Here is a 288,358-nt window from a genome sequence, read left to right as displayed (position 1 = left end):
CCTTTCATATAGCAACTTGCGCGGTACTTCATTCATAGAGTTTCTAAGCAGGGGGTAGGGGGATTCATTCTCGAGATTAAAAAAAAAAAATCGCATCGTGTTCCAATGTTATTCTGACGACAGCAAAATTACTTATTCGACATTAGAGTAAAATTCTTCCCCAATTTTTTTATTCCCCCAATTTTTTTTCTCGATGGCACAACTTGCGCCATTCATCCCTCCTGTGGGCGGCCCTTCTCTCTTAAAACGGCCTAACCTTTCCTTTCATACGGCTACTTGCGCGGTACTTCATTCATCGAGTATCGAAGCAGGGGGTACGGGGGTTCACCCCGGAAAAGTTTTGAAAATTAGCTTCTCAAAATCGTGTTTTAATGCTATTCCGACAGTAAAATTGGTAGTTCGAAAGTAAAGTAAAATCCCCCCCAATTTTTTTCTCAATGGCGCAGCTTGCGCCATACATCCCCCCTGTGGGCGGCCCTGCCGAGAATGGGGGAAATGAGTAATCGATGATTTCGAGGAAGTGTGAAGTTAGTCCTCCTACCAAGTCGAATTCGATTCAAACCTATGCCAATATTTAGTGCTCAATTTGTGCTGATAGCACTCAGCAATCTGTGCTGATATTCCATTAATTTGTACTCTGAATATATCAATTCAGAGTACAAAGTGGACCCTTGGGTTACGAAACTTTGGTTCGGAAACAAATTATTTTAAGAACAAATTTTGCGAACAATGTTTCTCTCGGCTTAATGAACAATGTTTCGGAATACGAATGCATATACACGTGTGTATTCATAAATCCACGAGCCCAGTAGTGTTTTTTGAACTTTTGCCGTAGACATTATTTTTTGAAAAAGGAGTTGTTTTCGTTCTATATTCTCCATCATAGAAAGCACTTAAAAATGTAAAATATAAATTCAGTACTATGCTTCTGTGGTTCGAACGGATTAATTATACTCAGTGAGAAAAATAATTTTGGTTTATGGTCACCTCTACTCAAAAACAGTGTTATGGAACGGATTACGTGGGTCCACTGTAGGTCAATAGTAAAGAACCGAATACAATAGCACATCCAGAACATAGTTCATGAATGATGCTTTCGGAAATTGTCTTTACTCTTTTTTTGTGTTAATTCAAGTTGAGAATTAAGTAGCAGGATAATCAGGGAAACACAAAAGAGTGAAACTTTAGAATTTGAGAGGAGCATAATAATATATTTTATTATTCAATTGAGAAAAATGTGGATATCCTTCTTTATATATTCATTTTAATAACATGTCATTTTCCACTATATGTTCTAGTGATGTTTGCATTTACAAGAAGTCTATACAACAACAACAACAACAACAACAACAAAAGGAGAGAGGAAAAGAGAAAAAGGAAAGTAAAACAACTTTGAAGTTAAGTTGGTCATAAATTTAGTTGGAATCGGAGCATGAAAATCTGCACGCTGTTGTGAATAACCTAAATTTGCGTCCTCTTAACTTTTTTGGAGAAGCTATGAAATGATCTAGAAGAATTCTATTTCTCTCTTTCATCCTAATGGAATATAATTTCGTAACGTTTACAGTGCAGTGCATCTTCCGTGCTGTTTGACCTCAATTTAATAAAGCATAGTAGCTGTAATAACGATGGAGCAGAAGTCACACTTTTGTTATTTAATTTAATACTTTAGTAATATTTGAAGAAGACATATAAGCAATTTCGTTCAAAATTTTCAATAGATTTCAAAGTTACGTTACTTTAAAACAACAAAATCTCTGTATTATGTACGAGACTCATGAACCGTACTAACATATCAATAGTATCGCTTGCGCTTCGGATAAACAGTCTGAGCAGTAACGCTCATGTCATAATAATAGTACGATAGGTATTAGAAATTATTCTGAAGTCATACTAAGCTGATATGTGCAATGCTTATGCAACACAGCTCGAAATGCATATCATTGTTTGTTTTCTGAGATATTACTAACTGGACTTCTTTACACTCACAGGCATGTATGAATTTGCTGTTAAATTAACTCCTTCGTGGCTATATGGTTGGCGCTATCGATGCGGGAGATCCGAGTTCGATTCCCGGCGGAAGCTCATGTGGTTCCGATCACTCGTTAAGCTATAAGTTCACGTCTGATATAGCCTTAGTTGTCAAAGGAACGCTAAACTTCAATCCCAATTTAGTTGCACGTTGTGTGTATTGCAATATCCCCTAATATTTACAAACAACACCACTGCTTCGGCCAAAGGATCACCAATGAGTTGACGGATGCCATCTCCGAAGAAATGCGAGAAGGACACGAAGAGTCACGAAGAAAACTCCTTCAACCCCTCCGTAGGCTCTGCCTCCAAAACTGGCTATAAAAGAAGACGCACAGGAACAGAAGACATCAGTCTCCAGCTGATCGATTCTTATCTTTCTCTCAAAGTTGCTCTAGGGGGAACAGACCCCCTAGCCTTATCTCTGCGCTGCTACGGGCAAGAGGTTCCTTACCAATAAATCACAAGGCTTCAGTGCTTGTCTGACTTGTGAGCAGGAAATCGAACTTATAGAAAAATTATTATTTAGAGACATCACTTACTCTCTAATTCAGTGTAAAAACTGTATAAAGACTTTTTTTTTAAAAAAATAAAAAAGGTCAAGGATAAACCCGTGTATCGCTTCTCTCCCATATATTTCATTGTTGTCTTGATTTGTACGTTACTGGTTACCAGCAGTGATTTGAGAAAAAAACTTTTCACTTTTGAGGAAGAAGGTCACAGTGGTTGCCAGTGAGGTGTAGTCGAACAGTCAGAGGCTGACGATCGTGAAACGAAATCAATTGGGGACTCTAGTCACCGTTCAGTTTTATTAATAACCCGTCTCCTGGAGCTTACAATCGTGGGACACGAAAATATTTTATTTCTGTTTCACTTTGATGAAAAGTCAACAGGTAGAAATAAAATGATAATAGATTTAAATTGGAACCTCACTATTCTTATAATTTGTACTAGTGAAATTTAAAATTATATATCCTTGCGTTGCTCTTGACTAATATTTTCTGTGTCCTTTAATGCTGGAAAAAGAAAGAAAATCTCTCTCTATCTTTGAAGTGTGTGTTCGTTAGTGTTGTTATTCGTAAGACATAATATGCACAAACCTTAGAAGTACACTACACTGCAAATTTGTTATTAAATAATCTGATCACAAACACAATTTTCCAGACAGAATTTTAAGATGTTCATAAGCAAGGAATCAAATCTCTTCTTACATTTTCGTTGTTTAAAAGAGTACAAAGGGCTAGTACCTACTTGCGTTGCTCTTGTCAATTTACTTAATAAAATATGAAATACGATATACTGTATTCTAACTGAAAAAGATAGTATCCTATTAGTTATACAACCTTTCGTCAGGGAAAACAATCATTGATATACAAATATTCAGATCATGTCTCGCCCCTCCCCCCTTTTAGTGTCCAATCGCAGTCACTGTACACAAGCATATGTTACTTTTGTTTGCAAGTTATACATTTTTTTTGAAAAAAAAACTCAAAATACGTTTGAAGTAGCTACATTCCTAAGACCATGTACGAGAGGATCTAACTTCTGATAGGGTTTTTAGACCAAATCCAATGTGACCTGTTTCTTGAAAACTTATGTTCTTTCCATTCGTATTATGTTTTCTGTAAAGGGAAAGGAGAAGAAAATTGATCTACAAAATGAAAAAGCTGAGAAAACTTTTCATATTTGTTCACATTTTTGTTCAAAAGGCATTGACGAAAGTACCTATACGGGAAAACTAAAGTAGAAGTGGAAAGTTTATTTTGGACATGAAATCCGATGCTTGATATGTAGCTAAAGCGACACTTCATTGCCTTTGCAACTGGGAACCCTGAGATCGATAAGCGCCATCATTGTGGATGAAAAAGCATCAGAGGTTGGCGGTGAGGGTTGAAAGATACCCGGCGGCGTCTGTCTGCCACCCTACGGAGGAGAGGGTAAAAGAGAAACGTTGAGAATGCATGACTCAAGGGAGAATGCCTCCTCTCCTTTCTCCAGAGAACGGGAGTGTGAGAAAACAAGTGAGGGAAAAGAAAAGTCTAAGACTTCTGCTCTGGGGCCTTTGGAAGAAATCAGTTGGGGGATAACCTTATACAAAAAAAAAAAAAAAAAAAAAAAAAAAAGACTAAAAAAAGAAAGATAGAGAGGAAAGGATGGATTCTATTCTAAGATCAAGTGAGAACTGTTGTGAAATCTTACGTACCGGAAAAATAGAAACTTATGATAGCAATTTTGGATCTTCCAAACACTTATCTCAAACTATCATATCTCAATTCTTGAAAATGTTTGAATGCAATATACTACAAAAATCCGTTACACCTTTACAATACTAAAATAGGTAATTTCTTACATGGTGTCACTTTACTAAGCTCATTCAAAGCTAAATGCAAGATCATAATTAGCTTTCCCCCCTTGGTAAGAAAGAAACTGTTTCAATTCCCGGTGGGAATGTCTGAAGTTTAGATCCCACATTAAGTTAAATGTCCATATGCCCTATACTCTTCTCGGTGCTGGAAAAGGGCACTAAACTTCGAACTCCAATTAATCAAATGAATTGACTTTATGTCACGGAAAATTTCGATTTTCGCTTGTGTTGGGTGTAATTTTACGTACACAAACACATGAGCGCGCGCGCTCTGTAAAATATACGTGAATTTTATGTTTTGTAATTTAAATGATTTGCTTTAAGACTGTACGAATATATTTATTCTCGCCCAACTGAGATTGGTTATTGTATTGAAACAAATTTCTAATGATATTCATTTATTTTGGACTATGATTGTTTTAAAAGATAAATCATACATTCTTGGTATTTTCTCTAAGCAAACGGCGGTTATGTTATCGGAACACTAATCAAATTGTGTAATACTAATTACAAAATTAAGAGAACTGTTTTTAAAAGAAGAAAAATCACAAGTTTCATTTTTCGCTTTTCGACATTAGTATTAGCGTATAGCGCTCCATACCCCCTTCCCTCCAAAAGATAAGACATGAATGTCTAACAATGGATAATGCCAACGTGGGTTGTTATGTTTTAGATTGAATATGCAAGGTATTATGTGGAGCATTTAGAGCTTTTTAGATTGTTTTAGTTAGTATTAAAATTATTTTGAATAATTAAAATACTTAAAGTATGTATATTGCAAGAGGTAAGTAATGTGATGATTTATTATTGGTTGCATTGATTAAGGGCCAATTAGAACCTAATTAGAAATGATAAATAAGATGTTAAGTTTGAATTTGTGTATTTAAATAATTTATTGGAGTTGGTGTGATAGATGTTGTTGTGCAATATGAATTTGGTATGAAATTATTTTGTGTGTAAGTTATGTATAAGAATTGCATTAGCACAGCATTTGGTTGTTTAGTGGGAGATGTTTAGCTTAAGCAATGGAGATTTGTATTTTTAGAAATATTATGTGGTTGTATCTTTTAGTGTTTCTGGTTTTTGTTGTAATATAATTTTGAAGTTTATGTTTTTTTTATTTGTGACGATTTTTTAAAATATTTGGTATAATTTTTTAAAATTAATGAATAAACTAGTTTTTATACACCAAAACTGCTGACATTTTAGAGATATGGTTTTACTCTTTGGGTTGATTTTTATTTATGTGTGTTTTAGATTTTGAAATATCTTAATTACATTTTTATAACCTTGATTTAATATGATGATATGAAATAATGTCACTTTTTCAATATTTGCATTGTTCGGTAAAAGTGTATCTGTTAATAAATTTGTTCCTATAACATTATAAGCATTTTTGTTTTTAATATAGTATGTATAGAATTTAAAATATATTCATAATGTTATATTAGTACATATTTTATAAATAAGAAATGAGACTGAAAATAGTTTTTTATTTGTTTGTAAGAATTAATTATAATTTTAAAATATAACAGTTTAATTATAAAACATTTATTATTTTGACAATATTTATTAAGTTTAAGAAAATGATGGACAAAATCCGGTTTGGAATTTTTTAAAGAAAAGCGACAAAATCTAATTTTTATAGAAATGCATAAACAGCCATTCACCGTTACGAAAAAAAATATTTTAATAACCCGCACATGCTGTTTACAATCAAGCAACACATGTTTGTATTTATTAACAATATCACGTTCGTCCTACGACAAACCACTACAATGGTAAATGAGGAGAACACTAGCAACATCAATAGTCATGTGACGAAGAAGAAGCATCACACAGAGAAAAACCCGTTCTCCGTACAGCCGTATATTGTACAAATATACGGTATCCTCTTGCTTACTATAGAAATCAGTACGGAGCATACGTTATCCGTATGCTACATAGGCACTGCCCTCTGCCGTTGCAGGATGTCTGACATCTAACAGTTTTTTTTTGTATATCACATGCATATATTTATGTTACTTTCGTCAGCTATATGTTATATACGACCATTTGTATGTGAGATCCTGCCCGCCTACGTTATTTAATACGGAAAGTACGTATAGATGGAACATTTATACAGAAAGTATTATAAAACATGCGTTTTCAGTTATACGTCTGCTGTACGTTAAGTCCAAAAACTACAGGAATTACGCATGTAACCTATCTTTTTAAGTACGCCACCTACATTTTTTTTCTCAGTGTAGAACATCTATAAACCCGAGAGGACTTTCACATCTGATATTAGTCTCTGGCAGGTCAAATCCATTCTCTAAGCTTGCCTGGAGTTTTAAGAGATATGCTCATATTCGGGAGAACCATTTCCATCTTGCACGGAGAACAACGTCTCGGATAAACACAAATGTATCCCATTTTGATTGCAAGTCCTGTCTGTCAGAACTTTATTGATCCACAGGGACTAAAAGTGGAGAGGATGATTTTGAAAAAAAAAAAAAATGCTAAAGATAATATTTCCAGCTTTTAGCCACCAGCAAGGGTATATATGTTAAGAGACTGCATATAACTGTCTCACTAAAAAGAAATATTAACTCTTCACAAATGAAATCAAATCCAAAAGATGTTCTTTCTTTAAATAGACTTTACGAAGCTATAGGTACCTTATATTGTGAATACTTTTTTCTTTAATTGAGAATGTTCAATCGTAAAACTATGGTAAGTAAACCTCTCGTGGCCGTATGCAGCAATGAAGTTCAACTGCTGAACGAGGGTCATAAGCAAGCTCGGTGAAAATGTCTGTTGCACCAACAACGTTCAAGGTTAAGTCTCGTTCAAAGGATTATAAACTTGGTTTTAGCTTGAACGGCCGAATTTGAGAGTTTAAACTTCGTTGATCCAAGTCAGTCTGTTTACATTCAATAATGTTTTTGTATTTCTCCACTAATGAAATTACAATACATTTATCGTGTTCGGAAAAATTTTTTGATTGTGGTTTCATTATTTTTTCCATCACAATTACGATCACTGAAATTATACTACTCACAACTCTATGCACACAATCTTGAAAGTCGAAAAGACCGGCATGCGGTATGTTTTCTTCATTTGTTACTTTGTTAAACGAAGATTAGAGACAAAAGACGACAACCAATCAGAGTTAATTTTACAAATTGACCGAAGTTTACTTAAGCCAGATGTAAAGAACTTCGACTTTCAATAGTGTGACTAAAGTCCTGGAAAAACATTCAAGCTTGAAAGTTTAATGTTGAACGCGTTTGAGTGAACACTTGTTTAAACTTCGTTGGTGCACACGGCTGTGATAGCCATACCATCTCATACTCCAAGCATGTGAGGTTTTAACCATATCAATATTTTTTAAAGTTTAATAAAACCATATAAAGTTTAATAAAATAATCTTAAACGTCAAAAAACTTTGATCTAAAAAATAAATTAATTTAAAACCTATAAAAAAATTCACATATTTTCATGTAACCACGCTTACTCATGAAGATGCTAACTTGTTGACTCCTTGACCAAATTTGGTCAAGATTATCGCAATAGCCGTCAATTGCAAAAAACAAAATTCAAAAATTTAGTTTTGGTTAAAAGTGTTCGTGTGGAGTAACGGCCAGACGTACATACTAGCATAACAATCTTATCGTCAGCTATATGGTATATACGTCCATCTGTGTGTTAGATCCTGACCGTCTATATACAGTTCTTTCTTTCGTACGGGAAGTGCGTTTGTTCGGAACACTTAGTCTCGGTTCAGACGTGCAGAAAAGTCTGTTGCGAGTCCGCAACAGAAAACTCTATTGCGGACCCGCGCGACCCGGAAATACATTGGTTCTTAGCAGAACAGAAAAGAAAGAAAAAACATCGTTTTTCGGCTGACAATTGTTGTCTTTCTTTGTTAATGTACTAAATTTTTTAAAAAATAGAGTTAACACGAAAATTGTTGAATATCAGGGTACTCATGTGGTTAAAAAATAAAACGCATGCTCGAGATGTAACAGAAATATTTTTGTTTCTCGTACAATTGATAATATTGTGCAAGTCGTTACTGTTCTAGAGATAACAACTGAACGTTTTCTTACATTAAGAACAACTTAAACAAAGTTATCTTGCCATGGAAGTCTACCTATGTCGCTTACAAAATAATCAGCCCCTGTGTTTCTGCTTCCGTTTGCTGCATTGCCTCCTTGTGGTGTGCTACACGTATTGGGGATTTCCTCAAAACCTTCTATCGTTAAATGTCACAATTATAAAAATGTTTCCTTTTTCTCACCTTAGAAATGGATTATTCGGAAACACTAAATCCAATATTTTTATTTAAGAGTTTACATTAAGAATTTCACATCTCCAGTCTAAGCGAGTCCTCATATTAAACACTTTCTCAATATATAACGGGAAATGTCACTACTATACGAATGAAATGAAATCTTTGAGTTTTACGTCGCACGCTTATACCGGGTAGACTAAAGGGAATGATGATGATGATTATAAATGAATGAAATGGTGGAATGAATAAAGTGGGAGGAAACGGGAGAACCCCGAGAAAACTCACACACACGGTGCTTCTCGCACCACAAAGCCCACTTGACGCAAAGTGGGATGGAACCAGAGGTGAACACTTTATCACTGAGCCACCGAACCCCACTACTATAGAAATCCCCCATCTCCCCTTCAAGAGAAAATTTTCAAAGACGCTGAAACCTGTGCTCCATTACTTGTATTATGAGTTTACATGCGAATTTTACATCTCTAACTGAAGCGAATCCTCACATTCGGTAATTTGTGAATAAATAAAGGGAAATTTTACTACTATTGAAACGCCCCCTCTTGAGCGTTATATTCGGGAAGTCTCAAATAAATGTCTCATTTTTAATTTAAAGCCACCAACTATGTCAAAAAAATCGAGATTATTCACGCAATTGTTAAACTACGCCAGTGGCCGCAAATAACATCTGAAAATGTTTATGAATAGGTCTCCGAATGTTTAACTTTCTATGCTCTTACAAACGATAATTAGTTAACATAATTAATTTACCTTAATCCTCCGTGGCTAAGCGGTTAGCGTACCTCCTTTGGCGTGGGAGGCGCGGGTTCGATTCCCGTCGGGAGCTCATGTGGTTCGGATTCCACGTTAATCAGTAGGTTCACGTCTCATATAGCCTCGCTGCTGAACGGGACGTTAAACTCAAAATCAACTCATTAATGTAACAGCTAACATTTTAATTGGTGGTATCGCAAGTCTCATGAAAGTATCTTCTGCTTTAATTTTATCACTTATTTTCGATAAGAGTTCATCAAATGAAGTGATGCTCATGCGAAAATAATTAAAAAGAATTTTTCTTCGTCATTGCGCAAATCAATAAACATGGAAGAAAATGCACCTTTAAGCAGTCGTGAGCTTATGTACGGATGAACCCAGTATCGTCTCTGTTTCTTCTTTAGGATTTTACTGGCTAAGTGTAAAAAAACAGCACGTTTTCTTCTTTCAATTTCCATCTTCATTCAACTGCAGCTGAAAATAAAATGAGCTGTTTTCTATATCTATGTGAAGAGGTTGGGCTGAGACACCCGCACGAGTCTGCTGCGAGTCTGTTGCGGACACGCAACAGACTTTTCTGCACGTCTGAACCGAGCCTTATACGGAAAGTACGTATAAGGCTCGGTTATATGTTTGCTGCAGGATGTTACGTAGGACTACGTTAAATCCAAAACCTACAGGATTTACGCATGTAACCTACGTGTTTACGTACGCCACATACGTTTTTCATCTCAGTGTACCAACTGTGTAAAACTTTATAAAATTCCGTCAACTTACTTTATAAACAATATGCCTATGCATTTGCCATGTCATAAATAATATACGTGCAAATCTAAAATATATAGGCATATGCTATTACAAATATTACTCTTGAGAGAAACACGCACCAATTACAGAAGGTGGCCATTACCAAAAAGTTATGCGGATTGAGTATAGCCCGCTCCCCTTAGTGATTTTTAACGAATCATAGTGATTCTAACGATTCATATTAGTTCATAATGAATCGGAATCGCATGTTATAAAGATTTAAGATGTAAATCTTGTGGTAAAGAGGTTTTAGTATAAGTAGTAGTAGCGGTAGTAGTAGTGGTAGTAGTAGTAGTAGTAGTAGTAGTTGTAGTAGTAGTAGTAGTGGTAGTTAGTAGCAATACTAGTAGTAGTAGTAGTAGTAATGGGTTAGAAGCCCCGCAGGGGTTGGTTGGGTTCTGCTCTGATATAAGTAGTAGTAGTAGTAGTAGTAGTAGTAGTAGTAGTAGTAGTAGTAGTAGTAGTAGTAGTAGTAGTAGTAGTAGTAGTAGTAGTAGTAGTAGTAGCAGCAGTAATGACTCTTTTAGTTCCGGTGACAAAGAACTGGGGGAGCGGGCTATACACAAGCCAGTTATGCATTACACAGTAATGAACCACACTTTTTTTTACGCCATTTCTATGTCCAGAGACGATTTTTTAAATATGGTTTCTGTCTATAGAAGTAAGTTCCTTAAACAATATTATTCTTTTTACCAGTGAATCTTAATAAAAGTATTTTTCTGTTTAATTAATCTGCGCTAAGGTATGATTATAATTACCCCGAAAATTACCAAGTGACAAACGAATTTTTAATTTTAATATACTCGACTCTTTGTTTTTAACAGGAAATAAACATGAATTAATCCGAAATAATATAAGTGAAAGGCTAAACCTTATCTCTAGGAAGTACTTTCGAAGAACATCGTCTTTATCGTCAGCATAGGCATACTTGAAAAAGGATTTAAACCATAAAAAGAATTTTTAAAATGAGCGAAGTAAAAATCTTCTTGTCACTATAATTAGACATATGATAATAGTAATTCACTTGTCACTGCTCACTGTTGTTTACTGTTTTTTTTTAAATATCTTCCAGACTGAGAAAATGAGTAGCAAAAACATTGCTCCAAATTGCATTTAAGTCACCTTTATCTGAATTGAGTGCCGGTTTCTCCTTATGAATGTAATACACTTCTTTAATTTTCCGTTCAGTTGCTGTTTTTGCTTTTTCGATCAAACATGAATTAACAATGTTGTGGTTATTTTCTTTGAGATGTGATACCAATCCAGATAACTGTTGAAAGCTACGAGATTTGAACGTGCGAATGTGCTCAGCGATTCTGGTATAAATATTCCTTTTTGTTTGACCTATATATATTTGGTCACATTGACATTTAATTCTATAGACGCCACTATTTTGTTGAGGATCAGTAAAAAGTGATTTAAAATTTGTAATATATTTTCTATAGGATTAGGAGGAATTTCGGAGACCTTGATGTTATATTTATGCAATGCCTTCTTAATTTTTGCCGAAATATGTGAAACCAAAGGAACACCAATGCATTTATCTTCTTTGTCATTTGTTGTTGGCCGATGGTGGGTGTCGTCAATCTCCCGCTGTACCTGTTTGTACCACTTCTGTAATAAAGACTTTTAATAGCCATTTTGTCGTCCAATTTTAATTAAATTCAGGTAAAGGTGACATGAATTCCATTTGGAGCAATGTTTTTACTACTCATTTTCGCCGTTTGGAAGATAATGAAAAAAGAAAAAAACAGTGAACAGCGACAAGTGAATTACTATTAACATATGTCTAATTCTAGTGACAAGAAGATTTATACTTCGTACATTTTTAAAATTCCTTTTTGGTTTAAATCCTTTTTGAAGTGTGCCTAGGCTGACGATGTTCTTCGAAAGTACTTCCTAGAGATAAGGTTTGTTTCTTGCGACAGCTATTAGCCTTTTACTTACATTATTTCTAATTATTATCACTGCTCGCAATATAATGATAATGAATTAATCCATTTGATCCAAACAGTTGCTGATTGTATTCAAGCTAACCTTAATCTATTTATTTATTTATTTATCTATCTATCTATCTATCTATATATATATATATATATATATATATATATATATATATATATATATATATATATATATATATATATATATATATATATATATATATATATATATATATAAATGAAAGTGACTATGTTAGTGGCTTAATAACTCTTGAACCACCCGAACGGTCTCGATCAATTTTCAACATAGATGAGATTCGGGAATGGGGTGTTTCTCATCATTTCACTTTGACAGTGTAACTTATGGGAGGGGGATAGATATATAAAAAGATTGATATTAATGTCGAATTCATAGTTTTCGGGGTCGCTGAGATGAACAGTGACACTTCTAATGCTGTTGAAATAGAATTCAGTACACCTCCATTAGTGCCCCTAAGGCGGGACAGTGATATGTAAAAATAATGAAAAATGACCGATATTAGTGTTAAATTCATAGTTTTTGGGATCCCTAAGTTGATTGGTGCCAGTTTTGGTGCCTATTATGTCCAAAATGAAACGTATTCTTCCCATACGAGGAATTTCTGCTAGTTCATATATATATATATTAGTAAATATACAAAATACAAACTTTGAGTATTAACGAATTAGAATAATTTCCGTGTGCTAGAATATGTGCAATTTTGTCATTTTTCAAAGCAAAGAAATACGGTGCTATTCAAAGAAAGCACAAAACAGGAACCCAAAGCCAGTTTGTTGGATTGTGAAAATCATGCTCAGTTAAAATTTAGACTACATTAAAACTGCAAAATAGGGAAATAAATAAAATGGAAAATGGAGGAATTCACTTATTTGTTTTATTATTCTTTGTTAGAACAACTATTTTGCATTATGGATAGTTTGTGTACATATCCCATATTAGTGAATCAAAGAAGAATTATTTGGTCCATAACAACATTGCAATTACGTGTTCGTAGTACCATTTATATCAAGAACCACTATTAGCACTCTCAAATGGTTGGTCTTTGTAGGCTGGTGGTGGGAGATATCCCTGTAAACGGTGGTCTGTGGCGAGAGAAAGCTGCATCATGGTTGAGTGGTCACAGATACCCGATCAAAGGTTGACGTCATCAACAGGAGTCCAAAATGCTTGTTGCGTAGAATTGGCCATGGAAGGATAACAAACAACAGTACACACACACAAAAAGCCACTTTGAAGGTCCACTGACACAAGCGATCGCTGGACCTAACAAAAAAAAAATAAATAAATAAAATAAAATAAAAAAAAGATAAAAATTTAACATATATATAGGACAGGAAGATACCTGGTGAACGTAATTTGTTTCGATATCTTTGTCAATATTCTTTGAGCCTGAAATTAAAACATGTTGTGGTTTAAACGATAACCGCTCCATTGAACTTGCAATAGTAATTACTTTATTTTTTTTAAATAATAAAACAACCATGATGTGTTCGTTTCTCTTTTCATCCGAAAAGAACTGCACTCGTAAGTAATTAATTATGGTAATATCTATAACAGATAATCTTCATGGAAAATAAAATTGAATAAAGGGAAACGAGTAATATCTATTTATTCTTTCTATGACAGAATTTTGCATTACATGTGAGATGGAAGAGAAGACGGTGGGCATTCTGCAAGAATTTCTTTTCGCACTGGAATTTTACAACAGCTTTTATTTTGTTACATGTTCTATTTTTAGTATGTTTTGCTATTTTGATGCTATCCAACACAGTAATTAAATATAACAATAATCGAATTAATTCATGCGGAAAGGGTTCCAGTCACTAAAACTGCGAAATTGAGCTAACAACAAAAAATTTGTGTTCCTTTACGGTATATTTATGTTTCTATACATAAAGGATTTCAGTTTCGTTGGTCAAACATTTTATAAACAGACCTAAACTTTGATTATTCTACGCAGAATAGACTTGAATGAGTGATTGAAGCCCTTTCTGCATGGATAATTATATTTTTCTTATATGTTAGTGGCAATAGCATTTGATTAGTGTGATTTCTATCTACATGGAAAACTCGCCCGGACGCAAATTACCGGTCCGAAAAGAGAACTTGATCGGGAAAACCGGGAAAATATGGTAACCCTAACATATTATAATATTCTTTGATTCCTAATCTAACTGTACCTCAACTAACTTATCTAAGCTAAGATTAACTGCAATTGTCTTGTTATTAGAGAATTTTGGTAAAATGTTTGCATGCATGCAAAATGTTGACAGTATAGTAACACATTCAAAACGTGCAAAGATGAACAACAAAACCAACATTGCCACCACCTGCAGCTTATGCCACCACCTGCAGCTTATGCCGCCGGTAAAGTTCCCGCCAAAATCAATGATGTCAGGAAACATTTGCCCTATTTTTCCGATGGGCATATATACTTCAATTAATTGATCTTGAATTTGCCTTACAGTTGGATAGATTCAGTCAGAAGTTGGGTAAGACAATTGATAGTGTTTGTTTTAATTTGATAAAAATAAACCTTAACACAATATACAACACATTGTCTTTAGGAAACTAATGTAGTCAATAAACATATCTTTGTTTCCATTTAGAGTTACGTGTTTCATACCTACTTTAGATTTTTTAACTGGGCAAGAAACGTCTTTACACAGTTTTGTGTTAACAAAAAGGAAAAATGTTTTCCTGTACAGCATTCGATTAATATAATTTTATCTCCATGGAAAAACGTGGTTCATCTTGATTTTATAGTTTTAAAACTGCAATTTGTGTGTGTGTGTGTGTGTGTGTGTTTTTCAGAACTAAGTTTGTGTGACTGAAGCCCTTTCGTCATTAACTAATTCAATTAGTTAATTAACTTAATGTGAAATACAGAATTTGTATTTAATGAAGAGTCCTTGGAAAAGTTTGGAAGATTCCATTTACTAATACAATCACTACTTGCAGAAAATATACACAGTCCAGTAGTTAGGAAACGAAACTAATTTTCTTCGCTGTGAAGTTAGTTTTGGCACGGAGAAAGATAGAAATCTGTGAAAGTGTCCCCACCCCCACGTCCAAGCATGTTTGTCAGAATAATTAAAATTATCGACAAAGTTTGACATATCATTTTGAATGACTGAAATGCAAGTGTCAGGGTAATATAAGATCTTATGGGGAGTCAACAAGGAGGTTGTTCGCTAAATAACAACAGAGGATTTAAGAAACAGAAGCTGTAGACACTCATTATCTTGCACAGACTCCCTTCCGGCACTGAAGCTCTTATGCAATTCAACAACCACACCAACAAGAAGGACAACATCCTACATAAACGTTACCCAACATTTTAAATGTTTCTATTGGAGTTTTCTTTATACGCTCACAGAACTTGATGTTAAATCTTTGTTCTACTGTTGAAAGGCAGATGGGGTTAAGTAAAAGTAGGTATATACGTACTTTTCCCCAGCATAGTGTGGAAAAACTTGAATCTTCCACAGTTTTTCTTTCTTTACTGATGAACGCTAATATCTGCAGAGAACATTAGATTTATCTAACATTTCATGGTACAGTCCGAAGCAAAAAACATGGAACATGAGCATGTAAGTTTATTATGAAATGACGAAGGCTTTTGCTCCAATGCAAATTTGCAGGGGAGAACGCCGAGGTTTCTTCTGGCATGATTCGTGCCACTTAACCGTTATGTTGATTCCTGCGCTGCTAGCCGTAGTTTCACAATAAACTTACATGCTCATGTTGCAGGGTTTTTGCTGCGGACTGTACACATCAAACAAGACATAGGTACCAGTACCTAAACAAATCTTCTAGACAATTATTTAGCTACTTCTGTTCATTTCTTTTTAACATAACACGGATTAAAAAAGAGAGAGAGAGAGAGAGAGAGAGTAAAATCAGAAATGAAATTTATTGCATGGTTCTAACTTCCTGTAATTATGTCTTATAGCAATCTACTATTAAGGTGGATCCCTAGGTGTTCTCAGTGCTATGCTAAACGCTGCTTGAATAGTGCAGCGTTGAAATGAAATGAAATCTCTGAGTTTTACGTCCCACGGTTATGCCGGTTAGGCTAAAGGAGACGGTGATGATGAGTAATGAATGAAATGGTGGAATGAAGAAAGTGGGAGGAAACGGGAGAACCCCGAGAAAACCCACCCACACGGTGTTTGTCCACCACAAAGTTCACTTGGCGGGGGCTGGGATCGAACCCGGGACCCCAAGCACCAGAGGTGAACGCTCTACCACTGAGCCACCGCGGCCCACCTAGTGCAGCGTTGCCAGTTAGTGTCGAGTGTTACTGATGCCAGATAATAAAGGAAGTAATGATGGAATTCTGCTTGGATAATTACTTGAGAAATTATTTTTCGACCTTTCCCGCAATTCACAGCTAAGTTCTGCTTCTCAAACTGCAACGCTAGAACCCAGGAATTTTCTTATTATGACTACCACAGTAAACATTCAAAATTTGGCAACAACGCATTGTGGCGTTCTGCGCAAGTTTCTCATCAAAATTTATTTCCTTAAATGTAAATTATTATTTAAATAAAATGTGAAACATAACACGAAAAACTGTCAAAAAATATATCTATTTCGTAATAAGATCGTTACTTTAAAATACTTTATGCATATAAATAAACATTTCGTAGAACTAGCACTTATAGTAAGATCTAAAACCGAGTGCCATCTTGTGTGCTCATTATAAAACTAATCAAAATCTTGTGTAAAACTAATCAAATATTTTCTTTTATTTGTTATCTTTTTCGATATCAGAAGACACAACCAAATGGATCAGTATCTTGGGTTGTAGTTGAAACATAACTCTATCTTACAGTAATATGTTTATAATATATAACGTTTTATTGCGCAGTAATTCAGGGAATGAACTAAATATGTATTGACTTCCGGGAATATGTATTGACTTCCGGGTGGTGATCCACCTTAACACTTTCAAGAACGACTCAGTATTAGTCAGGTTCACTATGTAATTTCGCCGGAAATTGTTGGAGAGTATGAAAAGTGTACATTTTCTGAAAGCTTATAGTATAAACAACAAGTAAAACAATGTTTCCATTTTCTACGACTCCTACGTGGGCGCCATCTTGGATTTTACAAAATGGCTGACGTAAAAACAATTTTTGTTAATATCTGAGCTTCTAAACAACATAAAAATATAATTTTGACAGATAAGCATGCATTTTCCGGACTAGGGAATCCAATGGTATCGAAATAAATGATCTAGATTAAGCGACAAACTATGTTGATTTATATCAAATGGCTTTTTATACAAATTTACTGACACCAACAACATAGGGTTTAATATTTTTAATTTTATAGCAACTACAGAGTCTTTACAATTCATCGTCGACATTGTCATCACCAATTTCATACTGTGTTTGTGTGTCCTCATCATTTTACACTCACTGCCGCACTGGCAAAGATCGATGCTTGATAACGTAGGATTATTTGCTCTGCAAGGACACCTTGCAGAAGAACAGTCTTTTTTGCATTGACAATTAATCATCTCAATTATTGCCTTTGGAGCTGCAAGAATATCTGTCATGGTTGGTTTCAGTTGGCCATCCAAATCTTTGTGATAGCCATTCTTCGTAGGATCCAACTGATGATCTTGCATAGCGATGTTAGCCTGTCCCCACAGCCTGGCTTGGATGTGGACTCTGAGGACATGCTGTTTGAGAACTCCTAGTGTGGGAGGTAGCTTGTCACTTTCTGCCATATGCTTGCAAAATAGATGCCATCGCAGTTCGATGATATTGTCGATATAGATGCCTTTGGGGCAATAAGCTACACAGATGAAACTAGCAAGACTTGACAACATGGTATCGGACACTTCTGCTTCTGTTGAAAGCATCTGCAGTGAACTGATCACATCTGTGTTTGCTTTTATGAAAGCTTGCAGCCAGGTTGCTTTACCTATACGATAGAACCGTCCAGTGTTGTTGGCTCCAGTGAATGCATGGATAGCTGGCAAAGCCTTTGCTCTTTCCGGCCCTAGGGCTCTCCTTATTTTCTCTATGTCGATTACTCCAGAGACCATTGAAATCGACGTATTCTTCAGCATGAGGTCATAGTTAGCTATAACTAACACCAGGATATCAGTATCTGGGGAAAAGAAAACCATCTTTGCATCCGGCGAGTTTCGTTGTGTTGCCAGGACAGCTTGGTAGATCAACAGTGTATCTGCTTCTTCATGATTGTTCTCGTCGAAAACTAAATCTTTGTTGCACTTGGTGCGCCCTGAAGAAGAAGTAATGATGAGTTTTTGTGAGGAACTATTGTACTCTAGAATCTTAGCAGCAAGATAGTTTGTCAGGTCTGCTTTTGTCTTGTCATGTGAAAGAAACCTGTTCATTGGGATGTGTTTAATGTTTGTGTCATCTCTGATCTGATACTGAATTGGTGCTTTTCCTTGCCTTCTTCTATTCCTAGTAGCACCTTTGAGAGAATCTTCTTTGTATGTATCAAACACAAGGATGATTTCATCATAATTTCCCACGAGAGACATAAGCCTGCTATTGAAGGAAGCACCGAAATCTTTGACCGTCGCCATCGTTGCTGGTTTTTGGGCCATCTTCTGAAGAAGAACCATCCCATCTACCAGGGCGATCCTACGACTTGGAGCATCTGATGTTGTGTCCATCCAATCCTCTGGGTGCACATCTTCCTTTAATGTTTCTGCTGTTGCCAAATTGTTGAGGAGACTGATCAGTTTCGACTTGTCAAGGCATGGCAAGATTGTACCATCTGGAGCAAAAAGAGCTCTTGGTGTCACAGTGAATTCGTAATTCCCAATTGCCTCTTTCTGATTAATGTCTGTGGTGGACCTTGACAAGACCATCATTCTGCCATATAAGTTCCTGGTCTCCTGTAGAGCCACAGTCTTCTCTCGGAGTTGTACTTTGGTTTTCTTATTTGCCGACATAAACATCTTGTTCTCCTTCTTTACTGGTGCCCATAGACTAACATCCCCATTGATTCGCTCCGACACGTATTCTTCGTACAGCTTTTGGCCATTCTCATCTGCATTCACGATCATTTTTACATACTCATCAGGGATGAAGGTATGAGTGATAATATTGTACAACTTGTCACCTACAGCAGCAAATGGGTTTCCGTGTTTCAAAATTGCTTCCTTTATCTTCTCTATAACATGATGATGCTTCTTGACTGTACTTGGCCCAAGTTCATGATGCTCTCTGGTTTTATCACTGTCTACATCAAACTGACTCGTAAACTCATTGAAAACACGGGAGAGTTCAGGTGTAACCATGAAGAATCTCTGTCGAACATTGGCATTGTTCGAGATGCCGACAATTCCAGAATGAATTTTCATGAGCTTGTTCAGATGCTCGCATGCATGGTCCGCCCCGATGGATACAAAGAGGATATCATTTTTCGTCACTGAAATGTTACCTGCTTTCAGTTCTGCCCATGTTTGAGGGTGATTGCTTCTAAGGTCATGCATGTTCGTGATGTATCTTGGCCAGAGTCATTTGTATTTGATCCGGTCAAATGCAAAGAAGAGCTTGCTGAGCTGCTCTCCAGCTTGAAGATGAAGCTCAAGATCTGCATTCCGAGTTGCAGCGACAAACATAAGAATTGTTTCTACTCGTTGTAGGTAGTTCATCATTGACTTGAACATTGCATTATTGGATCTCTGTTTCACCCATGTATGGAACTGTGTGCTTAAATCACTAGTGAAGATGGCCTCAAGTAGTGTGTTGTTTGCTTGTTTCATGGACTCACTTTTTGTGTTCTTGTTCCTCTCAGAACAGGCAGCTTCAACTCTCTCTGTTGCCATCAAACACACCTGCTTTAGCTTCGGTTTATCAATGAAGAATTCATCCAGCAACATTTCATGCAGAGCAATATATGTACACGTATGGGCACGAAGAGCACGCTTGTAATGGGTACATTTCAAGATTTGCCTTGTTGTTGCAGACCCATACACATCAGCTTCTATCCACGCATCATCAATACCTGAGCTCTCTATAGAGGTGCCCAGAGCACGTAGGGCAGCCATAACAGCATGTAGCTCTGCCAGTCGCGGGACAACTGTGCGTTTCAGGTCAGGTCTGGCATCTAGCAGTTGGACCACCTTCTCATACAGAGCCATGTCAAATGAAATGACAGTAGGATTATCTTCACCAACAGTCAACTTCCTCAGTTCACTCGTTTGCATGATCACAGTCAGCAGCGTTGACCACTCGTGTGCCAGCTCTCGTAGCAGTGGTAGGGCTCGGACGTGGGTAAGTTGCTTGCTTTCGGACAACATTGAGTTGTGTCCTGCCCACCCGGGAATAATGCTGGATGCTTTCTCTTGCTTCAATCTGGACATAACAGTAGCAACAATCCATCCAAATTGTGATTATTGGTAGGAGCCTGATATATTCTGGCTTATGACAGTGTTCTGTTCTCGGGGTGTGCCGTGCTTTTGGCTTGTCACAGTCCATTATAGGTACATGGTATGGAATGACAGATAAAGTGTAGGCATCAGTTATCTTCAAGGGTGGCAACAGGTTCTCCAATAACATCTACTTTCTGATATACAGCAGTTATAGTTCCATGTGTTGTTCCTTTCCCATCAGGAGTATCCTCTGCAAAATCTGTGTTATCGACTGCAAAGAACACAAAGGAACCCTTCTTTAAGAATGGTGGTACATACACACATTCTAACTATCGCGTTTTTTCTACAACAGCATTGGCCAAAGCAGTTTCCAAAAGTAGGGTACGGCCATAAGGAACACAGTACCCATGTGAACTGAGAAGATTCATCAACTTCTTATCGCGGGTGTTCTGATAAACTGATGATATAATATAATATAATTTAAAATCTAAAAAACGCTTATTAAAATAAACAAGATTGATTGAACGGTCGTTTTTAGTTTGCGTGATACAACTATTACATGTTTTAGATCGGATTTACAAATGTTAATCTCCAGAGGGGGCCCTAGCCTGGAAAATGCATGTTTATCTGTCAAAATTATATTTTTATGTTGTTTAGAAGCTCAGATATTAACAAAAGTTGTTTTTACGTCAGCCATTTTGTGAAATCCAAGATGGCGTCCACGTAGGACTCGTAGGAAATGGAAACATTATTTTTCGTATTGCTTATACTATAAGCTTTCAAGAAATGTACACTTTTCAGACTCTCCATAAAGTTCCCGCGAAGTTATATATCATGACACAGTGAACCTGACTATATTGTTAACCGCACTCGTAGAGAAAGAAAGATAATATCATTGCGACGCCGCGCTAATCAATTGTAGGGTATACTAACACAAAGTGTGAAACTTTTGTCTGTGAAGAACTTCCACCCACATGCAAATTTTGAAACGATACTTCTGATTCTGTTTGTTCATACCCCGAAGCCATCTGCCAGTCATTCTGAAACTACTTCCGTAGATCCTTTGTAACGTGCTTGCTGCTGCAGCAAGACAAAATATGGCCGACTCGATGTTCCCTCGCTGCTGCGCTAAGAGTGAAGGGTCAGGAACAAATCGAGTCGGTCGTGATCAGCACATACTTACATTCTGTATTATATGAATCTTACTTAAGTGTTTCACACATATTACTTTGTTAGTTAATATTTAAACTACATTCAAGAACTTTCTAGAATTTGCATCATAGTAACTTGTCAGACCTAACACTTGTGTTTACTTTTCACGTTTCTACAAACTTTCATTACCTGTTATTGGACAATAATTATTCTACAATACAAAACTCCGGTTTATTGTGCAGGTATTCATACCTTCGATTGGCTCAAAACTTTCCGACCGAGGCACCTTGTATAGCTATCGAGTCTAGGCTATGATCGATCCTGAGTTGTGGACACAACTAGGCAATCATTGCTAAGGGCGTAGTGGTGCGGCGAGATTGAAGGTTTCCCCCGTGAGAGGCCAAATTTTTCTGGCATTGCATTATCTTTCATTATCATCATCTTCTCTATCCATCGCTACCATTTTGACTACGAATGGATGTCGATCCTGGACAACCAGCACAGTCAGCTTCTACTTCAAATGGTACTGTTGGCAAAATTGATAAACGCAAAAACAGTAAGGGATTCCGGGCAGGTATTCGATCTCGCTCGCGATCCCCAGCTCCAACGCGTAGCACTTGCAGTCAGCAGAAGTCGCCACCGCCAAAAAGCACCACTCAACTCAACCTACTCCATCTAAGTCTACCGAGATGGATGTACTGTCTCCAGACGACGAGCAGCAGTTTCCTTCACTAGGGGACACTTCGAAACCAGCTTTGCATACTTATTTGCTCACTAATTATGATCCGAAGTACCAGAAGGAAAAGCAGATCTTTCTTCAACTTACCAAATACTGCACTCGAGCGCAAGTTAGCCAGATTACTAAAACTCGAAACGGAATCATTATCAAGTCTTCGGATTCCAATTTCGCCATCACTATTCGCAATAAATACTCTTTTGAAATTTTTGGCAAAAACACTAATCTTCAAAAACTAACTGACAAGCATATTAAACAACCACCTCCTCCACGTAAACAACCAGCTTTATCCGTAGTCATACGCGGAGTCGAACCAAGCATCAGTGATGAAGAAGTCACCGAGGAACTTAAAGCTGAAAGACACTCTATTCTAAAATGCTTACGCATCATAAACGCTCATGGGGCAATTTACATGGTCTGCGTTTTGACTAACTCTCAGGAAACTATTGATGATTTACTCTGCAATAGAGCTTTTATATACAAAAAACGCCATTGAGTGGAGCCATCACATACTCCACCTCCACTTCCATTGCGTTGTGAAACCCTGCAAATGTCGTAACCCTGCGAAATGCTGATACTGTTCTCAACTTCATACCACCAAAATCTGCCCAAACCTCAACAATCCACCGGCGTGTAACATCTGTGGGGATGCTCATCCCACATTCAGTTACAAGTGTAAAGCACGTCCACGTCCTGAACCCAACAAACCTGAGCTAGTTGTGCCCTTACGGGTTACAGAAAACACTGAGAATACTACGGATACGCCAACCTCCATTTTTCAGCCTATTCAAATCAATCAGTTTCTCTCTTTTCTCACCACGGCACTCCAAAATATTCTTCCTTTTCAAAGGCTACATGTATTCCAACAGATTCAACTGGCAGCCAAATGAATCCTTAATATAAACTTCTAAGCAACTTATTCTAGTCAAAATGTATATTATCACTCTTCTATTATCAACTCTAATCTTACCGCTAACAGTCCTTGAGTTTTCAGACATGGATTCATTGTTTATAAATATCAGTTCCTTACAAGAACATCGTACAACTTCTTCGAACAACTTCTTTTTGAGGAAACCATCCATGCTTTCTTACTCAATGAAACTCACCTTACCACTAAACGGTCTAGTGAAGTTTCTAACTATCATGTACTTCGCTATGACAGTACCATACGAGCTCACAGAGCAAACGGTGGGGTAGCTATTGGTTTCCCACGAAGTCTACCTTATCGCACCTTTCCCTCACCAATCCATCATCTGTCTGAAAACCTGATTACTACGCTCTATTTTGCTAATCTTTATGTAACTGTTGCAACAATCTACATACGCTCAGGTCATGAGCTTCCTTATGAATTTTTTCAATATATTTCCAACAATTTTCGTATATTTGTTATCATGGCTGACATTAACTTTTACAGTCGCTCTGATCGTCAAAAACGCCACTTCCAAGATTTCATTATTACACATACTACAGGTACTATTCTGCAACTACCCAAACCAACTCACCATTTCTCAAACACTACTCCCGATATCATCATAGTCTCTCACGATCTCCTTGATCTATGTAGAGTACACGTTCTTGATCCTATGGGCAGTGATCACCTTCCAATTAAACTCATTCTCACGCACCGAACCTTAAACCCTCCTCATCCTATATCCCCACGTCAAGTTATACATTTTGATAAAGCAGACTGGGAATCGTATCGCTTTTCTCTCGCATACAAACTCGAAAACCCGGAACCACTCACTACCGAAGACGATCTATATCATGTACTCGATCTTGTCATCACATCTATTCATGAATCCGCTGATCGCCATATTCCTAAGTCAAATATTCACTCATCACACCCTCAGCTTCCCCCACATTACCCTTCATTTATTAGACGTTCCAAAGAATTTTATCGAGATTACCAACGCACTGGGAATGTTGAATATCTGAGGCTTCACAGCCAATTTGAATAGGCTGTACGTAACTACATACGAACATATAAGCAATGCCGCTGGGTAGACACCTGCAATACGCTTTCTGATACAACTCACGCCACGAAAGTTTGGAAACGTTTTAATATCCTCACAGGTAAACAGTTGCATACGCCATATCCATTAATCCATGAGAACAAAGCTCTTCTCACTGATAAAGAAAAGGCTGACGCTTTTGCCGACTATTTACAAACTATTTTTACTCCTATAACGGCAATGAGACCGCACAAAGATCATCCAGTAGAGAAAGTTAATTTTCAATACCGTCAGCTTCAACCAAATACCTCTCATTCCCTTCAAGACAACCACCCACTTAAAGCTTCTATCACCACCGACGAAATCATGAAAGTCATAGTCCGGAAAAGAAACACTGCACTAGGCATAGATGCGATTACGTATCGTTACATTAAAGAAGGACCGTACATTCTTCTCTACCTACTATCTCTCATATATAACTTTGTCCTCAGAACAGGATTTTTTTTCCATTATACTGGAAAACATCTAAAGTCTTAATGTTTCTCAAACCAGATAAACCTGCCAATAGTACTACTTCTTATCGGCCAATTCAACTTACATGTATTTATTGTAAAATTCTTGATAGGGTTCTTGTCCACAGACTTCATCTCCACCTTTCTGCTAAAAATCTCCTTTCGCATCATCAAGTAGGTTTTCACCCAAACTATTGTATTAATGACCAACTCTTAAGATTGCTTACTATCATAACACATCATTACAATACTTTCAAACTATCCTGTTTAGTACTGTTTGACCTTGAAAAAGCCTTCGATAAAGTATGGCATCAAGGATTTATTGCAAAACTGTTAGAATTCAAACTTCCTCTTGCCTATGTAGCTTTATTTTTAACTTCCTCTTCTTCAGATTGGCCTACATCTATCAAAAACTCGCTATCCCATCCCATATTTCTACATTCTGGTGTGTCCCAAGGTTCAACTCTCTCCCTCCTGCTTTATCTACTATATGCCGCAGACTTACCGCCATTACCAGATACACCTTTTTCAATATGCCAACGATACGGCTTTCCTTGCACTGGGAACAACAGTCCAACAAATTAATCGCTCATTGCAATCTGCCATAAATTCCTTCGATAGCTGGTTCATTAAATGATGGTTAAAGATCAATACTGACAAAACACAAACATTATTCATTCTTCCGCCCAAGAAACGTAGTAAAGTTCATAAAAATCCAGATTACCTCAAGTTAATACACGCCTCATGACACACGCCTAAAACCATCCAATTCTGTAAAATATCTTGGCCGTACCATCGACAAACACCTTGCCTGGCGTCCTCATTTAAAGACAGTTGCTACCAAAGCCTATAATAGGCTGAATATTTTACGGCGACTAACTGGCACAACTTTGGGACTCAAACCTTCGATCGTCCTAAATACCTATAAAGTTTTTCTGCGGCCAGTGTTAACGTACGGGTTTGTGGCTTAGATCAATGCATCTCCCTTTTACTATGAAAAGCTAAAAATCCTTGAACGCTACGTATTACGAATCGCATTTCGCATCAAACTGCCTAGCTCTACAAACGAACTTTATGCCCTTCAGCCTTTTTCACACACCCTATACCATCTCGAAGCACTCAAAAGCAAGTAAATCAGTAAACGGTTCAAGGAACGCCACGCCCTTCTTTTAGATACCATGAACTTTGCCAGAAACTACACCCTTTCTTCTCCCCTTCATCACACTCCACTCTTCTATTTTCCTTATTTCATTACTCTTTACCCCGGATTATCCCGACATTCATGCTGTTGCTGCTTACAAATCAGACTTCTCTTCATCGTTCATATTTCCATCTTATGTTGCACGGTAGTCCATGTGTTTGTTCTAACAGGGTACCAACTGTCTACATCAAGGTCCTGAGCTATCCCAGGACCGGAAGATAAGCTCATTTGTCCTTCTAACATACCCTAAGTATTGTGATATCCAGTGCACCCAGGGTCGGGTAATTACGCGTTAAAAAAGGTTTTCTACGTGACGTGTAAAATACGCGTAAAAAACGCGTAATTTACGTAAAATACGTAAAGTACGTAAAAAATTAGAAACAGGTCTACAAATTAAAAGAAAACGTTCTACGCGCTGAGCTTTAAAAACATTCTTCCTAAAATTGTATGGAATCTAGCTGGATTTTGCAAAACTTAATCCGTAAGCATAAACTGGGAATTTTGTATTGGCTTTGTAAAGTAGCATTGTATAATACGGTTTGCACGCGTGACTGTTCGAAAGCCATTTCATCATGTTTCATGTTTTAAACCCTCTGTAATCGAGAAAAGTTTTATGCCAGAGAAGCCATGGAAGAAACTATTGTGCAATATAACAACAATGGTAAGCCTTCGTGGTCTCCATTTGTGACGACTTTCTGCAATGTCTGAGAAAAGCATCACGAACAAGTAGAGGAGTTTCTGTTGGAAAACCTCGGCTCTTCAGGAATAACTAGCTACCAGCAATATCGGGGAAAATGTGAAAATTTTGAAGAACTTATGAAGAAGGGAATTACAACACCACGCACATTCTGGTATTTCGCTACTCGGTAACATAAGGAGTTGTCGGAATTTGCTAGGAAGTTACTGAACATCCTAGCATCTTCAGCGCAAATTGAAAAACTTTTTCTCAAATTGGTCCTTTGTCCATAACGTCACAAGAAACCGGCTCAGCTTCGAACGTTCGAAGAAACTACTTCAAATATACTACACCCTCAAATTACAAGACCACTCAAGTTATGAATATTAGTGTGATTAAGAGTATTGTGTTCGAATTGTACTAAACTATAATGGAAATGGAATGTAACATTTTTTTTAGAATTAAAATAATGGCTAAGTTTTAAATGAAATGATATACGCAGTTTTATTGGAACCAAGTGAAATATATTCAGTATTCGAACTAGGAAGAAAGACAAATTGTTTCTTTAAAAAAAAAAAAAAAAAAAAGTATTTCAATATTCTGTTGAGTATTTTCTTCAGTTTTGTCTATTTATTATGAGCATGAAAAATGTCTACATTAAATGTTCAAATGATAGTCAAGTGCTAAGGGAAGTAATATATTTAGTGTTGTTGTTGGACTTGGAAGAAAAGAGCAAAATAAATGAGTTCATTCCGAAAAATTTAGTATAATGTTCTGTTGGGTGCTTTTATATTTTTTCAGTTGTGTGTATTTAAAATGAGAATCTAATAACTTTTACATCGAAAATTCATTATGTCCCAGTGCTAAGTGAAGTGGTATATATAGTATCGTTCAGACGTGGAAGAAAAACAAATCAGTTTATTCTAAAATTTCATTATTTCAATATTCTGATCAGTACTTTTCGTATCAGTTATGTGTGTGTGTTAGTGTGTAATATAAAGGTGAAATGAGCCTAACAGTCAATCTCTTTTTCTTTTCTAATAGAGTTTCAAAGTATACTGAAATGTTTCAAGTTTTATATTAAAAGCTGCAAAGATATAACAATAAATTGTTATAATCAAAAAAATACTTGATACTTTCAAACATATCCGAACCAACACATATTTTTAATGTGTGTGCTTATATGTTGGGTGGTTGTGCTTGGGTGTGCGGTGTGCGCTGATAGGTGGAAAGTAGTAGTGGGCTGGCGAGGGGCTATCCAAAATTATCTTTTATTACTATGATTTGGCATGAAATCATTAATTTTAAATATAATGTTTAGAAGATAATAATGTTTTAATGCTTAAATAAGAAAACTAAGCTTACAATATAACCGACTATTCAAAATGATCTTAGTTTTAATGAAAGAAATATAGTTTTCTACGTCTCCGTAAAAAACTGGTTTTCTACATGACGTATATTACTAGTAAATTACGCGTAATTTACGTAAAATACGTAACAAGTAAATTACCTTGCCAACCCTGAGTGCACCTTACCTTCATTTCATTTTCCCCTCATTTATGATTATAGCGTAAATGCTATAATGTCCTCCATTAATTACAATAATCAATTATTACTGTAAATAAATTTGTATCCTCTTATATCGTTTACCCAACCTTATGATTATAGCACAATGCTATAATGTCTGCTCTATACATGCATAAAACCATGTTGTTCTTTATCTCTTATATACACGGTGTATGTATATTTTGTTTGTTTGTTTGTTTAATATGAATAATAATAATAACGATAAATACTCAAGACCAACCGCCTATACCAATTGTCTCATATTCCTGTTACACTACTTCCCATATAAAAAAAAAAATGAAATGAAATCTTTGAGTTTTACGTCCCACGATTATGCCGGGCAGGCTAAAGGAGACGGTGATAATGAGAGATGAGTGAAATGGTGGAATGAAGAAAGTGGGAGGAAACGGGAGAACCCCGAGAAAACCCACGAGCACGATGTTTGTCCACCACAAAGTTCACTTGGCGGGGGCAGGGATCGAATCCGGGACTCCAAGCACCAGAGGTGAACGCTCTACCACTGAGCCACCGCGCCCCCTCCATATAAAAAGCGTAACCCTTGGGGGGCTAGCCTATGTGCTAGCACTACAAAAAAAGTTTCTTTTTGAGCTTAACTCTACATTAGCCATAAAGTGCTATTTTCGTAAAAGTACTAATCGGTGTATTATACCAGTACTTTAGTTTGTTATTTAAGTTTGAAGTACGTGTGTTTAACAGTCCGGATTTATTTCCTAGAATTTCCGTAATAATCAGTATAAGCTTGACAGACATTTGTAATGGGAATGTCTGTACTTATGTTAGTAACACCCGTGTCGTAGGTGACTTTTTCTTTCTTTTTTATTAGCACTCGCGAAACTGGGTTTCGAACAGCTGACCTAACAGATGTAATATTTTATAGTTAATTAATATTGGATTCGAACAAATCACATGCTTTTAGTCAACTTATGAACATCCTTTTTCTTCTAAGCTTGTTATATTAACATACTTATAATCCTAACATTTTAGTAAGTAAATTGTGTTTCACCATTGTAGGCTATGTCATGATTCTCTTGCATTAACATGAGTTTCCTGTTAACCAAGCGGTTAGCGTACGCGTCTTTCGTGTGGGGCACCCGGGTTCGATTCCCGGCGGGAGTTCATGTGGTTCATTCCACGTTAAGCTGTAGTTCCAGGTCTCATATAGCCTCGCTGCTAAAAGGGACGCTAAACTAAAAATTAATCAAATGTTATTTTAAATCATCATCAAGATGTTATACGGTCTTAATAAATCAATCGCTACGCTTATCTATCAGGTACTAGGTTCGAGTATTTCCAAATTTTAGGACGAGGGACAGTATATGAATTCTTTAAATTTTGGTTCAAAATGGTCGTTTAATTGTCAGGAGCATAGATGTTCAATGGAAATTTCCATTATCTTTTTTTATTTTATTTTAAAACAAGAAAATGAAATGAAATGGAATGAAATATTGTAATTTAACGTCCCAAAATTAAATCTTTTAGGCTAAGGAAAAACGATGATTAAACCAAATGAATGATGAAGGAATAATTTGGTGGAATGAGAATGTGGGAGGAAACGGGTTTCCGAAAATGGCACGCTGGTAGAGCGCTTACATCTGGTGCGTGGGGTCTCAGTTCGACCCCCGGTCAAGTACGTTTGTGGTGGACAACTTCGTGACCGTGGATTTTCTCAAGGTAGTTCCGTTTCCTCCCGCTTTGTCATTCCGTCAATTCTTTATTCATCATTCCCCTTATCTTAATCATCGTCTCCTTTAGCCTAAAGAGCATAATCGTGGGACGTTAAACTTGACGATTTCATTTCAGTTCAGTTCCCGAAAAAACTGACGGACACAATATTGTCTTCTCACATATTTACTTGGCCGTGGATGGAACCAGGGACCCCTTGCACCAAAGGTAAGCGCTCTCCCACTAAACTAACGTGTCCCCCCATCAGTCACGTAGCCAAGGGGTGGGTCCGGGGGGTCCGGACCCCCTTCGGAACCAAAAAATGTAAAAAATTAAGGAAGGATGAAACAATAAGAAACAAGAAAAAGAAGAATCAGCGTTAAAAATATAAAGCTACAGGAAGCGTTTGGTTACTCTTTCTTATGAGAAGCTTTCTGTGGAAGAAACAGTGGGGAGTAAAGTTAAAAATTGATATTATTGTAAGTTGCCAGTAAAATAGTTTAGATTGATCGAGCCCCTGGTGTGTAACCAGAGTATTTCATGTCATGCCCCCCTATTACGAAATCTTGGCTAAACGAACCAATATATGTTTACAGTAAAATAGTTTAGAATGATCGAACCCCGGGTGTGATAATCGCAGTAATTCGTCACGGACCCTTCCCTATTACGAAATCCTGGCCACATGCCTGCCCCCATTTAAAGCAAGAGTGTGCGGAATAAATAAATAAACATGTCTTTCTTTTACTTATGCTATCGTGGCGAAAAAAATGGACTTTGAAAAGTCCTTTAAGCTCAGCCCACTAAAGATCACCCTGCGCCAGGTTTCAATGGAAAGATGTGTGAATGGTGTCCAAGAGTTTATCAGAACTTGATCATTCATTAACACATTTTAAAAATGGTTTAAACATAATTCATTTATAAAACCCCCTACTGAAACTCTTTTAAAACAAATAATTTCATTCGTATCGCTAAAACTAAAATCGCTTTAAGTGTTTGTAGCTTTGCTTGCTCTGTTTCTTCGTCAACAACAACAATAACCAAATAAAAGGCAACGTTTATTTCTTTAATCAGTGTAACTGTTACCTGGTCACGAAATGATGGCTTCTCCATCATCTAGGTAACCCTGATCAAGGGTAACCAGGTCAATGCCAAAACATGTCTATTAATCATTTTGATTCCAATTTCTGTTGTAAATTACCAACACTTGATATTCAGCTTAAATTATCTACTACTTACTTCAGTAATAAAGATATGTATACTGTACGTAGTTTCTTGTTTCAAATTTACCAAGAAATCTATGGCACCGTAACAAGTTAATTAATTTCATAGAAATGTATTGCGATGTTCATTTTTTTTAATTGTCACTTAGTTTATTAGCTCCTTTATTTTATAACGACTGGAGTTGAGGTCTTTTATTTCTAAGTTCTATCAGTTCACAGAATCTCTATTTTAATGAGCAGACTTTGAAGAATGAATAGAGGAAAGCAAAACAGTGTCGGGATGCTTTTTTCCTTGTTTCATATAGTCTAATTACAGGATACAACCCAATTACCATACCGTAATTAGCAGAAAATCATTTAATTCTCCCTCGATTCCTCGTGTTTAATGAAGAGAGAAGTTTAGCCTGAATTAAAGTCATTTAGACCTTGTTGTTATCGATGTCTTTTTCTCTCCCCCCCCCCTCACCAACTGCTCGTTCTAAAGGGGGAAAAAAAAGGAGGGAATTCTCGTTCAGGGTCGTGGGTGCTTGAACTGCTCGAAATTGACCTGGTTTTCAGCGCGGGTTGGCCTAATTCTTCAACTCACGAAAAGATATCACAATTTACGATTATGAGATTCGTACCGCGTTTACCTTGTAGCCTACTATCTCTAGTCTGGTTATTTGATGTCGTCCAGATGCTTCCATTATTGATACCTTTTGATTGCATAGTGATAAGCGATTTAATTGAAATTCAATATTAATGAAAATATATATGTCAATGTCTGTCTTTGATAATAATAGTAAGTCTAATAATACTAATAATAAATGATAAGTTTTACTTTTAATTATATTGTAATTAAAATAATTTTTGTGGGTATATCCATGACAACGGACTTTACAGTCAATGAACCTATGTAAGCGCTTTTATTTTCGACAAGAAGAAGCTTTATATGTAGCTATTTGTATAAAGAAGAAAACTATTGAGTTATTAGACCCTACAATATGCAAGTTGAGCTCCTTCATGGCTAAGCGGTTAGCGTACGCACCTTTGACGTGGGAGACCCGGGTTCGATTCCCGGCAGGAGTTCATGTGGTTTGGATTCCACGTTAATCAGTAGGTCCCATCTTATATAGCCTCGCTGCTTAAAGGAATGTTAAACTCAGAATCAACTCAATTCAATATGCAAGTTATTTCAGAGTTTAGAGGGGGTACACCGCAGAGCTATTAATTGGACGTAATCGTTAATTATCACCAAATTCCTACATTTTCATGTTTATAATAGACAACGTTAATCTTATCCATGTTGTGACTTAAAAATGTTCTCTCACATATCCTCAGCGCATCACTCATTCAGCAACGTGTGTGGCTTTTGTGTATATTCGTTTTAATTTTTCACTTACATTAGATTTTTCATAGTTAAACTTACATTTATTTCAATATAATTAAGAATACTTTTTAAAAATAAATAATAATAACCAACCGACTTTCAATCAACAAAAGCAGTACACCTATTTCGAGGTTATATGTTAAATTTCACGTATGAAATCGTTCAATTACGGTTTTCATACTGTACACGATGAAGTGTTTCATGATCTAGCACTGAAGACCATAAAGGGCCATTTGAGGGAGTGTACTCTATCAAACAAAAAACAATCAACAACGTCGATGCCCTAGTCAAAGTTAGACGTGAATATACCCACAACATGAACGTATATAAACAACGTCAATTGAAAATCTTCTCCTTTTTTTTTCTTTACTACAATATTAAGGGAACAGGGTAGTTCAGTGGTAGCGCGCTTATAGCTCACCTCTGGTGTGCAGAATCCCTGGTCTAATCCCAGCACGCTCTAAGTGTGCGTGTGGGTTTTCTTAGGGTTTACTTCCCGTTTCCCCTTCATTAGCATACAGAATAAGTATGTAGATAAGTATTCTTAAGGAAAATTAAACATGCAAAACACTTCTATCTATTCCAAAAACATCACACCATGACTTTGCTCCTAATATTTATAAAATATATAGTCATTTTATAATTTGTACAATGTAATATTTTCTCATTTAACTGATACAGATCTCGATTGCGACAATGTATTATGTTAGGATCTTACCTAGGTATAGTTCAACAGAACATACACGAAGGTAAGTACGGACTCGACTTCAAAGCTTAAAACTGTGATTATTTAGAAGTGAAGAAAAGGGAGTTGCATATGGAAGATGAATGACAAATATCCTTCATTCGATTCATGGAGATAAGGACGACCCAGCAACTAAATGCAAGATAGATACATAAATTAAGATGTTTTGCAGAAACTACATAGATAATAACTAGTGATGAGCGCAAGAGTCTTGGTCTTGCAGTTTTTGCAAGAGTCTTGCATGCAAGACCAAGACCAAGACCAAGACCAGGAATCCCGATGCAAGACCAAGACCAAGACCAAGGGGTGCAAGACCAAGACCAAGACCAAGACTCTTGCGCAAGAGTCTTGCACAAGTATGGTACTACTTGATTTTTTATAGAATGTAAAAAGGAAGGGGGGAAATCATTACATCTTTCACATGAACTTCTTGGCTCCAGTAAAAATACCGCCGGAGTGAATGTGTTCCCAGTAGTTTATGCAATCCATGTGAGTCGATCTGCTCCTGTAACATATAGCTACAGTATGTCGTTTTTTGAATCGGTTGTTCACGAGAGGACCGACAGCATAATTCTATGAACTGTTACAAGCTATAATAACTTCCGTGTCTGATTTACTTTGGTCATCATTTGATCATTCACGACAGCCCATGATTGGATTTTGGTAAATCATACGAAGAATAGTTGTGTCCATAAGAAGTGGATAAGCAAAAATAAACTAGAGCATGTTATGGACACGGTAGCTCAGTGGCAGAGCGTTCACCTCTGGTACATGGGGCCCTGGTTCGATCGCAGCTTGCGCTATGTGAGCTTCTTTGGTGAACAAACACCCTGTACGTGGGTCTTCCCGTTTCCTCGTACTTTCTTCATTCCACCATTTCTCATCATCACTGTTTCCCTTAGCCTCAGTGTAATAATCGTGAGACGTTAAAGTAGATATTTCATTTCATTTGAAAACATATTAGTGGTGTTCTTCTTCCAAAACTAAAGAGAAATGTAGTAATGAACATCGGTAATACCGTACACCATAGGTGTCGACTACATGGGTATGGCCTTGGCTCTGAGGTTCAAGCATCCGTTGGAAATGTTTAATGTGTACTTATAAAATTAATATTGAAATAACATTTTCATGACATTGACAAAAACTTAGCGCATGTGACCGTAAGTTTGATTTCATAGGTGGATGCTTATACGTTGAATAATTGTTTATCAATATAACTTATAGCCCCCTTAGGTATACGGCATATCTAGGATTCAACGATGTAACATTATACAACAATAAATAATCTATATTCACAACTGAGAGTGATTTCGTACTTATTTCAAATAACTTGAAGTTTGATGCCGTTATTATGTATTTCTAATGTAGGTCAAAAGTATTTATATAAATTGAATTTACACAAAAGACATAGACAGTTGAGTCGCTTTCAGTTTTCACTCAAATTATTCTAAAATATTGGGGCCGCGGTGGTTCAGTGGTAGAGCGTTCAGCTCTGGTGTTTAAGGTACCGCGTTCGATCCCAGCCCCCGCCAAGTGAACTTTGTGGTAGACAAACACCGTGTGCGTGGGTTTCCTCGGGGTTCTCCAGTTTCCTCTCACTTTCTTCTTTCCACCATTTCCATTCATTTTTCATCATCACTGTCTCCTTTAGCCTAGCCGGCATAATCGTGGGACGTAAAACTCACAAATTTAATTTCATTTCATATTCTAAAATATTAAGAAGTTTAATTATTATTATTTTAATTTTTTCTCTCTTTTTTGGTCAACATTGCACAACATATCATCATCGACATAATAATAGCTATTCTGCCATTATTGGCAGGTCACTTGCTGCAGCTGAGAAGCTTCGATGACTGTGGTCCTCAGCTAGCCTCTTCGTCTTAACGTAGCAATTTTCTGTCTTAATATCTTTCTTCAACTACAATCTCCTTCGCCCCCTCCCTCTACCACGTCCCTCGGAATACAGTTCCTCCTCAGCCAATGTCCTCCTCTTAATTACATCTAAAATCTTCTTTTCTCCCCTACTGCTAATATTTCTAAAACCTTCGCATTCGTTTTCTGTTCAACCCAGCTGATTCTCTCCTTTTTTTCTCCATGCCCACATTTCGAAAGTCTAATTGTTTCATCGTTTTTGCGTAATGTCCTTGTTTCTGCCCCATACAGTACATATTAGAATCAGTAAAACAAAATTTTAATATTTAATTGGGAGTTTGTTCAATACAAAGATGGTATTTGTGTCGTCTTGGTTTTCTTTCATGCGTCTCACTGTCAAGGGGTAGCCTCCCCAGTTTGGGAACCAGTGGAGTATTGGATCTGTTAAAACATATAAAAATATTACGAAATGTTGTGATTTTATAAGTAGTGAAGCGTGATCACCCATTGAAAAAAAAAAAAGTAAAGGTCATCGCCTATGTTGTACAGTATCATCACACTTACACGAAGGTAAAATAAATTACATTTAGAAACATACATTGTATTTTCCTCACTATTGACGCAATGTAGGATTTATTATCCCTTATATCCAGAGTAAAATTTACTTATGAAAATCATAGATTTCTTAAAAGCAAAACTTGCAAGACTCTTGCAAGCAAGACCAAGACTGGGTGTGCAAGACCAAGACCAAGACCAAGACTAGGTGTGCAAGACCAAGACCAATACCAAGACCGAGGGTTCCAGTGCAAGACCAAGACCAAGACCGCATGTGCAAGACCAAGACCAAGACCAAGACCACCCGGGTCTTGGTCTTGGTCTTGCATTTGCTCATCACTAATAATAACACCAATTAACATAAATATGCGAAAGAAAATGGAAAGATCTTCTTCTGGCTGCGTCTTGATATCAAATTATGAAGACTATTTTAAAAGGAAGGTCCGATTGTCAATAGAAAAAAAAACTAGGAAAACAGTGCCATACATTTTTGGTTATTACCTCACCCTCTATACATGCAGCTATTTTTTTCTTTCTTTTTTTTTGCATAGTTACCATGTTTATTTAAACATCTATCATAGCGTTTGACAAGTTTTTGTATCAGCGCGCTGTATAAATTACCTACTTCAGAGATGGAGTGGGTCAGTGGGTCGGTGGGTCAGTGGGTCAAGTGGGTCAAGTTTTCTGAGTGGGTCAGTGGGTCGTGGGTCAACACCATGTGACCCACTGTGACCCATCACCCACCGTGACCCACTGCGACCCACCGCCCACCATGGCCCACTGTGACCCACCACCCACCATGACCCACTGTGACCCACCACCCACCGTGACCCACTGTGACCCACCACCCACCATGACCCACTGCGACCCACCACACACTATGACCCACTGCGACCCAAGACCCACCGTGACCCACTGCGACCTACCGACTCAGTATGATCTACCGACCCTCTCTGCTCACTGCATTGTAGACAGTATCTTCTGAAGACTGGTAATTTTGTCTCCGTTTTACTTTCAAGACCTTCATTTCCCTTCCTTTTTCACTTGTTTCTGTCTACTTAGCTGAGATGAGTATATCTAACCAAGTGAAAAAAGAACTTCAGGCACTTTTGGATATTGATATTTTTAATAGTAATAATAGCAATAAGACTTACACTACAACTTGGCTTTCGAGACCTGTGAGTTTTTAGAGCTAACTACTGGAAAAAATACATTTTTGAATCACTGTAATATATAAATTATTATATAAAAAATTGAATGTAACTATGTGTGCCGGATCATCACGGTCAAATTGCAAAGTCAAATGAAATTACTTTTGGTATATAGTTAGGCCTTAATCCAAATTGGGATATTATATTGCTTTTATTATAATGCATAATATCATAAGGAGGTAGTGAGGATCCGAATTTTTGCGAAAAAAAATGAGTATCTCGCAAACCGTTAAACTTATGGAGCTGAAATTCAGTGTATTAACACTTTATTGAAAATAAACAGAATGTGTCCTAGCATTTTTTTAAAATTCTCCTTTATGTGTGTGTGTGTGGGGGGGGGACTTTCTATATATGAAAAATTGGTAGTGAGTTGGTTTGTAAAAATGATGGAAAACGATCGGTTATTTAAGAAAAAAATCAGAAACAAAAAATACAGTGTTTGGCTTCATATATCCATTGTTTTCTGCTATAATAATTGCTTAAGCTTATGTTTATTATATGGAGCACTTACAGCACAGGGCAATCAACCCATAAAGTTGTGAGAAAAATAGGCATAAAATTTGTACTGTAAGCTTAATTACACGGAAATTTGAGGTTTCGATTGTACGCATAATTGTATGGAAAATTTTACACTTTTTCCCCTTTACGTTGGTCTACTTACTTTGATTTGGAACTTTGAAATTTCATCCTTTTTTCCACTGAAAAGTATTGATAATTCAACAAAGAAATAATTATACTATGATAATTTAATTGAAATTCATCGTAATTTGGCCCATGACAAACAGCAGTGTGGTAATTGAAGTTGAAGAAGGAGGGAAATTCCCATTCACCTCTTAACACTTTCCAGGACACTCGTTTCCTTTCGCTTTCTAGAGGGGAGAGAAAACTTGGTAATGGCATCAAACCTTCAGATGTAATTACAAAAATTAAATTTATAAAAAATTAATCAATCATCAAGCTATAATTGATCATTTATGCACAAGATTCCCTATCGAAGGTGTGGTAGATAAAGTTTTTATTCTCCATGAGTCGACATTGCTAACTGACATGGTCGATATGGAAAAGATGTTGTATGGTGATAGAGAGATGATACTTCTTGCTGAGTATTTCAAAACTGACCAAGAAAAATCGTTATCAGACTTAAGTCTAACAAGTAGATTGTCGATGAGAAGTTGCAGAAATCGGGTAGAAGTATTATCAATTTCCACGACAGAGTGCGAACGGGGATTTCCCCTTATGAATTTACAGATGACTGATATTAGAAATAGACTAAGTGCTCAAACATTGTCTAACTTGTTGCTCATCATTGTTAATGGCCCACCGCTAGACATGCTCAAAGTAGACGAGCTAGTTATTTCTTGGCTGAAGGATGGACATCATTCCAGTGCGGATGATTTACCACCAAAAAGTTACCAACAGGAAATAAATCCGATTTCAGATTTGTTGTAAGGTGGAACATTACAAGTTACGGAAAATGTATACTTGTATTAGTAATGGCTTATTTGTGTTATTCAACTTTTTACCTAATTTTTAGTAAGTCTCTTCTTTGCTTTAGGTAAACTACTTTGAATAAGTATTCATAATAATTGCAATTATGCATATTTGTAATTTAAATTTAACGTGGTGTTTTAGTGATTACACAAATTACAATTACGAGCATACTTTATGGAAATGCTCTCACATAGGGTACACGAGCACCTTTATATCCTATGAACAACTGGTTTTTCAGGTCTTTTGTGAGAAAAATACTATGAACTGAGAAACCATAACCTTTTCCATATTGTACAGGAGTATTTCCCTGCGAATAGAAGTTTCTTGTGGAATGCGTTCAGAAATTAACACTTGCAAGAATACTCTCTTAGTACAAGTATATTTTAGGCACACTAATTTCCCCCCACCTCGAACTGTCTCAATTTCCTCACTGACAAACACTACCATTTTATATCGTAAAGGTCAGATTCACCCTTATTGTAACAGAGTGGTGCTTGAGCGATTGACTAGAATTTCAAACTCCGATTAGTGACGATTTCACAGTCTTGTTTTATTACAAGTGTAAACTCTTTAGTCACTACAGAAGAGGCCGAGGATCGTGTTCAGAGTTAATGACGATGGATTTTGGTGAGTCTGAGTAGGTCAAAGTGGATGAGAGGGATTCATGGTGTGTGGTGGGTCACGGTGGGTGGTGGGTCAGAGTGGGTCACCGTGGGTGGTAGGTCACAGTGGGTCATGGGTGGTGGGTCACAGTGGGTCATGGTGGGTGGTGGGTCATGGTGGGTCACAGTGGGTCACGGTGGGTCGTGGGTCAGAATGGGTCATGGTGGGTGGTGGGTCAAGTGTTCATTGACCCACGCCAACTCTGACCTACTTGTGACGAAAGCCAATCTTCGATAGTTCTATTCATTTCTTCATCGGCGTATAACTGCTGACCAGCAAGAAACTGCTTCAGGCAGAGAAACACATGATAATCGCTCGGTGCTGGTCCGGGCTGTACAGTGGGTAGTCCAGTAGATCCCATCTAAAAGATCTAATTAACTGGGGCGTGCATAGTAGGGTGGAGCGTTTTCCACTTTTGTTGGAAATTCGATGACGGCTAGTGCAGAAAAGGTGCCATGAGTGGCACTGACCTTACTGAGCCCCTTACCCTGCCCCAGCGGACTTAAAATTTTTTTAAGTGTTTGGTTAGGCACCATGCACAACACCAATGACAGAAAAGCTACTTGTGGTCGTTTTTAGAGTTACCTGATAGCTATAATACAATTATTTTATTAAAAGAAACTTGTAGCAATGCCAGTAAATAATTTTAAAATGTTTATGAGTCAAAGTACAGCCATATTAGCTCAGTTGTTGGAATTAATGTCCAGATTTTGTTTGGAATGCCACGTATAGGCATAGCTCTTGATATAACACGATTTGTTTTTGACAACTCTTCGCTTGTTATGTACACCGACAGCAAATTCCATCTAGCGGCAGGTTACACAACTTCGTGGTTGCTTACTTTGGCCACGCTCTTCGAGCGACGTCGCAACGTCCGGCTCCGTCCAGAAGATTCGCACACCTCCCGCTCGCCTCGTTGGCTCCAGAACCTACGCCGACATTTCTAGAATATTCTCGCTCGAAGTTCGGCGGTGGTATAAATATTGTACTTCGACCAACCAATCCAACAGGCCAGTTTATTGCGGCTTAAGCTTTAACGGTTTTAGTTTTAGTTCGCTACTGTTTCTGTCAAGACAGAGAGTTTGTGCATTGTACCTAAATTTACAGTCTTCTTAGTGCGATGCGATTCAGAGACATTTTGTATACTTTGGTTTCCAAGTTCGGAAGCAATGCATAGCAAGATGAAGAAAAAGGCTCATAGCAGACCAACGCGGGAAAGTGTGAAACGAGGCTTATTTGGCACTCCAAGTGAAATGAGTGAAGTGCAGTTACCCACGTACACTGACTTTATGTGACATTATCATTGGTTTCGAAGTGGTTTAAGTGGTGACGAATGTGTAACTAAATTACTAGTGACTGACATTTGTAAACTAGTTGGAAAAAGAGTTGTACATTTTTGGCGTAAAGAAGCATGCCTGTGGTTTCAGAAAAGAGTTTTTGACATGCTTAAAACGTTTTATAATAAGTGTCGCACCAAGGAAAAACATTTCAGTCGACAAGGACAAGAAGCAACACTTTGTGTAGGTTTTGTTGCACACGCGGAAAAGTCCCTTTTTGATATTGCGTCTTGCAAATGTAAAACCGCCGAAGATTGCAACTGTGAGAGGACACGCAAGATTCCAAAACGAGAATTCAAGTTTCTTTTGGACCAGCGAACATCACGGAAAATGAGTATTGGTAACATTGACGTCCGAACAAGCAAATCTCTGTCAAATATATTTTTCCGTAAAGCGAGCAGATTTAAGGGGCAGACAACCAAGAATGACGCTGGAGGTATTGAAGCTAGTCCATCAACTAGTGGGATTAGGCCTAGGCACAGAACAAAGATACTGGCGTCATCAGGTGAATCCAGCGAAGCTGTTGAATCGGGAAGCACGTTAGGATCTGCCTTCGAGGCGCGACCAAGAAGGAAACATTGCCTAAAGCGCAACTGTCTTCAAAATACAACGGAGGCAGCTTTTAGGACTGGAGCTTCAGACAGACAGGTTGCTTTGAACGCTTCTGCCGTACTTCAGGACGCGAGACTCATAACGCCAGAGGACAAAAATCTTGTTGTTGACAGATTTAAGGTACGAAGAGGAAAAGATAAACTGGGTGAGAAGGTCCAGAAAGAAAAGGCTCACCTAGGCCGGGCGATTACAAGTATCTACTTCGACGGAAAAAATGATGCATCTCTTGTGCAAGAAAAAATTAACGGCAAACTGCGAAGACGAGAGGTTACAGGAAAGCATATCACAGTTCTATCGGAGCCCGGTTCAGAATACTTGGGTCATGCCACACCTAAGTCAGGCACTGGCAAGGATATTGCCGACTCTATATTGGAGCTTTTAGAGAAGAACCAGTATGACGTGTCAAGTCTTGAAGCAGTCGGCAGCGATGGTGAAGCCACGAACATAGGATGGGATAATGGCGTGATAAGTAAGATACAAAGATCCCTAGGAAAGGAACTGCAGCATCTCATTTACCTTCTTCATACCAACGAGTTGCCATTTCGACACCTGGTTACCGAATTGGATGGTGAGACGAAAGGACACAACGCTTTTTCCGGCCCCATTAAAGGATTGTGAATTAAAGTATTGTGAACGTTCACCGATCGTCTCCTTTACACCCATTCCCGTTGAATGGGTGTCTGAAATAGAAAACCAGATGGTTTAAGCAGCGAACAGAATTATCTCTTTGAAATTTGTAAGGCTGTTGCTACAGGAATGTGTACTACCGATCTAGCAAACAGAAAACCAGGACTATTATCACATTCATGATGGCTTACATTGACCTGTAGGATGCTTCGCCACTACATCAATACTGATAAACCTAGTTCAAGTTTATGTCTACTTTGACAGTACATTGTTAAAGTATATGCTCCCATTTGGTTTTCAATACTTCGGCGAAATCCTTCGGCGAAATGGGCGCCATGCATCTGTTTAGCATGGTTAAGCTATCGCGTTTTCTGCCAGAAAATCTGCAACACATAGTTCATTCTGTTCTACAAACAAACGGATACTACGCTCATCATGATGACAGCAGATGCAAATCCGCATATTCGAACGTTAGGCTGGAGATGGATAAAAAAGTGCCGCAGCCAGAAGACTCCGAGATCAAGCCGCCCACGTGACTTCATTGTTCCGAAATTAAACTTTACAGCTGAAAATTACTACGACATGATTAATTGGCATACATGTCTAACAAAGCCGCCAATCACACGAAACATAACGGATCAGCAGCTTGGAGAAAACATCCGAACTTCAGCTACTCTAACAACATTCCCTTGCCATAGTCAAGTTGTGGAACGCACTGTGAAGCTGGTGTCCGATGCAGCGTCGAAACAATGCAACCAGAACGCAAGATATATCTACGATATCTACGTTAGAAACGAAGAGTTGCACAAAGAAAATCGTGTTATATCAAAGGCTATGCCTATAATCATCGTTAACGTGGCATTCCAAGCAAAATCTGACCATTAATTCCAACTGAGCTAATATTGCTGTACTTTGACTTATAAACATTTTAAAATTATTTTCTGGTATTGCTACAAGTTTCTTTTAATAAAATAATTGTATTATAGCCATCAGGTAACTCTAAAAATTATCACAAGTAGCTTTTTTGTCGTTGATGTGCATGTAGTCTAACCAAACACTTAAAAAACTTTAAGTCCGTTGAGGCAGGGTTATGCAGCAATAAAATAAAATGAGATGGCAGTAGACCACGGCGCTTATTCTGTATAGCATGTAGAAGCTTTCTCAAGCTGAGTTGATGGTTGTTCCTCGTGGCTTGAACTCGACTAACTGATACCATGGCGATCCCACAATACGGTAGTCATAATCTTGGGTGTAGACATTCTGTTTAGCTTTGACTTTGACTGGAGAAGTCGTGTGTTGCCATTCCATTGATTACCGTTTCGATGGTAGAGTCGTATGGGTAACCCATTTTCATCCCTTGTAATAATGTGGTCCAACACTTGAATTCCTACCTGACTATATCGGATCAAAAATGTCAAAGCACAAGCTAGTTTCGTCTTTTGTGTTTCTCAATAAGCAGTCTGAAAATTATCGCGCGCGCAGTTTTCGGGACTTCAAGTTTTCAGAAACGATTGAGTACAGCATCGACCGTGGAGTGTGTCGAAATTCCAGTAACAACGTGGAAATCGTGAATTCCGGTTTTCATTAATTCTTGCGTCAACTGCGCGCACCAACTGGTTTGTGATTACAAATTGTCAGCCGATCGCGGTTCATTATGAATATGTCCTGCCCGTCCTAAGTTAGAATGACCGCCCGCACCTTCCTGTCACTCATTGCATTCAGGCCGTACACCTCACATATCAGGTGATGAATTTCCGCTGCTGACACGTTAGGTTGCTGTCCAAAATCTAACCACAGTCCTTATTTCATACTTAGCGTGATGCTGAATTTGACGTGATGTTCATTTTATGCTCATTTCAAATGTCATACCCACTGACGCTACGACTGCAGCTGGTGTCGCTTAATGCCCAAGGTACGTTGGAAGACAGTGCGAGTACCCATTCGACAAAACAACAAACAATCAATAACCACAGTGGAAACAACCGTTAAATATTTGCTTTGGTCACAGACAGGTGATGTCTACGACGTAGGAATATAAAAACTTATCAAAGGCTATAATAAATGATTAAACAAATATGGTAACTATGTATGAAAGTAGTTCAATGTGTACAGAGGAAACAAACAAAAATGTATGGTACTATCTTTAATGGTTTTATCTCTATTGATAACCGCACCTTACTTCAAAATAGCTATTATTATTATTATTATTATTATTATTATTATTATTATTATTATTATTATTATTATTATTATTATTATTATTATTATTATCGCATTAATAAACATTGTAATGATAAAATGAAATATAGGATTTAGGTTGAATACAATGTACAGTAAGAGACACTTCTGGATTGTACACTTTTGCCGTAAATTTCCATATAGGTGTACCATCCAGAAGTGTCTCTTACTGCACATAAAACCTGGATTCTGTTGAATATTTTGAATATACAAAGTTGAATATTTTCTTTCCCACTAGAAAAGAATATAAAGGAAAGAAAGTACACATCTCATTTTGGTGTCAGATTCTAAAGCTCTTCAAATATCAGTGACATTTCTTTGAGAAGGAAAACATTCTGTATTCTTGAAATTCAGTAATGATTCAATTTTCCATTTTTTTCATTCTCTTTGTTCTTTAATATTTGTCTATTAATTTATGTATAACAGCAGAATATTAATCAAGAGAGATAATTAAAGATTTAATATGGTGCATTATTAACTGAACTTCTTGGAAATTGCTCGAGGTAAAACGATCACCTTACGGAAAGGCAACAGGAAAGATCGTCTTGCATTTCCAATTATGAGTTATGTTTATTTTTTTTATTAAGACGCGCACAAACTCTGGTCTATCTGTTCTACATTAGTATTCATTTAGGAAAAAAAAACTTATTCGGTTCAACTTGACGTTTTTTAAAAATAATCCTTTACTATCAGAATCTTGATTGGATTAAAATTTGTCAAGGATTTTGGGATGCGTACTTGAAGATTCGCCCTATGACACTCCAATGAGAAAATGACTTCCCTCGAAGCTAAAACAGAAATTCTGATCAACATTCAACTAAAACGATACTCCATGATAATTTTCCTAGAAATTACTTGATTTTCATTATTAAAGATATCGTGTGTTTTGTTTAAGGCTGTTGTTTGTGGCTGACATCAGTAATACACAAGGAAATAAATTGGACTAACTAATTAATTAACTATATGACCTATACATAACGGAGATTCAATGTCACGTTCACAAAAGTTCACAGAAGCTCTCCACTGACTTCTGACTTTAACCAACTGGATCCAGTTTCTACTTTGTATTCCTATTTCTGCTATATCCATCTTAATATTGTCCTCCCATCTACACTTAGGTCTCCTTAATGGTCGTTTTCCGATTGCATTTCCAGTTAAAACTTTGAAACGTCCCTACTTTCTTGCATCCTGGCTACATGACGTGCCTACTTGAGTCTCTTAGACTTGATGACCCAATCAATGTTTGGTAAACTGTACAAATTATGTAGTTCCTTGTTATGAAGTTTCAGCCATTCCCCATTCCCGTTCCCCTTGGGTCCAAATATTTGTCTCAGGATCTTGTTCTCAAATACTTTCAGTCTGCGCTCTTTCCTTAGAGTAAGCAACCACTTGTTGCATCTATACAGGACAACAGACGTGATTATCGTTTAATATATCTTAAGCTTCAAATTCTTTACCAGAATTTGCGACGACAAGAGATTTTGAACTGAATAATAACACGAATTCCCTGCTTTTAGTCGACATTTAATTTCTTCGTTAATATGATTTTGGTCTGCTAATATTGATTCTAGGTATTTCAAAGTATCCACTTTGTCGAAAGTATTATTTGATATTTTATCGTATCCATAATTTGCAGTATTAAGATCCCGACGAATTTCCATGTATTTAGTTTTTTTCTGCATTTACTTCTAAATTTGTAAGTGTTAGACTAATAAAATCTGCATTTCTTTCTATTGTTCTCCTATCATCCAATGTTGATGTTATATTTACATCATCAGCACACGCCATAACATGGTTCATCTCTAAGCCCTGGTTAGAATCAGGATGGTACTTACGAACTATTCGTAATCTCTAGCACGCCTATCAGTGGTTGCTAATTACTTCAGAGTTGCATACGCAAACCATTGAGATACTAATATTAATAACAGCATTTTTCCTCAGATGTCGGCAAAAACTTTCTGTCTTAACAAAGATAGAACAAGACGAACAGTGTCTTAACAACGATACCACACTCTTCGCAAAATCTTCTGTATCAGACAGATACACCATACTGTAATTTTAGGCATTCGCACTGATTTCCAAAGTTATCATAAATATCTAGCAACTGTCATTCAGGATTTATATTAGTTTTTATTTTTCTGTTATGAGCAAAGTTTCACGCGGTCTATTTGACATTTGTACGAAGTAACGAATGGCGTATTATGTTTTCTGTAATCTTTCTCGACAATAGTTTCGTGATCATAAGAATTTTTGATAATAATATCTTATCCTTGTTATTGAAATAACACTTTAGTATGGTATTCATGCTGAGCTCACTGGCTTGTGTTAAAATTGAACTTTTTTTACACCATTGTTCTTTGTCGTGTACAGTGGTAAACTGAATTAGATCTTGTAATTCTCGGTGTTAGGCGTTATTCGATGTTAGTTTTTTTTTTTTTTTTTTAGTTTAGTTCTAGATTCTCGCTGAAAAAAGAGGCATTAAACTTCAGATAAGCAATTAGTTAAATATTTTGCAGAGGAGTTGTATTTCATCGTGCTGATTCCGGGTTCGATTCCAGAGAAAACTGTCTTCATTAGCCAGTTACGAAAGATCTGAGTTCGATTTCAATTGCTAGTGTATCTGTGAACTGTGCTAATATAGGATGTCAAATGACAAACACACAGGAATTAGTCAAAGAGACATGTAGTCATATGACGTTAAACTGAAATGAATAAGCAGTTTGTTATGAATTTAATGTCATTTTATGAAGGTAGTTGACTGATTGCTTGATTTGTATTTATACCGTTTGTTAAAAGCAAGGTTCCCGCGAAGAACATAAAAGTACTCCTAAACACTGGTAGCAGCTCGCTTTAATCCGGCCCATAAATGCAGAACTGAATAGTATTAATATAGAGATAGACAAAACAGGTTTCTAGGGAAACCAAGAAAAATTGAGGCATACCGGCTTGTTTTACCAAAACTGGTTTTTATTTACTTCAATTTTTTGATATAAAACAAACCAGTTTTTGATAGAAAATCAAACCGATTTTGTAAAACGTAAACTGGTTTGAAAGAAAACAAGCCCGATTATGAAGAAAATGGTTCTTTGAAAAAGTGTTTCGGATTTTTTTAAAAGCTTTCTTCACTGGTCTAGTGGGTAGCCTTCGTGCTCGTGGTCACAGGTTCGATTCCCGCTGTGAGAGCACGAAACTTTAATTTCACAATCATTTACTTGCATTAATTATTCGTTTCCTGTAACCTAAAGGGTATAATCCTGGGTTGTTAAACTTAAAAGAAATTCATTCATCTTCCATTTTTGTAAGAAAAAGCCGAAAGCTTAAAAAAACTGTTTTTGTGCCCACCACTAACAAACACACTTTAATCGAAATATGTAGACTGAACAATTAAACAAAGATAATGGGATGCACACATTAGTGAAGTAGCCGAAGCCCATTTACTAGTTACATCTACTGCTGGAGGCAACTCTGTAACGAGCACAAGCCTAAAATCATCTTCAGTGTCGGTACTGAAGCTCATAACCCTCTTTTGACACAAGGAGGCGACCGGTATCCTGACTATCACAACATATCGAATCCTACGGGGTAACTGCAACTCACAGATGTGAGGAGGACTCCTGGAAAGCAGAGGAGAGCTGTAATTCCAGGTCTGTGTACCTGAAAGGACTGCTAAGTTGCCATCGGCATGTTACGAATTGATTGTACAATCCATCCATTCGGGACTGGAATCAACTTCCTTCCCGACTGGAAGCGACGCGGTCAGAGCACAAACAAATCCACTATTGGTCATTTTATAAATTTTTATTTTTAAGATCTCTATTTAAAGTTCCTTTCAGAGTTTAGAAGATTCCTATCCGTACATAGTAAATAACTGTTATAATACCTCTAGTCCCTTAACTTTCCCTAGTTCCTAAACTTCCTTAACAGTATTGTACTTAAGGATACCGAACTAATTTTATGTCTCTTTTTCTCACAACTTTGGTGATTGGACCTTATTCGGTTGTGCTCTGATTGCCCCATGCCTTTCCCTAGTCGTCCTTACTCTAGAAGGAAGAGAAATACATTCCAAGTAGAAAAGACTTGTACTCCTTTCAAATTACTTTTATTTATTAAAACAACCAGATTCAGCCACTTTTGTAGCCAGACAGATGTTCATACAATATTGTAACATAAAGAGGTGAAGAGTTAGGGTCCGAACCACTGAAGTGCGTTCAATGCTCTCCCACTGCGAATCGAAGTAGGAACCTTTCGTGCACAAGAAACGCACGCTAATAAACAACAATGAAGTGTTTGTTAAGAAAGAAGTTCAAAATTTTATCTTTCTTTAACCTTTAACTCATATAAAGTGTTTTGAATGAACATTCAAGGATTATTCTCCTTGCTTTCTCAAGTTATAGACCAAGTTCCTTTTTATCGTTTTCTTTTTTCCTTTCCTTTACTTAACTGTGAATATGTGGTTGACCAAAAGAACACCGTTTCACTTGAAATTGAGTGTTACCTTATGAAATCCCTGAGCGCTCACAAACCGAAAACTGCATATCTCTCAATTCTCTCTTTAAATGGAATCTGAAGTGACCATAATACATATTCAAATTAGACTCTGCTCTTTATGGTTACGGTACTGAACACTAATTCGATTGACCAATAACTAGGCAGAACTCTGATCGTTTCCACGAAACCTCATTCTGTTGTTGTTGAACTTATATGTCAAAGGCAACTGATGGAAATTAAAATCGATTTTGTAGTATTAAAAACGTTTGTCAAACTGATAAAAAGCAGTCAAGTAGCCTGTCTATACAACCACAAAACTTCACCATAAAAGGATAAGTATATTTGCTGTTATATTCTTTAATTAATTTAATTTAATTTTGTAGGTGTTCGTTTTGTGATTTTGCATCGAAATTAATTTTATTTCTGCGTTGCAGAGTTTTGGAGTGGTTGATTATTTTTGTTGTTTTGTACATTCATCCGCTTGCATCCTCCAATCACAAAACACTATCTTCTCTACTCTCAAACGTCACATTTCCCGTAGTTTATGTATTTATCTTTCATTTTTTCATCAACGATGATTTTTTATGAAGAATTTGGTTCGAATTTCTTGGCTTTGCAAAAACTTCGGTTTAAGAAGAACCTTTGTGAACAAATTTTCTCTCAATTTACAAAAATATTTCGAGATACAAACCTGCACCATTAATTCCACGAGCGTAGAAGTGCTTTTACGTGTTTGCCTTAAACATTTTAGTTAGACTTCTGTGTTCAAAAACCACTTTTTGTTCTTTTTTTTGGTATTTTTGTGTTTTTTTAGATCTCACGTTTTGTTTAATTTATTGTGACCTATTTGTCCTTAAAAGGATAAAGGATAACTTCCATTCTATATTCTTCATTACAGGAAAATACATAAAAATGTTATACAATGCTATGTTTCTGTGACTAGAATAGGTTAATTGTAACTACATTAATTTCAATAGGAAAAATAATTTCATTTTACGAACATCGTTACGAAACGGATTTAGTTCCTTATCCATGGGTCCACTGTAGTTAGAATCCTTAAATTTAATATCGAAACAAAATTTTGTGTACTTCTGAAAAGAAGACCAAAGTCCTTGTGTGCAGTGCTCTGTTATATGGTGAAATTACTGTAAAGTAATTACAACAAAGAATCCATTGGACTGTTTAATTTACCGTTAAAATTGAATCATTTTAATTAAAGCACTTTTTAAATCTTGTTTAATTCTTTAATTCAGGCTCAAAGAACATTTACCTTGGATGTACATTGCCAGACAAGTATTTGAAAAATCACTACACTCATTTCATCATTTTAAGAATAGCCAATAAACTTTAGAGTAGTTAGTATTCCTTCAACCATTGCACCACATTCCTTTGCATTGCACGAACCTTCTTGTGGAATGATCTTAAACGCCATCGTTCTCTTCTGACAAAACGAAGCATTCTTCTCGAGGTACATTGTATTGTAGAAAGTGAAGCGAGAAAGTAATCACCATTGGAGGATAGAACTCTTTTCCAGCTCGTCCCGGACTTGGAAGCTGAAAGTTCATCGCAGCAGAAGCAGTCCAAGAAAGAAGTCCAGGCCTCCACCCAGATATTATCATCAAGACGAATTACAACAATCCGTTCATCGCCCTTGACAGATTTGACGGAATACAAAAATCAATCGTCAACATTAGTTTTATTTCATCGTTTACAAGTCATAAAGTTTTTTTTTTCATCTTTGGAGAGCCTTTTCAACAATTGGAACGACACTACAGCATCATCAAGAACGAAGAACAATTAAGGCAAGTGCTCATTTTCTGTCCTAATAGTTAAATCCCTTCTTCTCTCCCTCTTTTAGCTTCTAGTCGCTATTTTATCATTAGGAATTTTGAGTTTCATTTATGCACTAAAGCATAGCATTCCATAATAACGGTTGAGTATGAGTTGTTAGTTCTCATCCCATTTACATCTCTTGGTTTAAGTAACGTATGATACTTAATGAGTAATATATAAGTATCAATTATAAGTCAATATCCGAGTTAATTGACCTGGCATCCTGCTCCTGCACACTTGATTTCCTTTATTAGCTCTCATGCGTGATTAATATGAGTGTTAATATGAAACTCCAGACTCAGTTACAGTATCTTAAATTTGGTTTCAAATATAGAGTTTAATGTTCTTGAGTATGCTCTCATATTTTACAATTTCATATTATTACGATAATATTTTACTCGTTTCGCTTGGTTAAAATAAATAATTTAAATGCACATCTTTGTATGTTGTATGGCTGAATTTGGATCTATGCTGCATCGTAAGTATAAATGTTCATCTTACTGACCCCGAAAATTATGGATTCAACACTGATATTGCACATTTTCAATCATTTTAAGGTATGTCACCCCTCCTCGTTCCCCAAGTGTCGGGGCTGAAAATGGATTTAAGCAGCTTCAGAAGTGTCTCTGTTCATCTCGGCGACCGTAAGAACTATAGATCCAAAATGACACTAATATCGGTCATTTTTGACCATTTGTAAATATACATATATATATTTCTCTCTCCCTATGTTGCGGGCCATGGCATCAGAAGTGTTACCGTTCATCTCAGCGACCCCGAAAATGTGGATTCAGCTCTAATATCGATCATTTTCCATCATTTTTCAATATCTCTTCCTCCCCTTTCCCAAGTTGCAGGTTTGAATTTTGATTTAAACGGGATCGAAGGTATCACTGTTCATCTAAGTGACCCAGAAAACTATAAATTTGACACTGATAGTGGCCATTTTCGATCATTTTTATATATATCTCTTTCTCCCCCTCCCCAAGCGATTTTGAATTTAAGCCGGATCGGAAATGTCACTGTTCATCTGAATTATCCTGAAAACTATGGATTAGACACTAATATTGGTCATTTCCGATCATTATTATAAATAGCTAATATACCCCTTCCCCTCCTCTGTGCTGCGGCACACGGCATCAGAATAGACATTGTTAACCTCAGCTATTCCTAAAACTATGGATTTGACACTAATATTAGTCATTCTCGATCATTTTAAATGTTTATCCCCCTCCCCTAAGTTGTAACCTCCCCCTCCCCCACTATCAGGGCTGAACTTGGATGGAACACCATCAGAAGTGTCACTGTTTCTCTCTTTGACCCCGAAAACTATGGATTCAACACTAATATCGGTCGTTTTTGATCCTTTTTAAATTTCTCTCTTCCTCACCTCCCCTACGTTGCTCCGTCAAATTTAAATCATAAACACGATCCTAGGCCCGAACCTCATCTATGTTGAACATTTGATCAAAATTGGTCGAGTGATTCAGGAGTTATTAAGTTTTATTTATTTTATTTTACCCCTCTCCTCCCCCAACCCTCACTTCTACCATCAAAGTAAATAGCCTAAAACCAGCACAACCTCGAACCTCATCCATGTTACAAATTTGATCGAGATCGGTCGGGCGATTCAGGAGATTTAGACTCACAAACATAGTGATTTTCAATTATATATATATATAGATTATTATTATTATTATTATTATTATTATTATTATTATTATTATTATTATTATTATTATTATTATTATTATTATTATTATTATGTATGCAGATGACATGACAATTTATAAATCGATTGTAAATTTGGATGACTGCTTGGTCTAATTCAAAATAATGCATTGGTCTAAAAATAATACATTACCTTTAAATTGTAAGAAAATTTATTCAATGAGTTTCACAAACAAAACAAATCCAACCTACTTTACTTATAATGTAAATGATATTCTACTTAGAATAGATACTGTTAAAGATTTAGGTATTGTTCTTGACAGTAAATGACTTTTCAAACAACACGTTGAGAATATAACTTCTAAAGCGAGAAGGAATTTTGGCATTCTGACATGGATGTCCAAAGACTTAATTCTGTCAAAACCTGCCTTATTCTCTATTATTCTAATGTCAAAAGTCATCAGGAATATTGCTCAAATATATGAAATAGAAGTACATACTATATATCAAATACCTTGGAGGCGATTCAAAATCCTTCTCTCGCTTGGTTACGTTGGAAATTCAAGTGTTATAAAAGTATACCTTTAAATGAACTTAGATTATCATTGGGTATGTTGAAGTTGTCTGAAAGAAGGATTATTGTTGATGTCAAAATGTTGCACTCAATTGTTTGTAGTAACTTTGAATTTATTGTCAATGGTAACTTTGTATGTAACTAGCTATCGTACAAGAAATCACAAAATTTTTAGACCTATTCACTGGCTCAACGACGTACCCATATATAAAATTTTGTCAACGGACAATAATCTTGCTAATATTTTTGACGTTTTTTAACAATTTCAGTATTACGTCGCTGTGCCTCAAAAAACCGCTATGTGTTGAAACCACAACTTTTCAGGAGAAGCAAAAAACATTCCGAACTCTTAAAATTCTGTCAAATACACGGAAACACTTGAGAAATGTAATAAAATTGGTTCTGCGTATATTATGCACTGGCTATTGTTGTAACTTACTTCAACAATATTATATTACTACATATTTTTGTGTTTACGCAGCACGTTTTGCGCCTTTATAAGCACATAGAGGATTTGTATACATTAATCAATGCGTACGTGTTGAGCATCTTAAGCCATAATTTCAATCGATAATTTTTCATTGTTGTGGCGAAACAATTGAATTTTAACTTACCACGTTATAAGGGACGCTGCGTGATAGCTTTCAGGTTTATTTACACGACAAAAATGTCACATACCGGTTCTTTGGGGCGCAGCGACGATTAGTCAAAGCATCTGTATACTTATTTTTATAAGCAGCTCACGAGTATTACCTTCTCTTATATAAGTATATGATGTTTTTATATGATTTATGTATTATTTTTTGTGCATATGTTAATTGTATTCAATTTTATATTATGTTTATTTTTACCATATATATATGTTACTCTTTTTATTCTAATTTTCATTTTTGCTTACCTTATTTTTTATAATTAGCGAAGATCTTAAGAGAAGAAAGAAAAAGTTTATTGTTAGATGTTCGAGCGAAGCTAAAGGGGTTTGAAAGTTTTCCTTTGTAATCTTGAATTTAATTATCAAGATATCTCAATTAATAAAGGTCAAAAGGTTATATCTGCTCATTTTCTCGATTATCCAGGATTAAATAGATAAAACAAGGCCTGTATTAATAATCAAAGATTCCCTTCATATTCAAAGTAACTGACAGATTTGGTACAATTCTATCGTTAAATTACGATTGATATGTAACATAGAAAACATTGTGGACATTATAAAAGAATAATCATATTTTTACGTTTACTAATAAATACAGAATTTCATAAACATTCAATAAGTATACATTTACATGGGTCAATTCATATACGAAATTGCATAATAGTAAGGTAGTAGTATATACACCTATATTTATATATTTATATTTGTGGTATTTGTGGACAATGAGATACTCCAGATATAAGATCAGTGCTTCGTATCACAGTGTTATTGCTTCTGCTTTCCTTGACCAACAGCGCATCCTTGTTGACTCAAGTAGATATTCAACTGCCTCATGAAGTTATGACAACGTCAAAACGTTCATGGTCTCACCAGAATCGAACTCAAAATCGCGTGGACCAATAGTTTCATATAAATTATTAGAATCAAGATTGCTGCCGTATAATAAAGAGCTTAAAATTGATAAGATAACTCAAATTCTCATATTATTGTTATCACTATTCTAAATTTACAAATTTCTTATCTTTTGAATTAGCTTTTGTAACGGATTTCTGTGAGGGTTTAATTAAATTTGTTTAGTGTTTTCTTAAGATTTAAGTTAATTAAGTCACTTCTCGAGAATCGTTTCAAAATTATTCACCCTCCAATTTCTGAATTGCATCTTTCTATTCTTTAATATATTTGGTTCATGGAGAAAGACATGAAATATCTAGAATATATTTTTTTACCAAGTTTTCTATGTATTATTTCGGAACAATAATTCAAATCTACTTAAAACACATTCCATATTCAGCATCAAAGTAAATATAAAACTTCAGGAGAGATCTTCAATTATAATAAATATGTACGCAAACATACAAGCTAAGAAGATGTTAAAATACTTTTTGCCGTAAAATTTTCTTACTCACAAGGGACCATTCCGATTTGGTGAATCTAATTGCTGAAAATGATTGGAAGCACTGGATTCAGCCAGCACCGAAAGAAACAGAGAAGAAGAGGGTGTTTATTGGCAGACCTATACAGGGTTGGAGATAAATAAGTGCAAAATGCGGAGATAGAATATAGAAAATGTCTAGAAACGCCATGCTAATTTTGAAATGAGTAGAGTTATGAGTTCAAATGTTGGATATAAAATTTCAAATTTTTATAAAAGTATCTCATCTCAATGACCTGTGTTGTTTGAACTATTAAGGTCTTTCTTAGGTTTTCTTCTGTAAACCCTCTGTGTTTATCAGTGAGAGATGTTTTGTAGATTGAAATGTTCCTTTCTACGTCAGCGGAAGTGACTGATACATGTGAAAAACATCAAATGTTTTTCTGTGTTAAGGCGGCAGACTACTAAATATTTTTGAAAAACTAATAATTTTTCTTTTGCCCATTTTTCGTAAGTGGAAAGAGGTAATAAAATGTAACTTACCACAATAATAGATAATGTTATTCTACACCCGAAAATACGAATCGGAAGAATTTTCAGTGTTGCCATCCATAGAAATTACAGTGTGACCAGAATTTGAATTACTCAAAAATCTAGGTAAAGGCAGCGACTAGAAAAATGAACTCAACGGTAATTGATGACTTATCATGCTGTCTACCTTTCTTGTTTACTACTTTTTAAATAACATTTCTATTTATTTTATAAAACTTACATAAATTATTACAAAATAAATAAGTTATTACAAAATAAGTAGAAACATTTTTAAAAAAGTAGTAAACAAGAAAGGTAGACAGCATGATAAGTCATCAATTAGCGTTGAGTTCATTTTTCTAGTCGCTGCCTTTACCTAGATTTTTGAGTAATTCAAATTCTGGTCACACTGTAATTTCTATGGATGGCAACACTGAAAATTCTTCCGATTCGTATTTTCGGGTGTAGAATAACATTATCTATTATTGTGGTAAGTTACATTTTATTACCTCTTTCCACTTACGAAAAATGGGCAAAAGAAAAATTATTAGTTTTTCAAAAATATTTAGTAGTCTACCCCCTTAAGTCCTCTTCCAATTCGATGTTTTCACCATTAAGTATATTTGCAATGTCACAGATTGTATGTACCTTGAATTTTTGCCTAATATTTGGCAAAGTTTATCTGACGATAATTTCGCAACACCGTGAGTTTCACTGGACAGTCTGTGATAATTCGCCCAACAAAGAGAGTGAATGCAGCAAAGCATTGTTACAGCATCCCAACTGTTCGATAATTTCAGGTATTATCTAGAACTGGTTGTGTATGTACTTAATTTTGTTCTCAATGCCACATATAGAGAAACATTTTTGTAACATATAAATAGCGACTGCATCATCGGGATTTAGTGAGTTTACAACTGTCTTCATTTGATTTAAGTTAGGTGCATAATACAACACAGCTTCTACCCACGAGCCCCATCAATTTTAAACTGGTTGCGGAGGTAGCAGAACATTTTACGCAAGATAGTACGCGCAATGGAGCTTTCCCAAATACTTTCTTTATGTTTGATACAAGCACGTCTACTTCCAGATATTGGCATCTGATTGTTTCTGCTGCACGATGAAGACCGTGTGTAAGACAAGTCAGGTGGACCAAGTTTGGATACAACATTTTATTCTATTATTCTAAACAACGTTTTATTCTACATCTGCGTGTACTAAGTAGTTCAGTTCACTTTAAATATAACCTACTTTCTTGTGTAATACTCTGAAATATGGTAGTATACTGCAATAGAATTCAGTAATATGCAGTATTCTGCAAAGTTTACGAAATATGCATGCACATCGAAATTCACTCAAAATATGTACTTATATGCACTATCATATGCTTCTCAAACGAATAATTACAAGTCAATCGGAAAGAAAGAAAATATTTTCAATACGTTTCTGCATATTATTATAAACACGCATTTTGCATATAAATCCGGTCTGTAGTCATGACGAATCCTTCACAACTTTGAAATAATTTTGAGAAGTAAGAAATGTTCTTTAATTTTATTATTCTTCAGTTGTGAATTGTGTAATTACCGTTTTTCCTTTCACGCGCAAGAGTGTATGCAAATAGTAAATTGCCAAATCAAAGCATGTTGCCCACACACTTGTTTGTGCCAATCATATAATCTGTTATATAATTTAGGCGCAAATACAGCAAGGTATTTCTTTGGTAACCACGAATTGTCCGCAAGTATTACTGATGTTGATGTTGGCATTATATGGAGGTCCAAGATTATGCCGCAGACACTTGCTAATGGACATGAGATATATGTATGTGGAAAATTTTCGCAGATATGCTCTCGACATGGCACAGAAGTTCATTACGAAATATCCCTTCACCCAATGCCACCAACTGTACATAAGGTGTTAATTCATCGTGCTCAAATCCTACAGCATGCTCTACTTCCAATAGGTCAACTCATTGAGGAAGCTCAAGAGGCACGGAATAAAGAATTTAAACAGTACAAATTCTGCCTTCGCTCCTAAAATTTCACGGACGACGAAAAAGGAAGGTGTGATGTATTTACTAGTAATTACAACAGACCTTCCTATTACGAGCCTTCGAAAAGCATCACAGAGGAAAACGTCTCATTTTCATAAGGATGTAGATATTAGCCTTATTAACAGCTGCACATGCTCCGTCCCAGAATGATCAACTTAAAAGTAGTTCTGCTGTCGGATAGTTCTGCTGTCGAAATAACATGAACATTTATTTTCCAAGGATTTTCTTTTACACTTTCAAAGACATATTCATGTAGTGCATCTTGGTGCTTGCCACCTAAAAAAGTGTATTTTTTGTTGTTTGCTTGTAAATTTATTCTATGTCCAAATATTTCTTCAACATATTGAATACATTATTGTAGCCACTGCACACACCGATCTAATTAGTTTTCTTACAATTTTCTGCTTCATATTGCGCATTCCTACTTTTTGGCAAAAATTCAGTGCTTTGGCCCCACTGTGCCAAGGCAAAATTTGTACTTCTAAGGAGATACCTGCATTGTATCTTGGAAGTATACGTATCGATTTTCTTGAAATTTGATGTAAATCTATTTGATAGAAAGAGAAACTGATTTAGTTACGTTTAGACACTGCAGAAACCCGTTTAGTAGAAAATACAGAAACAATACTTTTGTTCTGAAGGAATGGAAAATTTCCATAGATTTTATGAAAATTCTAAGAGAAGTTTCTAATATAAAATTTAGACAAATATCCAAAATACTGTTTATAAGGAGGCCACTTATTACTTTTCCCAAAATCAAATTTTAGCGAAAGTTTTCTTCTCGTGAGAAAACGAATCTTCATCAAATTTCGTGAAACTCTTAAACCGTTTCCAAGATGAAATTTAGCTGGTCTAGACAATGTACTCATAATTAGCCATCTCAAATTTGAATCTTAGCTAAATCTTTTATTCGTATCTTTTTTTTTTATTTATTTTGTTTGAAAAGAAAGATTTTAACAAAATCATTAAAACCCTTTCGACATTAGGGTCGAGACATTTCTGTTCTTTTTAATCAAGGGGAAATCAAGGAGAAAACAACTAGTATATGATTTTAGAGATTCTAAAGTACAAAGCAGCAGAAGTAAATGCTAGGCTAGATTAATATAGGCACCTATATTGCCTTGCCAAATCACATATTGCCGTAGACTTTCTAACTAATATTCTATATAGCCTGCACTTATTTCCTGTGCCTTTTCCTTTTGGAAGCAGGATAGTGAGGTAGAAAATTACGTGTAGTGTGAGGATTGATCTTATAGGACGGTCTGTGCACGCGCAAACTACATTGAATTGTAGCTCTATTCATAGCGTTCGGAGCGCAAGTTAACAGTAGATTCCTCCTTCATAACCTCGGTGCTGAACACAAATAATCAAACCTCATGTTGTTTGGTTTACACATGTACTTTCTCATAACATTTTCATGTAATTACGTGCTTATTGTAATACATACACAGCACATATATACATTCCTGTTACTGCATTCATTAACGTAGTATATCTACTGCAGTCAACACGTGCCTATTTACTATAGTCCATTAACATCGTCTACGAAGAAATTAAATGTCTCCTACCACAATATATTTGAATTTAAGAAAATAATAAAAGAAACATTTTTCCATACTAATTGCATATTCTGTGTAAGTCAAGTTAAAAATAGAATGGTATTGCTATAGATGTTATCTTGGTGGATGTCAGTTCAGTGCGTCAAGACAACCTTCTTGAAATACGGTAGAAAGTATATATATTCTTTCACAAGATTTTTTCTTTGTCTTTCGCATAATGTAGAAACTGGGTAGATTTAATTACTGAGTAGACAAATAAAGAACATAAAATATTACTATTTTATTTCTCCTCCCAGCATTCAAAGCACAAAGAACAGACGAAAGATGTCAACGTTTCCGTGTCTTTTGTTTGGCTTATCTACAAAGCTCATTAGCGTAGAAAATAGTTCATTAGCAACAGTTTCTTTTTAAGTTTTCATTGTAATATATTTTTCTTTTAGCTTTTCTTCTATAAACAGTACAGAACAATGGACGTTTTACAACAATAGTATTTGCTAGTGAACTTACAATAGAGCTAAATGTATAGTATATTAGACAAAAAGAGGAAAAGAGAAGGAAAATGGAAAACTAAGAAAGAAATTTCAATATTGTTTTAAAATATAAGGTCATTCTATGTTAAATTTAACAGTTTATTTTTTCATGTAAATTTCATGGTTACGTTTCTGATTGCATTACAATTTTCTATTTCATTTCCATGGTAATAATTGAAGGTTTAAAAACAGAAAAAAACTTTTCTGTATTTCGATACACATTTCTTTTTGGGCTTTTAAACTATAAAGGTAACCAAGAAATTTCTGTCGCTTTTTCTGGAGGTCTATGTTCAATTGGCTCTCGCACCGTGATTTAAATGCGAATGGAGATAAGGCGAAGGTCAGTTGTTGGTGTGGGTATATCCAATATACTATCTGGTTGTGGCAGTTTAGTTACACCGTTAACTTGCGTAAGGACAGAGTGAACATGGGACTTTCACAGAGGATCATAAGGACGTGTATGCTGTACAAGTTCAACTAGGGTCAAACGCCGCTGCAGCGGGACGGAAAGCGGAAGATATGTCAGGCCTTTGGTGAGGGTGTCGTGACTACGCGGACAATGCATTGGTGTTTTAACAATAGACGGTGACGAAACACTCGAAGATGCACCACGTGCCGGAAGACCAACACATGTACAAAATGAAGATCTTCAGGCAGCAACTGAGATGAACAGTGACCACACATGTGAGGAACTGGGACTACAATTCAGTGTGACTGGAAGAACAATTTGGCAGTATCTCCACCAGTTTGGGAAGCACTACAAGTTGGGTCGATGAATCCCACGTGATTTGAATCCGGGCCAAAAGGCAAAGCGAGCAGACACCTGTGTTTCTTTGCTGTCTCGTCTGAGGAAGGGGCCATTTCTGGACGGACATGGTGTTGGCATGTGATGAGAGGTGGGTACTGTACGAAGCTCTACGGCACCACATCATTGGTTAGCATCCCATGAACCGCTTCCAAAACAGTTGAAACCAGCACTACACCAAAAGGTCCTTTCATGTGTTTGGTGGAGTGCTCGCAGCAACGTGCATCGGGAACTGCTACCAGCTGGTCAGAGCATCAATGCACCTGTGTATTGTCAGCAGTTGAGCCGTGTTCAAGAAAAACTCAAAACTGGCGCCAGCACTTTTGAATCGCAAGGAGGTCTTCCTATTACTGGAAGCGCTAAGTCCCACGTGGCTAGTATGACCCGGGACACCACTCTTCGCCTTGAATGGAAAACACTATTGTATCCACCATACTCCCCGGACATTGTACCGTTCGATTATCACATTCCATTCCTTGGACAATCACCTTAGAGGACGCCAGCTCAAATCCCTAGTAGAGGTGCAAAATGCACTTGACACATTCTTCGCTACACGGCCCACCAAGTTCCTCTGCGATGGAATTCATAGCCTTCCAGAACGTTGGAAGAAGACCATCGATGCTGATGGGGACAATTTTTTGTCTTCCAGATACGTCTTGAGTTACATATCGATGTTCGAAGATAGGATTGGAAAAGCGACAGAACTTTCTTTGTTACCTTTATGCTACATTCAATTTCTGAGTTCCAGTCTACTAAATTAAATGTGAAATTTGCGTGTGTAAGTTTGAAATTATTACTTACTTATTTATTTTATAAAATAATAAGTAGGAATTCCATAGCCCTTTTAAAATAAATAAGACTATATAAATTTTAAATTCTTAAAGAATTTGGAATTGCGTAAAAGCTAATTAGATTATTTAAGATATGTTTAAATGAATCCCAAAGCAAAGTAAAGTAGGAACATTTTTGTCCATGAGCTTTCACGTCCAGAATTGTCTGAAACAAGATGCATCGTCTCCATTATTATTCAACTTTGTCCTGGAGTACGCTGTAAGAAATATGAAAGATAGCAACCAGGGCCTAGAGTTGAATGATATTCACCAGGTTATGGCGTATGCTGATGTAAACTTAATAGGGGATGATAGGAGAACAATAGAAAGAAATGCAGAGGTCTTATTAAACACTTGCAGGGACATGGGTTTAGAAGTAAATGCGAAGGAAACTAAATACATAGAAGCTCGTCTAAATCGTAATACGACAAATTATGGATGCGTTAAAATATCTTGATAAAGTGGATACTTTTAAATATCTAGGATCAATATTAACAAAAAAAAAAAAAAAAATGTTCACGAAGAAAATAAATGTGGACTAAAAGCAGGAAATTAGTGTTATTATTCACTTCAAAATCTCTTGTCGTTGCGAATTCAGTTGAGGAATTTGAAGTTTAAAACATATAAAACGATAATCATGTCTGTTGTTCTGTATGGTTGGGAAACATGGTCCCTTACTCTGAGGGAAGAACGTAGACTGAAAGTATTTGAGAACAAGATCCTGAGACGAATATTCGGACCCAAAAGGAACGGGAATGGGGAATGGCAGAAACTTCATAACGAAGAACTACTTAATTCATAGGGTTTACCAAACATTGTTAGGGTAATCAAATCTAAGAGACTCAGGTGGGCATGTCATACAGCCAAATTTAAAAGAAGTAGGAACGCTTTCAAAGTCTTAACTGGAAATCCAACCTGAAAATGACCATTAAGAAGACCTAGGCGCAGATGAGAGGACAATATTAACTCCTTTCTGCATATTTTTTCTTTTAGCAAAAACAAATAATCAGTTTTGAAAATCCTCATCTGGGAACTTGAAAAATGAATCAAAACTTGAATTTTTGATTTTTCACTTAATTCCGATGATAAATAAGTACGTGCCATATATGGCACACTGTGCAGTAAGGTAAATTGTCTTAGAAGTGCGCAGGGATACAATTGTAAGGATACACTTGTGAATCAATTTCGAAGAATATTTTGTGAATTATATTTCGAGGTACCAAACATCAACGTTGCTACTATTGCCTAAGTCTGCAGCTGCAGTAGGAATAACATTACTTTTGAGTCCCAGTAAATATTCCGAAAACATAACTGAAACCTGAAATTCCACTCAGAAGAAATGCTTTATAACCCCATTTATAAGATTTCTTTGCTTTATATTGTTTTCATCGATGATCTATACTTTATGGGAGTGATTTGTTCATCCACTGCCAAGAATTCTTCTTTGGATACTTTTCTCAGACGTTCTCGTATATGTTCAGGAAAAGGCCTAATCTTATGAAGTATGCCATGAGCAAGTTCTTCTGCAGGAATAAGTGTTGAATTGGCATTGAAGTGAATAAATCGTTTGACCTCTTCAAACCGATCACAACTCATCACCTGATTTACCGCATCATGACCAAGCTTTCCGTTCCAGTAATGTCAAGTAGCTGCGAATTGAATAATTTACATGTCGAAAAGCACACAATAAGCTGTTCAAGTTGTAGTCATTTGTTGGCAGAACTTGCGTTGAATATAGCTTTGACTGTTGAACTGTGTAATGAAGAATCTCATCAATGGAAAAATGCTTGAAATATTCAATAGGCGTTTACAGTTGTTTCAGTTCTTCAGGTAAGTCATGAGGTCCTTGAAATTTTACATCTTCTTGGGACTTTTCTAGGTCTTCTTGGTTTCTAGGTCTTGATGTTTTCCAAATTGCTTGATGACGTAGACCTTCTATTATCTTTGAGACAGAGAGAGACATCATCAACATCTGAATTCATTGCATCATCAAAATTGGTATGACGATCCTCTCAGGGGAAGGAGCAGCAGAATCTTCATCCAAGTCCGATAACAAAATATTGGTATTTCTTGGATCTAGTGCTGATTCAGCTTCGAATAAGTCTGATAATTCACTATCTTCACCATTTGGAAGTTGTCTAACAGCTACTAATGAACGTCCATCATAAAAAGCCCTGTATCCATTGCTGTAACAGAATTGCAGAACGATTATAGTAGTTGTCACTTCCGTACTTCAAGAACATAAAAGTACCTATAAACGCATGGTGTGACATATATGGCACATACGTTTCTTTTTCACGTTCCTCCAATACGAACATACAAAATGAAGATCGTATTGTTGGAAATACATCTCAAAGTATTTATTTTGAATGTAATTTTTTTGTTTGAAAAAATGATCACAATGTTTCGTCGAAAAAAGAATATTTTCACTGATAAAAGTCCACTGCTTCACAGAAACCACATGTCAACGTTTCTCCGCCTAATACAAGTCACAAAGAACATGCTAGATGACACCAAAATCTCTTATTCATACATGTCAGTATCTCACACAACAGACGAAACAGTCACTTCCCGCCTTTGACAAATCACACAAAAGCTAAAGTGAAAATCATGGGATGTACCATATATGGCAAGGCATGTGGTAAGGGGTTAAGATGGGTCTCATAGAAATAGAAATACAAAGTAGAAACTAGATTCAGTCGGCTAAGGTTATAAGGTCAGTGAAAGCGGCATTTAATCTCTGGGTTCCATAGGCTATAGAGTTTGTTAGCTAGCTAAATTACTTTTTAAAATAAGTAATTTGATAGTGCTTTTAAAATAAATAGAATTATATAAATTTTAAAATACACATTTTTTAACATTATGAAATATTGTGCTTCTAAGATTCATTTCTGAAATCTATTTAGTTACTATTTTATTCTTTATTTTTTTAAAAATTTAATGCATGTCAAATTTGCCTTCTATGACCATTTCATTCCAAAGTTCCTTCACAATTGTTAAATAATTCAAGGATGCAAATTACCACTCGTCCGGGGCGAGTCCAGTTCATCGATGCGGTCGAGTATTTAATATCATACCAAAGGTAAACAAACGATTTGTATTGTGGAATGTGGATAGTAGCATTTTTGTTGTGCTAGTAAAATTTTGTTGCTTATTTGCATCCCTGAGATAATTGAATAATAAAACATTATTTTGTAAATTTGAACAAACATATGTGTGTTACTTCCAAACAGGGATGATTTCAATTTATGTCCAAGAAGAGAATTCTCCGCAGAATAGCACAATCAATTCCCTCCGAAACATATCTCCGATCGAGGTCAATTTGGCTTGAAATTAGTACCGTAAACGCGGTCTACTTGAGCCCTGGAGGCTAACTTGAGCCAAAAACGGAAAAATGTTGTTTGGTTCTCTGTGGACTCTAAAAATCAGTAGAACTGCGTAGTTCAGTGCTTGGCTGGTAGGCAACAGTACTAGGCAGACCCGCGTGGGGATCTAGGAAAGTTTGTAAATCACAGCTAGTGACAGGACTGGTTTTGCAATCTACAGCAAAGTTTGTTGTGAATTTCACGCAGCACACTTCCGTTTGGATAGATATTAGGAATAGCCTAAAACTGTAGATAAGTGCGTACATTGCATATTTAGCTTAGTATCAAAGCCAATTAAGGACTGTACATGTTCTAAATAATTCATTAATTGAACAATTCGTGGTTAAGTACAACTGGTGCACATTATCTGTAAACGCGGGTTACTTGAGCCCAACACCAGGAGTAAGTCCAAAAAAGGAGAGCGTCTTCAAAAACAACCAAGACCAACATTGGAAAATGAAAGCAAGCATTAGAAGACACCACATCAGAAGAAGATGACGCATTCAGCTTGAAATCAGGACGTGACAGCGACATCAGCATCGACAATCCTGACTAGGAATCTGTAGAACACTTGATTATGAATTGTGGCAAGACCGAAGCCAAATCAGCACCAACCGCGGCACCTGTAACGAAAGGTGACCTCGAAATAGGCAAATTTTGTTCTGGTAAAATTAAACGCGAAGGAATATCCAGGAGCCGTCCTCGCTATAGAAGCAGAAGGTGTTCGAGTCGACTGCATGGCGAGGAAGGCTTGAAGGTGGCCCCAAAACAAGGATGTCTTGGTGCATAAATGTGAAGATGTGGTAATAAAAATAGAACCCCCAAAACTATTCAAGAGAGGTGTGTTTACTTTAACTGGACTGTAAACACTGTTATATGCCTACTAACGTTTGTACAATTTCTCACAAATTGTGTTCAACATTACTTTTAAAAATTCCTATTTGTCATTGCAATCAATGTTTATATGTCTGTGGGTGCGCAAAAATTATGTTAATCCAATACCTATTTGCTTCCAAACTGCCTTCAAATGGTAGTATCTATTGGACTTACAGTTCGGGTTCAAGTAACCCAACCGGAAGGTTAACTTGAGCCCAGATATAAAAAAAAAAACACAAATATAAAATATTCATTACTTCACAAACATTGCAAATTTTACGTTAACCTCTTCATAATAAACTGTAGTTTCACAATATAAGGTATTATGTTAAAGAAAAAAAATGTTGTGCACAATTTACACAAATTTATGTTAGAAGTTTCAAAATCTGGGCTCACGTAGCCCTCGATTACGGTATTTTTGTAGTTCTACTTTTCACTTTCGTGAATTGAAGATTCTCCAGAGAGAAATCTGGAATTACTCCTGCTTCCAAAGATTATTGTTCGAAGAAAGAAGTAATAATTCTCCAATAAGGTAACTCTTGCACAGTGAGAACAGATACAATTGCTGTTTGTATTGATAATGTAGCACAGGTTGGTGATTGTTCTTCGCATAAATAATTCTTTTCATGGTACATCTATTTGGGCATGCAACTAGAAAAAAACACTGTATAATGTATACGAGTGACATGGAAATAAAAAAAAGTGATGTAAAACCATTTTCGCAACTTGAGGATATCTTATAAACTCTACGTTTGTTTCAATACTTTGCCTATCGATATTAATCGTTACTTTATTCTCAGTTTATTACATATATGTACTTTAGTGCTTTTAAATCCCAAACTCTCTTTAGACAATTTTATTGAAACGTTCAGCGCACTGCATCAAACAATTTAAATTGAGCAATGAACAATCGCTGTCTTATATTCAAGTAACTGCTTGAATTCGTCAGTTGCAGATGGTCATAATATCAATTTCAAAGTTGAAATTATCATGACCCGTTCACATTTTGTTGTTGTTGATACGACTCTCTATGTCGATTTCAAATCGGGCCAGAATTTAAAACAAAAAAGGTACATACACTGGAATATGGTTTCGTTGATTGGCGCAGGCATAAAATTCGTAGAAGTGAGTGCGATTTTTTCGGAAGTAATTCAGAAGTTCCAAAGGAAATCATGCTGTTTCATAAAAAGTGGATTTTTAAAGGAAGTTATTTTGACACATTTTCCTAAAATGGTGCGGATAATCTCGTTGACACATAAACTAATTCCTCTCGCAACCATTGGATCCGATTTGAAACATCTCAAAGAAAATAGAAACTATACTATATCTACATTAGAAAATAAATAATGTTAGGAAAGTTACAGTTTAAAAAAAAAGATAAAGTAAATTCACATCTTCCCTTTTACTTGCACCACAAACAATATACTTCATTGAAAAACCTGAAAGCGCATATTGTTCAATGAAAATCGGGTAATTTTAAACAAAACCAGCAGTAACAATAATTTTAGGAATGATCCCAAAAAATTGATCAAAAATTGCGACCTTGGCCAAGAATTAGTTTTTGGATCAGGGCCCAGAATAATTTTGAATGGCTCCTAAGTCTAGTTTCCGCATTTTTTGGTGCACAAGCACATCTTACTGAGTTAAGTTATAGTTTGGGTTTGGCTACACTATATGTAGTTCTCCAGATATAAGGTGTACAAGAAAATTTTTGATTAAAATATATTGGATCGTTTGATGCATATTTCGCATCAGGGGCCACAAAATTTTTGAACGGACCCGAAATCGAGTTTTCGTATTTTCTACGAAATACGCACATCATATTGAGTTAAGTGATAGTTTGGGTTTGGCTACACTGTATGCTGTTCTTCAGATACAAGGCGTAGAAGAAAATTTTTGATTGAAATATATTGGATCTTTTGATCCAAAAATGTATCTAACTAGTAAGATTGAAAATTTGCTCTTTGCCTCGAATTTCGATTTAATTTCAACTCCAAATAAAAGGGCTATTTGAGCATCCTATTTCAAAGTCAAACTACGTCAGTTCGTGGTAACCAACATCGTCTACGTAGGTTATTTAGTTTCCTCCCACATTCTCATTCCCGTAACTATTTCATAGTTGTTGTCTTCCATTCATCATCTATCTCATTGCCTAACAGGTATAATCATAAGACATAAAATTACATATTTCGTTTTATTTCTAGTTTATTGTTCTTGTTACTGAAAGAAAAGAAAGTCAACTTTCATTGTTTTTCGTCAAAAATGTAAATAAGTATGTCAACTTTTTTTTTGAGTGTTTTGCGAAAGAAAAAACTTCTTGGATATTTTTCTTAACTGTTTCTTAAATCTTAAATCTTACCGCTTTATATCGTGTCTCTGTCAAAGATTAAAAAAAAATACACAAAAGTGATGTCATATATATATACTGCCGTCACGCTCTAATTGAATTCTGCAAAGGAAATTGTTACGCGAAAGATGGAAAAAGTCTTTTTCTTGTTCCCTTTGAATTCTGGAACATAATATGTAATGTAAAGAGCCAAAGTATGACCTTTTGTGGATGTAGGACAACCAATTCGTTTGAAGAGCTGTAGGCAGAGGAGAAGATACTGGAAAGAGAACTTGTTCCTTGCGTAAGTTAATGGAGGATTCCTGCGACCTAATTTAATATTGAATAATGTATGAGAGAAGATGAAATACTAATCTCCCATCACGTAGTGCACAAGGAGTCGTATTATCAACGAATCCCTTTCGGGCGATACTCCACCTATGCATATGGTGACGTTACTAATGAATGGAGAGCCTTCAGAAGACGGGTATTATGTTGCAAGATATATATATATATATATATATATATATATATATATATGGTTAAACTATTGAAATTGGAGTGGGCAGAATAAACAGGTGACTAGTTTCAGCTTTCGGGCAGGTGGCGTTGGTGAATGAAAACTTGACCCACTCGACAAACCACCCACATACTCCACTCTAACCCACTACTCACTATGACCCACTCTGTCCCACCAAATCCTCTCGACATCAACTTTGACGCATGATTCACATCCTCCTCTCCACTGACTAAAGAGTTTACACTTGTAATAAAACAAGGCTGTGAAATTGTCACTAATCAGAGTCTCAATTTCTACTGGCAATCGTTCAAGTACCGCTCATTGGTGAATGCGACCTTGACAATATAAAATGGTAAAATGTTTGTTAAAGGCTATATTACGATGAATTTCAATTTACTTATCATATATATATATATATATAATTATTTCCTTGTTTAATTACAGATAATTTTGAGTGGAAAGTAAGATGAAATTTGAAAATATCAAATCAAGGTAAAGTAAGCCAACGTAAAGAGAAAAACTGTAAAATTCGACTGTGTCTCAAAAGCCAAGTAGTAAGTCCTATTGCTACTACTAAAATTACAAATATCAATATCGAAAAGTGCCTGAAGTTGTTTTTCAAGTAGATATACTCATCTCAGGTAAGTAAATAGAAACAAATGAAAAGGGAAGGAAAATAAAAGCCTTAAAAATAAAAGGTAGAGAAATTCACCAGTATTCAGAAGATAGTCTCTACAATGCACTGAGCAGAGTTGGTCGGTGAGTCAGAGTGTCTCGTTGGGTCAGAGTGGGTCACGGTGAGGAGGGGGTCACAGTGGGTCACATCCTGTTGACTCGCGGCCAAATGACCCACTCAAAACTCTTTGATCCATTTGACCCACGACCCACTGAACTACTCCATGTCTAGAACGGGGAACAAAAACTAAGATGAAAATTGTAAAAGAAATATCTATATCTATATTTGTGTGTGTTACGGGCGGGAAGGGGGGACTTGGAAGATGGTTATGAACAAAGCTTTACGAAAAACTTATCCCTTATTTTTGTTTAGAGTATTGATAGTGTACGGAGCGAAAACATAAATATTACCAAAAATGTTGTATAGATTAGTTTACGATTCTTCAGTGAGGGAGGCTTGGCCTCAATTCGCGATCAGAGTTCGTGTGGTTGGTTTTACCACACATTAAGCTGTAGACATTAAGTTGTGTATATGAGCCACGTCTCATATAGCTTTCATGCTGAAAAATAATGTTGCTTACAAGACGAGATGAGAAATAAAGTTTTGGCGTTGTCTCGTAAAGTTATTCAAACCTTGTCTCGATTCTCGAAAGATTCTTTCTTATTTCGATCCATGAAAAGTATTTCTCAGCTCATTTCATAAATTGGCCACTACAGGACTACAGGACCACTTTTTGAAAGCAGCCAAAGAAAGTGATATTCTAGATTTCGGTTAAAATAAAATGTTGAAGGTCTTCTCATCATGAGAAAAAGTCTTAATGGACACAACCATCAAATTATGACCGTTTGGCCACTACAGATCCCGATTTTTAAAAAAATAGCCGGGTATAACGATATTATTTACTTCGATGTAAAAGAATGAAGCTGTGATATGTTGTAGATGTCGTGATCCTGAGAAAAAGATGTCTAAGGCTTTCCAGGGTTTTCCTTTGTCCCACAAGATGAACATCTGAAAGTTGTCTATGCTTAAATGATGCTGGTCGCTACTCTTCCCATCCTTTTTCCGGGATGTGGGATAGGATTTTTCAGTGTTTCATACATTTCTACAAAAACTCCAGAGTATCTTTACCTTCTGCTGTTTTGAAAAGTGTGGCCCCCGTAGTTGCCAAATGGTCACTGATCGGTGGTTGTGTCCATTGAGACTTTTCTCAGGATCACAATATTTACAACATATCACGGTTTCAAGCAATTATACCGAAATCCAGAATACCGTTATATCCTGCTCATTTTTTAAAAAAAAGTAGCCCTATAATGGCCAAACGGTCAGTGATAGCTGGTTGTGCCTATTGAAGCTTTTTCTCATGATCATAATATCTACAACTTATTCCGCCAATATACAGAATACCGTTACCTTCTCTTCATTTGTTAAATGTGGCCCTGTAGTGGTCAAACGGTCAGTGACGGATGGTTGTGTAAATTGAGACTTTTTCTCAGGATTTTAATATGTATAACATTTCACGGTTTCAAGCTTTTCCACCGACCTTCTGATGTTTTCAAAAATGTGTCCAAACGGTCAGTGATTGGTGGTTGTGTTTATTGAGACTTTTTCTCAGAATCACAACAGCTACAACATATCACAGTTTCAGTAATTTTAATCGAAATCCAGAATATCAATATCTTCGACTGCTTTTTAAAAAGTGACCCTGTAGTTGCCAAACAATCAGTGATTGGTGGTTATGCCCATTAAGACTTTCTCTCAGGATCACAATATGTACAACGTATCACGGTTTCAGTCATATTTACGAAATCCAGAATGTCGTTATCTTCGGCTGTTTTTTTTAAAAAAAGTAACCCTGTAGTGGCCAAACGGTCAGTAATGAGTGGTTGTGCCCATGAGACTTTTTCTTAGGAACACAATATCTACAACATATCACGGTTTCAAGCAATTCCACGGAAATTCAACTTCCATAAGGACTGTGCAGTGTCCTTTGTCATTTCAAAGGGTGCTATTGCCCCCTGCAACTTTTTTCTCGCAAAAACGACAAAACCCGTATTTCCTACTTTGAAGTCATCTTTGCATCGGTAAAGTTTCGTTTTTTTAATGTGTCCCTTTTAATCAAGTGGACCCGTTTTTGAAAAGGGGTTCTTTGCCGTCCTAAAACTATTTTCTGAAAAAAAAAAACAAAGAAATACGTGTCGGTTTATTTTCGGTCTAGTATATATTTGCCAAGTTTGAAGAAAATTGAATGAGGAGATATCCTTGTCAAGCTATCTCCTTTACACTTTCACTTTTTGAACTTGACGGTTTTACCCCAAAGTCTTCAATTGCATTTGAAGATAAATGATCCACGTTGTATATTAAATAGTTTATTGAATGAATCATTCTTTGGACAGGTAAATAAGTTCTAGGAGCTAGATTTAAATTTTAGCTACACACTTTAGTTAGATTTTTTTTTTAATATTTTAAATTTCATTATTTTTCAAAGTTTAATTAAGCCTCCAACTATTGTACAATTCAAATACAAAATGGGGATGATAATTTTTCTCTGCTTCCAATCTATTTTTTGAATATGATATTATTACATAACTTGCCTCAAGAAAGTAAAAACTGTCTTAAAGTAAGTTTGCGTACAAAAGGCGATTATGATGGGAACTTATTGAAATATTAGGATGAAGAAGAAAACGAAATATTAAAAAAAACAGGTACCAAATAAAATATTCTATAAAACTTTATGATTTATACGAGGCTAAGTTAAAAATGATTCGGAATGTGGGTACAACTTTGCTTACTTTGTTCATACTGAAATCTGTCCTCGTTTATTTGATTGTTATGCTGTTGTGGTCATGCTATGAAAGTTTGATTCTAATTCCTTCATTTGTCTTTCTTTTGTTACAGATAACGTAGATCATGGCAGCTCCATTGGAAATTTATCCAAAGAGGAACCACGGGCAGTGGTCCAGTTTTTGTGGTCGAAATGTGTATCAGGGGCCGCAATCCATCAAAGACTGCGGTCCCTGATACATTGAAACATTGAAACCATTCTTCCTCGTGCGTAACACTTGTGCGATCATTTTTTAACTTTTCAATCCCTTTGTAGACATTCCGTTGCGGCAAGACACAGTTACCGTGTTGTATCGAGGGTCGTTAATGGATTGCGGCCTCTGTTACACCTTCCCACAACATAAAACAAGATCACTGCTGGTTCCTCTCTGGTGCAAACTTTTGGGAGTCACAGATTTGTGCACACTTATCTTCTTTATCAGCAAATGCCAGATAAGAGATTGATTGACAGTATCTTTGGCCAGGATGGCGCACAGGATCGGAAGCGACGTTGCCAGATGATAAAAACAGAATTGGGCATAATATCCAATGAAGAAAAGAAAATGAGATTTCTGGATGCTAAATCTCAAATACTAGTTGATTGGCTGTGGTCTGGGGCTGAAGGCCAATAAAATTTCAATGAGGCGTGGTGCCTCATATAGACTGAAAGTCGCCTGCTGTTATACTGTTTCCAGAGTGCTACAGGTTACAGTTACAAGATGGAGTTTACAGTTACAAGCAAAGGAGTGCCGTGGTTGTTACTCGGAGGATCTAAGTATCGACGTTTTCGTGGGAACACAACTGCAATTTGTTGGAGGTAAGTGTGTTTTATTAACAAACCGTAAGTTTTAACATCTCGTAAGTTTTATTTGATCTACTAGTTTCACTACCATAAAAATATATTTTAATGCTATATTTGTTTTTACTTCATGTGTTAGCATTTAGTTGCAATTTAATAACCATGTTAGCATTTAGTTAGAATTTGATCGGCTGCTCTTTATTCACTGCTATCTTTTTTTTTTCAATTTTTTTATAGGTTTCTGCATGAGACTGACGATGTGGATGTGTTCGCTGATGGTACCTTCACTTACGCTCCCAGGCACTTTGTGCAATTATACACGATTCATGCACGAAAGAATGGTTTCTACTTACCAATATGCTTTGCGTTCTTGCCAAAGAAGGACCAGAAAACTTACAAGGCGATGTGGGAACTGGTTAAATCAGTAGACAGCAGACTGGATATCAAATCTATTTGGGTTGACTTCGAAATTGCAGCTCACAAAGCTCTGAAGGAGGTTTTCCCAGAATGTAATATTTTTGGCTGCCGATTTCATTTGGGACAAACCTGGTGGAGGAAGATTCAAAGCAACAGTGTTTTGTATAAAGCGTACATGGATCCTAAGTCAGAGTTAGGTATTGTATGCTTTTCTTCAGTCTTTTCCTTGTTCCTACTAGTAAATAGTATTATAAAGTCATATATACAGTTTCACTCTTGCTCTTTTACTTGCCCAAAACTAATAGTCTAAAATTAATTCTTCCAGCATATTCGAAATTTGTTGATTTCAGCTACAATGTTCACTTGTTTCCTACTTAAGATTACAAAGCTGTTAAACATGTGTGAACTACGACGTGTTTCGCTGTCCATTTTATTTGGTTACACTACTGTATTATGGTTTACTTTGTCAAGTTGGAAGATACCCTCCATTTGTTTAATCAATATAAGTAAGTAAATAATAATAACGTTAAAAAGTAAATATAATATTATTACTTTTGTAGGAAAATGGCTAAAGATGTTCTTTGGGCTTCCCTTTTTCTCTCCACGGGATGTTTCTGATGCTTTCTGTGATTTGATGGCAATTGCACCCGATGAATCAGGACATCAGTTCTCTGATTATGTACTAGAAAACTACGTCATAAACAGCAGCACGTGAGTATTCCGATAATGTTCTTAAAAAAGGTCCTGATGTGCTAGTCTTGTTATTATAAAGAAAAAGGGCTTTTACTCAAATGAAATAACAGTATTTTCTTATATCATTTTCAGATTTCCACCAGCTATGTGGGCTTCTGAGCCTTCAATTAGTAGTATTTCTTAACTTGTAAACTCATTGAAGTTTCAATATCCACTGGACGTGAGAAGACGTTAGTGAACATTTTTGAAAGAGTACTCACCAATTGCTGGTGACACAATGTGATCATCAAATTAGTAAAATTCTTGGAAAATTAAGTTTTTGTTTGAGTCTTAGTTAAAATAGAAATCATTATTTAATTTTTCTTCTTATAATATCAAAACTTGTTCGTAATTTATCCATGCTCTTCACTACTTGTTCTATTACTTCTCTCCTAATTTTGATTTTTTTTTTTGATGTGCTAGTCTTGTTATTATCAAGAAAAAGGGCTTTTATTCAAATGAAATAACAGTATTTTATTATATCATTTTCAGATTTCCACTTGCTATGTGGGTTTTCTGAGCCTTCAATTAGGCCACGGACGGCAAATGGTCCAGAGACCTTTCACAGACACTTCAACCAACAATTCTATGCAAGTTCTTCAGGTATTCATCGAGTCGTAGAAGTTGTACTAGGGATACAGACGGAGACGGACTTGAAATTTAATTCTGTAGCCAAAGGTGAAATGTGTCCTATAAGGAAAAACGAAGTGTCTAGACAAGAATTTATTATCAAAAAGTTCGAGGAACTTAAGAGATGCACAACGGACATAAGCATGGAAGGAATCAAGTTTCTTAAATCCATTGGACATAGATTCCAAGGAAAGAAATTGTGAATGTAAAAACTATTGTAAATTATTGTTGTAGAAGTAATTATATAAGCAAGTAAATTTTTGGCACATTCACTACGTTGTTTTGATCTGGGTAACACAAAAATAGTTTTTCATTTTCATAAGAATAAATATCTAAGTTTGGCAACGTTGTAAAAAAAAACTGTGCGCAAACCTGGATTTTTGGATCTTGATCTGTACAACTGAAGTCTGTTGCACCCAAACTTTTAAAGAAGCGGTTATAATCTACCTGCAAGAAAAGGAAGACCAATGGAAGACTTAGGGTCAAACTTTCATAGCATGACCACAACATTTATTGTTCAGTGTGAACAATGTGGGTAAATTTATAGTTACATTGTGGATAATTTTTGAGTTACCCTCATACAGGAATGACATGCTTTAAGATGGGACCTTCAGAGAGTGACTACTAGCGTCAGAACTAAAGAGTAAGTTTAAAAGCTGTACTCCTATTTGTGAGGTAACAAAGTAGCATTGAAATTTTTGGGTTGTATCATCAGCCATGACAGAGATGAACACCTTTGCTAATAATGTATCTGAAACAACGATTTTCCATGAATTACACAGAATAAAATTTAAAAAGAAAAAAATTCAGAAATGTAATTGCAACTTTCATCATCATGTTTCTTTTGAACTATAATATTATTTGGTAACGGTATTGAAATGAGATTTTAATTCAATAGTCAAACTCGTACCTTTCTCTTTTTTTCAATGTATTACCCTTGTTACCTTTTTCTTTTACTTTATTACGTATTAGCCTTTACATTAGACCTTTATTTTTAGATGGATGTCACAGAATCGATCGTCAACTGTTCTCTTGCCTTTGTGTTTGTGCGTTATTTGTGTAAAATATAGCGGCCACATGTGGGAGCGTTCATATATTGCAACTGGGTCGTAAAGACAGTAGACAACCGATGACATTGGTTCGGTTTTCTCGACCTCCTGACGCTGTGTGGCGCTGCTGTCGTCAGAGAGGGTAGCAAGGGAAACGAACCCAAACTAGCGACTGAGTGCAATGTGTTGATGTTGGCCAGACGAAGATCAATATTCAAGATGTATCTCGGGATGAAGGCACAGGTTCCACGTGGCAATAATTGAAAATCGTGTAACAAACTTCTGTATTTTTTTTAATTATGCCCTTATTATAGATATACAAATTGGTATTTTTTGTATGTTCTTTTACTTTAAAGGGCATTCGAACTTTTATCTTGTATTTTATCTTTGTTTCGTTAATTGAATTCTGGATAACATTTCTGTCCGTTTTGTTCTTTTTTTGTTTTTTTTTCATCTTTGTAAAGTAAACTGTAATTGGAAATGCAGAAAAATTCAGATCTATAGACAATAAATTGTATCAACATTCTTTAAAAAGAAAATATTTGATTTTTAAAAAAGGATTCAGTGATTTCAGGTATTTGTTAGCCAACGTTATTTTCTCTTTTTTTCTTGACCTTTAACAAGTGAATGGAGCTATAATGGAAATTCAATGAGAGACTAATCCATTTGGGAACTTTTTCCTATACTTCGTCCGTTTTGTCTTTAAAAATATACTCACTCTTCAATACGCAATGTTCTGTCCGTTTAACATATTTATTTCTAGAAATGCAGTTGTGTTCAGGATACTGAGGATCACATTGTTTCAAATAGATTTTATTGAATTTAATTATTTGTGTCAACCTTGTTTTACAGGTATAGACTTTGTTTTTTTTTAAAAAAAGAAACATTTGTTGTAACATTCTACAACGTATTCTGTAAAATGCTTATCATTTTGCTTTTTCCACAAAGCAGTCAGATTATATTATATTAGATATTAGACAGAGATTAGATTATGTTAGTATATTAGATAATTTCTAAGAATCAATAAGTTATTTGAGAAAAGAAATTCCTTTATTCCTTTATCTAATTATTTTTGCTCATTTATCTCTTCATGGGTACCTATCATCACGGCATGTCACTTCCTCAGGTCGCAGATAAGTTCTTTAGATGTAGAGCTTAGTTCAAATATATCTAATACGCAGTCGCAGAGAGATGACAAGAAGTGGTCATCCAGCTTGGGTGTTTGGTGTGAGACTAACAATTTCATCATGTAGAAAATACTTGATCAGAAATATTCAGAAAATCCTCGGATCAGGACTGATAACTTAGCATGGCTTCGGCAAATAAAATAGACATAAGACTTGGAACATGGAATATACGAAATCTTCATATGTCAAGTGAGTTAAATCTTAACGATTGAGTTAAAGGAATATAGGGTGGATCTAGTAGAAGTTCAGGAAGTTAGATGGTAAGGAAAGGGAGTAATGAAATCTGAAAATTTTACGATCTTTCATGTAGAAAGAAGTTAAAAGTCACTAATTAGAAACAAGATTATCGTTCAGAATCGAATATCAGCAATGAAAAGAGTTGAATTTGTTAATTATAGTTTTCCTTTTATTACTCTTAAGAGTTGGGGGTGTGATATTATTATTCTCAATGTATATACGTACATGCCCCAACAGAAGATAAAAATGACGACATATAAGACAATTTTTGCGAAGGAATAGAACAGATATTTGACTAACTCCCGCAATACTGTATAAAAATGCTATTGGGGAATTTCGGTGCGAAGTTAGGGTGAGTGGATATTTTCTAACCGATTATAGGGAATGAAAGTCTGCATAAGAAAAGTAATGACAACGGTGTTAGACTCGTGAAGTTGGAAGCATCCAAAAACCTTATCGTAAAAAGAACAAAATTCTATCGTCCCGACTTGGGCCTCACCAAATGGAAAAACACCTAATCAAATTGATCACGTTTTAGTAGATAGAACAAGACAGTCCAGCATAATTGATTTTCCATCGTTCAGAGGAACTGGCTGTGACACTGACCACTACCTGATAGCAGCGATAACAAGAGAAATGTAATCTTAAATAAAGGAAATATTCAACTCCTGCAAATAAAGATGTTTTATTGAAAGAAATTAGAGGAGAGCCAGACCCGGCTGTTGAAATTATGAATTCATTAAAATTTCAGCAAAATAAAACTTGGCTTACGCGGAAATACGTAGGAATAAACAATGATTCGACCAAGAATTAACTAAAAATGCAGAGAAGAGAAAACAGGCAAAACAAGGTTGGCTACAAATTCGAAACGATATAACTACACAAATATCTGGCGGGTAGCTTCGTCGACATCTGGCGGGTAGCTTCGTCGACATCTGGCGGGTAATTTCCAAATCTTTTAGAACAAAAAAACACGATTTTTCGAAAGCTAAAACTAATGTTAAAGGTAATAATAAAAACAAAACCAGGGACATATATAGGGATAGGATAGGATATGGGAATCGGTATAAGAATAGGGATTGTAGGATAGCTTCGTTTAACATATGCACCTTCTTCTATTAAAATCGAATATTTACTTGAAACAACAGTTATTGTGAACGATATTTATTATTACGATTCTTTGGATGAGTTGAAACTACCTTTTATTCTTCAATGAATTCCATATGGAGGGATCATTAGCAAGCCTCTAATAACAACTTCAATATCACACACACACACACACACACACACACATATATATATATATATATATATATATATATATGACCTAATATATTTGCATAAAATTGTAAATGGCCATATATCATGTGAACAGTTATTAAGTCAGATCAACTTCTAAAAACAACACTGTTTAGTGATCTATTTAACACTCGAGCAGCGAGCGTAAATATTGTCCAAAGGTCAACCGAATTATCAGTACTAATAATCAGTAACCAGAAACTGTAGACGTTTTTTGAAATGAGTATACTTTCAGATTTTCTATAAATAAGCTATTTTTGTAATGTCGCTGTTGTGCTGTACCATCTTAGCCGAAATTGTTATGTTATCAAAAATATGGCTATTAAAATGTTTCACTGTAAAATGGCCTGTTGTATCTGAAACTAATTTTATATATATATATATATATATATATATATATATATATATATATATATATATATATATATATATATATATATATAATATTGAGGAACATATTTTATCTACAGAAAAGAAATCCATCCTTTTATTAGTGATAGGTTGAAACAGCATTGTAAGGGTGAAATAGAAACTTCAAAGAAAATACAGGTTGTATTACATCAAAATGAATTTTTTTCTGAGTAAAAGTATTTTCTTTTCATATTGTTTAATTAAAAAACTTTGAAGTTTAGGGAAACTTACCACTTTACCCAGCTTATGCTTGACTAATTTCGACCATAATCAAAGGTGAGTGATTGGGGTAGGCTACTTGAAGAAACTTTACACTGTATTTTAGCAAAAACGAATAATTTTGCAAAGTTAATACTTTAAAAATTGTTCTGTATGTACATATTTGTCCAAATTTGCTACATGAGATGGCCCCATTACTTCGATTAGATTGCAACACCAAACAATATTGTTACTATTGCAGGTTGAAGGGAAACATATACCAAATTTCACTCAAAAAGGATAATTATACGAAACTTATCGTGGAAAAGAACGTGACAGACTGCAAAATGCTGATTGAGTTGAATGGTAGGAGCTTCACGTTTGCTTTAATTAAAATAGGATTCAGTTCTACTTATTGAGATATCTGCTTTAGGTGTTGTACTGTAAGCAAGTTTCTTAATAATTAAAATTTAACTTCCCTTTTTAGTACTGATGCTTTATGATATGGAACTTATGACTTATAAAGTAGGAATCATTACTTTATCCATGGCAAACATTCCAGAAACAGTAGTCTAATCTAATGTCCAGCAGACAAGAAAGCACGTAGTTAGTCCTTTGACCACAAGTAATATATATTATAAGGAAGAATTTGGATCTATGTATCAGTGCATATGATGATGCATTCCTTTCTTCTCAGTATTTTCTGATAAATAAATTAGAAATTCTTCAGAAAGTAAACTGAAATAAAATTTATCAAGCTACACAATCAACAAAGGACTATAAATATATCACCAGACAGTCTAGAAACAAAAAAAATACATAATTATCAAGTACTAGCGGCAATTACTGCTTTCATTGGGTTAAAATAAGAAACAATGTTTCGTTAGTCAGTCACTTTTTTACTATTACTGAAGTGATCTCTGATATTAGTCATTTGCGATCATTTTTATACCTTTCCCCCTCTCCCAAGTTGTAGGGCTTAACTTGGACTTAAACGGCATTGGAAATGTCACAGTTCTCCTCAGTGACCCCGAAAACTATGCACTTGGTACTAATATCGGTCATTTTTGATCATTTTTATGTATGTACCTCCCACTCTCCTTCCCTAAGTTACACCGTCATAGTGAAGTAATAAAAACATCCCAGGCCCGAACCTTATTATGTTGAAAATTTGATTGAAATCGGTCAGGTGGTCACAAACATAGTCACTTTCATTTTCATATATATATGCATGTAGATAGATTACACTAACAAGGGTCACATGAACGTCAATATAAATAAAATGTACAAAGCTGATAATACCAATGTCGACTTATTTTCAATATATCTTGAAGAAATTCTGTAGCTTTTGAAGGAAAAATGTGTTTGTAGCTCCTGAAAGTTAAAGAGCTTTAGAATTTATGAAGAAAAGTTTCAAAATTATTGATTGATATTAACAGAAAAATGCAGCAATGAATATATATTTTCTTGTAATTAAAAACGTAATATTACTGTACTAATTAATGGCACTTAAAATGCGTTATTAAGCTGAGAAAGCTTATGAGGTGTCTGCTGGTAATTACATTTTTCAATTGACGCAATTTTAGCGCTGTGAAAGGAATAAGAGTGGCTTTCCGTGTAACACTCTTCTCCAGAGTTTCTTGTAAACACGTTTACCCAGAGTACAGCCCTAGCTTTCTCACGCCAGTAAACAGGAATACATAGGTTCGGGAAAATATTTATTCAAAGTTTAATAAACATATACATATTTTTTAAGTTAATAGTATAAAATGTATGTTAGAGTTATGTTCTAAAATAAGCAGATATTTTCAGTTTTTCTTATTGTTCTTGAATAATTTAATTGGTTAAATGATAAAATAAATTAGTAAGTTAAATAACAACGATGTTAGGAATGATCAAAAAAAAATAGGATCAAAAGATTACAATCTTGGCCAGGAATTTTAGGAATGGTCCAAAACATGCGTCAAAAGATTGCGATTTTGGCCAATAATTAGTTTTTGGGACAGTGGCCCCTGAACCGATTTCTTTTAAAATACAGAATAAGCACTTCGTACTGAGTTAAGTGATAGTTTGGGTTTGGGTACACTATATGTACTTTTTCAGATAAAAGGCTCACAAGAAAATTTTTGATTGAAATATATTGGATCTTTTAATGCATTTTTGGATCAGGTGCCACAAATTTTTTGAACGGCCCCTAAATCTAGTTTTCGTATTTTTTTTTTTACTTAATATGCACATCATACTGAGTTAAGTGATAGTTCGGGTTTTAGCTACACTATATGTAGTTTTCCAGATATAAGGCGTAAAAAATGCCTGAAATATATTTGATCTCATGAACAAATTAGTGGCTCGTATATTCGTAAACTAACAGTATGTTAATGCATTGCTTGGTTGCCTAACCGTAAGTGTAAAGATGTAAATAAAAAAGCAAATAAATAAATTTTTGATCCACCAAACCCGAAACTTCATTAATAAGAGTGCCTTGAATTATGCCATTTTAGTTAGTATCTACTATTAGTTCATAAAATTTTGATTTCATTTGCAATGTGAATGTTTTACAATTTAGTTTATTTCTGCTCAATATTGTACAAAGTCAGATCAAAATATAATATTGCTATTAAATAAAGAAAAGAAAAATATTATATTTTAGTTTAGTTGTCACAGCTTTGCGAAGACAATATGCTTTAATAATTGAAATAAATACGGTCCAAAGTTTGTAAGTAGCATGGTGGTTATATATATTTCCTTTTTCATTTACAAAACCGATTAAATATTTTATTTTACAATATAGCACTTCACAGTTCTCTTTGAATTTATATTTCACACACACGGATAGAAGGAAGAGAAATGTATGTTCATACTGGATAACATTTCAAACAAAATTCTAGAATCTTTTTAAGTTTCAGTTTGACTAAAGAAATTGAACGAAAGATTCATTTAATATATCTTGTAGTGAGTTTAAATACTAAAATATACGACTGCTTGCAGTGTATGTTACTTCAACATTTTCTTCTGGTTTTGAAACCATCAGAATGAATAAAAGGAAGATTTTTCTCACACTTTCTTCCATATTGGATTCCATGTTCAAGTGTGTCGTACGAAGATAAGAATATCAAGGCTGCAAGATTTGAGCTTAGCATGTTGTTATGATTTATTACTGAGAATAAAGATTATTATTTTTACTACTAGTATTAGTATTAGTATTAGTATTACTTTAAGCTCCAAATATGTAATTCTTTCGAATACAGCACTTTTTTTCTTTTTCGCAATAGTATTTTGCCCTACATTCCTTCACGGTGCTGCAACCACCATTGACAAAGACTCAAACTGGTTGCCTATACACTAGGCAGTTCGCAACCATCGTAAAATGGACGAACTTCGTCTTTACGTGATCTTTGCTGAAAACAATATATGTTTAACATTCTAAGTTAATTTATAATTCAGATGCTTTAATAAAAAATGTATGTCATGAACATAAATTGTTGCATCTAAGCCTTCGGCTCGGTGTACACTATAGGTTATCTTCTTCTTCTAAGCTTTTTCCCAGTTAGCTGCGATCCGCTTTTCGGATTGCAGTTCTCCGCCTGTGTTACCTTGTGTTATATTCACTGTGACACCACACTACACCATGTCGTTCTTAACACCATCGCCCTATTTCTTCTTTGGCTGGCCTCGGATCTTGTGTCATATTAACTGTAACACCATACTATACCTTATCGTTCTTTACACGACCTCCCCACTTCTTCTTTGCAAGGCCTCGCACATGTTTTCCATTTAGTTTTATAGCATCCACTTGCTAAGCTACGTATTCCGGAGGTTTCCTTACATGCCCAAACCATCACAGCCTACATCCTTGTAGTTTTTCCTATTAATGCCATCATCTTTAGTGCATTTTCACATGATACCGGCAATGCCGAAGCCGGAAACGGCAATGGCGGTGATAGTCTCGGTTTCAAAGTAATCAGGTCCTAGCTTACTCACGTACCGGCGTTACCGGCTGATCTGCCAGCGACTTCAATGCTGACAGAGAAGGCCCCGACGATGCTGGCTTAGCCAGGGACAATGTTTTCTAATGGGTGGATGCACATGCGGCTGGCAATGTCGGCTACCTACTATATATCTGCAGTTTAGCTAAAGTGAGTGAGTGACAAGGCGCTGTGTATTGTTGTTTCGTTTAGTTCTCTTGTTTTTCGTCTTTTCTATTACAGTTATTATTATTATTATTATTATTATTATTATTATTATTATTATTATTATTATTATTATTATTATTATTATTATTATTATTATTATTATTATTATTGTCTCGTCTTACAAACAACTTCAGAACAGCTTTTTTATAGTTCCTGTTTTGGAGTAGTTTATCCACTTTATTTTAATAATTATAAAATGTGGGGAAAGTGGATGGTACCAACTTCCGTCTAAACAATTATCATCTAATACGGTATAGGAAATTTTGATATCCATTTTCTTGGGTATTTATGTCGTTTTGTTTTGCTCTTTCTCTCTCTGATTTATCTTATTGTATCGCACTAATGTATTTAAATTTTATTATATTACAGCATTGTGAAGTTCTACAGTCTGTTGAATGAATGTTATGGATTTGGTAGTTCAGAGTAATAATGTAGGTTGTTGTACATTCCTTTCTTTCTTTAATAAAGCATTTTTTCTTAAAAAAAAACACTAACTTTAAAATAAATGATTCTTATATATAGTAATATATCAACGAACTGATTATTAACCCATTAGTATCCACTGCCACAAATATGTGCAGTAGATATTGTTATTTTTGGGAATCAGTGATTTCTTTTTTACAATTTGATATTTCTTGAATAATATAGTCTTTAGGCATCTATGACTCAGACTTGGAAAGAGGAAGGTAGGAATTAAGCTCTGGTGTAAGTAATATCCAGATATTCGCCGGATGTAATTGAGGGCAAAACATAAAAAGTACGCCAGGAGAGCAGGCCGCTGGGATCGATCCCAGGACCATGCAAATGTTAAGTCAATGCTTTTCCCCCTTTTCTAAAACATTCATTCAAATCTTTGATTACCCATTCATACCAAACAAAGACTGAAGAGAGCATATTGCCGAGCTTAGCGAACACAGATATCCATTCCCAAGATCGTATTCGAACTCACGACCCTAGATTACGTCTGGACAACGACATACACTGCCGTAACTCACACGCTCATTTGGTCAGCATACTGAGTAGAACGACTAAGGACTATTTCTCAGAAGTAAGCAAGCATTAATTAAGGTTTATTCTTGTTTCGGATTAATTCATATTCAGTATTCAGCTTTAAATCATACACTATAGATAATTCTACACGATAAGGTGATAAGTACTTAACACCTAGCATACTGTGCCAGACCCTTACAAGATCCATTTTCTTTTTACTTTTTCATTTTTTTTATTGATTATGACACCGTTAATACAGGGTGAACCATTGTAGAGAGATTATTCCACGCTCAGTTCCTGGCAAAATAAGGGATATATCTTCAATATGGAATTAAAACAGTAGTGAGCTTTTTCCAGAATGTAAAAATTTCGGAAAATGTTATTAATTACTATTACTACTAACATAATACTAACATTATTAACCAGCGTCCAACTGAGGGCTTCTCCCCCAGACTTCTGGCAAGGAGAAAGTAAGTTAGAGAATCAGGTATGTGTAATGGCTCAATGAAGAGTAGAATGTGATCGAATGCAAGCAAAAAAAAAAAAAAAAAAAAAAGCTCAAGAAGATCCATTCACTGGTATCCCTGAATCACTCTTCGTTCAAGTATTTTTTTTTTTTTTTTAATTGGAGGGTTAGTTTTACCAGCATGAGCGATTGTACATGGTCGCAAACGAAGATCGAAAAACAAATATGCCTCTAACTCGAAAATATGAACTTTGGGAAAACCTCGATGATAACCAAAAATGCTCACTAGGGTCTGTCTAAATAATAATAATAATAATAATAATAATAATAATAATAATAATAATAATAATAATAATAATAATAATAATAATAATAATAAAAGAAAAATATATTTGAATTTCGAGAGAATCTTTTTTATCCTTTTTCGCATGATTTAGAATTCAATATTTGAACTTTCGTTAATTTTTGTCATGAAAACCGACCACGAAGAAGCGAGTAATAATAATTATTATTATAGATTCACTTTATTGAACTACCAGCATTTTTATTAGTTGATTACAAGGTTTCATTTGAGTATTCTGCCGCTGAATATGATTTCCAACTCTTTCTATTAGAAAATCAAAAGTTTGTGTAGACATCCGTCAGAAATTTAAAAATTTCTTATCGTCTTCGCGTAGTTTCTCACATTGTATGTAAAAAACACCTTCTACATTATGTACACTTAATAATGGATGTATCCACAGCATTTGTGCTTTAAGTTTTCTGTTCCTAAGTCGTAAGTACCAGGCAAAGCAAGGAGATATCTTTTGTTGATAGCTAGACTTATGTTCTCTATTTCATGTCCGAAACTATCTTTCAGCGCCGGCATTGGTGGTCACATTTCTTTTCAACTCTTTTCAGCACTTGTCTCATCTAGTTTCCATTACTTCGTTAGAACACTAACCTTTTGTCGCCTTCTTCTTACTTTTTCTTTGGTGGAGATATCGGCTATTACGAGGCGGTGTTGCTCTGTTAAACTTTCACCTGGTATTACTTTGCAGTCCTTCGCATCATGTAGGCTTTGTCTCTTCCATAAGATAAAGTTGATCTGACACCTTGCCGTACTACTCGGAATAAGGTATTCTTCTTTCTTCTTGTAGAAGGTATTCATAATAATCAGATCGTATGCTTCTGCTACTTGTAGTATGTCCTCGCCTTCCTTATTTCTGTTTTCCAACCCATATCCTCCATGCATTCTTTCATAGCCTAATCTTGATCATCTTACATGCTCATTTAGATCTCCTGCAAGGACAATCTTCTTACGTAATGAATAATTCTGCAGAATATTATCTAATTCCATCTAAAATTCTTGCTTTGTCTCTTCACCACATTCAACTTGCGAGACATAAGTGCTCATTATATTCAAGGCTTCTCCTTCTCCTAGCACGAGCTTGAGTATAATAATTCTGTCGCTTACCCTCTTCACGTCCATCAATTTCTCCTTCATATTCTTACACAATATAATTCCAACGCCATTCTTTCTGTTGTTGTTCCCTGTGTATAAAAGCTTGTATCCATTTCCTATTTCCTTTGATCTTGAACCTTTCCATTTAATTTGCTGGATGTATGCTATGTTTACTCTTGTTCTTGTCAGCTTCTCCGTTAATTCTTAGCTCTTACTTGTCAAGATTACAACGTTCTATGTTAGTACTGTGATCTCCTGCTGGTTTTGGACTCGCTTCCTTATATCCTTCCGTCCGTTGTTAAGGGTAGCCCTTGCTTAAACCGGTCGGTTTGCGAATTGCTTCTGTCGTACTGTTTTCTCTCTCACATTCCTTTCTTGATCTGTATTTGATTTGACAATTGCTTCTACAACCGGCTGCATACTTGTTGTCAAACCCCTTATCTGGAGGAACAGGATTTTCTGTCGGCGGTTTCTCCCCAAATTTGAAAGGGGGCTGCTACTACTAAAGTTTACCAGACTACTGTTAAAATTACCAAAAGCTACATCTAAAAGTTACATACCTGCTACTAAATTTACTGATGTACTACTAAAAATTACTGAGCTACCACTGAAAATTAGGAAATTACTTCTAATTTATAAGACAATCATCAGACTTTTAAATATCACGTTTCTTTTAGCTACTGCGACATGTTTACTTTGAATAATATTAAGAAACGATACAAGAAAAATGTTCTAAAAACAAATCTCTCATTACTTAGAATCCAGATCAATAGTCTCTACAAAACCACCCTATCAACCAAACAAATAAATTTGCAAGACCTGTTGTGAGTTGGAAATAGTAGGAACCACCATGAAGAGTGCACTTTTTTCAAATTTTCATTAATCAAACCTCATGTAGCAATTGCAGTATATTGACGGGTCTGAAGATAGAAGCAGATGCGTCACCAGTGAACTAAAACTATAGTACAGTACGGTGTATATAAATTGATTGTATTTCAGTTTAATATCAGGCCAGCTTCAAATATCATTATTTAAAACATTATTCATATATATGTCTCGTTCATTCAATGAAAATGAAGTGGGGAAAACACAGCAAAATTAATATTGCTTTCACTTGATTCTAAATATTGTGACAACAGAAATAGCTTCAATTGACTTACTAAAATTCAAACCACGAACAATACAAACAAACACACACACACACACACAAACACACACACACACACACACACACATATATATATATATATATATATATATATATATATATATATATATATATATATACTATGTGATCAAAAGTACCGGACACCCCCAAAACATACGTTTTTCATATTAGGTGCATTGTGCTGCCACCTACTGCCAGGTACTCATTATCAGCAACCTCAGTAGTCATTAGACATCGTGAGAAATCAGAATGGGGCGCTTCGCCGAACTCACGGACTTCGAACATGGTCGGGTGATTGGGTGTCACTTGTGTCAGAAGTCTGTACGCGAGATTTCCACACTCCTAAACATCCCAAAGTCCACTGTGTCTGATATGATAGTGAAGTGGAAACGTGAAGGGACACGTACAGCACAAAAGCGTACAGGCTGACCTCGTCTGTTGACTGACAGAGACCGCCGACAGTTGAAGAGGGTCGTCTAGTGTAATAGGCAGACATCTATCCAGACCATCACACAGGAATTCCAACTGCATCAGGATCCACTCCAAGTACGATGACAATTAGGCGTGAGGTGAGAAAACTTGGATTTCATGGTCGAGCGGCTTCTCATAAGCCACACATCACTCATGGAAATGCCAAACGACGCCTCGCTTGGTGTAAGGAGCGTAAACATTGGACGATTGAACAGTGGGAAAACGTTGTGTGGAGTGACGAATCACGGTACACGGTGTGGCGATCCGATGGCAGGGTGTGGGTATGGCGAATGCACGGTGAACGTCATCTGTCAGCGTATGTAGTGCCAACAGTAAAATTCGGAGGTGGTGGTGTTATGGTGTGGTCGTGTTTTTCTTGGACAGCTTCCACCCCTTGTTGTTTTGCGTGGCACTCTCACAGCGCAGGCCTACATTGATGTTTTAAGCACCTTCTTGGTTCCCACTGTTGAAGAGCAATTCGGGAATGGCGATTGCATCCAACCTATCATGGCATCTGTTGATAAACTCACAAAAGAGGATACAGTGATAATATTCGGAGGCACAAATGATGTGTCAAAAAATGAATCAAAAAATGTTACAGATACACTGCATCAAAGGTTGCCTTATATGACACATACAAATGTAATAGTTGTAAATTTGCCTTATAGGTATGATCTTGCTGAATTCTCGTGTGTAAACAAAAGAAGTGCTGAAAACAAACGAGAGTTTGAAGAGGTTGTGTAAGCACTTTGGGAATGTAAGGCTGTTAGATGTTAGCAGTATGCCAAGGGAATACCACACAAGGCATGGTATGCATTTAAATCGTAATGGTAAAGATTACATTTGTAACAAACTAAGTGAAATGATAAAACGTAACATAGTAACCTGTCCTGTACCCCTCCCTTATCCAGAAAGTAGGAATGAAAATATGGTAAATTCCTTTTCAAATGTGGAAGAACTTCCTTTTTTAGTTCACAGCCAGAAAAATTATGCAATGGTGCATTAAATATTTATCATCATAATGTACAAGGGCTTGGTACAAAGGTAGAATTATTAGAAGTGCTCCTGGATAAATTAAACAATATAAACATTGTATGTCTTTGTGAACACTGGCTTGATAACAACGCAATAAAATTAGTGAATTTTAGTAAGTTTAAGTTAGCATCATTCTATTGTCGTTCGGAAAGGAAGCACGGCGGAGTCTGTATCTTTACAAATGATAATGTAAAATATACTGAGTTAGATATAAGTCAGTTCATCTGTGAAATGCACATTGAAGCAACGGCCCTGAAACTAAATGAGTCTAATGTTTACATAATATGTCTATATAGACCTTATGCTGGCGATATGTCTATCTTCTTTAATAAATTAGAATCCATGCTGAATCATTTGTTTGTTAAGCCTCGAAATGTAATTATTTGTGGTGATGTGAATATTAATTGGTTAATTGACTCGAAGTATAAGTCTCAGTTAGAAGGTTTGCTTAACACATTTAATATGCATGCCGTTATAAATGAACCCACGCGATTTGGAAAAACAGCTTTATATCAGTTCATAATTATGAAAAATCAACCAATAAATGTATCACGTGTTTTCAATCCTGGTTTTTCAGATCATGACGCTATATACGTACAATTACCATTGATAGATAAATTAGTTAAAAATAAAAACTATACAGCCTTAAAGAGATCCTTTTCAGAGTCGAATATTCAGTATATGTGTTATTTAATAAGTCAAGAAACATGGGAGGAGATATATAAATATAGTTCCATGGATGAAAAGTTTAAAGCTTTTATGGACACATTTTTAAAATATTTTAATATTGCTTTTCCCCTAAAAAGTCGTACTATTTCGAAACGCATTGATAAAAGTTGGATTACAAATGGAATTAGAAAATCCAGTAGGTAATTTTAAATCTGATGATTTAAAGAAATACATACAACTGTATAGGAAAACCTATAAGAAGGTCAACACAAAGTCTATGTTCTTATATCCAGTTTCTGTAGATGAGTTAATAGAAATAATTAAATCTTTATCAAACAGCAGTTCCTCAGGTATGGATGAAGTTCCTTCCATTGTAATTAAAAAATGTGCGAAACAAATCACATATCAACTTTGTTACCTTATAAATTTCTCGTTAGAAAACGGTATATTTCCCACACTACTTAAAAATGCTAAGGTTCTTCCAACTTTTAAAAAGGGTGATGAGAATGTAATGACAAATTATCGACCTATTTCGGTGCTATCGATATTTTCAAAAATATTTGAGTCAGTCATGGCAAAACGTCTTAGCAAATTTTTAATAAATCATAATATTATCTCGACTTTTCAGCACGGATTTCAGAAGAATAAAAGTATTGATACCGCTTTATTTGATTTTCTTACAGATGTCCTGAAATCACTCGATAATAAGAATTATGTTATAGGTTTATTCATCGATCTGTCAAAGACATTTGACAAAATTGATCACAATATTATGCTAAATAAATTGTCTCAATATGGCATACGTGGCGTAGCAAACCAGTGGTTTTCATCCTACCTAACAAATAGATGCCAAACTGTTCAAATTACAAAAGTTGAATCAAATTGATCCTGCACTTTCTTCTCAAAGCAAACAAAAATTACCAGAGGTGTCCCTCAGGGCTCTATTTTAGGCCCTACTCTATTCATAATTTACATAAATGATCTGATAGAAACTTTACACCCCACAAAATGCATGTTATATGCTGATGATATAAATATAGTTATTACTAAACAAGACCCAAATTTAGTATTGGTCAAGACAGAAAAGGTTATAAGCAAAATAGTTACTTGGTTGAATGCAAATAACCTTCTCCTAAATACAGATAAAACAGTCGCAATTAACTTTCGTTTTCCAGGAAATAATCCATCCTTCCCTTCGCTAAACATTAATGGAAAACAAATTGAGTATTCTAATGCAACAAAATTACTTGGTGTTTACATCGATAATGATTTGTCTTGGCAAACCCATGTTAAAACATTAAATAAAAAATTGACTACTTTATGTTTTGCGTTCTTTAGGTTACGAGATACAGTTTCACGAAATAGCTTATTATCGATATACTATGCAAAAGTCCAATCACTCCTCAGTTTTGGAATTATCTTTTGGGGGTCAGCCGCATGCAGTCAGGAAACATTTCGGATACAAAAGAAAATACTACGAATAATATTCAGACTAAATAAAAGAACATCATGTAAACAAATATTTAGATCACAAAAAATTTTAACCCTTCCAAGCCTATACATATATAAATGTATACACTTCGTGAAACAAAACAAACAGATGTTTATACAAACAAGAGATATTCATGCATACAACACGCGGCAATTAAACGACATTTACGTAGTACATCAAAATTACTCCAAGTACCAAAAAAAAATGTTTATTTAAATTGTACGAGACTTTATAATATGTTACCATCACATTATAAAGAGGTAAATTTTAATACTCAAAACAAAATTCGTACTCTGTTACTTTCTAAAGCATATTATTCAGTTCAGGAATTTGCAAATGATAACGATGTATGAATATGATGTAATTATGTAACAAATTTAACATGTGATGTTTATTATAATTTTGTACTTTAAATGGTGTAATAAGCTGTAATTACAATTTGATTTATATGCATGACAACTGTAGAACTTATAGGAGATACTCTCCATATTGTAAGTCAAAACAGGCTAAATAAATAAATAAATAAATAAATAACACGATCGAGCACTTGTTCATACTACACGGCCTGTGGCGGAGTGGTTACACGACCATAGCATCCCTGTAATGGACTGGCCTGCACAGTGTCCTGACTTGAATTCTATAGAACACCTTTGGGATGTTTTGAAAAGCCGACTTCGTGCCAGGCCTCACCGACCTACATCGTTACCTCTCCTCAGTTCAGCACTCCGTGAAGAGTGGGCTGCCATTCCCCAAGAAACCTTCCAGCATCTGATTGAATGTATGCCTACGAGAGTGGAAGCTGTAATCAACGCTAAGGGTGGGCCAACACCATATTGAATTCCAGTAGTACCGATGGAGGGTGCCATGAACTTGTAAGTCATTTTCAGCCAGGTGTCCGGATACTTTAGATCACATAGTATATATATAGTAAACACGATTGAAAACTCCCACAAACAAAAGCAAACACATTTTAATAACTTACGCGAAAGACAAAACAGTTATAAATTTAGTTGACAATTAATTTTATTCCGTTTTGACATAAACAAGACATTAGGATAATGTATTCTTTTTTTTCTAAATATAAAATAAATATTTCAATATTCTTAGTAAGTTCAAATACATCCTTTTAAAACTACATACTGCATAAAGAGTTTTAGTTTTGCGTCCTTATGCAATACATCAGCAATATGGACTGTTTCGTAATTAAAAATGTATAGAAAAAAAGTGTTTGTATAATTTTTTGTTAGTTAAATGATCATGTTAATATTCTAAAGAAATGATTTCTTTAGTTATGAATAATGTTAATCTTGAGAGAGAGATTTCAGAAGATAATACACAGTTGCGAAGATATATATATATATATATATATATATATATATATATATATATATATATATATATATATATATATATATATATATATATATATATATATAGTTTTATGTCAAGGGACCGAGGTTAAGGGAATGGTGATGATGAGAGATGAAATTATGGAATGAAGAAAGTGAGAAGAAACAGGAAATCCCAAGAAAACACACACATGTTGTATTTTTTCATTACAAAACCTACCTGGAGCGAGCTAGGATATAACCAAGGTCTTCACACACTAGAAGTAAGTATATCACCACTGAGCTACCGTGAGCTCTTAGTGTGAATTAAGAAAATATAATTCTAGTACTAGAATCAAAATATGATAATCTTTTGGTTATGAATCAAATACTCTCTATTGTATATTACGTCACTCATTAATATACTTATGTTAGAGTTCTGAAATACAGCATTCTTGAAGGCTATATAGTGTGATGGGGAACGGTCTATACTGAAGAATTGATCTTGTATGACGGACTGTGCACTTATTAAATTCATCGAATACAAGTTCCAATGTAATTCGGAACCTACTTATAAAATAGCAGATCCCGCCCTGTAATGTAATGTTTAAAAATATCTATGTATTGTATATTACATTTTTTGTTATTGAAAATAAAGCAAAAGGCTTAGTTTCTGCTAAACAAACAAATTCACTTGCAAGGAAGTGAAATCAGAGAAATGAAAGTGGCAGACTCGAAATATAGAATCAAACAGGAAATTCATATAGGTGAAGACTGAAAGGCCAAGACTGAAAAGAATATAAACTGACCATAAAATAAACAAAATGTTAGGAGCTTCAGAATAGTCAAAAGCAGCACATAATTGTCAGTATCATCAGTATCCTAAAATTTGAAGACTGACTAAATTTCCAAGTAATCATCAGGTCAACATTGTACCTAAGTTCTCTTTGTACTGTAAGTAAAAACCTCCAGTTATGTAAAGAAACAATATACAAGAAGTTCGTGTGCATGGAGGTCTTCCTCCTAGACAGGCTTTAATTCATTCAAATCAAAATTTTGTATTTATCAAGATAGCTTTGTACATAGATAGATGAATCTAACTTATTCTTATTATTTTGAACTACTACCAAGATCCCAACAACCTGTTTTTCTATTTGTTTGCAACTATGTATTATCTTCTGAAAAATCTCTCTCAAGACTAACATTATTCATAACTAAAGAAATCATTTCTTTAGAATATTAACATGATCATTTAAGTAACAAAACATTATACAAACAATCTTTCTCTATATATTTTTAATTACGAAACACCCCTTCATATCACTGGTGTGCTGCATAACGACTCAAAACTAAAAGTCTTTATGTAGTATGTAGTTTTAAAAGGATGTATTTGAACTTATTAAGAATCTTGAAATATTTATTTTATCTTTACAAAAAAAAAAAATGATACATTATCCTAATATCTTGTTTATGTCAAAACGGAATAAAATTAATTGTAAACTAAATTTATAACCGATTTGTCTTTTGCGTAAATTATTAAAAGGCGTTTGCTTCTGTTTGATTGAGTTTTCAATTGTGTTTACTGTTTTTATATATAGCGTAACGTCTTTGCAGCACGAGCGGCATCAGTAGTGACCTTTATCTTTGTATCAGGCTGAGAAAACAACGGGGAGATAATCTAGTTTAAACAAGATCGAACTTGATTATGATGGAAGAACCGAGTCAGGAAAAAGCGAAGAGCTTTCTTGTTTATTTGGAGTTCCAACGTAAAGATTAAACTGTTTACGGGCATTTGAGGAAAAATAAAAAGGATTTCTGTATAAGAAAAAGAAAGACGGGGAATTTAGAATCTTGTATCGTAGGGAGATTACTTTAATATTTAAGTAATGGAAATAAACAAGCAAGTATCGTATCACAGTGAGAAAAATAACACTTCCAAACTATGCGAATTCCAAACTGCTCAAACGTGAAGTAGTGCATCTGTTAGAACGGGTTGGAATTGAATAACAAGGTCAAAGATATAACCTATTCCTTGTATGCTGAATCGATATCAAAAAGCCATTACACGCTATTCTTTACTGTTTCTGTTCTATGGCGATAAAGGTTGAAACGAAAATTTGTTTATTTCAAACATTTCCAGTTTGAACAGAGGGTTAAGGGAGGAGATAGAACCTATCCTTGGGACTGTAAATCGAAGGCAGAAAAACAATTTTCTATATCTCTTACAGCTTTAATTTAATGAAAATCTGAAATCAGAAACTATTTGTCGGTAATTATTACCATATTTGTTGTATGATGATAATCGTGAAACCGGAAATAGTTAATTTGAACGACTTCCGGTTTGAATAGAGTTTAGCGCAAAAGGTAGAACCTATTTTTGGCAAGCTGAATTGGTTGCAGAAAACAACGTCTCGATATCTGTTACCATTTTGCTCCTTATAAATCAGTATTGATACTAGAAGTAATAGTAAATGTGAACCACTTCCTGCTTTGGTAGTGGTGTCAATAGTCATGTTAAGTTATCTTGATATCCTGAATTATTCGTTTAAAGAAAAAAACTTCTCGCTATCTGTTATAGTTTTCGTTCTACAGCGCTAAACGTTGAAACCGGAAGTGGATAATTTTAAAGACTTTCGGTTTGGATACAGCTTCAATCGAAAAGATGAAACATTTTCTTGAGATGCAGAATCGATTGCGAAACGCCACTTCTTCATATATTTTACCGTTTTTGCTTTTTCAGAAATCACTATTGAAATCGAAAATAATACCTAGTACTGTAATCTAAAAATTTGAACCACTTCCTTTTTGATAGAGTGTTGTGAATAACCATGATATGTTGTCTTGGAACACTAAATTGTTTGCATAAACCCTATTCTCTCTATCTGTTACCATTTTCATCTTGTAGCGATAAACATTGAAACCGGAAGTAATAGTAAATTTGTACCACTTTCGGTTTCTATAGAGTGTTGTGAATAATCGCATTATGTTGTCTTTGGATGCTACATCGTTTGCAAAAAATCGGTTCTAGCTATCTGCTACCATTTTCATTCTATGGCGATCTGTAGGTAGACAGATTGACGGACAAAGTAGTTCTAAAAAAATAGTTGGATTAAAAAGTAGCGAACTTCAGTCTAGAGATCCAGACATAGCGAAGATAGTCACCGTATTCTGACAACTAAAAGATACCTGACCGTTCATAGCTTTCCCATAAACTGAAACACAAAACAATTTATTTTTGTAACAATTTACACCTCATTTTGTGTTTAATAAAATCCTCATTTTTATCTATGTATCCTACATATCTATCTTTTCACTCTTCCTACGTTTAATTCTAAGCCATTTAAACAGACCTGTATAATGCATTTCCCTAATACATTTCAGTCATCATTCTCAGGAGTTTACATTAATCTCTCTTCAATTTGTGACCTCTAGCTTGTTACTGTTTTAGATTATTGATCACAACATTAAATGACATAAAAATATTTTTCTCGCAAAAAAATAAAGCATCGTGGGATAGTTTTAAGTTAATTGATTACAGAAGACAAATTTATGAACTGCATGTCTACCCACAATTAATCTATGCAATACATGGACAACCTCAAGTGGAAACTATTGTACTCGTACTTTGTTTTTAGGTCTCTGGTGTCACGACTGGTACAGCCTACTTTCGTACAAACAGCTTTCTATCATTAGCATTGAAATAGGAGGAAACTATGAAGCAAATTCTTGAGAAATTTCTCTATTCTCTAGTAGATAAAGCACGTGTCCTACGTGCACAAGGTCCCCAGTTCGATATCCGACGAGAGAGAATCGGACGCGCTACAGTGACTTAGATCCTACGTTAAACTATTCATGCATTCTATATGAATACTACATCTCATCGAGATACTACTTTTCATTCTATATATAGCATTGCTTTTCACAAAGGATGTAAAATACATACCAAACAATCAATCAATTCTAATATTCGTAAGAGAGGTGTACCTAAAATTAAGAGCATATAGAAGTGAGAGTATCCGAAACCCCTTTCTTTCTTACAATTAATAAAAATATAGTATTCACATATGAAGTACTATATACGGAAACACATTAACCCTCATAAAGCTGATTCCATCAAAAAGTGACATTAAATTACTTTCCACGCCTCTGTAGGTAGATGCATTTCTACTCGTTCTATTTCTCCTCATGTAGTAAGGAGTTTGACCTAAAACACAACTAGTTGTCCAATAGCCTGGCGCCCGACCTTGGCCAGCCCAGATATTTGACATGTTCCCAACTTCAGGTACTTTTATTATTCTGACAACCATCCGTATTTCAGGAGACGAGGTTCGATTCCCGGTAGTACCTAATGTTGAGATCCCACGTTAAGCTGTAGGTTCACATTTCATATAATCTATGTGTTGAATGGAACGATAAATTCTAATTCAACTGTCTATATTATCTTAAGCTTTTACACAGATGTTCATCTTTATATCAACAAGTAGCGTTTTTCCAAGCAGTTAATCTTTCTTAATGTGTGGACCACATAGGATTTTCTCATTAATAACATTCTGGTTATGAGTGCGCAAATTCGTCATCACAAAATCCAGTTCACGGAATTAGCTACTGAGAGATAGAAATTGAAAAATTACTTTAGTAAAGTATACGAAAAGTTCAAAAGAATTATCATGAATATTCACGAACAAAAGAAACAAAGCTGCAATCAAAAGCTACTGAGTACTCATTAGCAATCATAAACTCGAGGATAAAACAAAATGTGGGTTGTCATGTACAGACGCTTGGTAGCAAATGACAACAAAGTATTAAATCCCTCAGGTATGGTTTTGCTGTTGCAGTTGACATTTCGAGTTTACACGCGTACATAATAAAGCGTTCATGAAACAAAATAAGATTAATCGAGTATTATTTAAAAGTGAAGTAATTACCATAGTATGTGTGGCATAATCATTTCCAGTTGATTCGTTACACGTGGAGCTAGAGGTAACAGAATGATAAGAGCACTATGAATGAACAAGTTGAGGCTTTATGAACAAACTATGATACAAACGCAAGTGCCAGAGCCTATTCATTAAGCTGGGAAAGCGAAGTGTATTTCACGTAATGTATACAGTAGTCCTAAAATAAGAATCGCCATCGCACAATATCAGAATTAGTCTGTTATTGCAGTCATCGTATTTTGAATATCACTATGCAGCTTTTTAACTAATACAAGACGTATCTATCACAAGGCTATACAGTGTTGAACAAACGTAACTATTTATATTTTGTGACTATTTCGAATATTGGCGTGAAAACGACATATTAATATACATATGCGAAGTTATTGTGACTCAAGACTCGAGTACAAACTTATCAATAATCTCGGTCCAAGCAAACCCTTTTTGAATTGGTGCTACTCTTTGATCCGTTTTGTTAATACTTATAGATGGTACTTTTAGTAAATCTACCAAAGACCACTTTGTCACTGTACTATGGCTGGTTAGGAGGGAAGGACATTGAATGCTGTGAAATATACACAAATGATTTCTGTTTTCCTGGTTTCAAAAGATACTCGTGCAAATGGCCTCCCGCAGCAGGGGCAGGATGGAGAGACCGTTGCTCTTCTGAATTTTTGAAAGGCGTTCAATTGTTGGTAATCCATGTCAAAACATACTAATTTGTTTTCACGTATTATAGTACTTTATATATTTATATTAAGTGTTGTAGCTAATAAAAATGTGTGCGTAAATAATAATTGTTTTATATGATGTAATTATGTGCACACGTGCATCGATGTGTGTGTGTATTCTGCACTGTGCATCTCTGTCAGTTATTTGCCCCCTTCCCCAGAGAAAAGTCCTACCTCCATCCCTACATGTACATGGAACAATTTTATAGATACATTATATTTTTTCAGATTAACTAACCCTATTTCTTCTGAAACTAGATAGTCCAATGCCACATTCATCAAAGCTCTTCATTGACTTCTCTCCATAATCAACTGTATTCACCACTACTACTTTTTGTTCCTATTTCTCTGAAATCCATCTTCGCATTTTACCCTCATATGCGCCTAGGTCTTCTAAACGATCTTTCCTCAATCTGGTTTTCGGTTGAAATTTTGAAAAGTTTTCTTACTTTGTTCCTTTCTGGCTACATGACCTGCCTACCTCATGCATCCTAAGTTGAATTACACTAATTATAAATAAACAAAAGAACTTGTTTATGGCTGTAGTTAGCCATACTTTGTCAGCACTGTTAGATGTATGTGTGCTTCCGTTAGAAGACAAAGAATAATATATATATATATATATATATATATATATATATATATATATATATATATATATATATATATATATATATATATACAATTTGCAATCTAACGGCGTATTTTTGCATACACAGGACTCAATAAGTAAGCAATATATTAGAGTAGAATAGGTATACAAAAAAAAAACATTTTTTTCTAGATACGCTCGAAAACTACACATAAAGATTTATAATTATTCATTCCATTTTGTTCAATTCAATACAATTTATCTATCTATCTATCTATCTATCTATCTATCTATCTATCTATATATATATATATATATATATATATATATATATATATGCCAATCAAGTAGTTTGGAAGCAAGCAACCATACCGTACTTCTTATAGGCGTACATAAATGGCAGGCAATATATAATCAAATACTATACAAACCCTGAGATTACTCAAAGGGAAACCAAATTAGTCAACAGTAACGAAATGTCTCGACTTTTGATTTTTAAAAAAAGAATTTTTAGCTTATATCCAACTTGTAAGCTTAAATAGAAAGATGAACTAATTCCATTTAAAATTGAAGATTTTTTTCTCTTTGGAAAAAGGAGTTATGTCTTTCATTGTAAACATAAGTTTATTTGAATCTTAGTCGTAGGAAAATTTACTTTTTGAGTCACCTGATGTAACCTGGTTAACATCACGTAATTTTTAATTGTATTTTTAAAGGAAAAATCACAAAAAAACTCATAAGAAAATGTAAATTCTCTTCTTCTTCTTCTTCTTCTTCTTCTTCTTCTTCTTCTTATTATTATTATTATTATTATTATTATTATTAGTAGTAGTAGTAGTAGTAGTAGTAGTAGTAGTAGTATTAATTGATTAAAGTTTAGCGTCCATTTGTAGCACTGAGGATATAATAGATGAGGACCTACAGTTTAAGGTGGAATCCGAAACCACTATAATGAGTTCAAATTCCAATGTTCTTCCACCGGGAATCGAACCGGGGACGGCGAGCACTAAATTGATTGGCTTGATTTGATTTAGAGTTTAGCATCTCTTTCATTAGCGAGACTATAAAAGACGTGGACTTACAACTTAATGTGGGATGCAAACTTCATGAGCTCCTGCCGGAAATCGAACCCGGATCTCCTACGCCAAAGAAGCGTACGCTAACCACTTAGCCACGAGAGAGCTCACCACGTGCACTAATGGCGCGAGATAACCACTAGACGAACGAGTAGGCATATTATTATTATTATATTAGTCTTTTGATCGTTTGAAAATAGAAAGTAACATTTGTTATGCTTGAGGTAGTGTAATATACTGCATATTAGAGAAGTTAAAACTAATCTCAATTTCTTACTGACTCATCTTTATTCCTATTGACAATAATCATGTGTAATCTAACATAAATTCATCTGAGAATTAATCACAAGAGGGGAATTCCGCATAAATTAAACCACGACAGCTAATAACACCTGGTTGATGCATCCTCTAATTCATGGTTTTCAAATGTCACACAAGATACATTACTCTATTTACTGACAGAACACAGCAACTTCAATATTGGACTGGATTGCTTCATCTAGTGATATTACTATGTTTACTACCCATATAACTGTATTCCTGTGTGTGGTTGCACATTCAAATCTAATTATTATCTTTGGTGATAGCAACTAATCGATCGGAGAGAGTTTCAAACTCCTTTATTGCAATCACAAGCAAAAACTGGACAATATAAGCATATAGCAAATGGCATGAATGAAGTATACTATTATGGCATTGTACCTAGCTACATGACAAAGTAAGAAAGAATCCTCAAAAAACATGAATTTTGTTTCATTTTACAATATTATTAGTGGAAAAAGTATTCAAAGTTGATACATACTTGATTGGTCTACTAAACACGCGTATATGTTAATCCAATATGCTTCTGACTATTTTGTCATGTAGAAGCCATCGTGATTGGTTTAAATACAACCAATCAAAATGAAAAAATGAAATGAAATCTTTCGGTTTTACGTCCCACGGTTATGCCGGTTAGGCTAAAGGAGACGGTGATTATGGGAAATGAGTGAAATGGTGGGATGAAGATAGTGGGAGGAAACGGGAGAACCCCGAGAAAACCCACGAGCACGGTGTATGTCCACCACAAGGTCCACACGGCGCGAGCTTGGATCGAACCAGGGACCCCAAGCACCGGAGATGAACGCTCTACCACTGAGCCACCCCGCCCCTACAACCAATCAAATAAGACCACTGTCGTTTGATATAAGATTCGATGCTTTGTTGCCACATCGGCACGGTTATTTTGAAGTGATCAATGAGCGAGATCTTACGTAATTAGATTATTCAGAAATTTAAGCATTTGTAAGCCACTTTACAATATGTCGTAGCCAACTGGCTAAGCGCATATTTCCTGTGCGCGTAGACTCGAGTTCAATTGCCATGGGAATGCTTGTCTTGGATATAGATCTAATGTTTCTCGGATCGTACCGTATACTTTGCACAAAATATGAAAAGAGTTTCACAGTCCTCTGTAAACAGAAAGTTTCAACTACAACCGTAACATAGAACATCCAACTGCATTTTGGCTGTAACGTTGGCGATTAACATCAGTCCTAGCTCAGTTGCCCGGAGAGTTTGTTGTAGAGGTATAGAACGCAGTCACTGTAAAGGCCGACAAAATTTGAAAGATATCACCTATAAGAATTTCCGTGAAAGTTAAGTTTGTTTCGTAGAATACTATTGGGTACAAAGGGACTTTGAAGCAATAGTTGAAATTAAGCTGTAAAACCTTTCAAAGTCATAAAAAATAAAACTAGGAGAAGGTGGTTTCAGCCTTTATTCGGGGTTACTTTGCACCGGTCTAAAGTAACCCCTTAGATATTAAATTATTACTGCTGGTACCTTCTAATTTTAGATAAATTTCCTATTTAGGTAGATGCCGGAATGAATTTCTTGTTGGAAAATAGATTAGGAATAGTGCCGGAAAATAGTTTAATAGGAGCTTCACTCAGAAGAGCCTTTTTTTTTTTTTAAAAAAAAAAAAAAAAAGAAATCACTAGACTGGGGGGGGGGGGCTTGAAGCTTGTACGCATATGAATGACTAACATTAGATTTTTTAAAAAAAAAAAAACATATCATGTAATTTGTGTGGGCTTCAGCCTAAAAACCCCAAACCCCGTAAACATTACACTGATTATGTGTGGGATGATATTCTTGGACACAAAGAGCAACCAAGTCAAATCAGTTCATGGGGATTTTTTTCTCTGTTCCTGAGTTGGCATTTCTATGGAGCATATGCTAAACTATCAGAATGTGGTTTCTGTGCCGGTACCAAAAAACACATAATTTTGTTTACGAATATCGATAATTCATACAAATTACCCATCATTCTAATATCAGTATTTGTATGCTGCATGCAGTTTTGTGTAGGAAGTGAAATCTGTAAATACTGAAGGGAAACCATTGCACATAAATATTATGTTCGTATATTGAACATATTTTTCTATACATTGTGCAAAGTATCCCTATGGGCACACGAAAGTTTATATTTTAATAACTATGGTCATACTGAATGTTACTAATGCACTTGCATGAATATTTTCCTTATACATCTAGCTAGTATATGTTTAAAATATACTGTTCTAAATCATTGTGTTTATAAGTTACATGCGATTTTCTTTAAAATTCCTTAAATCTTGTGCAAAGTAACCCCGTCTTACGGTATTTTAAGCAGTAGGTCCTATTTCATATAGCCTCTGTACTGAAGAGGAATATTAAACCTCAATTAATCCAATCAATAATGACTTGACAACGGCGCGTGGCAAAGTGCTGTGTCTTTTGCGTGACAAGTAAAATCTTACTATTTTATTGTACTTAGGATTGAAGTTGGAAATACTAGTTCTTTCAATCAAACAAAGGGATCTTGTTCTCATATACTTTCTTAATAATGTTTATTAGCCTATTTTTCCTTAGGAATACCTACATGGAAACTAGTGCTGAGTATAAAAATCATGAAGAAAAATCCTAGTATTTTTTAAAATTATCCAATCATTATTTCCAGTAATGTTGAAGTTTTTCTTTTATCTTATGCTTTGCTGAGTCATTTTTTTTCAATTCTTTGGGGATATCGTGTAGATTGTAGGGAAAAAAAAAACTAAATAATAGTAAGATATATAAAGTGTTGACGTTAGCACATATCGTCTTGGGTTATATTCCCAAGAGAAATACCTACCAGCTATCAAGTCTTCTAAAGTCTATCGAAACGGAAAAATCAGGTTTGATCGGAACCAAAACCGCCTTTGGAATAAATAAATAAAGAAAACAAGGGAAAAGAAAAAAACGACACAAAAGCGAGAAAAAGCAAACAATTTCCGGAGGCCGTTTGCCTTCAAGAAATGGGGTTGACGCTCTCCGCCTGTGTCGCCTCCGTTTCTCTTTTCTTTCTTCTATATGAAAGGGGAAAAAATGGAGCGGGATGTTGTCAATGTAGCCAGGCACACACGCACACTTAACAAAGAAGTCACCATCTTTCTTATGGGAACTGCGACGTGGATCAACCATCGAGTGGACACATTTTTTTTTTCTTTTTGTTCTTGTTCAGTGGTTTAGAAACGAGGGCAGCTAGTGAAATTGTCTAGATATGATGACAGTGCAAACTTGCTCAACGTAATTGCACATAAAGAACTTGGACGCAGTACTAAATGAAGTCTTCATCAGGAAGTGAGTATTTGCTCCGGAAATATATAGAGTTACACATTTAAAGCAGATCTGATACGAAGTAAGTGTAGTTTCTCTAAACATAAGCATTTACAGTACCCGATAACACGAGGAAAATCATAGATGAACAATAGAAAATAATAATGCTCTAAAGTTTGGACCTTGAGGTATACTTGACATAATCCTATAATGTGGAGAACTGAATTGAATATATGGGCCATTCAGAACACAAGAGAATAGAGTCACCTTAGCAAAATTGTGAGAAAAAAGAGGCATTAAGTTTGTACAAAACACTTAAGTACGTGGAAACGTTTACACGGATTTTGCATTGTAAGAGTTTTACAATATCTGAATATGAATCTTTTAACCGCTAAAAGGAGCTTCAGCTTCAGAGCCTTAAACATGAAATATGCAGAAAATGATTAAAACTAGATTGATTTCCTTGTTCACTGAACGCGCAGTATACTACTTACTGTTCGCGATATTTAGATGTAATAAGATGAAAACAGCCAATAATTTGCTTCATAAGTCGAAACTCATGATTTATTAATTAAGAAGTCTGTCAAAGGCTTTGGGAAAGTCTGTGTGTATAATATCAACCATGAAATTATTGTTTATAAATTCTGGTATGTTTTCAAGAAATGTAACAAAGATAATCACTAAAGGTAAAATCCGTGTTAACATATGGATGTTCACATTTTGATGTCATTTTTCATGTAATGTCATAGACGGATACGCTCAACAATAGCTTCATTAGATTCCGCATCATCAAATTAGCATGAAACACGCCATGTGAAATGTATCCAAGGATGGGAATTTCACTATGAGCTGTGTTTCTTTCACTACTATACTTGGATCTAGTTAGTTTGGAGAGTTCTTTTAATCTGTGGCGAGTACATGTCATAATATTAGTAATATCCCAATATCAAACAGTACCAATCTTCTTTACAATTTCATTGACATATTGACATTTTCCTTGATGAGAAGGGGATTACCATGAATCTCTAAAGTACGTATTTTGTCACATTGATAAAGATAATCTAGCTCTGTTTTTAATTTGTCTATTATCTTTCTAAAAAGAGATTGTCCTTTTTGAATTTATGAATGACGTTCATATGTTTCTTCATATTACAACTACTTAGTAATTTATAGTTTTAATCTATTTCTTCATAAGCCAAATGTAATGACTTGACGAATTCCTCTTGTAATTTCCTATTGCCTGTTTTAATCCCATTTGTATTTTCTGTGCAACATAATAATTAATAACCTTCACCTAATGATGGACATTTACCAAAGGTATACCATTTGTCATCGATTTGCGTCGATTTTTACAGTATTTTAGCACCATAAATAGAGGACCTTAACTATTTTACATCTTCTTCTTTAAGATCGACACAAATACTATAAAATATTACTGCATTTACTATTTTGCATTCTTGGACGTGCATTATCATTCATAAAATGAAATTCACCCCCTATGCACAGCTGAACAGTTAGTCATATTGTTTAAGGATATCGTTCCTCTAGATCGCATCTGTTTCCGTCTGCTGCCAAGCATATGAAGAGGTATACGGGCTCCTAACAGAATGCCGCCTGTACCATAACACCAAGGCCTCTGTATTTATTTCCAAAACAAACACAATGAGAATCACTTTCCAAACTGAATCGTGATTTGTCTCTGAAGAATAACAGTATATTAGTCTACTATTCTCGGGTCCCCTCACTATGGGCTATGTGCCACTGTAGGCATTCTTGGTGCTGCTGTTGTGTGAGAAGGATATTTCTGATGGATTGGTGTGAATACAATGTGCATTCGTGTAACCATCTGTATGCAGTTTAATGAGATACCTGAGTTCCAGAGATAGCTGAAAGTTCTCGAGATGATGAATTTACTGTGCTCGTTGGTTTTCATTGGGCATTTACGACAAGATAATAAATCTCACACAGCGTTCTTGCATATTGACGACCTCTCCTATACATTTTACCAGCAAGAAAATGATTCGATAGTCGCGACACAACATTGCGAGGAACATAAAGTCCGTAATCACACTCTGTTAACTTTGTATCATTTTTAATCTACTGATGATCCGACTGCAGGTTACATCATTCGCATAAGTTTTGTGGAACATCGTGTGTTCCTAAAACACGTGAACTATGACCGCAAGGGGATGCACACTCCATAAACTACAACTCACTAGTTACCTGTCTTTTCCGCTATGAACGCATTTTATGTTATTGCGAGGCACCTGTGTCACCGAACGGGGTGGTACGTAATGTAATTTCAATCAGACATGCCAGTCCGATGTCTGGTATTTACAGAATCAATTTTACATATTTTTTTTTAATTAACATCCCATTAAGTTTTCGACACGAGTGTAGGAGGACACCCAGAAATTTCTGCAAGGAGGGCTCAAAAGATAGGGAGTCCAATAGTAAAAGACTACATAATGAACCTATGTCATTATACACCCGAAAAGACGATAAGTAATTGTTAACTACTGCCTCTACATAATTAGAAAGAATGCAGAAGTTGAATGTTTTCTATAAGAAAAGAAAAACATAGATGGAGCGTAATATCAAATCTTTATGCTATATCAATCATTTCTCTGCCCAATAAGTACAGTTTTATTAGGAAAGAGTATAAATGTGTGCCGCGTTACGAAGTTTTGGGAAGGGGGAAGATGCAGGCCCGGTGGACTCCCTCTGCATGAATGTACAGGGTGTTTCAAAACAACACCGACAACGTTTGGGAGGTGACTTCTGACACCAAGATAAGGCAAATAGTATAGAACAACCCGGGTGCACAAATGCTTCGTTTCCGAGTTATCGGCTGCCCAAAACATGAAAAAATGAACTTTAAAGGTCCATAGCTCCAAAACTATGGGATCTATCATAGTCGGGTCAACACTTAACTTAGCAACTAATATGTTTCGGAATTCTAAGGTACTCACACCACAATTTTTACACAGGGAGTTTGGCTACGGGCACATAATTTGAAGTACTCACCCAATTACCTCTATAAAAATTGTTGCGGAAGTATCGCAGGATTCTGAAACTTAGATATTAGGATAAGGAACATATTAGTTCCTAAGTGAAGTCTTGACCGGACTAGGTAGGTCCCACAGCTTTGAAGCTATGGCCCTTTAAAGTTCATTTTTACATGTTTTCGGGAACCTATAACTCCGAAAGGAAGCATTTGTGCACCCAGGTTGGTCTCTATACTTTTTGTCTTATCTTGGTGTCAGAAATCACCTCCCAAACGTTGTCGGTGTTGTTTTCAAACACTCTGTACAGTTCGTTATCTTCTGTAATTCAAACTTATTCTAAAAATCTTGGCAGTAAGAGACTGAGTTGTACATTATTTTCTAGAAGGAAATATGGAAGCATATTCTGGTTGTCGTGTGCAGATTTCTCGTTTAGCATTTCCCACTTGCATTCCCGTTATTGTTCGTAGTTGTTAGGATATATGTATACACAATAAAAAAAGTAGTGAAAGATGAAAATGGAAGAAATTAAATTAAAATGGAAATTACAACTACTTGCCTGTTGTTCATTTTCTTCAGCTGGTAAATATGAAGCTTTTTTTATGCATTCAAAACATGGTAATACATTTTACAGACAAATATTCATTAAAAATTTGCACATTCCAGAAAATCGTTGGTAATGATCGTTGTGTATATATAGCAAATAATTGTTTTTTTATTTAAAAATATTGGTTACATTGTGCAGAAGGAGCCAATGTTTTTTCTGAACATTAATTAGTATATAACGTTAATAAATGAAACAATTTCTCATTCATTAGTTACTTGTTAATTAAATGTACTACACTTAGCTATCTCATTCATCAGTTACTTGTTAATTAAGTGTATTACACTTAGCAGTCTGTATTAATAATATCAATACAAGGGTATGAAACTTTATTCTTGAGAAGGCACGCTGGCTCAGTCGTAGAGCGCCTACCACAGGTGCATGAGGATCCTGGTTCCGTGTCCAAGAGTTTTCTCGGGGTACTTCCGTTTCCTCCCACATTGTCATTCCAACAATCCTTATATCTTCATTCACTTGTCTTAATAGTCCTTCTCCCTCAGCCTAAAGAGCATAATCATGGGACGTTAAACTGAAAGATTTCATTTCATTTTTACTCCATTCCTCATATACAGGTCTTTCGAAACAACACCGACAAGGTTTGGGAGGTGATTTCTGACTCCACGGTGATGCCTCACACCACGATAACTTTAGGATCTACCATAGCCGGGTCAAGACTTCACTTAGGAACTAGTAAGTGCTCTGTCCAAATATCCAAGTTTCGCAATCTTGCAGTACTTCCGCAATAACTTTTATAGAGGCAGTAACTTCAAATTATATGCCCATAGCCGAACTCCCTCTTTAAAAATTGTTGCGTGAGTACCAGAGGACTCTGAAACATGTATTATTGGATAGTGCACATGTTAGTTCCTAAGTGAAGTCTTGACCCTACTACGGTAGGTCCCATACCTTTGGAACTATGGACCTTTAAAATTCATTTTTTCATATTTTCGACAGCCTATTAGTCCAAAAGGAAGCATTTGTGCATTCAGGTTAGTGTACACTTTTTGTCTTATCTTGGTATCAAGAATCACCTCCCAAGCGTTATGGATGTTGTTTTGAAACACCCTGTATAAGCAGCTCGGACGAACATACATGCCACTTTGTTACTTTCGAGTAGACTGGAAAAGATAGTTCACTATTCCCATGCAATTCGATGCAATGACACATACCAAACAAGCTTCCTCTGTCATTCGCAGGTAAAGAATCAACTGGAGCAAAAATCACAATATTACAAAGAGAATGACCATGAACCTGGCCCAACCCGCACTGACACTAATTTTTAAACATATGCCAAAAATTAGTGCCCAATTTGTACTGACGAGTATAATGTTTTTAAAAAAAGCAACGACTCTGGCGTTGGCAGCGGATGGGAACGCTACAGCTGATACACAAACAGAAACAAAAATGATTGTGCCCTACCTACCCAACCGATTCAGGTGAAACCCATACACAAACTTAGCTTTAAATTAGTGCTGATGATACCACATAGAAACAAAAGTTAGTGATATTATCAGAATGTCGAAAGATACATGAACATTTCTAATAGCGGCATCATCAAAGAAAAGAATTGATCACTAATTTTTGTGATGAAATAAATAGTATTAACTTTCTTTCTATGTGATATTGTCAGCACTATTTCTGGCATAGGTTACAAAAGTTGCTGCATTATTAAAAAGTGGATGGGGCTATCTTCACGTGAATCTGACTCCATCCACACCAGCACTAAATATATGCCAAACTGTAGTGCACAATTAGTACTGACGATTTTTTTTTTGTTAAAACATTTGCGCCGTTATCCAAACATCAGAAAACAACAAGAACAACAACAAAATCTTCTGGGTGGAGTTAAGTTCACACTGGTCCATACACAAAGATAGTGTTAAAATAGTGCTGACGATACTACATAAAAAAAAACTTAGTACTGTTTATCTCATCACAAAATGAGGGATCAATTACTTTCTTTGACGATATCGCCATTAAAGATTTTTGTACGTCTTTTGGCTTTCTGGTAAGAGCACTATTTTGTTTTCTGTGCCGTACCATCAGTACTAATTTAATAAGAACTTTGTGTATAGATTTCATCTCAATCGGTTGAGTGAATGCGGCTAGCGTGAACCTAGTTCAACCCAGAATTTATTTTGTTTTTGGACGTATGTATAACAGTACATTTTTTTAACATTATAGGTCGTCATCAGTAATTGGATACTAGTTTTTAGTATATGTTTTAAAATCAGTGCTGGTGCGGCTGAGGTCAGGTTCACGTAAAGATAGCCTCATCCACTTTTAATAATGCAGCACTAACTTTGTAAACCATGCAAAAAAATGTTTAATTAATGCTGACAATATCGCATAGAAAGTAATTAGTGCTGTATACCTAGAGATGTGGGACGGGTAAATACCCAGTGGGACGGGTAAATACCAACACAGTGAAATACACGGGGAAGTTAACATGAAGTTAAAGGAATCAAGAAACCTACATTTACAGTGTGACGTTTAGAGTAATTTGAGAAATGAATCTATCATTCATTTCATTTCGAAACCTGAACCTGTTTTTGTTGATTTCACGTTGTCGAAAGAAAATAAACACGATTCACATTACTTGTCTGAAGAGATTATGAATGTTCTGTAATAACATAACCCTGAAAAATTTTTAATAATCATAGAAGACAACGCGTCCAACATGAGAGCACCTTTTAAATTAGTAAAACAGAAGTATCCTAGTATAGTATCTTTGGTTTGTCTTGCTCATCTTCTCAATTTGCTTTGTTGTGACATCATCGGATGTCCATCGGTAAAGACATTAATTGATGGGAAGTGTAATTGATGTTGTTAAAACAATCAAACATAGCCATCACCTGCAAGCACTATTTACACAAAACTCAAGGGAGAAAAGGATTACAATATCGTTAAAGTTGCCTCAAAAAAACAAGATGGAGAAACCATTTACAATGTCTCCAAAGTGTGCTTGTCAATAAAACTGGGTTTCAGACGCTCGCGTGAGTGAGAAATCGTCATTACCTTCAGAAATTAAGAAAATACTTCTTGTTGATGTATTCTGGATTTGTATTGAAACTTTGTAGCCATTTTGAAACCTATAGTGGATTTGATTAATTGTTTCGAGTAAAATAAGTATCAGATAGATACTTTGCACTCAAAATTCCAGAATCTTAATCTAACTCTGACAGAACAGTTACCATCATCAATCCTTTCAAAACAGAAGAACAATAAATGATGGAAAAATTTAAACAAAGAAGTGAACCCGGTTTGGGTCCAATTCATCTGACTGCAGATCTCCTCAGCCCCACTTTTCACGGCTGCAAATTTACCGCTGAAGAATTGCTGGATGGAGTAAACTTCGTTTGAGAAATTGGAAAAAAATGGAATTGAATTCTGTTTTACTGAGATCACATTTGGCTGACTATAGTGACAGGGAAGGAAATTGGGCAAGGAAGTTTTTGTGGGACGGAGTGGAGCAAATGAGCAAATGGTGGAGAGGGTTTCTAGACATTACTGAATTAGCTGATGTCGCCATTCGAATCCTTTGTGCTTCGGTTACATATGCTGCCACAGAAAGAACTCTCTCTACATTGAGTGAAACAATAAATTGTTTATCATTGGGGAGGACAGGAAAACTAACACATCCTTCTTATAACTGGAAGCTTTTAAATAAGAGATTGCCTGAAGTTTCACGGATGCAACACTCAGGACCAGGATCATCAAGGAACAAGTCACCAGCTATTGGCATGGAACAGAACAAAACACCAGAGACATTGGAAGAGGATACAAAGAAATGGGTGGCATAGAAGGAAATGAAGAAGCGAATAACAGTGATGTTGATTTTGAAGAATTATGTGATGATTCCGACTCTGATCTTACGGTTGATTCTGAGTAGGACGGTAAAATTTGTGGTGCTCCAAATATGGTAGAGGTTAATTACTGTTCTATATTGAATAATTTAAAGTATAAATATTACTGAGTTACTATACAGCTTAATGTTGTTTATCACATTAATATTTTAAATATGCTATTCCAACAAATTCTTTCACAAAGCATTATTGTTAGTGTTAAACTCCATTTAGTGAACACTTCTAAAAATCAGGAATTAGTTACTTAAGTGGTTTATGAGATGTTATTCCTTATTTTATGGATAATTTTCTTTCAACGGCATATTTAGTAAATAATTTAATCGACCAATTTATTAAATTTAATTATCTTGATTATTCTGCAACTTTCGTAATCGGTAAATGTGTAATTTTTTTAAGTTTCTAAGTATTTTCAAGGTTATTAGTTACTAAAGTCGAGTTTCTTTACTATGATATAACTATATCAACAACTTCGTTGTTACAGTATAGTTTCTTAAACAGATTAATTTATTAATTTCGTAAACCAGGTGTAAAACTTAAGAAACTTATTGGTTCAATTCTTTGCATACTCGACAATTCAGTACATCTCGATGCCTATAGATAAAGTACCAAAAATAACATTATTTTGCGTGAAGAAAGTAACCAGCCGTATCTGTAATATCCATTCAGTTTATTTAATTATTAAAAAGGTTGTTTTCATCATTACTATTCAAAAACAAAATTAAGGTAATATGAACAATATATATGTATAATAAAATTGTAAACTTTAGATCTTTAAAATAGGAAAGCAATTATTAATAATTCATTTTCCGCCATTAATAAATTTGGTAAACCAAAAGAAAACGTATTTCTTTAGTAATAGAGATCCTGCTGTTACTTAAATACTTTAGTTAGTGAGTTCATCGATGATTTGAGAAACTGGAAAATGTATTATAAGATAAAAGAAGATGAGCCAGATTGAGAAAAATGGAGAAAGTTTCATGAGAGGCGTTCTTAAGGAAGAACTTAAATTCCATGTCATTAATGCCAGGAGCTGCTGGCAGGCAGAATACTTAATAATAATGTATGACTGGTTTGGTGACAACTGACTTCACTTTCTTTAGTCATCGTTACGTTCTGTCATAAATTTTAAATTTTTGTGTTGGTTTGATCCACTACCAAATTTTACCGCGTAGTTGATTGGAAGCCTCAGGGGCATACCAAGGTAAGAATTCACAGGATAGAATGGACATTTATTTTCCGCCGAGGGTAATAGAAGGAAATTCAGTGTAAGTAGAAAGAAAATTATGGTGAGTAGGTAGGAAATCCGACTGTATTACTTAATAAATATCAAATTCATTCTTTAATTACTAGAAAAAATGATTAATTAGGTGGTTATTTAGTGCTCCTGTTGCAGGTGATACAATTGACCATTATATTTTTCATTGACAACGATAAAATCCATTTGTTGCTAATTGAAACATAAAATACGCACTAAAATACTCATTTTGGGTAAATACCCGGGTATTTACCCAGGGTATTTGCTCGCTGAAATAAATACCCAGTTATTTTACATCCCTATGTATACCTCATCTTAAAAGTGAGAAATCAATTGTTTTCTTTGATGATAACGCAATCAAAGATTTTCGTTTATATTTTCGCTTTCTGATAAGAGCACTCATTTTTTTCTATGCAGTATCATCAGTACTAACTTACTTTGTATACGGATTTCATCTCAATCGATTGAGAGGGTGGGACTAGTGTGAATCTAGTTCCATGCAGAATCTTTCTTCTTTTTTGATATTTGTGTAACAGCACATTTTTTTAACATTATAGGACGTCAGCATAAATTAGGCACTAAAGTTTGGCATATACACCGTATGTTTTAAAAATTAGTGCAGATATAGTTGGAGCCGGTTTCACGAACATACAAAAGGAAACTTCTTCCGCGAAGGAATTGCCGATGGAAAGTAAATTTTAAAAATTGCTTTAGAACGTTACTTTCAATCTTTAAATACAAAGTACTACCTATTTGTAACTTGTCTTAAGCTGGTTCTTTGCTAGTAATTTACTTAATTTTCCGTTAACATCGAACTATTCAATAGTTTCAGAGATATATTAGTTTTAAAATCGGACGTCCCAATTCTTTTGTTCTCATGTCATAAATCATTTATATCATTTTGACCCACCTAATTATGAACACCCTATATAAGCATTATTTTGGGTATAAAGCTTGGTGTTTTTGACAAATACTGAGCGTACCTAATTCTGATTATTGATTTGAGTTGTTTCAAAGGCAACTATTGCTTGAAATCATATCAAATTTAGCATCACAATTTGAAGCTATTTCTCTAATATTCCAAAATTATAGAAAGAAGCTTCTGTAAGCTTGTAATATATATATATATATATATATATATATATATATATATATATATATATATATATATATATATATATAAAGAGACTACCGGAGGTTTATGGTGTTTCGCAGAGTACACATGCCAGAATTTTAATTACACTGCTTCGCACTTTCCCATTACATGCGAAATCCTGCTTAGATATTTATAGCTCTTGACCGCCCACCCATGCAATGTAACCGCGTGCTTTGACTTAAAATACCCTCAACTGAAATTGTGAGACATCAAATTAAATGGCTTGTGTTTGAAATATGACTCTCTTAAGTTTCATTGCACGTTAGAAACAGTATGTAAATTGCTTGTGTGCTGTTTATACATTCGGTTTTACTGTATACTTTTTTATTATTTCCTTGGCGTTAATCCACGTACAAAGCCAAATTACTCTGATATTCCATTCTTAACGCATCTCAGCATGTCGCCTATACTTAAGATATGAAGAATTATCTGTTGCATGGTATACTGAAACCACAAAGACATTTTCTACAGGAAAAACATTAAAATGGAGTAGATAATGAGAGCCTTACTAGTCGAATTCATGAACGAGTATAAGAAATGTTTGTGAGTAAAATATACTTGTTACGTGTCCTGTAAATGAGAAGTATTCCACAAACCACTTACAAATGAGATGTTTACGACTTTTATTTCTTTCAGAAACCTACTAATGATCTGATAGTAACTGTGTGAACAACTGCAATGTTATTTAGTTGGCACTAATAAATTCATAGCATTATTTGCCACTTAAAGGTTTACACACTAGTTGTGGGTAAATTTCAGCACAAGAGAAACGGACGACTGCACTAAATTTGCTTGTTCACACTTATTAAACTAAATTTTTAAAAAATGAAAATTTTCAGTTTAACGTCCATGTTTATGCCCTTTAGGCTAAGGGAGACGATCCTAGGCTAAGACAAGTGAGTGATAATGGAAAAATTGGTGGAATGAGAAAGTAGGAGAAAACAGTAATACCACGAGAAAACCGGCGGATAAGATGTTGTCCACTAAAAAACTTACTTGGCCGGGGGTCGAACCAGGGACATCACACACCAGAGGTAACGCTCTATCACTGAGTCACCGTGCCCCCTAAAATAAATCAAGTAGCGCGTTGGAGTTTTTACTGAAACATTTATTTATGAAGTATGAGCAAAAACTATAATATGCATTTTCGGAAACCCCATTTGAAGAATCTCATCCCCTAAGACTGAACCACTGCTTGCGAATTTTTCATTTGAAGTGACACACGTTATATTATATAGTCGCTTCGCAATTTAATCCTTAGGTTAAATAAACGTGGTTATTAATGAAACATTCGGTATAAAAATATAAACAAAATTGATGGAACAATTTTTAAGATTATCTGAAAAAATTTTCTGTGTGTACAAATAAAGCAATTGATGTTTTTTTTACAGCGTTGTTAATGGAATATTCATTTGTGAAATATAAACAAAATCAGTTGAGAAGTTCTGATTTTAAAAAAACGTCTGAAAAGAAGCACAATTTCCCTTTGTACAATGTACAATGTACAATTTCCCTTTCAAATTCAAATATACACCTAGTATAGATATCTTGTGTAGTGGTCATTTCATCCAGTACAGGGAGTCCATAAAGTCCTGCAGGAAAGTAAAGCTCTATAACTTGGAAACTATGTAATGTATTAACAAGTACTTTTTGGTGTACTTACATAAAGGTTCAAAATTTTGTTTCAGCTAGTTAAGGTTCATCGCCAAACCTCCAGTTATGCACCATTCACGTCCAAACACTCTTGCAGTCTTTTTGGGAAACCAAGAATTGCGTGTTGGCGGTGCTCGTCTGGAATGTTCAAGATCACATCAGTTATTTTGTTCTTGAGATCGTGCAGATTAGCTGGTTTCTGCGAATACAGCTTGGTCTTCACGTGTCTCCACAGCCAGTAATCACAAGGCGACAAATCTGGTTATCTTGCAGGCCAAGGTGTGGGTCCTCTTCGGCCAATCCCTCTCTCCTTAAATTCTTCGTTAAGAAACTGTCGAACTTGAAGGGCATAGTGCGGCGATGCTCCATCCTGTTGCATGTGGACCTCATTAAGTATGCATAACCTACTAAGTTCTGGCAAAAGAAATGTCTGTAGCATGTTCAGATAATTGTTACCATTTACCGTCCCTTCCCCGAAGAAAAAAGGGCTGATAATGTGGTCCATTGAAACAGCACACCAGACATTGACTTTGGGGCTACCCAGCTTGTGATCCTCGAATTCACGTGGATTTTTCACCACCACCCAAATTCTGCAGTTGTGCCTGTTCACTTTTCCCGACACATGAAATGTGTCTTCATCTGTAAACAGAAATCGAGACAGAAGGTCACCATCTTCTTGTAAGCGGGTAAGCATTGACTCACAGAATTCCATTCTCATGTCACAGTCTTCCTCTATCAGCTCGTGCACAAATTTTAACTTATAGGGCCGGACCTTCAAAATCTTGCGTATGATCTTGTGTAACGTTGACTTCGGTATTTCCAGTTCCAATGACCTACGTTTAAGCGATTTCATTGGACTCCTGGCTACGCTGTCCTGCAACGTGTGAATCACATCGTCACTCGTTCCTGGCTTTCCACTGCGTTGTGAATCTGACACACTTCCCGTTTCTTTGAACTTCTCGTACGACCTCTTCATACTTGTTTCTGCTGGGGGCGTTTTCCCATACGTTGTTTGAAACTTTCTCCGCACTGAAACGCAAGATTTTAATTCCGCAAACCACAAAACGCATTGTGTCTTTTCTTTAATGGACGCCATCTTAAGTCACGTGATTACCAGAGCAAGCGTCATCGAGCATTTGTCCAGCATCGAGCATTGTGGCCAGAACAAAAGCCTAAACTTCCCTTCTTCCAACCCCAAAAATTTATACACTTAAACGTAACGGTTTCAAAGTTTTGGAGTTTTAGTTTTATGCATTCCCTGTAGATAACTGTAAAAATTATTTTAACTGAAAAGGAAAACGTGTTACAATAATGATTACAGTAATTATATATTTTTTCTAAAAATAAAGAAATATTGTAATTTTTTTGAAATTACAGTATGAAAAGCAGAAATAACTACGCCATTCATAAGTTCGGACAAATCACGTGACTAAAACCAAATGTACTATAAACATATTCATTTAATTTTTTTCTGGCAATATAGTCCATAATCTCGTCAATGAGATTCAAACATTTATTTGTGCTTCTTAACACATGGTGAAAAAATTTGCACAAAAGTACAATCAATTTGCCACACTAAACATCCGCAATTTTATTGTGTTTTTTGATTGGTAAACAAGAATGACGTCTGAACTGTAATGCACAAACACATTTATGCCTTGTCTGCTAGCCTTGCGACAATTGCGGGAACTTTCTGCATAAATGACGCGAAACACGATGTATCAATTACTTTCTAGCATCTGCGGATCCGTCTGATAAGTTCTGCAACGGATGTTGGGTGATAATTATGAGCATACATATGGCTCTTTAAATTTCTACAAAAATCTTCAATGGGCCGAAGTTGAGGATGTAACGTATCGTTTACCGGTAACGTATACATTATTGTTATTGTTATTATTATTTTTCCGTTGTTTGTTTGAATGGTCCCACTTTGTGAGATCGTGCCATTCATTTTTATTAGTTGTTTAACTTGACTTGGTCGTGAATGTTATTCTAATGTTCGATTATGATATGTTAATAATAATATAAGAAAAACCTCTAAATGGTGAGGTTTATACTATATCTGCACCACACTACAATTTAAAGTAAGGCTACGCTTAAATCAGAATTAATTACGGATGTGATTTCATATCTTAAACCTATATCAAATTCTTTTGGATTTCTGTATAAACCCTATAATTCATTCGTGTTAATACTATAATTATAACTTCTGCATAAACCCTATTATTCATTTAAACTCACCCATAATTTTGATAAACGTGTATTTACCAATAGATATGTAAAGATATTACATACTGAAATACGCTGTAACAACCTCTCTTAGCGTCGAGTGTCGTTCTTCATTTGTTTGCATGTCAAGTTGAATAGTTGCCAAGATGGCGATTTTAGATTTTAGTAGGAGGCTAGGTGTGCGTGTGTGGTTGGCTGATCCAACACGGAAATGGATGACAAAAGTAAGTGAGATGTAAAATTATTTTGTTCTTAGTTTGGGGAAATATTAAGATTTTTAAAATTAAAGAAGATAATTATGATAAAAATTTTCAGTTTGCAGTATGGGATATCGTGTTTAGCCTGGGGTGTGTAAGGGCCAGGTATTGAATGATGCACTATCTTCTTGGTTAGTGTGGAAAGATGTGACGCATTCAGGGCCTCCAGAAAATATCATAAATTAGCCAGCATAAATCGCTGTATTGGGTAAAAAGATTTCAAAATTACGTTTTAGGCACAACCTGCATTTGTTTGACAGAAATTGGAGGCTCTGAAATCAAAATTTAATAATGAAACAATTTTAGATAAAGCGTCACAAGAAGAATCATCTACGGTTTCGACGCGGAGGTCGTGGCAGATGATTGACTTGTTGTAGACCACATCTACACTCACTTTGGATCATGTCCCTCCATCCATATATAGAGGTGATGACCAGAGGAGTTTGGGTGATGTAGACACCTCATCACAAGGTAACCCAAAGTTTATTTTCTTCTTGCCGAACCATTCAGACTGGTGACGACCTGATTTACGGTACCACCTGTGTGAACTTCAAACCTTTGATCAATATTAACTGTTTACATTTTTTGTGGATATCAGCACTTAAGAACATCATGACGAACATGTGCAAATAGAGTCTTGAGTTGCGTCACGCATCTTATAGCTTCACCATAGGGCTTCCGCTAACACTAGTACAAAATTTAATATGTAAGCTCTAGGACGACTCAATGTATTGGTTATAATATATTTGTTTCGGTACAACTGTAGAATTAGTCTCAGAAAATGCTTCCGGTACAGATTTTAAAATAACTTATACTTAATTTATGGAAGTCCGTAATTTGAAAGATTAGATTAGGTCAGGTCAATTTGTCACTCTTCGTTAAGTAATGCACATAAAGAATATTTTGTTTTCACTATATTGATCCATGAGAAAAATATATTATGTTTAGGTTATAACAAGGAAAGTTCTATTTAATGCCTGTCACATAGCGTAGGTTTTGTTTTTCAGTCATATCATCTGTATATAATTCATTTTTCATTAGTAGTAGTAATCATTATAGTGAAAGTGTTGTCCCGTGGCTGAATATGTAAGTCAAGTTTATGACATGCTACAGATATAAAATTTAAATCTGAAATGAAATGATAGTGTAGTATGGGTTTGGGACACATAAATAAATGTGACAGGAGTGATTATGTGATAGTGCACGAAACATTGATTTTTTTCTATTTTTCTTTCCTATTTCTTAAAATAAGATTAATGGATCAGTTACAATTATGGCGATTATTCCTATCTGAAATGTCATACAGTTATATATATATATATATATATATATATATATACTAGTGAAGAGTAACTTAGTTTGACCTTCCGAAGGCTACTTATAATGTGAATGCATATTGCCCTCTGAACATTTACATCTATTCTGTTATTTTTTCTTTTTCTGTACCGGGAAGTTATTGGGAGATATGCCTCAAACAAATGTAATAAATATGATTCAATTTTGGGAATAAGTATCAAAGTCAAGTAAGATATATACGTACTGTTTATTGGTAGTATAAACAACAGCTACACTAATAATTTATTTACGGTAGAATATGGAATGACGAAATGTAAAGTTGAAATATTATAAAGACAAGGCTTAACATTTTGTTACCAATACAAATTTATATGGAAGAACAACAACTTTTTTTGTTTTGTCAAAAACTACTGATTTCTAAATTGTAATTGGATTCTGGATCTGAAATAATAAATAATCACTTCAAGTTGAATTTATGATTTGAGTCGAGAAAGTCCCACTAAAAATTAACCATATATATTACCTATATTATATTATATAGGTAATAATATAATAATATATATTGTAAATTAGTGACGAACGTGTGCTAGAGGGAAAACTGATTAAAGTCTCATCGTTGGTCTACTACTTTATGTAAAATAGAAATTGCTTTTCCTTTCTTATTTCAGAATTTTGGGTAATTTTAAATAACTTGGTAGATTTTTTGTAATGAGGGAAAGGTGCGTTACAAAATTGGCGTCTCCAACCAAGATGTTGTCATTTTCTTTTATGACGTAAAAAGAGCGTTAACAAAATTGGCGATCCAAGCAAAAATCCATTTCCATGGAAACGATAATAAATATTGAAGCTAAGTCGTAACAAAATTGGCTATACCATCCAGAATTTTGATTCGTTCTGAGATTTTACTCATTCTACGAAAAATAAATATAACAAAATTGGCGACCCAGCCAGGATTTTTTAAAAATCAATAGAAGTCGTAACAAAATTGGCGACAGTTCAGCCTTAGGATAATTCATCTTCTCAAAATTGGCGATATAGTATATAAGACTGAGATGAGATTTTTATAATTGTTGGCGGAGATAACATTTATTCTCTGATGCATACTTAGAAATTTGGCGGGTTATCTGGCTCAATATGACGATGATGGAGAACTTTTGGTTATTGAGTATGCAAGTCGAAAATTGAAACTTTATGAAGTGTCTTACTCGATCTTTCAATTGGAATTATTAGCTGTTTTATTTTTATGCGAGCATTTCTCGTACTACATACTAGGTAGAAAGGTTAAGGTCCACTGTGATAATAGTGCAGTGACGTATGCTTTTACTCTACAGAATCTCGATCCCAGAACTACCAAAACTTTGTTGAAACTCTAAAGATTTGATCTCCGGTTTGAGCAAATTAAGGGAATAGATAATAAAATTGCTGATACATTAAGTAGAAATACTCCTGAACTCCCTGCTAAGTCGGAAGAATATCAAGTGAATTTTATTAATTATAATGAAAATACTTTGATGTAAGTGGGTTGAAACGGATGCAAGCATCCCACAAGTATTGTTGTGAATTGAAAACTACGATGAATTCGGAACCTATGAAATCTCGAATTCCGATTGTAAATAATTTGATATACTTTCAAAATTCGAAAACAAAGAATTGGCTGCTTGTAATTCCGGAATTTTACTTGAAAGACCAGTAAGACAAATTCATGAAACGGGTCATTTTGTTGTTGCTAAATGTATGAAATTAGTACAAGGATTATTCTTTTGGAAGAGTCAAAAACGAACTTTTCGGCAATATATACATAATTGCGAATTATGTGCCATAACAAAATTTTCGAATCGAATTATCGCTCGTGAAGATTTGCATATTGAGGCAGATAAACCACACCAAAAGGCATCCATTGATCTCGTACGTAAGCTTCCATGTAGTTATGGATTCTATTATGTGTTATCAATTGTTGATGTTTGTTCTAGAGTTCTTTGTTACTTACCGTTAAGAACAGCTACAACTGCTGAAATTATTCGAACTCTTGAAAAAGATTACTTCTATCTTTGCCCTTATCCAACTTACATCGTCTCCGATCAGGGGCCACAGTTTGTCTCGCAGAAGTAGAAAGCTTATTGTAACGAACATCAGATCCAACTTATTTTGATCTCTCCTTACAACGCTCGGGCTAAAGGGATTTTGGAGAGGTCGCATCGAGAATTGAACAGAATTATCAGAATGTTGTATAGTATTAATCATACTAAAACGAAGAACGTGTTAAAAGTTGCACAAGACCTGCTAAATTATTCTTACAATAGTTCCATTAAATGTACGCAGCGGAAGTGTTCATTTCCTTCTCAGCTGTCGATCGATTTCGAAAGAAGTTTCCTTGGCCTCCGGAACTACAAAATTTAGAAAATTCAAAACGGTACATACAAGTTGAACCTCGATTATTATCTAAGAGAAAAAGGAAATCGCAAAATAATGAAGTTGAAGTTAAGGAGGGAAATCTGGTATTGGTTAAAACTCATTTCCTATCGGATGCTTTTAAAAAGGTAACTCACAAATATTTGCCTGTGTTTACCGGGCCTTAATTGTAACGAAAATACAGCATAACTCAGTATTTTTGAAAGATTTAAGGGGGAGAGAAGTGACAGTGTAACATTTAATAAATCTGATACTATTCAATTGTTCGGAAGAAAAACGAAAAGAGTTATTAAAAGGTTTAAAAAAATTTTTTTCGAGGCCACTGGAAAAAACGTAACGTACCGTTTACCGGTAACATATACATTATTGTTATTGTTATTATTATTTTTCCGTTGTTTGTTTGAATGGTCCCCACTTTGTGAACAAAATCAACGCACTTCTGTAGATTAGAGTGTCTAGACTGAGCTACATAATTGATTTATGTTCATCCAGAACTTTACTAGAAACTGAGCTTCCCCTTGTTTGGCTCCAAACCGAAAGGAAATATCTACTCGTATTAGATACGGAAAAGAAATTTGGATTTCCATGTGGTTGTGCTACAAGCGTATCTTTTGTTTCAAAATGCAAACAAAACAGAAAATTAATTTTTTAGTGATTTTTTCCTATTATAGCCTGCTAGTTTTGGCCGCTACTATTTAACAGAAAGTTCCAGTAAAAGCAGGCCAAACATTAGAACCCCAAACAACGTTGTACGCGCATGTATACTTTTACGGGTTTCAAAATTGAACAAATACAACCTCAAATTGGAAGAAAAGGTATATGCTAAATATTCAGTAGGAACATGGTAATCGAGCAAACACTACAAACTTATAAACGTCGATGAATCTATCCAGAATGCACCGCGTACAGGACATCTTGGCATCACATAAGCCCACCCTGATACAGACAAATCACCACTGCAATAGCAGAAAGATAAACTATGTGTTCGATGGACATTTTGAATATCACACATCACGAACTGTTGTCATCTGGCCAGATGGTCCATGCAACTGTGCAGTCACAGGAACTGAAACGTGAACATAAAGAACTGAAGTCAGTGTTTGTAAATCGAAGCATTTTACGCTGGTCCGAAACAACTCGAATTCACATGTTGCCGAGAAAACTCATGGCACCATTATTCCACTTGGTTGATCCGAATATTGGGTCATCAGATTAGCATTTTTCCCCTTTGTTCGACAGCTATCTTCAAAAACAACAGTGTCGAGCTGTCGACAAGGCGACGCTTGCATTGTACGATTTCTGAGTTTACGTTCGCTGAGTCCTACTTCATTGGGAAACTTAATCTACCCAAGTGTTAGTGAGGGACTATTGTTGCTGATAGGGATTTTTAAAATGATTTTCCAAGCATGTCTTGCTTCGCGTTTATTGTCTTTCTCTTCGTAGGTTGAAAATCTGACGAAATGTTTTCGGATGCCTAATATGTTTCAATAGCTTTTGAGATCACCACTAAATCCAGTGTAGTAGTTTGTAGGTGTAACCAGTAAACTAATTTTGGTAAGTTCACAAAGTCACAATTTTCAGAAGCTTTCAACTCTGCTTCCATAATCAAATAGTCCTGGTAAGGTAGAATTATTTTTGACGATGACATATTTCATATATGACAAAAAACCTAATGAGATAGAAAATTTGAATACCTAGGTAGAATAGAGATGTCGGAATCATTGTGACCATACATTGAGCCGCGGCCATTATTAAATTACTGAAAATGTATTGTATTACAGTACTGACATGATACTTGCGACATTTCTTAATTTGCATCTGTGTTCTTCACATAATGTACAAATAATATTCTATTAATATTATTATTTGAAAAAAGACTGCAAAATTTAAGAGAAAATTCATAAGCATTTACTGACTCATATTTTAGGGAAAACAATTATTTCATTCAAAGCTTATTAAGAAATAAATTCGAAAGTTCCGTTACAACTAAATGTAAAATATACTCAAACGCGCATATAATGAAACTAGTAGAGCAGAAGACGTTTTGTTAACCTATGTTTTAGTCTTTATTTTAAAAAAAGAAACATATAGAAACAACCTTTTTCATTATCAAAGCTTTATGAGCTGCAGTCTGTTGCTGAACACAAGGGCCAGAAGAGGTAAATTCTCATCGGCGATCGACCGTTGGACCACAAGCACAGAAATCAATTCGTATTAATTAATCAGCCACTCCAGGCTACAAAACAGTTCTAAACCGGAATTTGCACGTTATTTCATGGCTTAGACATTAACCACTCATCACCATTATCTTAATTTTAAGAATGCAGAAATAATACAGCAAGTCCATAACAAATAAAGAATACCTATGAGAGGAGACAAGACGTGGCAGAAATTTCGTGATGAGATACGTGACAACACAGAATGCTTCCAACAAAGCCATATATAGTACTTTCCGAGACAAAACAGTACTTTCCAGACATCTTATTAATTTTGATTTTTTTGGTTTGAATTTAGTTTTGCGTCCCAGTCAGTAACGTGGCTATATGAGACGTGAACCTACAGCTTAACATGAGATCCAAACCGCATGAACTCTCGAAGGGAATAAAACCCTTGTTCACCACGCCAAAGGCACGTACGCTAACCATTTAGCCACAAATGAGTTCCAGACACCTTATCGAGACGAGACATATACCGTCTCATATTTGTGATAAAATATGGAGATGATACAAAACTCTTCCAATAGAAAACCACGATACGCTTTCCGTAAAGAGGCATCACCATCACTCACCTTTCTGTGGAAAAACAGTCTCAATTCTTCTTTCATGGGCAACTCTACTTACAAACATCATCCCTTCGTCCATTTTTAAGTAACTCGAATTCAATAATAATAATAATAATAATAATAATAATAATAATAATAATAATAATAATAATAATAATAATAATAATAATAATAATAATAATAGTGGCAGACAGAAATAACTTTTCTATTCACGTTCTCATTAACCCTTACTGAATTGTAAATATACATCACTCTTGTTTGAATCTGAAAATATAAATAAATTAGATCCAGTAGATTTGCTTGCTATTAGGTAAAATGTTTCTACATAAAATTACATCTTACTGTAAAACTATTACCCTCCTGCCAAAGTGTCATATGAACTTAGCAGCTGTGATTGAATTGCAATGTGTATTTAATTCTCAAAACATGCCAACCAGAACACACTGTTTGGAAACAATTAACATTCATGTAGCCCTGAAACAGATCTCAACCAGATGGAAGGTTATCAACAAACATATTCCATGGTCGATATGAACTCAATGTCAATATTCTCAACATTGACGTCACAACGAAATAATATAAACGTTGTATGCCATCTGCTACATTGTTAACCCATTATATGCTTCCAAGAATTCAATACTATTGCGTGGAACGTGCATCCATTCTGCTTTCAATTTGTACATGTAACACATATATTTGTTTCGGATTTGTAGAAATATTATTCAGTCAATATCCAAGAGTGATAAAAATGAATGATGTGTTCTAATCATCTGCGTTGCTGTATCTTTGATTTTTTTCATCTTGATGGTTTATCTCAACACAGATTTGACTAAGACTTGTTAAAATTAATGTATTGTTAAAGAGTACTTATCATTTCGTTAAACTGTTTTACCAATGTTCATTATCACTGAAACGATATTTACCTTAACAAGCTTTCAACTAAGACATTGTTAGTGGTGAAACATTGAAAATACAAAAGATGTTCAGTAAGTTTTGCATATATGAGTATAATATATTTATCAGTTTCAATGATGATGAAATTTCAGGCGAACATATCTTGATCCTTTGGCTTTGAAACGGTAATAATTGTTCTTTCCTATTGTTTATAGGTAAACCACAATGGACAGTGAATTATACATCAAAACCAGACGACAGTACTAATTCAAAACCGTTGATGAATCAGCCACATCAAGTCATAAAAAGTTGCTTCAAGTTTACGGGGATCACCCATTGGACCACACTAGTATCCAACATTGGTTGCAGCGCTTAAAAATCCTAGACTTTCACACCAGACCAGAAAATTAATTCCTCCTTTTTCTGGTTTCAGCGCAGTGTCGTTTTCATAGATTATTGGAACACGGTTCCACAATTAACAAAGGAGCCTTATTTTTTGTCACTGGGGAAGATAGGACGTGCTCTCAAGACCAAGGGACTGTACCTGCAAGGTAAGGTCATCAAATGATAACATAGCCATGATAACAAAGCAGAAAATCACGATAATGTGATTAGCTTCTTCCCTCAGCCTCCCTATAGTACGGAATTGTGTCCTTCGGACTTCTTCCTGTTTGGACGTCTGAAAGTTCACCTGCGAGAAACATGAATTCGACAGTGACAAGTCTCTCATTTCTTGTGTGAAACAATGGTGTAAAAGTCAGCCACCTCAAGTTTATGAATGTGTATTTAAGGCATGGAAAGAAGTTGGAGAGATGCGTCACAGCAAATAGAGGCTACCGGTACATTGAGTGATATGATCTTGTAGCTAAAACATCAAAGTATGAGCATCTAAAATTTCATTAACATATTGCAACTAATAACGATGTTGCAGTTGCGGATCTAGCCCGGAGTCGGGGGCTTAAGCCCCCCAGTTTATTGGGAGACAAAACCAATTTAAGGTATTATTTACATATTTTTAAAAGTTTATAGTAAACTCATAATGTATACTCATGTCCAAAATTATTGTTGCATGTCTATAAATCTGTTGTTGTAGGAATATTATTTGATAACGAATTCGCCCGGTATTTCTTGTAATGTTAGTATGTGTATAATCGGCAAAGACATGTATGTGGAAAATTTTATGTCGAAAGAGCAGTAAATAAGAACAATAACACGAAACTAAATATTTCTTGTCCATTTAGTAACATTTTGTTTTATTCATTCGAATTTTCGTATTTATAATTCTTTTCCTATGGAATTTACCACAATTATACATTTCCCTATTATACACATAGTATGAGTATTAAATGTACCCGCAAATTCATTATCAAATTATATTCTTACAAGAAGACAGTTATAGATATGCGCCAATCATTTTGGACATGAGTGTACCTATCAAAGTCTGGGTTCAGGCTGCTCCCCCCAGATTTTACCTTCTAGATCCGCCACTGCGCCTGTATAAAACTTATTGAACGTTCCTTGTACAAGTCTCTTTAGTGATGACGATGGGTCAGTAGTAAAGCACTTATCCATGGTGTTATTAGAGTCTGCGAGAGGGGCTAATTCCCCTTCCTGATCTTGATGCTCTTCGCCAAGCACTCAAAAAGAAATGGGAATACATCATATCGGTATATCAATCATTTATTGACTTTCCAAAAATATACGATTCGGTTACGAATGAAACATTGTACAATATTCCTATAGAGTTTTTTTTATAACAAGAAAACTAATTGCATTAATAAAGATTAGTTTAAATGAAATTCAAAGTAAAGTCCAAAGAATGAAATATTTTCCACTAGATATCACGTCGTGAATGGCCGGAAACAAAAATACGTTGCCGTTTTTACAAAGTTTTATTCAATTTTGAGCTACAATATGCTATAAAAATAAATAAATAAATACGTATATAAAGGTAGCAACCAGACCCTAGAGCTGAATGAATAACTCACCACGTTATGGCTCATGCTAATGATGTCAATCGGACAGTAGATGATAGAAAGACAATAGAAAGAAATGTAGAGGTTTTATTAAACGCATGTAAGAACAAGGGTTTAGAAGTAAATGTAGAAAAAAAAACTAAATAGTATACATGGAATTTCACCATACTATACTGCAAATTATCAATATGTGAAAATATCAAGTAATACTTTCGACAAAGCGGAAAGTGGGCAGTTTCAAATGTCAAGAACTACGAAACAATATACACGAAAAAATCAAATGTCGCCTGAAAGCAGAGAATTCGTATAATTATTGAGACAAACTATTTTGTCTTCGCACATTCTGTCAAAGAACTAGAAGCATAAAATATACAACACGATACTGTTGTGCTATATGATTGCAAACCATAGTTATTTATGTTTGAGAGGGGTAAAGCAGGATGAAACTATTTAAAATTAAAGTCTTCAGGTGAGTATTCGGGCCCAAGAGGAGCGAGAATGGAGAATTGCGGAAACTTTACAACAAGAAACTACGTAATTAATACTACTGACCTATTTCCATTATTCACGTTAGCTTGGAGACTTAGGTGGGCAAGTCATGTAGCTGGAATGGACCGCTTTCAAAATTTTGAGTAGAAACCTAATTGGAATAAGAACTATTAGGAATACATGGGCACAGATGGGAGGGCAATATTGAGACAAATCTAGCAGAAATTGGAATAAGAAATAGAAAGTGGATGAAGTTGGCTAACGACAGAAGTTAATGGAGAGCTTTCGTGAGTGCAACATTGAACCTTTGAGTTACACAGAACAGATAAGTGAGGACCAGTAAAGCGGTAGTGTGCAGTAAACCGAGCTGGAAAAAAAAGTTATAGTGTAAAATGAGCGACCTCTCCGATTCCCAAAGAGGAAAAATTGTCGGCGCTTTGTTATATGATGAGAGTGTGACGAAAATGGAAATGTGTTGAGTGCGTCAAGAGGGACAATGTCGAAGGTGATGGCAGCCTACAAAACTGATGGCAAAACCACATCGAAAAAGAGAAACAATGATCAGAAAAAAAAAAACATTGACAAATGGTATATATACAAATGACAAATGTGACACTCTGCTTATATGGAAGAGCCCCCATCCCCCACGAAAACAAAAGACTTTGAATGATCGTGCTACGAAGGTTTTGATTCGAAGGATCCTTGGTTTCACCCTACCCAATGTAAATTTTAGTGCATAACATCGTGTCGTGGTTATCCTCGAGGTTCACTCATTTTCACCCACGTTTTCATTCCATCAATTCTCATAATCGTTCACTTTAGGTAATTATCAATCTCCTTTAGCTTACGGGGCATAATTAAGAAACGTAAAAGAGAATTGCCTCGTATTCCCTAAGCATAAAAACAGAATAACAACATAGGGCATTATTATTTAACTACAAAGAAGCGAAATGAGAAAGTCCAAAAGCAAGACCCTATCGAGGAAAAGTATTGAACAATACACAGTCCCTGCCGAGACTCTCAGTTTACATAGGATATAATGGTATTTAAATTACATTTTACTTTCTGTACCAGTATTTTTTTTTTTTTTTTTTGTTTTCTTTCTCATTTTCAAAATGAGAAATTCTCTTCCCCCCGATTTATTTTTCTAACTACAATGTTGTTACAAAGTAGAACAAGTAGACCACAACAAGGTAGGCATCAAAAATAGATTTTCATTGGATCTCTGTCTTCACACTCAAGTTACAGACAGCATTTCAACGTCTACACTGTTAAAAATAATTTCTTAAATTTGAGAAACCGTTTCTTATCTGTGCACCGAGACAATATTTTTTTAGAAATGAGATTTAGCAATTCTCATTCATAAGGAAAGTAACAGTATATTTTCTCATTTCTCTTTATACAATCTCATCTACGTTTCTTCATTTCTCATTAATGAGAGTTTCAAACTCTTGTTTCTAAGGAAAGATATTCTCGGTGCACAGATAAGGAATGGTTTCTCACATTTAAGAAATTATTTTTAACAGTGTACTTCGTTGGTTTGTAACGAGTGCAAATCAGAACTTAACTCAGCAAAATCACAACCATTCATTATTAAAACACATTCAAATGTTAGTAAGTAAGCACTTTGGTGCAAAAGCCATTTACAATTTAAAAAAAAAACATTCTTTCTAGCATTGATCTTATATTATTCTGCTCTTGAAAATAGAAATTTCAACGAAAGCGAAATTGTCTCTGAACAATAAAAAAATCACTATATATAAGTTCATTGGATCTTTCTTAAAAAAAACATTCACTAACAATGACAATATGAATCATTTGTGAGCCACAGAATTAATACAATCTTAACCGAACTTCTCATCAAGATAGACCACGAGTACCTAGTATATATGTGAAATATTTTCCTATCCAAACCTTTCGTTTGCGAATTATTGTCCAACAAAATTAGAGTTTGGCCTTACAATATATAGTGAAACTCCCTTAACGGACACATCTCATCAGACGCACAGCTAGAAAGTTTTGTTGAGAGGTGTCCCAGCTTTGGAGGGTCCAATATTAGAAGTCACTACGTTGAACGTGTATTATTCTGCACCCGAATTTTCCTCCTATTCCTGAAAATAGGGTTAGTCTTCTGGAGGCTGAAAAATCCGAAAAATCTATAAGTAATTGTAAAATACTTTCACCTATATTTTCAGAAAGAAATGATAGAACAAGATTGTTTTTACAAGAAAAAGAGAACGGGTGAAGCTTAACATCAAATTTAAGTGATACACCAGTCATTTCCCTTTTATAGAAGTATAGTTTTATTTTATTATTGTGAAGATGTACAAATGTATGTTAAGTTAGAAAGTATGAAGGAGTCCGAATCCGGTGGATCTCCCCTCATGGGTGTACCCCTGCATCTCAATAGTGAACACCTCCTTAATGCGGACAGACTTTTTTTTTATCTCTGAAAAATTATACGTATTATTATAAGAAAGAACCCTCGTTTTTACGATTACTCTCAGTGGCGGGCACACACTTATTTTAGCTCATACAATTAAGCAAACTCCTCGTATGACAGAAATCATTCTCAGCCCACAAGCACTGAGCACAGAAAATACTTTTTGCACTTTGAATATGAATCATCAAATGGATCCTTCAACTAACCCATCAGTAACAAGCAACAGTCAAACAACTATTGCAGACTTTTCCCTCAAGGAATTCATAAACCTTGATAATTGGATAGGTTTGTCTATATTTTAGTATTTAATAACGTTGCGTGTTCTTATTGGGTTACTTCTATTTTTAATACAATCAGTAAGCCAATTAAGGAACTTTTATAAATATATTACTTGTACTTGGGAAGAAAATTATCACTGAATCATTACACTTTGCAGATAGCACATTTTAAATATATTCATTTCCGATAGTTTTGTTGCTTTGCAGAGTAATTCTACCACTAAATATACTATTTCCATATTAGCTTAAATTTACACTTATATACATTAAAAGAGAAATATAACAATATTTACTCACTATCTCCTCGTAGATAACTGCATTAACTTTGATTACTTTTGGTATATAAATGGGACCTACTCTGTCTTAAGGGCACAGTTTCGGCAAGAGGCTTAAAGAATTGAAGGGTTCATGTGTAAAAATAATCAAAAATGGCCCATATTAATCCACAAGCCATAGTTTTCAGGATTGCTGTAATGAATAGTGACACACCCGATGCCGTTTACGTCCAAATTCATCCCCATGTGTATCCTTAGGGAGAAGAGGTTCAAATACTTACTACAAACCTACTCTCTCCGTGCGAAAAACGGGCATTTCAGCTAGTTTATAATTAATGTATTTGCTCTGTCATGTACATAATTATCACATGAAGTATGAGTAATTTACATTTCTGTAAACTTTCTATAACGAACACTTCTGATTTACAGAGAAATAATCGCGTCCCGACGGTGTCTATTATTTTGATATTTCATTGTATATCATACTCAATCTACAAAGTTTATCCAAACTTGACTAAACTCTGTAATGTTATATTTATGTCACATTTCAGCCCACAGTTTGCGTAATTTTAGCTTCATCAACACGATCAAATTGCAATAAATAAGACACGTCACCTTGTGTGATTATTATCTTTTATTCCTTTTCACTTAACTTCATTAATAATAATAATAATAATTTTCCTTGTTAGTTGTCATAGCAACTTTTAAATAAACAACTATCTCTTGCTACAGTAACGAAGAGTACCGATTATACATATAAAATCAACATATATCTTCAGCTACTAAGATTAAATCTTATTTCTTTCTACTTAGAATCAACAACATTATATTCTTTTCTTCTTCTTCTTCTACACAACACATTGTGTACTTTTATGCACCGTTGCTTAAAACCAAGATATAAAAATAGAAGAAATTCACAAAATAGATATACAATATCGTTGTATATATGGTTCCCGACGACGACTTCTTGAATTGGTTACAATTTAAGAAAGAATCCTGGACCGTTACGTATTTTTACATATATGGTTACATTACATACCGAATATCCCTCATTTACTACTATACATATATATATATATATATATATATATATATATATATATATATATATATATATATATATATATATATATATATATATTTCATTTTATTTTATTCTTATATTCATTTAACAATTAATTCCATTTTATTTTTATAAACATATCAACAAAGAGGACTTTTTCAAAACGCGAATAATTTAATTATTACGGGCCTAAGGCATATTCTTTAGTTCAATATTATGGGAGCTCATTGACGAATCAACTTAGTATATGTTGACATAGTATATAACTTATTTCTTCCATTTGGGGAAAGTACAATACCGATAAAAATATTTGTATCGATGCATAAATGTAAATTACATAGAATTCCGAAGAAATACGAATTACAAAGAAATTATAACAATGCATTAAATGAAACAAAATAAGACTTGATTAACATAACGGAACAATACAAATAAAAACATTATTATATTAAGAATCAGTAAAGTTTATGTTTTGTTTATTCGAGCATATTTATCATAACTTTTAGTAAGCAATATTCGTGTTCATACCACAACCTGCTACTACTTAACACTACAATCTTGTGTACCGTCCTGAATAGTATGTACTTCAACGGTATTCTGATTTCCATTTTGCGAATTTCTGCCACCTATGATTCTATTATGAAATCCATTTCGTGGAAAGTTAAACTTATTGTTCTCTTGATTCCTAAATGTATTACGATTATTGTTCCTGTTTCTTCTAAAATTAGGTTAAGTTCTATTATCGGTAAAATAAGGTTCAGTTCTATTCTCGTTACAGTGGAATCTATTATTATTTCTAGCATTAAGATCATCTTCTCCCCTGACATTAGTGTTGCGAACAGGAATATAACTAACTTGATTACGATTAGTATTGGCTTGATTACTATTACTATAAGCTTGCAACATAGATTGACTATCAAAATTTTGCACTATCATAATAAGGTGATTAAAATTAACATTGTGCAGAAATCAACATTTGTCGCAAGTTAAAAGGTAACAAGATTCGGATTGACGCCATTACTCTTGATTCCTGTTGGTATGGATTAATTAATTTCAATTCATTGTATACAGATATTACAAAATCAGTGAGGCTCTTATCCAATTTTGGGTTATAATGTCCATTTCGAACTAAGACGTCTGTATTGTCCAACATGAAATCGTTTTCAAAATTAGAAAGTAAAGCATTTTTAAAAATAGATAATTACGTAAATTGCTTCGGATTGTTTTGAACCATACGTAACACGGTGGTAATAAAATATGAGGCAGAATTTTCAACAATTTGGATTTATCTACTCCCATTAAATCACACTCTTCCTCGAACTTTTCTAGGAACGTGCTAGCCGGGATGTCATCTGATCTTCCACTCAATTTTCTTAGGGATCTAATTTCGCTGAACCGAAAATTATTATTTCTACTATTATGCTTACAATATTTGGAATTTACTTGAATATTTTTCCGGTGGTGAGATGAATGATTTCTTCCCCTATTTCTCTCTATACTAGCTTCGCTCCGTTCTTGTCTGAGTATCCTTCGGATGAATTATTATCCTTCACCACTCCTCTGGATCCATATGATACGGGTTCAATGCTGTCAGCGGGAACTCGATCATCATTTGAAGTACTAAATTTCTCTTTGATCGCATTTACTTTTTGCAATTCCCGGATCTGACTAGTATGCTCATTAACTAAGGTTTTCACAACTTCTACCGAACTTTGTACGTCAGTAAATAGATGTAAAATCTCTTCCATCTTGTAATCTGCTTGTTCCAATATGGAGTGTATTTGTTGGTTTATTTGTTCCAATTTACTATCCATTTTAGTGTACATTTGATTAGTTATTTGTTCAAACTTAACATTTATGGATTGTGTTAGTTGCTCCAGCTTGGTATCCATTTTATGTGTCCATTTGATTAGTTATTTGTTCAAACTTAGCATCCATCTGTTGTGCTAGTTGTTGAGTTTGGTGTGACATTTGCTCTAGCTTGGTATCCATTTTTTGGTGTTGCTGCGACATTTGCTGACCAAGCTGTCTTATAAGATCAGCCACGTTGGTTGATGAGTTCATACCAGATAGCTCTATATCACCACCTTCTTCATTTATATTTTCATTTCTAGAAACATTCATTTTGATGTTTCTATAAATTCTTTTCTTACTTCTGAGTAAAGTATACTCCGTTTTGAACGCTATGATGAGACTGCTTTACTGAACTTCAAACTAATCTCAAGGTACTCCTGGTCGGTAAACACCATCTAAAATGTAACGTTATACTTGTGTTACATTTCAGCCCACAGTTCGCGTAATTTTCAGCTATATCAACACGATCAAATTGCATTAAATAAGTCACATCACCTTGCGTGATTATTATCTTTTATTCCTTTTCACTTAACTTCATTAATAATAATAATTTTCCTTGTTACTTGTCATATCAACTTTTAAATAAACAACCATCTGTTGTTACAGTAACGAAGAGTACCGATTATACATATAAAATCAACATATATCTTCAGCTACTAAGATTAAATCTTATTTCTTTCTATTTAGAATCAACAACATTATATTCTTTTCTTCTTCTTCTTCTTCTTCTTCTACACAACAGATTGTGTACTTTTATGCACCGCTGCTCAAAACCAAGATATAAAAATAGAAGAAATTCACAAAATAGATATACAATATCGTTGTAACTCGGCCTGCACTTAGACTATGTCTTCTCTAGTAAGCAGTGATACATTTTCTTATGCAAATCTTTTGGTGCTCGAGTTATCGGCCTTCAAATTTGAAGCTTAGATTTCGTATTTTTTTAAAAAAAACTGCTATTTAGAACACACGTTAGGGAGAAATATCTGAAACAAGCATATTAAACGTTAGTTTCATGTTAAACATTAGTTTATAATAGATAAGTAACTGCAGCGTACTTGTAATTAAGATTGGTTAAAGTAAATGCAGTATACTTATAATAAAGATTTGTTAAAGTAACTGTAACATACTCATAATAAAGATTAACTAAAGTATATGTAGCATACTTATAATAAAAATTTGTTAAAGTAAATGCAGCATACTTATAATAAAAATTTGATAAAGTAAATGAAGCATGCTTATAATAAAGATTTGTTAAAGTGCATGCAAAATACTTATAATAAAGCTTAATTAAAGTAAATGCAACATACTTAAAACAAACATTTGTTAAAGTAAAAAGTTCATGTGACTATGTGTCCTATTCTCAACGGTTTCAGAGCTACAAGTAGTAAACTATTTTTAACGTAACGTTGCTTATTACTTAACCTATAGTTATTCTTCAGAGGTAAGACCTAGCGCATTTAAATGGCGATGGACTTGCCTTACAATGATATGCAGTGTGGCAGTGGTGTCCGCCATTCCCTTCCAAAATTACACGTCATTGGATTATATCAGCGTACACATATTAAGTAATGTCACAGCAGCTCCTGAACCTCTTCCACCACAAAATGAATGATCTTGGCTCCATCGCTGGAGCTTAACGAAGAATCTTATGAGTGTTTGTTCAGATTACTCAAACTTTGTCCATAGACAAGCTGAATATATAATCAGAGAATAATACTTGAAACTTTTTTTTCATGTTTAATTTTCTTCTGTTGTTGAGAGTGTTTCATTATTGAAAGCATGTTTCCGAAGAGTAAACTTAGCCGCATTCACTCTACAATGAATAAACCAAAATAATTAGAAAGTGCATGGATCTCTCTGATTATTGATTCAATTTATCTATGGACAAAGTCTGAATATTCATTCTTGAATTTAAATGAATTATTTTGAATATTTTTCTCTTCTCATAAAACACATTTGAAATCGATGAGGCATGCGCTGCCACCTAATGGTGACAGTTGAGTATTTACAGTCACCTTAATTTTTGTTTGAAGTTTTATCAATAATGGGCTGCCAGGTGTTTGCTAGTAATTCTAATATTGCGATTGCTAACTCTAAAAAAATAAAATTACTAACGCTTATTCAAAATCCTCGAAACACATGAAGAATAATTTGTATTTTAAATTCTGAAATATACAGGGTGTCCTTGGAAGAAGTAATAAAGTACACTCTTCCTAATCCGGCCTCAATTATCCGTCCTGTCAGTAATCCGATCTCATATCTGATGTCTGCCTCATAACGTTGCAACAATCTATCAACGATTTGTTTGTTTATACTCTAGGAGCGAAAAAACACATACAGTACTATTGTGGCCTCCAGTTATTGTTGCTTGCAAAGAAGTTGAGAGATAATGCATGCCGCCATCGAGCATCTTGATTGCTTCAACTGAAAATTTGTTACATGCTTCGTAGTAAGTGATAATCTACGTATAATCTCAAGCATTAGGTTTCTATATTTTTTCTGTGATAATGTATGTAACCTTATAGTATATTACTGTATGTGTTAGATTAAATTTCAGACACTCTTAATAATTCGTCACTCTCACTAATCCAGCACCCCTCTTTCCAAGAAATGGCCGGATTATCGAGAGTCTAGTCTAATATAATGAAAAATTATAGTATGGATGATTCTAAGTGAAACAAAAAACTTCACATGATCATGTGTTCTATTCTCAACAGTTTAAGAACTGCAAGTTCTGAAAATTTTTGACCTTAGTTTGCTTATTGTTCAGTCTGCAGCTATTTTAGGTATTGAATCAAGTCTTACTAATGCGTTTCAATAGTGATGGAATGTCCTTTACAATGATATGCAGGGTGGCAATAGTTTCTTTGGAAGGGAAGTTATTGAGGCTCAGTCAAGAATTAGCGTTACTACCCAATTTCCTCAATAATCTGAAAATAATTTCTTTTCCAAATTTCCTTCAAGAACTTCTTTCTCAAAGACATCAAAGCCATTATGCAATATACCGTTGGAAAGACCATTAAAGTCTTATTAATGTTACTATAAAAGGGTGTTGTCTCATCTCTGTACAATAATTACCAGATTACCGTAAGTAACATATGGTCGAAAATGGTTCACAATCTGTAACTCTCAAACCGTTGACAATAGAACACATTCTAATGTGATCCTTTTTTGTTTAGAATACCGAGTGTCGGATCTAGTCTGGGGCTGGGGCCCTCCCAGTTTTTTAGTGACAAATTTTTTAAGCTATTATTTATATATTTTTTAAAGTTTATAGTAATCTCATGATATACCTACCATAGTCTGGATTCTGGCTGACCCCCAAGTTTTCATTTTCTAGATCCGCCTCTGGAATTACCCATAACACCATTTCGCAAAGTATTGCTAGTTTCTCCCAAGATCCCTGTATTGTTGAGACTGACAAAAATAGCGGTATCTGGTAAAATACTACTCACAAGGGAACATCTTATATTGATAGTAGCATTGTCCAATCAAACAATGTGCAATTGATAGAGGAGTGGAGAAAAGTGAGAAATCCAAAGTTTTACGGGCCGACACCCAGAAGCTCAGGAGGTACAGAGGAAAGAAGAATCTAGAATCATGTGAAGATAGCAAAGCAAAAGATACACTGACACAGAAATAACTTCAAGATGATTAAAGTAACTTCAAGATGATGATTAGATTTGCTAGATGTTATAATTTGTGTTCCGTGCCATTTAACAAAACTTCATTTTGTGCTCAGTTGGCAACACTGCATTACATCTGATGCTATTGAGCATGTCTATGGGTACAATGTTTGCTTACTATACTGTTGTGTCAATGCTATTTGGATTATTTTAATCATTTTGAAGTTCTCCCTGTGTAAGTGTATCTTTTGCATTGCTATCTTCACATGATTCTAGATTCTTCTTTCCTCTGTATCTCCTGTGTTTTTGGATGTCGGCCCGTAAAACTTTAGATTTCTTACTTTTCTTCACTCCTCTATCGACTGCACATTGTTTAATTGGGCAATGCTACTATCAATATAAGATGTTCCCTTGTCAGTTTGCAATCTTATTTGATATGATTTTACTGAATAATATAGTGTAACTAACACTATGTTACAGTATTGAAAATTGAATGGTATTAAATTGAACCGCATTTCTTAATAATGTGTATTTTAGTCACCTTATATTTTATATATAATCTTTAAAAAAAGCAAGTAAATTTACCTCAATTCACAAGAAAATAATAAAAACACAATACATTTATTGACAGATTCTTTTTTATTATAACATAGTCTACTAATTGACGGCACAAACAACCAGACTCTACAAACATTTACAAGACTTCACTGCATTGAGCACACCAATTCTCTATTAAAAAACTGGCAAAAAATTTCTTTGGTATGGTGTTGCTTTGGTTTATCACGAGAGAATCAATCAACAAACTATTTTTTTAGTTAGTTCTCTTTCATACACTGCGCTTTCAGAACAATTGTCTTTTTTTTAATAGTATTATTATTTTACAACATTTTCTTATTTCACTCTTGAAAAAATATAGCCTGAAAGTGTATCTAATATATGTGATCTAAATAGGTTAACAAATTTTCTTTTAATCTTTTTCTTTTCAAATATTCTGGTATGATTTTGTTCTAGCACTGAATTAACAACACTTAATTCAAAGTTGTATACAAATTATTATATGTCAGACAAACCAGAGCCACAAAATAATTATTTGAACTATGAAGATTATTATTCTATTATAATTAGTTTTTTTTTTAAGAGACTGATCTCTAGCACTATCGAAAGTAGAAATAGCTACTGTTATTATTAGGTTTTATTTGGAATGCTATATGGAATAAGATATTGCTGAAAAAAAACGTTTTAAAAAAGAAAAGTAGAAAGAAATACACATTTTGTAACTAAAAGTCACTGTTTCTGAAGGTTTTTGCTAAACATAATTCCTACAACATAAAAAACTAGTAAAAATTTCTGGGACCAATAGGTCTCATTGAGCTGTACAAAATGACATGGTTGTGGGTGAATTCTCATGCTTAGTTTTTGAAAAAATCTACGAAAAATAATTGTTATTGACATGAAAATTACTGCTATATGAGAACTGCGCTGTCTGTTAAGGTAAAATTAACACTAAAATTTACCACACCAAACCCTTTGATGTTAGTACTAGAAATACGACAGTTCTCACTATCGTTAATAAGATATATTTAAAAAAGTCATTTTGTTATTGAGGTATTGCATACATATCATCAAATGAAAGATGACATCCCGACGGGAGCTCATGTAGTTCGTTTTCCACGTTAGAACTGTAGGTCCACGTCTCATATAGCCTCGCTGCTGAAAAGGGACGCTAAACTGAAACCAAAGAAAGATGACATGGACTGCAAGTACTATAATAATCGGGCACATGACGATAAACATATCCTATTTATAATTATAAAATTTTAATTGAAAGCTTTATTAAATTCTCTGACGATTCTACATTTTTATTACTGGGATATCACTGCATGAATTTTATATTAATTCTTGTTCCTTGCTGTCAAAATGTGATTTCTAGCTTCACCTAGGTAGATAATAAAAATAAACACATATCAGTTACTGGCGGGAATCCGGAACTTGATCTCTTCAGAGACAATTTTGAATTGCCAAATTCTGATGTCTGATTCGATTTTTTTTTTTTTTGTGCTCTTGGTTCACGAATTACTGAAATGTGTTTGCGTGTTTTTTCTGAAAGGGTGTGCTTAAGATATTTTTACACTGAAACTAAGCTATTCTTCGGAATTGTCTTATTATTTAATTGTTTTTTTTAAGAAACATGGCTACTTGAGGAACGATCTGAGGTAGTTGACTGGTAGGATAGAACTAATAATTAGGGTAAATTTGAGTATAGCAGTTGAAGGAAAATTGAAATCTTCTTTTGCTGAAAAACGGAGAAAAGGGAATTTCCAATGAAGTGAAAGAATGTTATATGATTTCAAGATGATTTATGTTTACTAACCCAATGCTAAAGCGATAAAAGTTTATGCATAGTGATTACATTAGTACCTATCTCACTATGAAAGTTAATTAAAAGATGTGTGTTAATTAAAGAGCTGAGGATGTATGTCTGTTCTAATAAGATTCTAAAATGCTTGAATTTCTGTCATGCGAAGTATTTGATCCAAGTAAATCCTCTTGCGATGGTTTAAACAATGCACTGTTATTAAGAGTTCTAAAGATTTTTCACATAAACACTTAATTATTCACATCTGCACAACATTACTGCATCATAATAAGTCAATGTGGGCACCATCTGAGGAAGTATCGAGGACAAGCGGTATTTATAACAACTTTTAAAGGCATTTAATGAAGTGAATATAACAATAAAACTGCTTTTTAAAAAATTAATACTAAAGTAACAAGGAAAATCTAAAAGTTATAACTATTTAAAAAAAAAACAAATTTCAAGTGGGAAGTTTCCTTCCCAAATTTCGACATGACTGGAAGACATAGGACATGTTATAAATGTTTGTTTCCAGTTTCATTTAACAATATTTATTCGTGAAAGTCATCTCTGAATAGTTATATTTAATAATTTCATTTTGTTTGATTAAAAATTTTGGTACAAAGGATTTGTTATCAATGAAATTATTCCAAAATTGCTTTCTCGAACAATTTTAGTTTTCAATAGAATTATACAAAATTAAACGAAGGAAAATAAAGATAGATAGAAGGTAAACTAATTTTCTTTGCAAGTCTTCGCATAAGTACGACAAAATACTAATAACCAATCAATTTCCAGAATACAAGTATCACAGCACTATTAACCAATCAAACTCCTGATCAAGACTCGAGAATCACAGCACATGTATTCCTTTACATCAGGTTGTAATCTAAGAGCATATAGAATATACATAGTATTGAACTAGCCCAGTGGCGTCATCTAGTGATTATCTATTTATATGTTGAAACTCTATAGATAATCCATACAAAAGTTAACGAAGATAATGCTCCCTTCACATATGTATCTTGTAATACATGTATATGGTCAAAGCGTCGACTTCAGACACTTTTGAATTTTCCTTTATTGCCACACAGACTGCTACTTTTTTCATCCAGGTAGATGCGCATAAATACGGCTCATCATTTAGAAAAAGAAACTGAATCTCATATTAAGAATTGAATCCGAGACCATGTTTAACGATGATGAATTCTGTAGCTATCAAATTATCTTATTTATAAAACTCAATATTTCTTTATCCCGTAAACAAATCTATACTGTTCATTTGGGCATAATTCTAAATGCGTATACTTCCAGATAACTGCAAGTAGAGATCGTAAACTATTTACTTTCCTTCATCTGCTTCATTGATATTATATGTGAAGTATAATACCTGTAAAAATTAATCATGTTGCCTGTGAGGTAGACAACCGAATCGGCCTTACTATCTTCCAGGTTGCCTACCGATTATCATGCAAAAAATGAGCATTTGCGCTATTCATTTATAAAACTAAATTATTATTTATTATTTTAATACTTTCCTAAACTTTGGTTCTTTGAAGTACAATAACTTATTTATTGGTGCTCGTATCTTTATGTAGAAAGACTAACAATGTAAGTACTTTCACTCTTCCAGTTAATTTTGCGGCTACAACGGCGTGGGAAACTTACTGTGCAAATTAATGTGTTTTCCTGCTGCGAAGCTATGAATTAGCTTATAATGTATTTAGTAGACAAGTAATGAATCTTGTGTGCTGCAATACAATCCTGTCAGGAAATTTCCCGTTATATTATATCTCTAAATTTCTACCCTTTAATTTAACTAAAATTCTCTAAATTTTTAATTTATATTTAAAATCGTGCTTTTAAAGCACAAGATGTATAATACAATAGTTTGCGGCAATTATAACAAGTACATTTGGGTATGGACAATAAGCAATGGAGAGATGAGGTATGCGAGTACTGATCAAGTGAACTCATATCCTTAATTTGCAGAGGATTTAAAGGATTTGATGTAGAGAAGATGAATAAAATTCTCTTCAGGAATGCGCATTAAAAATGTGTTCCCAAGAAAGAAACCCTTAAGATTCACCCCAAAATTTAGAGAATGAACTGGTAAGTTTGCAACATATTCTGACTCGTACTTAAGAATTGCTTAACAGTACACGATGTTTTTTTTCCATCATTGTTACTACACGGTTAAGGCAAGCTGCCGCCTGACAAATAACCGCACATGCTGTAAACAAAACCAATGCAAGGATTGTTCGCCAATCACTCAGTATTCTTTCATGCTGTTTCTAGACAACCAAGGTCACCGCGTTGTTAGCAGTTGTCGAATGTTGAATCTTCTGTCAAATATTCCAAGCACTGATACTTTTTCTTAAAATTTGGATATAATATGTTACAAATCATCTTGTCATATTATTATGATTACATATAGAATAATGACTTGTTAAACGTTCTAAGTTTGTCGCTAGAGCAGCTATCTCTATTGTTGGAAAGCCTTTGGCAACACTACAGTGTTCATGTTCTGTCCCAGTTGTCAGACTCCAACTTTCCTTAACTGCAGATTATTGATTCCCTAGATAATTGTATTTGCTATATTATGAATATGCTTGTTATTGTTAACAATAAGAAAATTATTCATTAATATTGTTATGAACAATAATAAAATATTAATGTTTAAATATAATATCTTATGAAAAGTTTATCATTCTATCTTTCACCACCAAAGAGAATGGTGTATTTCTAAACTGACAAACAAACTCATGTAATTATAAGTAACACATCACTAAATATTTCCAGAAACAATGACTTTTCAATTACACAAAACGAACTGTTTGTTTATTACCATTTCGGCTCTAGTGTAGTTGGTTACAAAGAAATCTGTCATTAATACATAAAACCTTGTTACATATTTCACAATTCAAATTATAAACGAACAATCTCAGCTTTTGGTATACATACAAGCTTTCTAACAGCCGAATGATTGAACTGCGTAATCCTTTAACACACTTTCAGGCCTGCCCGAAATATTATGTTTCTACAATCCTTTTATATATTTTTCTTTCTTTTTTGTTTGTGTGTCACTTACTCTGTCGGTAGTTTTTACACAAAGCAATACACAAATCCATTACCAATATCATACATGAATATCTTTTTTTTTAACGCGAGAATGTTTTCATTATACATAAATTTCTTTCCCGCCAACAGTCCAGTTTCTCATAGAAAAGTCAACTTGTTTTAATTATTTTTTTTACTTTTACTTACATTGGAAGTATAACAGTCACAACAAGCCAGTTATATCACCTTTCTAAAAAGCTCATTCTGTTTTATGACATATATATTACGTCATATTCGTACATTCTTCAAAATACATTCATTATGTTTTTCTTTTTACTTCTCCCTCTCCTACTCCTCTCTCTCTCTCTCTCTCTCTATTTTTTTATTTCATTTAAATCTACTAATTATTTTTTATAATATACATTATTTTTATTTCTAACAGTTTTTGTGTAATTAATCGTTTTTAGTTTGTTTGACGTGATCAAACTGCAATGAACACTTTTAACGCATCTCTTTCACTCCTAACATCATCATCATCATCACCAGGAAATTTGATAAAAACAGAGGAGTGAAAGGGTTTTACAATTTGTACAACAAAATGGCTTCTTCTCTTATACAACAAAATGGTTCCCTGAAAAGAGATTTTTATCTACATTTACAACAACTAACAGTATATATATAAAAAGAACAAAAAAACAAGGGGTATTCTTTGGCAACCTATATGCATTGCACAGGTAAAAATCAAATTAATCATATGATTTGATGATAAATTTTTCATTTTACTTCGCTTACTTAACTATTATCTAAAAAGGAATGTCTTTTTCAAAATCATATCGACATTAAATGGGAAGAAAATATACTTCTATACATATTACGTTTCCAGAAACTTCTTTACAAGGTTTGTAACAAAAGGATTAAGCAGCGCATTAATGTACAGTATATATTTTTTTTCAAAGATTTTTCATTAAACCGTTTTTATACGTACTTATATATGTAGATATAGAATATATATATAGGTATATATTCTTTTATGCTTGCGCCTGCGCGTTATTGCAGCACAGTCCCGGCCATCATGCAAATACAAAAATGGCGAATAAAGCAGTAAACTTTATTTTTTTTCTGCGACATCTATTATACAGTATTTTCTTCTGTATTATTTTTACGTTTTATTTGTGAGTGTGTATTTATATATATATGCGTGTGTATATATATCATGTATTATGTATGGGGCGCAATTGCTGTTATTGTCGCACCACAGCAAGGAAATAATACGCCATTTTCTTATTGTATCTTTGTCATTATTATTTTTTTTAAATACATACAAATTTATATTATTGTTCACCGAAATATGTTTCGATAGCTTTCGCTCCTTTTTTTTTTAGTTTAGTCTTTTCGTGTTATTGCCACTGTGTCGCTCAAAAATTTCTTTCTTTGGTCACCTTACTTATTGATAAACTTTCATATTGTTACTGTTAGCAGTGTTACTATTTCTTTATCTTTATGATAGAATTGTTGTGGTTATATATTTCATAATGTTTAGTCTTGTTCCTAACATGAAATGACTATTGTATGTGTGTAATGTATAGATAGATAGATAGAGATATAAGTAGAACCAATAGTCTAGCAGCGTTTGTTAAAATTGCACGCTCTGCTGAGAAATAAAGTTATATAATATTTGTTACCGGGTTCGATCTCTGACATGAGATGGCCTTGATCAACTTTATCTTTAATGGGATATAGATGCAAAATCTTGTCCATTGTTTTAGATCATAATCATAATATATAATATGCCTTATGATTTTTTTCTTTAAAACCAACAAAAATAGCTACAAACTGGAAGGGATACTGTTTTATCTATCCTTAAATATAAATATGTATATATATAGGAAATAAAGCTACGGTAAAATCTAGAGCCAAAAAGTTTTGCAGAAAACAGTCTAAAGTCTGATTAATTACATCTGTAAGTTTCAACTTTTAGAAAAAGTGTATCGTTCGAATGTTTTCTAGTTAAACTTGTCTGGGCAGAATTTTACCGTGCAATACTGTGAGATTTTTTTTTTAATTCTTATGCACTGTAAAATCTCTCTCTTAACATACAGGTTAGAATGTCATCTAGTATGTACGATTGAGTATTTAATTAATTTACTGTATTTTAAAGTTCCTAATATCTTTGTTTTCTTTTTTAAATATATAAATATTTTAATATAATCAACGAGCAGCAATATACCGGAAAATGGTATAGCAGCTCGTTCTTGGATGGGGTCAAAGGGTTGTCACATATTGCTCAAACGGAGCTGGAGGTTGAGGTGGTCAAGCCGCAGTACCGCAGGCCTTCAACTCGGTAAAGATTTCGGTGAAGAATCCAGGCTCTGCGTTGATGCGAAGCATGTTTTTGGACAGTTGATTCACAATGAGTATGCAACGGTCCCAGAATTTGTCCTTGTTGTCCTCTACGAGGAACGGTTTGAGCGGGTAAGAGATCTCATTTCCCATGTATGAGTAAGAGAGATAGAGACATGTTAGAACCACTGCCTGCAGATCGTGCTCCGATTCCACGTCATCTTTCACCAGTTCTCGTACCAGCATGTAGACGAACACAACGTTAGCTGGGTTGATGAACGCCACGTCCTGCAAATGAACAAGAGAACGGAAATCATAAGAAACATGTCATTTTTATTTCTTACCACAATATTATATGTTAAATCATGTAAACTGGGTATATATAACTATTCTTATTCACAATTCATCATGTCAGTAATTTCAAAAGAATTATACTAACCTGAAACCAATATTTTCCATAGCTTAAATGAATATTTTGGTTGAAAAGAATTTAATTTTATTTAAGATAAGTGTAACATGTATCTCTGTATCATAATTGAAATGGAGAAATTACAAATAGTATGTGCCTATTGTACGTAAATAGTAAGTACAATAAATACAATATAATAGCGTAATTTGCTATAGATATAAGTACATAAATAACAATTTATTGCAGTAAAATAAAATCTGTCAATAATTGTTATGTGCAAGGAATGATATACTTTTTTAATTCAAAAATTTTTCTACTTTCTCGGAAACTACGCATGAGAATGGATCTATAAGTATGTTATTTTGCCCAGCTCGGTATAACATATCGATTGACAATATTTTAGCCAAACAGAAATTACAATGTAATAGTTAATTATGCTTTTAGGCTATACTTCATTCGCCGTACCATGTATTATCGTCGTGCTGGTGTCGTAATAAGGTGCTAAATGAGGGTAACTACATTTCAGTATTAGTTTTGCGTCAAAAGCATGGTGCTCGTACTGCATCAACTTTTAGGTTTACAAAAAAAAAAAAAAAGTTATTTTTCTTCCATTTTGTCGAGAACCAGGTAGGGAACTTTTACACCTACAGATATTATATAGTTCAGCTTAATAAGTTCCTAATGAAAAGAAATAAAATCTTTCAGTTTAACGTCCCACGAGTATTCCCTTTAGACTAAGGAAGATGATTAAAGCAAGTGAATGATAATGGAAGAATTGGTGGAATGAGAAACTGGGAGGAAACAGAAGTACCCCCGAGAAAACCCACGAGCACGATATTGTTCACCACAAACTTACTTGGCTGGGGATCGAATCAGAGACTCCACATACCAGAAGCAAGCGCTACTACTAAGCTATCATGCCCCACGTCATAGCAAAAGGATTATGTGCGGTATTCTCAAAAAACTTTTTGATCGTGAGTGTGTAATCGTGTTCAGAAAGAGAAACATCTCTGCCTTTTTTTTATTTCCTTACAAAAGCTCTGTTCCCTTATGCTTATTTCGTGATTCATTTATTTAAGAGTCCCTATCACTGCGAAATTAAAGTACCGCTAATTTTACAGTAATTATGTGATATCTTCAAATAGATAAAAGATAATCGAAAAGTGGAACAAGACCTCCCTAGAGAATATTATTCTGCGTGAGATACCGTTATCATGACTCATTTATCTGCTTTCGATTTCCAGACATTTAGAAAATCGGCATTTATTTTCGCGTTTCTAAATAACTGCAAAAACGGAAAGCTACTAGGTGATTCGTGATAACGGTATCTCATGCAAAATAACATCGTCTACGGAGGTCTTGATCCACTTTTCGATTATCTTTTATCTATTTGAAGATATCACATAATTACAGTAAAATTAGCGGTATTTTAATTTCGCAGTGATAACGTACCACGATTATGCCCTTTAGGCTAAGCGGGACGATGGTTAAAGCAAGTGAATGATGATGGAAGAATTGGTGGAATGAGAATGTGGGAAGAAATGGCAGTACCCGGAGAAAACCACGGGCAGGATGTTGTCCACCACAAAATTACTTGGTCGGGAATTGAACCAAGGATTACACGCACTAGAGGTAAACACTCTACCACTGAGTCACCATGCTCCCAATAAGTCCTAATGTTTAGTGCATGACTCATCTACATTTTTCGTCAAATGCTAATAACACTGAATAATAATAATAATTATTATTATTTGTATGCAATATAGTAGCAGTAGTAGCACTAGTAAATTCTGTAATGTATTAAAGAGAAAAGTATGTACAAAATGGGGAATACCGGAAGTCTCTATAATCACAAAGGAGAACCTGGACTTTGTTCGTACATTCTAACAGTAGTGAATTAGACATGATGCCACATGAAATAGGTTCTTGGATGTTCAGTGTTATCTTTAAATTCAATATATGCCAGTACCCTATGGGACCAAAATGTAAACCAGAGAGTTACGTGTTCAAATAATGCATACAATATGAAATAAAAATATATGTTATATCATATATATAATTTTAAATTATATATTTACTTTCTATTGTTTGTATATTTACGTTCTAGCCTCATTAAAACACGTCAAGTTTCTCCAAACTTGTAAACTATTTGTTCAATATACCGGTTTCCTTGAACTTCTGCTGAAAGCTAAGGTAACTTTTCCCTAAGCTAAGGTTGAGTTCATATCCGTAATTTTGAATGATTCTAACTTCATCAAATATTGATGATTCTAAAGCCTCAATATTGCATCTATCACAAAACTTTTACAAAAGTAATCTTGTAGCGGATAGACAGAAGAGATAAACAAGAAATATATAAATCGACTTTCTTATGCACAATCCCTCATTTGCTTTACGTAAGAAGTAAATCAATACTGACACCCCTCAGTTTTTCTGTTAAAATTGCTTATCTGTCCTAGTGATAAAACAAACGTTATTGGTGAAGAATCAATGAATGGTTAGATATTTGGTTATGCAGAGTTCGACCTTTAAGCACATGATGGCCTGCAGTTTAGCCATGAAATGTGGACAAACAAACGTATTACTTGCATTCAAAGATTTGCATCTCTCGCAACTAAAGGTTAAGTGCTAGCCATTTAGTCGTAGATGATCTAAGTAGGGATGCGCACGAGACGAGTCGAGACAGAACTTTCCTGACAAAATTCGAGTCGATACACAGCTCTTCCAATAGAGAAGAATACATTTTTCCAGTCGAGACATCACTTTTACAGCACATTTTTGAGACGAGATAGCCTTAAATTTTGTCTAAGTTATATAAACGTTCTAAATACATTATGTGCTTACAAGAGTACGTATTTATTCCTGTTAATTTACAATAATCATTGACATGTGACGCCCAAATTTCCCAGCATTAGTTTTCTATCTTGCTCGAAATTCTTTAAATATATTTAAACATTATTTAACTGCGTTTCAATTTCTTCAGCTACACATTAAGCGGCGTCTTTCATCAAGACAGTACTGAAGGTAGTTATTGGATATTTTAACCGGCTGGAAATGATTAAATTTACATTGGATAACATCACTACCGTCATTTCAAATATTGCTTGGTGGTGGTAGGTGGTAGAGGGTAACGTTCTCCATCCACATAAGAGTTTCGTGTTTTTAATTACTATACAATTGACCTATATTTCTGAAACTCAGGGTAGAATTGTTCCCTGTCCTTCCCAAATCACGCCTCTAGATAACATGGCGTTCCAGATATCTCTATTGAAGACTTTTTATTTAGACACACCCTTTCCCTCAAAATTACTTTTGGTAGGGGCCTTCACTTTTATTAGTTTTACAATTTCCTCTCTGAATTGTTGGAGAATGTACGATATTAAATGAATGACTCACGGATACATGCGGTGACACTCATGAGAAAGATCAACCCTGATAAATGTGGAGGAGGCCGTAACAAAAAATGTACTTTTACGGCATTTTTATTAAATTTTGTGATCTTTTCAAAATTGAAATTCCGGGGCTACCACAGAAAATTTGCCTGGAGGCTCATAAAAACTGCATGTAATGTAAAAGTAAGAGGTAAAAGTTATTACCCCATACAAAGCCTATTTCTTAGCTCCTATTAACCCCTACGTCTAAATGTGATAAAGTAACATTGGAATCAGGAATCTTACTCCACAGATGAGTGTTCGAAAATTAAATGATGGAATCTGTTGTAAAGTTATCAAAGAAAACAATTTTATGTCTAATATTTGTTGATTTCCCTTGAAAGTAATAATGTATAACTTACCAATATAATTAGGACTGTAGCCTACAGTCTATCCAATGACGCCATTTTTTTCGCGTTCTCATTATCGGAATATTTTAGCATTAGATAAAATTTGCGTGTAGATCTAGTCATAACTCTCGTGTATGCCCATTAAATTATACAACTTGCATTACTCAAGGTTGTAACTTTCTAGAAATCATGAGTTCATTTCTTAACAAGATAACTGTAACGACGCCCTTTTGCGCTTAAAAAAAATAATAAATATGTATCATTTACAAGCCGCCGCCCGGAAGCTTCCTAATCTTGATGAAAGTAATAAAAAGGAAAGAAAGCTTGTAATGAAGTAGGTCATTAAGAAGAATGTAATAGGATTTTTTTATGTCCGTAGCTCAAGGTCTTTCTTAATTGCTAGTGGTGGGATATGCTGTTGAAAATATGATCTTATTACCTACGAGTCAGGATGAAAATACAGTTCCTGTACATTCATTTAAACTAGTGTGATAATTGAAATAACATTTAGAACGACGGGAGTAGATCCGTGTGATATAGATGTACTAAATACAGTAGCAGCGAAACTAGCTTTAGGGCCTTTGTTGCTTTTTCACTTGGAAGGCACTCTTTTAATTCTAATGTGAGACACGAATATGGCATATTGTAGATTTTCAAGATTCAAAATGTTTCCATGTTCATGTTTTCTTTTCTTTCCTTTCTTTAAATAACATACATAGCAATTTTTCACTTTTTAAAAAAAATTCCACATGTGAAATATTTTCTTTTCCCATAAAAAGATAATAATGGATTTCAAGTGATGATGTAGGCAATATATTCATGTGTAATGGGTTCAATTCATTCATTATTATTTCAAGTACTGTGAAAGTTGTGAATCATAAAATCAGAAAGCGAAGTACTGAAATAAAATGGCATAAAATCGTTTGACGCATTCAATGTGTATGTTTCGGAATGGGTATGCCTAAGTTTAAAACTAGTTGTAATGTCGGTTACATTTCTTTATTATTATTATTATTATTATTATTATTATTATTATTATTATTATTATTATTATTATTATTATTATTATTATTATTATTATTATTATTATTATTATATTTGCATTAGAAAAGGATTGTGTGCAGTGTTTTCTACATGAATTCGTCACATGTTAAACCTTCCGCATACATCATTTAAAACATTATTATCGTTAAAAAAAAGTTAAAAGTTAGTCCAAAGTTAACAACTATGGACAAACAAAGGTTCTCTAATAAGTGTAACACGAAATCAATCATTTGTGGGAAACCCTAAAATTCCTTCTCTGAGTTCCTACTGGACATTTGTGATATGTATTATTGATGCGTATTCACTACTGTACCTTTACAATTGTATGCATTGCAAAATTATCTTTGTTGAATCGAATTTCATTCTACAATAGTCAGATATTGATCAAGGCTCACGGAAGTAGAATACTCCAAGGCAACCAGAACAAAAAGAAAATATCCGGTTACTTAAAACCGGAGTAAAAATAATGTATGGGAAAGTAAAAGTAAAACTTTTGTCGAAGTAACTCAAAAAACTTAAATTTTTATTGCTATAGAAAAATTTCTACCATATAGCTAAGTATAATACCGTGACATTACGGCTGATTTGTTAGAAATCCTTTCGCTTACACTTAACCACTCAATATAAGATTGATTAAAATTTTAAGTTGAATTATGAAAACAATATATGAAAAGAAAACATATTGGAATAAATGAACGTCAAAAAATGAAACACAAGAGTAAATATACATAAAAACATATTTAAAGAATGTGACATAAATGCAACGCTTAGTTTCTACAACCATCGTATTCTTAAAAGATAAGCATTAGTGATCTTTCGCATATGTTTTCAACGTATTCCAATCTGTGGCTTTGTTTTCTTCATTCATTCAGTCATTCACCATGGTCTATTTTAGGTAAAGGCAGATATCACAGTCCTCACAGAGTATACTGAACTCCTTTTTGATCATATTTGTATAACATTTTGTGCTTGAAAATAGCATTTTCCTACTCAGGATCACGCATTTTGACTTGATGTTTTTCTGCTAGTATATATACTACTCCGTACAGTAACTCTTGGATAAAAACGAATTTCTGATTTCTGTCTCTTGCAATAGACATTTAGAGCAATTATAACGGTTGAGTTCGTTAAAAGAGACAATCCGTCAACGCCATCATGAGTAACAGTGACGTTAAAAGTGACTACCCACATCCGTTGTAAAATGTATATCACTCCCTAGCTTCTATGCAGCCTGCATGGCAATAAAGACATGTTGGTTGCCTATCCTATTTGTAATACAAAAACATATCAGTCTGCGAATAGCTCTAATATCCTGAAATGTTACACAATCGACTTAAGATAAGTATAATGTTGGTTGTTGAAAGCAAGAAGAGGAATGAGAACTCCTTTAATAAATAGCAAACATCTAAGTTCATCACGCTAATTCCTAGTAGTAAACAGTTGTGCTAATAGATGTCGCTATGTGCGTTATTACTTGCCTGCATCACGCTAATAGATGTAGCTACCTGCGGCATTGTTATACATAACGAAAACCCTCGAATAATTACTCAAATATATGGTATGAAGTTCGGGGTGATAGGAGCAAACTCAATAAATAAATAAATAAATAAATAAATAAATAAAGAGTTAATAAAACAAAACAAAAATTTGTTTAAAGCAAACAATTAAGAGCTTTCAATGAAACACCAGGCCCATATCCACGAGGGAGCTAGGGGGGCCCGAGCAACCTTTAAAATTTACTGGCCCCATAAAATTTTCATGGTAGGCTAGTAAATGAACTGTAATATTGTGATGAACTATAATATGATTGGCTCACCTCCCCCCTCGTTCATTTTTGAGCTGGCTACAGGGCTGCTAAACACAATTGTAACCTTTTAGTGTACAGTGGGCCAAAGGCTTGGGGCCAACAACTAATGACAAGAGGACATAGAAGAGGTAGTTTCTCTCTACTTTCTTTAGTAAAGTTGATTACTAATTGCCTTTATTCCAATGCTTCTAGATAACTTAGGATTTAAAAAGCATAGAATAAATTCCCTCACAACGTACACACTTCTAGATTGCATACCATATTCACTTATTTATTTTATTTTATTGCATTTTATTTTATTTTTATTTATTTTTTATTTACTTATTTATTTTATTTATTTTTGAGGAGAGAGGAGGATGAATATCCCGTCTAGAAAATATAGCACAGTGATGTATGTTATTGTCGTATTTAAAGGTCAAGGCAACAACACGGAAGGCCAATCGAATGGAAGCCTCATAAGACATAACTTCTGAGGCTTCCTTTGTCTATTACGAAGACACTGTCACGCGAATCTACTTAATAAATCTTTTCTTGACGTGATCCGAAATGCGAAGAATCCAATTATTTTAAATCATGTATAATCGCAAGTGCTGTACATAGTTTGTTGCTATAAAAAAAAAAAAAAAAAAAAAAAAAAAAACATTCCATGTGCAAAGTTATTAAATATTACAAATAGTATCATTGAACGATAGTTATTGGTATCAATCGATATCTGATTAATAATAACTAATATGAAAATGTATTCCTGAAAAGTTTGTGTTATTTATTTCTTTATATTTGAGCGCTTCGGGCGAACCAAGTGCTTAGCGCCAGTTCCGATGAAATTCACTTGTTAAGTGGAGCGAGCTATATCAAACCACAGAACACTATGTAATTAGCATAATTGCGGAAATGTACCTGCAGATAGCAGGAGAAGATTGTTCGGTGTGTGTCATAATGACACTAAGAAACTAGGACATCATCAAGTTATTAGGGTTCGCGTATACATTCTTAATAATTTGACACGCAAATCGTATTTCGTTTACAGATAGAATAGTTTGATTTACATTAACCTCTTCAGTTTATCATGACATGATGGCTCAGTGCTAGAACGTTCTTCTCCTGTGCGATGGATCCATGGTTCGATCCTCACACGATGGAGTTTGTAGTAGACAACCTCGCGCTGGCTTAATGTGAATGCCGAAAACCTCAGTCAGGATAATACTTTTTCGACCAAGTGTCCCCATTAGAAATCGTACTCGGGACTGCTCGCCCCAAAGACCAGAGCTTTAGAGACTACGCTACACGGGACCATAATGATAATTCTGAGTGAATTAGGTTGACACAGGACTGAATCCAATTAAATGTTTTGTCTCTGTGGTGATGAAACTCAGATTTCTTATATAATGGCAAGATTAGGCAAAATTGTGATGCGTAGTTTCCTAGAAATATTCGACAATAACGGACTTTTGTGATGTTAAATGATATGTCGTTCGTTACCAAATCATAGTTACTAATTCTGCTGGAACGGATTGTTTATAGCTACGATTGCATATTAAAAAGAAATTCGTTAAATATCTGATCTTGTCGTCTGCTAACAGTGATATAGACACTCCTATTAGTGACACACATGCAGACCCGGATCTAGGTTTAATGAAGCTCTAAACTATTTAAGGTAATGAAGATCCTTCATATGTCCAGCTGTTCTTTGTCTTTGGCAAATTGTCTTCACTGTAATGTTCAGTTTTATGCTACATGTTGCCATGTGTAAACATCCATTTACAACGTAGGCCCCTATATAGAGAAACTACAGTTAGAAAAAATCTTATGTGGCGTACGTAAAAACATAAGTTACACGTGTAAATCCTGTAGTTTTTGGACTTAACGTACAGTAAACGTATAACTGAAAACGTATATTTTATACATAGTGTATCTTACATAATATCAAACAAGTTTATTTGAGCCACGCCTTCAATACATAACTAGATATCTATCTGCTTTTTGATCAGTTGTTTTCTGGTTGAACACCCTGTACGTCGCAAAATGAGGACCTTTCTCTTCTCTCCTTTCCTCTAAAATCCTCTAAAAGAGACACTTTTTGACACATGCACGTCGTCGTTTACGATTCTTATCAGTTGTTAAGCATAAAGCGCTTCCGAGAGCGGTTGAAGAGGATTTTGAAGAGGTCTCGCTCGCCTTCATGAGAGGAGGCATGGCTTTTGTTCATAGCGGATAAACGTCATTGGATGCAACAACGAGAGAGAAATAGATGGAGTGTGTATAACAGCGGATTCCCTACAGAGAGACAGAGAGAAAGAGATAATTATCTCATGACAAAAAGTGAAAAATGTATTTTCTCCTTTCTCTGTAATCCTTTTTTTGTAATCAACTTCTCTACAGGTATCTTGTCTTAAAATCTAAACTGCAACGGAAGCCTATTACATCTTAATATCCTGCCTAAGAGCGGAAAAGCAAAGTCAAGGATAACAATCTCTGTCTCATAATGTAAAAGCTTAATTTAAATGCTGGCGACAATTTAAAGAGTCAAAAGTGTTCTGAAGACTCTTTCCTATTACTTAATGTTGATTAATTAAAGTAAACTGAGTTTGTAAATTAGAAATTCATAGTTTAGCTCTTTTTCTATCCATACTCAAGTACATATGAAAACTCTTTTCTTTTACATATAGTTAGTACAGAAGCAATTGAAGCCGTGACTTCCATAACCGCATAAGTCCAGCTGAAGAGATATTGAGAACTCAATAAAAACTGAACATTTGTTGGAAATGTGAACTTGGAAATCGATTTTTTTATGCTTACAATTTGCTGAATAACAAATCTCACTAACTATGAAAAAAATATTATTTCAGAGTTAGTCAGGAGTTTAATATTTATAATTTAACATAATTATTCTAAACTATTAACTTTCATAGAAGAAGATTTTTCACCTTCTACATTCGAAGGAAATGTGTTTTTTCCCTACCCGTTGATACGATATTTCTCATTTTTCATGTACACTTATAATATTTATCGCGACTCACACTCATAGATACATTTTTTTCACTAATCACATCTATGGTAGTTCTTATTACTTTTACCCGTTGTTAGAAAATTTTTTCGCTACTCACAACCGAAAGTAAGTTGTTTTTCACTACTCATGATGTCAGATAGATTTTCTTTTCTTGTCAAGAAGTGTTTGAGATAGTTGTTGATTAAATTCAAAACCGATGTATTCCTACAGTGTTCGAATTAAAACTTCTAGATAAAGAATAATGGCGAGTACTCAAGGACAAAGCAGACGCATGTTTTTAAACTCTTTCAGTTTCATGTGCAACGGCTATGCCAACTAGGCTAAAGGAAATGGTGATGATGAGAAATGAATGAAATGGTAAAATGAAGAAACTGGAAGAATCCCGAGAAAACCCACGCACACGATGTTTGTCCACCACAAAACTCACGTGGCGCGAGCTGGGTGGAACCAAGGGCCCCATACAGAAGAGGTGAACACTTTACCAGTGAGCCGTTGCGGCCGACGCATTTTTCTTTTTGAAAAAAAAAAATGGCTTATATGTATCATAGTTTATATTATGTTAAGTGATGTAAGCAAATTGCTGGGAAACCATTGATTAAATTGGCATGTTAATATGTGCTATTGAAGAAAAAAACAGCTTCCGAAATATTCGAAAAGGATTAATCTAAAAAAAAATCATAAATCTGTTTGAAGTCAAGTGTCAATTTGGGGATCCTATGGTACATTTTGTACCATACGCGTTTTTCATGGTACATTGCGTTATAACTCTCCTATTTGAGCCTTTTCGTCCGTTTTTTTCAAGTCCAGAGGCATTGTAGAAGACCTTACGTATGGTTTCACACCTTCCTGCGTCAAGACATAGGAGGTGATGACGTCATAATTCTAAAATATATTTTTTTCATTTATTAAGCCTCTGTTCAATATTTTTTGGCGCGCTTATTTTTGCACGTAGAAGATTGAAATTTTGCACAAACATTCAGTCCACCGAGTAGTACTTACCAGATTTTTTTTCAGATTTGTGAGTTAAAACAGGGGGGAAACCAGAGAGGCAAAGGGTTGAAAAAAGGGATATTTTTACCCCCGAAAATCCTTTCTTCGGGATTTTCCCGCCTTATATATATGATGGAGACACGTGAGTCATACCGTCTGAAAGGAAATTTTATTCTGAAGAGAATGATGGGCGAAACATGACCCTAGGGTAATTAGGGATGTCTCAGGGAATTTTTAAAAAAATCCCTCTGTATACGGGAATATGGTACATTGTCGGTATATATATTTTTTGGCGGGCTTACTTTTGTACCTAGAAGATTGAAATTGTGTATAAACATTCAGCCTACCTAATAGTATTTATCAGATTTTTTTCAGATCTCTGCGTTAAAATAGGGGGGTCCAGAGGGGCTGAAAGTTGAAAAACGGGATATTTAGACAAAAAATTCCTTTCTTCGGGATTTTCCCGCCTTATGTACATGATGGAGACACGTGAGTCATACTGTCTGAAAGCCAGTTTTATTCTGAAGATAATGATGTGCGAAACATGACCCTAGGGTAATTAGGGATGTGTCAGGGAATTTTTTTCAAAATATACTCTTGTATAGGGGAATATGGGGCGATGTCGGTATATATATTTTATGGCGGGCTTATTTTTGCACCTAGAAGATTGAAATTGTGCACACACATTCAATATACCAAGTACTATTTATCAGATTTTTTTAGATGTCTATGTTCACACAGGGCCGCTCCAGAGGCCCAAAGTGCGAGAAAAATTTCCCTCCAAAATTTTCCCTTTGACATAATTTTTCCCGCTCCTGGTATACGGTATGAGCATGCAAGTGGTACCATTTGAAAGCCAGCTCCATTCTGAAGAGAACGAGGTATGAACCATGATCCTAGGATAAATAGTGACGATGCAGTAGCTGCTTGACTGAAAGTCTAAAAAATAGCCCAAAAAGCCGGGATCCGGAAAGGGTATGTTAATATGTGCTATTGAAGAAAAAACAGCTTCCGAAATATTCGAAAAGGATTAGTCGAAAAGCAATTCATAAATCTGTTTGAAGTTAAGTGTCAATTTAATCATTGCTTTTGAACCAATACGTTATTTTTCGAGATCGGTGTTCTGTCAATAGTTATTATAGTATACTCGTGAATAACGTGTTAGTTAACACAATATTTGTACATTCGTTTTTTATTTTTCCAGGAGGAAAACATACAATTATGTGTTCATCTTAATATGTTACAATGATACCCAATGAAAGTGCCTAATTTCCTTCGGATTTATATCATAAACTAACCTGTATCGTGAGGTATTCTGACATTTTTGTCAAACTCATTAATACAATTCAAAGTTTATACAATTAAGCAACAAATTCTTTCTTATTGCTAATTCTGGAGAAATTAAACTTTTTAAAAATTTCTTGATTTATATGATCCGTATTATACATGTGGTGAAAAAACTATTTTTCTTTTTAAAAAAGTTTAAGTTTCATGGTTATGCATTGAGTCTAAGGAAAATGGTTATAATGAGATGCACAATAATGATGGAATAGGAAAGTTGAAGGAAGGGGGAAAACAGCTAGAAAGCTCACGTCCACCACAACATAAACTTAGTGTGAGTTTGGATCGAACCTAGGACCGCATGCAGCATAGTGGAACAACTATTCATAGCATGACATACGTAATTGACAACGGCGCCGACTTTCCAAAATTTATGTGGGTGCATATCAATGGTAGGACGTGTTGTATGTTTTTAGGGGAATCTCGATATTTTTTATTGATTTCCTTTGTCGGTAACCCGCTGACCTAAACTCAAAAGAAATGGGTTCAAATCCGGTTCAATCTAAAAATCTTGTGGGTGTGCCGCACCCATAAGATTATTTGTGTGGGTGCTAGAGGCCCGGAGCACCCACGTAGTCGGCGCACATGTTAATTGTATCATAGTTTTCTTCTTGCTGGAAATAGAGTTTTTATTAGTTGTAACTGTATTTCATACCCCCAACACTAATGAAGGTTTTTAAGGTTATGTGCCAAATATATTTTCTGATATATTGAAAAGGAAGTGATCTTCCCTCCTCCTCTCTTTCTGGAAGAAGTCGTTACAGCACAAGGACTGTGTGTGGTGGTAAAGATTAAACACTGTTTTTCATTCATGGCGGAATATAGTCCATGGTTCGGCTTTGGCAGTCAATACTTTACCAGATTACCACAGGTACTCATTTAAAGAGGCTTCGAACCACATTGGAATGAAGGTGAAATGTGAGGAATAAGTTATTGACCCAAATAAGGATCAAATCCTAGATACTCATTTGGCAGACTTATCAACTACATTACCGTAGCTAAAACATCGCAAATTAGTTACCGTAAATCTGATATTTTTATATATATTACAAATATTATTAGTAAATTTCATTTATTTATTTCGCAGTTCACAATGAATGTTTTGCAGTATTTATGGAGTTTTCCTATTTAATCAACACTAAACTTTAAAAATGTACAGTTTACATCAATCGTTGTTTCATTCGTAAATATGTACTAATCCATATTTTAACATTTTGACTCTAGACTTACATTTAAACGTATATTCTTAACACACACATACATGCATAATACCTATAAACGTATAGTAATTATTGACACATCTCCTTACTATGTGGATTAGAAATCCTACAAACATAGACTGTTGGTCTTGGCAACTAAAATCCTCTCGAAAGATGTCTTATTCCACTTGGAAGATGACATTTCTTTAATCTCCAGATAATCTTCCATTCATAGACCTGTCAATGAGGCGAATTCCCCTCTCCCCCCTTTCCTGGGTGTCGGAATGAACCCGTCCTGACGGTGTATCGATTGCGGGCGAAACTTCACGATGGTGCGGGGGCGGCACGACAGAAATGGCAACTTGCAAGTCGAGTTGCCAACTCCATGGGAATACCACCAGACGATTGAAATGGTGTGTTTACTACAAAAATTTAGGAGTAAAAGTACAGTGCATCCTTGATTTTGTTACTATTTTGCTGTTGTTAAATCATTTCCATGGTAAAATGGGGAAAATATTTTTGATATTAAAATAATATATATATTTAAGATTATATGTCATCATTATTTTAATACCTGTCATTAGTTTACTGAATTTCTTATACTACATTCGATTGTAAATTGACAACTGTATCACAACAGCCAATTTGTCAGTTCTTCCGTATAATTTAACCAAAAAAAAGTTGAGTATATTTAGAACATATTAAAGATATATTCATAAAATTAGTTAATGTAATAACGTCAAAATATCTGTTATTCGTACACTGTAAAGTATTTAATAAGTCATAGTAAGTTAAACTAGAAGTAAATGATAAATTACAAACCGAAACTTCGTATGATCATGAGTAGTATGAAATTTGCTTATCTTTTTGAGATACGATTGTATATACAGTATTTTCTTTTATTACACTATTAACCTAACTCCTAATTACATGTGCCAGCAGACCTCCTTTTCCTATGCAAAATTTTGTGATTACTTTGAAATTATCTTGCTTTTTATTGGACGGAGGTTCGTCCGCCATCTCTCATCATCAGCTCATCATTTTCGTCACTTTTTACATCAAAATTGCTATATTACAAAACAATTATACGTAACAAAATTCAGTGATATAAGTGATTGGAGTCTAGGTATGCACCTGAACATGTAGAACCTATATTGAGGTCAAGAAAGAAGTTATTGCTTGTTTATATTAATGAACAACATTGATTTTCTTCCGTGAACGTCCCATGGATATACCCTTTATTGTGAAGATGGCGAATAACATAAAACCACACAAACGATTACGGAAGAATTGTTGCAGAGAGAACATAGTACGAGGCAGAAGTGCCTCTAAAAAATCCACGGACACGATGAAACTTGTTTGCTGACCATAAAATTATTAGCGTTTCTGCTAATAATATCATGCAGTTTTACTATACGGATTCATGGTATAAGTAGTAGTAGTAGGAACAGCTTTTTACAATCTATGGATCCGTATAGTAAAACCGCACCAATAATATTTTTGTTAATACACCTGTAATAATATACTGTTTAAGTTTAAGAGATTGTTTAACTACAATCTATATCGTGTATGGGATTTATATGTTCACGTTGCAATCATAATTAAAGTAAATTGATGACGTATTAAGAAATGCCAGAGAAATTGTTCACAGATATATACCAGAAACAACAACAGAGGAGCTTATGGTAATATTTAATAGTAGACTTTAATTTTTAAGTAAAATTTGAACATTAAATATTTTAAACTTAATAAACTACCTAAATTAACGTTTAGTAATCAAGTTGAATAATTATAGCATATTAATAATAAGTTTTCAAGCCCTTCAATATTATTACTGTACTTATTTTCTTATTCACCTTTGCATAATTGATGTAGGACAATGAATAACTATCACACTTTTTTAAAAAAAAAATATTAACCTACTTTAACAAAAGTTATAAAAATAGGATATACATACTGAAAGGCAAAAAATGTAATAATGAATGCTTAAAAGTAGAAAATAAGTAATTCCTAGTATCTCATAAACAGTTTTTGAAGTACGTACCAAGCTAACAAATTAATGCCTCATAAAATTACTATTTAATCTAATCTCATATTGAGGTATTAATTTGCTTGGCTTAGCACAGTCTTCAAAACTTTTTAAGGATAATAGTAATGCTTTATTTTTTATTTTGAGCGCTTAATTATTATTGTTTTCTGCTCTTCTGATCAAAAGATCTAATATATTTCAATCAAAAATTTTCTTGCACGCCTTATATCTAGAGAAATACATATAGTGTAGTCAAACCCAAGCTATCATTTAACTCAGTATGATGTGCTTATTCCATAAACAAAAGTACAAGAACTCGATTTAGGGACCGCTCAAAAAAATTGTGACCTCTGATCTAAAAACTAATTATTGGCCAAGATCGCAATCTTTTGATGCAATGTTTTTGGATCATTCCTAAAATTCTTTCCTTGTTAGCTCTTTTGTTGAAGTTGGTTAATAATATTTCCTTAAAAAGTTCTAATTTTCTAGTTTTTACGAGTTTTTGAAGTCAGTTCTTTCTCTTTAAAATTTGTTAATTTTCTTCCTTTTTAGTTACTCTACTAGTTTAATTACTTACCTAATCTAAAGGTAGGATATTGACTGCGTATAAAATGAGTCAGCCTATGAAACATTTGTCAACAAATATACCTAAGTATATTTTTTTAAAAATCGATCTACGCGTTAAGAAATTATACGTGAAATTACCTATGGTGTTCATACTATCAGTTGCGAAGTTTCATGGTATAAATCCTAAATCTGTCATCAGATCCTGATAAAGTTTATATAGATCCTGCGAGAAAGTAAGTATATTATCTTAAAACTAAAGAAGGATATTCAAAATCGGTAGATCTATCTTGAAGTTACGTATCAACATGCACAGAACAAATTCAATCTACTACGATATTAACACTGTCAAGTGTCAGCCTTTGAGAAGTTTTATGGTTCAACTCCGAAGACTATCGGATCCTAATACAATTTAAATGAAATTTCCACAAACTCACACTCTTCCGAACAAATAGTCGATTAAAAACTGTGCAAGCAACCATGTAGAAGTTATACATAAACACTCAAAACATATTATATAGATAAACGGGTCTTTTCTTCGAAATCTTTTAACAAAACAGTATTTTGCCTCTGACGCATATTCGGCTCCTTTTACTGTACTATGTAGAAAACAATTTTATAACGTGAAATATTTATTGATATGGAAGTGAATATCTGTATGATGAAACTATTCTTATCAAATTCTTGTATAGGGTATATATAAATTTCCTAATCCAGATTTTTTTATTTTTCTTCCTCATACAATCTTCAACCGTAGGAGAAAACTGGTCGCTTTATTCCTTGTTTTATTAGCCTAAGGAACCCGCTTAGCTTTACTAGCCAATCGTCGGGTAGAACACACACATATAACACTCATACTTACATTTACATAGTGTAGAGGGTTGAACTAGAAAAACTAAGAATATTATAAGAATTATCAATTTTCTTGTTCAGGAGCACGTGCTGATCCTAAAGCAATCGAGCGAGGCCCATGCTCCCTCAGTGTAAGTTTGGGCCCCTTAGGTCCCTTGGGATATCTTTGGTCGGATCTTTGCTTGAATATCTGACAACAAAACATACGTACTTGAATGCCCACTTCCACTCACCTCTACCCACAAAGCTATTATACAGAAGTTGATACCGCTATCGTCAAAGTATGTTTCATCAGCTAACTCACGTTTTAAATAGCATATTATCATAAATATTTTTTCTCATGCAGTATTGAATTGAAAAAAAAAAAAAAAAAAGAAAATAGGGATAGATTAAAGTTAGAATATTCGGTTTGAATTTAAGGTGACAGACAAAATGTAGATATCAAATAGATCTGAGTTTAAACCTCTATCCATCAGATTTTGAAATTCTTCGTCTCATAATTTTCAAGTCAAGTACAATAATTCATTTTATACATTTTAGCGTCAACATTAGAACTTATTTTTCTCATATATTTTTTTTCACAAACATGAAAGATCACTTTGTTCGTTTCACCTTTTTGGCTTTTGTAAATGAGAATTTATTTTGAAGAGGGTACATAACATTTTCATTTTCGTAAAGGTTAAAAAAAAGCATTAAAATTAGAATTAAAACGCAGTGCTGAAAACCGTTAAAATCATCTTGCATTCTTCGTAATGTTTCACAAAGAAAAAAAATTTTTTTTGAGAGAGAGAGAGAGAGAGGTATTTATGTTTTGTTTCATTCTGAATTCGTAGGCTTCTATTTCCAAAAATAGAAATTTTCCGAATTAAAAAAATACATGGATGATTTACTAGAATTTAAAAAATACATGGATGCAACATCAAAAACAACATCAATTAGCATATATCTAGGTAGAGGTTTGCATTGTTTATGAGTAGTATATGGTGACACTAGAAGATAATTTCAATTTTTTTTTCTTTTTTGAACTATTAATTTTTACATGCTTCATTATGACAGTAGTTCCTCAAATAACGTCGGAACGAATAGGAGTGCACTTTACTATGACATGGAAATAACATAATCATCTTCCTTGAGTTATAGAAAATGTGCTAATATGCTAAGACTTGCTTGAAATCTCTAGTCACACTACATACATTTCCATTCATATTTTTTGCATTATATTTTAAGAAAATATGTAAACTGAAGATTTTTTGGCGCAGAGAAAATGTAAATATGTATAAATAATCGAAAATCGTACTCCAAGAGTTTCTTTCTTTTTTTATTATATTGACATGAAGAGATGTAGGGAATATTGTGTTGCTGATAACTGTACTAAAACAATACTTATTAATATGCTTTTTTCTTTGCTGTCTTTTTGTTCGTAGGTGTGTCCACTATCCAGAGTGTGCATCATGCTATAGCTTAGTCAGGCTATTGGAAAAATCTGGTCTGAGTAAACATCCTTATGTTTTAAAATTTCCTGCTTTAAAAAAACCAATTAGCACTCTTCCTATTAAAATACATATTTTGTTACGTTTGTAGGTACAATATTTTGACTCAAGCAGCATGGGTGAACGATTATCTTTTCAATTCGGAAAATCTCCTGGGTTTCTTGCAGGACTTTTCCTCATTCCAGCATGATGAAATTTGTGATCTTACCTTACAAAATTTCTTCCAGGGTTCTCTCGCCTAATTTTTATTGTTTCCTGGGTAAAGCTTTGGAACTACCTTAATAAATAAATAAATAAATAAATAAATCTATTTTTATTGAAGATATCAAAGACGCAAGCACTCAGTATTCCGCTTTATGTAATAACATTTTAGCAAACACTTCAAGGAAAGAAAAGATGAGTATGTTGACAACTTCCTACCCACTCGTGTATTCAAAACAGTTCGGAAAATCGTAATATATAATTTGCAAAATCATGTCTGTGTTCTGTGGCGGATATTTATGTATTTATACTGTAGCCCTCTCTCCTTTTAAAATCTCTCATTTACGTCACCGATGTTCTTACAGCAGCAAATGAACGATTTGTATTCTCTGAAGCAAAACACTTTCTTTCATCAAATTGCATATCCAATGGCTCGAAAGAAAGGTGCAAAAATTATGTATTTCACTGACTATTGGTGATATTTATGCAAGTGAATAAAACAAAGAAATATTTGTAGGTTATGAATCAAAATACCTCCATATACTAAATTTGGCACCTGTATGTACAGTGCTTCAAAACAAATACACAGTATTATTGGAGAGAAAAACAATGTACTTCCTTTCTCTCCTGAGGGATCGAATTTCGTAAATTCTGTATTATTTAAAGTTTAGAGTTAAGAAGAGGGAAAGTTCAAAAATTAAAAATATCTGTTAAAAGTTAGAAAGTTCAGTTTAAAGTTTCTTTGTTCAACATCTTCAGAAATCTGGTGATTAGGGTGTCAACTTTAAACTCGCTGTCTTCATCTTCGAGGACAAATTTTGTAAAACTAAGTCTTATCAATAGTCTAAGTTTAGAGGAAAAGTTTAACCCCCTTTCTTCCCTTTAGAGTTCAAATCTCGGACAAGATCATGTAGGGTTAAAGGAAAACATTCGTACGTAATGTCAAGTTCCTAGATTGAATAGTTTAGGAAATATGGTTTTGAGTTAATCTGTTGCTTTTAGTAAATTTGTGGGTTTACCATTCTCTAGATATAGAAATAGAATTCTTTTGAACAATAACGAAATTAAGGAATATCGTACAGAGCTGTAGCGACATAGTAAAACAACTATTTAAGAAATTATTACATTTGTGAGACTAGAATCAAAGAACTGGAAAAGAAAGTCAGAAAATCCAACAACTATTATTAATAAAGGTATACTGAGAATAATAGTTGCTCCCGTAGAATTATTGAAAATGATTCATAAATTTCAACCTACAGTATGTAAATGTTCAAATCTACACGTAACAAAATGAAAATAAAATAAATATTTAGTTTAACGGTCTATGACTATGCCCTTTGCACTAAAGGAGTTGGTTGACTGATGAAAGTGAATTATTATGGAAGAATTGGTAAAATGAAAATATCGGAAGAAACTGAAGAATCCTAAGAAAACACATTGACACGTAATATCTTTAATCATTACAGAATAATAATAATTAATAATTGTATAAATGTAGATACACGAAATTTTGTGATTAGGTACACCATTTTAGGGTCATTTTCCTTATAATAATAGTTTTACCATATAACTCTACCATATAATGGAAGAAATCTAATTTGTTGAATATCCTGTGTATAATTTATCATATACGATTTCGAAGCCGCATTTGTCACCAGGTTGATCATAAAAGCAGTCTTGGTTCTTACACTAACGTAACACAGAAGGATGCAGTGCCTGGAATATCATTATGCGCAGAATACATTACAGCATGTCATACAAACTTCATAAATTCTCCTTTATTTAAGAACGTGCCTCTCCTTGACTCAGAGGACACTTAATATTTTATATTCACGAATTTAAAGTATGCTTTAAAAATTGTAGTTTAAATATGTATTTAATAAAGTCTAGTAGCCTATATCAACTCAATATTTAAAGCTTTAATATGCATTACATGACGCATGGTTCTATGTAAAAGCAAACAGAAAGGTTTTTCTTTTACTACCGGTAATAAACTGAAGAAATGATCGCTGAAATAGCCTGAAAAACATATTAATGAATAGGATAAAATATTTTATCTGTGTAAATCATTATTAAACAGTAACATCATTTGAAACTCGTCAGTTGTGGTTTGTACGTTGCTGTAGTTTCATGTTTCGTAGGAAACGATTTTAGTGTAGTACATTATATTGATTTTTGTGTGGATTACTGTATTAACGAGCGAGAGATAGAGAAAGAGAGAGGGGAAACAGGAAGCTTTAACGTTTCAACACAGATGTTTCGTGTGTAGAAAAGCGAACCTGTAAAATAACATCTCTTGGTTTTCCTTTCTTCGGCGCGGGAGACCCAGGTCCGATTCCCGGCGGGAACACATGTGGTTAAAATTCCACCTTAAAATTTAGATCCATGTTTTATATAGCCTCGCTGTTGAAAGGAACGTTAAACTATAGTCCTAGTCTTGGCTTCTCTTAGTTAGAAACTTAATCATTGAATTGTTTTACCCACCTTTCTAATTGAGTAAAAGAGAAGTTTTCTGAACAAGTTTTCATAAAATTGAGATATGTGTCGTAGCAACATTGGTACTTCATAATGTGGGATAGTTTCACATTCACTTTACGCACTAGAAAAGCGAAAACTTAAAGTTGTATTGTCTGTAAATGCAAGCAAAACCTAGTTAAATAACGATGAAACAAGGACACATTGCTGGATTGATATGACAAACTTTTAAATACATTACACATAACGGTAATTCAAACAAGATACGTTTTTCTCGACCGCAATATTGGCAAATCGCTTCCTCTAATAGTCACTCTGGTGGAAAATATGTATTAGTAATAGCAGAGTGAATCATTATTACAGAGGGTAACATCAACATTATAACATGTCATCCTACAGTATAATGTTATTATTAACTAAAACGACAACAACATACGAAATGGTGCGACATTACTATCAATAAGATTGATTATGTGTAAGGTAATGCCATTAGTTATGATTATGCATGCCATGATTATGTATGTATTAAGAAGTATGCAGCGTACGTTCTATTACAACAAATGTTTTTTAATATTATTATCGCATTACAACAGGCCTTTTATATGACTGATTCAATAAATTTGCCGAGCCAATCAGTCATATAAAAGGCTCACTGCAAAATGTTGCATGATTCGTTCAGTGTATCTTTCCATAAGCAAACAATAGATGAACTCATTAACCTAAGATGTCAAAACACTTTTAAAACAAATGAATAAATAATAAGGAAGTAAAAATGTCTCGGATTCAATAAACTACATTTTCTTTTAAACAGAAAGTCTATTTTATCAAGTCTAGACTGTCAACTTAAATGTGTTGATAATGGTTTATATGAAATATTGATGAATTTCATAAGAAGTTTACTTTTTTCATAGACAATATCCAGACAAAGGAATGATGTATATCACTTTGATGAATGCGATTCCCTTTGCGATAGATTTGAGTATTGATTCAATTTGTCTAGAACAAAGGAATCACGTAGAGCAAAGCAGTGTGTCTAATTCAATTAGCGTTTCGTCATCATCAGCACAGTTCAAAGAGCATTAATTTGATAAAGGTTGTTCCTGCTTCTTTTACACAATAGGGATTCTCAACAAAACATTTCCAGTAGAAGTCTCATCTGTTAACTCCTCACTAAAAGGGGTGAAGCTAAACTACATGTAGACGTTAATCCAATGTACATTCTGTTAATTCTGTTACGAAAGCAATGCAGACAACGAATATCAAAAGCTTGTAAGCATGGGATAATCGTTTGGTTTAGAAAATATACGAATTGTCTACTAAAATCAACATTATCATCATCATATGTATTCTGTCATTATTGGCAGGTCACTTGCTGCAAAATGAGGAATTACCATGCCACGGTCTTCGTGTAGAAATTTTCTGTTTTAATATCGTTTATCAACTTACATGTTTCGTTCCCTCCCTCATTTTCCTGTCACCGTACCTTCTAGCACATCCCTTATGGTATGACGAATCTGGGTTAAACATTTTATTCGTACCAACCTAATATTATTTTGCAAAACAGACAATAAAAAATTCAACTCTCGAATATGATAGTGTTCCTCGCTCGTAACACCGTTCATATTTATGGAAAAAAACTTTTAATTTGCTGAAAAAGTGACCATAGGCATGCACAAACTACTTGTATTTATCAAAAGAATGCATTGAATCTTGTTTAAATTCTGGGTCGTTTAATGGGATTTTCAAAACTAGTTCCTATTTGTAGCCTCTGCATGTAACTGTCCAGAATAGTGCCGTGCTTTGGGGGGGAGCGAGCAGGGCAACGTCGCCGGGCACCGAAGTAAGTAAGGCGCAAAATTCGGGCGGAAAAAGAAAAAAGAAAGAAAAAAGAGAGAAGAAAAATTACTTGGAATATTTTAGATCAACAGCAGTATTTTTCTATCTAATATTTAATTTGCATGTGTACATGTATAAAATGGAAGGAAAAAAGTCATAAAAAATGCTCAAAATTAAGAAAAAGCAGCATTTATTTTTAAAAAATTTTCTTATGCTTCGCGGCAACCATGGTGGCGCTTCGCGGCTGGTCTGTCGACCTCACTCATATGTAGGGGGCCGCCGTCGTATACTCCGCCCCGAGCGCTGATTTTCCACGGCACGACACTGGTCCAGAAATACTTATTACAAAATTGATAGAGAAGACAGGACTGGATACAGCTTGTGTAAATTAAGAACTTCGATTTAACAATAGCCCTAAATACTTTTCATTTACATTGAACTATTGTTCTTTGTTTTTAAAGAAAGTACGATAAACTTGATATATACAAGGTGTTCCAAAATTAAACCGACAAGCTTCACATACGAGTTCAGTACTCCAGTACAAGAGAAACGTTTATCTGCAAGATTGGTCGAAAACACTTAATCAGATAGATGGGGCACGTGGTCAAATTTAAGATGATTAGTAGAACTGGTCACAGAGTACCTAGAGTCAATTAAGCAACTGACTAACTTCGCATATATGTTTAGGTTTTCAATACAAGAACAAAATAACTGCCACTTTGATCCAAAACAACCAATTACGAAAATGGGTTCAATTTAGGTAAGGCATATCCTATTAATTGGCCTCGTCTCCATAAATAGGCGTTTCCGACCAAAGTAGCAAGTACTTTTTTTTTTTTTTTTTTTTGTATTGAGCTTCTGAATACGTATGCGAAGTTTGTAGGTTTATTCCCGGAACATCCTATCTATTAAAACATGTTTATGACCCATGATAAAACGAAGCTTATAATCCATAGTAGCTGTATTCTCCATTGCTCCTTTTCAAGTAGTTTAAATACTGATAGAAACATATAATTGTTTCAGTATCCGGCTTTCTGTTCAACATTTTCAACATCATCATTATCATCATCCTCATAGATATTCTGCCATTATTCGCAGGTCACTTGCCATAGCTGAGAAGCTTCCACGCTCCACAGTCTTCCACTATCCTCTTTGTCTTCACGTATGATCTTTCTGTTTTTATATCGTCCATTAATTGTAGCCTTCTTCACCCTCTTCCTTTCTTTCCTGCCACCATATCGTCTAGCACGTGGCTCATGATATAATTTATTCTCAGCCAATGTCCCAACCAGTTTCTCCCCTCTTCTCAATAATATCTAAAAGTGTTCTTTTCCCCCTACCATTTCTAATACCCTGTCATTCGTTTTCCGCTCGACTTAACTAATTCTTTCGATTCTTCTCCACACCCACATTTCGAAGGCTTCCAGCCGTTTTTCATCACTTTTACTTAATGTCCATGTTTCCGTCCTATACAGTAAAACATTCCACACGAAGCACTTTATAAGTCTTTTTCTCAACTCTTTATTTAAGATACCACAAAACAGACTTTTCTTCCTCCTAAAGGCTTCTTTTGCTGTTCCTATTCTTGCTTTTATCATTTGTTGGTATTGACCTTCAAAACTCTCATTCGTGTTTGAAAGTAATAAGGTCACTTTAACATTGTATTACGTTGTAATCCCAATACACCCAGTAATAATAATATAGAATTGATTGTTTCATTGAATTAGCTCGTGTGTATGATTTGAAAGTGGCAATGAAGATGCGTTATTAATTAAATATCGGAGATAAAACGTAGGTCTAATGGGAACGTTGTAGGTGTTACGCGTGTGGGTTGTTGATAAACAAAATTCCCCGTATTGCATTTATCTAATCGCAAGTTTAATTTAATCTCAGAGAGAATGACGTTATGAAAATTGATGGGGAAGTACCTAAGTTAATTGAAGTGGTTTGAAGTGCGCGTGTAAGTGGATGATTTCTATAACAAGCAATAAGTTACAAGTGCTATGTGAGGTCACTGTCAGGGTAAATGTGTATTAGGAGTATGAGTGTCACTGGTGGGAGTGTGAATACCACTATTAGGGGAATTAATGTCACTGTTAGAAGTGTTAGTATAACTATTAGGGTTATGAGTGTCACTGTTAGGACTATAAGAGTCACCGTTAGGAGTATGAGACTCATTATTGGAACATGTGATCAGTCTTAGGAAAAGTCAAACAGCAACTTTCCGTACACCGTACACAGGGCCGACGCGTAGGTTGTAAGCGCTCGGGGCAGAATTCCCGGGCGCCCCCTCCCCAGTGTGTTATAAAAAACAACCAGAATTTATTCTGTACTCCAGATTTAAATATGGAATGTAAGATAAAAGAAGTTGGTATATGTCAATTTTTTGAAGTGAATGCCTTTTAAAAATCTGTTTTCGATTTAAACCAACATAGGATCGCCTAAATTTGAGTGTTATTAAGATTTCTTTTCCATTTTAGTGGGGAAAGAACCTTTTTAATCATCTCCCTGGCTACGTCCCTGAGAGATAATAAACACAGTTATTGTATGAGGTTTGTATAGAATTGAAGGACTAAATAGATATTTATTCTGTTATTGATTGGAAAGTACGTGCGAAGTCGTATTTGCGATGCTAACCGATGCTATTATCAAGCGATGCCAAAATAAGCAGATAATTGTAGTATTGCTGTTATTGTGATATTACTAGAGTATTTCTTGGACGCAATAGGAATTAAGAAATGTTATTGAATTTTACAGAAGTTTCTTCAGTTTGTACCAAACTGTCACACGGATAAAGAAATAAGTAGTAGCAGATCTTGATCAATTTTCCAAGATAAAAACTCTTCTTACAGGGGGCTGAAGAAAGTTCCAGTTGAATAACCCTAGACGATGTTTTACATTACCAGTAATTTTACTTAGCCACGGCCTGATCATTATTATAATATCTGAATTAATATTTTTAAAAAATCATTCTGAATTCCTTGAATTTTGTTGCTTTGTCGTCCCGACGCCCCCCTGGTCGCGGCTCCCGGGGCAATTGCCCCGGTCGCCACGCCCACGCGACGGCCCTGACCTACATAAATAAATAACCAATTTCTTTTAACACAATAAAAACTGTCCGTTATTATTGGCAATGAACGTAATATATTTCGCACCACAAAAATAAGTACTTTTTCAGTTTATCGAAAACTAAGCATGAGAATTTTTATACACCAGCATGTTTCTTGTTCATCTTGATATGATCTATCCACTGACATATATGCATTATCTTCGAATAATATTTGTTAAACATAAATTAAAATTAAAAGTTAATGATAAATTTATACTATATATATAATTAACCATACTGTATACTGATTTCTGGCTAGTGTCATATATATACCAGTTTCACATCAATAAGTAGCATGGTTCTACGTAAAGTCTGAATTTTTAGATTTACAAATAAATTATTTTTTCTCTCTTGTCTCGAAAACTATTGTCTAACAAGCATGAGGTTTTCCACTCATGCTATCATTTGGTTCACTTCAAAAAGATCTATCTATCGACGATAGTAAGTATATGTCTCATCCTTTAAAATATTTCTTTTCGTTAAACACTAATAACGTTTCTAGAATTTAGTTTCATTTGATGTAGTTCACTTTGTCGTATCTTTGTCGCTGGTCAAATGCTAGTTTACAATATTATATTTATTTATCTATGATGTATCTAACTCGTATGTTGATAATGTAAATCTGACAGGAGATGATAGGAGAACAATAGAAAGAAATGCAGAGGTCTTATTAAACACTTGCAGAGACACGGCTTTAGAAGTAAATGCAGAGAAAACTAAATACATGTAAGTTCGCTGAGATTGTAATACTGCAAATTCTGGATGCATCAAAATATCAAACGATACTTTCACCAAAGTGGATACGACTATCAGATATCTAGTATTAATATTGATAGACCAAACTTATATTCACGAAGAAATTAAATGTCGACTAAAAGTAGGGAATTCGTGTTATTTTTCAGTTCAAAATCTCTTATCGTCGCGAATTCTGTCGAGGAATTTCAAGCTTAAAATATATAAAACGATAATCATACCTGTTGTGCTGTATAGTTGTGAAACATGGTCGCTTACTCTGAGGAAAGAACGCAGCTGAAAGTGTTTGAGAACAAGATCCTAAGACGAATATTCGGACCTAAGAGGAACGGGAAAGCGAAAAATGGCGAAAATTTCCAGAATGAGAAACTATACAAATTATTCCGTTTACCAAACATTATTAGAGTGATCAAGTCTAGGAGACTCAGGTTGGCAAGACATGTAGCCAGAAGAGAAGAAAGTAGGAATACTTTAAAAGTTTTGACTGGAAATCCAATCCGGAAACGACCATTAGGAAGGCTTAGGCACAGGTGGGAGGACAATATTCTGATGGATTTTGCAAAATTAGAAATACAAAATAGAAACTGGTTCCAGTTGGCTAAAGATAGAAGTTAATGGATGAATTTTGTAAATGAGGCATTGAATCTCTGAGCTCCATAGTCCATACAGTTAGTCAGTTAGATGTATTTAACTACCGAGTTTTTCGGGCCACGAATCTGAATTTTGGAATATTTAGGCATTCCTAGTATTATAAAAAGTCTCGAAAACAATTTGATGCTTCCTTAAAATCTGGAGTAAATTATTGAAAATATCGTGATGTAGTTGATTATATTTTAACATCTTTCACGACATGACCATGCGTGGAATTGGAAAGAATACATGTTCGTACGTTTACATATCTGTATCTTCTAAGCAACAGTGAACATATAAACCTTCCAATCCCACACACGGTTATATCATTGCAGCTGCTAATATAAAATTACTTATGTCATGATATTAGCAACTATCAGTCTCTCTATATTTTTTGAAGTATTATAATATTTATAAGAGAAGGCTGTAACAAAAATAAAAATTCTAGTTGCTGTTTAGTTGTATCTTGTGTAACGTTAATGGCAACACTGCAGTGATAATAGAAGTCTGGGCAATGCGGGGCGGCAGCAATCATGTGCAATCCACGTTCCGACGCCGGCAACCGCGGTGAGACGAAGAAAGACAACAGCAGCGAGGAGAGGGGAATAGAAGGGGCAAACAGTGAGAAGATTGCAATAGACGACGCATCTGAAGTACCACATAAAGAAGTCAATCAATTAAGAGAAACGACGAAATCCGCAGTAAAGTAACCATTGCAGGTCCTGAAACTAAACTCTTGTTGTATATCCCGCCTTTTTCTTTTTCCGGTACAGAAATTGTACAAGTTGTGTCTTGATCATCAGATACGAGAATCTCTTTTCTTTACGTGCCCTAACAAACAGACATAAATGACTATACTCAGAACGAATTTTATGGCTTACTGCACTCAAGCAAAATAGCACCACCCTGGACATTTACGTTCGGACGATTATACTCCAGGACAATATTATGATGAGTTAATAAATTGTGCTATATCTAAAGATTCTTTCTGATTTATATATATATATATATATATATATATATATATATATATATATATATATATATATATATAAATGTATGTGTGTGTGTGTGTACGTATGTATGTCTCCCCCAACGTGAGAAACTACGATTTCGAAGGCTAATGTTGATGAGAAGATCGGGTTCTTCAATTTCTTCACATTCTTGATTAAAAAGCCGGCAACAGCCAAACTTAGTAATCGGCTTCTTGGTTTTTGTGCCGAGGTCATATTATTGGTATGCCAAATATCCACTCCTTTTTACCTTTGAACTTATAGCAAATCGCAGAAATGTTATATTATTTGCACCCCATAACTTTTATCCTAACGTGATGGACACTTTCTAATTTCAAATCTTACTTCATATAATAGTATGGTCAGCTTACACTATCTCCGTATCAAAACCAATGTTGAGCAGTGTTATTTTCATATTTAAATCTGGGATCTACATTAATATTTCAAATATTTTACTTGAATAAATGGAAATAAATACTAGAACAATGAATATTAAAAAAATGTTGCTAGCCACAGTGTTGGTCATTTTCAGTTGATACTGTGTCCTTATCTATAAAAAATAAGTAACATTTCCTTTCAATAAATAGCATATTAATATATGAATCTATAAAAATGCTAAGATCGTTCTTAGATTCATCCTCTTTCATTTACAAAGTAAATAAACTTCTCTGAATGATATGGTAACTTCATTATCTCAAATAATATTGGAATCAAGAAACTATAAATCCAGAAGAAGGATATTCAATATGTACAGTATTTTCATTCCCGCAACTTTTATCATTTAGTTTTCAATTACAAAGAAAACATACTACAGACTGAAATAGAATTTACACAATTCCTTACAAGCTAAAGAGTGCAAACAATCATTAATATTGACTAACAGTAAATAAATAAATAAATAAATAAATATTTGTCAATAGTTTCACTACAAGAAAAATATCAACTTCTAACTGCAATGATGTCAATGATTTCACATTGATGACAAATACACAACACATACATTCACAGTAATTCCGATAAAGAAAATTCTAAGAACGTTGCTATTTGCGTTTTTTTCTCCTACATTGATTTAAAAGAAAGAAAAACTTCTAAAAAGAATAAATAATCTCAAGACCATTACATTTCTCGCTGCCGGAAGATTAAGCAGAACAGGTTTAGGTCAAACAGGAATTCCTGTTTCGCCTACGTCTAAGATAAGATAGAGATAATGATATGAATTTCAGGCTGAGCTGTAGGCGAAACAGAAACAGGTCAAACTGAAAAATGACATCTCCACACATTGTAAGACATGATAGAAAACATCCTCTCCTACGTTATTATGAATATGAAACAGTTCACTTACATGTTAAGAATTGAATTTACAGCTACTTTCAAAGTAACAGGAAGCTGTTTAGTGTTATTGTTTTTAAATCTTTATAAAAATACTTTTATTCAAGTGAAAAGATAAGTTCGTCAAACTTGTAACTGCGTAAATATTTAATTTACTTAAAAAGGAAATTATCTTTCTAATAGTTAGGAATGTAAAGGACGAAATGTTACTTATTATGGGCACTTTAAAGATAGTTTCTTAAGATACTTAACCAGGAAGTTTAGTTGAAAAAAAAAAGTCAAATATAACCAAAAAAAACTTTAAAAGGAAGTTCATAGAGAAGGACTAAAATGTGACTTTCGCGTGAGATCATAGTGCATGCACGAGCGACACTTGACAGTTTGTGTGACTCTGAGAGTCTAATTTAGTTCTTCCACTGAATGAAATAATGAAAGTTGCACGAGCCGACCACCTACGCACCACGGAAGAAGTCTTAGCATGTACCATGTTTACATTTACCACTCAATGAAAACGAAATATAGCTATATATAATTAACATGCATTTACATTTAATTTGAAAACTGTTGAAGTACAAATGTGCACAAATTAGTTGCAATATAAATCAATAATTTTAATAAGCAACAGGTAATAAACTAGTACCTCAATAAGTCAAAAATATCCTCCATCAACTTATTAATTTTTCATACTTAATACTTGCAATCTTCTATTTAAATATTTTTAAATGCATTTATTGTGCTCTCGGATTGATAGTCGGATTGATAGCTCATGTGTCATTGATTAACATGGTCCCTTATTCGATTCTCGATTAGCACCCAGTATCAGTATCATAAGCTAAGTGAAAGGTTAATTTGAATCAAATCAGTTTTGGCCTAGAAACTCTGGAACAATGGCGACAAAAATCCTTATGCTAACCACAAATTACCCACCTAAAACCCATCTGGTTGATCATAGATCTTCGTGGACTCCGATGTCAAGTAAATTTTCCTTAGTTAACTATATTATAAAATAACCAAAATATGTACTGTTTATTGACTTGAGAAAAGCCTTTGATCGACTAAACTAAAAAAAATCTAAGGCTCTTAGAAAATATAGATATAAATTAGTAAGTAGAAGAATAGTGACCAAACAAGAGAAGAAAGCGTTGTTTATTGGGAAATTTGACAGAGGTGCTGCTTCTTTTTAATAACATTATTAAACATCTATCAGGAAAAACAGTGAAAATGGTCAATACTGTAAAAACGGTATTTCAACAAAATATACGAGGGTCATCCAGATAAGAAGATCGCTTTGATGTTAAAAACAAACGACAAATCATATGAGGAAATGATTCATGACACAGAAACTGTGTATTACCTTCTTCTACTTTTCAGCATATTCGTGATATACATTTAAGCATTTATCATAGAGTGATAACATATTTTTTTCCATATCGTCATAGTATTCTGAGTAAATTTGCTGTGAAAATGGCCTATAAAATATGATGCAGAAAGCTCATGTCGCTTTATGTGGTATCTCTTCATGTTTTAGTCTCATTTTAAGACTACCACACTACTCTATGTATAAGTATCGGAAGTCTTATAGAACAGGTCTTATAGTCTTATAGGTTATATGTAGTCTGTCTGTCAACAAGTACAAGAGCAACAGGTATAAGAGAAATAGAGAAGTAGTATTTTCAAATCGATATAGGATATCAAGAATGAATTCCATCTACTACGATATCCTTCTATTCAAATCAGATGGTAGAAATTTCTGGTTTCAATGTTGATCGACATAGAACAAAAAGTCTAATATATAGCCCAATCAGTTTATGGAATTGATTCAGCATCTCAAAGGTAGTCATAATCTTTACTCACATCTCTTTACTAGAACCGAAAATGGTGGAAATGTACTACTTTCGGTATCAATAGGTATTTTCATAGAGCAAACATGGGAAGAGATAGAAAGTAGACATTTTCTCCAATCGATCAAGAATATGGTACATCTCCGACTTCATCCCTCTAATAATGCAACCGGAAGTTGTAAGACTGTCCTAATACTTCCGATTTGAATATTAATAATTCATATAACAAAGACAATAAGAGATAGGGAGAAATGTATATATATATATATATATATATATATATATATATATATATATATATATATATATATATAGCTTCAACGTCCCAAAAATAAATTTCCACTCGGACCTAATTTCTGCATTACCAATTGGAAGTTAAAGATCTACCACGGCCAGTTTGAGCATTGATTCGCATACGTTTGAAAGTCTATGAAAAGAAACTCACTTCTTTAAGATATATTTTCTTGCTCTACATTGACAAGAAAAAAATGAAATGAAAGTTTTACGTTCCACGGTTATGACCGCTAGGCTAAACTATGATGAGAAATGAATGCAATGATGGAATGAATAAAGTGAAAGAAAACAGGAAAAGCCCGAGAAAATCCACACACACGGTGCTTGTTCACCACAGAGCACACTTTGCGCGATCTGGAATCGCACGAGAGGTGAACGTTCTACCGCTGAGCCACTGCTCCTCCCTACATGGACAAGACAACCTATAAATAATCCAAAAACACTTCATTGAAAGGTGTCTAGGGAAAGTATATAAAAGCTTAATTAATAAACTAAGACAGTCTTTATTGCATCAAAAACCTACGCATTAATAGAACCTAAAATGAAAGGAAGTGCGCTCTTTTGATACACTTTCGAATGTGATATTGCTATTAATACATTATGAAAAAATATATATTTCAGTAAGAATTTTCTGATTTTTCGTGGTTGAACATTTAGTTTTGATTCAAAGAGATTCTGGTTCTATCTCATATCATATGATTTTATGGTTGATAATATTGCATTGGTGACTCTTGTCGGGGTCTTTCTAATCTGTCATTCTATCAAATCCAGTAGCGACTCTCCAGGGAAATTATATAAATAAAAATTAGGTATTTTTTTTCTTTATAAACTATCAGAACATTTACCTAATGTCCTAATTGTTATAGACAAATTAAAGGAAGAAAATTTACCTAATGTTCTAATCTTGTATACAACAATAAATTAGGATAGCTTAGTTCAGTTTTCTTACTTTTACTTGTAAGTGTACAAGTTTAATTTATACTGTTGTGATTTTCATTTAAAAAGGTCAGCAGTGACCAAATCCTTTATAGTCATTAATTTCATTTATTGTTTCGTTTTCCTTAGCCTGAAGAGCATAATCAGCGAGCGTAAAACTTAAACATTTCATCGATTTGATACTTGATCAGGTGCAGCTAATGTGAAACTAAAAAAGTGTAATCTCTAAAATATTCGTGGTTGAGCTGCAACATCATTAACTTCACTAAGCCTTCTTATTCAAACAGACGAACTTAAACCAAGCTTAGTACACGTACACTAGATACATCTCCAAGCACTCTTTTCTCGATTCGAATGAGATATTATTTGCTTTTGTTCAAATTTGCCGAGAGTGTCATTTGAGAAGAGAATGAAGGGGATTTGAACAAACCCGTCGCTACAATACGATTACAGCACTTAAGAGCTCTCCAATGACAACACAGAACGAATTTCTGTAGCCATTATGCCAGCTATTCACTGTTTGTGTATTAGACAATTATCTGTCGTTAAAAAAAATAAAGGAAGGAAGGAAACGACATTGTAATCTGCTTTTGGCAGGAAATAGAACGCTGCGTTCCGTCGGTGTTTCCCTGCTCGCTAGGCTTGAGTTGTAGCGGACTCATCGACCGTTCTATTCCCAACAAAAGATAACATGGAAACCGTTTTCACGAGTATAATGAAAACACTTCAGACAGCGTGTGTCTCGTCTCGGAGGGGATTTTCAGTTTACAGTAACTCTCTCTCTCTTTCTTATTCACTCAATGTTACTTTTTGTTAGTAATTTCCGAACAAAAAGGCTGACTTATAGGATGATGAATGTCAATATGTACTCTCTGCATGTAAGTCTTGGAAACAAGTAAAACTCAATTTACAATTAGTATCTCTGCTACGAGTATGTGTGTCACAGTGTAATAACAATAACATTTAATTAAACCACATGAATTTTATTTTAATTATTTTATTATTATTTTTATTATTATTTCATTAAAGTTAATCTTTTTCTTTAAATTTTATTGTGTGATTACTATTTTGCTTCCTGTTTTGTGCACAGAAATCTTTAAAAGTAGGGTAAGTGTGCCTAAAGTCAGCCGTCTCCAGTAGTCAGCCATTTTTCAGTAAAAAGCATATTAAATAAACATACAGTAGCTTGTTATCAAACAAATAATCAACTACAACTTAAATCAGAGCTCCAGTATTCAACCTCATTTGTTCTGGCCTGGTGTGACTCCTCGTGGCAGAAAAGAAAAATTATCATTTGAGGTCTGCTGATGCAAGTGAGCAAAGTGCGCATTTTGTTAATAAAAAAAATAAGGAAGAAGCTTTACTTCAAAGTTAAGTTAAAATTATATTATTGTAAAATAGTACGAGTTATTGCTTTCTTCTATGCATGAATGTATCGTAGCTTATTAAAAATTCGTGGTTTATGATACAAAACAAGATATTGCGTAGAAATAAGGGGGGGCTGACTACAAGTTGCATTTTTGATAACGTTTTCCGATAGTCAGCCATTAGGGGCTGACTACTGGAAATGACTCTTCACTTCAATTTCCAATGGTCAGCCCCCATTACTTTGAACGGACGACTACTGGATACATATACTCCAGTAGTCATCCACTTATCATTCATTCCATTTAAATGACACATGACATACAACTAAGACACTTAACTAATACGTAGAAGACTTTTCTAACGATTTAATGAAAAAGTAACTGTTATGATGTCACTAATTGCATCATACAAGTATAATACAGTTATAAAGTACGGGACAAAATTAAACGATCGAAAATGCCATTAAAACTTATGACTGTTGGTCGTTTATTTTTGTCCCGTACTTTAATATCAGTCTGGTATTGTAACCATTTCAATTCTTGTATTTTTCTAGAACTGAGGGAAAAAAGGTTAAGGATTTATGGCTGGTCTGAATTATTTCTCTAAAATTTAAAAAGGACAGGTAATGAGTATTTATTTTACTCTAATCAAGGGCGCCGATTTCCCTGTAAATTTGGGGGTCATTCGGATGCGGAAGGTTAGGATTTTAAGACAAATTGCATTCAAATTATGCCAAATATTGTATATTCATAAATACAATAGGGGGCCCACATAAGTTTTGGGGGCCCGGGCCCCCCGGCCCTAGCAGGATTTACACCCTTGACCCTGATCATAGCTTAGTCTTTTAATCTAAGGTAGCTATGAGGAAGTAAGGGTTATCAATATCTAATTGATTTATTTTTTTAAATTACTCCGCACAATGTCGCGTTTCTGCACGTTTTTAATTCCAAGGCTACAATTGCTTTTCAATTATTATTATTATTATTATTATTATTATTATTATTATTATTATTATTATTATTATTATTATTATTATTATTATTATTATTATCTGTTCTTATCTGCTCTGTTTCTACAGTTGCCTGATTGCCGAAACAATACAGAATAATCATAAATATTTACATTCTAACTCACTGTGAGCGTGAGGAAAATATGTCTAACAGTTTAAGAACGCGTGATTTAGCGTTTCTTTCAACCAGTCCAAAGACATCTACTGGAATAGACTCAGTGTCAGATGTTTTTGCAATCAGGTGCGTTGAGGATACTCTATCCAAAGAGTCTTCTTATTCTACACTAATGAACACATATAAGGCTATTGTTCTGTCCGAAGAGGATCGATCTGCTATCAGTAGATACTTGCTAGTGAAATGTTCGATATCTTAGTCCTGGAACATACCAAATTTTAGCAATTGGCCGTCTAGAGCCTACAAATATATCTTCCATATCAGAAATAGACGTTACGTCTGACTCAAACCAGGAAAACAACATATCCGTTATGGCATCTTGTACTGAAGCGACGCAAGGTGAAAGATCTGCTTCTGTTTCTACAGTCAGTAGAGCCAGAAATAACTCCATATGATCTCAGAAGAAATTCAAAGAAAACCTTCGTAAAATGCTTCCATATCATCTGGCTTTGATTAGCATCTTTTCTGGCTAGCTCCAATCAAAAACAAAACTATCAAACATGTGCCCAGAGAAAAAGTTCAAAGTGCAGTATCCTCCCAAGCATGGAGAAATTATCAGATGGTAAAGAATGAAAAGAAAAGAAAACTAGAAGAGGAGCGTCTAAAATGAAAAAGGGAGAGAATACAAAAGAAAGGAAAAATTTTAAGTCAAACAAAAAGAAAAGGACTGTCAAGCCAAGTAGCACTAGTAGTTAAAAAGACGAGACGCAAGAAGTTGTTGAAATGCCGTCTAAGGCCTGAAGAAGAATTCATAAGTGATATTGAGAACGATACACTTAAATATATTGGGTGTCACTTTTGTGATCACTGGTACCACTTAAAATGCACGTGCCTCAGTGAATTATCGTACGAGGAACCTGCTAAACAAATGCTTATGTGTCCTGAATGTGCTTAATGAACTTCATATTAAAGGGTTAATGTCATAGCTAAATATAAATATCAATGTAAATATAAATGTAAATATAAATAGGCCTATATATTAGTTTTAAATAGGCTAGTCTAGGCCGAGGCACATTTTTCTTAGCTTATGGTAAATATCATACAAGAAGGTTTTTTTCCTGTATCGCAATATATTTTCCACCAGGCCTGCTTCCAGCCACAGAAGTTTGGGGGGGCATAGATATGTTAGGGGGGGCAAGTAATTAAAAATCTCTTACACATATCTAAATTGTGTTTTTTGTGTTGAGGTCTTGAGGGGCCACGAAAAGTTTAGGAGGGCCAGGCCCCCTAGCTCCCTCTAGTTGCGGGCCTGTTTTCCACGTAGTTTTTCTTTGTAGGAACTCTGAGTGCAATATATTTGTCCCTTAATTTGCTACTGAGGAATTGACCTCTAAAATTCCATTTAAAAAGTCAATTCTATAGTGTGGCTGAGTACTGGTTAAAGTAATGGCTGACCTTTGGTTTTCATAGGCCGACTACTGTTTTTTTCAGGGTTTCTGGTATTTTCTTTTTCCTGTGTAATTATTTATAAAAGATTTCCTATGCGAGCTACACAAACGTAAAATTTAAACACTGTTCTTTCTAATGACATATGCAGTAAAAGTTATTAGTAAAAAATGATTTTTTTATACTTTAACAAAGTTGAAAATCTCCTTAAATGGTCGACTACTGGCACATTTACCCTACTTATAGTTAAAAAAGTGTCGATAGAAAATAAATGCAAATGGAATAGTCCTCCCTAACAATATTATTCTCATTTAGATGTTAATTAATGTTTTGGCCCTGCGCTAACGAATCACCAACCACACACGTAATGGCGTGGAAAATAAAATGGAAAGAAACTAGGTATTTTCTTTAGGAAGAACGAGGTAATGTATGGGAAAATATATATTCACCCATGTCGCCTAAGTTTTACAGCTAGTATTTCATGTTTTAATTATCACTTTTCTCCCACAGAACAACAATTTAAATACACTTTATATATTATCTGTTACACTTTTAACTTTAAATAAACTTATACCAGGTTATATTATGCTAGAATTCGAAGAAATTTATTATAATTTACTTATTTATACACTTTCAACTTCGACATTTTAAAAATCAACAATCTTTCCTGTTTACTAATTTCGATTAGACTTTTTTTCTTTTAGAATTAAATCATAGGGTACGGACCGAAATGCATATCACCACCACACTTCTAAAATATCGTGTAATGTAATGCGATGTAGATATAAAATAGTGGTTCATCCAATTGGTAGGGTTGCCACCTTGTGGTTAGTCTATATTGTGACACATTTATGGATATGTACAAATCGGCGATTACTAATACTCAAATTTGTACAAGGAATAATTTCTTAGGAATAATACAATGATATATATATATATATATATATATATATATATATATATATATATATATATATATATAAAACAATGAAAAGAAACGGAAGGAGCAGAGTGGGTTAAAGGTAGAGAGTTTGTAGGGAAATGAAATGGTTGGCAACGAGAAACACAAGTTTTTAACGCCAAGTATGTGATGTTTAAAAGAAGAAGAACTATGTTAGCATGTTGTTTATGGAAAATTCAAACTGTAATGGCTAATAAGTTAAGGTGTTAGGAGCTGAGCAATTTATGATAAGATAACGAAATAAGTGATCCTCAATTTAAGAGAGCGTTAGTGATTGTAGAAGTATTATTGGTAATAATAAACGTGTCATATGATCAAAGCTTGAATTGTAATTAGAGATATATTATTTGGTTATTGTCCATGGTACAAATTAAGCCTAATCAGCACGATAGTTGAATTTTCATCTTTATCAATTTGGCGACGAGGTAATTGGAACATACGAAAACAATTGGAAAATGCAGAGCAACTCCGAAGGAGGAAGTTCTAATACAGTACGGCCACAAAGTTACGTGGAAAATCGTTGGATGTCGGAGCTTAGAAAACGTGACCTCTTAATTCGATATTTGGTTAGAGATGTATGCTACCTTAAAAGAATCATCGTAAATCAGAAGGCACAACCATATGAATGTTTCAGATGTTACCAAAAATCATACGTATCAGCTAAGCGTTGTAAATTTTGCTTATTAAGCCATGCTGATGATGCGTGTCCTGCAGCAAATAAATTATGCTTCAAAAACGACAACCGGGACATTTTGCGTATGTATGTTTATTCATTCAGAATTCACATCAAGTTCCAAACTTACCATCGAAAGTTTGTAAGAATGCTCCATCCTGTACAGAAGCACGATTTCATGTAAAGAATAATCTGAGGGAGGCGAAAGAGCAGGTTCAAACAAGATAAATTTCTGAGAAGAGAGTTATTGGAATCCACTCACTCCAATTTAACACACCAATTTAAGTGCAAAAGAAACAAAAACGAATTCCACCGACATACGTACGAACACAAAAACACAATCAACAACAACAACAGGGAAGCGCTCAATCTATAGAATCAAAAGAAAATGATCAGACCAATGCTACTGTAAACAAACTGAATGAAGAAACTTTTGTACAACCTCAACTACGGCAATTACAGACAGAAGATAATGCTCGGAAGGATCATGATGAGAAGAAGTCAAGCCTGGCTAATCGGAAAGAAAGATTCAAATCTAAAGAGGTGAAACCAACTCAGAAATGTCCCACTACGATCAAACTGCTTCCACCGTCAGAAGAAACAAGAAATTGCGGCGAAGTCCCCACCCGAAGAGATCTCGGACATTCAGCGCTACGGAACAAACGTAAAAAATGTAAAAAGAAGAAGAAGGATTCTTGGTGAAGGCTTGATAAGTGAAGGAAGGAGAGAAAAAAAGAAAAAAGAAAGGAGGAGAATGTTGTAGGGAAATGAAATGGTTGGCAACGAGAAACACAAGTTTTTAACGCCAAGTATGTGATGTTTAAAAGAAGAAGAACTATGTTAGCATGTTGTTTATGGAAAATTCAAACTGTAATGGCTAATAAGTTAAGGTGCTAGGAGCTGAGCAATTTATGATAAGATAACGAAATAAGTGATTCTCAATTTAAGAGAGCGTTAGTGATTGTAGAAGTATTATTGGTAATAATAAACGTGTCATATGATCAAAGCTTGAATTGTAATTAGAGATATATTATTTGGTTATTGTCCATGGTACAAATTAAGCCTAACCAGCACGATAGTTGAATTTTCATCTTTATCAGAGTTCACCTCTGGTGTGAGCTGTTCCTGGTTCGATTTCAGGACAAGTAATTTTGTGTTAGACAATACTGTGTCAATGGTTTTACTCGAGATTCTTCCGTTTCCTTCCACATTCCCATTCTAGTAGGGATGAGCACGAGCGAGTTTTCCTTGAAATTCGACTCGACTAGAAACAGACGTCTTTGAGCTCGACTCGAGAACACGGCTCGAAAAGTTTCCTTAAACTAGACTCGATCGAAACTCGACTGGAATTCGGATCGAGTTTCGAGTCGAGTCGAGTCAAAACGAGCCAATTCAAGCCAAATCCTGAGTAGTTTCAAGTAATCTATCCAAGTATCCTACATAGGCAAACAGTGGCGTATTTACGATTTTGTTTCGGGAGGGGCTTTGCTAACTTTCGGGAGGGCTTTGCCTGGAAATGTGAAAATTCTGCAAGATATTTCATTTACTTTACTATACTAAGTAAGATTTCGGGGGGCTTAAGCCCGGAAGCCACCCCCTAAATAGTCACTGTAGACAATATAATTGTTAATGATACTACTACTACTACTACTACTACTAATTATTATTATTATTATTATTATTATTATTATTATTATTATTATTATTATTATTATTATTATTATTATTATTATTATTATTATTATTATTATAACAACACTATGTATAACCACGAAAGATAGGCAGTTTGTATCTGAATACTAAAAACTAGTTAACTGTCGATCTCGATCGTCTAGAAGTCTTCAGGGGGCAAGGATATCGTTCACGAGGTTCTGGGTTTGAGCTCCGGAGGAGGAAGTTTTTGGGCTTGAGCCAACAATTGTTAAAAATTATGAGGCGTCGGCCAAACATGTTCAAAACTGTTCGACCCGGATTTAGGGTCGTTAACGGTTCGAGCGGCTCGGGTCACAGCTCATTCATTATCGAGCACCGAGAAGTGAGCCGAGCCAACAGCTCACTCAACCGAGTCCTTTCGAGACTACGGCTGACTCCAACCGAGCCGGTTCGAGCTGTTCGCTCAGCTGAACCGAACCCAGCCGGTTGACATCACCCGGGTTGAGCTTCTGCTTGGACCCAAAAATTCGACCGTGCAGGTCTCAGCCTTGATGGTAAGAACTACAGTATATACTTATATTGGTGTTCACGACATTTGAGGCGGTCTCGTTATAAAAATCTATTGTCGTCTCGTTATTGAGACGAGACGAGATACGAGTAGTGTCCCTTCTCTTAATCAACAGTAAAAGTATTCCACATTACTGCTTACATTTCTCATGGCCTTCGCTTTCTAGTTTAATCAGGCCATGGTTTCAAAACGAGCTAAACGAGCGAGTTATTTATCAAACTCAACTCGACTCGAAACTCGACCTCGGAAACAGTAATTCGACTCGAAACTCGACCTCGGAAACATTAATTCGGCTCGAAACTCGATTCGAGAAAATTGCCTTTGAATCAACTCGAAACTAGAGTCTAATTCGAGTCGAGTTTCGAGTCGAGTTGAGTTTTGGCTCGACTCGTGCACATTCCTACATTCTACCAATTATTTCATAATCATTCACTTTCATTAATTATCCGTTTTGCTTTAATCTAAAGGATATAAACGTTGGAAGTAAAACTAAAAATTTCATTTTATGAATGAATTATCAAAATTACAATGAAAATTTAAATAAAAAATACACGAAATTAAAAACTCATTGCGATGGCTTGTTGGACGTTAGTTAAACAGAAGTTATGGACGATTGAACCGGTCAAACGACAACATCATTGGCGGCGATTTCAGTGCTGCCACCAAAGATTTTAAGCGATAGTACCATATCGGTATCCTGATAGTTATAAGTACGCTATATATCGTGGATCAACATTTACAAATATCACTAAGGATTTCTGTCGCATATATCTCTTAAATACTTTTTTGGAATCTCTGTTTAGGCGTAATTAGAGACGCTGAAAATTTTCCCAAGTTCGGAATGTCCCACCTAACTTGGAGCAAATGGCAACCCTGGTCACTGCTGATATGGGAAGACAATCAACAGTAGATGCAAGCTGCTTAAAAATTGTAATGGTTCCGTGTATCCTGGTCGTTAATGCTTTCGCCTTTGGTCCAGGGATCGATTCCTGGTGGAGTAATCGAAAAGATGTAAGAGCTTTTCCAGGTCAGTCTTCCTGAATGAAGTTTTTCCTGAGTTTTCCTCATTCACACCAAACAAGTAGTCCTTAATATAATGTTTCCAGGCCGCTCTTTTCCTTCCTTTTGATCGTCAAGAAACGTCATCCCTTATACTATATATGTGACGGGCTAACATGGCCATATAGTCGAAAGCTCAGAAATATAATTCCTAACCATAAAAATTGTAGTTTTTTTTACGTATACGGCCCATAAATAAATAAATACATAAATAATCAGTTCCAGTATATTTAAAACTACTAATTGTTATTGGCAACGAACGACGTAACTTTTATTGCCTGAAAACTTCAATTTCCTCGAAAACTACGTCTAAGAATGTATCTATAAATATGCTATTTTGTTTAAGTAAATGTTATGTATCATCTTTGGATAATATTATAACTGAACAAAAAATTCAAGTTTAAGAGTTAATCATAGTTTTTAACGTATATATATATCTCATTAATAATAAGGGTGCCCTATATATTGTCATATGAAAACCAGAGGAACGTAACTAAAAGAATGGACGTTTCCTTTGCTTGGATTATGAACATAATTCCGAAAACCTCACTTGGTGTCATTTGAGTGTTATTGAAGTTGATTTTGTCATTGACTATTCTGCTGTGCAATAATATGTTTACCATCTTATTAAAACAACATTTGTTTGAGAAAAAACAACTTTTTTCCCTCTCTCCTGTAAACGTACGAAAATGGAGTTACGTTTTCCTGGTTCTCATACGACGATATGAGGAATGCAAATTTTGAAATGAACACCATTAGTAACTCTAGTAAGTTGGCAGTACTGAACGTTACACGATTTTTATCTGCTGTCTATGTGGTTAGTAGTCACAGAGCACCGAATAGCGCATGATCGTCATCTGTTTTCTGTACGGGTAGGAATTCACAACATTCACCACATTTGTTTTCACTATGACAATACTCTGTTCCGTCGTGAAGCGCTCCATTTCTGACTGTACAGAAAACAGATGACGATTGTGCACTGTTTATTTCGTGCTCCGTGACTATTAACTACAAAGAGAACAGATGAAAATCGTGTAACGTTCAGGGCTGCCAACTTACTAGAACAGAAAAGGGCGGGTATTTTAAAAGTTGCGTTCTTTATGGGATACCCTTTTTATATTGTGTATTGTCTCTCTGCTAGTATCATAACGAAAAGCTTGAAGAGAATAATAGATAATGAGAAGCAGTTTAAACACTGATTCCTGTAATGATAAAATGGTAATAAATAACGAGAAGCAGTTTAAACACTGATTTCTATGGTGATAAAATGGTAATTGATAACGAGAAGCAATTTAAACACTGATTTCTATGGTGATAAAATGGTAATTGATAACGAGAAGCAGTTTAAACACTGATTTCTATGGTGATAAAATGGTAATAGTTATCGAGAAGCAGTTTAAACGCTGATTCCTATGGTGATAAAATGGTAATAGATAACGAGAAGCAGTTTAAACGCTGATTCCTATAGTGATAAAATGGTAATAGGTAACGAGAAGTTGTGTCACGATACGTGTTCGCTACCACATGCTATGGGCTCGATCTCCAGCTTAATTCCTCTATTGTAACTGAAAATGGTACAAATCAACTAGCAGTTCGGGTTTCAATGTTGATTTCCATAGATCAAAAGCAACAAGAGATATCAAGAAACGACTTTTTGATATAGACTCAGCATCTCAAGAACAACTCTTATCTGAAGTCTTATTTTTCTAATGAAACCGGAAGTACCACTAATTAATACAAGTTCCATTTATAATATTGGTTTCTATTTAATTTTAAAATATATCAAGAAACTAGTCCGAAAAACAGAATCTTTCTATTGCAATCGAAAGTTATAGATTTACTGTTTCTGCTTCCAGTGTTAAATTTGAGGGTATGATGGCTCAGTGGTAGAGCGCTTACCTCTGGTGCGTCGTGTCCCTGGTTCGAAGTAAGTTTGTAATAGACAACATCATGTTCGTGGGTTTTATCGGGGTACCGTCGTATCCTCCTACAATTTCATTCCACCAATTCTTTCATCATTATTTACTTGTCTTACCCTAAAGGACATAGAGAAGTGGTACGTTAAACTGGAAGATTTCATATTATTATTATTATTAATATTATTATTATTATTATTATTATTATTATTATTATTATTATTATTATTATTATTATTATTATTATTATTATTATTATTTGAATCCCCATATGTTGAAAGTTATACAATGTAAAACAATACACATTTGGTTTCTACTTAACACAACGTAATAATTTCCACTTCAATCTTCAAGAAAATTTCGTCATTTAGGATTTTAATAAATGTGAAAGCAGAAAATCAAGAGAGGGCAAAGTTGTTCATTTCTCTCTGTCTCTGAGATACAAATTGTCATCCTTAGAAAATAAAGTTTAACGCCTAAATGGTCCGGAAGTTAATGCCATTTTCATTATGTTATCACAGAGAATGAAAGTAGGTCAAGTCGTCTTTCATTTGACGCCCACAGTTTTAAGTTCAAACTTTGGATCAAGTCGTATCCATCTGTAGGGAACGTCTTTTTCTTTTCTTTTCTTTTCTTTTGTGTATTATTTTTTTCTCGTTCCTTCTACAGAAGAAATTCTTCTGCTCAGCTCAGCTTGTCTCTTCCTATACCTTGTAGTTTATTATTTTTTTTCCTTCTATTTGTCAGATGGAACAGACAATATCGAGATTTTTCTTTTATACTGTCAAAGCAATTCAGTTTCATTTCTTTTCTCGTTTGAGTCTTTGTTTTATGTCTCAGTGCCTACAGCCATTTTTTTGTCTCAATACCATACGTCAGAAGCAAGAAAATGATAGTAATTTATGTAACAATATAATTAACGGTTTTGAATTTTGGTAAAATATTTCTACAATATTATTAGTGTTTTAATAAGATTAGATACCAATTGATAGATCCCATTGAGCTAAATAAAATGATATATATGAGTGTAAATACTCATGCGTGCTTTTCGTTTTTGAAAAAAATAACTTTTTTTTGTTTTTTTTTTACAAAATTAATGGATACGATTCCTATGCTGTACATAACCATCCCATCAATTAATTATGAAACTGATACTGAAGTAAACTCTTATAACGCTTTTGGAGTATATTCCTATAATGCTCATGGAATATACTCTTATAATGCTTTTGAAGTATACTCTTATAATGCTTTAAGGACATACTTTTATAATGCTTTTAGGTATACTCTTATAATACTTTTAGGGTATACTCTTATAATGCTTTGAGGTATACTCTTATAATGCTTCTGAAGTATACTCTTATAATGCTTTTAGAGTATACTCTTATAATGCTTTTGAAGTATACTCTTATAATGCTTTTAGAGTATACTCTTATAATGCTTTTGGAGTATACTCTTATAATTCTTTGGGGGCATACTCTTACAATGCTTTTGGAGTATACTCTTATAATGCTTTTAGGGTATACTTTTATAATGCTTTTGCAGTATACTCTTACAATGCTTTTGGAGTGTACTCTTATAATGCTTTTAGGGTTTACTCTTATAATGCTTTTGGAGTATCTACTGACAATGCTTTTGAGGTATACTCTTATAATGCTTTTAGGGTATACTCTTATAATGTTTTTGGTGTATACTCGTATATAATGCCTTTAGAGCATACTCTTAAAATGTTTCAAGGGTATGCTCTTATAACGTTTTGAATTATACTTTTATAATGCTTTTAGGTATACTCTTATAATACTTTTAGGGTATACTCTTATAATGCTTTGAGGTATACTCTTATAATGCTTTTGAAGTATACTCTTATAATGCTTTTAGAGCAGCGTTTCCCAACCGGTGTGACGCGGCACACTGGTGTGCCGTGAATGGGCCGCTGGTGTGCCGCGAGGAATCGAAACAAAATTATCAATTTTATAGCAATCAAATTGCAAAACGTAGGGGAAAATGTATATTTGTGTTTCACATTACTATGAAACTCTACTGTGAATCTACAATTTTAAGTTTGATACCGGGTTACTATTCTGTACATTTCTAATGTTGTAAAAAGTATTTGTTATCATTATGACCATTATTGCTTCTTTATTGTTGCAGACTATTTCGTAACTTGAAAATTTAAAATATCATTCAATCCTTTCGACAAATTACCTACATTTGTGTTTTAAAAGTAAAAGAGATTTGTATGCTCTTTTGTTATTTAGTGATCTTCCTTCTTAGTAGTAGGTTGGATCCAGTTTTTAAAAAGAAAGCGTATTTTAAAAACCTGCGTCCAATATTTCATTGCAATTCTCTATTTTTAAATTAGAATGAAAAATAAGCATAACGATTTACCACGGGGGTAAAAACCAGTGACAGAGCTTTCTTTTCTGTGAGAAGATCAATAATCACAGAAAAAATACCACTGTGTTTCATATTTACAAATAATAATATTTATAAGTGTGCCGCGAGAATCCAAGTAACACCCGTAGTGTGCCGCAAGTTGAAAAAGGTTGGGAAACGCTGTTTTAGAGCATACTCTTATAATGCTTTTGAAGTATACTCTTATAATGCTTTTAGAGTATACTCTTATAATGCTTTTGGAGTATACTCTTATAATCCTTTGGGGGCATACTCTTACAATGCTTTTGGAGTATACTCTTATAATGCTTTTAGGGTATACTTTTAAAATGCTTTTGGAGTATACTCTTACAATGCTTTTGGAGTGTACTCTTATAATGCTTTTAGGGTTTACTCCTATAATGCTTTTGGAGTATACTCTTATAATGCCTTTAGGGTATACTTTTATGATGCTTTTAGGGCATACTCTTATAAAGGTTTGAAGTATACTCTTATAAAGTTTTTATGGTATATCATTATAATAGTTTTGGGTTAATACTTTTTCTCCGTTAGCCCAAAGGGCATAATCGTGGGTCGTCAAATTGAAAGATTTATTTTAGTAATTAATTTAAGAAAGTTATGATTAAATTTGTTAGCCCTAACTTATGAATGGAACTGACTTAGTAGCTTACGAAAGAGTCGTAACTTAGGTTCAATATCATATAACACATAAATTATAGCCTATATAGCTTTATTATGTATATTTCGATTCAAAGTAAAATCGGATTCAGGTTTCCCTTCAAAATGAAATATTTTAGATGTATATTCGTATATGAGAAATATTGACTCTTGATTTTATATTTTGAAAATCACTATTTATATGTTTAGTTGATGTTATGGCTATACGTGACTTTTGTCGGATTTAAGATTGAAGAATCAACATTATTACCGGAAGCAGAACACATATGAAAGGTGTTATTTGTTATGTAAACCGATTTGATTTCGTTGTAAAACTTGACGTAGACTGGATACATTTCGAACACAGACAAAATATTATACGTTTCCGTTCTCCGTCCTTAATAAGGCAGCAACTTCCACTGATATCAAAATGAGATTGAACATGTGGTGAAAAGACGTTGATCGAGAACTTTCAATTCTTGAACGACCAAAATTTTCACCCATAATAAACATAGTCCAGCAAGTATTACAGGCCTAGTAGATGAAAGAACCGCACTTTCCCTAAATTTTTGTTGTTAAACAGTTCTAATTCGCAAATTCTGCGCTTTTACTTCTTATACAGGGTATTAATGAACTATACTGACAAATTTTAAGAGGTGATTCCTCACATCAAAATAAGAGAAAAAGTTCATATGAACCTATGACGAAAAGTGTATAATTTCAGAGCTAGGGCTGTCCAAAATCGTGAAAGAGCCAAATTTTAGGAGGCCCTATTTCGAATTTGAGAGACTGTGGATGGTGGTCCTTATCAGCGTAAAGCAAGTTACGCATACACAATTCTAAAATGTATATTTCATTAATGTTCAATGGGTGTGTGAATTATTCCCTGCAGGGTGAAATTCCCAGACATACCATCAACCTAATTTTGAGATATGCTCTGATTTTATGATTGGTCAAAAGAAGGCAGATGATAAGCCTTGATAGCAATGAACACGGAATCCTTCAAAGCGATGTCGGAAGTATTAAGGATCGTCAGCAGCACGGTCTCTCGTACTCAAGAAAACGCATGGTACGGTGTTTACTTTCACGCTTATAACTGAAGAAAACGTGAAATATACCGCGACGTTATTCCAAACACAAAGATACATGAAGCTACCTGTTCCTAACACTTCCGACTTCCCTCCGGAGCATTGGATGTCCATTATTGTCAAGGTTTACGTAATGGCTACTTTGGACCCTTCTTGAAATCAGGGTATATCTGAAAACTCTATTGAAAACATATCTGAGAATTACACCCCTAAGGGAATAACCTTTACACCTATTGACAATTGATGAAATATACATTTTTGGATTATGTATGTCTGTCTTCCTTTACGCTGATAAGGACCACCATCCACAGTCTCTGGAATTCGAAATAGGGCCTCATAAAATTTAGCTTTTTCGCGATTTTGGACAGCCCTAGCTCTGAAACTATGCGCTTTTCGCTATAGGTCCATATGAACTTTTCTCTTATTTTGATGTAAGGAATCACCTCTTAAAGTTTGTCGGTATAGTTCATTAACACCCTGTATAATATGATTGTCATTTACATTTTACAAATTTCAAGCGTAATATTGCCACTACTACACAACAGCGAAGCTTATTTTTAGAAGCACTTTCTTTACGTCGTACAAGCAAATGACCTTTGGTTCTGCGGATTCTCTACATGAGTCATGAATTGCCATTTAGGAACAGTAAATGTCGTTGTTTTTGACAGGAAGAAAGGGAAAGGTGACCTATTACGGAATCTACAGAGAAAAGTTGAATCATTTAGAATAACCTGTGAGTTGCCTCGCAAGCAGATGAATGAAAACGTATTGGAATCTCTAACAAGAAAGAAGAAAAATAACAATTCAAAAATTTAGAGATTCTTCACTTAACAATCAAAGGATTGAACAAGTATCAGATTTCACAATAATTAAAATAAGGATACGAATAAGGATATAAAAGTAAGGACAAAAATACGGATATTTCATTCCTTATGTAAAAACATGGATAACGACAATTTTACTAAAAGTGAGATATACAACTTGTCAAGCACTTAGTAAGTCATCCCCGCTGGTTAAGTAGTTGTCTTGCGTGCACGTGGTCCTGGTTTTGATTCCTGATGAAAAAATTAGAACGCATTACGATGTTTCGGATTAAACCATAAATTACATTACATATAGCCACGGTATTGAAAAAAGAAGCTAAATGTCAACAATTATTATTATTATTATTATCAATAATAATAATAATTATAATTATAATAATAGGACTTTAGGAAGTCTGACACAAATTGACGAACCTCTTAGGATTTCATTGATTGTGAAAATAATATCTGTTTTATATTATTTAATTTTTAGAAACAATGAAAGATTGAGTTTTCATAGCATTAGTAACGACAAGGGATTTTGTAAACTCTCTAAGGGAAAAAATTCTTTGGATTAAATATTATGTACACAAACTCTACCTTATTTGGACAGTGATGTTGGTAATATGACACAATCTAGGTTAGTTGTTAACATATAGTTGCAACAAGAAGGTAATGAAATTTTTTCCTAGTTTGTTATATATACTCAGCTAGAAGAGTTAACATTTTATTTGCTATGTAGAACGTTCGCACCTCTCTACAAGTATTAATACAGAATTAAAATTATTCTGAGATAATTAATTTTAACAATGCTTTTAAATATTAAAATGTTTAAGTTCAGAGTGCAAGCTCAAATAATTTGTAATTACGGTCTATTTTTGTGTACGCAATTTCTTTGCAGTATTATTTTTTTTACCTTTTATCTGTTTAATATTTTCCCTTCGCTTTTTTATTTTTGGATCGAAAGATCCAATATACTTCAGGCAAAAATTTTCTTGTAGTCCTTATATCTGGAGAACTTCGTATTTGGGTAGCCAAAACCCAAGCTATCACTTAACTCAGTATGATATGCTTATTCCGTTAAAAAAAAAAAAAAACTCGATTTAGGGGCCGTTCAAAAATTTTGTGGGCCCTGATCCAAAAATACATCAAAAGATCCTACATATTTCAATCAAAAATTTTCTTGGAGGCCTTATATTAGAAGAACTACATATAGTGTAGTCTAATTCAAACTATCACGTAACTCACTATGATATGCTTATTCTGTAAAATAATAATAATAATAATCGAAAACTCGATTTAGGAATCGTTCAAAAATTTTGTGGCTCCTGATCCAAAAAATATTGGCCAGGATCGCAATCTTTTGTTGCACTTTTTGAACCATTGATAAAATTATTCGCCAAGATCGCAATCTTTTGATCCATTTTTTTTGGATCATTCCTAAAATTCTTGTTAAATGTGGTATCATGGCCAGTTTATAATTATCTAAATAACCCTTAAGCAGGCGCGTTGGGGTATAACGTACCTCACTGTTAATCTTTGTAATGTAGCAGCATTGTTTATTTAGGATTTCAACTGCTATTCGAGGTATTTGTATTAATTATCATAGTTTATATATGATATACTATGACTGCATTAGTCATTTAAAAATGATTCTGCATGTGATTCTTAATCTCCATGAAAATAAACATATGGGGTATAATATACCCCACGCGTCTGCTAATGTTACAGTAATTGACGCGTCTGCTAAAAGATTAAAGCCTTATACATGCAGGGAATCAATAATCTTTTTTTTTTTTTTTTTTTTTTAAGGATGGAAAATATAAACATGAAATTAAATCTTTAATTTTGCGTCTCACAGTTATGGGTTTTACACTAAACAAGAAGTATTATTAATAACAGTGAATCATAAGGAAAGATTGGATAGAATGAAAATGTGGAAGGAAGCACGAGAACATCGAGTTAACCCACGGACAGAAATTTGTTTATCACAAACTTGGCCTGTGATCCATAGCGAGCACTCGACAAATGAGTCACCATATCTCTTGACGGAAAATATGGCTTACTATGGAATATATTTCTGTAAGCTAAACAAAACTTTTTAAAATCCTGAATATTTCAATAAATTGCACGCAAGTTGATTTATTCATTCCAGAGCCCTTGAGGGGTAAAAAATGTTTGGAAAAGTGATCTTTTAATAGGCCATAAGAAGACGGGATTATAATGTGGAAGTGATTTAACAAGATAAATTATAAATACAAATTCCCGATTAGCATTGGATATCTTCTATTGTTAAAACTTGTATTGTTTTATGGTAAAATCTAATGTGAAATTCAAAATGAGAACCAATTACACTCAAAGACTTTTATCAAATCATCTACACTTATTCAGACACTTTCAAGTCGAAGAGTAGGAGCATTTGGTTTTTCATGAAGTCCAGTTATATAACACAATTCTCTCTTCAAACTATTTCCATTATATTTGCAAATTTTTAACTTTAAAAGAATTGGATCCTCTTCGTGACTAAGTGGTTAGCGTGGGCGCCTTTGGCGTGGGACACCCCGGTTCTATTCCCGGCGGGAGCTCATATGATTTGGATTCTACTTTAATCAGTAGATCCATATCTCATATAATTTCGTTGCTGAAAGGAGCGCTAAACTCAAAATTAACTCAATTCAAATTTAAAAACATCCGAACAATATGAAAGTTTGGAAAAAATAGAAGTTTACTCCTATCAAAGTTAGTACCCACATAATATAAAATATATTTATTGATTTGCGGAGCTTATTGTCAAAACGTCTCTTGTCCACTTTTTTTTAAAATCGATATATCAATATGCACGGAATTATCGAATAATTATTTACATCTTGGCACTTTTATTTTTGGTCAAAACGTCCCAGAACGCAGAGAAAGTTCGATTTGAAATATGCACTTTTATTCAAAACGTCTCTTGTCCACTGCAAAATGGCGAACACCTTACAGCAATAAAGTTTCGAAGCAAAACGTCCTATGTCCATTTCCACTTGAACACGATTCTTGCTGTTTTATTTCAAACTGTCTCTTGTGCATGGATTTTCCTCAGCAATTACTTGACACAAAAGTGTATTAATTATTGCTTTCTAGAACATTTAATGGATATTTAAGTCCACAAACTAGTTGGTGGGTACCTTTGGCTCAACCGAGATAATTGACAAAAGATTTGTGTGATAACTTTATATTTTATGGTGATTACATTGTTGAGGTCATATCAGCCATATTGTTCCACTTATTTCTTAGTAAAATAGATGCTTGAAGTTTGAAGACATTTTAAAAGTGATTTGTCAGACGTCTGTAGAGTATCGCAGTTCATTTTCATAGATATGAGTAGTAATCAAAAAAAAAAGAAAAAAAGAAAAAAAGAAAGAAAGAAAGAAAGAAAGAAAGAAAGAAAGAAAGAAAGAAAGAAAACAATTCCAGATTTTCATTATTTTGTATCAAATTGTCTCTTGTCCGATAGATTTGCTTTCAAAACGTCCCTTGTCCATTTTTTTAGTTTCAAATTATCTCTTGTCCAAATTAAATACCTTTATTATTCATTACTTGTGTCTTGAGTAATGGAATTTTTTTATAAAATAAGGCAATAATGGTTTAAAGAATTTCTACACCAAATCTTACAATATTTAATAATCTTTTAAAATGATTATTAGTTTTTTTGTTTCGATTTGCCAAAATTTTTTGTTAGATAGACAAGGGACGTTTTGATAAGCTCCACAAGAGGCACGATGCACGCTGATGAAGATGAGATTTGCAGCTTCGATGCATTAAAACTTAAAAACGTTACCCGAGCTAGAATCAATATCCTGGAAACTTGATCACGGAAACGGATTTAAAAAATACTGCAACTGTAAGCTTCAGATTTAAAAAAAAAGAACCAGTATGGAGAAGAATACTAAAATTCGTACTATTTTATTCAATATTATATTCAAATCCTAATTACATTGGAAGGTTTTTTGATCTGCGTAGTTCTTTTATTGTTATTTCTTGTTTTCAAGCTCTAAGTTGCAGCTGGGTAACTGGTCTCTGTGGTATTGGAATCGCATCTTGTTCTGAGTCAGTGTAGCGATTTGGTAGAATGAACGAGAAATTTTCGTCAGAGCATTGCGTCATAGAAGTTAAAAGATCGATTTTGCTAGCACTGAAGCAGAAGTTTTCAGAGAGAAGAAAGAAAGAAAAAGTAGACAACGAAAAGTCTACTCGAGATCTAGAGAGAAAGAAAGATAGAAAATTATGTTATTTCTCTCTCTCAAAATGCGTTAGTAGAACACCAAGAGGGTGGGCAGTTTTTTGTTCTTTCTTTTAAAGGACAGCAACTCAAACTTCAAAAAAGTCATTTGACCTTGGAAGAACCCGTTTTCAGCATTCAATTATTTACAGCACCAGAGGTCCAAAACAACATATTTCACGTCCCTCGTGTAATGCATTGCCGAACAAGACTGATAAAAAAAAAGAATAAAAACACGATACAACTGCTTTCATGCAAAAGGAAATACTCTGTTCCTTTTTCTGTCTCGTAATGAATCGAAACAAAAGACTGACAAAAAATAATTCCACTTTTAGCCGCTAGAAGGACGAGATAGTAAACAACACAAGTTTGTTCAAACGAAACAGAAATTCAAACGGAGGGAGTAACGGATTTTTGTAACCACGAAATTATTTTTTAGGGAGTAAAAAAATACATATATTTAAAACTTCCTCTTTTAAAATAAGCTATAACGAATTCGTATCAAATGCTGTAGGGAAAAAACAAGTATCCGAGTCTACAAATAATAATAGGTACATACCCAATAGAGAGAGAGATAGAAATCAACAATATGCATATTAATTGCGGGTAAATAAAACAGCACAATAGAGAGCTAAAACAGAATTTAAAATTTGTTTGATAAACGAGTGGAAATTATTGCGCTAAAAAGGACTACATACATACATACATACATACATTTTAATACTAAAAGACAGTTTGAACTGCCCAGCGTAGGCGAAAACGAAAGATGTTCCTTGTATATATATTAATTTTATGTACAGGAAATAGCTGAAAAAGCTAATAAACGGAAGCCATTTTAGTCAGGAGTGTTTTATTAAACCTCGAAGCAATATTGCTAAAAATTTATTTGCATCCTACGTATATAATAAGTTGATCCATTTTTTCTGCTCATTTCATGGGAATTCGGTTTTCTCTTGGATTATTTGCCTGCGGAAAGATCATATTACGAAGCAATAAATGTATACACAACACAACCATCCTTTGTTACATAATGTTTATATATATATATATATATATATATATATATATATATATATATATATATATATATATATATATATATATATAGTATAAACAATATTGTTTACAAAAACATATTTTTTTAATGCTCAAAACTTTAATATTCAATTTGATTCAGAAAAGGTAGGTTTGTTTGTTGTTTAACGACCACAAGTTTAACGTGGAATTTAAATCTCATATGCTTTATTCTGAATCGAATCGGATTCCCCTTCCCCTTCTGAATGCAAAATATCGAAACATTTAACCACAAGTACCTAAAAGGAACTTTTGATAAGTTGAATAATGTCAAAACAATAGTTTATTTTTCCCTCTGTTTATTCCAAATCTAGTGCAGCAAGCCAATGGGTCATCAGAAGCGAGGCGACTCGAATTTTTTAAAAAAAGTCTTCAATTAAGCTAAATTTTAAAATAAACTGGTATTTTTCTTCGTTGAACATAACTTAAATTGTCAGTTGGTTACATTTTAAAAAGGCAAAACTTTTAACTCTTTTCTATAACTGATTATGTTTTGCAGCCAACTCAGAATCTGAAGTCTACCATATCCGTCCGAAATCTATTTTGTATAACCTATAGTTTTGAAATTTTTAATTCATGAGTACATACAAATTGTTGATAAAACGCAAAACTTGTAAGCCATCCTGACTGAATTACTTCCCCACAAACGTATTTAAAAGATGATTGTCAAAAGAATGAATTAATCTATATGCGGTGGTAAGAAAACATTTTTTATATATATATAGAGGAGTGGATGGCCATTAAAAAAGAAGACTATACATGTTTGATACGTCTACTAGATGATGATATCATACAATGAATGTATGATTTTACATAGCTTTCTTCAAATTTTGTAGTAATAATAATAATATAAATCCCACACGAAGAGAAAAATCAAGCACAGCAGCTTTTTGGAATTGCTTCTGCCACAGCAGGAGGACTGCAGTCCTTAAAAAAAAAAAAAAAAATCCGTGTTGTGGTGCAGATTTTCTGGCCTGTATGGTGTCCGTACACAGTACACAAACATGATTTTCTGCACCCTTGCACATGCTGACGAAGAACACACATGATTGCGTGTGTACAGATAGTTCTGGCTAAGCAACGAACCTGTACGTAGCCCGATACAGAAAATCTTGTGTGTCATACAGACTCCTGCTAAAGTCAGCATTCCTGGACCTTCTAGAATAAAAGTCATTTTTCTTCCTCTCATTATATCAGTATATATTTAAAAGCTGAAATTTATAGTAAAGTTTAATTATGTAATCATTTCATAGAGGTTTTTATATGGACAATATTGTTTGTTAACTGATGCCAGTAGAAAGTGTAATTACATCCAAACAAAAAAAAAAAATAATAATAACAGATATTTGCAGTGCATGGAAGTAGTTTCTCAAGAAGTGAAAACCAGCGACCTTGTTACGATCGTGATGAAATCATAATAGAATAACTTGCATAAAGTGAAAAAGATGGGGAAACTACGTAATTTAGTCTGTGAAGCCTTTTCACCTATTTCTATATATATAAAAAAAATTCAATCCCAATTCTTTCTTAGTTTGATTTTTAACCATCGTTATTATCGAACAGCGTACACGGTTGCGTAATAACGTCTTTTCATCTATATGCACGTAAAGAAAATATGACAAAAGAAAACGAGAAGTGGAAATGAAATTACTGTCAATTGACGTAATGCTTGACGTGATATTCACGTCAGATATTGCACAATACTCATACATAAACTTTCAACGCAAATAAAAATGACTTTTCAAAAGCACAAACAGTCTTGTATTTACTTCTACTAATAACTTGATATTGTCTTTATATAGTACTTAGAATAGATAATTGTTTCGCAATTAATAATTATGACTGAGAGTTAATTTCTTATGTTGAAGGAACTTCTCTGAATCGTAACCGAGATCACACATGGCTAAGCGGTTAGCATACATACCTTTGGCGTGGGAGACCCGGGTTCGGTTCTCGGAAGGAGCTCATGTTGTTCGAATTTCACATTAAGCTATAGGTCCGTCTCATATGGATAGCCTCGCTGCTGAAAGAGATGCTAAACTCAATCAAATCAAATTTTTAAAAAAATCTTAGACATATCACGATTGACTACTGTTTCAATTTCTAGGGGCCGCGGTGGCTCAGTGGGTCTCTGGTTCGATCCAGCTCGCTCCAAATGAACTTCATGGTGGACAAACACCGTGTGCGTGTGGGTTTCCTCGGGGTTCTCCCGTTTCCTCCCACTTTATTAATTCCACCATTCTATTCGTTTATCATTATCATCATCTCCTTTAGACTAACAGGCATAACCGTGTGAAGTAAAACTGAAATATTTTATTTTATTTTTTCTTCCAGCTTCTACTTATCTGTCTGCAATGCTTCTCATTTTTCTTCGTTAAAATCAAATTTGTTTTTAAAAACGAGCATAACTAACAGTTTATGACTCAATTTTAATGTTTACGAAAGTACTATGTTGTAGAAAATAGTAGGTAATAATCTAGAAAAGACTTGTTTCGAATTTAAATATTTCGATTAACACTCCGCTATTTTATGGTTCAGGCTAAAGGTTATTAATTATTAATTTAATAAATCACGATTAAAGAATGTGGAAGAATGTGGAAAAAACCTATGGATATGAAGTTATTCACTATGTAGTTACATTGTCTGGCGAAATAAAAACCTTTGTACCAGAGGTGAGTGTACTGATGCACGGTGATTTTTTAAATACATAAGCACTGTTTGTGTTCAGAATTGGTTGAGTTCTTACCTTAAGTTTAAAGGGACCCATACACTATCAGTTTAACTGAAGGAAAACGTGAACGCGACGCCAGAACTGAAGGAAAAACTGTGCGAACTGAAGAAATTTGTTCAGTTCAGTCAGTTCCTCATGCTGTTATTTGGGTTGAAAAACGGTTATTTTGGACTGAACAAACGAACTGTCTTTTGCTACGATAACTGTGTTATTAACTGAAGGAAACACACAGTTGTCTCAGTTCAGATCCTGTCATCATGGCAACTAATAAAAGTGAGGCATTGTTGGTTTTTATTGAAGTCTACCATGCTCATCTCGAACTTTGGGACATTCAACATGTGTATTATGCGAATAGATATAAAAGAGGGAAGGCATATGATGTGTTACTTACAAAATTAAACGAGTTGAAATCCCAGGCGACACGTGATACTATTATTAAAAAATAAACAACCTACGGTCGGCATTTAGAAAGGTACTGCGGGAAATGAATAAATCCAAGAAATCAGGGACTGGTGACGAAGAAGTATACGTTCCAAATCTTTGATATGGCAAGGAACTTAGAAGTGCAATTAACAGAACATCTCATGAAACTGAAGCAACTGGACTGAAGGAACTGAAGAACTGAACTTGATTAACTGATGGTACTCCACACACTATCAGTTCAGTTCATCGTACGATCGGTTAAGTCAGTTTCTAGCTCAGTTGGACTGATCAGATAAAACTGATTTTGTATGTTCCCTCTAAGTTTTGTTTTCATCATTGATGCTATTCTATCGTTTATATGGACATAAGTACTAAAAGTTTAAGAAGCAATTACATTAGCAAACGTCTTAAATGTAAATTCACTAATTGACAAAGCCCAGCTTTGTTCATCTCAAACAGTTCTTTAGAGTGGATTTCGTTTAAAGATTTTTTTTTTTAATTTTATTACATAAAATGTATTTAATTCAATTCATGGGAACTTATTCACGAAAGAAACTCGCGGCTATCATTTGAATATAAGAGAATACCGATTTACCTACATTTATTTATATAAACAAAAATTGCTTTAAAGGAATAAAAATCAATAATATTTAATCATCTCTTTGTAAATTATAAACTTTCCTAATAATAATGATGTAAGCCCTATCTTGAATACGGAACAATTTAACTTTATTTTTTAGCAGTGTGTGATATATATATATATATATACTAGCTGATAGCACGTTCGTGTGTAAGAGATAGGTACCAAAACCCGATCCAATAAAACTCTCTCTCTCTCTCTCTCTCTCTCTCTCTCTATATATATATATATATATATATATATATATATATATATATATATATATATATATATATATATATATATATATATATATATATATATATATATATCTTAAGAAATTTATTATCCTTTTCCGACCAAACTACCACTGAAGATAAGGTCCCCGCTCTGTTACTTCCCTACCCATTCTCTCTGAAAACTGTCAGTAGCTCTCTCAATTGACAGAAGAAAATACCAAGCACGGATGGGACTAGGTAGCAGCAAGAACAAAGTAGCGTGTTGCCCTTTCCCATGATCAAAATCAACTGAAAGTATCAGGAAAAGAATGAGTCATAATCCATTTTCTTTGCTCAATAATCGTGCTACGAAGATTGCGTGTCTTCATCACACAAGATCTTAACCTGAAGGCGATCAATAACATCTGTGTATATGCATGCGAGATAGGGCTTTTTTTTTTCCTATTTTAATCCTCTGAATAAGCAACCTTAACTTTCAGGTAGATGTTGTCTTAGGCATCTGAAACCAATTTTATAATAACAGTTTCGTGTGGTTGATTTCCTAAATTTAGCACCCAAAAACGTTTTATAAGCTTCATTATAGGTTATAGGCATTACAGCCCTCAGATAGTTGATATTTTCAAGATATATTTAAGATAGTGATGCCCAAAGATTAAGAGTTTTACAAAACGGATTCATGAGGGAAAATACACCAAGTGAAAATAGGTATACAAATGGCTGGTTTAAGAAAGTTACATTACAATAAACTCCACAGAGTACTCGTCACCAAATATAATGCGGGTAATTGAAAATATTGTGCGAAAACAAGCAAATGAGTGAATAGGGAAAGTTATATCAATCCACAATATGTACTCAGCACCTAATATAATGCGGATAACTAAATATGTTGTGTGAAAAGAGCCAGACGAGCAAATACAGAAAGTTATAGAACACTAAACTCCACAGCGTGCTCGTCACTGAAATGAGTAAATAAATATATTGCACCGAAAGAGGTGAACATTGAATAAAGAAACTTATATAGCACTAAACATCACAATATGTTCTTATCACGGAATATAATGCGAATAAATTTATTTATTTATTTATTGAACAAATTCCCCAATACAGCGTAATTTTGCCATTTTACACGGGGAAATATTAACAAACAATATACCCCAACAACAGTAGTGTCAACAAAAAGTGCAAAAGTAATATTATTTGGTCAACACACATTTAATTACTCTGTTAAACACCGGGTATCTCGAAGGAAATGTCCACATCAGTTCTTAGATTATTATAATAGCTCTGTATTCTGTAAGAAAAGTGACTGACCTCTGTATAATTGCCAACCTGGAATGGGCAAGACGGAATTAGTAGGTATTCCGGATTCAGCGAGAAGGGACACGTAAGGATAGTTCTTGAAATAGGGTTTCCAATCTTAAGTTCCCATTAACTATTGTATGAAAAAAAAAATCAGGTCAGAGTTATTTCTGCGTACTCCCGGAGTCTGAATAGTAACATATCACTAGAGTCCCTCCTTAGGTAATATCCGTAATGTGGGTAAAATCCATATTGTTCGTGAACAGGAAAATAAATGAGTGGAGAAATTTATATCTTCACAGTTTAACAAGATTTTTAGGAATGATTGCTATCATGAAAAATAATTTGTTTTTGGATCTGGGGATACAAAATTTTTGAACGGCCTCTCAATCAAGTTTTTTTTTTTTTTTTTTCGGAATAAGCACATCATGCTGAATTAAGTGATACTTTGGGTTTGGCTACACTATATGTAGTTCTCCAGATATAAGGCATACAAGAAAATTTTGCCTGAAATGTAGTTGATATTTTGATCCAAAAATACTAAATTCCACAACGTAATCGTTAATGCTGTTAAAAGTTACATGGTACCAAACTCTAAAATATGAATATCATGTAGATAATTCAATATATCATGCTAAAAGAAAAAACAAATGAATGATTACTTTTTTAGGTAAAGAAAACTTAGAAATATGTTAAAAGTGTTTATTTTTTATTTTTTTTATCTATTTGTTTAAAATAAAAATTATCCGTATTAACATGGGCGGCGATTAGGGGGGACAAAAGGGGCAGTTGCCCCCCACTTTTTTGAAGTGACCCCCTAATTTATATAGTTTTATTTGGAAATGTAAACAGGGTGTTCACACAATTTGGAGGGAAAAAAAAAAAGAATTTTCCCTGACTTTTCATAACGAAAGTTCCAGAGTTCCCTGACCCCTGAATAACTTAAAAATAAAGAAAAAAGAAAGAAACCCCACCTTTCACACTCTCAATAGTTGGCCTTGTTCTTCTTCCGCTTCTGTTTCTTTCTTTTTTCAATTTTCTTTCCAAACGAATGTAAATTTACAAACATGTGCATTAGGCCGATATTGATTAGGCCTACATATTACACAAATTGTAAAGTTACAAACGAGAGTGTGCAGTATACAGAGTACTTAAGATATGGAGAAAATAAACATTATAATACCAATTACAATATTATAATATTGCCTATAGTAATAAACAGTTCATACATGATTTTAGTGATTATTAAAATAACATACGCATTATGTAACACATACTTTTGCTGGTGCAGTTGTTAAATGCAACCCATTTAGAAATTTGTTTTCATTCTTTCTCGCATAGTTTTCTTCTCATTGATCTGAATATCCTTCTTCTTGTCTCCGCAGTTTAATTTTCTTTTCTTCTTCCTCCAACACCTTTAGTTGTTGCTGAATCTTCCGTTTCTTCCTCCTCTTCTCGTCTCCAGCATTTATTTCTCTTTTCTTTTCCAAATACACCTGATATTGTCTCATTGAACTTCTCACTGAATTTGTCATACCGCTTGTAATTATTAATCCTGATGGTCCACCTATTCTCATCACAGAATCATATATGATCCGTTGAGCTACCAGAGATTCTTCTTGTAAGTTCCCAACAATGAGAATTTTATTTATTGTGAAACCACTTTCAAAAAATGCGTTTCCGTGAAAGAAGATAAAACACAATTTCATAACTGACCATAAGTCAACGAAATTCTTCCCATTTCCTAAGATTAAGTAAAAAAACTCAGCAAGTCCAATACAATATCTGTCATTGACTATGAATTCACTCGAGTGTTCCTTAAATTCTTCGTGTCTGAGCATTCACTGTGAGCTGGAGATATTACTTCTTCGCGTTCTCAGCCACTTGTCCAGATATCCTCTTGGCACCATGCAATTCTTCTAGAACAGCGTCTATCCTTTTGAGAAAATATGCCAGGATGCAGTTAGATGTGTTTTTCGCAGAAAATTAGTTTCAGCAGCTATATCAGAGAACACTGACTCCCTCAATATCATCATTGAGAACACCAGATTTTGCATCCATTAACAGTAAAGAAATCAACCCTATTTCATAAATTCAGTAATTGAACAGTGGACCTAAATCGATTTTTCCGTGACTTTCCCTGACCAATCTGCCATTTCCCTGACTTCACCTGATACATTTTTACTTCCTGACCTTTCCTTGACTTTCACTTATTTTCCAGAATGTGGACCCTGGTAAAGGTTTTGTATGTATTACTGTTTCATAGAAAAAATGGTGTCATATATTTGCCGTTGCGTGAGTACGTATTGGTTATTTGTCTTCGCGTGAGTTAAGAAAACTACAGGAATTGCATTTTAATTGCAATTCAAAGCAATTAATATTGCAATTGCATATTTCTTTAAATGTCATAGCATATGTTTGCAGTACTCACTGTATTTCATTTTCTAAGAGTAAAAACATTCATTTAATGGCATGCGTGGAATTAAAAGTATAAGTTGTTCATTAATTCCTAGTTTCAATATAACTTCTGCAAAACAAGCGTCATTATTCATCACTATGATTAATATTGTCCCTTCTACTTATTTGTTTTGCAAATTTATTAAATAATCTAATCACACAATTCTCCAGACAGAATTTTAAGATGTTCATGAGCAAGAACTCAAATCTGTTCTTACACTTTCGTTGTTTAAGAGTATAAACGGTTAATACCTACCTGTATTGCTCTTATGAATTTACTCCCGGCGGGAGCTCATGTGGTTCGGATTCCACGTTAATCAGTAGGTCCACGTCTCATATAGCCTCGCTGCTGAAAGGGACGCTAAACAAAAAAAATCAACAATCAATCAATCTTATGAATTTACTTAATAAAATAGATATACGATATGCGGCATTTTAAGTAAAAAAAGATAGTATCCTATTAGTTATACAACCTTTCATCAAACAGTGTTAGAAACAATCAGGGAATCTAACATTGATATACAATTGTTCAGATCATGTCTTGTCCCCCCACTTTTAACGTCCAACCGCCGCCACTGTGTATTAAACTGGTAAATTCTTATCTCAAGTTCTCCTTGGAATATGATTACAGTGTATGTACTGAATAGTTAGAGTTTAGCGCTCCTTTCCAGCACTGAGGCTACATGAGACGTAGACTTACAGTTTGATCAGGACCACCGGGAATCGAACTTGGGTCTGCCGCACCAAGGACAGTGATCACAACTTACCTTACCTATAATTTTAGTATGTATTGAAGTAGAGTCCTGGGAGATCTCATTCATTTAATATTATTGCATCTTCTTTCTTTCATTACTTTCCTATTGGAAATCCTTGACATACTCATAGATGAAGCTTAACAATGGGAATCCGATGATATGTGAAACGCTGTCGGGAATAATATCAGTGTGATCATTAAACAACCCGCACTTCCTTTCCACTTCCCCATCTCTTCCCCTTCCCCCCAAGACACCCACCCACACAGATCATTCTGTGCAACCGACGAACGGGAGCTATGAATTTTCAACAACGAATCACTTGTGGTTGTTGGAGGATCGAGGTCAACTGGAAATCAATAGTAGGCTCTCATTGCATTTCAAAATAAGTGGCTCAATGGGTGAGCATTTCCATTCCCATAAAGTTGTTGGAAGGAAATGTTCCGGAAGTGTACAGCCGATTAGCCTCAGTGATCTGGGAGCTACTTTCTTTTTTTCCCTTTTGGCCTCCAATGGAGATAAATATACGACTTGATATGTTTGTGGTTACCAAGAGCTACTAGATTTAGACTCATCAGACAAGTGGCAATCGGCCACGTCTAGTGGTTGTCACATTAACACTGTAACCTTCACAATGTTTGATCTTCTCTTGTTCCTGTTTGTTACGAAGAACAAATTAAATCTAAAACTACAGCTACCGAGCTACGACAGATTAATGGATAATAAAGTATGACAATCAAATTGTGAAAGCAAATTCTTTGTATCAAATAGCATGTAAAATTAAAATAATGATGTGGTAACCTTTTTAATAATGTTTCAAAATTTATCCGAGGCTATAATATCCCATTGGTACTGGGGACCTCGATTCGATTTCCGGTTCGAGCTTATGTGGTTCTATCTCACGTAAAACGGTACTGCTAAGTTTCATACATCCTCTGTGCTGGGAGGGAACATTAAACTAGAATCAAACAGATTCTGATTAGTATAGTGAAGATTTATCAACGAGTCAATGAAGTCAAATCACTCATTATTTGTCTCCAAATATTCATTAACAATTTTGTTTTTTTTTTCTCAGAGCTTTTACATTTATAAATGACAGAAAAATCATATATCCTTAAGGGTAATTAGTTCAAAAATTAAATTTACCTGAGTTCGACGAAATTTAACTAATAGGGAAGATATATATATATATATATATATATATATATATATATATATATATATATATATATATATATATATATATATATACAAAAGCAGGTATACACCCCTGCATTGATCAAGTATAACATTCTAGTTTATAGATGTATTTGCTTCTTCTCTTCCGAGCTTAAGATGTAAGTAAAAACACATTAAGAACAAATAATAAAGAAACTAAGTCTACCTGATGGATAGCAATAAGATATGATATAAAGAGGAAGATATGATATAAAAGGTTAAAACGGAAGATCTAAAGACGAAGAAGAAGAAGAAGTATTTTGTTTATTTAACACAAAAATTACTATATATTGTTTTCTGGTTACATGTCTATCTGTGTTATAGATCATCTTTGGCGACTACTTGGATTCTGACATTGAAAACTGATATTGATGTTTTTATTGGTTTTGTATTTATAATCTTATTCAGCACTGAGGCTAAATGAGAGATTAACTTACAGTATAACGTAAGGTATGAACACGTGAGCTCTCGCCTTGAATTGATCCTAAGTCTCCTGCACCAAAGATTTATGTACTAACTCTGGAGCACAAAAATATCTCCTATAAAAAGCATGGTGGAACCCTGTAACGATCCCGTTACTATGAGTTGGAGGCGAAGAAATAATGGAAAAACTATGTAAAAAAAGAAGAAAGAAAATGTTTATAATTATGTAATATCGATGATTAACTTTTCTCTGATTTGTAAAAACTAACAAGAATTAGTAACCTTTCCTCGTTTGCTTCTTTTTTTTAAAAAAAAATAATGTGAATCTACGATTGTGGTGAGTGAGAGAGAGAGAAATACATTCCTTTTCTGTTTGGTCAATTCAAGGTCGCTTGCGCGGTAGGTGACGTGCCTTATCGCGATCGTAGCGCCGCTGTCCTTCGTGGGAGCTCGCAGCCTTTCCGGCTGCGAACTGACGTATTAATTTGGAAGGAAGGAGGACGTTTTCCTGCAGTCTCCTAGCAGGCGGATAATTTATCGTCGATGTTAGAATATGGGACGCGTGTCTTGTTCGTTTGACTTAGTTTGTAGTGTCTGCTATTTTTTGCATTAGTTATATCTGGAAGGAGTTGATTCAATATACAAGAATAAAAGTGCAAGTTGTGTTGTGTTTCGTAATTTTCTTTCTTCTTGAAAGAAAGGAAGAAAAATATTGATACGAAAAGTTGCAAACGGAAGGTTGGTGTTTGACCATGTGCATTGGTGCTGTCTGAGTAAAATTGAAGAGGTTAGATTATGCTCTGTGATTATCCAGTGTCTAAATGGTGCTCGAAGTATTGAGTGAAATTTGTATTTGTTCATATTTCCATACTTTTAAGTCAGACAAGTTTGTTTCGTGTTCAGGTGTGCAGGGGCATTTGATGAATTCAATTAGTAACGTAGAAATCTGTATAGTTGACCTAAGTCTTGGTCAATAAGTCGCTATTTCTTTCCTCGCCAAAATCTATCGTATTTTATCGAGAGTGTTAAATGGTGTATTTCTATGTGGGTTCCTTTCGGCAGGAAGATTAGATGTGCTAGTGAGTAAAATAAATCTGTTCTTGGCTGTTGCCTTAAAAATAGCATGTTATGCATGCATTAATACTCGTAATATCCAGAATCTGAGGTGGTTTTTCTTTTGTTGGTGGAATGATAAAGTGGGATATTTCGAGTGAGAACAGAGGTTTGCTCCCCATTGCACGTTGGAACGCATAGTCTTGCAATATAATAATATTCCCTGCAATCGTAGCGACGACCACTCTCTGGGTTCAATTGTCTGACGGATTGGTGGAATGATAATGTGGAAAAAGAGGGAGAGCATTTCAATTTGCTGAAACAAGACCTAAGTTTGGTCATAGTGGTTTTAGCGAATCTGGAAACAGAGCGTGACTTTCGATCTTTGAATGGAAATTAGTTTGGCTGAATGGGGGAATGAGAATGTTGAAGATTGAGGTGAGAGTAGTGGTGAATGTCGTTTGGTAAGAGACACTATACCTTATCTTGGGTTTGTCTCGTAGTATCACTGATTTCTTTAGTGACTCTCGATGTTTGTGGTCCGAGAGAGCCGACTGAATCAGTGATAGAACTAGTTACTTTCGGACGTTTTCGGTTTTTCAGACCTAAGCATTGGTCTTTGAGTTACTTTTTCGATCACAGCCTAAGCACGTTTATTCTTGTAATCTGATAAAGAACAGACGACAAGCAGACTGAGAGTGAGGTACTAAATACCAAAGAAAGGTAATAAAAAAAGAAGAATATAAGAGGTGAGTGTTCATTAATATATATTATAGTTGATTGTCCTTTGTTTGTGTTCTATGTTTGTGGGTCGTCATTTTTGATTCCAAAATAGTCGATTAATAGATTATTTCTTTGGACCGCGTTAATAATTACGTGAATTTCGATTGATAATTCAGCATTGTATTTTTGGTAAGCGGGCTAAAACCCGATGCATATAGTAATTGTTTATAATCTGCTTTATTTTCAGCATATATTAATGCGATCAGTATTGAAATTGAGCCAAATAGTTTTTGAACAATTTTTGAGATTTATCCTGTTGCTTGCTATTGTAGGCGAATGATGCGGTGAGGCACGGCACTTCAAATTTGCTGAAAGATTTTGACATACTTGTTAATTTAATTATTATTGTTGTTTTCAACATAAACCTAACGGATCTCTCGATATTGGAGATTTCCCCCCCCCCAAAAGGATTTTTCGTGATCGTTTTTCTAGATTGTTTTTTTTCTCCTGAGAACTTTGATTTAAGATTCTGAAATTCGATTTAAGGAATTTATTCTCTCTACTCTGGTCAAGTAAATTGAAATTGATAAAAAGAAAAAGGAATTATAAATATTATTTACGAAATTCATATTGAGATTAAATTGTTATTGTTCCTGGATAGGCTTATTATTCCGATAAGAGTTGAACTATAATATGATCAATGACTGAATATTATCGTTGAATCTATATTACGAACAGACGTCGAAGGAATAAAGAATTGTTTGTTGCTCAACATATTTTTACCCGAAATAATATTGTATATTATTATAATAAATTATATACACTTGAATTGTTGTTGTTGTTATTATTTATTTATATATATATTTACATATATTTATGACTGGTAATTGGTATTTACATTTACTTATTGTTGATTATGCTGAATTATCCATCTGTACCTGCCGTATGACTCGGAATTGCGTTCTTCTTCGTAGATCCCTCTGAGGTCGGACTTGGGTAGTGTTGATTGGTCAACATTGCATGAGCTTTGGTATCCATGAATGTTGTCCTTTTAACATCGGCTCTTGTCCTGATAGCGGATGGGAACGCTACAAAATGGTTAATAGGTCAGTTCCGATATTTTTTTAGTTTCATTTTTTTTTTCTCGAACCTTTTTTGCTTCTAGTCGTAAATGAATTTACATTCGAAGTTTATTGTAAGTAAAAACTATAATCTTGAGACAGTTTAATCATAACAGAGGGTAATATATTTTGGATTAAATTGAATAAATTTGAGAATATTGAATATTAAGCGAAAATTAAGATTGTAATCAAGTCGATTGAATATAACAAACAAATATTTTTCAAGACTAGGTTTTGGTAAATAGGGTTGTTCCATGCTGGTTCTCCTTGGTTGTTGTAGTATCCGTAGTTAGTTTAGTTATTAATTTGTTTATGCTAACCTGTTATATATATTTTCTTGTGTATTATTTCTCTTGTTACCTGGAAAAAAAAAAAAAAAAACGTGTTTAAGGAATTTTTGTGAATTTGCCGCTTATGATGGATAATCGATCTGAGTTTGTGAGTATTAATATACCCGACGGGTATTCCGAACTTGTAACACGGGATAGAACTGGTTGTTGTGATGCTGATTCACGTTCTGATTTTGGACAATTCAATATGTCATTAACTCCTCCCACTCAGGGAAGTCTTTACGCCAGACGGGTTTCAAATGAAGTCAATCGGAGTACTATTGGAAATAATGATAGTATGCATTCTGTTAGTTATGGGTTTAGTAGGCAAGTTAATGCAACTAGTTTAGGAGAGTCTCAGCGAGATGTAAGGCAAGTTGCCTTTGAAGCTCCATTAAGGCAATCTGAACAGACAGGGTTTGTAAATCGGGATTCTTTAAACGATAACGTTGCTGGAAATATTCCAAGTCAGAATACTAACAGATACCTTAATCTTCGTGACTATTATCGAAGAGTTTCTCAGATAAGGAATTCTACTCCGAAAGCTCCTTTGAGTTCTCCTTTTCTGCAACCTATAAATAGATATGAAGCTAGAAATAGTGCGGAATCTGGTGTACATGCTGGAGTTAATAGATTAGATTCTGGTGGGATCGAACATAACTTAATGGTAAAATATGCATTCAAAAGAAACAGTGAATCTCTTGAGTTGAGATTTAAGGATGTAAAATTAACAGATGGGAGTAATAGTCATCAAGTTTTCAATTTATTGTTGAAAATAGAAGAAACATTATTAGAAACTAGTTATTCACTCGGGATGGTATTAACCGTTCTTGTAGCTAAATGTACTGGTGCTTTATTAAGAGAAATCTTATTTGCCTTGAACAACAATGTAAGTTGGTATAATCTACGAGGGAATTTACTAAGTAATTTCGTTACTCCAGTGAGTAGGCATTCTTTTGTATCAGAGTATGTTTATAGAAGACAGAAGTTGTCTGAACAAGTTAATGATTATGTAAGGTCTGTTATTGTAGCTATGAATGTATTAGGATTTGATGGTCCGGAATCGGAATTAGTGAGTATAATTATGAGTGGTTTAAATCCTAATCAAAAGTATAGGATCTTGAATAACTATTTGCCTGCATCACGTTTGGAATTATTGGAAATAGCTGAAAAACACGTGTTGAGTTTTAGAAACCAGTTAGATTATAATAGAGAAATGAGTGATAATAGAAAAAAGTCTAGTGTTCTAGTATCGAGCTATCATAATAATAAATTGGGTCCGAATGAAACCTCGGTGAATAATACTTTGTTAGAAAATAAATGTAGATCAACCCTTTACGAAAATAAATTGAGTCGATCGATAGGTGGCTCTCGGGATTTTCGGAATTCTAGGGGTCCAAGTAATTTATCTGAGCCTGGAGGGAATCCTAGAACAACTTCATCGTTTATTCCTTCAGAGATGGACAATACTGTGGCGTCTTTCGTTGTCGGAAAAATTAATAGTCAGTTGACGGACATTTGCGTCGACGGTGGTTCCAGCTTCAATATTGTTCGTGCAGATTTGGTTCGTGCTTGTGGTTTCGAGAAATATATTACTACAACACAAGAGAAATTAGTAAATGCTCCTTCAGGATTGAATTTTTCCACGAACAAGGAAATTGTGTTGACCGTCAATTTTTCAGGACATTTTGAAAGAGTTAGTTTCAAGGTGGTAGATGAGTTACCTTGTAAGTGTTTGCTGGGAACTCCGTTTTTGCGTTCCACCAATTCGGTTGTTGATTATTCTAATAATACCTTAGTTCTCCGTGGTGGCAAGAAAAGAATTGCATTGAACTTTAAGAAAACAGTTCGGCATTTTGGTTTTCAATCTAAAGGGTTTAAGTCTGGTCCTCATGCCGGCCAGTTGAAGGGGAAGAATGGAAATCAACAGAGAATACAGACTCGGGATTCTCTGGATCAAGATAAAATGGCTTCGATCTTTATATACGAAGATTTCTTTGATTATGGTTTGCGAGATGAAGGAATTCAGTGCGATTTGGATCTAGTTGATGCCGAATCTAGAATTTTGGAGTTTCGTGCTCCGAATAACTTACAGCTTGGTCAACTTAGAGCGATGATTGATTCAGAAATCGATTCGGGTCATCATATAGAAAATACTTTATCTTCCATGGTTGATAGTTATGCGAGGGTTCAACCAGTTAGTAGTGTGCATGGTGCTATAGAAAGGTCCAACCGTCATTTGTCTCCGAACCGAAACTTAGTTTCTGGGACTTCGAAGCAGAATAACGATTCATCGCAGTTTAATACGTGCAAGACTGGTGGTGTGATTGGAAACTCTTGTGACCAGCATCCATCTTACGTGAACTTGGTGACTTCGTCATCGAGATTTGGTTGTTCGTCTGGAACAGCTGCTTGTGCTAGTGGTTCAGATGGTGAAAGGGGGAATTCCATTCCTCGTTTGCCTTTTGATCAGAACTTGGGAGAGATGACATCGTTAATGAACAATGATACTATCAATTGTCGATCTGTTGAGACTTTAGGTGGTGCGAATGCAATGTCCGATTTTGTGAATCCGTCTAGTGGAACTTTGGTGACATCTGCATGGGAAGATGGTTCTTTTCCGACTCGAACGTGTTGTAATAGAAGATCTGATGGTGCGAGTGACATGCCCTTTGGGAATAATTCGTCCATGGGACAAATAGTGAATTCTGAGTTCGACGTGAGATGTCGTGATTCGGGAGAATCTTTTCAGGATTATGATAATGGTGCGAATGAAATGTGCTTTGGTCATCGGATTGTCGCTGATGGAGACACTTCGAAATTAGTTTTAAATAATGAAAGACCTAGTAATATGAATGTTTCGGAACTTAAGGATGGTGTTAGTCAGTCGTCTAGCAAAACTGATACTACAAAAGACAATTTAGATCTTGTTCTGAATGAGGATCCATCGGCAATTGAGATTCCAGAATCTGAGAGTGTTAAGAAGAACAGTACTCGCAAAAGAAATAGGAATCGTAGAAGAAAGAAGAAAAGGGTGGATAATGTGACGGAATCCTCAAAAAATGTTAGTGTCTTGGAAAAACTAGATGATGTTAGTCCTTCGGGAGTGAATTGTTCGTCGAACGACAATGAATGTAAGGATGCGGTGTTAAACAATAGTAGTGGTTCCGAAGCATCTGATGTTGACCTAGAACAGTCTGAAAATTTCCATAAATTAATTCAGCGGAATCGGAAGTTTCAGCCTCCTGACCTTTCATCTAATCAACGGGTAATGGCTCAGAATAACACACGGGTGAAGAATCAACCTAACATACAGGTGAAAAATCAGAATTTAGGGCAAGACTCGTGGAAGTTCGATAACCCTGAGATTGTTGCTTTCATCGACTCAATGAAAACTAAATATTCTGATGTAATTTCCGATAGGGTTGGATGTGTAAAAGGGTTCGTTGGTCGACTCCATTTAAAGGAGAATAAACCTTTCAAGGATACCCCCTTTCCAGTTCCTAAAAATAAGGAGAAAATTTTTTATGATCAAATTGAAGAACTTGTTAAGGAGGGGATTTTAGAAGAGGTTGACCATGCTAACTATGGCAGTAGTTGTTTTCTAGTGAAAAATAAGAACAATACATATCGAATAGTAGGAAATTACATTAAGGCTAATAGCTTAATTGTGAATGACGTATATCCATCCCCGAATTTAGAAGCGTGTCTGACAGGCCTTGCGGATAAGAAACTGTACTCTAAATTTGATTTAAAGCGGGCCTACAACCAAATCTACCTTGATAAATCATCACGTGAGATTACTACCTTGGTTACTCCCAAGGGATGTTATCAATACACCCGAGTTCCGGTCGGAATAAAAACTGGGAGCAACATTTTGTCAAGGGCGATGGAAAAGGTATTAGGTGATCTAACAGATAAGGGTGTCAAAATTTATTTTGACGACGTCCTGGTAGCTAGCGATACAATTGAAGAACACATGTTAATGGTTGAAAAGGTGTTACAGAGGTTCAAAGATTATAACATAACTGTATCTCCTGACAAATGCTTTATGTTTTATAAAAAGATCAATTATCTGGGGTATATTATTCAAGGAGACCAGATGGAAATTGACCCAGGCAGAGTATCTGCTATACGAAATATTCCTCCACCTCGTAATAGGCGTGGATTGTTGAAAATACTAGGAGTATTTAGTTATTATTCTAAGTTTGCGTCGGAGCTCCAACAGCTAATGGCTCCCCTTAGTGCCTTGAAATCTCCTAAGATTAAATTTGTTTGGACTCAGGAACATCAACAAATTCTAGATAAATTAAAAAATATTTTGATAGATAACATAGTTTTAAAGACTCCAGACCTTAATAAACGTTTTGTAGTCCACGTCGACGGCAGTGGGAAAAGTATTGCCGGATGTATTTCCCAAAGGAATGCGAATGGGGACCTTCAACCTGTGTGCTTCTATAGCAAGAAACTCTCAGAGGCGGATAAACACCGCAGTATTTATGAGATAGAATTTATAAGTCTTGTAAAAACAATATCTCGTTATAGACACTACTTGGTTAATGAGTTTGACGTGTTAACAGACAATAAAGCCTTGTCCTGGATACTTAACAACAGTAAAAGGCTCTTAAAGTACGGTCCTTTCGTCGAAACGCTTTGTCAGTTTAATTTTAAGATACGCCATATAAAGTCAGCGGAGAATATAGTAGCGGATTTCTTGACACGAATCTACGATCCGTTTGAATTCAGTATATTGGATGGACCGGTAGGATTAGCTGCATTTAGAAGAAATATGAATATAATGCATCTTTGGAATTTGCCATTAATTAAGGATCCTATCGATAAATTACAACGAGAAGATCCAGAATTAGATAATATTATCAGAAGAATTGAGAACGGTGACGATGTTCAAGGGTATCACCTTAATAAGAATATCCTGCTAAAAAGAACTAATTCGGCGATTAACCCATATAAGATAGTAATCCCGAAAGATTTAAGGAAGGTGCTTATTGAATATCATCATGAAGATGCGTTGATTGGTGGTCATGCTGGTGTGTCAAGAACATTAGCTAAACTGATGAAGAAATTTACCTGGGAAGGATTGAAAGAAGACGTCAAAAATTTCGTAAGTACGTGTGATGTGTGCCAAAGGGTTAAGGAATCGAATCAAAAGAAAATGGGACATTTAATTTCTGATTTCAGTAAGAGAGTTAATTCTCACTGGATGTTTGACATAGTAGGTGCATTACCAAATTCGAATGGATTTAAATTTATACTTATAGGTGTTGATAACGCCAGCCGATTTGTGGTTTTGGAGCGTTTGAGAACCATAAGTTCCAGTGTGGTTGCTAACAAGATGATGGAAATATTCAGTCGACTAGGTTTTCCGGAGGCCCTGTCCACTGACAATGCTTCAATTTTTGTTTCCGAACACTTCAAGAAATTCCTGTTTAGTTTGGGTATCAAGCACATACGGCTGAGCCCCTATCACCCTGGTGGTAATGCGGCTGCTCAGATATGGAAAGAAGCTATTCAGAATATGGAGAAAAGTTGGGCAACAAGGCGTAAGTTGATGTTAAGAAGAAGAAATCCCGTTAATTTAGACATAGGACAAAGTGTCCTCTTAAAGGCACACGTTAAATCATCATTAAGAGATAAGGTAGCGAAATCTTTAAGCGACAAGTGGTATGGTCCATTTGTGATTAGGAAATTTTTGACACCGAATACCGTCTTAGTTTCTGATGAGAATGAAACGCCAGACTCATATCGCCGTTCGCATGTCTCAGAATTGAAGGTCTATAGGAGTAGGAGAGATTAAGATTAATATTGTCAGAACTTAGTTGTCCTGGTCTTGAAAAATAGTGTTGATTTGTTTGTGTATGTAGTTATGATATAAGAAAATTTTGACTGAATTAACTGTGATATTTGTCGAGCATTTGTTAATATTGTTGTTTGTTATATACTTATTTATTCATTATGGCCATAATGAACAAAAAATGTAAATAATTGAGTATTTATTGTTGTTTTAGCATTTGCTATTATCATTTATTTTGCATTTGTTGTTGTCTATATTGTTATGAACGTTACTTATGATATTTATATATTCCGTAGCTATCCAGTGCTGTAGACGAAAAATTTCTTGATGGAGAATTTTTCTTTTTTCGACGAAGGCCAGCCTGTAACGATCCCGTTACTATGAGTTGGAGGCGAAGAAATAATGGAAAAACTATGTAAAAAAAGAAGAAAGAAAATGTTTATAATTATGTAATATCGATGATTAACTTTTCTCTGATTTGTAAAAACTAACAAGAATTAGTAACCTTTCCTCGTTTGCTTCTTTTTTTTAAAAAAAAATAATGTGAATCTACGATTGTGGTGAGTGAGAGAGAGAGAAATACATTCCTTTTCTGTTTGGTCAATTCAAGGTCGCTTGCGCGGTAGGTGACGTGCCTTATCGCGATCGTAGCGCCGCTGTCCTTCGTGGGAGCTCGCAGCCTTTCCGGCTGCGAACTGACGTATTAATTTGGAAGGAAGGAGGACGTTTTCCTGCAGTCTCCTAGCAGGCGGATAATTTATCGTCGATGTTAGAATATGGGACGCGTGTCTTGTTCGTTTGACTTAGTTTGTAGTGTCTGCTATTTTTTGCATTAGTTATATCTGGAAGGAGTTGATTCAATATACAAGAATAAAAGTGCAAGTTGTGTTGTGTTTCGTAATTTTCTTTCTTCTTGAAAGAAAGGAAGAAAAATATTGATACGAAAAGTTGCAAACGGAAGGTTGGTGTTTGACCATGTGCATTGGTGCTGTCTGAGTAAAATTGAAGAGGTTAGATTATGCTCTGTGATTATCCAGTGTCTAAATGGTGCTCGAAGTATTGAGTGAAATTTGTATTTGTTCATATTTCCATACTTTTAAGTCAGACAAGTTTGTTTCGTGTTCAGGTGTGCAGGGGCATTTGATGAATTCAATTAGTAACGTAGAAATCTGTATAGTTGACCTAAGTCTTGGTCAATAAGTCGCTATTTCTTTCCTCGCCAAAATCTATCGTATTTTATCGAGAGTGTTAAATGGTGTATTTCTATGTGGGTTCCTTTCGGCAGGAAGATTAGATGTGCTAGTGAGTAAAATAAATCTGTTCTTGGCTGTTGCCTTAAAAATAGCATGTTATGCATGCATTAATACTCGTAATATCCAGAATCTGAGGTGGTTTTTCTTTTGTTGGTGGAATGATAAAGTGGGATATTTCGAGTGAGAACAGAGGTTTGCTCCCCATTGCACGTTGGAACGCATAGTCTTGCAATATAATAATATTCCCTGCAATCGTAGCGACGACCACTCTCTGGGTTCAATTGTCTGACGGATTGGTGGAATGATAATGTGGAAAAAGAGGGAGAGCATTTCAATTTGCTGAAACAAGACCTAAGTTTGGTCATAGTGGTTTTAGCGAATCTGGAAACAGAGCGTGACTTTCGATCTTTGAATGGAAATTAGTTTGGCTGAATGGGGGAATGAGAATGTTGAAGATTGAGGTGAGAGTAGTGGTGAATGTCGTTTGGTAAGAGACACTATACCTTATCTTGGGTTTGTCTCGTAGTATCACTGATTTCTTTAGTGACTCTCGATGTTTGTGGTCCGAGAGAGCCGACTGAATCAGTGATAGAACTAGTTACTTTCGGACGTTTTCGGTTTTTCAGACCTAAGCATTGGTCTTTGAGTTACTTTTTCGATCACAGCCTAAGCACGTTTATTCTTGTAATCTGATAAAGAACAGACGACAAGCAGACTGAGAGTGAGGTACTAAATACCAAAGAAAGGTAATAAAAAAAGAAGAATATAAGAGGTGAGTGTTCATTAATATATATTATAGTTGATTGTCCTTTGTTTGTGTTCTATGTTTGTGGGTCGTCATTTTTGATTCCAAAATAGTCGATTAATAGATTATTTCTTTGGACCGCGTTAATAATTACGTGAATTTCGATTGATAATTCAGCATTGTATTTTTGGTAAGCGGGCTAAAACCCGATGCATATAGTAATTGTTTATAATCTGCTTTATTTTCAGCATATATTAATGCGATCAGTATTGAAATTGAGCCAAATAGTTTTTGAACAATTTTTGAGATTTATCCTGTTGCTTGCTATTGTAGGCGAATGATGCGGTGAGGCACGGCACTTCAAATTTGCTGAAAGATTTTGACATACTTGTTAATTTAATTATTATTGTTGTTTTCAACATAAACCTAACGGATCTCTCGATATTGGAGATTTCCCCCCCCCAAAAGGATTTTTCGTGATCGTTTTTCTAGATTGTTTTTTTTCTCCTGAGAACTTTGATTTAAGATTCTGAAATTCGATTTAAGGAATTTATTCTCTCTACTCTGGTCAAGTAAATTGAAATTGATAAAAAGAAAAAGGAATTATAAATATTATTTACGAAATTCATATTGAGATTAAATTGTTATTGTTCCTGGATAGGCTTATTATTCCGATAAGAGTTGAACTATAATATGATCAATGACTGAATATTATCGTTGAATCTATATTACGAACAGACGTCGAAGGAATAAAGAATTGTTTGTTGCTCAACATATTTTTACCCGAAATAATATTGTATATTATTATAATAAATTATATACACTTGAATTGTTGTTGTTGTTATTATTTATTTATATATATATTTACATATATTTATGACTGGTAATTGGTATTTACATTTACTTATTGTTGATTATGCTGAATTATCCATCTGTACCTGCCGTATGACTCGGAATTGCGTTCTTCTTCGTAGATCCCTCTGAGGTCGGACTTGGGTAGTGTTGATTGGTCAACATTGCATGAGCTTTGGTATCCATGAATGTTGTCCTTTTAACATCGGCTCTTGTCCTGATAGCGGATGGGAACGCTACAACCTTTACGTAAATACGTTGAAAATAGTAGAGGATATGTGACTTGCATTAAGATAATACGCTTTCATGGCTTGTCCCATTGGTCGAAAATTTAAAGATATTACGGCATAACAAATAATGGGTTTTAGTCTTATATCTAGGAGTTTCGTATTATTTTATTTTTGATGTTTGAAAACTGATTAATATTGTATGTTCTATGATAACACAATTCATCTTTAAAGGTAAACGCTCTTAAATTGTATCAAAACTTACAAAAAGAGCATAATAATTGTAAATAAAAAGCTCAGAGGAGTTTACCATAATTTTTAAATAGTTTTGCTGTTTGCTTAATATGTTATTCATATGGTAAATATACGATTATATTCATATTTTTGTGTTTTACAAAATAGTGTACGTCCGAAACAGTGAATTTAAATATTAACTTTAAGCTAAACAAGGCAGTAACAAACACTAACAGATAATGAGAAAATATCAATGGATTAATAATATTAGACAAAAATAGGAATGTATGTACACGGTGTTTGTCTGCCAATCTTCCTACCTGGTTCAAATAATCAATCTAAGTTCTATCACTCTCCTGTTACCGAAGAGGGATAATGTATGATACATACTTGCATACTTAAAATACATATATCTGAAGAGATGGATCCGTGGAAAGAAGGCGGAATAAGAACACGGAACAATGAAAGAAATAAGACTTGGATTTCCATCCGTGCTTTCGGATTGGATAGGATTTGAGTTTAGTGCCCCGTTCAGAACCACAGCTATATGAGACATGAAGCTACAACTTAAGATGGCATTCAAAGCACAAAATCACCCACTGGAAATCAAATCTGCGTACGCTAGCCTTATAACCACGAGAGGGCTCTACATCAATTAATCGTTTCATTAAAATACCAGCTTTTTAAAAGAGACTTATGGCCTTTATAGTTATAATTCAACTCAAGGTAAAGAAGCTATAAATTACCTTTGAAACGTTAATATTTTAATAATCTTTAATCTAATTTGCAAGCCAAAAGTCTATTTTCTTTTCCTTCCAAGTCTAACTATAAAAATTACATTAAATATGAACGTTCTGTATTCTGTATATGATTTTATTCCGAGACATTAGTATGATATTTGCCTTTATTTCTTAACATAACTTTCCATCTTTCAAACGTTCATTTTGCTTTAAAAATCCTAGGGCAATATAAGGGAGAAGAATGTACTTGAATATTTAATATTGTAGTAGGCTTAGAGCTATGAAGGTCACATTCATATTTACTTTTTTTCGTTCTTTGCTAGTGAAATCCCCAATTTCACGAAGAAAAAAAAAAACAACTTCACCGTCACGTCTCGCAGCTATGATGCCCATCTGACCTATAAGATGCAAGGACGCAGCCACATTCATATTTTAAGCGTGATATACATATTAATGTACAGAACTGACGGGGGAACAAAACTAAAAACGAAAATACCAATTGTGCATTGCGGGAAGTGTTCTGTGTCTCATTACGGGGACAATTGCCTACAATTAAGGATAACTTCTTGGCTTCTCTTTTACTAAAAGAGCCCACAAGGGCGGCTAATTTTTTTTAAAGGAAAAAAAGACAAAATGTGTTGGAATTTTTATGTAAAATTATCTTCTAAGCCTCAGCAATCCAATTAGAGACTCCCCTTTTCCTCCGTCAAAAAGTTTCTTTATTCTTTTCGTGGGGTATTCAGGAAAAAAATATGAAGGAACACAAGTTGGGTATTCTCGTTCTCGATGTAATACAAATGAGATTGTGTAACTTTTATCTTCTTCAGAGTCTTCTGCTCAATCTCTTTGCAAATTAGTTGTGATGAGAGAACAAAGAATGTTGGAAAAAGTTTACTCCTCCCTATTAAAGGGATATCTCCCTTTTTTTTGTATGCCCGGGAGATTCTGCTTCAAGTTCCTATCTTTGGAGAATTTTTTGTATGATTAGCATAGAAAATAGAGGAACTACTAGAAAGCTCCGATTGCTTTAAATCAAGTCCAAAAAAAGGGAGTAAGACTTAATCAAGTTGCGTACAATGATTGGTTAGTTATGGGGTTCCTATAACGAATATTTAAAGAGCTGCCCGGTAACAGTGTTGAAAAAACTGTATTATTTGAAAAATTAAGACGGTTTACTTAAATTGGTCATAAGTAATTTTATATTGTACCAATACTCACTTGTCCGTTCCTTTTTAAAAACAATCGAAGAATCAACTTTATGATCAATTATCTGATCGTTAATCATTCGTGAATTATTTCGAAAAAAGGCAAGCTATTCCTACAAATGAAAGCTAAGTAATGAATCGCCTGTGCTAGGCGTATTACATATTTTGCTACTGTTTTTAAAATACGATTGAACTTAGCACGTTCTTCCGATTCTGACCAGTCAATCATTACATTTGTAGACTTTAATGATAAAGGATCATTAGAAGTTCAGTATAGGACTTTATAGTGTATTTTTTTCTAAAAGTAAATAAGGCTATCGTAGCCTAGAAGTTGACTAAGATAAAGTTCATATCTGTATGTGTTTAATCCATAATTGTGCCTAAATGTTACGGTGTAATCTCAAATTTATTCCAGAGCTCCTAGTGGCTAATTAGCATACGTGCTTTTGGTATGTGACAATCAGGTTCTATTCCTGGCGGGAGCTCATGTGATCTGTATCCCACGTTAAGCTGTTAGGCTCACGTCTCATATAACCTCGCTGCTGAAAGGAACGCTATGCTGAAAATCAAATCAATTCATAATCAAATTTATTCCAGAGCCTCAATCGACTAATCGACTTAATTTAACCTACAACATTATGTTAGTAATCTATTTCTCTTATAAATAGTTAATATAATAAAGCATCAAATTGAGCGGACAGATTAATTGAATTATTAAAATTGTAGCGGAAAACAGAACAATTTTCTAAAAGAAGAAATAATCGTTGTAAAATTAGAATAGTTGAAAACTCTATACTTAGGGTTTATCTTGTGAAATTCTGATAATGAAGGTGATACATTACCATTTACTCCAATGAAGTTGGTAATCCTAATTTAAAAATAAACGTACAAGATATTATATGTCTACCTTATAATGCCACCTATACAATCTAAATATGGAATGAGGTTCCTTCATGCAACGCTGAGTGTTCTATTATATGGCAGTCGATGATAAATATTAAATCGAGCGCAATGTCATCAGTGAAGCTATTTGGAAATTAAAGGCAAGAAGGGGAGAGTACCGCAGTGTCGCTGCACGTGGAGGCTTGGGTTTGACATGTCTCCACATGATTTCTTAATGACATTGCAGAGAAGCAGTGAAAGGTTGGCTTCCAGGTCATCCGACTTTCATAGCAGGTACACAGAAAAAATAAGCACAGACTAAAAAAAAAGCTTTAAAGACAAGATTTTTAATCCTTCTTTTGAATTATTAAAATACAAGCTAAGCAGAAATGTTGTTTAAATTCATTATTTTCTTAATTCACTGCAGTGCCTATTCAGAAGAACAAAAGTTTGGTTATTTAATGTGAACCGCAAAGTTTGACTAAAGCATTTAGTTAATAGTTTCTTTAATTGAAAGAAACCTTTTTAGGTACGTGTACATGACATAATCGGTAAATTTGTCAGAACAATAAGTGTTGCACCCAAAAACCTTGTTAAGTGCAATATATTCGTCACTAACAGAAGGATGCATTCTGTGTATGAGCTAAATGGTATGCAATTGGAATTAGGTATAGTCGTTGGATTTGAGGACCTCTTACATTGCTTATTTTGTATCCTATCTCCCCTTTAGAATACGCATTTTGAGAATTCTAAATAATAAACGATCTCTTCTCTACAGTTAACTAAACGTACGCCAAGCTAGAAGTATGTCACGTCAAAGGCAACACTGTACAATTTGTATGAAAGTCAAACTTACTAACATCTGCTTAATATATAAGGTGCTAATGAATACCGCGTCGTCAACTTGAGAGATGATTCTACACACCAAACTATGAAACAAAAATGTTCATATGACCTTATGTCGAAAACCACATTGTTTCCGAGAGAGAAGCTGTCAAAATGAATATATACAATTGTACTGTGCCCCATAAATGACGTCTATCTGCAAGATTCGTTGCATGTTTACATAGTTACCCCTCCTCTGTGGTTATGTGACCACTCATAACATTACAAAGTTCCCTGCCATGTTCAATTCAATTTTCTTTCTCGATTTGCAGACAATGAATTCATTTCCTAATGATATGTTCTCTTCCTTCATGCTTATTTGGATGCATCTTAACTTCAGAGACTTCTGGGGAATTCCTTGCGCAGTCATTGCACATGTTTACCATTTGCAATTTTGGATGGCTCATGGTTGCTTTCTGTGACAAACTCCCGTGGGGCTCATTTCTCAAAACTACTAGTTTTGTAATATGCTTTTCTACGCGTCGTATAATATCGTAAAATAGAAATACGTGAATAATAGAATTCATTACTAAATAGTAATGCTGATACTTCTAATTTGTCATTATTTTATGGTATATACAATTGTAAAATACTTGATTTTGAAAAGTTTTATATTAATATTACAAGACTATTTATTTTGAAATATTGATCCCAAGTATACTTTGATTTCTTGACGAAGAAACGCCGCTATAGGGTTGCTTTTCACCCGTTATTGGCAGTCTCTCGCTGAGAAACTATGTAGTTTATAATATTGGTATTTTTGGGTACAGAGTCATCTACTTACTATGTTACCTTATATAGACAATGTTGTATCGTGCTGTGGCTAACATATTATACATACATACTATTACCGCATATGCAATTATTGGCGCAATAGAATATAATTTCATGAAAAATAAAAGTGGTTACGTATAGGTATCATACCATTATTATAGACGTGCCGGAGGACAATTCGAAATTTAACACTGAAAGTCCAATTATAGAAAAATGAAGAGTTCAAGGTACTTAACTATCTCCAGAAAATGTTTCTTATATTGTAATGTAAATAGTGCCTTCAGCCCAATCTGAATTCTGCATGGGTATAAGTACCTATGTATACTAATTTTATAGTATATAAGAAAGTGTTCTATTTTAGATTGTTATCCAAGAAAAAAAGCATTTGTTAATATGAACGTCCTTTGGGAACCCTTGTATATAGGTTTATTTTTATTGTTTTACCTAATACGGAGGAATGCATAAACATTGTTTACATAGCAGAAGGTATTGAAGTTAGGCAGGCGTCCTTGGTTTTCGTGCTGGCGTTTACGACATCTTTGATTAAATTTATGCTGTGCAAACGTGCATTTAATTGTAATGTCAGTGAACAAAGACAAGCAATATACAAAAAATGTGCTCTCACTAACATACATTTTCGATAATTCACCTTCCGTTTTGCAAGAAATGATACGATTAACTACAATCGCTTCTCCTTCAGAAACAAACTCATAAGCTGCATACCATTGGGTAGTGGTCAGCGGCGGTGGGTTACGTAGAGGAATAGAAGCGATCTAGTCAAATGAGAAGTGCAATATAGAACTTCAGAGTAACTACAGTACTTTTATCAGATAATATTGTAATATTACAGATATAATTTTTTCTGTAGAAAAATTTCGTTACACGGTCCTAAATTTTGAAAATCGTGAGGGTTGTAGGGTACTGGTTAACTTCCTTACTCCAAAATTTGGTAAATTTTGGTTTCGAAATTCATGATACATCATTTTCACTCAAAATTTCCTGATCTTTTTCTCTGTTCTATCAGGAATGTTTGAATTGTACCTTTAGATATTGTAGTGGACTAATATTGAATGCTAGCGATGATAATGATATTACTGATAAAAAGTACAAATTATAAGCATATATATGAGAGCATGCGCTGGACATTACCCAGATATAATATCTGAATACTCTCTGCCACACGCACTCATTCAAAGGCAGAAGGAATATGTTTTTAGCATTGTTATGTACGATATTGGGAAAAATAAAATAAAATAGAAATCAAACTGGTGACCTCTGCACGCGACGTTAGAAATCATATCTGGAGAGAGGGAATGGGAAACACAGCAAGTAAGCGAGAGAGAGAGAGAGAGAGAGATTGCAGAAGAAACAGACTTGCGTAACCTTGGAGAGCTATTCGATCAATAAAACATTTTGAATTTCAAACTAACCAAACAATGGCAACAGAGTTCGACAGAGTTTTCTGATGAATGAACAGAAGAGAGATTAGCAATTCCAACCAAGCGTTTTGCTAATGAATTAGAGGCCATTCAATGAAATAATCATTCCTGTAGAAGTTTCCTTTTCTATGAAACAATAGCTTGAAGCACTTAATTCAATAATTAACGAAAAAGAACATGAAGCTTCATCATATATATATATATATATATATATATATATATATATATATATATATATATATATATATATAATTCTAAAATATGCTTGGTTTTATCGTTCTAATTAAATTCTTTGGAAACTTTATGTAGGCAATACATTACAAGACACTGGGAAATTCCTGAAGAGGTAAGAGCCAACGACGATTTGCTACTATTAGTAGTAGCAATATTTTCAACAAAGAATTAAAATTTAAAGAGTTTGAGAAACAAATTACAAAGGAGAAGGAGAAATTATGAAATACATAGTTCCGAAAACCACAGAAGTTAAAACTTCGGGACGTTACATTAGTGAAGTTGTGTAGATATAAATAACGAACTGAGAAGCATATTCGCAATCCTTAATTACAGCGCCCATTTTCTGTTCTAAATTTTCTTGATTCGATCACAGTTTATGATAATTTACCATGTGTCTGTGGGCTTGTTAAATATTTTTTATTTGACAGATTTTCTAAAGATTTGGCACCTGAAAAACAACATTATTCATGATGTAAAGGCCGTGTTATTAGTTACTGATTTTGTGTTCCCTATAAAAAGAAACTTAGACAACCCACAATTCACCTCTTTCTTGCGGGTCAACATATATGTCAGGCAACCTCTGTTGATTCTCAAGCTACAAAAACTGTACAGTATCCCGGCGTTATTATTCCCTAAATAGTTATTTGAAATAAACGATAACTACCGTCCTAAGTTTATATATATATATATATATATATATATATATATATATATATATATATATATATCATTACGAGTAGTAAGGCTGAACTCAACAAAGGCTTGATTTCTGAACATGCTCTCTGAATGTTAAAAATAATTGTCCATTTATCTTGAAACTGTACTTTCTACAACAAAGAGAAACGAGTTCCTCAAAATATACATAATTATAGACAATAGCCACAGAGTAATTTTGTATTGCAAGTCGAACATCTCAAATGATTTTTCCGAGCGTTCAGATTGCTCATGATTTTTGTTGGATTTGCCCTTAATACCCGGAAACGCCTTATATATATATATATATATATATATATATATATATATATATATATATATATATATATATATATATATATATATATATATACATTGTCCTTTCCTTTGTCGTGGATCTTAAATCATTACAAAATTATGAACATTTGTGACTCATAAACTTACACAGAAGAATGTTATGCTATCCTCACATGATAAAGACAAAGTGTTAAGAACCTACACGCCTAACTGTCCTAAAACTTTCAAATTATTTTTATTTTCGCCAAAACGAACGGATGTGTGGATTAGAGAAATGAATACAGTAAAAAATGATTATGCGTTGGTTGATATTATATAGTGAATTGAATAATTATTGGGACTGGAACCCAGATTAAAAAAAAAAAATAGACACTAGATACACTGTAACTAGTTGGTTGCAAAAGAGCCCATTCGTTTTAATTTAAACAGAAACAAATGAAGCTATGGGCCGCTGCAGAGTACATGATAAGATTTCTATCTACCAACTGGGCAGCTAAGGTTTGATTTCTGGGTGGGATGGGATTTTTTCTTCTCGTTCAACCATCGTTCCAATGCGGTTCTGAAAATCACTTGGCTTTTAAAGAAAAGAAATGGGTATCATCCCGGGCAACCTGCGAATGTAAAGAACGATCCGGAGCTTAGTACTTTCTCTTTAACGTTCCTGAGAATCAAAATCAAGAAAGTGTGGAGTCTTTACCTCCACATACAGACCTTGGAAGACCATTACTTAGAAACAAATATGCGATTTGATATTACTTAATATTCACATTAAAACTTCATATGACTACAAGAGCAACTGAGGTGTTGTTAGACCTTTCACTCTTGGTGAAGTATTGGTTGTAATAGTATAGTATTGGTCACGAATTCTATACGAGAGAAGAAACATGAAAATTCTCGACTCTTTTCGATACGAGAAATTTTTCAAATTTCGTATGCAACACTAATTCAACCAAATCTTAGACCTTACAAACCGCCATAGTGTTACATGAGTCGTAGTATAAAAATTATAAACTGATAACATGATTGTAGGAGCATAATGAGGAGCATTTATCAAGGTTTAAAGATACACAATATACGGCAATATAAATATGGCTTAAATGTTTTATTACACCCTCTGTCTATCTATCGCGACGCAGACGAATTGTGATAACTTCTGGATGAAATTAAGAAAAAATCAGAGCATAATTTTTTTAAAAGAAATTTGCAAAGCGAAACGAGAAAAAATTGAGACAAGACTACAGAAGCTCTTCGAGAATTAAGATGAGACGAGAATGTTACAAAATTTACAAGACGAGATGATGAAACTTTATTTGTCGTCTCGTCTCGTCTCATGGGTAACACTAGTTCTTAAAAATTACTTTGAATAGACTTACGCAAGATACAATCACTGTTACGGCTAACAATTAGCGATTTCTGTGTATCACATTGAATAATTGTTAGTGAGAATAGGCGATGCAAAACATTGAGTGTCGTGACTTAAACATGCAAACGAGATTGTTTGATGTTGTTAAACTGTAAAAAAGGGGGGTGAACGACCTAACAGTGCTGAACACACAGGTGGTGCTAGCCTCCGATAGGGTTTCTCTGTCACGAAACATTACCAATAAACTCATATGAATGTCTTTGATACTATATGCTTAACATGCAATCTGAATTTATATACACTTATCATAAACTTAGAGATTACAGCAGCTATATTTCCTTAGTAGGAGTTCCGCATCTGTTTTCTGCGTTCAAGAGTAAAATAACTGATTTCTTGAGCAACAAAAATTATGCATAATCAAGCCATGTACGTTATTGATATACAAATATATCTTGTTCTCATATTTATAAGATACTAGCAGACTATCATTCTTCGCACAGAGAGAATGCGTTTCATTTTGAACATAAAGGACTGAATTTGGATTTAAACGGCATCGGAAGTGTCACTGTTCGTCTTAGTAATCACAAAAACTATCAATTCGACAGTAATATCGATCATTTTGTATATTTCCTCCTTCCCCTTCCCAAGTTTCAAAGCTGAATTTGGATTTAGACGCCCTCAAAAGTGTCATTGTTCATCTCAGAGACCCCGAAAACTATGGATTGGACACTAATTTTGTCATCTTTGATCATTTTTAAATATCTCTCCTCCTCCTGCTCTAAGTTGCACCGTCAAAGTGAAATGATAAAAGCTATCTCAAATTCGAATCTCATCTATGTTGAAAATTTCATCGACATCGATTGGGTGATTCAAAAGTTGTTAAGTTACAATTGTAGTAACTTTCATTTTTATTTATTTTTATATCCCTCCGCTAAGTTGCAAACCTCAAAGTGAAATGATAAAAACCATCCCAGGTCCGAGCTTCATCTATGTTGAAAATTTAATCGAGATCGGTCTTGTGGCTCAAGAGGTATAAAGTCACAAACATAGTCACATTGATTTTTATGTATAAAAATTTTGTGTGAAAAGTATTACAAGTATATGATACAAAGTTTGATAAACATATTGTTACTAATCATGCAAATTCTAGATGGCGCGATATAATACTTATATTTGTACTTCTAAGATATGTCAAACTGTTGTTGACAACATTCATGGAGGGTACAGTGGATCGGTGATATCCGTGGAATATTATCCGTCAATGAACGTTTATATCAACTTCACCATAGTTCTTTACCTCTTTGATCTCATTACAAATAACAAGGTATCATCTACCATCGAACTGTTTAGATTCTTCTCTACAATAGTTTCCTTTTTTCCTTTCAATTTGTGAGTTATTTTGTCCCATCTCATCTCAAACTGTCTTAAAAACATGGGTTATGTTTCCAGATGTTTCCTGGTTTACTCCCCAAAAACATCGAACAGCGAATTGGCTTCTTGATACACACATAAAACACTAATAAACACACTATATTGCACTATATTGCTAAGCATCCTTCTCTCTGTACACCTGGCAGTTATGCAAAATTTTTGAAACGAACTCGCTGGAAACAATTTACTCAAGACAAAGAAAGAACTGTGATTGTCAAATATTTTATTGTTCTGTTTAATGAATGATTTTTTTTCACAATCGTTACTTTTTACATACTTAATAATTATGCAATTTCGATATTTATTTATTTATTTTTCAGCCTGGACTTATATTCCTTTTCTGTTCTATTGTTACTTACGTTTTATGTATTTTACTGAAATGTAACGCACTGTTTATTAGTGTTTTATGTAATTTTATCTTTGTATATTTAATTTTTTTAGCTAACAAAATAAGTGGAAATTGCTAGAGCGTTAGTGCTCTAATTCCAAACAATAAAGAAAATGAATTAATGATTTCATTTTTCTATATAGAGAATACCTTTTTAAAAGTATTTTTTGTAAAAGAATACATTATTAAAGCATGAACTACGTTGGTATTTTTTAGTTGCCTACACAACAGAAATATGAATTGCCATGAGATATTAAACTTCAAACTTCACTCCTAGAAAATTTTCATTTTGAAGTTAGACAACTTAGCATCCAAATGGTCCATATAGTTATTTATCTTCAGTCTTTACCAAAGTGAAAAGCGAGATGTTTCTTCATATATTTTAATGGAAGTTACAGCCTTTAGACAAGGAAAGGAATAAGCTTCTGAACTTTATATCTACAATTCTTTTACACTTTGTTCATTACCCCCACGCATTACAGACCAAGAATGTTTGTGGCAACTACGTGTTATATATAACTGCTACATAAGCGATATACTTATGCTACACGAACGTTATACGAAACGTATACCAATAGCTTAAACGTGGAATCTGAATTACATAAACTTTCCCGGGAAATAGATTGGCAGATCGAGACTATACTAACCATATAGCCAGGAGGGAGATCTAGATGGTTTTTAGTTGGGTAGTACTTATATTGTAGCACTTCTAGCAGTCTGGCCTTCTTAATTGGACGAACAAACATATTGTTATATATTATTTCATTCTGTAATTTGGATTGATATTGCTCTTAATTAAGGGGCTTCGCAAATTATTTGCTCAAATCATAAAAAATGAAAGAGACTGTTTAAAAAATAATAAAGTAGCTTATTAAATTATACAACTGATACCTCGATTCAGTTTGAAAACACTACGTTTTGTAACAAAGTTGTTATTAATCATATTTCTGGTATCATACTGTCATTTCCGATCAAAATTTTCACATTTATAATTCTTGAACGAAATAAAGGTAGGTGGTAAAGTAAGTTGTTGCTTACCTGTACAGGGTTGGTAAAAATTGTGTTGATTAGGCGAACACATGGTTTATAAAAAGACTTGTTATTTATGAATTCGTGATTGATAGAAAGGTCTGTTACTGAGATAAGTGATTACTTGATAAAAATAAAGTACGTACATTACTTATACAAATACTTCGTTGACAACAAAGTTTGTTGTTTTCGCAAACATATGGTCGATAAAAAACATTTGTTGCTTAGGAAAATTTGCCGATAGAAAAGTTCATGATTTATACTAATTTGTGGCTGATTGTTCGCACACTGCTAGATAAAATAATAAATAGTTTTAGACTTTCTTGCTGATTTCAACGGAAGGTTCTTCTGAATATCGCCACTACTAGTGGAAACAGGAATGTCTTCTTTTTACTTATTTATTTTTTGATCAAATGAAAACCTGGAAGCCAATCTTTGGGAACTCAAGGATTGCGTGTGGGAGCTTACACACTTCAGCTCCCATCAGTGCTATGTATGGTTTTCAAGATGATAAATCACTTCTTTTTAGTTCAAGTAGCTCTCCCAATTGTTGCCCGTTGCTGAGCAAGAACCAAAAATTCTATGCTGCTCTCCAGAAACCAAACCAAGGATTAAGCACAAAATGTTCTAATCATTCAGTAATTCGGGAACATCTCATCTGCTGTATATAAATCCTAGATAATGTAATTGCGCATAAAGCTAGTTTTGAACCTACTGTAACTTCGTCATAACAAATGGAAACTAAACCCCTGGAATTCCTGAAAGGATTCGGAAGGTAAATATATCATGCTATGGAAACGGAACGTTTGCACAATGTATCTTTGATCTTTAAAAAATATATATTAAATTACGATTCGACGTAGTTCTTTGATATTGATAGAAATCAATACTACAAACATACGTTGTCAACAATAACAAGACTTCTTTCACTTACCATCATAATAAAATAAGTAATTCTTGGAAGTACGACATAAATAAGTATATAAAAGGTTATCAACTCCTCCTACACACTAGTTATATTCAAAATATATACCTATGCTGTTTATGTTTCTCATCTACATTGTTATTGCGCAATATAGACGTTCCCCTTACTCCTTCATCCTTGGAGAATATTTATATCCGCAGACGTTCAATTATCCGCACGAAACCGTATCCTACGTATGTGTTAACCTCTTCCTGCATGCTATGTGTTCCAGTGTTGAAAAAAAATCGACATGTTGTATTCAGACTAATATTTAGACGAATAAGTCGGAAAAACTATAAATTTTGCTCTCTCAGGGTCCCAGTGGGTCCCAGGGACCTGGCATCAGTTGTTGCCAGCATGCAATTAAGGAATATTTGACTTGGCATCAACCGATGCCAGTACCCTGAGACAAACTGACAAATAATTTGCAATCTTCCTCTTCGATGATGACGATGACGTGGTGATCTTCCTAAAGGCACATTATATCCGAAGATACCTGAGCAAGGTGTGTCCATAGTGGTTTTCCATTCCTTCCATGGGATGAAAGTGATGACATCCCCAGGGTTGACTCTCATAAATTATAAAATATTTACATTAGTAAAAGTACGTTTAATAAAGATATTACAATTTTAAACAGCTTGCTACATAAAAGTTGACACATAACATAATCTGTGTATATAAAAAGTTATTTCACTAAAAAGGCACACAAGTCCACACTCACTTCAGGGACATTAGGACCGCTTTCATCTTCACATGATTCAGCAAAATCTTCCTCAAAAGGAGCATGACGCTGATCGTTGGGCGGGGATTCATCTTCATCACTACTGATGGGACTTCTGAACACAGAAGACTGGCAATTTCTTCCTGCCTCAATCCTTGAGCCATGGAAATGCTGTAAACAATAATAAATATTCAAGTACAAGTAGGTAAATATACGATCATTGTACCTACTAACAAATGTATAGCAATTTCAGTAACGGATCTAGAAGCTCATAACTGCGAGGTCTTGCAGATGATCTCAGAATGTGACCCATCATCACCTATATGCTACTGCAAGATTTCAAAATTATGGTTATTATAAGTATTTTAAACTCATTTAATTTTGTAGCCCAAAAAACAGGGGAGGCCTAGAACCCCCGGCCCCGGGCTAGATCCGCCACTGAGCATTTTAATTCTAAAACTTGTGTAGAATGAACCTGCCAAAAAATAAATATTCTGTTTGGGAAAGGAGTAGATATTCCTCTTATCCTCTTATACTGCCCCTCCCATACCCGTAATTGGCTTAGGTTACGAAATTTAGGTTGAGTTGCTTTAGAAATAATCAAACATAATTATTTATATTGTTAGGAATATTAGTTGATAATATATTGACCTTTGTACTTGGAAAATATTAAATCTTCTATAGGTGCACTACATGGGGGGTCAGTAATCTACAATCTTGCCTTTATTGCTTGAAATATGTGCTATTATCTAATTTTGCAATGAACAATCGTGAACAAAGTATTACGGCAAGGATTCGTGCAAGACAATTTCAATACCAGAGAAAATTCTATGTGCAATTAAATCTAAAACCAGGCACAATTTACTAATAAAGTTTAGGTTTTGCTGGTACGAAGCCCCAAAACACTCCCTCGTTTCCGCATTCTCCTCAATCTCACGTTTCTACGTGTTTATTGTAGAGAAATGCCGTCAGCACATAAGGTAGCATTTTATTGAGATTTATTGGCGACCCCCGTGTTACAAGTTCAGACTACGACACGGAAAACACGTTTTATGTGGCTCTGCGATTGTTTCAAATATCTATTGTTACACAATGTAGGCAAGAAATAATATTTAGATACTATTTTATATTTCAAAGCGGTTATCAAGTATATGAGACTGATCAGAACCGTATCTGCACAGAGGGATCATTTGATGCCATCACTTAATTGGCTCATATTTTTCGAAAGGAACGACATATTACAATACACACACAATAATATGAAAAAAGGGATACCATTGTCTCAGAATATGATTTTTACTTACCTCCAGTTCAGACTCTTCCTAATGAAAAAACAATACAAAACGGAGCGACACACAAAGTGGCAAAACAAGCAGTTCTCCGAAGCGCGCCAAAATTTTCTACAGGTTGTGGCTGCTCCAGTCATCTAGTGGCGCGTCAAAATATCATCCGGGCAACAAGCGTTTCCAACGAGCAGCGATAGATACTACTTCAATGCACTAAAGTACAATTTTTCCCGCCGAAAGATGTGGCATCAATTGATGCCAAATGCAGGAAGAGGTTTAAGTGACGACACGTGATGAAACGAACACATTCTCTTATTGATCGCCCTCCACGAACGAACGACTCAATCCGTCGCGAGAGGGCGATATGACTTGTGTGCGCTTGTCATGTGTCAGCCAGAGGATACACTATACACACAGCCTCCTCGACGTTGCTACCACACAAGTACAGACTTCCTCTTCCTTAATTTTCAAGGTTTCCACCTCACGAAGGCTACTCATATCTGATTGTTCATCAACATTTACAACTTCCTCTTCTACTTGACGTAGATCCCAAGCTAAACTTTGTTGATATGCTCCGAAATTCTGCTTGTTAATCAGATTAATTGTGAGATCGTAAAATCATTTCCCCATATTGTCGGTGAACTAAGTCGGTATATAGCACATTTTGGTACTAGAATTTATTCTTACCAATATTCAAGTATCATGGTATACTGACAAATGAAAAAACTGAAGCCCTTGAAGGATAAAGGTGGTATGTAACAAATTCATATTACGGGAAAACTGGCTTTTACAACTATGTCTGTTAACATACACTCTTCATCGTTTCTAAATATCTGCACTCAGTCGAGGACTCGGTAAATAATGTGTGTTGTAGCATGGTTAATATATAACACGTGCATGAAACGCCAGAATTCAACGTTTCGAAAAATGTAACATAACACCTTTTTTCTGTAAGTGCTTCAACTGTCTATAATACGAATATTAGGATCCAGAACGCTGCTTTTGGCTAAAAGAGCAGTTGTATTTCAAATTGAGCTTTGGGTTGACTAATTCCTCAAAAGACAGGAGAGTATCCAGGGAGCAGGGAACATGGCAGCTTTCCCTTCTGAATAGTTCTTGTAGTTGCTTATAATTGAAGCCTTAAAAGATAATCAATCCATACAACATGTCAAATGTTATTCAAAGTATAGATTTTACTAAACAAATATTCTACAAATTAAAGTCAATATACGTATTCGTTACTCCTTTCTGTCCTTAATTTAATTTAAAATAAAAAGGTTGAGCACACTACACTAAACTTTACTGTTCCCATTTCTTGAGTTAAATCGTGTTTTGCTGCAGTTATTAGCAAAACAAAAAAAATATCAAACATGAATGAAGTTGTAATAGGCGTGTTTTGAAAATCTTTCGCAGATTCTACACTGAAAGGTTAAAGGATTCTCAATTCAAACTTATCCAAATAATGGGAAAAGAACAAATGATATTAAAATTTGAATTTTGTAACTTACAAAATAACTGAAAAAATAGTATTATTGAGTTGTTTATCAGTACGTAATTTGATTTCCCATGAGTTATTTCATCATACTAATAACAGTAAATATTTACATTGTTTCATTTAAGCTTGATAGTTCCACTAAGGCTAGACGTACCGTTGATCAATTGGATGAATGAATTATTATGATTTAGTGTAGGCGACAGCAGCAAGGCTACTTATCCGCGTCAGAATAAGGTCAATATCTCATTATGAAGTTGTTACAATAAAGACTATGGAAGGCTGGTATAATATGAAAAACTTCAAGTCTTCATGTTGAAATACAGAACAGAATAATCTTGACCACTTTATTAGCATGAACATAGAGGAAGTTTGTTGTTTTATATCTGCATAGTTTTATATCTACAAAGTATAGAAGAAAATGTGTTTCAAGACTATATTTTATTGGGAGAAAGGACACAACTAGTATCTACCTGTCTAGGTAAATATGAAACTCTACAAACGAAAGCACTTTGTTTCTACTAAGCTTGCAACCATGTTTCTGGAAAGTGAATCACCTAAAAGTCAGTTAGAAGGAAAATCACAAACTAAGATAATTGCAGAAACACGCTCGTGTATGTATGCATACAAGAATAACGCAAAGGAAAATTTCTGCAACATGGTAAAAAGTAATATCTACAATATAGGAAAGTAAGACACTTATAATACATGCTTAGTGTGTTCGTCTTCCTAATTATACAGTGGTGTTGAAGTATCTTTGTTATAAAATTATTGAGAAAACAAGCTGTTATCCTAAAAGAAAAGTAATCTACCTAAGATGCTAATTCCTTACTTTTATATCATTGTTGTTGAACTATGGGAAAAGGCACCATAGAGAACACACAATATTTTCCCTCTACGAGTTCAAACTGGAATATTTCGAACATCTAGCCTCAAAAGTCATCAACACTGTATGACGGTCAGGAGTGATTAATGCATGTACTAATCACCGTTGGTTTGCAAAATTTCATACCAATAGCACAACATTGAAAAACGAGCCTCGTGACCACTGACTAATAGCCTTAGGAACAGACCCTTCGGCAAAGATCTTGTGCAATAAGGTAGCCATACAACATACCGCTGTTTCGCTGGCTCCACACAATCGATGAAAGTTGGTCTCATGGCTAGCGAAACATAATCCGTTTCTCTTTTATGAGCTAATATTATTTCATACTTTTAGCGTTATACGCCTATGTTAGATGCCATATAAGTAGATACCAGCGAGAAAGGATAAGCATCTGTATACAATGCAGTTCTGTAAGTGTACTGAATAATCTAGATGGTTTTCTGTATCGAATTATCACTTCTGATGTAAAAAAAAATGGATCTAATGTGGCAAAGGTAAATGATAGGTGCAGTGCATGGATCCTAATCAACGTCCACAACAGTTTTTGAAACAATCCTTCACTCACAGATGAAGAATTCTGGTATGATTTGGAATGATGCATCAATAGTGATCGTTACAATATTAAAGTCCATGAAATACACTAAACATTTGTCCACAAATGTCCAAGAATAGTCGACGCACTTGGTGTCCTCGTGTTGTATGGCAATGAACTTTCACATGCCATTCAAGGAACGGTAAAGATTTACCATGATATAATATATGAATCCCTTCCTTATCCTCCGTACTTTCCTGACGTCTCCTTTATCGATTATCATCTCTTGTGACATATCGACTACTTCAAATAGTAATCCAATTGCTTCTTGCCATTCCATCTGGTCTAGTGACTAGTTTACGAATTGTTGGTGCATAAAGCCTCAGGTTCGAGTTCTGGTGAGAGAGTATCGAAGTATAACAAAAAGATGAAGTTTTAAAAGTAATAAATAAGTAACTATATAACAGGAGTGTTAATGATAATCCTAAATTATTTTGGACAAAGATAAACCTAATCCTCAATTATAATTGAACATTTTGCACGTGGTCTTACCGTATTATTTAAAATGCCCATTAACGGTGGGTATGTTTTTTTTTTTTTTTTTTTTTTTTACAACGTATCGTACTTTGTAAAAGACAATGGCCTCATATTTATTGTTAATGGCCATACTAAATAATTTCCAAGAAATTGGAACTAAAATAATATTTCGTAAATTTCATGCTTTAATGGCTTTTTCTTGACAGTAAAATATAGGAAACGGCCTTTTAAAGAAAGAAACAAAAACAAAATATTCTACATAAAGGTCACGAAAGTAGATGATCGATCGATCAACTTCTTGAAAGTTTTAGGTTTAGTAGTGAATGAAAGTACAAACCACCTAAAGTCACGACTAAGAAAAAGCAAAACAAATTAATTATTTAATCGTAATTAAAATATAGGCGCTGATTTAATCGTAATCAAAATCTCTAAGACAGGATAGAAGTTAACAGTAACAAAGATGGAAGTTTTATACTCTATTCAATAATGAAAAAGTATTTTAATTTTCATTCTTTCTTGTTTGTCTCCTTCAATGACTATACGAAAAAATCTTGAAATAATCAAAACACGAATATTATGCACTGAACAACATTTATACGACATTTAATGTGGATTAGTAAATAAATAAATAAAATTAACTACTACTGTTAAAAATGGAAAATTGTTGGTATTATAATAGGACGTTCTCTACCTTGAAGAGTACATGACTTTATTTTGGGATTGTAAAAGAAACCAAAATAATATAAAAAGTACTATAAGAATAATAAATGAACAAACTCCATGGCTCTGGATAAGTAGAGTAACAAATAAAACACAGCTCTGACCAGAACAGAATGAAATATATTAAAAACTATACTTACAATAATAAATAAGTAAACAATATTATAAAACAAACTTCCTTAGTGTCTACATAGTTGCAATCTCTGCGATAGAAAAACCCTAAATTGAAATCAGTTGGAAACAAATATCGTTCAAATTCCTCGTTAAACTATTTGTCCATTACTCATGTACCTTTATAGCTGTAAAATGGTCTTAAACTGTTTGTTCATGTGTCATAAATCCTCAGTGTTGTAAATTGGTGTTAAACTATATGTCTCATATACTGTCAGCGCTGTAAATTGGAGTTAAACCATTTCTCCATGTCTCATATACCCTCAGCGCTGTAAATTGGTGTTAAAATCTACAAAGAAAATTTGGAATCACAATGTATCAATACAACCACGATCAATAATAATAATAATAATAATAATAATAATAATAATAATAATAATAATAATAATAATAATAATAATAATAATAATAACAAAAGTAATTATCGGTCCTATATATGAATAACTTATGTATATGTACTCTCTAAGCTAGAGAATTATCTACGCTAATCCCAATAATTTACCGAAATTTATGTTGATAAATACAAATGTTTTGGTCATGATCTACTCTATTAATTCCAAACTATAACATAATAGCTCAGCAAGAGACGCTAGTCCCTTACTTAGGGTTCAGTCTTGATTGGATGCCGTATCGGATGTGTAGTCTATAGACACTGTGTCTGAAATATTTTTCGCAATATTTCGATTTTAAATTTATCATTTCGTTATCCTAAATGATGCCCCTCAGCCAGTTGTGTCACGTCAAAATAAATGAGTAGGCTATAAACCTTATCTTAAAAATGTTGACTGCTTTGTTATAAATTATGGACTGCTAACCCAATCCTGAATTCTAACTTATCATATTGTCTTTGGTTTTCCGATACTTTAGAGATTTTAAAAATGTGGTAAAGCAGACCTCAGTTTGAACACTTTACATCACACAATAAATCTGTAAGATACGTATTTTCTAGTGATCATGTGTAGAATGAAGAAAGTATATTGTGATGGCAAAAAAAAAAAAAAAAAACCGATCGAATACCCAAATTCAAAAAATTTAAATATAGATTTGTCTTTGCAATGTCTTTAATTATAACACTTAGTAGCTGGAAATTGAATTCAATATTGAAGAATCAATATCCAAAAACTTCCTCGAGCTCAGTTGGAACGATTTTCTTCTTATTTATTTAAATAATATATAATTAATTATTTAAATAATATATTATTTAAATAATATATAATTAATCAACCCTAGCTCTTGTTCCCTTACAAATAACAACACAATAGATAAACCGAAGAAAACCTTAATTGATACTCAATAAACTCTCCAAGTTTCAGAACAATCGCATTATGATTTCTAGAGAAATAACGATATTAATATGTATATTGTAATGTTCATTGCACCATACTTCAGATCTCTTGATTTGGAGAAAAACGATTTGCTTCATTACCACAAGCTGTCCTTTTACATAATGGAAATCAAAGGCTTCTATACCACTTGCGCACTCAGAGAAGATAAAGGAATCCTATGACACCATGTCAACTTTGCTAAATCTCATACATTACAAGGACCGTTGTTGGCAAATATATAGTGATCGCAAGCTAGCAGATATTTTAATAGGACTGCAGTGCGGTTACACGAAGTGCCAATGCTTTTTATGTTTGTGGAACAGCCGAGCTGATAACAAGCGTTATGAAGTGAAGGACTGGGAACCTCATGTGAATTACATTCCAGGAGAATGCAACGTCAAATATGTTCCTTTGGTAGATCCTAATAAGAAACTACTGCCACCCTTCATATAAAGTTAGGACTTATTAAGAACTTTGTCAAAGCCATGGACACAATGGTGAAGGTTTCAAGCATTTCCGACATGTTTCCTAACCTGAGTGATGCTAAGATTTCAGCGGAAGTGCTTGTTGGTCCCCAGATTAGGAAACTTAAGCTTGACGACAGCTTTGACAGCAAGTTAAACAGTGCTGAGCTAGCGGCCTAGATAGCATTTAAGTGTGTTAGTGCGCAACTTTCTAGGCAATAACAAAGCGGAGAATTACAGTGAAATAATACAGGACATGCTATAGAAATAAATAGAATTGGGTTGTAGGATGTCTTTAAAAATTCACTTTTTACACTCTCTCTTTAGGTTTTTTCCTGCTAATCTAGGTGTTGTCAGCGACGAACAAGAAAAAAAATCCACCAAGACATAATGGCAATGGAGAAAATGTACTAGAGACGATATGGTCCTTCAATGATGGGGGATTATTGTTGGGGTCTTTTTAGAGAATGCAATACTTCTTACAAAAGAAGGAAGTAGTGTACATTTGGGTAACTCAATATAAGTTACATATAGTCTGGTAGTTTTAATGATTTTTCCATGACATTTTTGTATATTTGTAGTATTGTTTATTGTAAATTGTGATACATGTAAATTGTACTGTGTTCTATTTTATGTATGTGCTTGTGGTAATGAAGCAAATCGTTTTTTTGCACCAAATCAAGTTATCTTAAAGCATAAATACCTAGGTATATAATTAACTTTATTTCTCTAGAAATACTAATGCGATTGTTCTGAAACTTGGAAGGTTTATTGAGTTTCTTTGATGTAATTCTTGTGTTATTATTCGTGAGGGAACAAGAGCTAGGATTATAAAATACGCGAAAAACGGACATTTTTGAGAGAATTTCCCAACAATCCCTCTGTCGCTGGAAAACTGTAGGTGATGGAGAAAAGCTGAATGCATATTCGAATTTAGCGCACAAAGTTCCCTCAATATCATGTATTTTCTCTTATATTACAAAAACCTTGTTAACTGGTATTATTTTCAAAAACAGTAAAATCTTCACGTTAACGTTCCGTGTTATGAGTTGTTAGTCAACGAAGACACTTATATTAGTAATAGGAAATAAATAATAATAATATACTTATTAATCAAGTGAAATGATAAATCTGAGAAAGTTTTCAAACTATTTATTCATATTAAAACGCATATAACATGATAATGAACCTAGAACTCTTACAAATATAAAAGATTTTTGCTCTCTTGGACATTATTTACGTATGATAAAACTGTGATATATGGTTTATTTTGGTCTTTGTTTACTTCTTTATTATTTTATACACAATTTATATTCGATATTTTATATCAGTTTACGACGTCTTTAGTTTCAGAAATATATGAAAGTAAATTAATAAATTATGATAAAGTCTTCCTTTCACAAGACAAATGTAAGTATTCTCGATTTTCAGCCAATTATCGCTTTTTCCATCACTTTAAAAATAATCAACGAGTGCGACAGGATAAATCTTACCACCACTCTGAATTTATCCGATCTTCACCGAATTCCGTATATAAGTAGACCTTGACTTCTTTAGTAAAACAAATATATGATGATGTAGTCAGGACCAGTCAGCTCCTCCCGCCTTTACCTCAACATTTCTTAAAGTACCCTTTTCCTACATACGCCAGGTAAACCATTGTATCACATTGGAATGAGTTAGAGCAACAAATAAACCTTGCCACTTCTACTCCTGAATCGAACCCTGGCATTCAGGTTAATTGATAGACGCCTTACCGTCTCTACTGGGCTGTTAATGACGTCCTTAATACAGATACCAAAGATTATGCGCAGATGCTTTTGATTTCACACAATGAGAGAACAATTTGGTATTGTACTTAAAAAAGGGGCGGTATAATTCGTACGTGTTTTTCAGGGACTTGTTTCATTAGCCATTTTTTTGGGATGAGAAATTTTAAGATTGAATAATAGATGATTATTAATATGAGGTACGCGGATGATACGGTTATTGCATCCAAAAGACGAGATAACCGATAGAATAGCAGTGAAGCAATATGGAATGGAAATCAGCATCGAAAAGTCTAAATTCATGAGGATATTTCATGGAAATACGCCTTTACGGATCAGAGTATAAGAAAGAGAGCTTGAACAGATTGACCTTTTCGAATATCTGAGAAGTCTTTTGACAAGAAATACTTACTGCACTGAAGAGATCAGGTCAAGGATTGTAATCAAAGAGGCACTCAAAAAAAAATCACTCCTAACTAGCAAACTTAACATTGGATTAAGGAAAAAGCTGGTCAAATGCTATATATGGAGTATTGGACTGTATGGTTCGGAGATGTTAGAGAAGAAATATTTAGGGAGTTTCAAAATGTGATATTGAAGGAAAATCCAGAAGATAAAATGGATGGAGAGAGTAACAAATGAAGATGTTTTATAACGGGTAGGAGGAAAGAGAACGCTTTTAGTCAACATCCTTCGTAGGAAGGTCAATTGGATTGGACAGAATTTTCAAAGAAATTGCTTTCTTCATAATACTATAGAGAGAAAGGCAGAAGAAAAGCGAGAAATAGGAAGAATAACACAACAGACAAATGATTTGAAAAATAGAAGAAAATGTTGGGAGGCAAAAGAGGAAACTGAAGATCAAGAAATGTGGAAGAAACATTTTCAGAAAAGAAGTTAAGGGAAACAAATATGATCTCTACTATTAGCCTCAGAACTTGAAGGCATAATAATAATAATAATAATAATAATAATAATAATAATAATAATAATAATAATAATAATAATAATAATAATAATAATAATATAGGTATATTTTGCCTTTCTGTTTTTATTCGAAAGTTACAAGTCTCAAAATTTAGGTTTCACAGAATCGAATCCCAGATTAAACCAACTTTGTCCTAGCTTTCTTCTATCTTCAACTAGCTGACCACTAGAATATAACCCCGAGTCTAATTTTGACATTTTAAGACAATCAAAAGAACAACAAAAGTTTGAGACGAACATCGCATGTCATTCGAAAACTCTTCATGCATACTAAATGCTTCAAATACGTATTTCAAAGTTAGCACTTCATTAATTCATAATCAATCTGTACTATAAGTGGTTTCCACGCTACTATTTTGCTTTGGTTTCAATTTGAACGTATCAACAGGTCCAACAGCTTTAAATAAATTAATACAAAAATAGTAATGCAGGTAGCATGAATAGCTTCAAAACGATCATTAGTCTATTGGTTACGTTACCAGTGCATTGCAATTGCACTGTGAGACCCATGCATTATCTCCAGCCATAATAACGCCAACTGTAACACTTATAGTAATTGATCTTTTAATGAGGAAAGGGAGGGGAAGGATCGTTAGTACAACAACCCTTGATTGAGAATTTACGAGGAATCATTCTCTAGGTTATTCCGTTCCAGTGTTGGTTACAGTTCGTGGACTCATTCTTCGTGTTTGAATATTGATTGACCTCCTTTACTCGCAAGATTGAAATACACACAGAATCAGTTGATTAAAATGAAGATATGTATGTATTGTATTATTATATAAAAAGATGGTGCCTGTAAGAGATGAATAACGTAATATTACTGGTAATCTGTTTCTCTGATACACCATCGTTCATGTCCAGTTGTAAGATTGATTCATGAACACAAATTATCACTTGTATCGCATTCATGATAACAATTTTTTAAAATGTTCATCAACGATTTATGGTGTATTAGATTGTGCATGTGAAAAATCAATAGGAAATTTTCATTTACGCATACGAAATACTTCTATTGAAAGAATTTTAATTTACCCTTAAGAGTTACTGACAATTTTAGGTTATAACACCTTACAGACCTGGGATGGGCAAATTACGGCCCTCGAGCCAGAGCGGCCCCTAAAAGGTTCAATCCGACCCTCGATATGATTCTAATCTGATGAATGATTGGATTACTTTGAGGGAGTTGTATTAGAAACAGACTGACAGATGAACATTTAATTTCACTTCTCAGAATCAGTGCATCCCAGCTTGAACCAGGTTAAGAGAAACTTCGATCATTACTAGGGCTTAATATTGCCACGATTTTCTAAAAGGTACCATTGTTGTTTCTCATAACTTATATTGCCTCCTAAAGTTGTTTTCTTTTTCCCTTGGCCCTCTTCTTTAAAAACAAGTTTGCCCATCACTGTTATAAACCAAAGTGTGTACTGCGTTCCTTTCATACTTTCGCGTTAATAGAAGGCATGTATTTGAGCCTGTCTTTATTAGCGATGAATAATGTATATTTTAGAGCCATAAAACTTATAGCTTTCTTTCTCATTTGATTTCCCCCCCCAAAAAAAGATTAATATTAGAAGGAGCATCAATATCAGGAAAATTAGGATGGTGATATAACTTTATAAGGTTAGGACACAAATGAAATATTTTGGCTTACAGCCCTTTGATTTCTTAATTATAGGCCATCAGATCAAGGGTTCGACTTGATGGAAGGTTATTTTATTTGTGGTATGCTATCAACGATACTAACTCGATCTTTACGAAAGTTGGTATGATAGTAGATCTTGTGTAGCTTAATATGTACATCAAATGTTGAGGTATATAGATCATTCATTCTTGAATTAATAACTACTGAATTTGGGTTTGAACTTAGTGAAATTGAAGAAACTTCACTAAATCTCGTTGGTTAAAACTCATTTGATCTTCAGCAAATTTGGTATGGTGGTAAAGGCTGACCCGAGAGCTTTGTGCACATTAGAGAATAGTAGGAAATATTATGATGAACAAATTTTTCAGTTTATGAATTATTGGCCATCGAAATTTGCTTTGAACTAGTTAAAGTAAGAAATTTCACTTAAAGCGATTGACGGATATGGTCCGATCTTGAACATATATGACATGGTAGTAAATCTTAATCAGTTTATTACCAATATGAAATAATGTGTTGCTCAGATCTTTAGTCCTCGAATTATTTGTTATCGAATTTGGGGTTTAGAGTCGAGTGAGTTCTAACAACAAATTTGACAGCCAAGAACTCTAGAACCAGACACCTGAATGCCACAATATTTCACACGCGTATTACGCTTATTAAAATCTATCAATATTTCAAATTTGGTTAAGCAACGTTCTTTAGTCCCCAAGTAATTGACCACCAAATTTAAGACTTGGAATTAACAAATCTGTTACGGAAAAAAGTACATCAAGATTTACTTTTAAAGAATGAAGAACTATCGTCTCCGCTATAGGGAAATTTGCTAGTTGTTCATTTTCTCAAAAAGTACATATGATAATATACCCTTAATTACATTATTTTACACCTTCTGATGAAATCTGTGGTATATGCCTAATCTTTGAACAAAGTTGTACGTTAACACTGTTTTCCAAAATTTATTTGAAATCAGTATTTTGGTAGTAGACACAAAGGCGATGTGTGGTGGCCCTGGGTAGCGTAGTCGCTAACGCTCTCGCCTTCGGTGCGAGCGGTCCCGGGTTCGATTCCCGGTGGGGGCACTCGGTCGAAAAAGTGTAACAGCTTTTTCAGGCCAGCCACCCTGAATGAGGTTTTTCTCATTCACACCAGGCAAATGCCGGGGTGGTACCTAAGTTATAGGTCCCAGGCCGCTTCCTTCCTTCCCCAATCCTTTATTCCTTCCCTTTCCCCGGATTGTGTGCTCGTCGAGGGACGTCATCCCTCAAATCGTGAAGGGCTAAATGGCCTTAGATGCCGAAAGCCCAGAAATCCAAATCCTAAATCCTAAATCCTAACAAAGGCGATGTGTAAATTTGCTTTTATTGCAAGTAATGTGGCTGTTGTTGCAGATAATCCGCTTGCGAATATTTAATGATTTCTTAGAAACCTTTCTAAAAAAAAACTGTAAAGAATATGGAAAGAAAATAAATATAAAACGTAAACAAATCTGATTAAAACGAATATGAGGTAAAATAAAACTAAAAGATGTGATTAATGAATTTTTTTACACAGTTAAGTAGTATTAGTGAAAATATGAAGTATGGGCAAGCAATAAAAGCGAGGATATGCACAGAAAAGGAAATATTTTCATTGTACATAAATACAGAGTTAAGAAAATACCAAAGAACTTAGTATTAAGTTTTATGCTGTACGGGACATATTATAGAAAAGTGAAAAAAAAAACCCTCTGTAGAACGAAAAGATTAGAATGAGTGTGATAAAGAATAATTAAAAGTAGACAAAGATACAGTTTTACAGTTATTATAGTTTTTTTTTTTTTTTTTTTTTGAGAAAAATGTTACAAGTGTAGTGGTTAGAGAAGGAAGTGAAAAGAGCAGAAATATGACAAATGTGAAGCCAAAAAAGGAAATTATATACAATAAACAATACCCATAATAATAAATGTGAAATGTGGAGAAAGAATAGTGAAATAAAGGTCTCAGAAAGAAACGAAAAGGGCTAACAACCACAATAAACACGACGTGGGGATAGGTTGCAACTACAAGCACAAATGCTCTAGGATCGAACCAGAAGACATGAGCCAGAAGTGTCCAGTCATTCACCATAGACTTATTAAGTGATTTGATTTTGAATTTAGCGTCCCGTTCAGCAGCGAGGCTATATGAGACGTGAACCTACAGTTTAACGTGGGATGCGAACCACATGAGCTACGCCGGGAATCAAACCCTCGTCTCCCACGCCAAAGGCACGTACACTAACTGCTTATCCACGTGGAGCTTCTCATTAAGAATAAAGAAAACATAAAATAATAAAATGCACTGAACGAGATAATTCTTATGCAAATAGTTATTATGAAAGAGTAATTCTTGAAAATGTTTAGTGTTAACATCATAAGACTTGCATCGTAGCAAAATAATCATAATACAAATAATAATAATAATAATAATAATAATAATAATAATAATAATAATAATAATAATAATAATAATAATAATAATAATAATAATAATAATAATAATAATAATAAATGTTCAGTAAGAAGACAAGACTACTTATTCTTATTGAGGCCAAAGTCATAACTCGGAATAACTTGCAATGTGAATAAAATGTTAAACAGCTGCTATAAAAGTTTATCGCAAGGTGAGACATTGAATGTATATATTTTGTTTCAGGCTTGAAAGTTTGTGTGTGATTTTTGCTATGTTTTATTCGCCATGGTTATTATCTTGATATTAAGTTCATTTAAGAATTATTTTAACGACACGTTTTGGAGATAGAGCAGATTGTAACCCAATATAGTATAGATAACAAGAGCTGATGTTAAAAAATGATCTGGTATCAAATTTTATTTATTTACCTAGTACACTTATAAAAGCGAACTTCTTCTATTCGACTCAAAATGAAGAAAAATTTCCTTTTGCATTTGAGAACAAGACATACTGTACAGTGTCTTAATCAATACAGTTTTAAGACTTCCGTTCACAAAAATACATAAAAAAAGAAAAAACTAAACATATTAGTGATAAAATAGCAGTATTCTTTATATATTCTGAGAGAAGTGTTATCCTCGACGTACTTTTTGAAACTTCATTTTGATTTAAGAAACAAGATTTAACCTTCAATATGTTTGACTGAGAATTTTAGTTTTTGCATTTTACCATTCTGAATATGCGGTATGTTATCTTCTTCCTTAGACAAAGGGTTGTAGAGAGAGTTATTACATCCGCTACTGATTTTTATCCCAAAAAGTAATTTACATGTTGCTTTCTAATACATTGCAGTCATCTTCTCTCCCCAACAGAACAGACTATTCCTGTGATAGAGTTAAAATTAAATTCCTTCATTATGTGTAAGAAGAAGGGTGCCAAATGAAGGGCAGTTCAAGAATCGTTGAGTAGGTTGGTGAAAAAGCAAAGTGAAACGTTTGATGTTTCTACAGATGACGTGTATATGAATAATGTATTTCATAAAACGCAAAATCGTTTTCTACGCTATCTATTTTTCAGCTACATTAATCATAATAATTTTCCTTCTTGATCTTCTCTTGTCAACAAAAGATTCGCAAGTAGGCTAATTAAAAGAGAAGCCAAGGAATATTTATTCGGAATGTTAATTACTCTCTGAGATTAACTAGAATTGTTCATACTCCTCTGTAGTAATATCTTCAGAGATGTTATCCAAAAAAATTGAATGAATGATTACTTTTGAGTTGATTTTTTTACCATATAATATCTCGATGACGTGTTAAAATAAGATTTGATTTTAAGTTTAACGTTCCGATCAGCAGAGAGGCTATATGAGAAGTGGACCTAGAGTTTAACGTGGGATCCAAACCACATGAGCTCTCTTCGGGATCTTCCACGCCAAAGGTGCGTATGTTAACCGCTTAGCCACGAGGGAGCTCATGGATGATTACATGTGTACCAAGAGCCTCTCTTTGTACGAACCAACACAATGTAATCCCTTGTTACAACTTTCTATTTTTGATAAAATGTTAAAAAAATCTCTAAAAGTTGATTTTTTATATAAACTACAAGCACATTATATACGTATATAAATCTCCTTTTTTGTTTTGAATTTCATACATAATCAACGGCGCGACTTTAGAAAATGTATGTGGATTCATATCAATGGCTGGACGTGTTATGTTTTCAGGGGAGTCTCGATATTTTTTGATTGATTTCCTTTTAGTTAAAATCTTTTATGAACATTGTCACAAAGGGCTGTGCTGTGATGCAAGACGAAAATATCGATTCTATTCACAATTGTAGTTCCATTTTTTATTGTGGGGACTGTCCTTGACTAGGCTAGAGACGGGCAAGGAAGGGGGAGTATGTTGCTTGGTTGCCTTTGCACAAACACATTTGAAACAAACACATGTTTTAGAGGTCCATCGCAATATTTTAACTGCTTATTTTTTTTTATAATAGTGAGAACTATTTTATTTTGTTTCTAGCAAACTAAAAATCTTGTAGGTGCTGGAGCCTCGGAGCACCCACATAATCGGCGCGCATGTACATAATAAGTAAAGTATGTATTAAATTTTGTCATTAAATAACACAAAAAAATAACAGTATCACGACTACAGCACATGAATAAGTTTGGTTTGTATGGTGTGGTATTTTCTCAATATTGGAACCGGAAGTGGGAGTAGATTTCAACACTTCTGGTTTTAGTACAGCAGGGTTGCTCAACCTGGTGGTCGCGACCCCTAGAGGGGTCGCGAAGATAATCAGAAGATGAATGAACTTACCAAATTTGGTTTTAATCAATTCGATTTTAGGGAAGTTACTGTATCCACTGTATACAAGAAGTGGATTCTACTATTATAGAAATGGATTAATATCGTGAGATCTCCGCAATAGATATATTAGAAATCTCATACAAGCTTATTACAAACCAGAAATTATAAGAGGGTCGCCGACAAGAGGATGTGATAAAATGGGGTTGTGATAGGAATTAGATTGAGAATCACTGTAGTAGAGAGATTACAGCGGAGACTGGAAAATATTCTTCGGTTGCTAAATCGATTTTAGAAAATCATTTCTCGTTATCTATTACCGTTTTCACTTTTTAGGGATCGAAGTTAGAACCAGAAATTGTTTTTTCTGCCACTTCCGGTTTGAATAGATGGTTAAGAGAGGACATCATACCTATCCTTGCTTAGAACGCTCAACCAATTTCTAAAACAGAATACTTCCCGTTATTTCTTATCATTTCTGCACTAAATACATCCATCTTGAAACCGGAAGTGGAATCGGATTTATATTACTCCCGGATTCAATAGAGAGTTGAGGATGTGGATGAAATGTATTCTTGGATTCTATCAAGTATTTTTGATACTTTTTGTCTCGAGACTAAAGGACACGAATCTTTTGTCTTCTAGATGGACGCATTGGACGGGCACACATTTTGTTGTCTTCCAGACGGATATGTGGATAGGTGGACGGATATATAAATACAATGAAAGAAGGGAAAATATATAAAGAAGATTCGGTAACCAAGCTCCTTAACTACCAACGAGCTCGTAGTTTAACGTCTTATAGACACACTGTAGGATATATATATATATATATATATATATATATATATGTATGTATGTGTGTGTGTGTGTGTGTGTGTGTGTGTGTGTAACTAGATAATAATGCTGATGAAGACAGAAAGATGGCATGGTAAGATGATACAAGGGAACCCGACGAAAATCTCGGGACATGATGTTTTTCATCACAAAATTATATGACCTGGGATTTTTTTTTCTATGCTGAGGTACCATAAGGTTTTGAATAATGCACTCTCTATAGAAACCTCTCAGTAAATTCCATTATATTGAAAAGAAAGTCTATAGAGAGGTGTGTTTGTTTACATGATCGATCACAAAATGAATGATGTCAAGATTTGTTAATACAGTAGATGAATGAAAGCAGCCTTAACTATTATCAAGAAGTTGACATAAAGTGGTTGGTAAACGCTATATATAGGTTTCTAGGTCAGGTTATTAGTATACAATACCATTATGGTTCGTAATAACGTTTTAATTGTGTCTAGCAATACTAGTAAGGATAATACAATGTACATGTCTATTATGAACAAAATATTCTCTCAACATTGATTTCAGTTTTTATTTTCAATTTTATAAAACTCTGAGTCATCTCGAGTTTTATCACTGGACAGTTAAAGTCTGATTTCTTAATGATAACGCACAAAATATTTAATAGTTAATCTCTGAAATATCAGTAACCTTGACAGTATAGAAAGTAGAAATTCAGTGTGCTAATATTCATGTGGTATATTCAAACTATTGAAAGTCATCATACAAATATGAAAATTATGGACGGTTTTATTATTGGAGAGTTGGTTTTGATTCCTTTTCTGAAATGTTTGTTGTATCTACATTTTGAAAAACGAACATAATCTTGCTGGTGATCGCATCACAACTAAACGGCTGAATCGATTCATATGAGTTTTTAAATATAGTTAGTATCTATCTCGAATTAGATTTTTATCAAGTTAATTTTATTAAAATAAGAAATGTACGGAGTGATAGTGGGAGTGCAAAATTTATGCCAAAAAACAAAACATTTCGCGATGAAATTGCAACAATGGATTCATCATCATATTACTATCCGTTTTCCATTTTTAAATAATTCTCATTGTTTCTTACTTAGACTTTCAACATAAACCACAATACCAGCATAGAAACTGACAAATTTTGGAAGTAAAAGTAGACATGCTGTGTCCAATAACAGAAAGAGGGAAATCATACAGAAATGGTCAGACATACGAGGAAAATGAGGGAACATATTTAGCACTTGGGTCAAACTTAGTTCTCACCACTCCATTTCGATTGAAATACGCATCCTAATGAGAGAAAAGAGCTTCATATAGACCTAGTACACCTTTCAATATTTCCTATAAATCTCATCCCTGCAAAGAATGAATGTTTAGTAACTACAGTATATATTCGTAGGCCTTGACACACTTTCTGTGCATTTTAATTTATTCTGAGGTTTAATTGATGAAAACAAGTTCTTTGTACCTCTTTTATAAGCACTTCTGCTCAAAGTATTAGGCAGGTTAAGTTAGAGTCTATTTCCGAGAGATTTCACCTTTTCTCTTGATAACACTCATAACGATGGCTGCAATGCGGCATAAAACTTACATCTACGATTACTAAGAAAGAATACAACTATGTATTTAGTTATTAGTTTAAAATATTAACGTTTACCTTCATACGCTGTTGTAAATAGAGATATTACCTCCAGTTCTAATATAGACCGTACTAATCGCTTAGTAGAAGTTCAGTAATCACCAGGCTAGCCGCCAGCTGCAACACGTAACTGGCTACAGTGTATCGTTTGGGTTATTGTTCCACATAATTCACACAGGATATGGTGAATTTGAAGAGAGTGTGTGCGAGAGAGAGAGAAGAGGGGTTATGCTGCATTCCATGGTTCCGCTTAACAGCTCAATCTGTTAAGCTTAGGAGATGCTCAATGCTTTGCATTAAATGATAAATACTTTCGAAAAACCCTCCATCCTCTTGTATTCTTCAAATCATTTCAAGATTACTCATGACTTGGGAACGGATTTATACTGTATATAATACTAAAATCAATCACATGTTGCAATACCTGTGATGATGCAATTTTCCTCTTGATTGAATATAGCTCAAAAATATTTTTTGTTTCGTATTTCATAATTAAATTCTCAGATTTTTTTCTGTTAGTTTTTAAACAATATTTCATATTCACGGTAATGTTGTTTCTGTATCTTAATAATAGGTTTTCAAACATATCACACTTCCAAGCGTTTAACTATTGTAAGGCTCTACATTAAGAAGTTTTTTTCTGTTCATAATACCTATTGTCAACATTACAAAATGTAAGCTCAAACTTAGACTTATACGTTGTTTAAGTGTAGTTGAATGTTATAATAAAGTTATATAACATGATCAGATTGATCGATTGATTGGAAATTTAACGAAAATTTCAACTCTGAGGTGAATTATCCCTTGATTATTACATAATGTATTTTATTTAGCAAAGTAAGCATCTAAGTTTTCCCAGTTATATATTAAATCAACATTTAGTTGCACTTTTGTTATTTATTAATAACATTAAGCAACTAATAACTAGCTATATACAGTACATAATAAATACATTTCTTGTTCACTATATTCAATACATCATGTTATATTAGAGTCAGAAACTTCTGAAGCTAATAATGGAAAATTTTCTGGTTCGACCTCAAGACATGTATGTTTGTGGTGGACAACATTGTGTCAGTTGGGGGGCACCGTGTCTCAGTGGTAGAGCGCTTACCTCTGGTGCGTGGGGTCGCTGGTTCCAAGTAAGTTTGTGGTAGACAACATCGTGTCCGTGGGTTTTCTCGGAGTACTCCCGTTTCCTCCTACTTTCTCATTCAACTAATCCTTCCATCATCATTCACTTAAGTTCATCATCATATTCCTTAGCCTAAAGGACATAATCCTGGGAAGTTAAATTGAAAGATTTTCATTTGTGTCCATGAGCTTTTTCGAATTTATCCCATTTTCTCTCACATTCTCATTCCACCAATTCTTTCAGAATTATTCGCTTTTATTAAGCATCCGTCTCCTTTAGTCTAAATGATCATTGTAATCGTGGAACATAAAATTGAAAGATTGCATTAAGGTATAATAGAAGTGTGTAATATGAACTAATGATGTAATATTAATAGGGAATATGATGACTGTATAGATCCCTTATACAACCACCAATATACAGTTTTTTTCCATTATAAAATGAAGTTTTTCTTTTGTGCCAGGGACAAATCTATAAGCTGCTCCCGTCCCAATTATTCCTCTAATCAATCTCCAATCAATTGAACTTTTCCTTTGTAAAACTAATTGGATGTTTTTAATAATGGTAGACTAAATCAATGGAATTATGGACCGGCTAAACGTATTGTAATTACTCTATTAGTAGAAATGACTAGAAGGTTTAAGGTTCACAATTTCGACATCATACTCTGACGATTTTAACTCAAAATAATTTCTTGTGAATCTTACATAGGGATATAATATAGACGCTCAATTACACTCTTCCCTCAGTTTAGTTTACACAGGGAATACAGTATTAACTAACTCTTTGGTCTATGGAACCCGTAGGTTCAATGCCGCATTTACAAAAGCTCTTCACTGACTTCTATCCTTAGCCAACTGGATCCAGTTTCTACTTTGTATTCCTATTTCTGCGAGATTCATTTTAATATCGTCCTTCCATCTGAACTTATGTCTTCCTAATGGTTGTTTTTCGATTGAATTTTTAGTTAAGACTTTGAAAGCGTTTCTACTTTCATTCATTCTGGCTACATGACCTGCCCACCTGTCACAAATTTGATGACCCTAACAATGTTTGGTAAACGGTATAAAGTATGTAGTTCCTCGTTATGAAGTTTTCGCCATTTCATATTCCCGTTCTTCTTGGGTCCGAATATTTGTCTCAGGATCTTGTTCTCAAATACTTTCAGTCTACGTTTTTTCTCACAGAGTAAGGTACCTTGTTTCGCAACCATAGAGAACAACAGGCATGATTATCACTTTATATACCTTAAGCTTTAAATTCCTTCACAGAATTTGCGACGACAAGAGATTTTGAACTGAATAATAACAGAGAAATCCCTTAAATGTTTAGTCGACATTTAATTTCTTCATGAATACGGTTTCTTCTGCAAATCTCTTGACTAGATAAGAGGGAAATGGCATGATATTTTAAAACAAGAAACGAATCAGTGATCAATATTTAAAAGTTATAAACTATGCGTGAATCCAAAATTATGCGGAACTCACTCATCCAATGGGGCGCTGCCACTGGAAGAAAAGAGGAAGTGGAGAAACAGAATGAAAATAGAATGCGTACAGAGAAAAATGAAGGAAAAATCTCAAATTCATGGAATCTCTCGAAGCAAATGGGACAGTAAATAAGAAAAGTTAATCCATGGAGACATTTTCCATTTATTGTGCTCAGCGTTTAGCGTATTGAGTCATTTCTTTCTATGTTCCGTAGGCCGTGAATTAGCTACCCTCTCTGATCTACGCTGGTACTGTTCTTCAATCCTCTTCCCACTGAGGAGTCTTATCTCCCCCTTTTTCGACAAGAGAAAAGAGGGGGAAAGAATTATTGCATTAACTATTCCATTTTAAGGGGGAAAAATTTACGGGTATCTATAAAAGCGTGCGGCGCCGTCAGCACCATACTGAGACGACGCCACCCTCGATGAAGTTAAAATTTAATTTCTTCATCATATAGTGGTAGTGTAGGGTCGATGGTGGTGGTTTTAGACTCTTCCTCTCAGAATATGAAAGTTATGAAAAATTGAAAATAATTTTTCAATTCAATCACCTTTCGATTGACAGTGATCATAAATATAATGCACAGAAATATAATGTTACCATTTGCTTGCATTTCAAGCGTAATTTCCTGAATAGGATAAAGGAAATATGAAGAAGCTTTTAGTTTTAAGTTTTAATAACGACAGAAATAATTAAGCGAAAACTCGAGACAATTGTTTCTTTTGGGTTCAAAAATATGAGTTGCGACAATTGCGACCAAGTTGCTAGTAATTTATAAAATTGGTATCAAATTCTGGATTAATAGTTAATATGGAGACCCAAAGATAGTTGGAGATTGTTGGGTGAAAAAATTACTCACATAATAAATGGCAAATTGACTCTTAGCTATCAAGATTACGACAGTACAATATTTTGATAAGTGTTTATTTACAAAACCAAAGGACTGAACATTGAAAAACCTGTCAATCGGTGGTGAACTGAATGGTCGAGAGGTTTACACGTTTAAGAGCTGCAGCAAGCAATTTAAAAAGTTTATATACTATTCATGCTAGTATCGACAGCCATAACGCTGAAACGAAAATATTTCCAAGATGAATAACCAAGTTGAAGACTGGTAATTCATCTACGGAGAATCTTTTGCTAATAGGAAGTTAGAAGATTTCTTGGATTATTTCATACGGCATAGTTGGAAAATGAAGTTGTTCTTGTGAATATATGGAATTTCCTACTAGCAGAGACACTTTATTATTATCATTATTATTATTATTATTATTATTATTATTATTATTATTATTATTATTATTATTATTATTATTATTATCATTATTATTATTATTATTATTATTATTATTATTATTATTATTATTATTATTATTATTATTATTATCAGCAGCAGCAGCAGCAGTAGTAGTATATAAGATAATAGTAATTTTCAACGAACTTAAAAAGTTTGTTACTGAATTCTATACGTCTGTCTGTCTGTCTGTGTGTCTGTCTGTCCGTTATTTGCGATTTTTTCAATTTTGAGCCCCCCATTCGATAGAACATCAAAAACTATCTGAGAAAGGAATGGAATTTTTCGCGTCACTCTTACCGTTCCCGAGATATTGGCGAAAAATAGTTCCGATTTCGGGAGATTTGAGGAGCCATATCTCGGAACTGTAAGTCATAAAGAGATCATATTGGTGTTGACCACTACCTAAGAGGATGATGAACATTTTAGTACCAAATAGTAACCGGTGGCCACTGGACAACTGGCTACTGGCAAACTGACCACCGTTCCCCAGATATTGGCCAAAAAGGTTCGAGTTTCGGGAGATTTGAGGAGCCTTTTCTCGGGGACCGTAAGTCATAGAGAGATGATATTTTGCGAATTTTCGCGAGAAACAAAAAGAGGTGTGGATAAAAAAGATTTACTTTTACATGTAGGAACAATCACAGTTATCCTTCCCGCTCCATCTCTCCATTCTTTTCAAGTTCGTTCTGGTAATGCTCTTAAAGCATTCTCAATTGGTTAATTATGGAATCTCAATAATATGTTGACACTTCAGTTGATCGCAGTTGACGAGACATTTAACTTTTATTTATTTCATTTTATTTATTTTATTGGATTTGAACACAACAGGTTAGAACTCATTTACAGTGTTCATACATTGTTTACACTATTTTTACAGGTATTATATGTTATTATAAATTCCTTTCACTGTGTTTTTTATTATAAGTTTCTATCTTACAACTACAATCAACATCTTTAACTTTTTTACTTGTACTATTATAGGTTGCACTCATTCTCAATGTTGGCGACTTCTGAAGTATAATAGTCCTTGATTTTCCGGAATAAAATATATCAAAGTTATTTGGTTGTGTGTTTCGAGGTGAAACATGAATTTGAGAAGATGAAATAAGTTCCTTACAGTCAACTTTACATTAAATATTTTATAAAGGAATAACATATCAAATGGAGTTCTTCTTTGTTGTAAATTCATGATACCAAAATTAGTATTTAGAGAGCCCCTGCTATCTGTCTGTGGGTATACGTATGTTGATTTGTACGTTAGATGCCTTAAAAATTTGATTGATTTTTTTCTAGTTTGGCAATATTATTTTTGAAGAGCGGGTTCTAAATAGTACATGCATATTCCAATATAGAACAAACATAGACTTCATAAAGTCTTTACCGACAGTTGTCGAAAGATATTCTGTAGATTTGCACCAATCATGTAATCAAATATTAGGAGATCAAGTTTGTTACGAGAAACTTAGTGATACTAATTGTGTTTCAACTTGTGATTTCAGCACCAAAATAAAGAATATAGTCTCCTTTTGACCCGATGGTTATTGTGAAGATCAAGCAATGATAGAAAGCGCATTAAAAGTGAGGCAACCAGCCAGCTGATTGCAACAAGATGTAAATACCAGCATGTTGCAACACTATCGATTGGTATTTTTTTTTATTATTTTTGTAAGAAAATTGAGCCATTTCAAAGCTTATGATCTGCCAAACAACACTCTTGATTACAGCGTAATAAACCTATGGTCACACATGCAGGTTTTAGTTAAGTGATATATTGTCATCACAGACTTCCATTGCCATTAAATAATTTTAAAAATTTCGAAATTTAACCTTACAATACGCCTATTATCAATGTAGAGCACTGTTCAAAAAGTCTTGATTTTTTTATTCAGAACCTCCATTTTCAGAATTGTAAGCAATACTTCGAAAAATAAACGTTTATTTATTCTTAGTATGTTTGAACTGAATTTTGAAAGCGTATATGACTAAATGAAAAACCTATGAAATTCTTGACAAATTTCATATTCAAGCAGTGATGTCGGAGGAAACGATTGTGTGTCATAGTACATCAAAATACAAAGTTTTTAATGTATAAAAATTATTATGAAAAATATTTCCTTATTTTTTTCTAAAAGCGAAACTTCGAAGATTTAAGAAACACATTCCCTGATACACGTTTGTCCTTGGTTGATTTCAACCTCAAGAAACTGAAATGATTAGCAGGCACTAAATAAAATATACACAGTACACTGAAAAATATTGTTCTGGCAATATGAGGTTGGTTTTACTCTAATATTCTCGATGGATTTCTACTCAAAACAAAAGGCTAACTTCCTAAGGTCATAAGAAATCACATGTCAACTTTTATTGAATTTTACGAGCGTTATCTTGGAACGGACGCCCCCCCCCCCCAAAAAAAACTCTCTTAAATTACTAAATTTCATATAATTTTTACTCAATATTAGGTCTAATTTTCAGAGCTAATATTTTGCCCAATTTAAAAGGACGGTATTTAGATACAATACTAACACTGTGATCGATGGAAAATACAAAAGAAAAGTTGTGTATACAGAAAATTACACAATTGAACAGTAATTGCGTGCTTTGCCTAACTTACAAACAGAAGGTTTAGAACAATATTCATTCCGTGACTGATGGAAAATACTAAAACAAGTTGTGTATACAGAAAAGTATACAATTGATTAGTACATATATGCTTCATATATGCTTAGTTTTGTAATTGAAATATCGAAAATATGAATTCATATTTTATTGGAAACCAAGAAGCGGATAATAAAGGTTCCATTAATATTTGTAGCGTACAAATATACGTAGAACAAAAGATAGACAAAAATAATGAATATTAAGTTTCTAATATGAGACAATTTGAAAATAATTAAGTGTTTTCTCTAGAAAACGAATGTAGAAAGTAATAATTCTATCATATAATCAAGTCTACTTTATGAATGTAGGAACGTAAGAATATTAATGAAAAAGTATAAAAATATAGAAGGTTTTCTTAATTTTATTATTCCTTCGCAATTTAGAATTGGCCACATTTTTAAGGAATGAAATTAAGATTTCTACAGAAGACAATAACAAATGAAAAAGGTTAAAATAATAACAAAAATTGTTCTTATAACCTTTACATATATATTAACGTAAAATATACATTTGTAATAAACAAAACAAAAGCAATTAAAGGAAAATATTGAACAAAATTACAATAACAGCAAACTATAAACATAACACAAAACGTCTTACACATTCATAAAAATGAAATTATAAAAGAAAAATATTATTGTACTCAAAAACGGTAAAAAAAAATAATAATATTCAAGCAATAACAAACACCAACAATACACCAAATTTAACTCCGTTATTTTATGGAATCATATAATAAAAATAATTGATATAATGACCGACATATCTGTTTCTATTTTTATGTAATCATATAAGAGTAAAATACATTTTTACATAGGTAAGAAGCAACTATTTTAGTTAAGGTAACGCTAGAACAAACTCTGAAAAAGAGAAAAGTCTTCGTAAAAAAATTAAGGCTTAAATTTATAAAAGTTGAATATTATAACGTCTCTAACTGTTTAGGATCGATACACATTATCAAACAGTGTTGAGTTATGATATGCTTTGTTAATTACACTGAATCCATACCAGAAATAGTTATATTTAGTTGTCTCATGATTTCAAATAAATTCATGAAGAAATTCGGAGGGACGAGGCTTTCATTGTAGGAAAACGATAAGTGTTTTTTGTTTAATTTTTGTGATTTTGTAAAATTATAAAAGGATTCTGTAATAAAGATTCTGTCTTTGCGTGTGATTATTTATCATTCTTTTTAGCTACTGTTCAAGTCTAGGAATGCTTAGCAATCAGAATCAGAATTAGTGGTTCAGAACAACTATTAACTAACTGAGTTATTCTTGCATGACTACATAAGTATAGAATAATTAATTCATCAATACCATCTTAAGTATCAGGTATTTTTACACGCATGGTATCTTGTGAACATGGCACCAATTTCGCGCTGTCAATATTTAAAGATCAAACTTTACTTTTCGATTTATATGAATTTAATATTCAATATTTCTTGTTACTGTATTTGAGATTTTGTGTGTTGCTTTCTGTACTTTTAAATTAATGAATTAAAAGTTGAATTTTTTAAAAAAAAATATTTGGACGTAATATTCGGTTTCAATCTTAAAATACATTGTCATAAAATAGTTTGGATTAGGAATTGAAATTCATAAGTGATAATTAAAACAGTGTTCATAAAAATTCGAAATTGCGAGGCAAGTGGTTATGTTCTTTAACATTTATATCTCATCACGTGAACCAATAACAGAATATTTTAATTTTGAGTTTGAACAATCCTCTACTTCCTTATAATTACCTTAAATGTTCCGAACAAATTTGTTCAATTTCTTAAATATTAATTTGCTTGCATTATCTTATATCTATTCCTTGTAAATTAAAGTAGTTTATTGCATCTTACCAAACAGCATTCATATTATTTGTATCACTTATTACGTCATTTGATTTGATTTTCGTAATATAAGATTGACATTCTAAAGTTTTAAGATGGATTTTTAGTGTCATATTTCACACTCCCGTATGTTATTTCTACTTTATTATTATTATTATTATTATTATTATTATTATTATTATTATTATTATTATTATTGCACATTGCAAATAATAAACACAAATTATTATTTTACTATTTCAGCTTTTTATTTTTATTTTAACATGTACATATATTTTGTATGTATAATTTATATTGTTCATGTAATCAGAGATAATACAAAGAAAGCATATTGTTTAATATTTTACTTTAAATCAGCTGATGATTTAGTGAAATTTATATCAAAAACAACTTTTTCGATATATTGTAAAATAATCGATATATTGTAATTGCATTTTATCGAATACAATTATATCGATATGATTATCAAATCATAGTTTGAATTATAAAGTGAATGTCTCTTTGCACACATTATGTAAATATTTACTTTTAACGAAAATAGGTTTTAGAAATGCAAACATATTTCTCCTGTGTTATTTGATTTAGTTACTTTTACTTCTCATATTATTAGTGTAAATGGCTGTATAGAAGCATACTAAGGGTAACAAGCTACACCGAATAAATAAATAAATAAATAAATAAATACCTAAGGAGATAACTCATTATATGGCATTGAATAAATATTAATTGCAATTTTCTAATCTAATTAACATAGCACATGCATATATTGAGAAATAAAAACAGCATAAATCTTATTCTAATGTTCATATTTCTTATCACTACAAAACGTAAAAGCTAAACGTAAACATTTTCTTCAGGTAACAACAATGATAATTCGTGTTTTGAATTCCCCTCAGTACAATAGCAAAAGGAAATAATTAAACTGTAAAAATATTTTTTTAAAAAAATAATCTGTTTGAAATGAAAAGTGTTTTATACAACCTAATTTGATGAACATGAAACTACATAAACTAACCCATAACAAGAGAACGTTCTGAAGCTACACTTCCACATTCCCTATATGCATAAAATTCAAATGAATGACATAAATAAGGCAATTTTATCTTAGAAGGGAACATAGTTTACACTTCTGTAAATGTAGAGGAATTGAGGAAATTTTCATCATAGGCGAAGTGGGATATGTCTCGGAAGGACTAACTCCAGTGATATTGTTCCAAAATATGGTTATACTAATATGTGTGTTTCAAAATATAATGTATCTTTATCGTAATCTTTTGTGAGATTTCGGGAACATAGTAGTTCAATGATAACGAGCTCACCTCTGGTGCTAAAAATTTCTGATTCGATTCCAGGCCACGTGAGTGTTTGGTGGACACCATTCTGATTTAGATTTTGTCGGAGTTATCCCATTTCCTCCACATTTTCATTCCACCAATTATTTCATAACGTTTCACTGCCATTAGTCATCCATGTCTCATTTAACCTGCAAGGCAAAATCGTCGGACTGAAACAGAAAGAACTAATTTCATTGTTTCTATTTTTGTGACATTTAACAAATTAGTATAATCAATGGCATTACAGCCTTAGTAAGCTTGTATATAGGACAGTTTGGGATTAAGTTCTTGTCACTATCCAGTTTACAAATAACAAAATGGCTTTTTATCCTCTACAATGAACATTTCAAAGGCAATAATCTCCCTCAGTTTTTTGTAGGTACAGTCTAGAGTGTTGAAAATTTATGAGAAAAATATGAGGTTGAAATTCCTAGTAAAGTATAGATGTTTGGATGTAAAGAAATCATTCTTGCGATAACAAATAAATACGAATTTGTGGGAAAATAGTTGGATTAATTCTACAACAATCACTATTACAAATCTCTAGAATAGAGATGTGCCAATTAGTTGTTTAAAGGAACTGTAATTAAAAATTATTTCTCACCTGCCATCCCTGCAAGAGAAGACTCCTGTCAACAGTTCGCAGCCACATCACAGCATCACCAGCCTGAAAGTCCTTCAATTTATAACACTTCTTGTGCAAATATGACCCCAAACACTTGAGGAGTTCTGACGTGGATGCCTGGATAACGGTCTTCTTGGGAGGTGCTACTGCTGCTTGAGATGGAGCACTAAGAACGGCTTTGGGAGCAAGCTTTTCGCACGGCACGGCTGTGTTATTGTTGGCATTATTTGAACGCACAATGTCCAAAGGTCCCAGAGCCGCCGTTGGCTTTGGATAATAGCATGAAATCGCTTTTTGAATATTCTTATTCTTATCAACAAGCGGATGGATATTATCCAGAGGTTGTCGGAATGTTATATTCTTGTTTTTGTTGTCGAGTTTCTTCTTGTTGTTTGTGGAGAACCTCTTCCAACTTAACGTGTTTATAAATAGTGAATGCTTCTTAAAATTCTTTTCCAACGCATTTTTCTCCGAGATAATTTTGGCATTTTCATTGTTGGCAATTTTCTCTTTGTTCTTGGCATTGTTGAGCTGTTCGTAGCTTATATTGTTGAGGGTAAACTCCCCGTACACGGGTCTCCTCTCACGAGGACTAAAGCTCAGTACAGTCCCCATGGTTGGAGACAAGTTTACCAGCTGCCACAGAATTTTTAGCACCACTTTGGACCACTATATGAAAAAGTTTCTAGCATAACAAAAGCCGCTCTAAGAGAGCAGCACTGGAATTTCTTTCAAAAAGGAAGTCTAAAAAGAAAAAACAACTTCACCAGGTCAAAGTCACTTGCGTATTTCTCAAAATGGCTACCTCCACAGCTACATTGGAAGAAAATCAATGCCTATAGACAGCACTAGTGAGTTAAGTTGTTCCGTGTAAATAAACTAATTATTCTTCACAATTGCACTTGGTTTAACTGTCACTAGAACGAAGGTCCCCCGTCACTAAACCAAATAAAAAAATGTTTTCTTACGTTAATCACATAGAAGCTCCCAGGTTATATTTTAAATACTTTATCACTGCAACAGATCGCTTCCTGACTGTTGGCGCCAAGACCTGAAGACTCCGAGTGTTTCAATACATGCAAGACGACGATTTGGTCACCCTTGCACTAGAGCTATGCTAGCGCCACCATTCCTAGATTTGTCAAACTAATCCATTTTCGTTACCCATAGCAACAAGGATGATGTCAGTCGAACTGCTATTGGTTGGTAGTTCCATCACGTGACTTCGTACCGCGAGTATTCCAACCATATTTCCCTCTGTAAATATTAATAATAATTCCTCCATATTATTTACAGAACGCAGGGTATGCATATGTAGTGTGTGTATTTTAGGTATTTTTTATAATAAATGAGGTGCTGCGTTTGTTGTTAGACAAAAAGTAAAGAAAGATGTATAAAAATCTTAATTTGTGACGTAGACAAGATTCCACCCCTCGCCTCTCTCCTCTGCGACGCATCGCATCGCAAAAATCGATCCGCACAGTGTCTGGCGGAGGAGAACTGTAGGAGTAGGAGTTCGCAGACTTTTCAAATCCTATGCACACACACATACACAGCATGCGCTGAATCTGTCTGTATACAGACAAAGTCAGAGCATAGTGGCTCAGAGTGTGCTGGTGTGTACCACCGCAGAAAAAATGAAATGAAATTTTTGAGTTTTACGTCCCACGGTTATGCCGGTTAGGCTAAAGGAGACGGTGATAATGAGTAATGAATGAAATGGTGGAATGAAGAAAGTGGGAGGAAACGGGAGAACCCCGAGAAAACCCACGCACACGGTGTTTGTCCACCACAAAGTTCACTTGGCGGGAGCAGGGTTTGAACCCGAGACCCCTAGCACCAGAGGTGAACGCTCTACCACTGAGCCACCGCGGCCCCACCACCGCAGAATCCTATACGTCATTTGGCAGGGGGTAAATCATGAGGGATGAATACCGACAAGGTAGATATAAACAAATTGGAGTAGCTTGAAAAATTGCGGCATTATTTATTTGGTTTATTTTCTTCTTCTTTACTTTTGCGATATATAAGAAAATAAACGACTTTTAAACTTATAATGCACAAATGTTGATGAAAAAGTAGTGAAAAATGCTGGTACTTGTAGAAGAGTTTGGAGTTAAGAAGGATGATTAATATTGATTCTAAACAATTGAACTGAAAGTTCTAAGCAATTGGAAAATCTGCTGCCTTAGAACTTCTAATTTTACAGAATGAAAAATCTCTCTTTTTCATTCTCTCTCTCTCTCTCTCAAAACATAAAGAAAACAGACAAACACGTAAATTAATTTTAACTAATCTCTGAATACTCAAAATGCATCATACTAAAGATTAGAAGCAAACGCCAGGTTCATTCATACATATAATATAAAGTTACTTATTAATTTGAAAAAAAAATAGATCATCCTAAAATGAGTGTGTTATAAGGTAAGATATATATATATATATATATATATATATATATATATATATATATATATATACGTAAATGAAATGAAATCTTTAAGTTTTACGTCCGACACTTATGCCGGCTATGCTAAATGAGACAGTGATGATGAAAAATGAAAGAAATGGTGGAATGAAGACAGTGGGTCGATTTCTCATAGATTAATTGCACGCAATACAGTAATGGATTAAGCAGTATTTGTTATTATAGTGAGCACGTGGTTTCGGGTTTGGTTCCCGGTGGGAGAGCACATAACCTAAGGGTAAAACAGCATTCGCTTTCCATAACCTAAAGGGTAAAACAGTAGGATGTTAAACTATTATTTTTATTATTGCAATATATTGTGTAATGACTTGTATTTTTAAGCTTTGATAATGCTCCTCATTATGTTCGTACAATCACTTTTTTAATTTATAATTTTTATCCTATGATTCACGTAACACTGAAACAGTGTTTGAGATCAAAGATTTCGGTAAGTCAACGTTGTCCGTGAGACTCAAGAAAGTTCTCATCTCGTCTCGAATTTAAAAGATACTTCTTGTCTCGTGAATGTCATTAACTGTCGTTTTATCAGTGCCATAGCAAAAAGTTTGATGGATGTACATTTTAGTATCAGTATCCCCTTAATAGATGGCGTAGCTTTCGTATACCATCAACTTGTTTTGTTCATTTCCTCTAAACCTATTCATGAGTATTCATCTTGAAGCATGGCAATTTGTACAGCATGATGAAATGTATTGTTTGTGGACCAAATGTTTTCCATGGACCAATAATATTGTAGAAATTGACGTGTCACTGGAGTACACAAAGTGAGTTTGCTATTGTTTCATTCAATGAACAAAATATACAATTTTTGATGCTATTCTAAATTGGTAACAATGATTCCGTGTTTCAAAATATAATATAACTGAAAAAAATCAACAAACGGAACTACTGTAGTATATTGCAATCAATACTATAAATATATTCCTAAGCGAAGTACACTGTAAATCTAGGACATTCACTATCTCTGTCTTGGATACTTTCTATCCTTCACAGATCCTCCACCAGGGGTAACAGGACAACAATCTGTTTGGTTAAATATACAGCAAAGATTGTGAGTAAATCCTGTAACGTACGTAAGTCGGGAAACCCAGTACTTTTTATTTTTGTCCTCGTTTGGCCTTACTAAATGACTAGAAGATATGTTAAGAGCAATCCGAATGGTTACACAGCTAGTATGCAGCGTAGGTGGTAGGTGATTAATTACTTTCAATTTATCAAACTCAGGGCGTTCCGAAAATCTATTTCGAATAACATATTCGAGTTCTTATTTGGAATACAACACAAAATAATACTAAAAAGAGACTCGCCAGAAATTAAAGTCTCAAAGAGAATTACTGGATTAAAATTATTGTGGGTGAAGAGTCGAGCAAGTGTTCTTGGTTTAACTGTCATGAACAGATGTTTATTTTGTGGGTCAAACAATATTTGGTCTTGTTTAGAAAAAACTTCGCACCCACCTCTATTTGAAAAGATCTGTATTTTTACCCATAATTGTATTTAAATGATCAAAAGTCTTGATTTAAAACCAAAGTAATAGAATCTACGTACAATTGCTGAATATGGATTTCTGAAGCAAGGTAGATGGACAAGATTTTTTAAACACGACTGTACCTATGTGATCCATAAACATAGCTGCTTAATTTTGTGGTAACTACTTTTCTACCTAGGTCACTGAAGAACGCTACGGTTACAGCTTTGTTGTGTAGATAGCTGCACACAAACAAAGACCATAACTTACTCTATGGCCTATGGAACTCGGAGTTTCAATGCCACGATCACGAAAGCTCTCCATTGATTTCTATTCTTAGCCAACTGGATCCAGTTTCTACTTTTGCTATTCCTATTTCTGGGAGATCCATCTGAATTAATATTGTCCTCCGATCTACACCTATAGTCTAGGCAATTTACAGTTGGACCTGGGCAAAATTGCAATAGAAGCTTTTTAAACAGTTTTTGATTCAGAAATCATTACTGAATAACATATTCAAAATCCGACAAAATCGGACCAGGGGAACACCCCCAAAAACGGTTTTCAAAATGGCGGACCATGGTTAAAGAATCTTGCGTCTATCTTGCAATTTTCTTCTGTATCTCGGGTTCATCTCATCCGATTTTCACGGTTTTGTTGATGATGACGTTTGAAGATGGTTCCTACAGTTTAACGTGGGATCTGAACCACATGACCCCACCGGGAATCGAACCCGGGACCTCTTCACCACAAGGTGACGACCGTAACCACTCATCCATCGGAGACATTATATAACTACATAAGGTTTCCTAAATCATAAGGGGAAAAATTATAACCCTCCCCAAAATAGTATAAATTTATTCCAAATGTTCTAATATACAGGGTGGCCCAAAAGTAGGTATACAGTTCCGTACTTATCTCCTCCTGTATTTCATACCATTTCTTATTGTTATCACCTAGCTTCTTTATTATTTGTTCTTAATGTATTTTTACTTATACCTTAAGCCCGGAACAGCCGAAGAAAATAAACCCATAAGCTACAATGTTATACTTGATCAATGCAGGGTTGTATACCTCCGTTTGGGCCACCCTGTATTTCTAAATAATGTTTAATTTGTGTGTTACTTGCCTGTTTTCTTAATTTGTTTTTATTATTAATTTTTGTTTTTACGGCTTTAATATTTTAAAAAGCAACTATTTATAATATGCTTTTTTTCTGTTTTGTTTTCAGATTAAATTACACGTTTAAAAATGGAGATGTCTGAATATTGTGTGATATGTAAGGAAAAATTGGACAGTAAGCAAGAGATAGTTAAAATTAAGCAGAAAGGAGCAGATGGCATAGATGAAGCAAGCCACAGGCGCAGAAGTTATGTTGTTGCTGTTCCTGGTATTAGTGTCCATGTTTCATGTCGGAAACGATTTACAGATTCAAAGGATATTGGTGTCAAGAAACGGCAGACTAGTGATGAAACAAAACCAAAAAAAAGTGCACGTTTAAATGAAGACCCAATTCGTAATGCCACTCATTGCTTGTTTTGCGATACATTTGTGGACCTTTCTTCGAAGCATAAACCGTCATCAGAGCATGTAAAAGTACGTACGTCAGAATTTGTTGAAAGTTTAAAAAAATGCTGTGAAAATCGTTGTGATGAATAGTCATTTAAGGTACGAGGACGTTTAGAGTACTATCTTGGTGACCATCATGCAGCGAACTGCGTCTATCATAACACTTGTAGTGTTAATTTTCGAACTGGTAGGAACATTCCCCGTGAATACTCTTCCTCCAATAAGTACATAAAGAAAGGTCGGCCAAGTAATGAAGAACAGTACCTTGCATTCCTTCAGACTTGTTCGTACTTGGAAAATAATGATGAAGAACAACTGCTGATGGGAGATCTAATTTCAAAACTGGAAGAATATCTTGAAGGGAGTCGAACCTGTGCCTATGATCGGAGACATATGAAGAGGAAACGTTTGGAGTATTATGGAGAGAAAATTATTATTTCTGGTGGAAGTGGAAAGGCAGATGTAGTCACTTTACTTGATATAGCTACTGAAATTCTTCAAAATTGTCACCAAAAGTCAAAAGAATGTGGTATTGAATTACAGAAGATATACTTAATAGAAGCAGCAGCCAAAATAATCAGAAGTGAGGTGAAATCCCTCAACGTTTCTAATGTGGATGTATACCCATCTCCAAGTGACCTTACTGAAGAAAGTACTTTGCAATACGTACCTAAGAGTTTGAAATTACTGTTGTCAAAAGTATTTGTGGGAAAGGATCCTTCTATAAAAATTGGTTCAATTGGTCAGAGCATTATCCAAGGTATACGTCCTAGAATATTACTATGTCCATTGCAGATTGGTTTAGCTATCCAGCTGCATCACAACTTTAGATCAAGGTACCTTGTTGATTTGCTTTACAGTCTTGATTATTGTTCATCATATTCCGAAATAATTAGATTTGAAAGAAATGCTGCCGTATCAGGTAGCCATATCTCGTTAAATACTGCCAACAACACTGCAGTTCTTCTAGCAGCTGATAATATTGACCACAATGTTTGTACTTTGGATGGAAAGAACACCTTTCATGGGATGGGTGTGATTGCAGCTACAACCCCAAAGAACAAGATCCATCCAATTATTCAACGCTGTAAGATTGCTGAAAGTGACATTAAGAATGTTGCAGCAGTTGATATTGTGGAATACAGACATTCAAGAAGCATGCTCAGGGAGATTTCATTCAGCAAACTTCCAATATTGCCCATTGCCTCTATAAGTAGGTTAAATCTTTTGTGGCAAATATGTGCAGCCGAAAGATCAGGTCAAAGTTGGTCAGGAGCTATGCAAACAATTCATTCTGGAACAAATGTTTCACTTCCTGGTGTGGCATCAATCACATTTCTTCCTATCATTGATATGGCAGCTAGTGACATGACATGTATACTCTCAACATTGCAATACCTGAACAAGTTAGCACATGATCAACGTATCCCTTGTATCATTACTTTTGATCAGCCTTTATTTTGGGAAGCTTCCCAAATTATCCATGAGCAACAAGATCTCCAAGATATTGTTTTAATGATGGGAACATTTCATACTCTGATCAACCTTTTGGGTTCAATTGGCACTTTGATGAATGGTTCAGGATTATCTGAAGTACTTCAAGAAATCGATGGATCAAATGCTGTGCTGCATATGATGTCTGGAAAAGTTGTTTCTCGAGCAGTGCGAGGGCATATGATAGTAGATGTAGCTCTTTGTACCTTATAGGTTTCAGATGTTTTCCCTCGCAATGAAGATGGATCCCCTTATCATCTAGTTAAGGAAGCTTGTATCTTACTTGATAACGTCATGAATGACAAACAACATCTTGAGGACGTGCAGCTAGGGCATTATCTCAAATCAGTACTGCTTTGGAGGAAAAGAAAACTCACCTTCAATCTTTCTCAAGAACAAGTAAACTTTGGCTAAAGTATATGCAAATGATCAACGTTGCACGTAACTTAATAACAGCAGATAGGACTGGCTCATGGGATTTATATTTGCAATCTGTGATGGAGATTCTCCCAATAGTTGCAGCAGCTGGACATCACAATTACTTCAAGTCATTATATTTATATTTGCAGAAAATGTTCAGTTTGGAATCTAAAATCCAGTTGTTCACAAAATATTCCAGGAAGGCAAGTTTGTGATAAGAAGAAGTGATAGGGTATGGGCCGGATTAGGTTCAGATCTAGTGATAGAGCAAGTATTAATGCGTTCTCTGAAAAGTAGAGGAGGTCTGACACGAGGAAGTGGATTTACAGAGATTCAAAGAGCAACATGGCTACTTTCTATGCCTGTATCTTCAACTTATAACTTAGCAATGCAGGAATACATTAAAAGTTTGTTGGAAAGCAGTGAACAACACAAAGAAATGAGGGAAAGTAGAAAATCGAGGGACAGTAATGATATTATAAAAGTTGTTGACCGACTAGAATCAATATCCCCATTCAATTCTGTCAATCAGATCTTTCTAACATTATTACAGGTGTAATAGCTGATCCTGGAGTAAATGTTGATGAACTGAATTCCATTGGTACAGACATCGTTCAAAAAATGATGGGCAATGATGTATTCAAATATTCTGGAAAAATATCCGACAAAGCGAAAACTCTAGGATCTGATGCTGCTGTTGTGAGTCGAATTAATGATGATATAGAAATAGATGCAGCACTTCTCTTTCAGAGAATGATGACTGTTGCTGCTGGTGGGGATATGAATCTCGAAGATGTGATGTGTTATGAACTTTGTTCTTATTCTCCTGCGTTATTTGAATATCAGAGTGTGATGAGGAAAGCTGACAAGACTCAGTTAGCTCATGCGATACTAAAATACACAAAAAAGTACACATGGAAGAACCAGTAATAATATTTTAATTTATTGAGCTTTATCAAATGATTAAATAAATAAATAAAAAATACGTTGATTTAAATAAAAATAAATAAAAATAGTTTTTATACACGAAACTGTGTAAGATAGGAGAAAAGTGTCGTTATTAAAAACTTTAGCATTTATATGTAGCTCTTATTTAAAAAATGTTTCATTTAAATCCGATTGCAGATACCCGAGGTACAGACAATTATTTAAGGTGTAAATGTAAGAAATTATGATTTTTAAAATTAAATGTCGTTTTTCACAAGAAACTGTACGAGATAGAACATCAGTGCTCCTAATAAAAATATAGTATGTAAAATGACCTTTGATTTAAAAAAACAATCGTCAAAATCGGATTACAGGAAACCGAGATACAGAAAAAATTTGCAAGATAGACGCAAGGTTTTTAAATCATGGTCCGCCATTTTGAAAACCGTTTCTGGGAGTGTTCCCGTGGTCCGATTTTGTCGGATTTTGTATATGTTATTCAGTAATGATTCCTGAATAAAAAAAACTGTCTTAAAAGCTTCTATTGCAATTTTGCCCAGGTTAAGGGTTTAATTGCTCTAGATTTCCTGGACTACTAGGTCTTCCTAATGGTCTTCCTAATTGGGCTTCCAGTTAAAACTTTGAAAGCTCTCCTACTTTCTTCCATGACCTACCAGCCGCCTCCTAGATTTGATGATTCTAACAATGTTTGGTAAACGATGTAAATATTGTAGTTCCGCGTCAGAAAGTTTCCGTTATTCCAGAATCCCGTTCCTCTTAGGTCGGAATATTCGTCTTAGGATCTTGTTCTCAAATACTTTCAGTTTACGTTCTTCCTTCAGAGAAGCGACCATGTTTCTCAATCATACAGAACAAGAGGAATGATTATTGTTGCATATATTTTAAGCTTCAAATTCCTCGACATAATTCGCGACGACAAAAAATTTGAACTAATAAGTTTTCATGAAATTGGCTATTTCACTTGAGAAAGTGAATATTCACAGTTTCCTTTTATGAATACATTTTTTCCATTCTCCTTGTCTGTTCACTACAGTATATGTTGGTGGTCATGTTGTGCAGAAAATTAAGAATTAAAAAATGTGGTAAATATATAAATGCACAATACTATTGAAAATTAAAACTTTTAAGTGTTAAATATTTACCAAATTACCTTTTCTATATACTGACAAGTCCTTAAACTTGTAAAAGAAAAGTAGTTAAAAAAAATCCTTTGTCTTTGACTCTTTAGAAGATGACAAAGAATATAAGTGTGTTTTTCAAAAAGCACATTTAATTTTACATTTAATTTAGTTGGACAACTTTTAGTGTTTGAGGACGTATTCGCCCTTTAACATTGTGACAAAGACCAGTGTTTCTCTGTCATCATTGTGAAAAATGGTTTCATTTGAAAGTTCTTCCGTAGCTGGGAAGGGGTGTGACGGGAAGTTCTGCTCTTAGATGTCGCTTCTCTTTTAAAAATCACTGTTCCCTTGTTTGCATGTAGATAAAAGACCATCATATTTCACTGACGTGACATGTTTGGACAGAAGCACCATTTGGTCTCTTAAAGCATGAAATATATTATTTGCTTAGAAATTTTAAATAACAATACATTTTCTTTTTTTTAATTTTGTAATTATCTCAGCAAATCAGTAATAATTTTACTGCCGTCTTTCATATTTATTATAAGTCGTATTTGAATCACTTTTAACAGTATGTGTTTCACTGTTAAAAAAGTGTGTCACTTTTAGGAGCATGTATGCCATTCTCCGGAGTATATGTTATTCTTACGAGCATGTGTGTCACTGTTATGAATATGTATATCATTGTTAACAGTATTATATCTCTGTTTGGAGTATGTGTGCCATTTTTGAGAGTATGTGTGTTACTTTTACGAGTATGTGTCACAGTTGGAAATATTTGTGTCACTGTTAATAGTATTGTGTCACTGTTTGGAGTATGTGTGTCACTGTTAAGAGAATGAGTGTCATTGTTACTAATGTGTCATTGCTAAGAGTATTGCGCCACTGTTAGAAATATGTATGTCGCTGTTAATGGTATTGTGTCACTGTTTGAACTATGGGTGTCACTTTTGGAGTATTGTGTTACTGTTTGGAGTATGTGTGTCACTGTTAAGAGTATGAGTGTCACTATTAGTAGTGTATGCTGCTGCTAAAAGTATTGCGTTACTGTTAGGAATATGTATGTCGCTATTAATAGTATTGTGTCACTGTTTGAAGTATGTGTATCACTGTTTGAAGTATGTGTGTCACTGTTTGAAGTATGTTTGTCACTGTTTGAAGTATATGTGTCATTGTTTGAAGTATGTGTGTCACTGTTAAGACTGTTGTGTCACTGTTTGGAGTATTGTGTCACTGTTAAGAATATTGTGTCACTGTTTGAAGTATATGCTTTACTGCTAAAGTATGTGTGTCACTGTTAGGAGAATACCAATTGTAATAGACGCAATTGGCTAGTTAATAGTGTATTTTGTGCAATAAACAAATAAATTATCTATTCTAGCAAAATAAAAACTATCAACATAAAATATTATTGAAGAAGAACAAAGTTTCTTTTTGACTCCATAAATATTCATTTGTTAGAATTTTTCGTAAAGTATGCATAGGAATAAACCCACGAGCATATCATTTAATCAGCTTAACCACATTCCAGGTCATGACTTCAAAACAGTCTCTGAAGCTTGTGAAACGAGCAAATCTGTGCATAGTGAAAAAGTGGAACTAGATTTCTTAAAAAAAAAAAAAAAAAATCCTCATCGCGGCGTACTCTAGTAACTTCAACTTTTCAGGCATCAGCATCAGTTCAGGAACTTCATTGACAAGCCTTGTGTATTACACATCTTAGGCCACAGATCAATACAATGATAAAGTATTAAATTTTTAAAACAGCACAAGAAATGTAAATAGAATATATAGTTCGTATACTTGTAAGAGGAAGAACATTCTCAACTGGACTTGCAGGAGAAGATACAGGAAATTGCTTAGTTACTAGTAGTAATAATGTTAGACCTTTTCTAGAAGTGGCATAAAGACTCCTAAATACGTTATACGTCCACCAATCCCTAACAAGATTGTGTGCTTTTATTAAATTTTTCATCCTTCGCTTTATTTTTTCCTTAACAATAACCTTGAGAAAAAAATATTAACCGACTTCAGGAAAACAACAGAAAGAAGAAAATAACTTAAAGCGCTGAAGAAGTGTAAAATAATAACAAAAAGCACCTAAAAGTAGAAAATAATTAAGAAGTGTTATCTATAAAATAATTTCGAATCAGTGACAAGTCAAATAAATTAATATCAATATAAGGTTAGTTTCCATCTTAAGTTTATGAGGTACTAATTTGTTTGGCTTCGCACAGATTTCAACATTTTTATAGATAATAGTAATATTTTTCCTTTTTAGTTATTATTATTTATTACTATTAATTCATTAGTATTAATTTCTGTTTTTAGAGCTTTCGTTATTAATTCTTTCTTTGCGTTGTATTTTTTTGAATTCAATTAATATTGTTACTTAAAAAATGTTTTTAATATTCTGATTTTTGGTGCGTTTTTGAGGTCAGTTATTTTCTTCATGTTTAATTTTTGCAGTTTGTGGACAAAATGCGAATCAAACCTTCTTTTGAAATAGCAGGTTCTTCATTATGCACTCACACTGTGTCGATTTAAATTTTACACACTACCTTCAACTTTGGATACAATTGATAAAGCTTTGCAGTATAAGATTTCATATTAGAAATCGCAACCCATTTTCTTTCCTTTATTTTGTCAACGATACTTGCTTCCAGGTATGTCATTTCTATGTTCTAATTGCATACTCAATACTTTTCACAATGATATTATGCGTTTCACCTGTAAATTTTCCAAATACTGGTTAACAAACATACTAAATTAATATTCGTAACATGTATCAGAAATAACATAAATATGATTAAGTACGCACGAGAGAGCTATTAGCCTTTGTTATTGTTTTCAACTAGAATTACACTTTAGCTTCCAGCGAGATGACATGACTGTTTGGTTATCAGTCTACGAGCTAATAATAAAGGCTAGAAATGAGTTAGCATTTTTATCTTTCACCATCAATTTCTTGTTACCTTCATTTGTGTTAATAAAAATCTATACTTTTTTCCAACTATGCTATACCTAAGCAGGCATATAGAACGGCTATGTCTGTCTGTTTACAGGTAGGTTGATCAGACCAAAAGCGGTAACAGCTAGCGTGCTTCTGGTTTGGTTCCATAGATTTCAAGACAAGATTCCACCTGTTCCTTCAACCTCTTATTCAAACCAGAAGTGTCATAAATCAATCACTTCAGGGCCGCGGTGGCTCAGTGGTAGAGCGTTCACCTCTGGTGCTTGAGGTCCCGGGTTCGATTCCAGCCCGCGCCAAGTGAACTTTGTGGTGGGCAAACACCGTGTGCGTGGGTTTTCTCGGGGTTCTCCCGTTTCCTCCCACTTTCTTCATTCCACTATTTCATTCATCACTCATCATCACCGTCTCCTTTAGCCTAACCGGCATAACCGTGGGACGTAAAACTCAATGATTTCATTTCATTTTTTCAAATCAATCACTTCCGGTTTTAACGTTGATAACCATAGATCAAAAAGGGTAACAGGTAGAGAAAAGTAGCTCTTGGGAATCGATCCAGCATCCCAAGAATATATATCATACGTATCCTTAACTCACTACAAAACCCGGAAGTAGTAGGAATCCACTACCATCTTCAGTTTCAATATTGATCATTATAGAGCAAAAGCGGTGTAGAGATAGTAAGAAATGGCTTTTTGGTGTAGTTTCAATCAGTCGTTCTTTCAGAAAAAAATGTTCCGGAGGGCATACTTAGTATTCCGAGAAGCACTGCTGGTACTATTCTATTTATTATTATATTATAGACGTATTATTTTGGTCTCCTCTGGGGGGGCACTCTCTGAGCTCCAGGGACGCAATGCACCCCCCCAAAAAAATCTCGAAGAAACACTGGTTTTAATGTTTCAAGAATTAGTTTTATCTCGATTTTTATCCTTCTATTCAACTTGGAAGTTGTGAAAATCTTTGATTTCCGGTTTCAACACTGATAGTCATAATGCAAAAACGCTAATAGATAGAGAAAAGCAGTTTTTTCTGTATTCATTCAATAATGCAAGAATCGGTTCTGTTTACGACTTCAATCCTATATTGGAAATGGAAGTGACAGATTCTACTACCACTTCCAGTTCTAATATGAATTCCTACAGAGCGATATTGAGATAGTCAACATCCAAGAAGTTACAGATGTACTACAGTACTCCTAGTTTCAATATTGAAATTTGAATAGTTTGGAAGTCTACCTTACTTCTACATTGTGAAAAATAACTCACTTGTTCATTTAAAATATTCATCCTTTTTGTGTTAGAATTTTAGTAATACTGAATTTTCTCATCCACAGAGACTGGAGTTTAATATAAATAGATAAATTTGTGTATATTTCTGAAATATTGCCGAAATGCAGCAATAATTCTTTATATACGTATATATATATATATATATATATATATATATATATATATATATATATATATATCCAGGATGTTAATGTGCACACATGACAACGCCTGAGAGGTGAATGTAATCATAGAAGGAAGAAAAAATTATGCTTTCCTCGGAGTTTTTAGTTTCTAACTAGTAAGTTACAGGCTGCAGAAAGTGCGGGCAAATGAACTTTGGAGGTGAGTGGCTCCAGAACTACTAGACATTAAACTGAGAGGGACATGCTATCGTCTTATACTTGTGATCTGCTCTATCCAAAAATAATCTTCAAGTGGCAGCGCAAGATATTGTCCCACAGACAGTGAGGGATTTTCTAATATTCTGTTAGGATAGGTGGGTCCAATTCATAGTGTATGGAACAATATTTCAGGAAGTAATAAAACTTCGTTCATAGAATATCGATATCTTGATCAGACTCAAGATGACGTTTTTTTTAATGTTGTGTGTGGTTGCATAACTGCAGAAGGGAAAGATTGTAGTTGATAAGGTGAAAATAAATAAAATCTCTAGTTTGTCTCATGATCATATCATGTGGTTTCAAAAATATAGATACTTATGATATTTAATAAAAGAATTAGCGCAGTAACGATGTGCGAAAAAAATGGGAGTATCCTCAGAAAACAAACTAGACCAATGATTCCCAATCTTTTTCGACTGGTGACATAGTTTACTGAATGCTTTATAAAATATAATAGCGTAAGTCAACAAATTTCTTTAAGCTAGAGACTGTTAAGTATTGAGGATTGTTGCTGCCGCTTTAGGTGTTGATTGCTACGCGTTTAACTCCTTCAGGAGTTTTAAATTCTAAAATTTCGCAACAAATTCTATGTTACTCGGTGACGCACCATCATGTCGTGACTCACCGGTTGGGAACCACTGCGAAATTTGGTTTATATCCGGCCAATAGTTACCGATATACAAAAATACTACATACACATATATACACCTAGAAGGAAACTGTATGCTCATGTATGCTTACGCCGGAAACTAAGAAAGAGATATGAAATTATAACACAGGTCGTGATAAAGATGAAAGAATAAACAGCAATTAGAAAACATATAACAAGAAAAAAAATATTTATAAAATAAGTCAAGTACTCCGTAAAAAGAAAAGCTTCATGTGCACTATTTGAATCAAATGATGAAAGTCGATATTAAGGTTACTAAATCAGAGTTATTACCTCAAAATCTGACAAATACTATTAGGTAATCTTAAACGATCTCTGAGATCAGAATATTCCTGTTTTTCTACAAGAATGTATAGAATATTCAGCAGCGTGATACAGACTTCACAATTCGGACGGTTGACGTCACGAACAAAATAGGAACATGTGAGATAAGAGTGTTCGATACCCAACCCCGTTGTATACGACGATATCTTCCAATTGCCCAAAATATGTGTAAGAAAATGGAACTTTCATAGAAGCTCTAAAGAGATGACGAATCTTCAGCATATTTGTATTTTTTGGAATCAGGATTCTGCATCACTAGACAAATGTCAGATAGGAGACTATAATAAGTGTGATCTTTCTCACAAAACTTTTCAGTTGCCTCTATGTGAACGACCCATAAATAAAACAGACTGAGATTTCTAATTCATTTACAGTTAACACAAATAAGTTCGAGGCTTGAATATGATCCCCATATTGATAGGAATAAATGCATTTGAGACATAAAATTGAGCTGGGAGAGATACTACAATGATTCTGTTATGTAGATCTTGTCTCATATAGTCTAGGTGTTGAGAATAGACGTAAATATAAGTCAATTAATAGGAAAATTCTTCCATAACCTATCCTCATGAAGACAATTGATCACTCGCTTCAAATGTATCTGCACTAGTCTCACCGCGCATATTTTGTTGAGTGTGGATCAGTTTCTGACCAACTTCGTCAGAAAGAAATAAAATTGAATGTCTTTGACCTAGTATATAGAGCAATTTCTTGCAACTATCACTTAAGGTCATACATAATCATTATATTGTTTTAAAACCATCAGCTCGATGAGTCACTATTAACGTGAAAAGTTTAAGGCATACTACTTCAAATAATCATGCAGAAATCAACATCCATGTATGAGATTGTTTTAGTCACTGTTATATAAGAACAGGCAAATCATAACTTTCTCATTTGGTAATTCATCCTCATCTTGGTCACTACCAACAAGCAAACATTTGTCAGTGTATCTCAAACCGTCTTTGAGAAACTGGTTTCAAAGTACCGCATAAGATTTCCGCTTGGTCAGCTTAGTTAAAATGCAAAGGAAAATTTCATCTAATTTAAGTTCTCCTTAATAAACATATTGAAGATGGTTGAGTTCCGAAAAGAATTCCAGAACTTCATCTCCTCCTCCCTTAAGAAAAGATAAGATAAAAAAAACTATCGTTTTTCCACTCTCTTTCGAAAAATTTACTAATTATACAAAGGCCCGTTATTCCTCTTTGCTCCGTCAAAAAAAAAATGCCTGATTACTAGAAACGCCTCTTACTCTGATTAGTAGAAAAATATCATTCGTAAAATATTTTCAATATTTGCTAATTTACATATTTAATACGATATTAAAAGTTATGCTTGAAACCTTCAGTATTTCCTTAATACATAAGTTCCCAAATTTGTTTACCGTCAAATAATCAAGCCTTAAAATTTTATGTTCATGTAATTAATATCTCTCTATTATATTTAATCGTTTTCTTTATATCTACATATTTCCGATCCTTAAGCTCTGAACTTTTCATCAGAATTTTTTTTACTAAAATTACAGTTACAGTCGGATTACTAAAGTAATTTCCGAATTCGGATGCTTGACAATTTTTTTATGATATTTTATTGCAAATACTATTGTGTAAAGAGTGTATATGTCGCCGTTAGGAAAGAAAAACAAAAATAGATTAAATTTTCAAATAACATTGTATTTTGTTACATATACAGTGCATAAATTAATAACAATTTCACCAACAAAATAAAAAACTGCAATACTTTTTTTCGGTTCGCAAAAGTTAGTTTATCCCAAGAGTAAACTAATCATGTAGTGTCTTTCAGAACAAATGAGTTATGATGTTATTTATGATATTTCTGTTTTTGAAAAAAATGCGCGAAAAATACTCACCGATTAATTTTTTTTCAGGACAAATGAATTATATAGCTTCGTTATATTAACAATGAAACTATATTTGTGAAATATGAACAAAGCCGCCTGAGTCACTTTTAGAGAAAATCATCCGAAAAAACTCACCCCGAAAGTAAACTACTCCTTGTAAATTTTTCAACAGAAATTATATTTATGGTATATTGTCAGGTTAGTAATGTAATATTTATTTATGAATATGAACAAATTTACCTGAGTCGTTTTTGATTAAATCGTCCGAGAAAAACTCATCCCCAAGAGTAAATACTCCTACTGGATATTTCCCAGAAAAAGACTTGTATGACACTATGAAGTTGCTAATGGAATGTTGAAGTATGAAATATAAACCAAATTGTTACAGCCATTTTAGACAAACTTGCATTTTTCTTTTTTCTATTATCACACTTCATTTTGGGGGCAGAAAGAAAATTCGAAAAAAAATATGGAAAATCTTACAGAATGTTAAGTTTAAAATCAGGCGCGGATACGTGAAACGGAACAGCAAACGTATTTACATCGGAACGAAACAACGGACGGACGTTTGTCCGACTTGTAGCGGCCATGAGATGTGCAAATTCGTTGAAATCTCGAATTCAATTTATATGATCATTATACTTGCTTTTCTCTATAAGTTGCTCGGAAGTAAAAATGTAGCTAATTCGAAAGATATTTTGAGCCGATGAAGATGGATACATCTTCGGTCATCCACCACATTCCTAAACGTCCAATTACGTAAATCTCTCCTGGAAACGGAATTCATTTCCTGTCATTTGAAACAGGAAGAGAAAATAATTACGACAGTGATTTCGTATACGAGGAATCCTGTAGCCCTATTTGATTTTAAAAAATAATTAAATAAAACTTCGCTCTCACTCGCTCGCATATACTGTGAAAATCTGTTTATGTTGTCCAATATCAGTTTGATTGAAAATTGGCCAACTAGAAATCGAAAGTTTCAAATTAATTATCTTTATTGATTGAAATACAGTAGTTTAAATTAAATAATTAATTACAATCTACAGTACATATTGGTATGGATTTTATAAACAAAATAAGTTAAAAATATAGTACAGAACTTTGAATCTAATAAATATTTTCTGCAGTTTTTCATAGACTATGATTTAAGTGTTACAAATCAAAAATAGGGGACACCGGGGAAATTGTTACAATTTTCACATTTTTTAATTTTAATTTTTATTTTTATTTTTTTATTATTTTTTTTGTGACGCTCACGCAAGGTCGAAAATTATAATTTTTAGTATATACATACTTGGTTATCTTGTGCATAACATAGAATTCTCTGTCCAATGTAACTCGTTCTGAACTGGACTTATGAACACTTTTTTATGATCAATACAACTGTGACAATGTGCCCCATATTCAGGGTAAGTTGTCACAATGTATGCGGCAAATTGCCACATGTTATTCTAGTGACAGCTTTTAGAAACAGGTAACAATTACTAATGCAGAAAGGGCTGTAAATGTTACCAGCATTAAATACCGCCTGAAAGAGAATTAAAACATAATTAAATGAAAGGGAAAATTATACTAGTTAAACAGGAAAGAAAGTAGGAGGACCTGTAGTCTATATTTTCTCAACATAAAAGATTTATTGTTACATCAAGTTTTGTAGGAAAACAAAATCTGCTATGAAACAAGCACTAGCTCATAACTAAGGATGAAAACTGAAAGGTCATAACAAAATGAACGAAATTATCAAACTATAACCTATATCTTCAATAGGTCTACATAAAATATGCCAATGGGATATATATATATATATTGTTTTGCCATGTCATGTATATTGTACTTTTCAATAAAAGCATTATGTTACATTTGCCCCAAAGCTCTGTTACAATTGATCTGGGCACGGGGACGTTTGTAACAAGACAAATGCTGTCATAAAATGCTTCGTAACTTTCTATATTAGAAATTGTCATGTATGAAAAAAAAATTGAATGGAGCAACATATATATGGTTAAATAATAAAGATACTAATAATAATAATACTGATAGGTTTAACAATGGATGGGGACAATAAACTAAGAGTATAGACTACATCCTCAAATGTAAAAGAAGACCTAATTAAAAATATATAATTTTCACGCGTCAACAACATACATGAATGATGAGTTATTTGTTACCGGTACCGTGCCACATTAGCTCGAAATAACTTTTCTTCGGCCTAACTTAAACACGGAAGCAAGCCAAGATTAAAATATGACGTAACATAAAGATTCAAGTCAGTGACGTAACAATGGCGTTTGCAATCCCTAGGTAAAATACGTAGTGGCGCTCCCACACACTCCTAATATGTCCGAGCGCACTGCGCCCCTAGGGAATGCCTACCCTGCCTACCCTATTGTTTTCCACTGTTTCAAGTCATAATGATATTGCACTAATAGACGATTACACTGCATTTGTAACCAATATACACATCCCTTACACAACGACGCGAACAGAGAATGCGCTAATATGCGACAGAGATTAAGTAAAACAAGTGAAAAGTTACATTCTTGATTATTTGTGATGAATCAGAAAGGGAACCTATTTAACAAATGAGTCTTATTGGCTATTATAGGCTATAACTTGTAGGCTACTTAAAGACACCAAAGGAAGGAACATATTGAAACATTAGCCTATTCTAATACAACATTGAAAAGCAGTGATCCGTAGCCAGCCACAAACGTTTGTGAGGGTGTATAAAGAAGTTAGAGGAGTTCCCATAATGAAATATGGGGTGAAAGGCTTTTCTTTCCCTATAGTAACCATAATGATATATTGTACACTAAGGCCGCCAAGAATTTTTTCGGGGTCGAGTGCCCTCCCCTCCACGTACTTGTGGCCCCGAAAAAGCATACTTAATACGTACATTGTTTTATTAATTACATCAATTGTACAGTATTATCCGGTCATATCTAGTTTATTTTCATAATGGTTCAGTACATCATTGTGTGGGGCGATTGTAACGTGTTACAATCGTCCCCGATCGCCATGTTACATTTGTACCCGTTCAACTGTTAGTGGTGATAAATATCATGATTTCTCACAATTACATTGAGTCAAAGCATCAAACATAATATGCACGTTGTCCAGGAAAGAACATACATTACATACGCACAGGATATTTGTTTACAGTATACGCATATCTATCAAGAGAAAATAAAAACAAGCCTGTTAAAAATTTACTTATCTCTGTCAAAATCACGTTTCTCCTTGTGCGGTCTTCCACACTTTACTAACGACGATCTTTTTTTCTTCCCACATACACCTTGCACGAGGGACTCAAATGACATGTACAGTCAGAAACTTCAGAAAACCTGGAGTTTGGATATATAAGAAATGATAGCTTTTTCCAGTAGCAGAATAGTTTCACTGTATGCGTGATAGTTGAACAACCAACATGACAGCAAATACATGCCCGAAAACATATCATACCAGGATATCCCTCTACTTGGAAAAAGTATTACTATCTGAGAGCATTATTCGCGAAGTGTCTCCTCAGGATTCGTGTAAAATTGATCCAAATGCAAAGTTCTCCGCGACCCGATACTTATTGTACTAATTTTGGAGGCCCATACGAGTAATTTGCATATTTTATGACCGGCCAGATTCGATTTCCCATGTTCGGGCTGTTAATTTTTATATCCGAAAACGGATTTAGTGGTCAGTAAGAAGAAGTACTTAACTCTCCAGGTGGCAGTGGTTAGAACAAAAGTTAAATGTAACTCTTAATCAAATCATAAACCAAGATGAACTCATGCGGAGGTTGCTTTCGTACCTACCCACCATCCCTGACGCGTCAATCATTGAGGCGTACAGAGTATGTAGGAATACCAACACAAAATGCTAAGAATTCCTGTGCTGATTTATATAAAGAACGTGGAAAACATAACTGAAAACAAAATAAATGCATAGGATAAATTTTATTTGATCAATAGGTGATTTACATCTCACACTTACGTGTATCACTAGTATACTTCTATTGATACATATATTTCAATATATTTTCAGAACCTTCTAGCCCATTTAATATAGAAGAAAAAAATTAAAAAGACGAATAATTAATTTAAAATGGAATTATATTTTCATTGCCGGCCTATATTAAGATTAGTGGTGCACGACCACTTAGCACACGTTACTTCACTGAACACTTCACCACTTTTCATATTAATCACAGGGGTTTCTTTTGGGAGGGATTTAGTGTAATTCCATAGAAAAGAAATCCTTTTAATTTTGTCTTCTTATTCCGACGATGAATTTAAGGCTCCATCCGGGTTACTTCAACTTGCCTTCTTATTGTACGGTTTACGGTGAAATTACTTGATATACGATAAATTGATAGTACGACAAAAGAATTTGTCTTTCCACATATCTTTTACTATCTTACCATTAATATTGACGTGATTAACTGCGAAGATTGAATTTGCTGGTTGACCAGACATGTACGCAATAGATTTTCACGATATGTGTTCACTTGGTTTTAACTAAGTTGTGTCATTTTCACATACATTCACTAACTTTCACTATAATATTTACGTCGTGAAACTGTTAACTATAGAAAATATTTATATAGTTAATTTCACAACACCGTGGGGGATGACTGGTTTAATCACAGATTTTCTTTACACTCGAGTTATATGTTTCTTCCTTTTTTCTGATGATGACGTCGCAGTGCCAACCTTTCGCGCCTTCAACACAAAGTGTTCGTCTTCCTACGCCTATTAATGGCAGTGAGTAATATTAAAATATTATTAGAAAACATTCATTTGTAGATAACATGTGTACTATTAAGTTTTACACCTATTTACCATTTAAATAAAGTAATCAAAATACCAAAAACAATAGAAATTAATGTCGATGACAACAAGTTTTACGAAACTACTTTTTAAAAAAGATCATAGCCACTTTACATCCCTTTGTTTTCTGAGCACGTAAGGCAAGTCATCCCGGTAAAGTATTGCCAACACGTTAAATAACAGCACCATTATACAAAGTTTGCTTCAACGTATTGTGCATAGAGCCTTATTCCACTTCAGGTGGAGCTGACTGAAGAATTTAAACAAATGGAATGGGAGTTAGGGAGGACACACGCTCATAATTTATGGGCCTTCATGTATCCGGAATTTAGTCAACCACTACTATAAAGCTCGGTCACAAAATTGCTTTTAGTTTCTTTAGATATAATTGGAGATGAATATGGGTATATGCAAAACAAATTGCATCAAGTACTCCTTCTCTGACATGTGTTACCCATCTCTGCCGCCATCTTGGATCCGCCATATTGCATTCAACTTTCGGTTTTTTCAAATGGGAATAAGTGCATGTGATACATCAAATTCATATAAAATTTTCTCGGAAATTCATTGGTGTAGTTAATTTTAACGTAGTTTGTACCGTTTGCAAAGTATTGCATGTTAAATGTCAGGCATTTCACGAATGTTGAATAGAAAATTGTGCAGTTCCCCGTGTGTGTATATGTAATATTTTAAACGATTTATTGTCGCCGAAATATCCCCTGAACGTAAATACATGCATACACATAGACATAAATACGGAAATGGTAGGTCTTCACCCAAATCTGATCGTATCTTCATTTACATTAGGCATTTTGACCGTAATATAATACTTCCTTGTTATGGTATAACATGAAAGTAATAACAATCACTCACAGAAAAGTAATAAGATTATAACACCAATGTTGTAAAGAGTTTGTTTATACCTACAGTCAGTGGCGTATTTATGATCTTGTTTCGGGGGCTTTGCAACTTTATTTCTGGAAATGTGAACATTCTACAAGATATTTCATTTATTTTAAGGTAGTAAATAAAATTTTGGGGGCCTTAAGCCCGGTAGCTCCCTCTTAAATACGCCACTGCCTACAGTTTCCTTGTAGTTAGAAATTGTTTTGATTTGTCAACATCGTTACCTGAACTGATATTGCTCTAAAATGTCTATTACTCCAAAGTGCCTGGAGGGTTTTAATATGCAATATCTTCCAAATGGTACAAGCTACTGTAAAATTAATTACACCAGTAGATTTCCGAGAAAATTCTGCATGAATTTGATATATCACTTGCAACTATTTCCATTTAAAAAACGAAAAGTTAAATCCAGTATGGCGGATCCAAGATGGCGGCCGGGGTGAGTAACATGTGTCAGAAAAGCCGTACTTGATGCAATTTGTTTTGCATATACTCACATTCATGTCCATTTACATCTAACGAAACTAAAAGCAATTTGTGTCCGAGCGTTATAGTAGTGTATGAATTCCGGATATATGAAGGCCATAAATATGCAAATTACCAGTATGGGCCGCTAAAATTAGTACAATGCACATTGGGCTGCTGAGAACTTTTGATTTAAATCAATTTTACACGAATCCCGAGGGGACCTTCGCGAATGTACCTTGTAAGACTTCCATTTGGCTGTTTCACCTTTTATTCTTTGTTGTAAATTTACAATACCTAAATTTACAATCCGGCAGATCTGTAGCTAAAGGATGGCCAAGGACAGTTGCTGCCCTGCGAAATTTGCAGCCACTCTGAAATTTTCAGTTTTTATTTAGGTAAATACAAACCCAAATCGTGAACAATAAAGAAGAGGAAAGAAAGAAAGAAAAAAGGAAAAGATCAAAGAAAAGAAAAAGATTCAAATTTGCTTTGGGATCAAATAAAGAATTCAATTTAAAATTTTAGTAGACCCTATTTTTGGTCTTTTGCCCTCCGAGAGAAGATGTGTTTCTTCTTTTTCTTCTTAATCATCCTGTTATTATGGAGGTTTTTTTCCTTATTCACTTCAGAATGATTCCTTGAATCGCTCAAGAAGGGAGGTATTTATTCGTTTCTTCTATTCGGAAATTCAAATAGTTGGAAACAGCATCTCATTTATTGTGTTAATCTGTTTTCTTTTTTTCTTCTTTCGATATATTCTATTTTTCTTTTCATGAAAGTTCCAAATGGTTTTGTCTTCTGCAGCCAGGCATGCTTTATATTCACTTAATAAAATTACGTATTCATTTTCTAAATCCATTTCAATCCTCAGTAGGTGTTAAAACTATGTTAAAGCTGATCATTGTTCAATATATTTTTCGAATGCATAGCTCACAAAAGAAAACCATGTTCCGTAATATGTAGTAGCATTTATGTACTAAGAAAGAACCATTTCCATTTTCAACTCAAAACCCCCACAGCTGTACAGAAAATTGACCTCGACTAGCCAACATAGATTTTCGTACTGGAAAAAAGGATACCTTAATCATAAAGCTGAGTCAACGCTTTCGAATATTATCGCATGCTGAATTTAACATTACAGTATATTGCCAGAAGTACTTTTTTTTTCGATTTTAAAAGAACGGTAAGAAATACAAACGCAGTTCTTAGGAAGTTTCCAAGAGACAATGTCAAGGCACACCAATGGTATTAGAGCGGGTTTCCGGAAAGTTCCTGAACGTTACTTAAATCGGGATTTGAAAGTAGACGTATCTTATCTACACACACGAGAATTTTAGGAATGATCCAAGAAAATTCATCAAAAGGTTGCGATCTTGGCCAATAATTATTTTTTTGGATCAGGGGCCACAAAATTTTTCAACGGACCCTAAATCGACTTTTCGTATTATTTATGGAATAAGGACATCATACTGAGTTAAATGATAGTTTGGGTTTGGCTACAGTTCTCCAGTTCTAAGGCCTATAATTAGGGATGGTACCGACTCCGAGACAAAAAATGAAATGAAATCTTTCAGTTTTACGTCAAACGTTTATGCCGGTTAGGCTAAAGGAGACGGTGATTGTGAGAAATGAATGAAATGGTGGAATGAAGAAAGTGGGAAGAAACGGGAGAACCCATAGAAAACCTACGAGTACAGTGTTTGTCCACCACAAAGTCCACACGGCGCTCGCTGGAATCAAACCAGGGACCCCAAGCACCGGAGGTGAACGCTCTATCACTGAGCCACCGCGCTCCCCGACTCCAAGACGAGATCGAGACTAGTCCCGGACTCGGTACGGTACCAACCCTAAATATTTGTTAATTTAATTGCTTACTTTTCTACCTCACAATTGTTTTTTACTTTACAATGTTTTTTCAAGCGTATGTTTCAAGCAAATGTTGCATCAAATTGTCTTATCTGGCTTTTGTGTTAATGTTGGAACTGGTTTTGCAGCAAATTTCATCCCAATTTCAGCAATGTTCCGGAGTTTTCCGGAAACCTGCTCTAGTACCATTTCACGTGCCTTGATATTGTCTCTTGGTAAAAACTCCATTTCTATCTCTTACCGTTCTTTTAAAATCCAAAAAAGGTAAAAATCCGTTCTTTACCTTTTTTCAAAACCTCTGGCGCCACTTCAAAAAAAAAAAAAACAAAGAGGCGTATATGACTTTCCGATTTCAAAATATGCTTAGGTTCGAACACATCATAAAACAATAAAAAAAAAATATATTGTCAAACCAGTATCCTTTCAAAATTCAGTACCGAAATAGGCTGACACGTTTCTGTCTTTGTTCGGAACGAGAAAGACCATGAAACGAT

At 34.3% G+C, this 288,358-nt stretch overlaps 1 protein-coding gene across 1 annotated transcript; it reads right to left on the bottom strand.

The window, feature by feature from the left end:
• Positions 1–136,714: 136,714 nt before the first annotated feature.
• Cdk5alpha (Cdk5 activator-like protein) lies at positions 136,715–263,910 on the bottom strand. Its single transcript, XM_081736947.1, has 2 exons — positions 262,766–263,910; positions 136,715–144,138 (listed from the first exon to the last, which is right to left on the bottom strand). The coding sequence occupies exons 1-2, from the start codon at positions 263,399–263,401 to the stop codon at positions 143,821–143,823; spliced, it is 954 nt and encodes a 317-aa protein (XP_081593073.1). The 5' UTR covers positions 263,402–263,910; the 3' UTR covers positions 136,715–143,820.
• Positions 263,911–288,358: the final 24,448 nt, after the last annotated feature.

This window comes from Thermobia domestica, chromosome 13, assembly GCF_964235325.1.
Source record: "Thermobia domestica chromosome 13, izTheDome1.hap1.1, whole genome shotgun sequence".
NCBI classification, from domain to species: Eukaryota; Metazoa; Arthropoda; class Insecta; order Zygentoma; family Lepismatidae; genus Thermobia; species Thermobia domestica.
Note: the sequence above shows the minus strand (reverse complement) of the source record. Positions and strands in the feature narration are given on the sequence as shown.

Coding starts and splice junctions, on each gene's coding strand:
- Cdk5alpha (XM_081736947.1), bottom strand. CDS start 263,401: ATGGGGACTGTACTGAGCTTTAGTCCTCGTGAGAGGAGACCCGTGTAC. Junction 144,139..262,765: donor TTCTCTTGCAGGGATGGCAG/GTGAGAAATAAT, acceptor GTTCATTTGCAG/GACGTGGCGTTCATCAACCC.